The sequence below is a fragment of the Lynx rufus genome, unplaced genomic scaffold (assembly GCF_022079265.1).
Source record: "Lynx rufus isolate CCGP_SWC_20201006 ecotype Redwood Valley unplaced genomic scaffold, mLynRuf1.p SCAF_24, whole genome shotgun sequence".
NCBI lineage: Eukaryota > Metazoa > Chordata > Mammalia > Carnivora > Felidae > Lynx > Lynx rufus.
The window spans coordinates 5214038-5488600 of record NW_025814839.1 but is presented as its reverse complement, the minus strand read 5'-3'; the positions used below and the strand labels follow the sequence as shown (position 1 = coordinate 5488600).

General features: G+C 56.0%; 10 protein-coding genes and 1 long non-coding RNA gene across 22 annotated transcripts; 5 read left to right on the top strand and 6 right to left on the bottom strand.

Annotated features, from left to right (window-relative positions):
• Positions 1-12864: 12864 nt before the first annotated feature.
• On the top strand, positions 12865-17428 carry SDS (serine dehydratase). Its single transcript, XM_047088471.1, has 7 exons — positions 12865-13017; positions 13309-13348; positions 13588-13727; positions 14015-14106; positions 14339-14566; positions 16272-16396; positions 17033-17428. Exons 1-7 carry the CDS (start codon positions 12865-12867, stop codon positions 17239-17241), a joined length of 987 nt encoding a protein of 328 aa, XP_046944427.1. The 3' UTR covers positions 17242-17428.
• Positions 17429-19028: 1600 nt separating this feature from the next.
• Positions 19029-41514, bottom strand: PLBD2 (phospholipase B domain containing 2). Its single transcript, XM_047088173.1, has 12 exons — positions 41199-41514; positions 34358-34451; positions 31427-31585; positions 29410-29510; positions 28980-29194; positions 24659-24756; positions 22728-22888; positions 22007-22102; positions 21689-21760; positions 20904-21056; positions 20170-20332; positions 19029-19946 (listed from the first exon to the last, which is right to left on the bottom strand). Exons 1-12 carry the CDS (start codon positions 41486-41488, stop codon positions 19779-19781), a joined length of 1770 nt encoding a protein of 589 aa, XP_046944129.1. The 5' UTR covers positions 41489-41514; the 3' UTR covers positions 19029-19778.
• Positions 41515-57311: 15797 nt separating this feature from the next.
• Positions 57312-93528, top strand: SLC8B1 (solute carrier family 8 member B1). Of its 5 annotated transcripts, none has more exons than XM_047088095.1 (17): positions 57312-57468; positions 57850-58004; positions 59199-59448; positions 64757-64909; positions 65000-65052; positions 65206-65263; positions 65417-65522; positions 65601-65768; positions 66718-66825; positions 67767-67820; positions 67926-68056; positions 70885-71026; positions 73297-73418; positions 74954-75107; positions 75793-75873; positions 77100-77164; positions 92863-93528. In XM_047088095.1, the coding sequence occupies exons 3-17, from the start codon at positions 59281-59283 to the stop codon at positions 92905-92907; spliced, it is 1608 nt and encodes a 535-aa protein (XP_046944051.1). In that variant the 5' UTR covers positions 57312-57468; positions 57850-58004; positions 59199-59280; the 3' UTR covers positions 92908-93528. The 5 variants fall into 5 exon arrangements, with proteins under 5 accessions (XP_046944051.1, XP_046944049.1, XP_046944050.1 ...); XM_047088093.1 differs by lacking the exon at positions 92863-93528 and adding an exon at positions 84683-86122; XM_047088094.1 differs by lacking the exon at positions 92863-93528 and adding an exon at positions 79300-80459.
• On the bottom strand, positions 80681-143021 carry TPCN1 (two pore segment channel 1). 5 transcript variants are annotated; one of them, XM_047088088.1, is made up of 29 exons: positions 142857-143021; positions 139615-139851; positions 111372-111499; positions 106109-106285; positions 105614-105727; positions 104681-104811; positions 103720-103808; positions 101938-101972; positions 101397-101455; positions 101025-101124; positions 98992-99108; positions 98613-98737; positions 97732-97780; positions 97132-97195; positions 95855-95899; positions 93091-93147; positions 92956-93009; positions 92241-92313; positions 91173-91280; positions 90278-90349; positions 89639-89728; positions 88089-88204; positions 87830-87916; positions 87270-87316; positions 86582-86650; positions 86323-86407; positions 85371-85510; positions 85170-85250; positions 80681-83124 (listed from the first exon to the last, which is right to left on the bottom strand). In XM_047088088.1, the coding sequence occupies exons 2-29, from the start codon at positions 139724-139726 to the stop codon at positions 83002-83004; spliced, it is 2547 nt and encodes an 848-aa protein (XP_046944044.1). In that variant the 5' UTR covers positions 139727-139851; positions 142857-143021; the 3' UTR covers positions 80681-83001. The 5 variants fall into 5 exon arrangements, with proteins under 5 accessions (XP_046944044.1, XP_046944045.1, XP_046944046.1 ...); XM_047088089.1 differs by lacking the exon at positions 87830-87916 and having other exon boundaries at positions 142857-143019; XM_047088090.1 differs by lacking the exon at positions 142857-143021 and having other exon boundaries at positions 139615-139855.
• Positions 143022-143367: 346 nt separating this feature from the next.
• On the top strand, positions 143368-167958 carry IQCD (IQ motif containing D). The gene is made up of 5 exons (XM_047088309.1): positions 143368-143447; positions 161297-162118; positions 164280-164513; positions 166615-166686; positions 167473-167958. Exons 2-5 carry the CDS (start codon positions 161390-161392, stop codon positions 167788-167790), a joined length of 1353 nt encoding a protein of 450 aa, XP_046944265.1. The 5' UTR covers positions 143368-143447; positions 161297-161389; the 3' UTR covers positions 167791-167958.
• On the bottom strand, positions 157302-161605 carry LOC124518338 (uncharacterized). The gene is made up of 3 exons (XR_006963657.1): positions 161524-161605; positions 159891-160892; positions 157302-157539 (listed from the first exon to the last, which is right to left on the bottom strand). It is a non-coding gene; the product is annotated as an uncharacterized LOC124518338 (long non-coding RNA).
• Positions 167959-168933: 975 nt separating the features above from the next.
• RITA1 (RBPJ interacting and tubulin associated 1) lies at positions 168934-173646 on the bottom strand. Of its 3 annotated transcripts, none has more exons than XM_047088311.1 (4): positions 173487-173646; positions 173172-173318; positions 172399-172764; positions 168934-169977 (listed from the first exon to the last, which is right to left on the bottom strand). In XM_047088311.1, exons 3-4 carry the CDS (start codon positions 172707-172709, stop codon positions 169470-169472), a joined length of 819 nt encoding a protein of 272 aa, XP_046944267.1. In that variant the 5' UTR covers positions 172710-172764; positions 173172-173318; positions 173487-173646; the 3' UTR covers positions 168934-169469. The 3 variants fall into 3 exon arrangements, 2 of the variants coding, with proteins under 2 accessions (XP_046944267.1, XP_046944268.1); XM_047088312.1 differs by having other exon boundaries at positions 173172-173250; XR_006963656.1 differs by lacking the exon at positions 168934-169977 and having other exon boundaries at positions 172491-172578.
• A 293-nt stretch (positions 173647-173939) lies between these two features.
• On the top strand, positions 173940-193359 carry DDX54 (DEAD-box helicase 54). Its single transcript, XM_047088176.1, has 20 exons — positions 173940-174146; positions 176950-177079; positions 178491-178561; positions 179134-179322; positions 179431-179480; positions 180249-180290; positions 180416-180511; positions 181174-181295; positions 181432-181493; positions 181574-181705; positions 183119-183329; positions 185469-185603; positions 186936-187166; positions 187259-187332; positions 188055-188261; positions 189350-189492; positions 189582-189695; positions 190386-190490; positions 190703-190815; positions 192745-193359. Exons 1-20 carry the CDS (start codon positions 173973-173975, stop codon positions 192975-192977), a joined length of 2634 nt encoding a protein of 877 aa, XP_046944132.1. The 5' UTR covers positions 173940-173972; the 3' UTR covers positions 192978-193359.
• A 2176-nt stretch (positions 193360-195535) lies between these two features.
• Positions 195536-200138, bottom strand: CFAP73 (cilia and flagella associated protein 73). The gene is made up of 6 exons (XM_047088178.1): positions 200083-200138; positions 198119-198233; positions 197494-197598; positions 196962-197162; positions 196192-196413; positions 195536-195786 (listed from the first exon to the last, which is right to left on the bottom strand). The coding sequence occupies exons 1-6, from the start codon at positions 200136-200138 to the stop codon at positions 195550-195552; spliced, it is 936 nt and encodes a 311-aa protein (XP_046944134.1). The 3' UTR covers positions 195536-195549.
• Positions 200139-210099: 9961 nt separating this feature from the next.
• On the top strand, positions 210100-239463 carry RASAL1 (RAS protein activator like 1). 2 transcript variants are annotated; one of them, XM_047088201.1, is made up of 21 exons: positions 210100-210194; positions 214583-214639; positions 216796-216909; positions 217048-217109; positions 222173-222302; positions 224364-224445; positions 224526-224657; positions 226320-226408; positions 227102-227219; positions 227342-227495; positions 227868-227932; positions 228216-228328; positions 229331-229523; positions 232552-232689; positions 233510-233651; positions 234810-234982; positions 235949-236086; positions 236176-236311; positions 237093-237213; positions 238077-238153; positions 238414-239463. In XM_047088201.1, the coding sequence occupies exons 1-21, from the start codon at positions 210130-210132 to the stop codon at positions 238551-238553; spliced, it is 2439 nt and encodes an 812-aa protein (XP_046944157.1). In that variant the 5' UTR covers positions 210100-210129; the 3' UTR covers positions 238554-239463. The 2 variants fall into 2 exon arrangements, with proteins under 2 accessions (XP_046944157.1, XP_046944156.1); XM_047088200.1 differs by lacking the exons at positions 210100-210194; positions 214583-214639 and having other exon boundaries at positions 215990-216909.
• A 702-nt stretch (positions 239464-240165) lies between these two features.
• DTX1 (deltex E3 ubiquitin ligase 1) lies at positions 240166-274042 on the bottom strand. The gene is made up of 9 exons (XM_047088534.1): positions 273267-274042; positions 256587-257295; positions 243855-243916; positions 243334-243495; positions 243002-243063; positions 242362-242520; positions 242123-242284; positions 241936-242025; positions 240166-241292 (listed from the first exon to the last, which is right to left on the bottom strand). Exons 1-9 carry the CDS (start codon positions 273523-273525, stop codon positions 241068-241070), a joined length of 1890 nt encoding a protein of 629 aa, XP_046944490.1. The 5' UTR covers positions 273526-274042; the 3' UTR covers positions 240166-241067.
• Positions 274043-274563: the final 521 nt, after the last annotated feature.

Genomic DNA, 274563 nt, shown 5'->3' with positions numbered 1-274563 from the left:
CCAGCTCTCCTGTGACACCGACATCTCCGAATCCTCTTACGCAGGGTCCAGTGTCTGCTCTGTGTGCCAAGCCACCATCCCTGGGCCACTGTCAGGTCGGCTTAGGTCAAAGGACAAAGAGACAATTGTTATCTGTCACACGAGAAGGCATAATTTTTTTCTGAAGCCCCTCCTCACCTCTAATATTTCACACCCAACACAGGCACCCAAATAATTACTATGGTCCAAATGAATGACTCTGACCATTGATTCAGTCAACAAATACGTACTGAACGCCTACTATGTGTCGAGCGCTGGGACTTTAGCCTCAAAGGACACAGCAAGTCCCCTGCCCTCATGAAGCCCCAAGGGGCCACCAGAGAGCAGTTACCATCGGTGTGCTATCAGATGTTATCAGGCAGAGGTGGGGGAGGGCTGTGGATGCCCAGAGCAGGTACCTCACGTGGCCCCGGGGGGCTGGGAAATTTCTTGGAGGACGGCAGGTTTGGGGCTGGAGATGTGGACAGGAACCACAGTCTGCAGGATCCAGAATCTGGAATTTACCCAGGGGTACTGGGGACCCATAGAAGACTATAGGCAGAGGAATAACACGAGCAAATTTACATCTTGCCACCATCTCACTGGGTGAAACCGAGCTAGTCATATCCATCTCTGAGCCTCAGTTGCCCTAGATACAAAACGGGAGGTGAGCTCCAGGAAGGACCTGGCAGCCGGGATGTTCTTTGCCCTCCTAGGACTACGTGTGACCTCCCCAGGCTTGATGATTAACTCCTGGCTACTCGCGGTCAAGTTGAGCTGCTTGGCCGTGACCCTTGATGAGGGTTCTGGCAGCTTCCTGGCCATCCTCCCACGAAACATGTACCCGTCCTCGTCAAATGTCCTGTCCTGGACGGGGCACTGGGGACGCAGAGGTGGCAAAACCCAGTTCGTGCCCCGAGGTGGCCTCTGGCCTGGAGGGGAGAGGAAGACATCCAATTCAGAGAGCAGAAGGTCCGCATAGGGCAGCTGGGGGTGGGGGAGAATCAAGGAGGGCTTCCTGGAGGAGTGGGGCCTTAGCAAACAGCTTAGACTTGAACAAGAAGCATGATAGCCCTCGAACCACACGGATGTGAACTGCGCAGGTCCACTTATATGTGGGTTTTTTAATACTATACACGTATTTTCTCTTCTTTACGATGTTCTTAAGGTTTTGTTTTGTGTTTTGTTCGTTTGAATAGTGAGTGGGAGCCATGGCAGCGGTTTCTGGAACGCAGACCACGGAACCAGCCTCTGGCACAAACACCAGCTCTGCCACTTCCTCGCTGTGCAAACTCGGGTCAGTCCCTCAGCCTCTCTGTGCTTTGTTCCTTCAACTGTAAGAGGGGGCTAGAACACAACCTCTCTGGTGGAGTTTCAGGGAGGATCACGCGAGTTAAGACGTGTAAAACATTTAGAACAGCAGACAGTGGCGGCATGCGACGGTGGGAAGGGTGGCGACACGACGTCGTCCCATCACGGAATACTCGTTGCGTGTCAGCATCCAGACCGAGCTCAGAAAGGTCAAGCCGCTGTCCCGAGGTCACGCAGCACTGGCAGAGCCAGAGGTCAGAAGCCGAGGGGCCAGGCTCCAGAGCACCTGTCTTAGAGGCGCACCAAGTGGGGACGCCAGGATGGGCAGATAAGACTGGAGGGGTGGCCCGGGTCACTGACCCATGCCCTCCCGGAGCCCAGAGCTACGTTCGTCAGCCAGCCCCTGTCCCTGACGCCCACAGCCGCCAAACACTCACGCTGGCCAGTCCCCCAGGTTATTCATTAAGCTTCCTCTTACCAGCTTCACCCCAGCTGTCGCCAGGGCGAGGAGGGATGGAACCTCGGACACAGGAGACTGGCCCTCCCGATTCCCGTTTAACCCCGGACTCTGTGTCATTCACTTTCCAGGCCGCGGGGGCAGCATTGCACCAACCGGGGCTAGCCTAGCCCGCGAGTAACCCAGCTGGGATGTGGACCCGGGTCTCCTGATGTCCGATGCAACACGGCATCTCAGCGGAGGTCTCGGATCCCTCGACTCTCGCCAAGACGCTAAATCCTTCTAGCGCAGAGAGGGTCTCAAACCCGGGGGCCGCATTTCCGCTGACTGGAGCTAACCCACCATGTCCTCTAACACAGTATAGGTGGCTCTCCACCTGCCACCGTCCCCACCCCTCCCTGTGGCATCCTCAACACCCAACAGGCCCCCGCCCGGCCCCTGAGATCTCTGAGTTTGAGACCCTTGCACACCGGAACTCTCCCTCTCTCTCTCGCCCTTGAAAAGAAGGAGTCAGTTATCAAGGGAGAAGCAGAGGGCACAGAAAGGCCGAGCGATTTGGCCCAAGTTGCCCAGCAAACAGGCCACAGGACCAGTCTTCAAGGGAGCCCACATCCAACCCGGATGCTCTTGTCCTCAGAGACTTACAAACCCACAGCCATCATGTCTGAGCTGGAACAATCTATGTGGGCCTAATCCAACCCCTTTCTGGATGGAGAAGCTGAAGCCAGCGGGGGGGCGGGGGGGAGCAAACAGCTTAACATCTGCCCTCAAGCAAGACCAAGGGAAATTCTTGCCAGACTTTCAGAATGAAGCCTTTCCTTTAGGCATTCAGCAAACATCACCCCAAACCAAAACCTAGACCCTAGGGAAGGAGAGATGAAAACATGAAAACAAATATACATTCCTGGCCCTCAAGGGGCTTAGGGTCGACATATCAGTACATAGATGCCATAAAGTGTTAGGGATGAAAATCGGAGCAACAATAAAATGCCATTAAAAAAAGCTTTTTGGGGGGGGGGGTCCTGACTGGCTTAGGCTAGCAGCGTGGAGCCTGCTTGGGATTCCCTCTCTCTCCCTCTCGCTCTGACCCTTTCCCACACTCCCTCTCTCCCTCCCTCCCCCTCTCTCTCAAAAATAAACTTAGGGGGGAAAAAAAACCAATGGGGTTGGCAAAAACTCTTCAAAAGCATGAAAACGACAACAACCAGGGCTGGTGAGCATGAGGGAAAATGGGCTCTCTCGTACGTGGCTGGGGCGACCAGAAATTGCTACAGCCTTTCGGAAAATAGATCTGTCGATACCGATTACAATTTAATCCATACCCATTCCCTTGACCAAGACACATTAATTTAAGAGGTTTACTCTCCAAAGTGAAAAGTGCCACAGGGTAGGGATATGAGTATGAGAAGGTTTCTTAGAATCCTGTTCGGAACAGCAAACAAAGAATACTCTCAGCACGCAATTTTATGCAGTCATCGCAGAGAATAAATTAGCTGCAACTCTATTGGCCCAAAGAGACAGTCACAACGCATTGTAAGTGAGAAGAGGAGAACATATATACGTACGGTGGATAAGAGCTTCTTTTCTTTTTACGAAGAACCGTGACCCAAAGTGCGTCATATACCAGCCTGCGGTTGCGTAAATACCTGTAGGCTCGTGGAGAACAACGCCGATCACGTTGGTTGTCCTTGGGGGACCTGGGAACTGGGGACGAGGGAGGAGAGGGGTGAGGAGACACGGGGGCCGTAATGAAACCGGGGATGGAAATGTCCCGTCACCTGCGCTGTCCAATGTGTTAGCCCCTCATCACCACCTACGGCTGCTGCCCGCGTGAGATGTGTCTGCACAACTCGGGAACTGGACTGTAAGTCTTGTTCGATCTTCATTAAACCTAAATACTGCGAGTGGCCACCGGCGACTGGATTGGGCAGCAAAATTCTGAAGAATCTAAGAGACAGTGCGGACCCAACATGAGACATATCACTGTCACCAGGAACGCAAGGAGCATCGGGAAATCCTTAGGCTTTGCGTAACGATGCCCTCGCCCCAAGCCAGACAGATTTGAGTGGCCCGCAGACAGAAAGACAACGACCCAACAGGGATGTAAGTCCCCAAAACAAACACTCGGTCTGTGTGGCATACAGATGGATGCAACTTTTTTCTTTTTTTCAGATGGACACAACTTTTAAAAATCCCACACCTGGGGCGCCTGGGTGGCTCAGTTGGTGAGCGCCCAGCTCTTGACTTCGGCTCAGGTCACGATCCCAGGGTCGTGGGATCGAGCCCGGTGTCAGGCCCTGCACTGGGCACGGAGCCTGCCTAAGATTTTCTCTCTCCCTCTCCCATTCGCTCTCTGACTCTCCTAAAAGAAAAAAAAAAAAAAGCCCCACACCCGGAAAAAAGAGGGAACTTTACACGAAGACACCTGACAAAGACCAGTTCAACCGGGCAGTGAAGGTTAGTATCAGCAGTGATAAGTCACGTCCGTACTTGACAGGGCCTTCTCGTGATGCGAGAACGCTGAGAGGACCGCATCACCTCCACGGTCTTCCTCCCCGGATCCCCGAACCCCATCCTACTCATGAGAACAAAACAAAACACAACACAAAATCCACGGCCGGTACGATCTGAAACTGCCAAGGGCATGGAAAGCAAGGAAAAGTCTGGGGAATGTCACAGCCAAGAGGGACTTAAGGAGACAAGGACAAAACGTAGCGCACGCCCCTGGATGGGACTGCGGGGCAAAGGAAGGACGTTAGGGAAGAACCAGGAGGTCTGAATAGAGCACAGACTTCAGGGAGTAACAGGGTATCAATATCAGATCAATAATTGTTTTTTTTTTTAATTTTTTTTAAATTTTTTTTAACATTTTTATTTATGAGACAGAGAGAGACAGAGCATGAACAGGGGAGGGTCAGAGAGAGAGGGAGACACAGAATCCGAAGCAGGCTCCAGGCTCCGAGCTGTCAGCCCAGAGCCCGATGCGGGGCTCGAACTCACGGACCGCGAGATCATGACTCGAGCCGAAGTCGGACGCCCAGCCGACTGAGCCCCCCACGCGCCCGTCCTGGATCCGTCACTGTGACACATGTACCACAGTAATGTAAGTCGTTAATAACAGGGGACACTGGAAGCCGGGTATCCGGGAAGTCCCTGCACTATCTACGCAGTTTTAGAGTTCCTTTTCGGTCCGTCTAAGCCTGTTCTAAAATTTAAAAAGGGGCTTTTCAAAGCCCCTACCCCCAGACCTACAAAAGTAGCGGGAAATAAACAATACCCCTTACAAGCAGATTCTGTGCAGAAAGCTTCTCCTCCGAGAGGGCTTACATAATGGGGCTGTTTTTACTCCCGTTAACATAGAGCTTCTGTCACAGAAGTCCTGTGTTTCACAGCGAAGACAGAAACAGGCCCAACCCTGGGACAGAGATGTCGAGAAGCTAGCGGATGACAGAGAAGAAGCTGGAAAAGAGATGGGTTGCAAGCCTCAGAGAAAGAAGGGGCAGCGAACGGGAGCTATCCGGGATCGTCAGCACAGTTTTTGCCGGTTATTTGTCTGCGTGGCCGGGAAAATGCATGCGGTGAGGCGTGTGTGAGGGAGGAATAATCTTTTGAGCTTATGAACTTATCACTCCCTCCCCGTTACTTCCCTCCCTGGGGAGGAGAGAGAGACAGAGACAAAGACACATGGAGAAAGCAAGCAAGCAAGCAAGGGAAGGAGAGTCCTGATTGACGGCATCGGCTGATGTCCGTGGTGTCACCACTCCCTCGGTGGACAGTTTCAAGCTACCAAAGCTTGGCTCACGAATGTCCCACAAAGTTGAGAGTTGGAAGGAACCTACTCCCCAGCTCCACTGCCGGGGGAGGCGGAGGGGGGGCGTCCTACAAGCAGGGGGTGCTCTTTGCCTCTGGGAAAGGAGGGAACAACGAAATAAGAGAGAGGGTTTGTGGCAGTGGCCACAACTCGGGGAAGACACCTTGAGTTTCCAAGCATTCTCTGGAACAGTTGCCACGGGCCCCAGATTATAGGACAAGGGCCCACGTGGCTGGGAAGGAGGAAGGGCCCCCAGGCGAGCTGGGGTCAGGGGGCAGACAGCTGAGAACCACCCGGCACCCCACCTTGGACCGCCTTGGCCCCTGAATGTCCCTGCCGTCTCTGGTGAGCAGGAGAAACCCCTCACTGCCTCCAGCTAATTATCTGCGTGAAATAAATAAAAATTAGCCTTGGGGGCGCCTGGGTGGCTCCGTCGGTTAAGCGTCCGACTTGGGCCCAGGTCATGATCTCACGGTTTGTGGGTTCGAGCCCCGCGTCGGACTCTGTGCTGACAGCTCAGAGCCTGGAGCCTGCTTCAGATTCTGTGTCTCCCTCTCTCTCTGCCCCTTCCCCGCTCGCACTCTGTCTCTGTCTCTCTCTCTCTCAAAAATAAATAAAATAAACATTAAAAAAATAATTAAAAAATTAAGCAGGGTTAGGGGAAAATAAAGAAGTCTCCATTTGTTGCACATGGAGTGTGTGGTCTGAGATTTAATCCTGCTGCAAATATCTTGATTTTTCTATGAACTTTGGACAAAATCCCTCAGAGGCCACCTGGACCTAGCCAACTCCACCCATCACATGTTGATTGATGGGTGATGATAAGCCCAAGGGGGAGGCCCAGCGTGGCCCTGGGGTCCTGACCTTGGCCGTGGCCAGTTTTAGCCACAAAGGCCCACCAAGAGACTGTTGTCACATTTTCGGATGACGCAAAGCCGGGAGGCGTCCCTACAGACGGCTCTGTCCAATGACCGAAGGAGGGGTCACAAAGTCTCAATCGAATCAAATGATGGACTGAAGCCAGGCGAATGAACATGAAGAGGACTGAATGCCAAGCCCCACAGTAGAAATCACAGAGGTTAAGTGCATCACGTCCAAAACAAGATAGGCCTTATCTGATTGGGTTAATTTCACCAAGAAAAAAAAAATCGTTTAACTTCTCTGGAGGTCGATTGGGAAGCAGTTGGATACAGAACAACAGCTTTTTAGATAAAGCACATGTCACCCGGGTGGGATTAATTCATTTCTCCTGGTCATATTAATAGACGTAGAGAAGGTAGAATGAGGGAGGTATGGGTCTCATTCCATATTACCTTACGCAGGTTTCCTTAACCTTGGCACTACTGATATTTGGGGCCAGATGACCCTTTGTGTTTCTTTGGTGGGGGGCCGTCCTGTGCCCAACAGGATGTTGAGCGGATAGAGGATAGAGAGGGGAATCCAACGGGGAAGGGGTCCGTACAAACCTGCCCTAAGGCTGCTTATGAGCTCCCAGGGAGAGACTCCAGGGGCCGCCAGGCTGCAGAATCCCAGAGAGGCACTAACCCACGACTGGCTGGGGAGGGAACATGAACGAGGAAGGGAGATTCAGGGCCAGGGGCCCAGCAAGTGTGGGAAGGTCCTGGATTACGATAATGAGATCGAAGACGATCAGAACGGCAGCTACCATTTTCGGACCCCTTACTCTGTGCCCGGCCCTAGGCTGCAATACCCAGACCCGGGAGGTATCATCATCCCCATTTCTGGGGGCAAGAAACTGAGGCTCAGGGAAGTTAAGCGACTTCTCTGAGGTCACACCCGGGTGTCAGTTTCAACCCAGGTCTGACGGAGCCAGAGACCTTAACCAATCAGCGGACTCCAGGGCCGGCGGCTCCAGCCAGGGCGGGCAAACAGAGAGGGGAGCTGTCCGTTCCTCTCTGAGCTGTGAAAACAATCGTCAGAACTCCCGCGGCCAAGGACACGCTGATTTGGCCATCCTCGGGGACGCTTCTGGAAAAGGTGTGATGTAATGGAAGCAGCAGGCCCAGGAGAGGGAGGCAGCTTGCCCAAGGTTCCCCAGCCAGACTCCCATCCCTCCTCCCGGGACCGGGACTGCGCTGCCCCCTGGCCTTCCGACGTTGGATAGATCCAGGCCTCAGTTTGCCCATCTGCTAAATGGGAGAGGGTGAGTTGCACTTTCTGCCCCTACTTCTGAAGCCCTTTCAAAGGAGGACTAGATGGAAGAGAAGAGCCCTTGTTCCCCATCAGCCAGAGCTAAGAACTCAAACGCCTTCTTGGGTACCAGAAAATAAGGATGACCATCACCTCTCAAGGGTCCACCACTCGCCAAACACTATCCTTATAACTTTACGCCAGTTCGGTTTCAATCCTCGTAACAAATCTACAAAGCGGACACTATTATCAGTTAAAAAACAACAACTGAGGCACAGAGAGGTTAAGTAACTCGTCCAAGGTCACACAGCAAGTCGATGACCAAAGTTGGATTTGAACCTGGGCCCGTCAGAAAAGTGACTCACTTGCTGTATGAAAGCTGCCACACCTCGGGACGGGAGAGTCACAGGCCCGAACTGATCCCGCTGAGCTCTGCACAGGGACGGCTGCCCCTCCTCCCCCAAGACCTTCCAGGGAGGGGGCACAGGGGAGCAAGTGGCGGGTGTCCACAACGGGGGTGTACGTGTGGCCTTTGGTCCTCTTTCGGGCGCTCACACGGTTGGCTGTCTTAACGGGGTGGTTTTCAAATCACAGCAGTGACACATTCTTGCTGAAGCGAATGAAACAACGGGCAGAAGTCTCAGGAAAGACAGACTCGACTTGCCCCACCCCCGGCAGCTCCCGGCCGCCCGCCCCCACCCCCCAGTCCTGCGTCTGCCGAGAACTCCGACTTCCTGAGCCTGTCTGCTCACCTGCGACAGGGGGCTCAACACGCCCACTCGCCTGGCGGTTCCAGAGTTAAGCGAGACCCCACACGGCCACACTCGGAACGGGATCGGCCGCAGGCAGCGGCTTGGGCGTCGTGAGTGCCGGCTGTATACGCTCAGATGCACACAGGGAGGCTGTGCCTACCGCGTGGGAGCTTCGCGATGCCCACGCGTCTTCAGTCCTGCTGCACCCCGTGAGAGGGACGGCTGGGCGGGCTGTCTGTGCCCTCGCGGCCCTCCGTCTCATTGCTATTCTCGTCCTGGCCAGCGGGACAAGAGGGCTTTGTTGAAGGGGCCGGAAAAGACGAGCCGGACGTGTGTGCGCGCAGCACCCCTGGGGGCTTACGGACCCCTGCCCACGGCCAGAGACAGACAGACAGGAGGCTCGGCAGGGGGCAGGGAGTGAGCAGGTCCACACGTTATTGGGTCATCTAATCCGCGGAGGGAGGTTCCATTTTCACCCCCCCCCCCCATCTTCCGGATGAGCAGAGGGAGGCTCCAGGAGGCAAACGGACCTGCCCGGGACAACACAGCTAGTAACCGGCAGAGCCAGGACTTGAACCCCGACCCGCCAGGGTGGTCCCCAGAAGGCCATCTGCCCCTTCGAGACGAAAGCGTCACCGAGAGCGCCAGAGGAAGGCAACGGAGACCTGTGCTCACACTGCAGCCCACTGGGGTCCGGGGCCGGCTCATCTCTGTCACCACGTGGGTCTCCGCTTCCCTTGTCGTCAAATGAGGGTAGTGACAGTACCCACTTTCCCCTGGGGGCCCACTAGGGGCCGAGCACCTGCTAGCGACTAAGTGCACCGTCTCACGCCATCCTCCCGCAGGCCCTGGGGGAGGGTGGGGGTGGGGAAGGGAGGTGGCCACCGAGGACAGAGACCCGAGGGAGCCGCAGGCAGGACAAGCCCGGCCAGCTTCCCCCTCCCCTCCCGGAAGCCCCCGGGCCAGCGGCCAGGGGCGGGGCCTGGCGGGGGGCGTGGCCAGCCCCGGGGCTCCATTGGCTGCCGGGAGGCGCCCGGGGAATAAAGCCTGGGACCGAAGGCCCAGACCGGTAGTCCCTGGGACAAATCGGGAGACCCTCCACCTGCCCCGCTACCCTCCATCTGTCATCCATCTAGATCACCTCCTGGCCGTCCCTTCCCGGCTTGCTCGCTCTGTCCAGCCGCCTTGGCCAGGTAAGTACCCCTCCTCAGCCCCACCCCAGACTGGAGTGCCTGCGGCCCAGCGAGGGGGCAGGTTCCAGGCCAAGGCGAGGAGGTAGAGTCCGTGGAGCGTAAAAACCCATGCTCTGAAGCCAGACCGGCTGCGTTGGCATCTAGCTCTGGGCCTCAGTGGTCTCTTCTCTAAAATGGGGGTCATGATGGACCCTTCCTCATCAGGCAGTGGGAAGGGTGAGATAGTGCACTCAAAATGAGAGTTCGTTTTTATTGAGCTCTTGCTATGAGAGGGGTAGTGACTTCTTCTCCTTCTTCTTAATGTTTATTTATTTTTGAGAGACGGAATGCGAGTGGATTAGTGGCAGAGAGAGAGGGAGACACAGAATCCGAAGCAGGGTCCAGGCTCTGAGCTGTCAGCACAGAGCCCGATGCAGGGCTTGAACCCACGAACTGGGAGATCATGACCTGAGCCGAAGTCGTGATGCTCAGCCGACTGAGCCGCCCAGGCGCCCCGAGGGGGGGTGACTTCTGAGCGAGAGGGGACACATAGACAGCAGCTTCCAGCCCCCTCCCTCCTCCGTGTTTGCACCCCCCCCAGGATGTTGTGCTGGAGGGAGCAGTGCCCATAGGGGGTCCCTGCCCCTCATCTGAAGGCATCCGTGGTGCAACCAGACCCAGGTGGGGGCAGAGGCTTCCCAAATCCGCCCGAAAGCAGTCTTGGGAGTATGCCCCCCACTGCCAACCCGGAGAGCTCCCTGAGGCCAGAGCTTGGCGACACGCACACGGGGTCCCGTCAGCCAGAAGGGGGGGTGCCGTTGTTTCAGGAATAACCTCCAGGAGGGTAATAATCAAATAGATATGGGGACGCTTCTGTAATGGGGTGCATCTAGTCTCCAGCTTTTGTTCAGGAGACCTAGGGGAGAAGTGGTATCCGTTCAGGGCCTCCCGCTCCCAGGCCCTGGATGTTAGTTAATTCACACAGACATCAGCTGTCCGTATGTGGGGGAGCTAAGGCTGGGGAGGTGGTCAGGAACCCCATCCCTCGCTTTTCTTCTGAGCCGGGCATATATGGCCCTCTCTGGGAGCCAGAGGCCTGAGCTGGAGGCCGTGGCCAGAGCGGGCTGCACCGGGTGGGTCACTGGAAATGGGGCAGGGGTGGGTGGGGAGGGGCAGCCAGCCTTGTGTGGGACGGAGAAGGACATGGGGACGGCCAGACAGGCTCCCCACGCAACCACCCGCTGATCAGTTCTGGCTCAGCCCGAGTTGGGGAGACTCCAGGAGGAGAAGGGACGTGTGTGGTGGCCAGACTCTGGGCCACTTCAGCTTCTCGATCACCCAGAGCCCGTGCAGAAGGGGAGCCCTGAGCCGCGCCCACAGCCTGCAGCCCGGTGCTAGAGTGTCTCATCCAGTCCTGCCTCCCCCACTAACTAGCTGTGTGGCCTTGGGCAAGTCACATTAATATTCCGGTCCCTGTTGCCGTGTGACCAACCGCCCCAAGGTCAACAGCGGTCATCGTATTGTTGTCTGTCATGGCCCTGGGGCTTATCGGGGCAGTTCGCACTGGGGTCTCTCAGATGGCTGCAGGGTGACATCTCAAGGTCACCCCGCCATGTCTGGCCATCAGCTGTCAGGTAGGGCACCTACATGTGGCCTCTGCATGCGGCCTGGGCTTACTCCCATCCTGGCAGCTGGGTTTCGAGAGGGGGGCTGCCGCAGAGAGACGGCCAGGCGGAGGCTGTGTCCCCTTCTGTGACTTGGCCTGGGGAGCAGGGCTGCACTGGAGCCAGCAGATTGTGCCGTCTCTTCCCAGCTCCACAGGCAATGACGTCATGTTGGTAGCTCGAGAGTGGCCTTGGAGAAGGTTACGTACAGAACAGAAGTGCGCCCGCTACAAATCGGGGCTTTGTCTCGGGAGAGTCCATTGCTGAACGTTTACAAGCACACCACCGCTTGGAAATCGCATCGTGTCTTTTCCAACTGCGGCCACAGACCACCCCCCTCCTCCAGGGCTCAAGGGGAGGAAACACAGAGCCCGCCTCTCACTGAGAAAAGCATCTGTGTCACATCTTGAAGGGATGGGAAGGGCTTGCAGGGGCCATCCATCCTGGGAAACACAATCCGAGCCTTTGTCCTCATCAGGAGAATGGGATAATGATGGCACCTCCCAGGATTGGTCAAAGGAATAAGTGAATTGATATTGGTAAAGCTTAGGGGCGCCCGGATGGCTCAGTCGGTTAAGCGTCTGACTCTTGATTTTGGCTCAGGTCATGATCTCACCGCTCATGAGACTGAGCCCCGCATCGGGCTCTGGGCTGACAGCCCAGAGCCTGCTTGGGATTCTCTCGCTCCTTCTCTCTCTCTGCCCCTCTCCTGCTCATGTTCTCTCTCTCTCTCAAAATAAATAGGTAAACTTAAACTATATATATCTGTCAAGTTTAAAATAGTGCCTGGCACATGGTAATCGCTTCATAAGCAATTAATAAACAATATAGTAACTATTATAAAATAATAATAATAATAATAAGCTTTCCCTGGTTGGGTACAGGGCTTTCCAAAGGTTAGTATAAAAAAGTACACGTGTTTAAATAAAGAGGCAATACCTCTTCGTAGCAAAATAGTTAAATAGCACGAAAGGGGACGCCAAGTGCCCACTCTCCCCAGAGAGCGTTTCTCACCCTAGCGAGTTTCTTGTGTGTTTCCTGCAATGTTCTATGCCCGCAGAAGCCTATGGATTGTGTGTGTGTGTGTGTGTGTGTGTCCCCATGTCCTCACACAGACTATACATACCCGCCGTCCTGCCCCCTTTTTAGCACGTAACCGTCTCGCAGCTCGCTCTGCATCCGCCCCTGCGAAACCATCTGAGTCACGCCCCTTGACAGGTGCCAGGTCCCAATGCTATTTCCGAGTTCACAGCTTCCCAGCACAGTGTGCCCTGGTGGGGGGGGGGGAGGGGGGCTTCCCCCCCGTTTTACAGACGAGGCAGCTGGAGCTGAGGGGGCATCGCTCGTCTGATGTCACCTGGTGAGTAGGTGGCTCAGTTGAGATGGAAATCCAGGCGTCCGGGATGCTTCTCATGTGGGCGTTTCCCTCGGCCTCATGGGAGGGGAGGGCAGGGCCCGCTGGCAGGCGCACCGAGGGCCCCGGGGCCGGCTCTCCCCACCATCTGGGTTTCCTTCCCGCCTCCCAGCAATGACGTCTGGAGAGCCCCTGCACGTGCGGACCCCCGTCCGTGACAGCATGTCCCTGTCCAAAGTGGCGGGCACCAGCGTCTATCTCAAGATGGACAGCGTCCAACCTTCAGGCTCCTTCAAGATCCGGGGCATCGGACATCTCTGCAGGATGGTACGGGATGGGCTCCGCGTCGTCTGAGGGAGGGGGCCAGTCCCACGACGCGTCCGCGGTTAGCACTCCCCCCAAAGAGGCGGTGCCCGCGCGGGAGGGTCTGCCCGTGGACTCGTCCCAGAGCCGTCATTTGCTTGCCTTTCCCCCGCACCCTTCCCTGAGCCAGGCCCTTTGGGGAGAGGCGATGTCCGCGGAGAGGCAAGGGCAATACGAAGTCCTATTCCCTAGGGGAGGGGAGAGCCCGGGGAAAGCCTGGGACGTGGGCCTGACCCTCCCCCCTTGTCTCCACAGTGGGCTGAGCAAGGCTGTGAACATTTCGTCTGCTCCTCGGGTCAGTGGCGGCGTGCCTCCTCCTGTGTGTCCCAGGGCCGGGCGCTCTACCTCTCTGGGCCCTGGTTTCCCCAGCGACGAGCCATTACAAACGCCCACGGCAGCCCCCGTTCGGAATTCCAGGGGGGGAGGCGGGAAGTCACCTGGGGGGGGTGTTCGGAGCCCCGAGGCTGGGGACGACAGTCCCAGCTGGGCTCCCAGGCCATCCTTCACTGACACTCTCCACCCCATCCCCGGCAGCGGGCAACGCAGGCATGGCAGCCGCCTATGCCGCCAGGAAGCTGGGCATCCCTGCCACCATCGTCGTGCCCAGCACCACACCTGCCCTCACCATCGAGCGGCTCAAGAATGAGGGCGCCGTGGTCAAGGTGGTGGGTGAGGTGAGCACCAACCCGGGGGCAGGGACCACGGGGCGGGGGGGCACCTGGTGGCAGGGCAGGGTCCCCCCAGCCCCTCACCCTCTCCAACCTCCCCAGAGCACCAACCCGGGGCAGGGACCATGGGGAGGGGGGCACCTGGTGGCAGGGCAGGGTCCCCCCAGCCCCTCACCCTCTCCAACCTCCCCAGGGCACCAACCCAGGGCAGGGACCATGGGGGGCGGCACCTGGTGGCAGGACAGGGTCCCCCCAGCCCCTCACCCTCTCCAGCCTCCCCTGTGGTCTTGCAGATGTTGGATGAGGCCTTTGAGCTGGCCAAGGCCCTGGCAAAGAACAACCCAGGCTGGGTCTACATTCCTCCCTTTGACGACCCCCTCATCTGGTATGTGGAGCCCCAAGGCACCCGGTGCAGGGGGCGACAGAGGGCTCTCGTGGGCAGGTGACTGATGCGGGCAGCCGGAAACCCGGGTGGAGGTGGGGAGGAGGCGACTGGCCCAAAGCCGTCAGCCGCCTGGGTTGAGGACGAGCGTCTCCAGGATCGCCCCCAGCCCCCGTGGGGTCTCCAGGGAGCCCAGCCCTGACCCGCCCCCCCCCCCCGGTCCCTAACTCTCCAGGGAAGGCCACACTTCCATCGTGGAAGAACTGAAGGAGACGCTGAGTGCAAAGCCGGGGGCCATCGCGCTGTCGGTGGGTGGCGGGGGCCTGCTGTGCGGGGTGGTCCAGGGGCTGCAGAAGGTGGGCTGGGGGGACGTGCCCGTCATCGCCATGGAGACCGCCGGAGCCCACAGCTTCCACGCCGCCACCACCGCGGGCAAGCTCGTCTCCCTGCCCCAGGTTACCAGGTGAGCAGGGGGCCCCCTCCGGCGGATGTTCAGCAGGCCTTGGGAAGCCCACCTCGGGGCCCGCTGCGAGGCAGAGCCCCGCGACCCGTCCCATTTTACAGACGAGGAAACTGAGGCTTTCCACTTGCCCAGAGTCACACGGCCAGAGAGTGGGTCTGCTGGGACCGAGCCCAGGTCTGTGTGACTCTGTAGGGTGAACGTCACATTTCCTCACGTGAAGAGTTCACTGTTAATCACTGACCGAGGCCCCTGCCACAGGGTTTTACACCCCTCGTTAATCTGCCAACCATTTCCTGAGCCCCTAACAGGTGCAAGCATTGCTGATCCCGGGGACAGGGTGGTGAACAAACACAGCCCCTGCTCCTAAGGAGTTCATATTCCAGCCCCGAACCTTTGACAGATGGTATGTAATTAGGATTAGGTTTGGCACGTTACACAGGAGGCCCAAGTAACAGTGACTGAAACAAGATGGAGCTTTACTTCCTCTCTATAAAGTGAAAAAAATGTCTAGAGGTACACAGTCTCGGGGCAGGGAGCTCCCTGAAGCCAGGGGTCCGGGTTCCTCGAGTTTGTTCTCCATCATCCTCATCATGTAGCCTTACGGCCCAAAAGGGCTGCCTAAGTGCCAACTGTCACACCCACGGTCCATCTGGCCAGAAAGAGCCATGCCCCCTGCCTTTAAAGACACAGCACTTCCACTGACCTCTCACTGGCCAGCATTTAGTCACATGGCCACAACTACTGCAGGGGAGGCTGGGAAATGTCTTCCTATCGGGTCTCCACGTGTGCAGCTAGAATAGATACTGGGTAGACAGGTCCCTACCTCGGATAGGGAAGACTGAGTCCAGGTGAGACCTCCTTGTGGATTCCTGAGCCTGGTACCCAGCAGCCACCATGTTGGCCTCTGATCCTGGCGGAGCGCCTACCACGAGTCACGTGCCAGGGCTCCGGGCTCAGGTGGTTCAGGCTGCAGGTGCTCATGGGAGACGTGAGCTGGGAATAAGGCCGGCGATGACTCCAGGGAGGGCGGGGAGAAAGACAAGGCACCGATTACGCGTGCAGGTCCCACCACCACTCCCTGAACACATAACCGTGGGCCAGTGACCCGCGTGCTCTCTGCCTGGGTTTCCTCTTCCACGGAATCGAACCAGTGGAACGGCAAACACAGCCGTGAGGATTTAAAAATGCGCACAAAACGGGTGGTACCTCACACTCCCTCGAGAAGGGGTCGCTCTGTCTGTGTACGGGGGAGGACCGACCGTTCGAGAGTTCCGTCCGGAGACACAGGCACTGGAGTCCCTGGGGGACTCCTTGGAGGAGGTGGCCTTCATCCTGAGCCTTGAAGGACAGGGCGGGACTTGGACGGGCAGAGTGGTGCCCGGCTGAGGGAGGGTCGAGCAGGTGGCGTCCTTTCAGGGAACCGCAAGGGGGCTTTTCCGTCCGCGTGGATCAGGATAGGCTATTTACCCCACTCACGCCTCCGCGTCTTATGAGGAGACCTCACTCTGGCGGGGAGCCTCCGGGGCCTTTCAGTGCTTTACAGCCACAGAGGGCATGCCCCGCGCCCCTGCCCGTGGACCCCACTTCGCTCCTCCCTCTCAAATCCATTTTTCTCTTTCAATCCCCCCTCGTCCCGATCTCTGCCGCCTTCCTCCCTCCTGTTTTCCCCCGTTCCGGCCTTCTTCTCCATCGCCACCTCTCCCAGCGTGGCCAAGGCCCTGTGCGTGAAGACCGTGGGGGCTCAGGCCCTGAAGCTGTTTCAGGAACACCCCATTTTCTCTGAGGTGATCTCGGACCAGGAGGCTGTGGCCGCCATTGAGAAGTTTGTGGGTATGTGCCAAGTCCTTCCAAGCCCTGCCGGCTCAGGGACTAACTGGTGTCCTAACAGATCGCATTCACGACAAATTTTCCTCACAGTTCTGTCTCCCACCCCTTGCTAGAACTTCCCGTTAATGAAAGATAATACAAGGCAGTGGTATAAATAGAAAGGCCAAAGCCACAAGTGAAGAGGACTGATAACCATGATAGCAGGGAGCTTCCTGGTAGCCAGGGTGAAAAAGGAAAGCCAACCCCAGGGTTGGCTTCAGAAGTGGGTCTGTGATGCGGTTGGACTCTTTCTGGGTTCAGCCTAGGACAGGGACCACACACACACACACACACACACACACACGAAAGGGAGCACTTAATCCTCCTGTACCAGCCGGCAGTTTGGCTAATCAACCATGGCGGTCTTGCTCAAGCGACGGCCCAAGCCTTCTCAACACAGTGCTCGGGCAGTTAACCTGCATCGGCGGGAGCGCTCCGGGTGAAACCTAGCCCTGCCTCAGGGCTCCGAAGGTCAACTAGGACAGCGATGGGAGGTTCGGTGCCCAGACTCCTAGCCCCGAGTCTTTCCCAGGGACCCAACAGTCCCCTTGCCCCCCCGCGGAAGCCAGGCCCCACCCTCATCACCCCCTCCTCTGGCAGATGACGAGAAGATCCTGGTGGAGCCCGCCTGCGGGGCGGCCCTGGCCGCCGTGTACAGCCGCGTGGTTCAGAAGCTTCAAGCGGAGGGGAAGCTCCGTGCCCCGCTGTCCTCCCTCGTGGTCATCGTCTGTGGCGGCAGCAACATCAGTCTGGGCCAGCTGCGGGCCCTCAAGGAACAGCTGGGCATGAAGAACGGGCTGCCCGAGTGAGGGCCTTTCTCCGCCGCCGGCCTCCCCTACCCGGGGCGGGGGTGGGGGGCAGGTACCCCCGGGGGAGCTGGAGTTTTATCCAGCGTCTCACTGTAAATATTATTCTTGCGTCTGCCGGTGAGCCTGCGGTTCCTTCGGTTCCTTCTGGGCCGAGGGGCCGAAGCCCCAAGGTGGGGGGCGGGCCGGCCGCCAGCGAGTCGCGTCTCTGCGCGACTATCCTGGCCACCCCTGCTAGGCGACGGCTGCCCGCGTGTCCCCTACCAGGTCCCCAGGGCGGGGTGGGCCCCCTCCCTGGAGGGGGCCATGGTCGGGGCCAGGGGCCAGAACTGAGAACCAGCTGCCCTCCCCCCCCAAGCCCCGCCCAGCCCCGCCCTCAGTCGTTTTTCTAATTGCAGACTTTTTCGTTGAAAAAGAAAACAATATATTTATGGACTGAGGGTCCTTTGGGCTCCTCCTCCATCGCAGTCGGCCTCCCTCCCCTCCCCCACCCCACCCGCCCGCTCGCGGCCCGGGCTCTCAACAGCGAGCTCCCTGCACCCTCACCCCTGTAACCTCGGGACCCCGAGGACACGGAGGCCAGGACCCTGCGCGCAGCTGGCCTCGCGCGCCCGGAGACAGCGAGCAGGAAGCAAGGAAGGGCGCTGAACCAGAGCTGGGGCAAGGGCTGCCTCCACTGGAGGCGGAACCAGCCGGAGAGGCGGACGAGGCCCGGAGCCGAATGACTTAGCACAGAACCGCTGGGAGCAGAGCAGCGAGCCCCCTACCGGTGGGGGTGGGCAAAGCTACACCGACTGGACACCCATCTCCGGGGTAGGGGAAGGGGCGGACTTGAAGAGAAGGTCACTCAAACCACGACACCCGTCTTCCGAGGAAAGCGTGGGCGGAAGCCAGCGAACGAAAACAGACCGAGGAAGGCCTGCCAGGGCTCCCCGAGGTCCGAGAGGGGCACCCGCGCTGCTCACGGGCATCCCTGCGCCTCCGGCAGCAGCCTCAGGCAATGCATTGAATCCCCAAGGTCAGGGTGAAGCTTGAGCCCCTCAGGACACGATGCGGTTCCCTCCGCAGAGTCCCACCCAGCCGAGCAAACAGCAGGGGCTGTGAGATTCAGGGGAGAGTGGGGACCCCACCCCAAGCCCGCCCAGGACATAGGCCCATCCCCCGATTTCCAGCCAGGAGGGGCACACATGTATCTTACAGGGGACGGAATACCAAGGAAGGGCTGGAAGAACAGCATACCAGCAGCCCCCGGGCCCCACAATTCTTCCCCGGGGGCCAGACTGCGACTAAAATAGCGCTCAGTTTAAGTAAACCTGCCCAGAACACTGGATTGCTTCCAGCCTCCACTGTCCCGCCTGTGTCGGCACAAAGCCCCCAAAAGAGGCGAGGCAGACCCCTCCGCCCACTACAAGAGCTGAGGCGTGGAGGGCTGGGGTCGACCAGCCGGCTAAGGTCAGACGGTGACAGGCTCTGTTTCATCTTGTGTAGTACCCCACAGTGGAACTTGGGAAAGTCTTGTTGGCTCAGAAGGCCCCAGGACAGGACCCAGAACAAAGTAGGTGCTCAGTGAACATCTGGATGGATGGATGGATGGATGGATCTATGGATGGGTGGCTGGGTGGGTGGGTGGGTAGATACAGATAGGAGGGTTGGCAAATGAATAAATGGATAGGTGGATAGACAGAAGAATGGACAAGAGAATGCAAGAGTGGATGGTCTAGAACCCAAACCAGAGAGGAGAAAAGGCAGCAACCCAGCTTTCCCCACTGCCCCAAAAAGCACAGCACAGGGGCCACGGCCTCTCATTTAATGGCAGCACAGCCTGCGATTTGGTTCCTACAGCAGGGGAGCTGTGGGCACGGCCCAGAGGCCAAGGGCAGGCCCAAGTTGGGGGGCAAGGGGCACGAGGCTGCAGCCAACGAGGCCAACGAGGCACACTCACACCCCCGCAGCCACAAGTCACCAGAAACTTTGGTTTTTGTTTGTTTTCAAGTTTCTGTCCTCAGGGAAGCCGCCCAGGAGGGAAACCAGGGGGCTGCTTCCCGAGGGGGGCAGGGGCGGGAGGTGGCAGGACGGATGCCAACCAGAGGCAACGCCCAGGTCTCGGGGCCGAAACCCCACAAGCTCCAGAGCCACCGGCAGGAATGACACCGGGAGGCAGGGACCCAGACAGTCCCCCGCTGCCCCAGCAGGGGCCCCGAACCCCACCCGAGGACCCCTCCCAAGCCCTCAGGAGAGGGCAGCATGAGGACAGGGCCCCAGGCCGGGGGAGAGAGAGAAGCAGACGGGGCAGAGAGAGAGGTGCAGAGGCAGAGGACAAGGGCGGCACTCGCCCACTTACGGGGAGCAAACGAGTCAGTGCTGGGCCCCGGCGGGCCCCGTGTCCCACCTAGGAGACGACCCAGATGAGAGTAACCCTGGCAGACCCGGGTCCCAGATCTGGGCACAGCAGGTGACGAAGCCCACGGAGCGGGCGGGTGGGAGGTCGGGGCCGTGGCACGTGGTGGCCCCGCGGGGGTCGGTGGGGCCGAGACGGAGGCTCAGTCCCACCGCACCTCGATGGGCGAGAACTTCCAGAGGTCGGGCTGGCCCATGTGCAGCAGGCCGCTGAAGGGCGAGGCGCTCCACTGGAACGGGGGCAGCTGGTCCCACGTGGGGCCACTGGCCGCCACAAGCTGAAAGGCCTTGGCCAGGGTCATGCTGGTCACCTGGGGGCCAGGGCAGAGGCCGCTGAGCACCAGCCCAGGCCGGGCCCCGAGCCGCCCCAATCCGGAGGGCCCCGACCCCCAGCCCTAACTCTGACCCCGACCCCAGCCCAGCGCCGACCCTGCCTCCTGTCCTGCCATCCGCTTTGACCTGAGCCTTCACCACCGCCCTCCCCCTTCCTCCCCAAGCCCACCCCCAGCCCCCAGGCCCAGGGCGGGGCCGTACCTTCACATCTATGCCCCCGTGGGAGCGCTGCTGCAGGGCCTGGAAAGGGTAGGAGCCATTGGCCGGGTTCAGGTCGGAGCGGGCCGAGATGGCATTCTCTGCGTTGGCCTGCGGGCTGCACGCTTTGCACAGTGACAGTGGGTCGTGCAGGAAGTCGTTGTACCTGGGTGAGGGAAGGGAGGGGGCATCAGCCGCGCCGGGAAGAGGGGGCCGAGGAGGGGGCTGAGCTCCCCGTGGCGGCAGAGCCCCGGGACAAGCCACCCGCCCTCAGGTGCCCGCTCCCCCCCCCCCCGCCGCCACCCGGGCCTCCCTCACCCCTGCACCTGCCCGCGCCATGCTCAGCGGCTCGTCTCTGCTCAGGCCGCCCCCAACCCCAAGCCGGGCTAGATGCCCCATCCTGCCCCCTTCTGGCATCTCTCGGGGCTCCGCCAGCCCGAGCTCACGCCCACATCGGTGCGCGCGCCTGACGGGCTCCGCGCCTCCCACGGCCAGGGCGCCCCTGCTCGGTGCGGGTTCTCTGGCACCGGGCACGGTGCCTGGCACGGGGTGGCCCACCGCACAGCTGCCCGGCACCCTCGTCCGGAACAGGAGGACAGCGCCACGGGGCTCCCGCACCCGCGGCTACAGCTGGCCGCCGCCCCGCGGCCCCCGGGCTCGCCGTGAGGGTCACACAAGGGCCAGGAAAGCGCACAGGAAGCCCCCACGGGACTCGGGGCTCCCGCTGCCCCACGCACCGCATAAGCCGGATCATGGAGTCCAAGTCGTGCACCAGCGACTGGTTCCGCCTGAAGATCTGGGCCCGGGGGCTCCTGTCATAGGAGAACCAGTCCCCGTACTGGGCCACGAGGGCCTGCATCCCACTGGCGTTGAACACGCTCTCAAAGTACCTACGGGGCACAAGGAGGGTCACTCCCGGCCTCTGACCGCACCGGCTGTGGCCCGGGAGGTGGGGGGCGGGGGAGGGGGTCACTCCAGAACATGATCACTAACAACCACGACAGGACGGCAACAACGTCTTCCGTTGAGGCCGGGTGGGGGCGGCTTGGTGAGGTGACCAAGCTGAGGCTCTGCAGTCCCAGAGACATGGGTTCAGATGCCGACTTCGCCACTGAACAGCTGCGGAAGGCACCTCAGGAAAGGCAGGCATTCGCGCAAGGCCTCAGTTTCCTCATCTGTGACATGGGAACAGTGGCCGTGGCTGCCGGGAGGGGGTCGTAAGCGTCAAATCTCTCGTCTGGCAGAGGACAGAGGGCCAAGAGGTTGCGGCTGCGCAGCCTAGTTACAGGGCACACGGCGAGGGAGCCACCGCAGGGGTCGGCACCTGAGCCGGGCCAACCCCCACCACCCTGCCGTGGGTGCAGACCTAAGCCCCCAGACCGGCAGGGCTTTTCTGGCCAAAGAAAGGGCAGAGCGGTTTCTCTGCTCCACGGGTTGAAAAGATCACGCACGGAAGGACCCCTGGCCAGCCCGGAGAGCTGAGCAAGGGTGAAGCGGGTATGGGGCAGGGGTGGGGACATACGGGATGTTGTAGCTGGCCCAGTAGGTCTTCTGGTAGAGTTCCGAGGTCTTATCGGCCACCACCACCATGCCCCTGGGACCGAGAAGGGAGACGGGGCAAGACTGGTGAGAAAAGGAGCACCTGTGGGCGCTGCCCTGCTCCAGAACCCCTGATGGCTCCCCACTGCCCCGGGGTAGATTGCGTCCTGAATCTTCCCCTCTCCCACCTGGCCTTCCTCAGATGCTCGCCTTCCCACACACATTCCAGCATGCCTCCAGACCTTTGCCTAGGCGGTTCCCTCTGCCTGGAACACCCTCCCGTCCTTCCCCCAGTACTCACGGGATCTGCTCCAGGACGGTGAGCACCCTGCTCCGAGGGCTGGGCCCGCCGGGGACAAACGCCTTGTAGTCCACGATCATCCACTGGTTGTTGTACCTGCCGTGCCCAAGAAAGGGGGACTGAACACACCCTGGGGCCACCGCCCCAGTGGCCCGCGGAGTAGGGACTCATGGGGTGGGGGTGGGGTGGGGGATGTCCGGCCGTCTGATTGTCACCCTGACGCTGCAGCTTGAACAGGTGTCGTCAGCTCTCATCATACCGTGTGCCTGCTCCAGAGGAATCTATGGCTCCCCAGTGCTTATTGGAACAGAAGTCAATTTTTCTGCCCAACCTTCCAAGGCCCTGCAATGTCCAGCTCCAGTGTCTCTGGTGCACAGGCCCTCATCCACGCACGCCCCCTTCCTCACACAGCCCTCCCCTGTCCCCAGAGCTCTCATCTTCCAGGTTCTCTCCCTGGCCTCCCTCTTAGAGCCTGTCCCTGGATAGAAGAGCCTGCAGGAGAGGGGCAAAGCCCTTCCTTTCCTGAGCCTCAGTTTCCCTAGATATAAGACAAGGGAGAAGACTTTAAGGCACTTTCCAACTCCAGGAAGAACCATGAGGGCTCTGCGGAGGGTGTGGGGTATGTGGTCCTGGTGCCACGTCAGGTCCCCGGGGGCGTGACTGTTGGGGGGGTTGGTCCATTTCGGGGATGAGGAGGCCACAGTGCCAGAAGCCCACTCACGTGCCACTGTTGAACTTCTGGAAGATGTCCGCCCAGGCGTCCCCGTCCAGGGCCAAGCGGTTGGCCACGACATTGCGGACCCACTCCAGCACAGAGTCCTTGGGCTGCACGTACTTCCACAGGGCCGGGTTCCTGTTGCCGATGGTGGTCTCCAGTGTCACCTGTGGGAGAGCAGAAGGGACGCTGCACTGAAGGGCCACCTGACTTACGACCGCGGCACGCTGCCACCAAGTGGCAATGCTGCCCCAATCGTGGTCCGCACGCTGGTTATTCACAGCTTTTGGAAACCCCGGGTCCTGGTTTGGGTGCGCGATCCTCACTGGTTCCTTGGCTGAGCGCCGAGGGGGCTTCACGATCACGCATCCGGCTTCGTCCCGGAGAACAGCCCCCGACGGAGCCCACGGTGCTGCTCCTCTGGACCCGTTCTCCCGACCAAGTCGGTCAAATCTTTCCCCAGAGAGACGGCATCCCATTTCTACACCTGCCTTGCAGTTCTGCAGGGCAAGTCGGGGGGCTTGAGGAAAACGCGGCAGGACCTCTGATGCCCCTCTTTACTGAAAAGTAAAGTGAGGCCCGAAACAGCCAGGGGACGTGCCAAAGGTCACGGCTGGTAAGCGGATGGGCCGAGATTCGATCACCGAACTTCCGGCTCTCACACCAATCCGTGATAGCAACGCCCGGGTGGGAACACCGTCTTCCACTCCTTCCACCCCGTCCCTTCCTTGTCCCTCGCTCTACTGCTCTTAGCACCCAAAGCCACTGCCAGAACTCGGACCGGCGTGGCCCGGAAAGCCCCGGAGGGCGGTTTCCCCTCTCGGGGCAGGGGAGCTCCGAGCCGGGGGCGGGACGAGGGGAGCCGGCAGACTGGGAGGGGAAAACAGCGCATCTCTGTTCCCACCCCCACCGAACTGAAACTCGGCATCTCCTTCCACTGGCAGCTCCCCGTGGCACGAGTGGCACCTGAGACCGTCACCAAGAGAGGTCACAGACGTCTGCCCAGCATGCGACAGGGCGGCACCTCGCTCAGGATGTCATTTCTGCTCCCCGTTCCTCCTACGTCACGGTGGTCAGGCCTTCGGTGCGTTCAGTAAGCAGCACGTGTACAACATGCAAAGGTTCCCTACGTGGTATTGCGATCAACGCGTTTCAGTATAATTGGTTCCCTTTATGATCTCTTATATTCTGGCTTATGCGTTTAAAAACGTTACTCTGAGAAGGGGGTCCACAACCCCCTCGCCTGCCAAAGGCGTCTGTGGCACAGAAACAGTTAAGGACCCTGCTGGAAGGTTAATTTCCTGCCAGGGAAACTGGATGAAACCTTCTCAGCTGTCCTTCCCCAGACCGTACCCTCCTTTCCCCACCAGGACTGCAGCGAGGGGGTCCCCGCCCCCACGACCTGGCCCTCTCGCGCTTCCTTCCACATTTAAGGGAGCTAAACCCCATGCTTCTCTCAGAAAGCAACAGGGAAGGAAGGAGCCCCTCCCCGCCGCCCCCCACCCCACCCCGGGAACTGGCACCTTCTGCGAGGAGGGTATTATTTTAAAGCAATGTTTTTTCTCCTCCGCATGTTGCAATCTCAGGGCTCAATGCCCCGGCTCGGGGATGCCAGGAACAGATTTCTAAACGAGTCTGGACCCCGGCCAGGAAAACCGATTAAAAACAACACATTGGAAACAACATTTATTCAGAAAACGTGGCCGGGCTAGAGGGAGTGTGCGGAAGGCAAGAGGGGAGGCAGCACGAGAAACAGCAAGGTCACGGTGGAGGGAGGGGCAGCGTATGCTAAAGACACACGAACAAAACCGCAAACGGGCCCCCAAACCAGCGACGGATCGCTGAGGGGGTGATCGCGGAGCAGACAATGTGGAGCCCCGGCAGGGACTGGGGATCGGCAGCCCCGGGGAGAAAGGCGACACGAGAGGGACACTCACCAGCCCGCTGCCCACGATGTAGAAGTCGTCACAGGAGAAGAGGGCGCCAGGGTAGGATGAGAAGACCAGCTTGTTGCCAGGAGCCAGTGGAGAATTCACTGTGGGGGGGGGGGGGAGAGTAAGCCCAGCGGGGGATAGGGGTGCAGGTCAGATCAGCCCATCCGGGGACCCCTGTGCCCCTGCCCAAGACACAGAGCCTCCAGGTGGGGAGCAGCAGGCCTCAGGGGGGGCCTCCATCCGTTCTGATGTGTAGCAAACCATGCCTTTGCCGTGTGTGCGTGTGTGTGTGTGCGTCTGTGTGTGCATGTGTAAAAAGGAAAGCCGTAGCAAAAAGAAAAAAAAAAAAAGAGAGAGATATATATACACACACATTTCTTTAAAAATATATTTCATTTACTAGAACGCTTTGGCTTTCCTTTTTAAGTTTTTTTAGTAACAGTTTAGTTTTGAGAGAGAGAGAGGGAGAGCAAGGGAGGGGCAGAGGGGGAGGGAGAGAGAAAATCCCAAGCAGGCCCCACGCTCAGCACAGGGCCCGATCTCACCATCGTGACATCATGACCTGAGCCGAAATCGAGTCCGACGCTTGACTGACTGAGCCACCCAGGCACCCCTTGGCATTCCACCCCCCCCCGTTTTGTTTTGTTTTTTGGTTTTTTTTTAGTTGCAAAGACCTGTTGTAAAAATGATAATTCAGAGGGCAAAACCCAGAAGTCTGAGCGCACGGGCTTTGTTTTTGTTTGTCTTCCAGCTTTACTGAGATACAACCGATGAATTACTGAGATATAACTGATGAATAAGTTACCTGTATTCACTGCGTGCAGTGACGCGCGCACACACACACACACACACACACACACACACACACTGTGAAATGATGCCCACGGTCAAGCTCTGGAGGGCGCCCATCACCTCACATAGTTACCATCTCATGTGGGTTAAAGTACTTATGGTCTATTCTCCTACCAAATTTCAAGTGTCACGACCCAGTTAACCTTGGATCCCCAGAACTTACTCAGCTCAGAACGGAAACTTTGTGCCCTCGGCCAACGTCCCCCTGCTTCACCCTCCCAACCGCCCGTCAACCACTCTTCTACTCTCGGCTTCCACGCTTTAGGATTCTACCTATAAATGAGATCATACAGTATTTGTCTCTCTGTGTCCGACGTATTTTACTTCACACAATGCCCTCCAGGTTCGTCCATGTTGTCGAAAGTGGCAGGGATTCCCTTTTCTTTAAGGATTTAACTTCCAAGAATGCCAAGGTGAAGAGCGCCTAGCCTACGGCGGTACACAGTAGGCCTCCAATCAGGGGGGGTGTATATGAAGTTCTAGAACAGGCAAAACTAATGTAATGGAAAGGCGATCAGGGGTGTGGTTGCCGGAAGGACAACTACAAAGGGCACAAGGACCTTCCCGGGTGACGGAAGTGTTCTCTGCTTTTGCTGAGTGGCGGTTACATGACTGTCTGTGTTTGTCCAAACCCATCAATATATACATCCTACACGTGTGTTTAAACTAACCATCAGTAAAGTTAATCCAAAAAAAAAGCTCACTCCAGGATGTCATTTATGACCCATCAGAATGTCAAAAATGGAAAAAAAACATAACACCCAGTGCTGGCAAGGTTGAGGGGAAAGCTGATACCTCCCAGCCTTGTGGACAAGTATAAACTGGCCCAGCCACTTTTGGAGGCAGTTTGGCTGTGTGCATCTTGAGACTAAAATGTTTAATTATCCCGTCTTTTAACCTAGTGTTTCTACCTGGGGGCCCACTTGTCTTGCAAACATCAAAGACCTGGAAATGGCCCAAGTCCTCAACTAAGAACTAGTTTAAAGTTTAACATCCAGCAGTTAGAAGGTGGACTGATCATGGCAATTATCAAAACTTCTCCAAGGCCAGGGGCGTCTGGGTGGCTCAGTCAGTTAAACGTCCGACTTCAGCTCAGGTCACGATCTCGCAGGCTCCGTGCTGAGAGCTCAGAGCCTGGAGCTAACCCTAACCCTAACCCCTAACCCCTAACCCTAACCCTAACCCTAACTTTTTAAAACAAACTTTTTAGAGCAGTGAAACTCTTCTGTATAATACTATAAAGGCGGATACGCATCATCGTGCATTCACCAAAATCCGTACGACCATACTTTTCAGACTGAACTTGAATGTAGGCTAAGGACTTCGGTTGACAGTAACATACGGATATTGCTAGATCAACTGTTAACAAATACACCACACCAATGCAACATGTTTATAATAGGAGAAAGGAGTGGGAAGGTATATTGGAATTCTCTGTAATAGCCACTCAATTTATCGGTAAACCTAAAGCTTTTCTAAAAAATAAAGACTTCCCAACAGGTGCCATCCTCAATAAATTATATTTAATATAAATAAACAAATTAAATAAAATAAAAATAAGAATAAAAAATAAAGACTTAACCAAAAAAAAAAGGTTCATACATACACATTATAAAGGCATCCAAAAAAATCTAGACGATCCAAACCAAAGTGGCAACAGGTGTCCTTTTAGGAGGGGTCTGGAATTTGGGAGAAGGGTTTCACGGGAGAGATGTATTTCTTCACCTACATTGCTAGAATTTGTGTCCGCACGAATGTATTCACATGTTACTAGCATAATACAAATCAGTTAAAGCAAATGGAAAAATAAAGTATATTTCAGTCTCGGAAAAAACATAACCAAATAGTCTCCGAAATGATCTCCCAGGGGTCGTGCGGCATTCAAAGTGATTGTCATTCTATGTGAACGTTTTATTGTATTTTCCAATTTTCTGTAACATGTGTATAACTTATGTAGGTTTTTGTTTAAGTAAACTCTGCTCCCAGCGTGGGGCTCGAACTCACGACCCTGAGATCAAGCGTCGCAGGCTCTCCTGACTGAGCCAGCCAGGCGTCCCCTTACGTAGGTTTTTTTAAAAAGACATTACAGTGTTCACGGATCTACAGCAACGGAAAGGAGAGACCTGTGGCTGCAGGTGACAATATGGACGAGCCCGACAGGCATCACGCTAAGCGGGAGAATTCAGACACAGGCGAGCACATGCCGCGTGTTTCCACTCGCGTGACATTCGAGATCAGGCAAACCTCGTCTATGCCGTAAGAATCAGATGGAGCTTATGCTGGGGTGAGGCCAAATGTGGGTGCTGCACCCAGGGCCGTTCAAGCCGCAAACATCCCAGCTCCACACGAATGACGCGCACACTTCTCTGTATACGTGTCAGTCAATTCGGAAATTTACTTGAAATTAACGGGCATTAGGTTGTTTCCAAACCATTATGGTAGTTGACATCCTTGTACCCGGGCTCTGTGCAGGAAGTCGCAATGTTTCTCTAGGGACAGACCCGAGCCAAGAACTGCTGGACCATGGGAGAGACAGATTTTGAATCTTATTACAGGCCGGCTGGGCTCGTCTTCAAAGAGGCAGCACCAAGCCCCAGTCCCGTAGGCAGAGGAGGAGGGTGTATGTTTCCCCACCGCCTCGCCACCTCCTGGCAACATTTGATTTTTAAGGGTGGCCAAGAGGGAGGCACTGCGAACATGAGGCAGTGGCCACCTCGGGGCGGCCGGGGTGGGGGGGAGACGCTGGGGCCGGGGATCGGTGGGCGGGGAGCCACTCTGGGGCACTTGGGCCTTAGTTGCAAACTTTTCACATTGGACAGGAAGAACCTACTCGCACGCCCCTCACGCAGCTGAGCATTTGCGCAAATGGCCATCCTTCTTCCCGATCTCGCACCCATACCGTCTGCAGTGGGACCCTCCAATTCCTCACCTCAGACAGCAGGCTCTGCTTCCCCACCTCTCACATCTGAGCGGGTCACTTGACTTGCTTTGAGCAACGGTTTCAATCAGCCTTCGAGAGGCCTTCCACGCTTCCCTGCCCAGATGTCACACGAAGGAGCCTGCGCCGGCCCGGCCGCCCCAACACCCAGCTGACGGCCAAGCCCCAGACGGGCAAATGCGGCCGTCCCACCTCCGCTGACCGCAGAAGCGTCAGGGACCCGGCCACCATCACCCAGGCCTGCCTGGCCCCGGATGACAAAACCACCCGGCTGACCCACGAGCACAAGTAAATGGCTGGGTCTCAAGCTTTGGTTGTTTTACACTGGGGTTGACTTGTTACGCAGCAACAGGTGACTGACACACCTTGTAAAGTACGAACTAAAAGGAAACAGATGTGTTAAAAATGAGACGAACTCTGAGGGCGGCCCCGCGGCGTGCGTGGGGCCGAGGCCCGCACCTTCCGCCCACCCTCCAGCCCGCCCCGCGCGCCCACACGCGCCCACGCGCGCAGATACACCCGCATCCCACCCACCTTGGGGGTCTTCCCGGAACTGGAACCAATACTTCTTGATGATGCGCAGCATGTTCTGGTAGGAGCTCCAGGTGTTGTGGGCGATCAGGAGGTCACTCTGGCCAGGCAACAGCTTGATGAGGGCGGAGCACGAACCAGAGCCCATGACGTGCTTGCTCTTGGTCTTGTTCAGGGCTGGCTCTAGGTCTCCCAGGTCCCCAGCAAGCTGCAACAGGCTGGGCAGGGCCGGGCACCAGAGGGTCACCGTGCCTGCCGGGAGTGCACTTACACACCCCTTTCCCAGAGGAGGAAGCTGAGGCTCTGGAGGGTGAGCTGAGCGGTCCGAGGCCGGGCCAGGCAGCGGCAGATCGGGCACTGGAACCCAGGTCTGTCTGACTATAAGGCGCGGGGCCCTTTCCCCTACCCTGTCCACTCCAGGGGTGGCACTTACAGGAACCCCAAGGGTTTGATGGTGAACCTCCCAGTCGGAAAGGTCACACTGCTTTCATAGCTGTCCTCCAGACCCTTCAGCTGCAGGAGGGTCAGCCGCACCTGAGGGAGGGGCAGAGGGAGGGTGAGGCAGTGGGAGGGGCTCTGGTCTGGGGATCCAGACAGAGCAGGAGCGGCCCAGGTGCACCCTCATGGCTCCAGCCAGCCCTGACCCCCCTCTTACCCAGCACCCACCCTTCCTGCCATTACTTACTTAATTATATGTCTCTTCCCTGCGCCAACCTAAATCACTCCCACTTAAGAGCCCAGTTCAAAGCCACCTCCTCCAGGAAGCCTCCCAGCCAGCCCTGACGCATTGTCAACTGCTCCCAATTCTGAGTTTAGCTACTGGCTGCGCTGCTGCCTCAGGGCATGTGTCTTGTAACTGACTTCTCCCCCATTGTCACTGTCACTGTTCTATAACCAGGGAGATCATCGCTGTGTCCCCCGTAGGGCCTTGACCATGCACCTAGCATCTGTAAGATGGATGGACAGATGGACAAAAGGCTAAGCTACACAGACAGACAGGCAGGCAGGACTGAAAGGTGGATGGGTGGCCACTAAGTTATGTAGAAGGAAAGGAAAGAGAAGCAATCGTCCAGATGGATGGCAGGGTGGACAGAAGGACAGATGTCTAATCAGGTGCATAGACTGGATGGGCAGACAGGACAAGACAGACCCATTCCTTCATCTATAAATATTCAGCAATCCCTTACATATAAAGCACCCACTATGTGCCGGCCCTCGTGCTGGGCACTGGGAGTATTTTGGTGAACAAAGTAGATGTGATCCCTGCCTGTCCTCACGGGCGGTGGAAGACAGACTCTGAGTCCCTCACTAGAGCACCACAGGGAAGTGTGGGGACCGGACAGAGGTGAGGGGTGGGGGGCAAGCCAGGCAGAGGAAGTGCTCTTGGCAGAAGGAGCAGCGGGCCACAAGCCCTGAGGGAAGAGGAGGGTTCAAGGAACCAGGAGGTCAGGGAGGCTGGAGCACAGAGCGTGGTCAGCAAGAGACGAAGCTGGGGACAGAGAAGGTGCAAAAGGTGTGTGGGCATGATCCCCAGGGAACAGGGCAGCCCCTGGCAAGATTTAAGATGGGGAGAGAGGGCAGGCATGAAGGAGCTAGAGATGGACAGACTCACACTGACAGGTGCTTCAAGGACCGATGGCCAGGAAGAAGGTGAGGAATAAAGCAGACAGGGTGGTTGGTCAGACAGACAGCTGGGCAAGTGAATGGGAGGGGGTGTAGGGGGGAAGTGTGCAGATGGGTAGACGGTGCACAGGGACATAGACAGACAACCAAATGGGGCACATCAATGGCAGGAAGGGTGGGGCTATAATGGGTGGGGGTAACAGATGGGTGAGAGGAAGAGAGTGAAAGATGGGATAAGCTTGTGGGTGGTAAATGTGTGGACAGACTAGACATACAGAGGGCGGGGTGGGAGGGAAGGATGGACAGGGAGGGAAGGATGAATGGAAGATGGACAGATGGGTAGACAGGTGAAAGGGAGAGAAGGAAGGATTGAGGGAAAAGGAAGACAGAAGGTAGGGAGGGAAGTATGGCGGGAGGGAAGACTGGATGGCTGGATGGAGAAGTGGATGGGTGGGTGGGTAGATGGGTGGATGGATGGATGGGTAGGTGGATGGATAAACGGATGGGTGGGTGGGTGGGTGGGTGGGGAGATGGCTGGAAGGACAGATGGGAGGGAGGGATAGAGGGAAAGGGAAGAAGAGAGGGAAAGAGGGAAGACTGGATGGATGGACAGACAAACGGAGGAATGGACGGGTGGCTGGAGAGGGAGGGAAGGAAAGAGGAAGGCCTGACTGATGGAGGGAAGGATGAAGGAGAGAGTGAGGGGAAAGGGCCGGCGAAGAGGGGTGGGAGGCCGGCGGTCAGAGCAACAGCACCCACAGCAGAGTCAGGTCCCCAAAGCAGCCCCGCCCACCGCCCCGCCCAATGGGCACGGGGGCCACGCCCACCTGATGCCAATAAGCAGAGCCCTTGTTCCGCTGCATCTGCTCCTGCATCCACTCCAGGTTGGTCTCCAGGAAGTTCTTGAGCTTCTCGCAGTAACCGACTTCGTACTCGAAGGGGCCACAGTAATTCACCACCGTGTTCACCCAGTGCATATAGATGAGCTGCGGGGCGGACGAGGTGGGCGCGGGCCGGGGTGGCGCAGCCGGGCTGCTCCCCTCGCGGAGGACCCAGCCGGCCCCCCACTCGGGCTCCGATGCCTCGCCCCCACCCCAGCCTCCAAAGAGCCGAGGCGCCCCGGGAGGCCCCCTCCGCCCCTTTGCTCTCCTCCCTCCACCCCGCTCTCGTCCCTTCGGGGGCCCAGAGCCTCTGGCTGCCTCCCTCCTTTGAAAGCCTCCGCCGTTCAAAGTCTGTTCAGACTGTGCCTCTGAACAGCCTCAGACGCCCAGTCTACGTCCCCATTCAGTCCCCATTCAGCTACTGCGTTTACGCACCTACTGTGTCCCCATCCTAAGCCCCGAGGACACAGCAAGGAACTCACAACCGACATGTGGGCAAGAGAACGCGTGCCCGTTCAACCGGCCCTCAGAGGCCCTCCACACCCCCGCTGCTCTGATGTCACACGAGCAAGCCTGGACCACCTTCCTGGAGGTTAAAGACCACGCCGCCCCATCACCCCCGCTGGCAGACAGCCCATCCCCGGGCACAGGAATGAGGCCATTCTAGGTCACCCGGCTGCCCCGGCTGACCTGTCAGCTGACTGCAGAAGCCCGGGGGAGGCCAGACCTGACCTGGAATCCCAAATCCACCCAGTGACATTCCAGCAGGGGGAGGGAAGTCCCCTAACTTGCAGCGCGACGGAGAAGTGGCCGGTTGCCCGTAGCCAGCACTGACAGCACTCTGCGTGACCCAACCCTGTCGAACCCCACGGCAACTCCGTAAAGAAAACGCTACCGTGAGCATCCCTACTCCGTAGCTGCAGAAACTGAGGCACAGGCGTGCGAGGACCTTACCCGAGGTCCTCTAGGTAATGAATCAAAGAGTCAAGACTCGAACCAGGGGAAGGTGTAGATGGACCCCCACTCTGCGTTCATCTCCCTGAAACACCCTCACATTCTACTCAGCCCTCGAGGCCTCGGTAAGATGCCACCTCGACCATGCAGCCTTCCCCTACTTCCAGAAGCATTTGCCAAGCGCCTGGCCTACACCAGTCTCTGGCCTGGGCGCGGGGGACACAGCCTGGGATAGGACGCAGTGGCCAGTCACGGGGAGCCCCCCGGGCCAGTAGGGGAGGCAGCAGAACCTCTGGGCAGACAGAGGCGGGTCTGAGTGCTGGCTTCCCTGCTGATGGGCTGTGTGACCCTGGGTGAGTAATCTCCCCTCTCTGGGCCTCGGTGGGGTGAGCAGGATCAGGGAGAGAAGGCGGGCAAAGCTCCGGGCACACGCGTTGGGGATTCCTTACAGGGGAGCCCTGTGGCCCTGCCCCGGTGCTCCTGGCAGGCTTCGGGCCCCCCGAGAGATGGAATCAGGTCTCGTTCACCACCGAGCGCCCCAAGCAGCACAGGCCCGACCCAGCGTCTGAGCAGCTCCCCCGACATCGGGATCCCAGGAGGGCGTCCCAAAGTGCTGCTGGGGTATCACGACGAGGAGCGTGAGTTTCTTAAAGGAGTGTCCCACTGCGTGCTGTGGTCTGTCGCATGGTCTTCCCTCTCGCCCCCGAGCACCTGGATGCAGCTCGGCTGCTCACTCCTTGTCAAGGCCCCGTCATCGGCTCTCTGCCACCGTAGCACCACCTGGGCACTCACGCGCCAGGGGCGTTCGGCTGTTGCCACCTTAAGGCGGTTCTGAGCCCCTCAAGCGCGTCCTCGGGTCGCCCCGGGCACACCCGACGACCGGGGCCACTGGAACCCCGGGCGTGGGCAGCCTCGGCTCTTTACTGCCCAATGATTTTCCAAAGCGGGCGTCACACCTCCATCCACGCAGGGGGCGGGGAGAAGGGCTGTCACTCCATAGCCTCACCTACTTGTGACACGGGCTGACTTCCGAAATTTATGAGATCCCTTTCGCAGCGCCCCAAATCAAGTAAAGCAGATTAGTAGGTATGTTGCCTGGGGATTCATCACATGAAGTACAAGTAGGTCACCAGAAGTAAGAGAGGGGAGATAATTCGGGTGTCCGTCCACGGGCGAACGAATGAATGAAATGGGCTCTATCCACACGATACAGTATCACGTGGCCACAAGAAGGAGCGAGGCTCGATATACTTTAGAACGTGGATGCGTCTTGAAAACATGACGCCGCGAAAAAGGAGCCAGACACAGGCGACCACTCGTTCGCATGAAACCTCGCTAACAACACGCGAATCTACACAGGAGGTAGATGAAGGGCTGCCCGGGGCTGGGGTGAGGGAGAGAAGGGAGGTAGGGGCACGGGGTTTCTTTCTGAGGCGATGAGAATGCTCTGGAATTAGGGGTGACGGTTGCGCAACCCCGTGAATAGACTAAAAACCACTGAATTGTGCATTTTAAAACAGTGACTTTTACGGCATGTGAATTCTATCCCCCGTATAAGTGAATGCATGAATGGAAGTCACACTTAGGGTGACGGGTGCCTCTGGGGGCAGGGGCTGGGCCTCAAAGGTATCAGTAACAGCCTTACGTTTCAGTCTGGATGTCCGTTGGATCGTTGTGCTTCGTGACTTGGGACACGTTACGTATATTTTATACGCATCAAACGGTACCTGGCGTTAAGTTTTCCGAGAACACACGTGAGCCCCTGCTCCCCAGTTAGGTGGAGGGCTGGGGGCAGAGGCAGGGGAGCCCCCTCTGTACACGCCTCACCTCAGAGCCCTTCAAAGCTCCCTGGGGGACACGCTGGGTGGGGCGGGAGGCAGGAGCCCTGGGTCCCCCCCTTCCCACCCCCCGGTCCGGTCTTACCTCCTCAGACACGGCGGCCTCCACCACACCCGCCGCGTAGGCCTGCAGGCTGTCGTTATAGCGGCCGTTCGTGCGCAGCTCCAGAAAGGCCCATCTAGATGGGGAGGAGAGGGGACACCTGGTCAGCGCGGGGACAGATGCAAAGCCAGCCCCCAGCTGGGCACACGGCCATCGCTAGCAGTAAACCCTGAAAAACACAGTGAGGAACGGCCATTCACGCGAATGTCCATCAAGAGGAGTGCTGGGTCAAAGGGCACGTTTTTTTCATTTCAATAAACACTGACAAACATCCGTCCCCCGCAAAGCCGTACCAATCCACGTCCCACCCCCCACAATCACGTCAGCCAGCGTCCGGTGAGGGCTTCCCCTGTGCCAGACGCTGTTCTTCTTTTTTTTTTTTTTTTAGTCACTTCTTTTTTTTTTTTTTTTTAACGTTTATTTATTTTTTGGGGACAGAGAGAGACAGAGCATGAACGGGGGAGGGGCAGAGAGAGAGGGAGACACAGAATCGGAAGCAGGCTCCAGGCTCCGAGCCATCAGCCCAGAGCCTGACGCGGGGCTCGAACTCACGGACCGCGAGATCGTGACCTGAGCTGAAGTCGGACGCTTAACCGACTGAGCCACCCAGGCACCCCTGTTCTAGTCACTTCTTATGTACGAACTCATTTATCCTCGCGACCCTCCTACAACCCTACCAGGTCGGCATGGTTACCCCCACCCCCCATCACACAAGAGGAGGAAATTAAGGCACAGAGTTATGTCACTGCTGCGGGAGCCTGTGCTACTCCCCTCGCCCCCCGTATCTGTGCCCTCTGCTGTGCGACTTTGTGGTCCCTCCCACCAACGGCCAAGCACTTCCTCGCCCCATTGATTTGGGCTCGGTCACATCACAAGACTTGCTTTGGCCAAGAGAACATGGGTGGAAATGACCGTATGCCAGTTATAAGATCAGCCCTCAAGAGGCCTCCTTTGGGGCGCCCGGGTGGCTCAGTCGGTTGAGCGTCCAACTTCGGCTCAGGTCATGATGTCGCGGTTCATGAGTTCGAGCCCCGCGTCTGGCTCTGCTGCTGACAGCTCAGAGCCTGGGGCCTGCTTCGGATTCTGCGTCTCCCTCTCTCTCTCTTCCCCTCCCCAGCTCATACTCTGGTTCTCTCTCTTTCTCAAAAATAAATAACATTTAAAAAAAAAAAAAAAAAAAAAGGAGGAGGCCTCCTTGGTTTCTACTCGCCCTCCTGTGCCTCTGCTATTGACTTGAGAACATGCCCCAGCCAGCCCGCCGCTCCCAGAAACATGGAGCGGACCAGGTCCGCAGACCCACAGCGTGAAACAGAGCCGGCAAAGGGCAGAACCGAAATTCAATTCCAGGCAGGCTGGCTCCCATTCCCCCTGGGAAGCAGCATTTCCAAACTCTGATGTGCATCCGTGTGGCTAAAAGACCTTGTTCAGAAGCAGATTCTGATCAGGAGGTCTGGGGCAGGGCCCGAGGCCCCGTGTTTCTAACTAACAGACTGCCTCGTCACAAGGTACACACTCCTGGCTGGGAATGATTCCTATCAATCTTTCCCACCTTTGCTCGGGCAATGGTCGAAAAATTCCATCGTGTTGTTTTCATTGTAATCCTTTCCTCGGTTAAATTGCACTTGTCTTTACGTTTTTATTGGTCATTTGTAGCTCTTTGGTTCACGCGCTTTACTCTTTTCTCCCTTGTGTTTATCTTTGCTTATTGATCTGCGAAATTCTCTACGTCCACATTAGCCCTCCGCTTGTCACTAACACTGAAAATATGTTTGCATTTTCATTGATTTTTCGCTTTTGTTTTTGCCACACAGAGGTTTTCGTGTGTGTGCGGCCAAATCTATCCATCTTTTCCCGTGTGGTTCCGGATTTCATCCTTGCTCCAAGGACACCAAACTATTCACCCAGGTGACTTCTGTACCTAGGGGAGAAACGCTGGTTAAGGCAATTCCTGCGAAGAAAATGAGGGCTACGGGAAGGCACTAATGAGAGTGTGAGGCAAAACAGGGCACAGCCAGGCTCAGCCAGGACAGCCTCATGGGGAGGCGGCTAAAAAGCCCCCGGAAGGGGTCCAGGGCCGGAACAGCTCAGCCCCAGAGAGGGCTCTGGAGAGGAAAAGATGATCAAAATGTGCACGCCTGATACTTTGGGCAAGTAAGCCTCGTTGAGAGCCTACTGGGTACCAGGCGCCAAGAAATGAATGACAAGCAGGCTCGGCCTTCCAAAGGCCAATGCAGGGGGGGGGAGGGGTCGGCATGTAAACAGGTAATGACATAACAGGGAGACTGCTCTGATGGGAAGAGAGTGCCATGTGCTGACGAGATGTCAGAGGCAACGTTAAGAAAAAAAAAAAATTAGCTGGGGCGCCTGGGTGGCTCAGTCGGTTGAGCATCTGACTTTGGCTCAGGTCATGATCTCGCGGTCCGTGGGTTCGAGCCCCGCATCGGGCTCTATGCTGACAGCTCAGAGCCCGGAGCCTGTTTCGGATTCTGTGTCTCCCTCTCTCTCTGCCCCTCCCCCACTTGCACTCTGTCTCTCTGTCTCAAAAATAAATAAACATTAAAAAAAAAGAATTTCCTTTAAAAAAAAAATTAGGGGAGCCTGGGTGGCTCAGTCGGTTAAGCGTCTGACTGTCGGTTTCAGCTCAGGACATGATCTCATGACTTCGTGAGTTCAAGCCCGGCATTGGGCTCTGTGCTGACAGTGCGGGGTCTGCTTGGGATTCTCTTTCTCTTTCTCTCTCTCTCTCTCTCTCTCTCTCTCTCTTTCTCTCTCTCCCTACCCCTCCCCCGCTCATGCTGTCTCTGTCTCTCTCAAAATAAACAAATAAACCTTAAAAAAAATTTTTTTTAATTAGAGAAGTGCAATTGGTGGTCTGTGTGAAAGCGTTTTACACACACACACACACACACACACACACACACACACGGGCGCACGCACATACCTATGCTTATACCTAGGCATACATACTTAGGCCTATTTATGCACAGAAAGTTCTGGAAGAAAGAGCTAACCCTGGTTATCTCTGGGGCTATATATTTACTTCATGCATCCTGTCTTAACTTTCTAGACTGCTGGGATTTTTACCACAAGAACTGCTTGTATAATAATTAATTACCTGTCCAATACAATTAACTACTTGCATAATAATTCCAAAAACTTAAAAGAGAACGGAAACGAGGAAGAAGCAGCAGGAAGCGATAGCTCCACCACCCTCCCCCCACCCCATCTCCTGGTGTGCGGCCTCGTTCCAAAGGGCAACTGAGGTGACTCCATTTAGGTGGGTTGTATTCACTTTGCCCTCAGAAAACCCAGATTGATGGGTTTCCGCCTATTTCCAGAATACTTTGCATGGAGGGAGTTCCCATTCAAGGGGCTTTGTTCTAAGTCACCAGATTTCAGGGCTGGAGCCCCCGGGGCTGATCTCTGAGGATCCCTCTGTTGCCACAGGCCCTGGGCCTAATCAAATGATTTTTTTTTTTTTAATATGTATCTGTTTATGGGGGGGGGGGGGCGGGCAGGGAGAAAAGGAGACAGAGAATCCCCAGCAGGCTTGGCGATGTCAGCCCGAGCCCAATGCAGGCTCCACCTCACGGACTGTGAGACCAGGACCCAAGCGGAAATGGAGGGTCGGCCTCTTAACCGACAGGGCCACCCGGGCGCCCATCAAATTACTTCTTTTCCAAGGTTGTCACCACAGACATGAGGCAGGCGAAGGGCCCCAAATGTCTCTGACAGTAAGGCAGACACTCGGCCTCATACTACATGTCCTTGCCCTTCCAGCCCCAGCTTCCCCATCTGTAAAACGGGGAAGCTTGAATTTGGGCAAACGGCCTCTAGGTTCCCTGTTGTGCCGACCACTTTGCCAAACTCTACCCCGATCCCCGGTCAAGAGAAAACCACTGACAAGAGTATTTCTGAAGCTTAATGTACCCATTAGACTGCTCTCTATTAAAGAACACGTCCTTTCTGCTTATTTGGCTCTAAAAGGGCTGATCTGTTAGGAGATAAAACTGACAGAGGTCAATAAATGCTTCTCTGTTTTGTTCTTAATGCACTCCTTCGACAAAAATAAAAAGTTGGTACACTGATCTGTTCCCTCCGGTTTTTTGGGGGGTTTTTTTGTTTTTTCTGTAACGTCTATGGGCCACACTGCGATTTTACGCTGTCGGTGCCTAATGCCTGACGATTCCAGGGTCTAAAGAGGCCACGTTTGAGAAAAACCAGCCCATTCCTGTGAGATGAGCTGGGGGTCACAAATCTCCCCCGGTCACCACGCCCTGCTTCGGGGTATAGGGTACCCTGGGCACCCTCGGTATGTAGGCCACCCTACCTCATCTGGGGCTATCACTCCTTCCTCATTCTTGATGGAATATGATTATCTTTTCTGACTTCCAAGAACAGTTGGATGGTATTTATCCACTTCACAAGCTTCTGCTTGTTGGCTGGTGGATTTGGGCTGGTTCTCTGCCTCTTAACAGGTTAATTCCCTCTTATTGGTATTCTCTTCCTTTCCTGACTCCAAGGGGATCTGTGATTTGTACCAAGCAGCTGGTTGACGGAGGGGGGCGTCAAGGAAGGGGGAAAAGGTAAGGCTGGAGGGTTCAGCCTCCCCAGCACCAAGGTCAGAGCCAAACTGGCGAAGGCTCTGCCTCCTGGGGCAGCTCAGATGCCCACGCACCCAATCCTAACTGTTTCAGGCTTCACGGGGAGTATCGGTCCAAGGTCAGATACAGCACAACTGAGAGAGGGCAGACTATGTGGGAAGAGGAAATGGAATTTAGCCAGACAATCCTGTGGCGAAATCTGGGGGACAGAAGGAGGAGAGATCCCGAGTCCAGGTAAACAAAAGACGAGTCAAATTCCTGGCCTCCACCCTTGGAAAAATGAGACAGTCACCCACAGCTCGGCGGTTCTGCTGATCGGGGACCAGGAAACCCCACATGTAGTTCGTCTCACCTCTGAGTTCTAAGAGGTTGTTCTGAAGGGCCTCAGTTTCCCTGCTTCTGATACAGTTCTCCCTACGCCATGGTCCCAAGTGCTAAATGGGAAGACTGGACCGAAAGGATGCTGGAAAGGGGAGGTGAAAGCGAGAAGTACAGAAGAGACCTGGCCTCTTGCCTTGGGCCTCAGTTTCCCCAACTATAAAATGGGGCAGAGGGCACCTGCTCCTTTCTTTCACTCGTTCCTTCTTTCAGTAAACAGAGGTGCTTTCTGTGACCCCACTGAATTTCCCCCCCTTCCTTTCAGAGGAGGGAATGGGTTCAGAGAGGTGAAGGGATTTACCCTTCACAGAGCAAAGGTCGCAGAGCAAAGGAGCTGGGCCTGAAAGACCTTTCCATCCGGCACAATCAAGGAAGTCCTCTCTCCACGTCTGTTTTCCAGAATTCAGAGCAACACAGCCCAGTGGGGGCCTCCTGAAGACAAAGCCCCCGCCCTATGCGGGGCCTCACCTCTGTGCCTCCTTCCTCGCCAGCATTCAGACAGAGATTTGTCAGGCCCTCTTGGCTTTGTTAGGGCCCAAAACACGTATGAGTCAGCAGAGAAAGGGTAACCAGATTCCAGAGTCACAGAGCCACAGAGCCCTAGTTCCTGCCATAGACTCTAGCCCACCCTGTGGCCTCCTCTCCCTGGGAGCCTTCCCAGATTAGCCCCACCCGCTGTGTCTGCAGCAAATCCTTCCTCACAATGTCCCCTCTGTCTACCTGATACCCTCCCAAGCCCCACAAAGCACCAGAATGGGGGTGTCTCCCACGTTCTGTATCTCCCCAACACCTGCAGGAATTAATGCATGCCAGCAAAGTGGATGGGGGCAGTGGGAGGGCAGTAGAGGGGAACTTAGGGTTCACTAGGATCCCCAACACAGCCTTGATCCAGGGCCTGAGCCCTGCTGACAAGGCTTTTAGGCAATTCTCCCCACGCCCACGGGCTCAGGTTTCCCTCCTGGCACTGCCTGCCTCCCCACTGAATCGGGACCCTCACCTTGCTCAGCTCTGTGTCCCCAAAGCCAAGTACATCAGGTGAGTGAATGAATGAATGAATGAATGGGCACAAGCCCTGGTACAGGGCCTGAGAGGGTGGAGCACTCAACCTCCCGGTGGAGCACATCCAAAATCTGAATCACAGAAATGGGAGCCCAGACAAGCAAGGGAGTCAGAACGACAGCCGGGGTCCCAGCGATAAGGACAGCAATCGAGACTGCCAAGGACCGAGCACTTGGCTCCATACTATCTGGCCAAGCAAGAGAGGACCAGGAGAGAGGAGAGAGGATCAGGAGAGAGGACCGGGAGAGAGGAGAGAAAGGAGAAGAGCCCAAGCAAACACACTGTCTGGGTCTATGTGAATTTAGGGACCTCGCGCTTTTCCCACTGGCCTACAATCTAGGCTCAGTCCTGCTGCCCTGGTTCTAGAACAGAGGCAGGAAGCTGGCACCCATGGGGTAAGCCACCACAACCAAGGAAGTGAGATGAGAGTTTCTCTCTTGAAGAGCCATCACCAGCCTTCGGGCCCAAGATGGGGGGAGGGGGGCGGCGCTCCGCGGACCTGATGCAGATGGAGTCACTGGGGCCTGGGTGGCAGGGATCTGGTCTCTAGGGTAACAGAGGTACTGTCACCTTTGGCTCAAGGCCAGGGACTGGTCCCCATGAGCTGAGAGATGCTGCATTAGCCCCAGGGATCCGGTCCGGATGGCTGTGCTGCAGTCTCAGGGGCGGGAAAAGTGACCCTCGGGGAGACAGGCGCCCCGTTCTAGGGGCGGGCGAGAGGCCCGGTGTCCATGCAACCCCCTCCCTCAGCGGGTCCCGCGCGGAGTCGGACCAACCCTCACCCGGTCTCGCGGATGGCGTTGGTGAGGTTGGCCCAGGCCACGGCGTCAGGGTGGCGGCCATCCACCAGTCGGAGCTGGCCGGTCTCGGCGTCCAGGAGCACCGAGCGGCTGCGGGAGGCGGGTGGGACCGGCCCGTCGGGCCCCCACTGGCGCCCCGAGATCGGGATCGCGCCCGTCAGGCCGCTCAGGAACAGCCCGACCAGCAGGGCCAGCACCAGGGCCAGCGCCAGGGCCCGCGTCAGCGCCCGGGCCAGGCGGCCGCCGGGGGAGCCGTACATCGGGGCCACCATGACGGCGCGGACCGGGGCACCGCAGCCCGGCTCACGTGACTGCACTCGGCGGCGGAGGGCTAGGCCGGCGCAGGCGGGGAGAAGGCGGGGCGCGGCGGGAGGCGGGGCTTGGACGAGCTCTTCCGGGGTGGGCGGGGCCCGTCTTAAAGGGCCCCGGCGCCCCTGTCCACCTAAGCCAACTGCCTCGCTCGCTTTGCCCCCTGTTTATCTTTCAAATTGTCAAACCTTGAGAAAAGGTGCAAGCGTGGCAAATACCCGTGTGCCTGCCATCTATGGCTAATATTTTGTTCTATGTACTTACCTGACCCAGGATCCACTCCTCCCACCACACACAAACTCCTAAATGATGAGAACGTGATGTAAATAACAAAACCAGAAGTGGTGAAAAAAAATATGGGTGAATTCCTCCATAACTTGTGTGTGGGGGCGGGGGGGGGGGACGGCCTTCCAACTATGACTTAAAATCCAGATGTGATAAAAGATCAATGCATTTGAGTACATAAAATCTTCTGTAACTTTTACACGTGGAAAACGCCGTAAGCAAAGTCAAAAGACAGCTAACTGACAAAATAAAAATACGTGCAACATATGTTATAGATAAAGGCTAATATCATTAATGTATGAAGAACTCTTTAAATGTGAAAGGGGGAAAATGTGGAAACCAGATAGAAAAATGGACAAAAATGTGAACAATTGATGAAAAAAGATGTAACAATGATCCTTAAACTTATGACAAATGCTCACTTCACTGGCCATAAGAGACACCCAAATTATAGCTACATTGAGGATAAAATTTCAATGAAATATACACCAGAAGTTTTGAGTGCGTGTAAAAACTGGGGAGATCAGAATAAGGTCTGTGATTTAGTGAAAAGTGATGTGTTCATGTCAAATTCCTGGCGCTGATCATTGCACTTTGGTTATGTGGCACGTTATCCTTGGGAGAAGCCGGATAAGCTGTACTACCTTTCAAAAAAACTTAAAAAAAAAAACTACTTCTCACCCTTCAGATTAGAAAAACATGAAGAAGCTTGACAGCTTACGCTCTTGATGACTCTGGGGAAATAGACATGCCTACTTTGCTGGTAGATGTGTTAAATGGAGGGGAAATAGGTAATGTCTCAAAAAAACTTCACTTGCGTTTACCTTCTGACCCAGCAATTCCACTTCTAAATATCTATGCATAAGGTTGTTCACTGCAGCCTCGTTCATAATTTTAAAATATTGGAAACACCTGGGACTCCTGGGTGGCTCAGTCACTTAGGCATCCGACTCTTGATTTTGGCTCAGGTCATGATGTCAAGTTTCATTAGATCGAGCGCCACATCGAGCTCTGCGCTGACTGTAGGGAGCTTGCCTGGGATTCTCACTCTCTCTCTCTGCCTCTACCCCTACCACCCCCACCCCTGCCCCCGCCATGCATGCAGGCCCCTTCTCTCTCAAAATAAATAATAAACTTAAAAAAATATTGGAAACACCCTAACGCCCATACACATGAAATTCATTTAGTAACTGGATCAGCTCCAAGATGAAGTACTATGCAGCTGTAAAAAAAAAAAAAAAAAAAGAATAAGGAAATTTTCTATAGATTACTAACACATAGTGTTCATTGAAAAAAACAAAGTGTGAAAAAGTGTATGTAATATGCGGTCTTTTGTGTAAGAAAGAAGGGAAAATAACATTTACTTGAAGCTTCTAATTTTTGCAAAAGAAACGCAGGAGGGATAAACCGAAAACTAATGAAATTAGTTTCCCAAGGAGGTAGGTGAGAAACGGGTGGAAGGGTTAGGAGAGAGAATGACATGTCCGTGAAGACAACTTTTTGTAGTTTTCTTTTTTTTAATTCCAATAAAACGAAAATACAGTGTTCTCTTTTTGCATAGTTTTGACTTTGGGAAATGTGTTGATATTTTGTGTACTTTAAAAAAATCCAAGTCTGGGGCACCTGGGTGGCTCAGTCGGTTGAGCGCCAACTTCGGCTCGGGTCATGATCTCACAGTTCGTGAGTTCGAGCCCCGTGTCGGGCTCCGTGCTGACGGCTCGGAGCCTGGAGCCTGCTTCGGATTCTGTGTCTCCCTCTCTCTCTGCCCCTTCCCAATCATGCTCTGTCTCTCTCAAAAATAAAAAAATATTTTTTTTAGAAATCCACGTCAGCAATATGGGGAAAATCCATAAAAATGAATACAAGCAGAAACAAACAAACCTGACTTGTTTTTTAAAATTTTTTTCAATGTTTACTTATTTTTGAAAGACAGAGAAAGACAGAGCATGAGCAGGGGAGGGGCAGAGAGAGAGGGAGACACAGAATCCGAAGCCGGCTCCAGGCTCCGAGCTGTCAGCACAGAGCCCGACGCGGGGCTCGAACCCATGAATGGTGAGATCGTGACCTGAGCCGAAGTTGGACGCTTAACCGACTGAGCCACCCAGGTGCCCCCACACCTGACTTATTTCAAATAAATCACATAACTGTACTGAATGAGTCTCGAACTCTGTGTCACAAATTTGGCTTTCCAAAGAGGTATTCTGAAACTTTTCTCCGGGTATTGTAGGACTGAGCAAATGAATAAATATAATGCCGGTTCGGGATCCAGGTTTGTAACTGCGGGAGGAGAGAGATACGAATATGGAAAGCTAGAAAGAGGCCTCAGAAGATTGTCGTGGCATTGGGCTGGATTGGAGGCATTAGCATGAACTCCTGGTTTGTCACTATACCTAGAAATCCACATACATATGTCCTTGCTCTGTCCAATTAAGATGTCCCAGGGGCAATGCCACCCTGGGGCCACCAAAGAGAGTCAGGGCTCCGTGAAGAAAAGGCTAACTCCAGGGCTGGGCCAGGGAAAGTACAAGACGAGCCTGGAACATCTTGTGCCCGAAACCACGAAAGTACACAAAGAAGGAGGGAACCGTGTCCACGGGGCAGGACCCCGGCTGGCAGAGAGACTCCCACTGGTGAAAACCGGGACAGTTTGAGCATCCTTGATAATGACAGCGATGTGTTCAGCAACACTGAATTAAATAAAACTCATGGGGCCAAAACTAAGAACACCGGCACCTTGATCTTGGACTTCCCAGCCTTCAGAACTGTGGGAAGTAAAACGTGTGCGGTCTAAGCCACACGATCTGTGGTATTTTGATGTGGCGCCCGAGTTGACCCACGCGCGGACTCACATGGCGATTCTGGATTTAGCATTTGGAAGATCTGCCAACCCGTTTTCCAAAGCACCTGTGCCATTTTGCATTCTCACCACTGACGGGGGGGGGGAGGGGGCATCGTCTCCACATCCTCACCGGCACCTGTGGTCTCTCCTTTTAAGTCACGGCCACCCTCGGGGCTGTGAAGACTTATCTGAGCGTTGATTCGCATTTCTGCAACTAACATGGGGCACATCTCCCATGCCCATTGGCCCCTTGTGTGTCTATTCGGAGAGATGTCGATCAGACCCTTTGCCTAGTTTTTGGCGGGTCCTTTGCCCTTTTCAGGTGGAGTCTTCGTTTTTTACACATGCCACGTCCAAGTCCCTTATCAGAGAAACGATTTGCAAAACTGTTCTCTTCCAGGGGAGGTTTGGAGCAGAGGAAAACGTGATCTGATTTCGTATTTTGGCAGAGTCCCTCCGACAGCAGAGGGTGATGAGGGTAGAAACGGACACAGTGAGGAAGGTCCTGCAGCCGACCCAGCACTCTGACCGGGGGCGACGGCCATATCGGCGACGTGCGGTTTTTGTCACTCTCAGGGTGTGGGTTTTGTCATTCTCAGGGAAGGATTTGCCGAGGGAAGGGCCGGCGTGGGCTGAGAAGGAATCCAGGACGACTCGAGTTTTCCCTGGCCAAAATGCCTGGAGAATGGAGCGGCCGCAGGGAGGGGGACGATTGTTGGGGTAGCAGGACGGGGTGGAGGGGAGCTCCTTGTGAGAAGCCAGAGCTGTGGTAAATGTGTCTCCACCCACACGCCTTCATCATGCACAGGGCAGGTGCAGGGCACGGAGACGTCACACACACACACAATGGTAAGTATGTGAGGTGACAGGCAGGTAAATTAGCTCGATGTGGTGATCATTCCACAATGTGTACACATATCAAAGCATCATGTTGTACATCTTAAATACAGACCATTTTTATTTGTCAAATATACTTCAATAAAGCTGGTAGGAAAGAAGGAAAGAAGGAAAGAAAGAAAGAAGGAAGGAAGGAAGGAAAGAAAGAAAGAAGGAAAGAAGGAAAGGAAGGAAGGAAGAAAGAGAAAGGGAGAAAGAAAAGAAAGGAAAGAAGAAAGAGGAAAGGAAAGGAAAGGAAAGGAAAGGAAAGGAAAGGAAAGGAAAGGAAAGGAAAGGAAAGGAAACGAAAGGAAACGAAAGGAAAGGAAACGAAAGGAAACGAAAGGAAACGAAAGGAAAAGCAAACACACCTTCCAAGGCCTTTCCTGGAGGGAAAGGAAACCAGATTCTCCCAGACAAGGGACACACAAGGGTCCTCAGCCCCACTGGTGGTCCAGAACAGCCGTGTCCCCAAGAGTGGCAATTGAGACTTAAATTATTTTCTTATTTGATTCTAAATTTGCTTGGGACAAATTTTTCAGAGCTGGCCCTTGGAGAAAAACCTCGGGGCGGGTTATTGTGTATAAATAAACTTGCCTATGACATCATCATAACTGGCCCTCCCGACGTTCTGTGCTATTATTTGCTGTATGGCCACTCCTCCTTTAATATTAAAAAAAAACAAACAAACCCTGTAGGTCTGTCTAAATGTGCATGCCTACATGTCTATGGGCATGCCCATTTATAAGTCTGTAAGTATATCCATTTGTCTATCCGTGTTACTCTGTGTCTGTATGTCTGTATCTATATGTCTATGTGATTTCCATACATCCGTGTCATTATCTGCATCTTTGAGTAGAGCTGGTTAGAGCGATCAAATTCTGGTTTCCTGCAGCTGGTTACTGCCATTTCTCACTTTGGATAGAGTTAGGGTTAGAGCCAAAGAGGGGGGAAAGGACATTCCTGGTGGGGGTCCAGCCTGGGCAGAGGCCCAGAGGTGACCCCACAAGGCTGATTCTGGGGCAGTGAATAAACCAGCTTGGCGGGATCCAACGACCAGCCCCATCTTTAGCTTTCTGCCCGCCCAACGAGGACAGAGAGGCAGTTGGGAAGGGTAGGTTGAAGGCAGACGGTGGACGGTGAACTTTGGGAACTATGGGGAGCCATGGCTGGTTTCAGAGCCGGGGAGTGAAGGCAGTGAGAAAGGTAGGGCTTGGGGGAGATTGGCCAAGAGGTTGCTAAGTGGTCACCGTCATGAGGTGGGGGGCGCACTGCTCTGACACGTCCTGACTGTGTGGCCTTGGAAGAGCAGAAAGGAGGCCAGTGAAGGAGGGGAGGAGGTTGCACGAGATAACGGGATGGTCCTTGATTTCCCCAAAGTATCTCTCTAAAGCTTCGAGGTGCCCTCCTCCCGCTCTTCACGCCCTTGGTGAGCTGGACGCGAGGGGGCACTCCAGCTCCCTTCCCATCCTGGGAAGAAAGGAGTCCCTCCCTTGCCACTGACATCCATCAACACTATCATGGGTCAGTCATAACCTGTGAACGCCTTCTGTTACAGAAGCCTCGCAGCGACCCGAGAAGTCCCCACTACTACTATTCCTATTGTGCAGGTGGGGAAACTGAGGCGGTAGCAGGTGAAGTGACTTGCCCAGGTCACCCAACCAGGAAATGTGAGAACGGGGATTTGAATTCAGCTCCGCGGCGCTGTGGGCGCTGCCCGTGGTGTCCGCCAGCAGAGGGCGCACGCCACCGATTCCCAACCGCTTCCCCGTTTGAGAGCATTTCCTGCGTCCCTCCTAAAGGTGCCAGGGGCACTGGCTAGAGACAGACGGGGCTCCGTGTCCCCCACTCCAATCCCCATTCGCTGGGGGGGGGGTGTGTCTTTGGTTAAAGTGACGTCACCATGCTGTGCCTCAGTTTAGTCATCTCTAAAAAGGGGGCAAGAGAGGGACCTCTTTCATCAGGCGACCTACCAGGATTCAGTCAGAGCCTTGCACGGCACCTGAAACTCAGGGGGACTCAGTAACTGTTACTCGTCAGCCCCGGTGCCTTCCAAGTATACCGTACTTATCTAAAGCGGCTCCACCGAGAATTCTGGTCCACCGAGAAATTTGGTCCCGGTGCCCACTGTGGACTGACCACGTGGAAGCAAGGGCAGTGGCATTCTCACTAGCCAGAGAGCGTGGGGTGAATAGCACCATGGGGTTGGGGATTCAGACAGACTTGGTTCAAATCCCAGTTCCGTCATGTGCCGGCTGTGTGATCTTGAGAAAGTGAACTCACCTCTCTGAGCCCCAGTGAAAAGGGGATAATAATCATTTACACCGTGGAGGCCTGTCCAGAGGTTTGTGTAGTGCTGGGCACTACAGAAGCCTTGAAGTAATGGGACCCTCTCCCTCTGCCTCCTAATGACCCCCCGTGGTGCCCCCCAGCTTGCTCCGGGCCCCACGCAAAGGGGCAAGACCTCATGAGTCAGGATCCTGGCCTGTCCCCCACACCTAGCAGGTGCTACCCGCACCACAGCCAGGTTTTGAGGTCTCCACCATCCAAAGCGGCCATCTCTGCCAAGAAAACAGGCTCCCGGGCAGAGAGGGCACTGCTCGGGCTCAGGGATGGCCCAGGCGGTGCCTGGCAGGCCCCCTGCTGTGAGAGCATTGCCCCAGCGCAGGGCCTCTGATCCTCCCCATGGATCATATGACCCCCCCCCCCCATGGCCACTGCTGCGGCTCTGCTGTGACCAGTCACTCTGGATGTGCTGCATGTGACCGCGGAGCAATTCTGTGTTCCCGGAGACTCGACCCCTGATAACATCTGCCATCCACCTGCTGAGCGCTGACAAATCCCAAGCATCTGATGTGCGTTTTCCCCTTCAATCTTTTCAACAAGCCTGAGAGATCCAAGAGCCCTTCAGCCCGTTTTAAAAGTAGAAAAAAACCAGAGTCCGAGAGGAGAGGTGACTTTCCCCAGGGACAGTTTCAAGTGAGTAGCGTACCTGAGTCTGGCTGAGCCAAGACCTAATTCTTATCCAGGACATAACAGGGGACCTCAAGATGGGCAGCCTTCCAATGTGCAGAGTCTCCCCCAAAACTGGTTTAACAATGTCATTTTGTAGAGGTAACAATGGCAAGACAAGACCCCCATAGAAAAATACTCAAAGGTGCTCGCTCAACGTCGCTCCTCATCAGGGAAATACAAATCAACACCACACTCAGATATCACCTCACGTCAGTCAGAGTGGCCAAAATGAACAAATCAGGAGACTATAGATGCTGGCGAGGATGTGGAGAAACGGGAACCCTCTTGCACTGTTGGTGGGAATGCAAATTGGTGCAGCCGCTCTGGAAAACAGTGTGGAGGTTCCTCAGAAAATTAAAAATAGACCTACCCTATGACCCAGCAATAGCACTGCTAGGAATTTACCCAAGGGATACAGAAGTACTGATGCATAGGGGCACTTGTACCCCAATGTTTATAGCAGCACTCTCAACAGTAGCCAAATTATGGAAAGAGCCTAAATGTCCATCAACGGATGAATGGATAAAGAAATTGTGGTTTATATACACAATGGAGTACTACACGGCAATGAGAAAGGACGAAATATGGCCCTTTGTAGCAACGTGGATGGAACTGGAGAGTGTTACGCTAAGTGAAATAAGTCATACAGAGAAAGACAGATACCATATGGTTTCACTCTTATGTGGATCTTGAGAAACTTGACAGAAACCCATGGGGGAGGGGAAGGAAAAAAAAAAAAAGAGGTTAGAGTGGGAGAGAGCCAAAGCATAAGAGACTCTTAAAAACTGAGAACAAACTGAGGGTTGATGGGGGGTGGGAGGGAGGGGAGGGTGGGTGATGGGTATTGAGGAGGGCACCTTTTGGGATGAGCACTGGGTGTTGTATGGAAACCAATTTGACAATAAATTTCATATATTGAAAAATAAAAAAAATAATAAAAAATTAAAAAGAAAAGAAAAGAAAAATACTCAAAGGATGTGAGCTAGCAGAACATGAAAAGAAAAATGCGAGTAGCCACCAGGGTTGTGAAAATTCTCCAGTTTTGCCAACAGGGAAAAAAAAATACAAATTAAAGCAGCGATGAGAAAGCATTTTTTTTTTTTTTTTTTTTTTTTTTTTTTTTTTTTTACCCATTGGCAAGAGTTAGCAAAATTGTTAAAAATCAGTCTGGTGAGCACGCAGGGAATGATTTTATTCCCTGCTCTGCCATTGCCAGTGGGAGCGTGGACTGCTGCGGTTTCCTAGGGAAGTATCTGCTGGAGTCTCTCAACGTTTATTATTATTTTTTCATTTTTGTAATGTTTGACTTATTTCTGAGAGAGCGAGAGAAAGACAGAGCACGAGCGGGGGAGGGGCAGAGAGAGAGGGAGACACAGAATCCGAAGCAGGCTCCGGGCTCCGAGCGGTCCACACAGAGCCCGACGCGGGGCTCGAACCCACGAACCGTGAGATCACGAGTTGAGCCGAAGTCGGACGCTTAACCGACTGAGCCACCCAGGCGCCCCTCTCTTGGCATTTAAAACACACATGCCTGTTGACCTGCCCTCTGCTTTTGGGAATCTGTCCTACAGAGAGAAAAGCACGTGCACCCAAGGAAATGTCTGCAAGGATGTTTATGGAGCATTGTTTATAGGGGGCAAAACCCGGAAGCTTAGCAAGTACCCAGCAACAGGGGGGTGTTTGCAAAGTTACAGTGCTTTCCTCTGTCCACCAGAATATTAAGCAACTATTATAAACAATAATTTTGGGGCACACGGGTGGCTCAGTTGATTAAGCATCCAACTCTTGATCTCAGCTCAGGTCTGGATCTCAGAGTCATGAGTTCAAGCCCCACATTGGCCTCTGCACTGGACGTGAAGTCCAGTTAAAAAAAAAAAGAAAGAAAGAAAGGGGTGCCTGGGCGGCTCAGTCGGTTAAGTGTCAAACTTCGGCCCAGGTCACGATCTCATGGTTTGTGGGTTCGAGCCCCGTGTTGGGCTCGGTGCGGACAGCTCGGAACCTGGAGCCTGCTTCAGATTCTGTGTCTCCCTCTCTGTCTGCCCCTCCCCCACTTGCTCTCTGTCTCTGTCTCTCTCTCTCTCCAAAATAAATAAACATTAAAAAAAATTTTTTTTAAGAAAAAGAATGATTTAATGATTTTAGACTTAAATGTCCTGGCATGAGGGACGCCCATAAAATGTTATCAATTTTTTAAAATGCAAGTTATAAGATAACATCAATCTCAGGAGTCTTTTATAAAAATGTAATGAAGTCAAAGTTGGGATCCCTGCATGGCATATATTTACACACACCTGCTCTCACCTGGTTGTCTGGGGCAGGGCAGGGGCAGGGTAGAGGGGTGGTGGGTCCACAGAAAGGGGGAGGAGGGCAGAATGAATTTCATGATATATTGTATTGGCTTTCAGACTTTAGTCACTATCCTTCCGCCCTTCCGATAACAAAAGAAACAAATGGAATGCTGTCGTGTGTAAAAACACGCATTTACGCCTCCTTCACACCTGGATCCTTGCTCTGGCCCAAGCAATCTCACTTCTTGGTTTATGACTGTGAAGGTCAAGGTTATAGGTCCGCTTGGCTGGACCATAGTCCCCAGTTGGCTGTTCATCAAGCATTGAGCTAGCTGTTGCTGTGAAGGAATTTTGTAGATGTGATTAAAGTCCATAATCAGTTGCCTTCAAGCAAAGGAGGCTATCCTGGCTCATCTGGGTGGGTCTGATCCAATCTGTCGAAAAGCCTTAAGAGCAGACCCAACCATCCCCCAAGAAATTCCACTTGTGATGGCTCATGCCTAGGCCTTTCCAGCTGCCCTCTGGATTTCGGACTCACCCAACTGGCTCCCACAGTCTTGTAAATCCCTCCTTGCAGTGCATCTCTGAACCCCGATCTCCTCCTGGTTGTTCCTGGTTGAACCCCAGCTGACACAATGCCCTAGGAAAAGTTTTTTGCAAACGCACCAGGAGACGTGTAAAAAAGATGACATTGATTAGCAATAACCCCGGGGACAACCCACGTACATCCATCAACGGAAAAATGGCCCACAAACCCTGGTACAGTCATGCAACGACTATGACATAGCACTGGGCACACGGCAGCTGTGGCCACACAGGACAACACGCACGAAGCCCGCGAACGGGAAGGCAAACGAAAAAAGTAGCAGAGGAATATGTAAAATACTGCTCCATTTCCATAGAGTTCAAAGACAGGCAGAAGAAAATAAGTCGCTGCTTAGGCAAACGTATGTAATGATAAATGTATGCATGTATATTTGATGTAGATATAATCTACATTATAATCTACCACAATATACAATATCTCTTATATTATAAGAGATATACAATATCTCTTATATTATAAGAGATATACAATATCTCTTATATTATAAGAGATATACAATATCTCTTATATTATAAGAGATATACAATATCTCTTATATTATAAGAGATATACAATATCTCTTATATTATAAGAGATATACAATATCTCTTATATTATAAGAGATATACAATATCTCTTATATTATAAGAGATATACAATATCTCTTATAATATAAGAGATATACAATATCTCTTATAATATAAGAGATATACAATATCTCTTATAATATAAGAGATATACAATATCTCTTATAATATAAGAGATATACAATATCTCTTATATTATAAGAGATATACAATATCTCTTATATTATAAGAGATATACAATATCTCTTATATTATAAGAGATATACAATATCTCTTATATGATGAGCATCAAAGCAAATACATTAGAAATAATATATACACACATTTTATGTTTCATATATATATGAAACAAAGTTTTATACACACGATGGGAGAATGATTTTTTTAAGTTTATTTTTTTTTTTTCAACGTTTATTTATTTTTGGGACAGAGAGAGACAGAGCATGAACGGGGGAGGGGCAGAGAGAGAGGGAGACACAGAATCAGAAACAGGCTCCAGGCTCTGAGCCATCAGCCCAGAGCCCGACGCGGGGCTCGAACCCACGGACCGCGAGATCGTGACCTGGGTGAAGTCGGACGCTTAACCGACTGCGCCACCCAGGCGCCCCTTTTAAGTTTATTTTTGAGGGGAGAGAGAGAGAGAGAGTGGGGGAGGGGCAGAAAGAGAGGGAGAGAGCAACTCCCAAGCAGGTTCCATGCTGTGGGCGTAGATCCCCATCCGGGGCTTGATCTCATGAACCATGAAATCATGACCTGAGCCCAAATCCAGAGTCAGATGCTTAACACACTGAGCCACCCAGGCGCCCCTGTGATGGGAGAATGATTTAAATAATCATCAAGTTGATGGTGATTTCAGGGACTCTGAATGTACTGATAAGGTTCTGTTTTTTAATCTGAATGGAGAGTATTTGGGTGTTGATTTTATTATTTTAACTGCAAATAAGTAACTATTTTTGCCCCATTTTGCACATAAAATATAGTCCACAATAAAACATTTTAAAAAACAAGGCCAGCAAGCAAATAAAAGGCAAGCCTCCATTGGAAGAGGAAGCCAAGTGTATATGGAGTAGCTTGGTGGAGGTTGACCAGATGTTCTCCAGGAACAGGAACGCGTTCTAGAACACGAGGGTGGGGAGGCACCAGGTAGAACATCACAGAGCCAGCGTGCGCTGCTCTCCGGCCTCAGCCCCGCTCTCTCAGTTCAGAGTTCCAAGCTCAGCACACCACATATGATCTAAATTGCTTCCCTGAGGCAGTTGTTAGTGGGTCGAAAGGCAGATTTTATCTCTCTGAAGAAGGAGGAGAAGGGGGAGGGGGAAAGGGAAGAGAAGAAAGAAAAACAGAACGTTAAATGGCTTTGTGGCAATATTTCCCAGGAGATCCCATAAGTGGTCGACCCAGCCGGCTGTTGTGGGACCGTTAGGGGTTTCTAATTGTTGCACAACTGTAAAGATTGCTGCTGAGAACACTCTTGCGCTCAGTGCATTGCCCATATCTTCTCTTTTTCACCACAGATACCTCTGGAGCATCTCTGGCGGCACAAAAGGCACACGTGTTTTTGAGGCCCTTGGAATTGACGTGTATCCATTGCCAAGTCACTTTCTAGAAAGACTATTCCAATGGAGACCCCCCCACACACACACACACAAAGCCAGTGAAAACACTTCCTCTGGTAATTGGGCTGCTGTGATAGGTAGTGAGCGCCACATCCGTGGGGGAAGTTAAGTAGGTGTGATGTGACCATTTGCTCAGGGCTGCTAGGATCAGGAAGCCACGTGGATTGGTTGCAGGTGAGACTCAGGCTCCCCGACGGGACCTTCCAGGTCTCTGGGCCTGAGACTGAAATTTCTGATTCTCTCGTTCCCCTCCGATGTTCCGCTTTCAGCCTCACCGCTTCTACTTGCGCTGTTTCCGGAGCTCCCTCCGTATGCCCCGGGCCCCCTGAACAGGGGTGCGGAGTGTTGGGCAGAGCTGACCTGACCTTTGGCGTGATGGGGGACGCCAGGCCCAGGGTGGTGAAGGGGACTCATTCGAGGTCCCCCAGACCTAGGCGCAAATCCCAACTCTGACGCTTCCCAGGGAGTGCCTTGGGCCCGGGTCACTTCATTTCCTGAACCTCAGTTTCCCTGCTCTGTGCAAGGGGGATCGCTGTGGGCCTCGACCCCTAGGACTGTTAAACGTGACAAGCACGTGAACACTCAGTGCAAATTAAGTCTGCGATAAACTGTGGTTATTTATCCGGTTTACGCTGAGCCCCGGGCCAGCCTGCCCGTGTTGCTGCAGGCAGCTGTCCACGCACTGGGATCTGAGGGTCTTTTCTCCTCCTATCCCCAAAATACAATTCCCCTCCCGCGGCTCGGCCCGCCACCTAAATATGCACCATTTGACTCCTCCCTCCGTGGAGTCAGGCACGGTGGCGGATTGTACTTTCCCAGCAGAGTCCACATTGAGAGCTCACGTATCCCACCGTCTTCCTATGAGAGGAGCCTGACGTATCTCCCACCGAGAGGTAGAATCTGCTTCTTCTCGAATCTGGGGGGATCCGTGACACAGCATCACTTCCACAACCAGCCATAAAAGGCAATGTGGCCGCTGCCCCGAGCCCCGGAGCCTTGACGTGCATACCCTGAGCTGCCCCAGCCCCTGGCTGTGCCATCCGTGGAGTCCGGCTGCCCGAGGCTGCCGTGCTCTATCTAGGGAAGCCCGGAGAGCGGCTCCTGCAGAGAAATCTACACGGAGATGCCCCGAGACTCCACGAAGAAAGAGGAATGTCCGGGCGGCCCCCAGCCGCCCCTGCCCAGCCACCGCACCCGAGCAAGCACAGAAGAGCCCTGCTCCTGTACCACCCGAGGGGCCCTTCCCGAATTCTTGACCCGTAGAAACTCCGACATATAATAAAACGTGCTTGTTTGCGGAGGGCGGCTATAGACACCCGATGCAAGCGTGAAATCCTCATTCAACATCGACGTTTTCACCCGCTGGGTGTCAGACGCTGGGTCAGGCTCTTCCACCCTCAGCAATAATAATGACGGTGATAATGATGATAATAACAGCAACCTCCGTGTGTTCACCTCTTATGAGTACCGCGCAGTGGGTTATGGGTTTTACATATATAATCTCACGACAGTCCCGTGAGTGCCGTTAGGTGTTGTTACCAACCCATTTTCCAGATGGGGAAACTCAGCCTCAAAAAGATGAAATGATTTGTCCGAGGTCAAGTAGCCAGTAAATGGCAGAGTTAGAACTTGAACTTGGATTGGGTGATTCCTGAGGCTACTCCTACGATGACTCATGATATCCAAATGGCCTTTCCCAGGGGCGCCTGGGTGGCTTGGTTGAGCATCTGACTTCAGCTCCAGTCATGAGCTCACGGTTTGTGAGTTCGAGCCCCGTGTTGGGCTCTGCGCCGACAGCTCAGAGCCTGGAGCCTGCTTTGGATTCTGTGTCTCCTTCTCTCTCTCTCTCTGCCCCTCCCCCACTTGTGCACATGCGTGCACTCTTGCTCTCTCTCTCTTTCTTAAAAAGTAAATAAAGATTTTTAAAAAATGGCCTTTCCCAGACTGGGAAATAGGCCTTAACCCTGAACACTGTCCACCAGGGCAAGGGCAAACCACACGCTGTGTCCCAGGCCCCATTTGTCTCCCCTCTCTGTCCCCCATGAGTCTTTCCCTCCCTTGGCTCTTTCTTGGGGTCTCTCAACATGTACCCTTCCTCCTCCCCACCCCCCCTCCCCACCCCCGCAGCCCTGGGAGACCAGGAGATAGTGATCCGCTTGCACAGCTGACCTAGATGGTGACACTGAGTTTCTTCTGCTGGCTGGGACATCAAGTACCAGTTAGGGCCCCTTAGGGAACGAGGACTTTGGTTCCAAACTCAGCAATTTCGGAGCTACTTCTCCAAGCAGCGGGTGCCCTGGGGAACAGCTGACCACAGAGGGGGCGCGGTCATTCCCCTGCCCAGACACTAGCTGGGGCACCCCTGGCCTGCACCCTGCTCGGATAGACTCCCAGCTGGCGAGGGATCAGGTGTGTAAGCCCCTATATTGCAGGATTCATGAAATAATGGTTGCCGCGATGCCTTCCATGGAGGGAGTACTCACTCAGCCCCCAGGCATAAGGCCCAGGCCTTTACACACAGTGTTGGATTTCATTTTGCAAGGACTCCTCGTGGTAGGTACTATTATCAACCTCATTTGCCAGGGAAGGAAAGTGAGGCTCTTAGAGTGTGTTTACCAAAGGTTGCAAAGAAACCAGACGCTCTGAGATTCCAAAGATATCATGCACTGGGCCACCGTGTCATCCGTGTCCCAGAGTGGGGACCCAGGGGTATGCTCTTTTTTGACGGTGAGGAACCCGGGAGGGTGGGGGCGACGGAGGCTGGGGGGAGGGTGGGCCAGGCGCATGAGTAAGATTTTTGTCAGGTGGAAAAGGGAAGCGTGGCATCCGGGGAAGGGAGCTCAGAAGGAACAGAGGTGCTGGCCGCGTGTAAATAGCAGGGTGTTCAGGGAATGGGGAACCCTCCCCGGGACAGAGCGGGAGGGGGTGGCGGCGGGGTGGGGGGGGGTACAAGATGAGGTCAGAAAGGGGCGCGAGGGCTGGACGCTGAGGGGCCCCAAACGCCTCCGGCAGGTGATGGTGAACCGGGGCACCGGGAGAGCCAGGCGGAGGCGTCCGACGTGCAAGGGCGGGGGGCGGAGCGAGCCTGCGGAGCTGCGGGGGAGGGGACGTCGGCCCCAGCTCCAACCTGCTGTCCTGCCGCCCAGCCCTCGGAAAGACGCCGAAGACGCGAACCTCCCCAGGGGCTGGGAATCGGGGAGGGGTAGGAGTAGAGCACCGACTCCCCTGTCTTGACTTATTTGCCTTATTCCTCTTTTAGAAGCGATGCTACTAGAGAGAGTGCTGACCCCAATCAGGAGGTCTCGCGAACGGAGGCATTTCAGGCAGGGCAGCCGCAATATTTGCGGGACCCGCCTCTCCTGGGACCCTCTCGAGCGCCCCTTACCACCGCTGATTTTACCAGAAGCATCTAGGAGTAAACCTCCTAATTTCATTCTCTAACTGCCCCTCTCCGGCCTCCTGCTCTCTTTACCCTTCAGGTTTTATCTCAGCTTCCGCCGGAGCCGCTACGGCGAAACCGACAGGCTGGAGACTGAGAAAGGAGGGCGGCTGGCGGGGAGGAACCCCGAGACCTCCCCGGGACCTCGCGGGGGCCTGTGCCTTTAAGGGAGGGGGCGGGACCAGCGTTCGGGGCGTGTCCTTGGGCGGGCCCAGCGAGGGCGGGGCCACGGTGGGGCGGGGCGGGGACGAACCGGGGAAGTGCCCAGGACTCTGCAGCGGGCCGGGCGCCCAGGTCGGCGGCCACGGGGGCGAAAGGTCCGGCTGCGCGGGCCGGCGGCCGGGGACCGGGAAGGCCGCGAGGCCCGGCGGGATCGAGGTTCGGAGTTTGCGGGTCCGAGGCCCGGCCAGAGGTAAGCGGAGCCTCCTCGCCCGCCAGGGCACCGCCTGAGGGCCGGGCACCCGGACTTCAACTTCTCAATTTTCTCAAAGATTAGGAAACACTTTGATGTTCCCGGAGTCTCGCACCTAGAAAGTGCAGCCGCAGATGGGGTTGAAGCCCAACTTCCTGTGCCCGCCTCTTCCTATCAGGACTGCACATCTAATGAGCGTTGGGCTTCGGACAGGCGTACAGAAGGCGCTCGATACATGCTCTCTTTGTGAATGAGTACAAGCAATCCGTCGTCCAAAGAGAGGGAGGTCCTGACCCTCAAGCTGGGGACGCCAGAGATTCAGACATTTATTGAGCTTTTACTATGTGCCCCGATGGGCCAGCATGTGGCTTCATTTTGCAGATACCGAATCAGAAGCTCAGAGAGGCGAAGTGACCTCCCCAAGGCCGCACGGCTCGTTAAGTGGCCGTTACCGGATTGGAAACTTGCGGTGTCCGGTTCCAAGTAGGTGCCAAGTGAAGTTCCAGAAAACAAGAGAAGAGGGGGAAAGTCACCAGGTAAGAAAAGAGCGCAGGGACGGGCCCCTTCTGCCCCCTCCTCTTCCCTTCTTTTCTTCTGGGGTCTCCCCCTCCCCCTCCTGCCTGGTCAGGTCATTGAGAAACATCTGTATAAAGAATTACAAAAACAAACAAACAAAAAAGCCCAATGTGGTTTTCTGGACTTCGCTTCTCGTGAGGGCAAAAACAAAGCATGCTCGTGTATATAACACGTGGGAGAGCCAGGAGAAGGAAATCGGTGTGCCCAGGACCTGTTTTTGTTTTGTTTTGTTTTCTTTCCAGTTTGATTTCCTTGGGAGGAAATAAAGCTGGCTTTGCCCTGGTGTCGAGGTAAAAGGCAGATGCTAGGACCCAGCTCAGCTCGGCTGCTAACAGGCTGTGTGATTTTGAGCAACGCACTTCCCTCTGGGCCTTGATTTCCCCATCCCAGGAGCTGTGTGGGCTTTGGGACCTCCTTGCCATGTGACTTTGGGCAGGTTAGGGAACTCCTCAGAGCCCAGCTCCCTCCTCTGTGCAAGGGGCGGGGACGTGACCTCTCCACCGCTGTCCTGAGGGCTGGATGAGAGAGGTGAGGCACAGCGGCTGGGGAAACAGACCTGGCTCTGTGCCCAGGTTTGCTCATCCGTAGAATGGAAATAATAACAGTGCCTTCTCTTGGCCAGTTCTGGGAATTCAGTGAGGTCATCTGTGATAAGTGCTTAGCTCACTGCGGGACCTGCAACCGCACTGCTTCTCCGTCCTCAAATCGGTGGCCCAAAGGCCAAGTGCACCCCCACGAGTATGTTTCCGTTGTTTTCAGGGCTTGCCAAGCCGCCACCCCTGCTGCCCACTTCCCATATTGTTTCACCCACCTGGTCCCTGGAGCTAAGATCCCCTTGGAGTCCCAGGATTCCTCCTTGTAGCCCTGAGGGTCCCGGCTCAGGCTAGGGGGTGGGCATAGGTGGGAGAGGCCTGCGTCTCCATGGAGACGCTACCTGGGGGCTTAGGAAGAAGGGCGTAACTAACCTGCACGCCGCCGGGTGAGTTGGGTCCCTCCAGAGAGCCTCCATCCAGGGGGTGGGTTTCTACATTTGACTTTCCTTTGGCGGGGCCAGGACGGAGGGCAGCTCCTCAGCTGAAAAAGTTTTCAGTCCCCTCCTGCTGGGGCCTGGGCTCTTTGGTGACACTGTCCCTCGTTCTCACCTCACCCTGCAGGCCACTGGAGCTAGCAGCTGTTTGGAAGGGAAACGCTGCGGAAGGGGAAGGGGAGAGCGCGGGCCAGGCTCCGTGGGGGCCGATGACCGGCAGACAGAAGGATCTGCACTGGGTGCTGAGTTTGTTCCTTGTGCTGCGGATGGTGGAGACGGTGTCCGGGGCCAGGGGCCCATTTACAGGGACCCACATGAGCTCCCCGTTTTCAGCCTCAGATGTGAAGCAGACCCCCACGGTAGACGTGTACATCCAGGTAGGAAGCTGGCATCGGCGGGGGTATATTCACCCAATCAACGAATATTTGTTGCGTCTCTGCTATGTGGCAGGTACCCAGCTGAACCCTGGGATATACCAGGGAATGATAAAGACAAAACTCCCTGCCCTCATGGAGCGAACAGTCTTCTGGGAGGACAGATCAAGGAGTAAAACATGTAAATTTCAGGTGGTAAGACGTTAGCGGGAGCTGTGATGAGGAGGGTATATTTTCAATGAGTTCCGAATGGGTGGTCACAGGTGGCTTCTGTGAGACACTGACCTCTGAGCCAAGCCCCAAATGGAAAAAGGAAGTCACTTATACAGACATCTGGGGAAGAAAGAGCATTCCAGACAGAGAGGACAGCAAGTGCAAAGGCCCTGGGGCAGCAGCAAGCCTGGCATGTTCCTGGAGCAGTGAGGAGGCCAGAGTGGCTGGTACAGGACGAGCGAGGGGGAGAATGTTAAGAGATGAGGATGGAGAGGTAGCCGTGGCCAGGTTATAAAAGGCCTTATAGGCTGAGGCTAGGAGGTGATATTTGTTTACAATAGTTGGGAGTCCGTGGAGAGTTGTAAGCCGAGTGTTGTCAGAATCTGATTTATTTCTTCAAAAGAGCTCTCTGGCTTCTCTGAGGAGAGTGGATTGAGAGGAGTGAGGGTGGCAGCGGGGAGAGCAGCGGAGGGGGGCGGATCTGGCATAAACGTTGGGGGCACACTGCGTGGGATCTACCAACGGATGAGGTGGTGGGAGAAAGAGAGATCTCCAGGCGGGGGACGGTGGTGCTGTTGACTCGGATGCATGGAGGGAGAGAAATGCGGATGTCTCAGTGAGAGGCAGGAAGTCCTTCTCCAAGACAGGGAGGGTGGGGGCCATTGAGACAGGCTGCGGGAACTTGCATCATGCCATTCTGATGTCTGCGAGCAGAGGAGAGATCACAGTAGATCCCAAGTGAGAGACTGCAGGCAGGGGACTGGTCACTGTGACCCCTGGAGTCCCCGCCATTCCCCCTTGGGAGAATGGAATTACAAACTCCTCCCTCTTGCACCGAAGAGCTGGGGGTGTTCGGCGCCCACGCCAGTTTTGTAGGGCCGCAGAGTACCTTCGTGCCCACCCTCGGAGGCAGGTGAACGGGTAATTATACCCATTTTACAGATGGGAAAGTGGTTTGTGGTTAGTGCGGTTATAAACTTCACCGCAGCCTCTCGGGGCATGCTCCTCGGGGGCAGGAAAACCGGAATAACTTGTGGCTTGTGCCAGACAATCTCTGAGTTTATGAGCACTTAGGCCAGCACCGAGGCACGCTCAACAAATTCTCCCCCAACTCCTCCCCCACCCCCCCATTTAGGGACACATCTCTGCCATAGATGAGGGTGCTGAGGGTCAGGGAGGGGAAGCCAGAGCCAGGAGAGGGCCAAATACTCCCCTGGGTGTCCTTAGTGACTCAGGGAATGGGGAGGAACCGAAAAGTCCACCCCAGACTCAGAGCAGTGCCACCGTGAATTTGCCACCCCAGGGCAGAGAGCTGGGGACGGGTGCTGCTGGGCTTTAGGGGAGGGCATGACTTCCTTGGGATGGGGGGCAGGCACGCTGTAGAAGAATGTGATTCTGGAGGCTGATGTGGGGGGCCCGCCTTGCTGGCTCGCTCTGATGTCAGGGAAATGAAGACAAGCGGGGGCTGGGCCTGTCTCTCTGGCTGACCCTGAGGGCAAGGAGCGGGGAGGGGGTGCGGGCTGGAAGGGGAGGCTACCCCTGCCCCACCGGATTGGTTCCCCAGGAGCTTCAACTAGTCACTTTTGGAAAGAGCTGAGTTCGAAACCGCCCTTGGACAATCACTTTGCCTCTCTGTGCCTCTGTTTTCTCATGTATCAAATGGAGACAATTGTACCAACCTCCCAGGTCTGTCACGAAGACCGAGTGCGATGGTGCCCGGCACAGCGTGTGGCAAAACAGTTGCTGAGGACCTACTGTGTGCTGGGCACTGTGCAAGACTTTGGTGGTGAGGTGGGCACTTAACAAGTGTGTGAGCCTGCGAATCGCTGGGGACTTCAGAACACATAGGTGCTTGGCAGGGGGGGGGGAACACCTGGGGTGATGAGAATTTATAACTGGGGGGATCCGCCCTAGGCTGGAGGTAGTCAGGGAAGGCTTCCTGGAGGAAGCATCTGGGGAACCCAAGAATTGGAGGATGACTGTGGATGAACGCGGAGACAGAAGCCCGCGGTGCAGCGGCCCCCAGGGAGGACATGCGCAGTTGATACAGCAGTTGCCTCGAGTGAGAGCCAGCCAGCAGGGGTGGGGCCGTGGCCAGAGGGCTCAGAGACCCGAAATCTCCCCTCCCCCAGTCGGAGGTCGGTGGGAGTTCGGCGAGGGCTGGAGGGGGTGGAGGCGCGATTTGACTACGTGGTTTCTCTTTAAATTACGGTGCAACATACATAACCTCAAGGTCACCGTCTTTTCACTGTAATGCGGCCGCCGCACCCCCATCTGTCCCCTCCCCATCTCCCCCTCCCCCAACCTCCCCCCCCTCCCCCCGTCTGCTTTCTGTCTCTACGAATTGGACTGGTCCACGCACCTCCGATAAACAGAGCTGAAGAGCGTTTGTCTTGTCGGTGACTAGCTTCATTGCACCGAGCACAGCGCCGTCCCTTAGGGTCCCCATGCGGCCCGTCCCTCGTGCGGTGGCGGCGGCATTTCCCTCCTTCTGAAGGCAGAGCCCTAGGCCACCACATGGATATGCCACACCTCCTCGTCCGTTCATCCCTCCGGGACCCCCGGGGTCGCTTCTACACCTTTGGGCGGTTTGTGAATAGTGCCGAGGAACGTGGGCGTGCTCGTCTCTCTCTGAGACCTGGGTTTCTGTTCTTTTCGGCATATACCCGGAAGCGGATTTACCCGATCTGGTTTTTTCCCAGTTTTATTGAGATAGAACGGACATCCGGCACTGCCGCCGTTGAAGGCGTCCGGCATCACGAGTTATGTGAAGCGAGGACAGGAAGCTTAGTTAACATCTCTCCTCTCATATAGATGAAAAAGAAAAAGATATATATATATTTTTCCCCCTCATGATGAGAACTCTTAGGATTTATTGTCCTAACAGCTTTCATACGTCCCAAACAGCAGCGTTAAGTGGTCACCACGTGGTGCCTTTCCTCCCTGGACTGGTAATTCTCTTAATTTTGGGGGGATCTGCCCCACTGTTGTTTTCCATTCCCACCAACAGTGCGCGTGGGTTCTGATTTCTCCCCATCCTTGCTATTTTCCAGGTTTGTTTGCTTTATATAGCAGCCCTCCTAATGGGGGTGAGGCGGTATTTACAAAGCTTTTTTTTTTTTTTTTTTTTTTTTTTTTAATTCTTTGGGGTAACATTTATTCCTTTTTGAGAGCCAGAGAGACCCAGAATCCCAAGCAGGCTCCGGGCTCCGAGCGGTCGGCACAGAGCCGGACGCGGGGCTCGAACTCACGGACTGCGACTTCTTGACCTGAGCCCCCCAGGTGCCCCTCAGAGCTTTTAAAAGTTTGAGAAGGGGGAGGGAGATCCTAGGCTGCAGACCCGACAAAGGGCAAATATCCATTGTACAGAGAGCTCTCTGGCAGTGTGAAGAAGGAACACACGTGACGGTTCGCGCACGAGAAGGGCACTTGGCAAGTAATCGGGGACTTGCAATTTAGCGACAAGGAGATTCCTACCGCGCTGGCCTGGACAGGACTTAGTGAGAAGCACTGGTGTGGATCCCATTTGCCACTGCTGGTGGGAGTGTGTATAATAAGTAGGGTCGGGGGCGGGGATTTTGGCCAAACCCATGGAACGTTTAACGTTTTTGTCTCTGCAAGAGACGTGGGCAGGGCCCCGCCCCTATCCTTTGGGCATTACCGTTCTTTGCTGGGCTGCTCTTGACTTCAAGTTGCCAGCATCTTTTTCTGGAACTGCCCCTAAGCATGGTGGGAAGAAGTGCTGGGGAGCCAGCTAGCGACCGGTAGGAGGCGGTGTCTAAATACCCCAGCTCCCTTGCCCGCAGGATTACTAGTCCAAGGTGGGCGTGGTCCCAGCGGGATTACTAGTCCAAGGTGGGCGTGGCCCCAGCCCAGGCTCACTGGTAGCTTTCTTTTCCTTCCCCACCACCTCATTTTGGTAGTTGTATTCCATACAGCTCCCAAATACTTTTTTTTTTTCATAAAAAAATTTTTTTTCTCCCAAATACTTATAAATCCTTGTGTCCCGGTTGCTTCTGGAGGAACCCAGACTATGATACACTCTGACTCAGCCCTTTTACTTCTAGAATTCTGTCTTTCAAAATCTTTTCACATGCACTCAGAGAGTCACATGCAAGGAAGTTTATTGTTGGCAATATTGAAAAATCAGACACACCCATAGGCCTGCCAGTAGGGAAATGTTACCTCCCCTGTGTATCCTTCAGAGTATAAAATACTCCTCCGTTGATGTTAAACAGAGTGCCAGGGAGAGGCACCTGGGTGGTGCAGTCGATTAAGCGTGCTGACTCTCAGTCTCAGGGTGGTGAGTTCAAGCCCTGCGTTGGGCTCCGCCCTGGGCATGAAGCCTACTTGAAAATTAAAGAATTGAAATGTATCGGCAGGGAATCTAGGGGGAGTGTGATGGTTAAGGACAGGGTTCTAGAGGCTCAAACCGACTGGATTCCCACTGAGTGGACCCCAGGACACTGCCTTCGTGTCCTTATCTGTGCACCGGGCACGATAATAGGGCTCTCCTTGAAAGATTGTGGGGCAGGTTAATTGAGATACATTTTAAGCTCCTGGCCTAGTGCCTGCCTTATAGCCATTACTCAGAACGCTTTGACTTCTATCCGCTTCTCCGTTGTAATGTGTACCGATATATTAACACACGGCATGTATGTGAGGTGATAATAGCACATTGTAAGAAGAAGAGATTGAAGACGGATCCGTTTCTGTAGAACAAGACAAACTGTGTACTAGGATGTATATACAAGGTCATTATGCCTGTAAGGTTACTTGGGAAACTAACGGTGGTGGGGCCTTTGGGAAGAGGGGGGATTGTGGCGTGTAGGGACGAGAATGGGGGATTTAGAAATCCGTACATATTTGTGTTTGGAAACCAATACGTATTCGTGACTTACTTGTGTTAATTTCAAACACAAGTTTATTTGAAAAAATTAAAGTATGCGGTTGGCAGTGGGGGGGGGGGGCGGTTAGGGGTCGGGCTGAAGGAGCTTGTCTTCAGCTTCTGGGATGGTCCCGGTCCGGCTGCCCTCAGGGCGTCTACCCCTGACATGTCCCCCCCCTCCCCCCCCTTTCCGCCCGCCCCTTCCTGCAGTGTCGTGAGGTGTGTGGCCTCAACGTCTCTGACCGCTGTGACTTCATCAGGACCAACCCTGACTGCCGCAGCGAAGGGGGTTACCTCAACTACCTCGAGGGCATCTTCTGTGGCCTCCCACCCAACCTGCTCCCTCTGGCCGTCACCCTCTATGTGAGGCCCTGCCCCGGGGAGCTGGTGAGAGGGGCCGGTGGCGGCCCGGGCCGGACTTAACCCTCCCTCCCCTCTCCGGCGCCCCTCCAGGCTGTTTGGCTGCTGTACCTGTTTCTGATTCTGGGAGTCACCGCCGCAAAGTTGTGAGTTTGGCCTTGGGCTCACGGACCTGCTTCTAGATGGGAACAGAGCCCCCGGGGGGGGCGTTGGCATTCGGGTGACCCCATGTTTAGGAGAAGGAGGTGGGCAGGGACCACCCGCCGGGGAGGCCCACACTGGTGCCTTTCTCTCCGCAGTTTCTGCCCGAACCTGTCAGCCATTTGCACCTTGCTCAAGCTTTCTCACAATGTGGCAGTATCCTTTTGTCCAGGGCCTGCACCCCGGAGGGAGGGAGGGAGGGCAGTCCGAGGGGTGGCTGGGAGACAGGGCGGTGTGGCTCGTGGCCCAGGACAGGCCCGGCCGGGCCGGGGACCCTGGTCTGTGTCCCCTTGACGCACACCCCCCCATGGCGTCACCTTCCTGGCCTTTGGGAACGGTGCACCTGATATCTTCAGCGCCCTGGTGGCTTTCTCGGATCCGCGCACCGCCGGCCTGGCCCTGGGGGCTCTGTTTGGTAAGAGTGGCCCGGCTGGGGGGGTGGGGCAGCGGGAGCGGGTGCAGGGCGGGCTGAGCACGCCGTCCTCTCCCCCAGGTGCGGGTGTGCTGGTGACCACCGTGGTGGCCGGTGGCATTGCCATCTTGCGCCCCTTCACGGCCGCCTCCAGGCCCTTCCTCCGGGACATCGTTTTCTACATGGTGGCCGTGTTCCTGACCTTCACCGCGCTCTACCTGGGCAGAGTCACGCTCGCATGGGCCCTGGGTGAGCAGCCGCGGGGCTGGGTGGCTCATCCATCACCCAGGGCTGGCAGGTGGCAGGCCAGTGGGGCACAGCGTCCCTCTGGGTTCCCAAGTGAGGGGAAACCCTACTCAAGCTGGCCGGAACAAAAAAAAAAAAAAAAAAAAGGAACATACGGTTCAGATAACCAAAGGGGGCAGGGCGGAGACTGGGGTGGTGTTGCAGACCTTCACGATGTCACATTTTAACAAGCAATAGAGCCAGGGTGCTGACGGTGGCCGTCGGGGTCCTTGCTGCGCACGCGTTCCACTCCTGACTCAGGTGACGCGGGTGGAGGCACAATTTATAAAGGGTTACAGAAACCCACGAGGGGCGCTGAGATGCAGAGACATCTGGGGATCAGCACAGTAGGAGCCCCGGAAAGGGCAGGGCATGCTAGCTGGAACCTAGTGAGGACTGGAGGTCTAGTCCTGGTGCCACCAAGGGCGAGAGCGACAAGTCACAGAGGGTCCCGCCCCGCCCCGCCCCACCAGAGACAGGGCACCACGGGGAGGGAGCCTGGAAGAGTACCAGAGTACCGCAGACCCTCTCCTGCCACCTGCTGATTTGCTGGTGGGCCCCCTGCTGGCCAAACCCGGCACAGCCGGAGCTCGGGGGCTGCGGTCTTGGGGCTCCCGCTTCCCAGGGCGCAGAGCAGGACACCCGCCCTTAGCGCTCGACTCAGGTCCCGAAGGCCACTGTCTGTGTCGGGCGTCTCCTCTTTGATTTCCAGACCGTGGGGGGCAGGAAGGGGAGGTGGGCCAAGGAGAGCAGAGTGGTGGGGTGGGGGCTCCAGGAAATTGCCGTTTCCCTGTGGGCGCGGGGCTAGGTTGGCACAGACCAGCAGCACCAGGCACCAGGGGAGCTGACAGCCCTTTGCTCTGGGCCCGTGGCCAGGATGCCACTTGGTGACGGCCCGCGCCCTTGTCCGCAGGCTACCTAGGCTTGTACGTGTTCTATGTGCTTACCGTGGTTGTCTGCACCTGGCTATACCGATGGCAGCGGAGGAGGTCCCTGGTCTATTCCATGCCAGGCACCCCAGGTAAGGGTCTGGGTCGAGCTCCCGAGAGAGGCCGGCGGGGGCTGGCACCCTCTGTGCCCTTCGCTGCGCCCTTAGATCTCTGGAGGCCAATGTCATCGTCCAGCTCCTCTGTGTACTTTTTCTACCCGTTCTCACCAAGGTCCCGCCTCCACGCTTTCACCGGTGCCGGTGAGGCCTCTCCCCCAGCTGCCTGTCCAGGTTCTCGAGTCCCTCCTGCTCCGTGCTCTTTCCAGGGCGACATCCAAGAGCCGTCACGGCTCACATCCAGTGACGCTGCCACATACACAAATACGCGCGTAACACCCACGTACGCAAATACGTGCACACACACGTGCATACACGCACGCGCAGCCGACCCTTGAACAACACACGGGTGCCGGAAGTCTGCCATGATTTTTCCTCTCCTCCCTGGTGGCAACTGAGCCTTCCGATTTCAGCACACATCACCCCTGTGCCGTCTTCCAGACCCATCGTAGCCCATCAGGCTGGAGGAAGAGGGAGAAATGAAGCCCGGAGAGGGCCCTTAAGGTCACACGGAGGCAGAACTAGGGCTGGCCGTGACTCCTCACTTGAGAAAGACCATTTTGATTTTAGGCCCCTCTTTGCCGGGCTCAGAGGACTTCCAAGGAAAGTTCCAGACTGACAGAGAAACATGGGATGGGTTCCAAGTTCTGGAAGGTCCCAAACTGAAGTCAGCAAATGTTTGAATTACCTCTTCCAACGCCCTTACGTTACATTTGAAGATGTTTTTTGAGTTAGACTTTCTCACTCGGTAAGAATCCTGGGCGTGCGTAGGGATTCTGAGAAATCCGAGCTCCAGAGGGCCTGGACACTTGGGCCCTGGACACTGCCCTGTGCCGGGGCTGTCCCGCGCTGGAATGGTGGCGGAGAGCGTCCGGGCTCCCTGGCCGGCTCGCGCGAAACACCCCTCTCTCCTACAGAGATGCTCTCAGACTCTGAGGTGGAACCAGTGTCTTCCAACAGCTACGACTACAGTGAGTCTGGTCTCCGTGCCCGGCGGGGGTGGGGGTAAAGAAGTGGGGAGGGGAGCGGGGTTTCTAGAAGCTGAGCCAGCCGCACACTCCCCCTTGCACACCCAGGCGAAGAGTACCGGCCGCTTCTCCTCTATCAGGAGACCACGGCTCAGATCCTGGCCCGGGCCCTCAACCCCCTGGATTACAGGAAGTGGAGGAACAAGTCCGTGTACTGGAGGGCCCTCAAGGTGCTCAAGGTAGGAGGGGGGCCCCTGGAGCCAGGCTCACGGCTCCACGACAGCGGCAGGGCAGTGGCCGCTCAACCTTCTCCAGCTAAATGACAGGGGAGGGGCTGGAGTCTGCTGAGACCCTCTCAGAATAGGGTACCTGGGACTTGATGGGGAAACTGAGTCATAGAGCTTGGCTGGGGGCCTGACCTGGGGCTCGGCCCCCACCGTGGAGGAAGGAGAGCCTCTGGGACAGAGGGAGAAGGGGAGGGGACCCCTCCTGACTGGGCAACGGGGGTCTGGGGCTGGGGTGAGGGAGTGGGTCAAGGTGAGCTCCAACGAGAATGAGATTGAGCCGTGCTGACCATTTGCTGCTTCCCCGGGCTAACGTGTCCTGACCTGAGCGGTGTAGACCTGAGCGGGGTGCCCAGGCTGGTTTGCGGCTGCCTTTCACCACCCAGAGCAAAAGGGGCAGGGTCTCACCTCCCAGCCCTATATCCCCCCGGAGAGAACCTGGAGGCCGCCAACGCGGAGACATTTTCGGCCCCTCTGTTCCAGGAGGCACGTACCACACACTTATCCGTCCTCCACGGTGGCTCCGGTGGCATCGTGACCTGGGGCCTCTCTGAGCCTCAGTTTCCTCCGCAGCAAAATGGGGACAATGATACAGTGCCCTCCTCCTGGAGTGACTGTAATTGTGAGTTGCTGCTACAGCAATGCCCTACAGGAAACAGCCCCCCAAATCTCACCGACTTACGACGACAGTCTTTTTTTCTCATTCAAAGGCCTGAGGGCTGTCTGGGGGGACTTCAGGCTGTGTTCGGAGGTGTAGGTCCACCCAGCGTCTCATTCTGGGGCCCGTGGGTGCTGGGGATGCGCTCTGGTCTCGGCAGAAGAGGCCAAGGCCAACTTTGCAAGCGCGGTTGAAGTCTCTACTCCCATCACGTTCGCCGACAGCCCGTTGTTCCGAAGCTCGTCACACGGCCAAGTTCAGTGGGGCAGGGCGACGTATCCTGCAGACTCCTATCACTTGGCAAAGCGTGTGGGTGTTGAATTCTGTCGCGGGAAGGGATTGGAGCATCGTGAACAGTATCGAGCCTGTCACGGTCGCTGTGACAATTTAATAAAAAGTAATATGCAGAGGGCTGGGTCCCGTGTCTTAACAGGCATGTTCCATTTCGTTGCACCTCGCTTTATTAAGCTTCACAGATACTGTATCTTTTACAAGTTGAAGGTTCACGGCCAGCCTGTGTTTAGCAGGTCTGTGGGCACCACTTTTCTTTTTCTTTTTTTTTTTTTAATTTTTTAATGGTTTTTTTTTTTTTTAATTTTTTTTTTTACATTTATTTATTTTTGAGAGACAGAGTGAGACCAAGTGAGAGTGGGGAGGGGCAGAGAGAGAGGGAGACACAGGATCGGAAGCAGGCTCCAGGCTCCGAGCTGTCAGCCCAGAGCCCGACGCGGGGCTCGAACTCACGGACCGCGAGATCATGACCTGAGCCGGTCAGACGCTCAACCGACTGAGCCACTCAGGCACCCCTAATTTTTTAATGTTTATTTATCTTTGAGAGATAAAGAGTACACGAGTAGGGGAGGGGCAGAGAGAGAGGGAGACACAGAATCCGAAGCAGGCTCCAGGCTCTGAGCTGTCAGCACAGAGCCCAATGTGGGGCTCGAGCTCACGAGCTATGAGATCATGACCTGAGCTTAAGTCGGACGCCCAATCGACTGAGCCACCCAGGCGCCCCTGTGGGCACCACTTTTCCAACAGCATTTGCTTATCCTGTGGCCCCGCGTTACGTTCTGGTAATTCTTGCGATATTTCATACTTCTCGTTATTATTATATTTGTCGTGGTGATCTGTGGTCAGTGCTTAGCAGTCGGTGCTTATGACTCTCTGAAATCTCAGATGACAGCATTTTGTAGCAACAAAGTATTTCCTTAAGTAAGAGACGTACATTTTTGTAGACACAGGGCTACTGTGCACTTAATAGGCGACGGTGTAGGGGAAACATAACTTCTATGTGCACTGGGACCCCAGAACGTTCGTTTGACTCTCTTCGTTGCGACGTTCGCTCTAGTGAGGTGGTTGGGAACCAAACCCATGATGTCTCTGAGGTTTGCAAGTCGGCAGCACTCTGTCCGTGTTATTATCTAATTGAGTTACTGGCTGAAAACACAAAGTGTGGAGTCGGTCAGAGCTGGCCCCGTATCCCAACTTCCCATACCCTTCTGTGTGTCTTTGGAGAAGTTCCGTAACCTCTCTGAGCCTCAGTTTCTTTGTCTGGAAGGTGGGAGAAGATTAGTTCCTATGCACGGGGTTGTCGTCAGGATCAGCGGGCGAGGTGCTGTGGTCAGCTGAAGAATGGCCCCCCGCCCCCCATGTTACCTTCATGGAAAAAGGGATTTGCAGCTGTTGATTAAGGATGTCGAGATGCAGAGATTTTCTTGGATTATCCAGGTGGGCCTGGTGTCATCACCAGGCTCTTTCCAGGGAAGGAGGGGGGCGGGGGGGCAGGGACGGAGTCGGACGAGATGTGATGACGGAAGCACAGCTTGGCGTGACCCGGGTGGGGGCCGCAAGCCCAGGAATGCGGGGCGGCCTTGGATGCTGGAAAAGGCAAAGAAACGAATTCTCCCACAGAGCCTCCAGAAAGAGGTGCGGCCCTGCCGACACCTTGATTTTAGGAGCCTGTTCCCCAGAACTTGCCGGAAGGCACTCCGTCCTGGCAAAGGTGTCCCAGCGGCACTTGGGAGACTAATACAGGCACTTAGCCTGGGCCTGCCCAAGCCTTCGCGCAGCCCGCTGGGACGCGGGCCTCCCTCGTGACCTCCGTCTGCCTTCGCCCACTTGACAGCTGCCCGTGGAGTTCCTGCTGCTGCTCACCGTCCCAGTTGTGGACCCCGACAAGGACGATGGCAACTGGAAACGGCCCCTCAACTGCCTGCACCTGGTGATCAGCCCGCTGGTCTTGGCCCTGACCCTGCAGTCGGGCGCCTGTGAGTATGGTCCTGGGCCGGCCCCCCTCCCCCCGCCCCCCATTCCGGGCCACGTTTTTGAAGGCAGAGTTGCCTGGGTGGCAGAAGGGCGTCCCCGGTGGGGGGTGCCTGCTGTCCGAATCACGGCCGTCCCCTCTGTTGCCTGCTGGGGCACCTGGCTGGGGAATTCGAGTTTTCTCCCGTCTGTGCCAGGCTGCCCTCGCCTTTTCCGACCTGCTGTGGCTAAAGAAATGCCCAGTGTTATCAGGTGTCTCCCAACTCCTGCTGTGCAGGCTTCTTTCTATTACGTGCTGCCCATCCCTCTGTCCCCTGGGCATCACGTGGAGGTGGGGGGGGACTCTGGTGACAAATGCATGGCCGGGTGTCAGCATGAGACAGCTACCAAGTTCCCTGGGGGTTTCCTCTCTGATTTGGGTGCGGGGGGGGGAGGGGGCACAGAGACTGTCCAGCAGGGCAAGGTGTGATCCCAGAGCCGAGAAGGGCGCCCCCTGGGGGTGCCAGCCGTCTCGTCCCTCAGCCTTTCATTCCCTACCGAGCGGGAGGGTCTCGTCTCCCGGGGCCTTGCTCTCATGATCTCTGTGGCTTCTTGAAAGAGTAGTTCCGAGGCGTCGGTCACTCATGAGCCATCTTCTTGATTTTTCTCCCTCTGTGTACTGTTAAATCTGACATTTTTCTTGAATCAGCTGTCCTTAAACTTACATTCACCGCAAAGGAAACTGTATCAGCCGCACCGGTAGGAAACTGGCTTCATTGCCGATACATGCAAGGTAAATGCACAGCCAAAATTAAGCATCTGAGCCGGGGGCCTTTGTTCCGGAGGGCGTTCAGCAGGTGTCAGAGACGTCACAGACCCATTAGCACCAAGGGAGACTTTCTCTGAAGGAGGAATCCCTCGCCTGAGGTGTGATTCTGGCACGACAGCGTCTTGTCCACGTACCGACACCATCCGGTGACAGCAGGTCCATCCTGGGGAAATTCTGGTTCAGGCTAACGCGTTTGTGACCCCCCTGCTGGGCTGAGCACTGCATAGCGGGGCCCCCAGACTCGGCTCCCTGCCGGAGGGGGTGTTGTGTCTGTCGCCAGAGTCTCCCAGCCTCCCTCTCTAGACCACCCCCAGAGCCCTCTTCCTGAAGGGCCACTTTTCATATGTGGTGGTCACTTCTCCACTCCAAGACCTCCATGGCTCCCCAGTGCCTCTTGGTACAAGTCCCCACCCCCGCTGGCCATCATTCAAGCCCGCCGCCTTCCCCAGCCTCTTCTGCTCATGCTATACCAACCACCTGCTTGGTTCCTCCCCGGTCCAGCTCTCCCCTCTCCTCCTGTGGCCCTCGTGCCCTCTCTCTGCTTATGACTCATGTCCTCGGCGCCCGAAGAAGCCCTTCCTGACCACCCCACATCCAGCCACCTCCTAAAATTCCCCTAGAACAGGCTTAGCCAATACAGAGGAAGGGGCCCCTGACCCAGGCGTCAGGTTCCAAAGCCCAGACCACGTTCTGTCAGAATCGCCTCCTGAGATTCCGGCACAGTATGCTGGGGACACGATTCTGTGTATCAGCTCCCTCGTGTAATTCTGTCGCCAGCTGACGCTGGAGGGCCCTTCGAGCTAGACTGAAAAAGAACAGGAGGAGAGTCTGGGTCGCCAAACCCTCCACTGCCTTCGAGTGGTGAAAAGGGTCACGTGCGGAGAATTCCAGAGTGTGCTGCCTGCCCGTAGGTGGGGCTTTCTCCTTTTCGTGTTTTGCTACGAAGCCCCCAGAGCTCACATAACTCTCACTGGGCTCCTTTGGGGAGCGGGTTTGTCGAGAGAGCGGACGCGGGGCCCCAGGGTCAGTGGGTAAGCGGCGGGTTTGAGCGCACGGCTCATTTAGTGGGGTGGTGCTGCCCTGAAGCTTAGTCTGAAGAAGCATCAGCATCATGGTTGACTAGTGATGTCTGCCACGGCGTGGGAGAGGACGGTGGTGGGGAGCGGGCTGAGCCGCTCCCGTCCTAGTCTCACGGGAGAGGGCTGGGGAGAGTCTGTCTTTCACGGGCCTGCTGCCTTTCCGGTATGACTAGCTTGAGGCAGGGGCTCTGTCTTTAATTTCTCTGTCCCCTTGCGGTGCCCGGGATAGCACTGGGCACGTTGCGTGTCCGACGACGGAGTGCAAGTGAGTTTTATCCCTGGGTCTCTCCGCCAGCCCTCTCGCTCACTCTGGGGAAGACGTGTGCCCTCCAGGAGGCGCGGCCACGCGGAAGCAGTGGTCCCAAGTCCCTTTCTTGCCTCTCTGCAGACGGCATCTACGAGATCGGTGGCCTCTTTCCTGTCTGGGCCGTGGTGATGATTGTGGGCACAGCCCTGGCTGCGGTGACCTTTTTTGCCACATCCAACAGTGAGCCTCCCAGGTTTCACTGGGTAAGAATCTCCGGTGCTCCGGGGTGGGATGAGGGGACACTGGAATCTTCCAGAAAGATGTGTGTTCGTGCTCCCCGGGGCAGTTAGGCCAGTAATCACTTTCCGTGATGACAGGTCTTTAAAGCCACTTTTGAGACTTTCGGGTTTGTTTTTTTTTTTTAAGTTTATTTTGAGAGAGAGAGAGAGTGCACGAGTGGGGGGGGGTGGCACAGAGAGAAGAGGGGGAGAGAGAGAGAATCCCAACGAGGCTTGAACTCACCAACAGTGAGCCGAAATCAAGAGTCAGACCCCTGAGTGAGCCGCCCAGGTGCCCCACACACTTTGGACAGTTTTGTACCTGTTGAAGGTTCTTTTTTTCTTTCTCTTTTTTGGAGCAGCTTTATTTTATTGAGATGTAATTCACATATCCTGATGCAACTGACCCCTGTAAAATATGGGATTCGGTGGTTATTATTATATTCATGGAGCTGTGCAGCCATCACCGTTATCAGTTGGGGAGCGTTTCAACACCAAAAAAGACACCCCACGCCTGTCACCCAACCCCTGGCCACTGCCAGTCTGCTTCTGTTGCCTATGGATTCGCCTGCTCTGGACTTTTCGTAGACACATACGTACACAGTATGTGGTCTTTTGTGACTCTGCGTCGTGTTTTCAAGGTCGTTCCGGGCATGAGCAGGGATTAGTGAATCTCTCCTTTTCGTGGCTCAGTGCCATCCATCGTATGGCGACGGACGTTCTTTCTACTTTGGGGATGTTACGAGTAACACCGCTGTGAACTTTCGCGTAAAAACGCGTGGCTGGGGGTTTTGTTTCTCTTGGGTGTATTCCTAGGCGAAACGGTGGGGTCACTTTTCGAGGGATTGCCAGACTCTTTCCTGCTGCAGGAAACCCCTGTGTCTCCAACAGCCAGGTCCCAGGGATAGAATTTTCTGGTGTTCGTGGGTGGGTTTTTTTCCCATTCTCTTCACCCTGCAACACCCTGAGGAATTTTTAGGCAGTATGTCCAGAGTTTACTCTTAAGAGTTCACTTAAAATGTTCTTTTTTTTTCTTTTTTTTTTTTTTTACTATTTATCGATTTTTAAAAATTGCGGATTTTAAGGCATCGGCACAAGCTCCAGCAGGGAGCGTACCTTGAAAGACGTGATGCGGAGTGAATGAGACCAGTGACAAAGGACCACGTTTGCGTGCAGCCGTGTATATGGCGTGTCTAGAGCAGGCCGGGAGCAGAGTAGCAGCTGCTGGGCACCGGAGGGAGGTGGGGTGCGCTGGGGAGTCCCCGCTAATGGGGATGGAGTTTCGTCTATGGGCCTCTGGCCCAAGAGAGCTATGACAAAAGAGTAACACTGAGCTAGCATTTTACTGAGCACTTACTGTGTGCCAAGCACTCGCTGCTTTGAATCCGTTAACTCATTTATGCTCGTGACAATCTCAGGGGGTAGGTACTGTGATCATCCCATTTTACTGATGGGGGAACTGAGGCCGTATCCCTGCTGGGGACCGGCCTTGGGCCATCAGCGCACCGTTCCCTCCCCAGCTCTTTGCTTTCCTGGGCTTCCTGACCAGCGCCCTGTGGATCAACGCAGCCGCCACAGAGGTGGTGAACATCTTGCGGTCCCTGGGCGTCGTGTTCCGGCTGAGCAACACCGTCCTGGGGCTCACGCTGCTGGCCTGGGGGAACAGCATCGGAGGTGACGCAGGGCCGGGTGGGCTTCTGGGATGAGTGCCGGCATTTCACTGTCCTTTGCTCCCCTGGCCAGAGTGCCTGTGGGCATGTGCTCGGGCCCACTGTTGCTCTGGAGTGACCATAACTGGTCATAGGGGTGAGATGGCCTGGACCGTATCTGGGCCAGGAGACTGTAGAAGCCCTCGCCTCTTCCCCCTTGTCCGATGTGTAGACATGGGGCTCCCCGTTACAGCCAACCACGCTGAACGTGTACGTGGGGTACACCACCTACGCGGGCATTCACACACGCACCCATATACCCTTCTCTAACTGCTGCCGCCGGGTAGGGTTGGCCAGGTTGTGCACTGCACAAGAGCATTCAGACAAGGAGTCAGGGGGGCTAAAATCCACATCTCCTTCCACTCACCTTTCAGGGTACCTTTTTCTAATTTGCATAAAGGTGCTATGTGTGCTGGCCGTAATGGCATGTCACACCCCGGGTGGGAGGGAATGGGACAGAAAGAATGAAGGAGGGAATCATGTCGTGGGAGGCCGTGGCCGAGGGCCCAGCCAGCTACCACAAGGCCCAGATGGGCATTCGTGGGTGTTTGTTGACCGAACGACTGTGGTTAAGAATTAGGGAGCGAATGACCAGAGGGCCAGGGGGAGCCACTCCCCGCCCCTCAAGGGGGTCTCTCGTTTCCATGCAGACGCCTTCTCAGATTTCACGCTGGCCCGCCAGGGCTACCCGCGGATGGCCTTCGCAGCCTGTTTCGGCGGCATCATCTTGAGTATCCTTCATGGGGCCGCCCTCCCCTCGGCTCTGGTGGCCCAGCCTCCGAGGGCCATGGGCGTGCTCGGCGCCCCACCCCTGCGATTGGCCCTTGCTGTACCCCCTGGGCAGGTGGCGTAGCTGCCCGAGCCTTAGTTTCCTCATCTGTAAAATGGGCGTGCTGAGAGGACTGACCTCAGAAGGGCTGTTGTAAGGATTGAATGAGGTGACAGAAATGCTTGGTGCCTGGTGAGCCCCCAGTGGACGGCAGATACTCTTTTTCGTAGACGCCCCCATGCCGAGCTTATGCGGGCCCTTTGGAAGACCCTCTTCCTCCTTCTTATGGACATCGTGGTCTGTAGATGTTAGGGGGTGGCCAGCATTTTCTTAAAGGGCCGGAGAGTAAATAGTTTAGACTTTGTGGGCCCTGCCAACCTCTTTTGCCACCACCTGACTCTGCTGTGGTCGTGTGGAAACAGCCATCGGCAACACGGAAATGAATGGGTGTGGCTCTGTCCCAATAAAACTTTATTTATAACAGCGGCCTGCAGGCCGCTTGGCCTGGGGGCTGTAACTCACCACGCCCCGGTCTGTGCAGGAAAGACAAGGACGAGCCCCCCCCCCCCCCCCCCCCCGGGGCTGAGAAGAAAGGGCTCACCACTCGCCAGCCGTGTGACCTCGGGGCTTTGCACACATCTTACTTTACTCTCCGAACCTCAGCAGTCTGTAAATTCAGAATGGGTTGGCGTGGAGACTGATGACGGGGTAAAGCACCCAGGGCGGTGCCCGGCACATAACGTGTGCCCAGCAAACGTGGGCGGGGACTGGCCGTTTGTCACTCCTTGGCCGGCCAGGGCCTTCCGGGGGGTGGCCCTTTGAGACCTGGTCCTGGCTTTCTCGCTGTGGCCTCTCCTGAGCCCTCAGGTTGGGGTGGGAAGGAAGGAGCCCTGCCCGGAGCGGCGTCCCTTGACCGACACCTGTAGATGGCCTTGACCCGTGCTCCGTCACAGGTCGCCTCCCCTAGCCGCAGGGAAGCCCAGTGCTTACCAGGGACCAAGCACTTCTGCAAACTCATTTCCTCCTTGCAGTTTGAGTGAGAAATGTACATTAAAAGGGGCTAAAACTGGAAAGGGTCCCCTCAGGGGCTGGGGAGGCTGGGGGTGCATAGACCGCAAGGGAAGCCGAGGGGCGTGGGGTTGGGGTTGTGGGGCGTTGTTCCAGCAAACTTCCTGAGCCCGGCCGCAGATATCCTGGTGGGAGTAGGGCTGGGCTGCCTGCTTCAGATCTCCAGGAGCCACGCGGAGGTCAAGGTGAGTGGCCGGACCCCTGTGCAAGGGGCCCCTTCTGGGATTTTTCTTTCTTCCTTTTTTTTTTTTTTTAAGCAGCCTTCACACCCAGTGCGGAGTCCCACGCGGGACTTGAACTCACGGCCCTGAGGTCAAGATCGGAGTTTCTCTCTCATCTTTCTCCTGTCCCCCAGTGCGAGAACATTCCCGTCTCAGCGGCATATGCTTGCTGGGGAGAGGTGTTACCTGAACTTGTGACAAGTCAGAATGTGTAGAATATTTTTAAAATAGCCTGAATGCAGGGTTGAAAAAAAATGTATTCTTTGCAAGTTCCCAGGGTAATTAGGATATAGCCTTGCGGCGGGGGTCGGGGGGGGAGGTGGTGGGAGCAGGGGGTCAGGAAGGCCCTTGGATTTATGTCCCGGGCAATCACTTTAAGTCTCCTGCCGTGTGACTCTGGGTGAGTTAGCACATCCCTGGGCCTCAGTCTCCTCACCTGGGAACTGGGTGAGATGGCGCCCCCACAAGCTTCCTGGATAGCATGCGTGAGGCAAGGGCCAGGCCGAACCCCTTTGCCCAAACTGCCCACAGAGGACAGGCCAGGAGGGAGGATTAAGTCAGCCCCAGCAGGGAGCCTGGCAGATTTGGAGAAGGTTCTGAGACGCACTGAGTGGAGGTTCTTAACGCTTCAAGGATGCCCGAGGGGTGCATGAGACCTCCTGTCGCAGGCGTTCCAGCGGGTGGGGGCTGGAAACTGCGTTTTAAAAGCAGCTCCCTGGGGACGGATGAAGGCAGGTGGCTTGAGAAACCCTGTTCCAAACAAGGTTGAAAACGTCGGCCCTTACCAGGACCAGGGAGGCAACCAAAACGTGTGGGTGATTCACGTGGGCCTCATGTGGCCAGATAGTCCACATTTTCTAGAGAAGAAATCAGGATTCCCAGGGGAACTTTCTCGAGTCTCAAACGTTGCTCAGGGCAAACGGGAAGCCGGCGGGAGGCAGATTCGACCCCGCCCCGGCCACCAGTTCGCATCGTGCCTCGGGCATCTCTGTTCTTAAGGACCCACCGCCCAGGCCCCCCACGCGAGAGCAGCTGGGGTGCCGTGGGGCTGAAAGGCGGCGTTATCAATGGGAACCGTCACCCATGCTTTCCCTGAGGGGCTCTGCTTGGCGGTGACTCTTGCGGGCAGGGGGCCTGGAATTAGCTGGCGGCAGGGCCAGCCTCGAGGTAGCCACGCCCACAAGCAAATAGCTACTGACTGCTTGGAAAGTTTGCTTTTCTAAAAGGTAAACACGGGCTGCAAATTTTGTTTAGACGCTTCACGGTTTAATAGGTTTCTTTCATGATCCATTCCCGGGCAGTTCCAGTTAATGAGGATTTAGGGTTGGCTCCCCAAGGGGCCGATTTCTTCCTTTCTCTTGCTCTTTGTGGGGTGTGTGTGTGTGTGTGTGTGCATTCCACTGCCTTTGTGCGGAGTTTAGGGATGGAAGGCATCACGGACGGATGGCCAAGGGCTGGTGTTGGGTGGAAAACGCAGCTGCTCTTAAGCACTACTTTGCCTACGATTCCGTTTCTGGTTTCGGGACGGACGTGCAGGTCTCCGTGTGTGGATACACACGCGTGTGTGCATGTTCGTCCCTGGGCGGGGAGGCAGGATAGGGTGTCGTCGTTAAGAGCTTGGACGTGGACGTGGGCTCTGGCACCAATTACTGTTTCCTCGCCTGTGCCTTGGGGTGAAGACGCTCCCCTCACAGGTGGTCGGGGGAGGTCCTTACCCCGACGCACAGATGAGAGGCTACGTGGAGTGGGTGAAAACACCCAGCACAGCACCCAGTTGTTGAGTCCCCCGCGGATGATGTTAGGTGAATGCTAAGTCCAGGAGGCAGGGAAGCAGGGAGAGGGTCATTTCACTTCTTTTCGCTCTTCTGTATCGCTGGAGAACTTTCCACCACCTGCACGGAATGTGCGTATGTAACAGACCGTGTTAGTTTTCTAGGGTTACCATGGCAAGTGACCACCAGTTAGGCAGGTGGCTCAGAGCGTGGAACTTGAGGGCGGGGCGTGCCATCCCACGGGGCCAGAGCTCCCGCACCTGGCGAGGGGTGGGTGACGGACTGGTGGCCGCGGTGACCCCGCCTCTCCCCCCTATCCCCCCACAGCTGGAGCCAGACGGACTGCTGGTGTGGGTCTTGGCGGGCGCCCTGGGCCTCAGCCTCGTCTGCTCCCTGGTCTCGGTCCCACTGCAGTGCTTCCAGCTGAACAAAGTCTACGGCTTCTGCCTGCTCCTCTTCTACGTGAGCTTCCTCGTGGTGGCCCTGCTTACCGAATTTGGGGTGATTCACCTGAAAAGCGTGTGAGTGACGCCGCGTGGCCGGCGCCGCCTGGTGGCCGGGAGGTGTCACTGCAGGCAGAAAGATGGAAGTCGGACCCCGGGGGGGCCCGTGAATGGGGCTGGAGGTTCCCGGCCGCCGCCCTGGGCGGGGCGACCAGCTAAGCCTTGTTTCCCGACGTCGGAGACCGGGCCTCGCTGTGGACAGAGTTGCAGACAGAAGGCACACGTCCTTGGATGATCGGCGGAGCCTCTCGGAGGCTGGGGTTGGGGGTGAAGGGGATGACGGAGTGCCTTCCAAGCTGTTACTGGAAGACCACGGGCGTGTCCGGGGCCTGGAGTCACGCTCTGCTGCCTTCCCGCATCTTCTCAGGGCTCACTCAGACCGCTGCCAAGCCCGGGCTTAGCCAGAGTGACTCAGAGGGCGGGCACAACACCACGGGCCTCGGGCCGTCGGGGCTGAGTTCTAGAGCTGCACCGTCCGACAGAAATGGAATAGGAGACACCTGCCTGCCTTTGAGATTTCCAGTCGCCACGTTAATAAAAGCCAAAGCAAACGGGGGGAAATTCGTGGTACCATACGTATGGCTCAGTGGCCCCAAACTAGCAGCACGTGGCTCTGGCCCCCTCAGCGGCCACCGTCCTGGACGGCACAGCCCTCGACTCTACCTCCGGGACCGTCTGCCGACTGTCGCAAGCGCCTCTGTGCCCTGAGCTTGGGTTTCCCCAGCTGTGAAACAGGAGTCCGTTGACCGTGGCCCTGTGCCTACCTCAGGGGGAGCCCCGGGCCGGGGTCACAATGCCCGAAAGCTCCGGGGACAGAATGAGTGCTCCCCAGTGCCTTCCCGCTGTCCGCCGCTGACCTGACTTTCCAAGGAGCACCTACGTTCTCAGTTTGCCCGGCCGCCTTATGCCGGCGGTGGCAAAGGGGTCCAACTGTCTTTTTTCCAGTGAAAAAGTCATTAAATATTTCAAGTGTACAGAAAGGGATACACCCAGCTCTTACCGGTTCTTCCTTCCCTGGGCCAGGTGACGAGCGGCTGGTTCCAGGGCCAAAGGCTCTTGGGCCTGATGGATCTGTGGCACGTCCAGGGGTGGGGCTGGGGTGGGCGGTCAGGGGCAACCATGGACGAGCCCCCCCACCCCCCTTTCCCCACAATACGGGAAGCCACGGGACGGCACCTGACGGAAGTCACGAGGCGGCAGCCACGTTTACAAAGCAGAGGCCTTTATTAATGTGCCAGAAATCCGGAGACACGGTGGGTTCTCTAGGTAACAAAACACCGACGTACAAAACCTTGCAGCGTCGCTCCCGCTATCCATACAAAATGATTGTCACATGGTGTGGAGTAAGGCTGGGTGGGGGGAGGGAAGCAAGGAGGGACCAGATGGCGTCCCCCCAAAGCGGGGCGGGGCACAGTGCCATCGCGGCTGCTGGCAGGTTGCGGGGCCCAGGGCGGGTTGGCGAGGCGGACCTCGGTTTCATTCAGCTGTGACGTGGGAGGTGAGGGCATGTGAGCTGGGTGATGTCCCAGGTCCCTCAGGGCTCACAGTCCTGGGTGACCCCCAGGGGCCAGCCGTCCTTAGCCTCAATGACAAGGGCGCCCACTACCAACGGGAGTCTGGCCCGCGGCATCCATCCCATCCCCCACACCGGGGGCCTCAACGACCCTGGGGCCCCTCCCCGGTTCCCGGGGGGAAGGGACTAGAATGAGGCCCAGGCACTGAGGGCAGGGGACCTATCCTCCTTTGTAAGCTGTCCCTCGACTCCTTCCAAAATACCCATTTCAATACACAAATGCTAAAAGGCACCCAATTGTGCAAATAAATAAAGTTCCTTCTCTGGAGAGGGCAGAGGGTTACAGCCTGGTGCAGGGCTGCCTGGATTGGCTGGTGGCCCTCCAGAGCCGGAGAGGACGATGCCAGTCTCCTGATGCCCCATGGAGGTCTCACTGGTTCATTGTTTCCCCAAAGGGCTGTGCTTTAAAAACAAAGCCACCCCCCCGGGAGGGGCACAGCTGTGCAGCGTCATCAGGGCCGCCCGAGAAGGCTTGGCCTTGCAGATGGCCGGGGAGAGACTGGCGGGAAGGGGGCGAGCCAGCATGGCACCCCTGGGATCAGGCCGAGGACCTTCTGCCCACCCACCTTGCTAAGTTCTGGAAGGCAGTGGAGGCAGCTGGGAAGCCGGGGGAGGGGCAGGAAGCCCAGGCTGGGTCGGCAGCCCAGGAGAGCTGACCTTGGAGCTCCCTGTGCTCTGACCCCGCTTCTGCCGCGCCCACTGAAGCGGCCCCCCAACTGCCTTCTCTGGATTCGAGCACCGGCCCTGCCCCAGCCATGCCGACCTCAGCGAGCACTCCCACGAGACACGGGGGAGCTCGGTTAACCGAGAGCTCAACCCGACCTACTTGTGCACCACCCACCCACCCCCGCCCCGCCCCCGTTCTGGCCTCGGTCGAGTCCACGGAGGTGACTGCTCAAGGCGCGGGGGGAGCGGTCCACGTGGACTGGCAGGGGCCCAGCCACAGGGCTGCTGTGGATGTCCCAGTAGGCCCCTTCCCAGCAGCAGAACCTAATGCACGATGTGAAGGGGCTGCCGCTGTCTTTAGCAGAATCCCGTGTTACCCAAGATGTGTCTCTGCTTGAACAAGACGATCGCAAGGAAAAGGGACTTGGTGGAGAAAGCCCATCTCGGGAACTGGTCCGGGGTGGTAGCCGTCAGCCTGGCCTCTTCTCGCTTTCCTCCTCCCGCTGGGCCGAGGTTCTCAAGGAGGCCATGTCACGATTTGCAGCAACAAGGGTTAAACCGAAGGAAGCGTGGGATGTGGGAGAGAAGGCTTACAGAGCCAGGATGTGAAATTCGCACAATCTCGCGCTGCCCAGCGCCGGCTAATTGGGATCTGACCACACGGGTATAATCACACCCCTTGATTACTCTTTCCATTAGGACCTAGGCACTGCTCCCCCAAAGGAATGTTCTATTACATTATCATATATATAGAAATACTAACCCCGAGGATGTAGGTTCTTTCCATCCTAAGTGGTTTTGTCCCTAAAGCAGGGCACAGAAACCCCGTGACGCGGGCCACAGGGAAAGTTACTGGGGAAGCTGTCAGCTGGGACGTGAGTGTGAGAGCAGCATCGGGAAGACGGTCTGGCTCTGGCCTGGGGAGGGGCTGGCCCACTTTGAAGGCGAGCCCTGCAGAGATCGGCAGGATCTATCCAAGTGCTCTTCTTCTGAAGAGGCCTTCTGGAACTTTCCACATTAGGAAGAGCTCACGGTGGCCTGACCGCCCCCCAAACCAAAGTGACTTCTGGGGTTAAGGAAGACAGGGCAAGGTGGTTGCACAGCAAACCCCGTCTTGTCTTTTTCTCTTCCTATATATAAATATGTGCATATATATGGGTGTGTGTGTGTGCGTGTGTGTGTGCACGCGCGCACACACACACCTTTTTTTTTTTTTTCTTCAATACATCGTAGTAAAATAATACTATTGTGTTATTGCATAGAAGGGATGGCTGCCGCAGGCTGGGGTTAGGTGATGGTCTGGGAGCGCTGGCGGCTGCCTGGGAGCTGCGAGGTGGAGGGGGCCTGGCGGCTGCCGCTGAGCTGTCGCCGCTGTTCCTCTTGCTTACGGGCATGTTCCTCGAACCACTCCTAGAGCAGAGCGCAGACAGGGCGCTGAGCCGGCTGCACTCCTCCCCGCCAGCCCTGCGCCCCCTCCCCCCCACACACACACCCCGGCACACAGTGGGCAACAGGGGCCTCAGGACGGAGGGGGAGGGGCTGCAAGTCACCCAACAGTGACCGCAGGGTCCCCTGAGCCCTGGACCTACTGGGAATCCGGAATATGGCCCAAACAGAAAAATTACAGTGAAATCTTTCCCTATTGAGGCGCCTGGGTGGCTCAGTCGGTTTAGCGCCCGACTCTCGATTTCAGCTCAGGTCGTGATCTCACAGTTCACGAGTTCGAGCCCCGCGTTGGGCTCTGCGTGGATGGTGTGGAGCCTGCTTGGGATTCTCTCTCTCCCTCCCTCTCAAAACAAAGAAAGAAAGAAATCTTTCCCTTATTAATTACAGGCTTGCACACCTCCTTGGAAACATTCTCCTTGGCACATATCAACTCTTTAAGAGAAGCCCAGGCACTTAGTAATCATCCTCTGTGAACCCAATCTCTTGTCCTTCACAAAGGGATTCCCCGCTGTCGCCCCTTTTGGGCTTGGCAGGAACGGTGTCCTCGTGAAACACCTGAGAAAAGCGAGGCTCAGAAGTTGCAGAAAAGCCAGATGAACTGGGTGAAGCACCTCCCCTAACTCCCACGTTGCCTGCGTGCCCTCCAATAAGGCTGTGAAAGCATTTTGGAAAAAAAAAAAAAATGCCACCTGCCTAAGACCGTTGTCACGTCACCCACGGTTTGCAGGGATGGGTATTCAGGTATCGAGGAATTAAAAAACCTCCCTTAACGTTTTTAAAGAGTCTGAACCACAGAACTTGACGGCTTAAAAAAAGACTGAGATGGGCTTCTTCTGTGGCCCAGGACTGAACGGGGGGGGGGGGGGACTGAGGCTGGGAGTGGACGGACGGGCAGAGGACAAAGGACAAGGCCTGCAGCTGAGCGCGTGCCCCCGTGAAGCCGTCTCCTCTGCTTTGGGCCGGAGATGGCCCCCCTTCCACAGGCGGGAACGGACCGGCACTCTCCCCCCGGGTTTCACGAAGCCAAAGCCCCTGCTGGTTTCGCGCCCCCGTGACTCCTGCTTCCTGAGCCGCCACGTGTCTGTTTGCCCCTGGCGTTTTCACAGAGAGCGCGTGACTCAGCTCTGGGGACTGCAGCCTCCCTGCCTTTTGGGCGTGGACACTGGTCATCACCGTCCCAGTGAAAACAGGATTTTCAGCCGCCGGAATGCCAGCAACGGCACCGTCACGCAAGCGGCACGGGAGACCCTCCCCCGAGCCCTGGGCCCCGGAGACCGAACAGAAGGCTTTATATATATATATAAAACTTCTCCCTTCTCTTAAATGAGAACAAAAATAAGACCCCAAACGGGCACGTGGGTGGCTCAGTCAACTAAGCATCCAATACTTGATTTCAGCTAGGTCATGATCTCGTGGTTTGTGGGTTCGAGCCTCGCGTCCGGTTCTGTGCTGAGTTCTGCTTGGGATTCTCACTCTCTGCCCCTCCCCTGCTTGTGCTCACTCTCTCTCTCTCTCAAAATAGATAAACATTACCAAAAAAACCAAAAAACAAAAACCCAAACAGCCAAAAGAGCCAAGAGACCCAAGGACACGGCAGAACCAGATGGACCTGAGGAGAGGCGCCCTGGCCTGCGCAGCACGGCCCCCGCACCCCCTCGTGCCCATCTGTCTCCTGCGGGACACGCTGCACCTGCGGTTCTGGCTCAGAGCGAGGAAGGGAGGTGACGTCCTGGTGGCCGTGCCGTAGGGAAACAGCACACCACGGCTGCTTGTGCTGGGGGAGGACTGAGGGTTCGCGGTTGAGCCCACATCCCGCCCGGCCCTGAGTCCCAGACACCACTGGCGGCGGCCCCGACGGACGGCCCCGATCCCCCCCCTTAGCCAGCGCCGCTCCACACTCGGGGGGACGGGGCTGGGAGGGCGGCCCCGCCCGGCAGCCGGGAGGCCCACCCCCAGGCAGGAGCCGGCCGGGGCGAGGGCCGAGGCAGCGTGGGCAGGGGCGCTCCTACCTGAATCTCCTCTTGGTACATCTTTAGGCTCAGGTCACTTTTGGTCCTCGATCTCCGTCCCAGAAACACCACGGAGTTTTGCTAAAGAAGGGCGGAGGCTTAGGGACTGCCCGAGCTGGCCGGAGGGGAGCACGGTGGGGGAGGGCCTACGCGAAGCTCAAACCCGCCCCCTCCGCTGGAAGCGGCCCTGAGGCTCCTCACCTCGTGTCTCTCCATCTGAGAGAGGACCTTCAGCAGCCGGCTGACGTCCGAGGTGGCTCCTCGCACCTCCCGGTAGAGCTCCAGGACGGCGACCAGCTCCTCTTTGGAGATCTCCGTCTCCAGGGTGATGCCTCCGTCAACTGTGGGAGGGGAGCCGGCGCTGGGAAGGAGCCTGGGGCTCAGAGCCCCCGGTCTGCCTTGGTCCACTTCAGCCATCCTCCCTGCTGCCCCGGGGGGGGGGGGGTCCCGAGGTTCCCTCTCTGAGCGAAACCGCACCCCCCACCCCCTGCCGCGTGGCACTCTCGTCCTGCCCCTTCCCTTCCCTTTGCTGCGGCTGGCAGGACGGCTGGTTGGGCCAGCAGCTTCTAGGGGACAGAGGTTATGGCAGGGAGTCTGGGCAAACAGCAAATGATCCCGTGGCCTGAGGGGACAGCGATTTGGAGACGAGTAATCGGTATGTGGTGGCTCTGGAGGACGGGGCAAGAATGATCAGTACGCGTCAGCCCTGCACCCTGGAACAGGCGAGCCGGTGATCAGGGCTGCGAGCACCGAAGCTGCAGGAGGAGCCACCGGCGCGACATTTACGCCCCTCAAGTCTAGAACGACACTGTGGACGCAGGTGATGACAAAGAGGGTGACGAGTGTCTGGGAGGCGCAGGGAGGCGGGGCAGAGGGCGGCTGTGCTCGCAGGAAGCCTGTCCCTGCTGGGTGATTTTTCTAATCTCAGACACGTAACGTTTTTATTCTAAAAATGAGATCGAGGGCGTTCTTCGGTGGTGACGTGCGTGAAAATCAGCGTGAATGAGGGATGTCACAGGTCAGCCAGACAGGTATCAGCTGAGCTGCCAGAGGCCTGGACAAGCAGCCGAAGAGGACAGCCAAGACGCGGACAGTGGGGCAGCCAGCCGGGTGGGCAGCGGGGGACGCGTGGGCCGCAGCTGCCCGCACAGACCTTCCGAGTCCTGGTTCTTGCGGCTGTAGTTCATTCGGAAGACGAAGGCCTCGAGGATGAAGGCAACGATGATCGTCATCACCACCTGGCGGGGGGCAGGGGGCGTGAGCTGCTGTGGGGCCTGCACTCAGCAGAGCCCGTCGATGCCCGTTGCCCGGCCGGGCCCCTCCTCCCCGGGCTGCCACCACCCTGCAGGGGCAGCCGGAGACTCAGAAGTGAAGGGCGAGGGGCGAAGGGCGTGCTGGGGCCGGGGACCTACCATGGTCACGATGTAGAAAGTCATGAAGTACAGGCGGCTCCAGTGGGAGGTCTGAGAGGTGACACCTTCCTGGGGACACAGGGAGGCAGCCAGTGAGCAGGCGCCTGGGTGGGGCCGGGTCGCCGTGTACCCGGGCCCCTCCGTGGTCCCCCACATGGCCGGCTCTACACAGACCCTGCCTGATTGGCCTTGGGTTGTGGGAGACACAGGAGGGGGACCTCACTGCCCGGGTCTCAGAACTCCTCTGTGCTGCATGAGGCCCGGATGCTCCCCAGGACCGCGGGGTTCAAGACTAACGCGGGCGGTCTGTGCTCTAAGAGGCAGTGGCACTCGGAAGGGTTTAGGGAATGGGAAACAAAAGCCAACCACCCTTGCCACACCACCCCTTGGCCGAAGAGCCCCGGCCACAGTGGGGGGAGGACGGAAACCCACAGGCTAATGGGCATCTCCTGGCCGCCAGGGGCTGTACGGGGGGCAGGGATGGAACCCATGTCTAGCAGATGCAGAGGGGCGGCTCCTGGGGCCCAGCCCCGACAGTGGGCTCTCGGCAGAACCCCAACCCTGTGTGACCCAGGACCCCATCGGGGAACACAAGAGCGACGCATCCCATCCAGGGCCGGGCAAGACCACAGGTGGTCTCAGAGGCTGGTGGGAAGACGCCCCCCCAGGAGCTGACCGAGGTCCTTACCATGATGATGTACCAGTTGTTGACAACTGTGAGCTCGAACAAGGTCACTGCCAAAGGGAAGGGAGGAGGAGGAGTGTTTTGATCAGGCTCGCTTTTTCAAAGTCCGTCTCAGGTGGCCTGTCTCCGCCTCTCCTGGGTACCGTGCACCTAACTGATGGCATCCCACCTGCCAGCTTGGGCTGTGAGTTCCAGAAGTGAGCGCCACCCCCCACCCCCCGACTCCCACCCCACAGGAAGCGCGGCAAACTTGGCCTGTCCCCAAAAGGGCGTGCCTCCTGCCTCAGCTGCCTGTGACCAACCAGGGCTGGGGGTGGATGGCGGGGAAACAGCAGGCAGACCTTGCTCGGTAGAGATCTGGGATGCCCCGAGGGGCTCCCCTTCCTCTTGACCTATGCCCTGCTCCTGCCCCGGCCTCTCCACGGAGCAGAGCTCTGCAGGAGCAGAGCTGTGTGGGCCTGAGCCTGGGTCAGTGCAGGCACCGTGGCAGGTTGGTGTGGCTGCGCCCCACCCTGCGGTGTGGGGTTGTGACGGGGGGTGGGGTCCCCAGCATCGGGCTGTACCCCTTCCGGCAAAGCGCGGGGCTCTTCTGCTCCCAGGAGTGAGACCTGGCGGTGAGTGAGGGCTCGCGTCTGGCCTGGACCGCACCCCTGGGACCGGGCAAACGACAGGCTCCACTGAGGCTCGAGGGGACTCGGGAGAGTGTGGCAAACGGCTGGGGGAGGGGAGGCCTCAGACAGCTCTGCTCCGCCGTGTCTGGGGCCTGCGGTGACAGAGGCGGTGTGCCCCGGGGACTGTCCTGCTCGGGGCCCCTACACTCACCGAAGCTGTTCAGGATGTTGTCAAAGTTATTGAGATAATAGTAGCCTTCGTCCACAACAGTCCCGTTGCCCACGGTGTGATTGAGCCAGCGGTAGGCGTCGGCCACTGTGCTGGTACTGGCCAGGGAAGCAGAGGGAAAGTCACAGGGAAATGGGCCACCTCGACAGAGGACAAAAGTCCAAGGTCCGGGCAGGGAGCATCTGTCCCGGCCCAGCCCCCCGCATCCTCGCCCATGTTCCTGGCTCAAGGGAAGCCCTGGGCTCCTCTCGCCTGTTGGGTGCTGGTGGGAGCCCCTAGGCCTGCCCCCTGCTTTTCTGTGTCCACTTGGCATTTCTCTGCTACCAGCAGCCTTCTCCCTCCCAGCTACCGGAGGGAGAAGCTGGGAAGGGTTCTCCCCAGGCTGGGATCTGCTCTAGAGCCTGTGTGCGGGGTAGTGCGCACGGAGCGGGAGCTCCTCGCCTGGCTGGAGTGCTCCGAAAGGTCGTCCCTGTCTGAGAGCTTATTCTCTGCCTTCCTTCCGGTCCTTCAAGGCTGATCTGTTAACATTCATGCCAGAAATTCTACGCCTCTGGTCCCGGGGCCCCCAGGGAACTTGTTCAGCAGGCAGTGCCCTGGTGACGGGGGCACCATAAAGTTTGGGGCGCCGGGGTGCCTGGGTGGCTCAGTCGGTTGAGCGTCCGACTCTGGCTCACTCAGGTCACGATCTCACGGTCCGTGGGTTCAAGCCCCCCATCGGGCTCTGCACTGACAGTTCGGAGCCTGGAGCCTGCTTCGCATTCTGTGTCTCCCTGTCTCTCTGCCCCTCCCCTGCTCATGCTCTGTCTCTGTCTCAAAACTAAACAAAAACATTAAAAAAAAAAAAAAAAGTTTGGGCCCCCTGCTATCGGCCTCTGGTTCTGGGCTCAGCCTGACGCTCGGAAGGGCTACCAGCGTCTCAGGAAGGAGTTTGTGCTTGAGGCCTCCCGGGCCAGATTTTAAAGAGAACACTGCGAATCCAGAGTTAATGCTTTCAATGTGGTGGCTTGCAGAAAGGGAGAGGTCGTGGAGGCTGTGCGCTCCACCCCTGTCCCCAGAGGCCTTCCTGCGGGTGTCCACTTGTCTCATGCCAACAGGCCACCGGAGATGATGTGTCTGCCCAGCCCCCCCCCGCCCCCAGACAAGTGGGAGGAAGCCACGGGACTCGGGCCCCAAGCCCCAGGCCGCTCCTGGTTCTGCGGCAGCCTGAAGACCGCCTCAGCCCCAAGGGCGAGGTGACAGAGGCCTGCTTGGGGACAGGGACACCTGCTCAGATGTCACTGCTTCAGAGACAGCCCTCTCTGATCCCAGGTCCCTCGCTTAGCTACTGCGCTGAACTGAGCCAGTGAAAGCAAGGCCAAGGGATTCCCAGGCCTTGAAAGCGTGTCGCGGCTGGGAGAGGTGTGCCCGAGGCCCCTGAGCTGGGGGCGACCTGCTCAGTGGGGCTGGCTCGGGCCCTCCCCCCCCCCCCCCGCCCCGGCAGAGACACAGGCTCCCTGGGGGGCGGGCAGGGCCGGGCCCCGCCGAGTACTCACTTGCAGCAGTTGGGGTAGAGAATGCCGCAGAAGAATTCCATGCCCACGATGGCGAAGGAGTAGTAGAAGATGAGCAGGGTGAGGCCCAGGCTGGGGAGGAGGGTCAGAAGGGACAGGGCGACTTAGGGCCAGGCAGGAGAGCCCAGCGCCTCCGGCGGCCCCGGCGTCCTCAGACCCACTGAGCTGACTGACAGACAGGCATGCCCCTAGCCAGGTTTACCAGCTGGAAAGTGCCTGCAGGGAAGGGGCCTCGTGATTCAGGTCTGGGGTCAAAAACGGCTCGAATCAGGACTCTAGGAACAGATGCCCCTTCACCAGAGATTCACCCCTTACCTGTGAAGGTAGACTCACAGGTGACCCCTTACCTGTGAACGTAGACACAGGCGGTAAGTGAGTTGACAGCTCCCTGCCCTCCCTACTAGATATTTCAGACAGGTCAGAGGAGAGAAGTGGCGCCAGGGAGACGCGTGGTGGCCAACATCTCAGCTCCTTGGAGACCCGTCAGACTCTCCGCGTCAGTCCTTTCCGGGCCTCCCCCCGCCCCGCCCGGCCCCCCCCCCCCCGACGGCTGCCCAGCCGCCCCCTCGGGGGCACAAGCCTCACGGCGCCTGGCCCTGGAGCCCAGAGGCGGGGCAGTACCTGGCCATGCGCGGCAGCAGCTCAAACATGGTGTCCAGCACGTTGCGGTACCTCTTCTTCAGCTTGAACAACCTGAGGGACGAGAGCAGGTGGCGCTCAGGGGCCGGCACGGCCGCAGCCCCGCTCCTCGACCGGGGGGCCTCTCTGCCCCAGGCCCGGTGGCCCTCGGGGCCCTGGGAAGGGGCAGCGGTGGGGCCGGGACACCAAGGCTGGATGGCCCTCCCCGGAGGGACCCGGAACCCGCCGTGTCCCCCCAGTCTCTCGCTAACGGCGATCTGCCGCAATTTTCTTTTGGAGCCAGGAGGCTCTGTGAGGGGCAAGGCCTGGCTCGGGATGGGGTGGCAAACCTCGGAAAGAAGGGACCGGAAGCCACGCCCACAGAGGAGCCTGGCAAGGGACGGGTCATCGGTAAAGGAAGGACGCCCTGCGTGGGGAGGACACAGACGTTCACCTGACCCCGGCCACCACCCTGGGGCATGGCCACAGGGTCTTCTAGAGACACTGCCCTGGCTGCCCCCACACCTCCACCTCTCCTCCCAGGAAGGCCATGTATGGGGTCGTGCCCCTCGCACCATCAGAGGCCATGGCCTTCTGGTTTATGACTCTGAGCATGTCTGTTTCCGTGGCTACAGATTTCACCGCAGGCCGGGTTCACCCAAGCCGCGGGCCACATTTCTCCTCCACAGTCAGAGGCTACTGGTCTCGGTGACGGGAGGAGACGGGCGGGCCGCACATCCCCACAGGAAGGCGACAGGGGCCGGGTGCCGTCATAGGAGGGTGAGTCTCTGACACCAGGCTTGCGAACCTTCTGGCTCCTTCCGGCCACTTCCCAGATCAGTCCCAAGGCCTTCCCACCCTCCCCCTGCCCGCCTCTCCCCAGCCCCAGCCCTGTCACCTCAGCAGCTGGAGGGGACGCAGGACCACTATGAAATAAAAGGGCTCCATGTTGAAGGCCAGAGCCAGCAGTCCCAGGAACGCAAACACGGTCACAGAGAAGTCGAACCTGGGAGGGAGAGGAAGGAGCCACGGGCCATTGGGCCTGTCCTGCCCAGAGCCTGCCTCCCTCCCACGGTGCCCCGCTCCCCAGCCCCATTCTCAACGCTCCCTTCCAAGGAGCCCACCCGCCAACCTCAGCAAAAGCAGAGGGTGCCCAGCAGTGGCCCGCAGCCGCACAGCTCAGGAAGCAGCTTCCTGCCGCCTGGGGGTTTCTGCGGCCGGCCTGGCCAGCCCTCCAGGCATAGCACGTACAGCAGGGATCAGAAATGCCCAGAACCACCCCCTCTCCCCACCAAGGTCCTGCACCGGTCTAACGCCGTACGTCGGGTTCTGTGGGTGACCACCGACCCCGGTGAGGTTATGGAGGAAAAGGGCGGATTCCCACCTAGAGCCCAGCCAGCCCTGCCCCAGACAGGGCCTCTGTCCTCTGCACACGTGTGTTAAGGCCCTGAAAACAGCAATGGTGCACACGCGACCACTGTTCCTCCTCGACTCCTGTTTGTCAGGACTGAGACCTTGTGAGGATAGCCTGATATCACGGGCGAGTCAACTTAAGTGGGCGGGAGGTGGCCTCTGAGGTCTCCGTGGGGACAGGGACAAGGGCCACTCGGGTCTCGTCACCACCCCCAACCGGCTGCTGCTCCTCTGTCGGTATCGTGGTTTCCATGGGGGAGGCAGGAGCTTCGTCGTCAGGGGTGGGTGCAGGGGCCGAATGACTCAGGAAGAGCCAGCCTAAGGCCCCTTAAGACGCCACGTCCCGGAGGAACGGGCCAAGGGACCTGAGAGAGTAAGACAAGAGCCTGATCCTGGCGTGTCCTGGAGCCACAGACGGAGCTGTACCGGGGACAAAGGCCTCGTCCTGTCCCCGCCCCCTCCTCCTGTCACCCCAGAAAGGTGTGCTGCGGGTGTGTGGGGAGAGGGCCTCTCTTGGTCGCGGACGTGGGGAAGACACACACTCTGCACTCACAGATTCCACCCGGAGGACAGGTACTCAACGGGGCCCAGGCCAGCAACCTTCAGGAACAGCTCCACCCCGTAGACTGTGAACAGAAGGAGGCAGTTAGCAGCGGCCGGACCACAGCCTCTCCCACACCTGCCTTGGCTCCGTCCCCCCCTCTGAGGCTCTTCGGAGGTCTCCAGCTCTGCGACAGGCCATGTCACACCCACACCGCCCCTCTCCCCGGGAGAGGCCCGGCCCAGAGGCTGGTCAACTGGGGCCCCCTCCAGACAACCCCCAGAATGGGGCAGGTGAATGGGGCAAGGCGGTGCAGTGCGCTCAGGGACGTTCAGGCGTAAGAGGAGGAGGGGGAAGGTCAGGCAGAGCGGGGGGCACCAGGTGGACAAAACAACCTTGGCAGAGGCCCCAGGTAAGAAGGGGCCCAGGGCACGGGGGGGGCCGGGGAGCAGGTCGCTGTTCGGGGGGGCCGCAGGCCGGGGCGAGGGCGGAAGCTGAGCGGGCCCCGGGTGGCCAGGCAGTGTAAGTCACGCCCAGGATGGGGACGGGATCCGGAGGGCGGCGGAGAAGCGCAAAAGAGCTTTGGACGGGGGTGGAACGGGATCAGACTCAACTCCTGCTCCATTCTCCCCAGGCTTCCCTGTTTTCGAGGAGAGCCGCGAGGTCCCAAAGCAAATGAGGGTCCTCCCGGCCCGGCCATTCGGCAAAGCCACCGCCAGAAACCTACTCGTCAGGAAGACGACGTAACTCCAGGGCACGTGCTTGGAGAAGAAGTTCCCGCCTGTAAGACAGGAGGCGGGAGCTCAAGCTCAAAGGCACCAGGTGCGCCCACCCGAGGGCCGGTCGCCCAGCCAGGGCTCACCTTTCAGCGTGAAGGTCTCCACGAGGATCCACACCCCGTTGACGGCCACCACCAAGTCTGCAAACAGACAGGCTCGTGACAGACAGAGGAAGCACAGGCGGGTGTGCGAATCTCTAGCTCACAGACGCAGCCCCCCCACCCCGGCCACGTTCCCCGGCAGCCCCGGGCGACGCCCCACACGCCCACGTGACAGGGGCTTGTCTCCGCTTCGTGCTTTTACCACGTGAGCTACAGCAGCCAGGGGTTTTGCGCAGGAAATAGCTATGGATTCCTAAAAACACCCTCGAGGTCACTGCTGTTGCCAAGTCCGTGTAAGAGGTGTTTTGAGTATTAAAATGTTTGCTCTTCCCTAGATTTTAAGAATGGCTCCGTGAGGGGCACCTGGGGGGTCCAGTCGATTAAGCGTCTGACTTTGGCTCAGGTCAGGATCTCACGGTTCGTGGGTTTGAGCCCCGCAGGGGGCTCTGTGCTGACCGCTCGGAGCCTGGAGCCTGCTTCGGATTCTGGGTCTCCCTCTCTCTCTGACCCTCCCCCATTCATGCTCTGTCTCTCTCTGTCTCAAAAATAAATAAACATTAAAAAAATTTTTTTTAATTAAATAAAAAAGAAAAGAAAAGAAAAGAAAGGCTACAGGAACCAGTTAGCGAAATTACGTATTCATTTGATCTTTCACATAGCAATCTCACTTCAAGGGATCCACTCTAGCGAGACACTAGCGAAACCCAAAACAATGTTACCGCAAGCCATTTGCGGGAGAGCTATCTGTGAGGGCAAAAGTCTAGAAATGACCTAAATGACCAACAGGGAACTGGTGGGATCAACTAATGCATGTTCGTGAAATGGTGAAGTAGCAAGTCTAAAAAGAAATGAGGAACGTCTCTATATATTACAATGGGAAGCAGTCTCCCGAATATATTTTTAAAAAAGCCGAAAAGGTGGGGAAGAAAAGTGTAGCAAGTATGTGACTGTTTATTTAAGACACGGGGAGAGGCACGTATATGCATCTACTTAGAGTTTTTAAAAACTGGAAGAATAAACCAAAATAAAAGTTACCCATTTGGGGGGGGGGGTTGGCAGGATATAAATGAGACGTCCTTAAATATACTTTGTTTCATAGGTCCGACTTGGAACCACATAGATATTTCACATAAGTATAAAAGAAAAGTAAGTTTTAAAAAAGCAATCCTTGAAAATGAAAAATAAAACGAAATAAAGAAACCTAAATGTGTCTCCCGTCGGTGACATACCCACATGGGCGGGGGCGGGGAACTACTGCGACCTTGACGCACAATAATCTGAATGTCTATCCCTGGAGTGGCGTACTAGGGTCTGTGTTGTTGGGACAGTGTTGATATCATTTTCTGGAGATGGTTATGAGTCTACCGTGGGGTACAGCAAATGAGTAATTGTGTGAATGGTGCTGGGAAGCAAGATTTTAAGACTGGAAATCTGGATTTGAAAGAATGAGGAAGTTAAGTAAAAACACGGTAGTCCTGAATTTGAATTAGAAATGTCAGGGGGCGCCTGGGTGGCTCCGTCGGTTGAGTGTCCGACTCCAGCCCAGGTCACGGTCTCACGGCTTGTGGGTTCGAGCCCCGCGTCGGGCTCCGTGCTGACAGCTCAGAGCCCGGAGCCTGCTTCGGATCCTGTGTCTCCCTCTCTCTCTGCCCCTCCCTCGTGCTCTGTCTCTCTCTTTCAAAAAAATAAACATTAAAAAAAAAATTTAATATGGAGAACAAACTGAGGGTTACTGGAGGGGTTGTGGGAGGGGGGATGGGCTAAATGGGTAAGGGGCATTAAGGAATCTACTCCTGAAATCATTGTTACACTATATGCTAACTAATTTGGATGTAAATTTTAAAAAATAAAAAATTAAAAAATTAATATTAAAAAGTGAAAGAGAGAAAGAAAGAAAGAAAGGTCAGGAGAAACTCCGGAAGTCCGGATACGGTTTATCTTCAAAGACAAAATCCCACCTCTGTCCATGGAAAGGCCTAGAAATAATAACCAACTCCAAACAGTGAGCACTTCTAGCATTTCAAACTGTGGTCTCTAAACACCCTTTCCCGCTAAATGGAACCAGAGCTCCTTAGAAAGTCTCAGTTCAAGCAAACCTCCCAACTAGTACTGCCTGAGAGAACTTCCTGTGACAACAGAAATTCCCTTCTCTGTGCTAATTGGTAGTCATTAGCTGTATGTGGTGCTGAGCACTTGAAATGTGGCTACCGTGGCTGGGGAACTGAATTTTTCATTTTAGTTGCTTAAATATAAATAGCCACACATGGCTAGTTGCCACCACACTGGACAACACAAATCTAGATATAGTTACAGGAACCAAGCAACACGGGGAATACACAAAAACAAGACCGAAGGCCAAACAATCCCGTCTCTTCAACTAAATGTCGCAAGAGGGAAAAAAGGGATGGAAGAGAAACCTACAGACTGAGACAGACTTAAGTGGCAGAGCCACTGACCACATCCTGTGGTTCTGAAATCTGTGTCCGAAATCTCCAGGTCTGGGGAGGAGTCGAAGAGCCACAGTGAGGGTACGGACGGACAGAAAGACTGGCTGTGGGGGACCACTGTTGAAGCCAGGTGACCGGGGATGCTCACGGTCATCTCCCCACTTTCATACCTGCTTGGAATTTGCTATAATAAAAAGTCAACAACATGGCTGCAGGGCTAATCTCTTGCCTCTCCACCCTCTGGAACAGTAAAAGACTCAGGCAGGAAGGGGCCCGGAGCTGTGGTATTTCACACTTACACATGAAATACTGGAAGGCCTTGGACTTCACAAGGATATTAATTCCTATTTGAAGAGAATAAATGTTAATAGCGAAATCTTCACGTGCAAGTACACCTTCCCCTACCGCACACTTCACACACGTGAGCAACCAGGGTGTTTGGGCCCAGGGGTGAGGAAGGAACGGCGTGCCGTCAGAGTGACCCCACGCTAGTGCTCAGGCAAGACCACACCGACAACAGCTGCTCTGGGGAGAGCCTGGGCAACCCGGAGCCAGGACGGAGCCTTCACTGCTGCTGGCCTTGACCCCGGACTATTTATTCATCCACTTGAGTGGCTATCATCCCACGGGATGGAAAACCCTCTACAGGATATGGGATAACAGCTGTGCCCCAAGCCCTAGCTGTGGGAGAAGTCACAAAATAGAACATACCCTCTTTACTCTCACTCAGAATGGCCCATACCCAGGCCCCAGCCTTTCTGCACGAGAAATGCCCCGTGAGCTAACTGGATCTTTGAAAGTGGCACTCAACTAAGGGGCAACAGTAATATGGGCGCTTTGATGTTAAAATTTTGAATTTTATGCTATGCAAGCATGATGTAAGGGATCACATACACCAGCTACGTATCCTGTGAGGAGGATGGTCAGAATACATTATTTGGTAAAAAGGCAGGGTTGGGAACCGAGTCTATAATGTAATCCTACTACCTTTTAAAAAGTACACAGAGGGGCGCCTGGGTGGCTCAGGCGGTTACATGTCCAACTTCGGCTCAGGTCATGATCTCACAGGTTCATGAGTTCGAGCCCCGCATTGGGCTCTGTGCTGACAGTGCACAGCCTGCTTGGGATTCTCTCTCCCTTTCTCTCTGCCCCTTTTCCCACGGGCGCTCCCTCGATCTCAAAATAACTAAATAAAAACATCTTTTTTAAAAAGTGCACAGAAAAATAACCAAACACAGAAGGAAACACATCAGAAAATGAACAGTGGTTACCTCTAAGTGGAAATTTTTCATTTTGTCTGACTTTGTAAATGTTCTTCAGTGACTATTCCACAAAGGTCTTTTGGTCTGGTTTTTAAGTTACTGATTTCCTTCCTAGTCCAACACTTATTTGCCTGCTGGGGTAGCCACACTGTCTCTTGTACACACACACACATTCAGACGCGTACGCACACACATTCAGATGCGTACGCACACACATACAGCTTATGAATATGCTCTTAAGATGCTCGTCTGTGGTCTCTGGAAACCTCCATCTGTCCCCAGCTGCCGAGATGTCACATTCAGGCCAACCCTACCTTTGAAGATGAGGAACGCTGTCCTGGGAAGCTCATCAAACCAATGTTCCCTGTTTCTCTTTGCCTGGCCAGGAGACAGGGCCATGGAGAGAGGGTGTTAGGACCGGCAACCAGAACCCAGCCCTGGGGGACCAGGATGCCGCTTTCCTTCCCTGCTTCCCCAGCTAACTTGGGGAAGAACGAAAACACTCGGGGATCTAAATGACAACAAAGACAGCCAGTTTACTGAGCATTTAAATGGAACCATGCATGTGCCTTCCTTTTATATGATGCTGGAAATAACTGCAGGGATCATCGTTATCCCATTTCCCAGGTGGGACAAGGCTTGAAAAGGTTCCAACACTTGCCGGATGTCACACAGTAACTAATGCGGTCTACCTGAGATTCAGTGCTCTTAATCGGGAGGCTACAGGGCAAGTGTAAGGGCACACGGATGGCCAACTGTAGCCCTGCAGTTGGGGGGTGGGGAGGCAGGCCGAGAGCCGAGCTGCTCCAGCGGGAAGGAGTCGGGCCACCAGTGCGCCCAGCCCCCCCCCCCCCCCCACGCCCAGCAATCAGCCCCGCTCCCTCTCTGGTCTTCTGTCTCGTACGAACACTCACCTTCCACTTCAAGGCAGCAACCTCGTAGATATCATAAAAGTCCTTCAGGCTGTTGTAAGCCACGTGGAAAAGTAAAAAAAAAAAAAAAAAATTCAGAACCCACTGCCACTGAGTTTCAGGACTCCCTCGTCCACCCGTGGTCACCTTTAAAGGGGCAGGGACACCTGCGACCTTCAGCACCTCAGTGCCCCAGGGACCCTTACCTGCAGACAGCTGATTTCCTTCCTCTGGGTGCCATGCCCACTGAATCCGCTTGGTCTATACTGACTACTGATGGCTTTAGCCACTAGGATTCTTAGATAGCCAGGGACAGGGCCTCCTCTGGCGGAGGACTGAATGGAACAGCTGGGACTTCGTTCAGCCCAAACAGAGCTCAGCCGCTTGCGTTTCTACAGCTGGCCCGCTTCCTTCCCCGGAAACAAGGGTTTGGATCATCAGCATTCTGGAAGACCAGGACTGCCCACACACATCTCAGGGCTAGTTCTGGAGGTTCTGCCAGGAACCGTGGTCAGAGGGCGTGTGTGTGTGTGTGTGTGTGTGTGTGTGTGTGTGCGTGCTCGCCTGGCTCTGTGGCTCCGCTCACATGGGATTACCCCACCTCACTCAGGACTCGAGAGTGAGTGGCAGAGCCGGACCATTTCATGAGACGATACACTCCTTTTTTGTCACGCCAGCTGGAACTGGGTTTGGGTTGGACTGCCGTTACTTGTGAAAAGAAACCGGATGAACGATGCCATCTACGTGTGTAAGAATCTCTGTGGAGAAAACTAGTCTCTAAGAAGCTTCTTTGCCCACCCACCTCCTGGGGCCCTTGCCCGCCCCAGCTCCCTCGTGTGAACACCTTGTCCAGACACCCTGCCCCACCTGGCGTCCACTCTTACCTGAGCAGAGATGTGTTGCTCTGATTCAGGGCCTTGAAAGTCAGATAGCGCTCCCTGGCACTCATCCGGGGCCTGTAGAAGCGCATCAGGCCTTCAAATTGCCTGTAGGAGATGCCGGCGGGCCTCTGCAGGGAGAGGACAGAGGGCCATGCGAACACGGGGAAATACAGAGCCCAGACTGCCCTTCCTTTGGGGTCAGCCACTCCGGACGCCCAGGACAACGAGGGATCCCAGGGCATCTGGCTTTTTCGTGTTTTCCCAGGGGCAGAACTCTTGGTTTCTAAAGCTGCCGGCCCGGCCGTGCTTAGGTGCTACTCTGGGCCAGCGAGAGAGAACAGGGACTGGTCCCCTCCCCGGCCCCACCCCCACTCCTCCGTACCCGTTGGCTGATGAGCAGGCGGTAGGCATGCTGGATGGCGGTTCGCTTATGCAGCAGCAGAGACTTGAACTTGCGTTTCTCAATGTCATTGAAGGTGTCGAACACCACGGCCAGAAGCTGTGAGGGAAGAACACAGGACCTGGCTCCCCTGCGTGGCGGGGCCTGAAGGAGTCGGGGAGTTCGTCCTCTGCCTCCAGAGGGTGCTCTCCCAGCCACCCCAGAAGGGGGGCTTGAGAGGACCCTCCCACCTGCCCCTCGGGGATACGGGAAGTTAGTCTCCAGGCGTCTGCAGAGGAAGCCACCCGCGGCCACTTGTAAGTCTCCTCTCTTGGGATGCGTGAAGACGTCATTGTATTTCCCCTGGTCGCCTCTCTCCACCTAAGCCCACGCCTGGCTGGGCAGTGTTCTAAGTGAAAACAGCTAGAGAAGCGCCCTGGATTCTATACCCAGCCTGATGGCCGGGGAGCCGCTGTCCGCCCCAACCTCGGAGCAAGAAGGAGCATCACGGCACAGGACGGTCCTCCCTCGCCCCCTTGCTCCCTCCCAGTCCCGGTGAGTCACAGCTTCGTGCACAGCCCCAGAAATCCAGCCAGTGAGGTGGCCTGCCCTCCAGGGCACAACAGCGCCGGGCTGCCCAATTCCAGGGCTGGAATGTTTACGACACAGTCTGTGTCGGGAGGGCGGGATCAGATCTGAAAGAAAGCTTTTTTGGAAACGCTTTCTTTTTCTCTCGAAAATATCTTGAGGGACACTCCCTGGTCTTTTCCATCCCTTCAAATTGGTCCCCCATTTTTTCCTCCTTTAGATCGAGGGAGGGGCAGCAAACTTTTCCTGGAGAGGGACATATAGCAAATGTTCTAGGCTCTGAAAGCCAGATGGTGTCTGTTGAAAGTACTCAACCCTGTAGCCGTGGCATGAAATCAGCCGCAGATGATGCGCAAACAAATGGACATGGCTGTGCGCCAATAAAACTTTATTTATAGAAATCGGTGGTGGGTTGGCTTTGGCCAGCAGGCTGCAGTTTGCTGACCTGTGCCCTAGATTCTCACAGCTCGAAATATATTACAAATGAAAACAAGTCAGTTACACAGAATATCTTTTTATGATTCTAAACCGACAACAGGATATAAGAACTATACCACATATAAAGATAGATAGGATTTCAAGTTTTTAGGAGACTTCCTAAGTCTGCCCCAGGGGAGGCGCTCTCCATTTCTACCCTGGGCCGGCGGAGGAATGCTCTTCAGAAGTATACAAAGAAACACAAGCTTTGATAAAAGCCTCTGCCGACAGTCTGGCATTGACGTGTGGTCTCGACACGGACCTAATGGCCTCATCCTAGGGGCCATCTGCTGATGGGAAGAGGCTTTCTGGTGGCCAGCTGGGCCTCCGCAAACACCTCCAAAGTTCCCAGGGTGCGCGGGGACTTGACGTTCTCCTTAGCAGAATGCGTCCTGGATTGCTTTGCTAACGGTTCCCGATCAATGGGGTGGAAACAGACACGTGGGTGCAGTTAAGAGGGAGCGGTTAAGGGCAGATCTCTGGGATCGGACCAGCTCACCTGGCCACCCCGAGCTGTGCAGCTGTGAGCAAGTTGCTTTGTCAGTCTGGCCCTCAGTTTCCTCAGTTACAAGCTGAGGATCATAACAGAACCTCCAGAATTTTTGTGGAAAATCATTTAATCCTCACGTACGGAGCACTCTGCCCGGTGCCTGGCAAAGGCTTCGTTGGTGCCAGCTTTTAGAGTTGTTGTGACACACATTTGCTGGAGAACGAACGGCCCCAGGGCACCCTGACCTAACGGGCTAGCTCCAGGCCTAAGAGCCGTGGCAGTATCATCCCAGGGGTACCCACCGGGAACCAGCTGAACTCAAGTCCCGCCAGGGCATCTGCCACCACACCACGCTTGACCACAGCCTGGGACCCCATCCCGGACGGAGGCCGACAGCGGGCCGGATTTCTCCATTCCCGCGGTGCCCGGCGCTGTGCCGGCTGGAACGGCTGCTCCGGTGGCACCACGCACGCTCACTCACCAGGTTCATGATGAAGTACAGCTCGATGGAGAGGTAGACGATGAAGAAGACACAGGACCAGGGGTTCCGGGAGTAGGAGGGCATCATCACATCTGGGAAACTGGATTTGCAGAGCATCACCGCAGGGCCCCGCGGCTGCCTTCTCCCTTTCTCCATCCTCACGGAGGACATCTCTCCTTTCTGCCTTGCCAGCCCCACCCCCACCTGCCCCTCCTCTCGTCCACGTCCACGAGCTTTGAGCTCCTTGGGCCACCCCCATCCCTCACAGTGTCCCGAGCACCTGTCTGCCCTCAGGTGTGGGGTATTCTTGCTGAAAAGAGAAGACCCTGGGGCACCAGCAGAGGGCCCAAGCCAACGTAGAGCCAGACTCACTTGGCTGTGGTCAGAAGGACAAAGAGACTGACGATGCTGTTCTCCAGGGTGCTGAAGTACTGGAGGGAAAGAAGGCAGGCTGTGATGGGCCACCTGGAGTGCCCGCCCTTCCCTTCCCCTCCCCTCGCCCTCCACTCTCCCTCCTCCCAAGGAGTCCTAACGGATGGCAGGGGGGGTGAGCAAATGCGGAGTCCAGCCGCCTCCAGCCTTCTCGAACTCTGCGCTTCTGGCAGAAGCAGACAACCGGTGGGACTGTTTTCCTAGAGAATCACATGTCTGCACCATCCTTCTGGCGCCCCTCCACTGTCCCTTCACCAAATCTGTTCCAGATCTGATCCTGGAAGCCTGCCTCTCAAGGCAAGGAAAGGGGATTCCCTTTCAGTGCTTAAGGAAGGGACCAGCTCAAGTGTCGTCCCTCGAGGAGCCGTAAGCCGTGCTGAGAAACCTTCCTCATGTGGCCGGGGCGTCAGGCCGGCCCCCTTGTCTGCGGGGATAGGCCCCAAATAGAAGAAGAAACAGGATAAACATGGTGACTACTTACGGGGTCCGAAGGATTAGAGGAGAACAAGTAGAAACCTACACGGGGGCAGAAAACACACAGATAAAAAGGGTTAGAGCAGAGGTCCCAAACCCGACATCAAAGGACTGCACAAATAAATGTAAACGAGTGCTGGGGGCAGAGGGAAAGCATCAGGGAGTGGTGGGGACAGCAGCACTCTGGAGAACACGCGCTCTGTCCAAAGGAGCAGGTGTGATACGTGGCCCAAGAATCAAGTCTGCTGTTTAAAGAGGCTGGATGGGGGCGCCTGGGTGGCTCAGTCGGTTGAGCGTCTGACTTTGGCTCAGGTCACGATCTCACGGCTTGTGAGTTTGAGCCCCGCGTCGGGCTCTGGGCTGACAGCTCGGAGCCTGGGGCCTGCTTCGGATTCTGTGTCTCCCTCTCTCTGCCCCTCCCCTGCTTGCACTCTGTCTCTCTCTCCCTCAAGATAAATAAACATTAAAAAAAAATTTTTTTTAATAAATAAATAACCTTAAACAAAAAAAGACTAGACGTCCAGCATGCTGAGTAGTTAACACTCTGTTGTACATTTGAAAGTTGCTCAGGGAGGTCTTGAAAGTTCTCATCGGAAGAGAAAAAAAATTTGCAACTGTGTGTGGTGACAGGCGGTAACTAGATTTACTGTGGTGGTCCTTTCACAATAGACACAAATATTAAGTCGTTCTGTTGTGCGCCTACAACAAATACGATGTTGTATGTCACTTACACCTCCGTTTTTTAAATTAAAAAACCCATTTTTTTCAAGGCTAGAAATCTGTATTTTCATGTAATAAATCTAATTTTCAAATGTCGGCTCAACATTTTCAGACCAAATGAAACTCATCCACAGGCTGGACAACTCCAAGTGACAATTCCGAAGAGATTCCCTTGATATAGCCCAGGGTCCTGGGGTGCGAACACCCTCGGTTTCCTCCCTCCTGGAATGGGCTATTGCCCTGAGTCCTTGAAATCCCGAGTGGGAAAAGGGAAAAAGTTCTGCCCTCAAGGTAATTAGCCCCCTTGGAGCACAAAGGAAGTTCTACAGAGAGTGGGGTGGTCGGGTGGAGGGTCGGAGGCAAAAAGGGAGCCAGTGGCCGATGTGTGAGCGTTCACTACAGTGTGACGTGTAATGGTGAAAACGCCCAACAACGGAAGAAACCGCCAAAGAGCAACTTGCAGGAGGGCCCCCCCCACCCCGCACACATCATGTAACCATTTCTATAAAATGTTTATTTGTTTAAATTTTTTTTTAATGTTCATTCATTTTGAGAGACGGCGGGTGGGGGGGAGAGGGGGAGTCGGGGAGGGGCACATAGAGAGGGAGACACAGAATCGGAAGTGGGCTCCAGGCCCCGAGCGGTCGGCCCAGAGCCCGACGCGGGGCTCAAACTCACGGACCGCGAGATCACGACCTGCGCCGAAGTCGGCTGCCCAACCGGCTGAGCCGTCCAGGCGCCCCATAACATGTTTTGATATGCACAGCAATACCACTTACTTGCTGTTTCAGGAAATATAAAGTATAGCTAGAAAGATACGCGTGGCAGTGGTAGGCTTAGGTCGGGGGGGTACCTCTGAGGGGAAGGGACCGGGGGTCATGAAAAGATACAGAGGGGCTTTGCATTTTACTCCTAAGACTTCATTTCCTAAGCCGAAGGCCGTGCGTGTTGCACACGTGTAAAAGCTTCCTGCACTTCTCCAACTGTCAGAGTGAGTTCATCTTCAACCACGAATTTGATCTGGGGGCGGGGGGGGGGGCGTCAGGGCCTCGGGGCGCGGGGAACTCACCAAGGATGGCGAAGATAAGCATGAAGAGGAGCAGCAGCAGGAGAATGTCCATGAAGGGCGGCAGAGATTGGAAGATCTGTCGCAGGTTGCTGGGGAGACAGCAGGGCCGGAGGGGTGAGGCGGGGAGGGGGCGTGGGGCCCAAGTGGGGGGCTGTCTGGGACTCCACGGGCGAGGCGGGGGCCGGGGCTCCCGACTCACACCACACTAAGGCCCGCGGCACCCTGGTTTGTGACGTCACGCTCGGCGTTTTCCCAGGGAACTTCCGCCCGGGGGCGACGGGGAAAAACCGGGCCAGGTACGCCACACACAGCCCCTTCCTCCTGCTTGCGGAGCCCAAGCAGGCAAGGGCCCTGGTGAGTAGCGGGGGAACAGCAGAAGGCCAAGCGCATGGCCTTGGGCACCGAGCTTCCAGGAGCAGGACGCGCAAAGACATTTCAGGGCCATCTAGTCCTGGGACACTCGTTTCCAGCTTTGGAAACAAGCACGGGCCCGAAGAATGAACTGCCCAGCCTCCTCTCTCTCAGCATCCCAGCCAAGAGACCTTCCAGATGGAGTCTGCAGCACTAAGCTCAACTCCAGGCTAGTGGGCAGGTTGGAGTCCAGCCCCCGGGCTCGGGGAGGGGGTCAGCCTGCTGAGTCACTCAGACTTTGTGCAGTTGCCTGCTTTGAGAGGTCACTGCCTCTGTGTTTGGGCAAATAATGCGTCCGAGAGAGGAGCCAGCCCCAGGAGGCTGCAAATAAGACGGGAAAGAGCCCCGGACCCGGAGCCAGGAAACCGAAACCCGAGTGGAGGACCGCCTTCTGCCCCGTGCGGGTCCACTTCGAAGGAAGTGAGCGGGCGTGTGTTCTCCCAGCGTGCAGAACTGATCCCATCACTACTTGACTCGCTGGGTCCTACTCCACAGGCCCAGAGGTCCGGGCCAGGCCAGGATAGCGACCGTCTCGTCCCCCGGGCCTTACCGCCGGACGCCGCCGCAGTACCGACAGTCCACGAGGAAAATGCAGCGCAGAGCCCGGGTCACACGCACGTGGGATGTCTGCCGTACCAGCACCACGATGGCCTCGATGAACTGCACCACCAGCACGGAGGTCTGGGGGTGGACGGGCACAGAGCTCCATCAGCTCCTTCCCCAGCCCCCACCTGCACACCACGAACAGAGGGCTGGCAAGATCCTGCCCACTCTGGCCTCGAGAGGCCCTTCCCTTCTCTCCAGCTCTCTCTCAGCGCCCCCCCCCAGCCCCCCGACATCGAGCAGCCCCTGGACACAAGCCCTCTGGCTGCTGGCACAGATGTATGGCCCCGGGAGGAATGAAGCCCTGCTCCCAGCAGCTCATCGGCCACTCTGCCTGGCCACATCTGCCCACCCTCTGCCTTCAACCCTCCCCATTCCCACCGGGAAGGCCCCTGACGTCTGCAGGGCATCCTGATGTGCCATTCCTTGGGCACGTTCTCCTGGACAAGCGTGCATGCTTTTTACATGGCAAAGCGCACTCTGACTCATGCCTACTCGCTGCCCGGAAGAGAGGTGTAGGTTACTGGTTACTGATCCGCATGGGCTTGGGGGCCAGACAGACCTGGGTTTGAACCCCAAGCCTTTGGGATTTAGATCCCATTCTCGTCTGGCCGGCAGGGTATAAACTAGGAAGAGTAACACATCTCCCGCAAAGGCTGTTGTGCCAATGCCGGGCACACGCTAGGTGCCAAATCACAGTGGCTCCCGTTAGCATCACCCCGACATCCGGGGCGAGGCTCTGCAAGGCTTGGCAAGGACAGGGCCCCAGGGCTGCAGTGCCGAGTGCAGGGCTTGGCCCACGGGGGATTTGGAATTGAACTGAAGATACAGGCCGGAAGCTGACGTGGGAGAAAACGCCGTTCGGACACGGACACATCACCTTGACCATGGTCCGTCTGTGTCGGATGAAGGTGTGGAGGCCCAGCCACCGCAACTTCATGCAGAGCTCAAAGACAACCACCATCAGGGCGAACAGCTCCAGGGTCGCGTGGACCTGCAACCAGAGGGCAAGAGGAGGTGTAGCCCCACCAGCCCCCTGGCCTCCCGGCGGTCACACCCGGCTACCTTTTCCCCTGAGGTTGCGGACGGTGGGCGGGACCGCAGCCAGGTGCACTGCTCCCCTGGAACCAAGGTGTGGCCCACAGCCCTCCATGAGCCAATCAGATGGCACCCCCCCCCCGGAAGGTACCAGTAAGCCCAATCACAGAGAGCATTCACTCCAGCAGGGATCCCATGCAAGACTGGCAATCCAATGCTGCTCCCGAGGCCTCTATGATACCCGCCGCACACACCCGGGCCTCTCTGTTCTAAATCCACCGGGGGGCATCTGCTCTACCAGGATGTTCCCTTCCGGGCTGGCCAAGCGGACACTCACGTAAATGCCGAGCCGGAGCGCGGGGACGGCGGGGGCCTCACACAGGGAGAGCAGCAGCAGGAGCAGGGCCGTGGACAGCTCCATCAGGTAGAAAAGGTGGTTGTGTGCGAAGAGGTAGGCCGCCAGCGCTTTGGCGTTCTTGGGGTGGGTGAAGAACTTGTCATTATTCTCGCCTTCCTGAAGGAACGAGAGCAGTGTGGGCAAACGGGCCTCGAGGAGACACAGCACCAAAGAGGTGCCAGGGGCTGGGGGAGAAGGAGGGCCCTTGGCGAACGAGCGAAGTGTCGAGCCCGGGATGGAAGCCGATGGGAGACCAAAAGTATTGTCTTCACCAAACTGCACCCCGGTCGGGTCCCTCAAGAGACCGGCTTCTTCCTCAGGACCGCCTGGAAGAATCAAAGAATAAAGAGTCCCCGAGAGAACGAGAACAGAGGCAGCACGTGTGAGCCCCTTAGTGGCCAAATTCCGGCTCTCAGAAGCGCCCGTGGGTTGTAAAGGGCCGGGGCGGGGTGGGGGGGGGGGGCAGGCAAATACAGCTGAGTCCTGGCTTCCCTGCTCCTCCCTGGACGTGCGGAGAATGTTTCTTCCCCTTCTTCAACTACCAGTGGGCTATAACACGCGTCCTTACTCACAGGGCTCCTGTAGGGCACTTAGGATGTCTGGCATACAATAGGCTCCCTGTTGATATTACATGTTATTATGATTATAAATGATACTAACATTGAGAAAAAAAGGAGCCTGAGACTACCTATATATATATATACATATAGTAAGTATAGTGCTGAGTTGAGAGCACCTGCCTCTTTCACTTCTTGACTCATCTCATTTCCTAACTCCTCCACAGTGACAGGCCTTGCCCTCACTCCTGAGCTCCGACAGTAATGGGACGGGGGCTGACCTTGACCAAGGTGCCCACCCGGCCAGGCACCAGGCTCAGCCCCTTACGTGAGCCCTGGACACTCCTTTACTCCTGACCACATCCCTCTCTGGCAAGGGCTTTCATTGTCCCATTTGACAGATGAGAAAATCGCGGCATAGAAGCTTCAGTGGCCCCTGAGCTCACAGAGCCACACAATCACCAGATTGTGATGAGCCTCCTGCTGATGGCAGGGCCCTGGGAACGGTCCACTTGTGACAAGCAGATGACACCCTAGGGCCAGTGCTGACCCTCCCTGTTAGGGTCAGCCTTCTGGTGGCTGCGGGGAGGAGTCTTCGCTGCCCCCCTGTAATTGGTGGGCACAGCGATAAGGGTCACCCCACCCCATCAGCTCTCCCCCATCAGCACCCCATCCAGCAGCCAAAGCCGGTAATGTTCCACACGCGTCGTCTTTAGTGCTTCTGAACTAGGGGCAACGCTGCCCCGCCCCCTGCTTCCTCCACCCCATCCCGGCCTGGAGACGTTTGTTCATCACACCTGGGGGTGCTGCTGGCAACCAGCGTGCAAATTCCAAGGATGCCACTAAACATCCTAAGATGCACAGGAGAGGCCCCCGTGCCGAAGAGTTACCCAGCCCCAAGCATCAGGAGTGCTGAGTTGAGGGCACCTGCCTCTTTCACTTCCAGAACGAACACTCAGCATAGACTCTTCCCACTGGAAGGACTCTTCACTTCCTGGAGGGGAAAGTCGTGGAGCAGAAAGGGACACCCAGGCCCCCTGACCCACAGCCCTTCTGGAAGCTCTCCAGCTGTCTTGGAATGAGGTCAGACCTTCAACTATTCCAACTATTCGGCTCCTCTGGGACGAGACCACCCTCTCCGTCCTCACAACCCTTATTCCGGGGAGGTGAAACTAACACACCACAGTGATTCCTGCGGAAGAGGCAGCCAGGCAGGAGGAAGAGCGGCTCTGGGCCCGGAGGGGCACGCTGTGCGTGGAAAGCATGGAAAGCACTCTGGCCTGGTGGGCTTCCGTGCCACCCCGAGGCCGCTTCAGCTCACCAAGCCTGTGTCAGGACAGCAGGAAAGGCCGGGGATGCGGTCCAGTGCTCACCCAGCACGATGCCTGGCACACACAGGAGGTGTTTAATGGATGTTTGGGAGGATGATCCACGCCTGTAAGAGATCACCTCTCCAGACCCCAGCCCGTCCTGGGACTTCCCAGTAGCTGGGAGGCGGGAAGCTCTGACCTCGGCTGTGGTTTGCAGGGTGGCTTTGAACGAGTCACTTCCCTGAAGCCAGAGACATCACTAGCTTCAATACCAAAAAATAAAGACAAACCACAGACTCAACAGGGGCAGGCCAGACAAAGGGAACAAACATCCCAGCAGGCAGACAGAGGGCAAGCCGGCAAGCCTCACTCGTAGCCCTGTGATCTGTGCAGGGCTGTGGTTTTTACCACCACCGCCATGGCCGGGGAGCGGGGGGGGGGGGGGGGGGACACACAGGGTGGCCCGGGAAGCTTCTGGTTCGAATTACTAAAAAATGCAATTCTTGGGTAACATCTTCCAATAAGTAGTCAGGTCTGGCTAGAGGGAACCACCAACAAGGGGGGGGGGGGCGCTCAGGCTTTACCTCCAGGACTTGGAATTGCCAGGAGAGCAGATGAGGTCTCCACCAACAAGGATGGAGGAAAATACTACTCACATCACTGGATTCTGATCCAAACCCCAAGGAGAACACTGGCCTTATTTCCTCACTGCGAGGTGCCAGGACCACAGAGCACCCGGCTCCCGAGGGTGAGTTAACAGGTAAAATTTGGGAAGAGAGGAAACCACAGGCCCCAGGTATCTTCAGAGGAGCAAGGGGCCAACTATCCGAGCGTACCCACAGCCTGGTTCAGGGGCCATGCCGCAGCTCAGAGGCAAAGCAGGAAAAAAAGACCATCTGACAACAGCTAAACCCACCCCACGTGAAACAGCCATGAACTACCGTTCAGAGGCGTCTGAGTTCTGCTTGGATTTTTATTAAAAAAAAAAAAAAGATGCGTTGTTGGTAAACATAATTCAAATAATACACGGGATTACAAGGCAGTAAAAATTCCGTCAGCCAAAGATAATCACCTTTACGAGTTGGATGAACAACTTTCTAGATGGGAACGGGGATCTACGCACATGTGCGTGAGCACACAGGTGTATGCTGCTAGATACGTATATGAACCCGTGTGTGTGTGTGTGTGTGTGTGTGTGTGTGTGTGTGTGTGCGCGCGCGCGCGTCTGGATGCATAAACATTATGTAAAAATTATCATACTATACTTGCAGTTCTGTGGCCTCTTTTTCCACAACGGGAGCCCGTTTTCAAGTGGATACACGTGGCCGGGTAAAGAAATAAAGCAACAATGTATAGAAGAGAAGCACTGTTTGAGGTGAGCTGGACGCGGTTTACATCCACGCTCTGTAACTTATTAGCTGGGTGGCCTTGGGCTCCGTTAGCCCCTCTGAGTGTCGTTTGCTTGTCAGTGAACGGGAGATGATCAGACCACCTTGGAGGGTTGTTAGACTGACCAGCAGGTGCCCACTTAAAGGCAGATATTTTCACTACTGACGTTCTCACCTGCTTAAGGAGTGAAGGAATTACCAGACTTCTCAAGTCCCCCAAGCCATCCTAACACTGTGTTTTGATCCATCCTGTGCTTAGATAGCGTCTATTCAACCTTAGGGTGACAGTGCACAGAGTGACCCTGCGGCACCCTTCCAGATCACCGACAGGCATGCCCGAGCTTGCCAAAATGTCCCGGAAGCATTTCTGTTGTTTTCACCTGAACCAAAATGTATCTGGTGAGGAACACAACTTATGTGATGCTGCATAAAACAAGAGAAGCATAAAGGGAGCTGAGCAACTATGAAATGACTATCCGAATTTAATGAAATCTTTAAAACGCACACACACACGCACACGCACACACACATGCATACTTGCAATGTGAGAGCTGCTTCAAAGAAAAAAGATTAGGGAAAATTATTATTCAAATGAATTTAAGAAAAATTCCACTTCCCCATCTACACTCTTACTCAGCGCACACAGGAAACTGACATTTTACGGTGACAAGAATGGCAAGATTATAGTGACTAATGCTACGGACGGTGAGACAGGCAGTTAAGAGGCAGTCTCCCCTTTGGAGAATATTTGATAACTGTACATCAAGGGCCCTAAAAATGTTCCTTCCTTCCATCTGGTAAATTCCACTTCTTAGAGGCTTTCCTAATAAAATAATCCTGGATCTTAAAGAGAGAAAGAGAGAGAGAAATAGCTCGATGCATGGATTGTCCTCGGATTATAATTTATAATAGGGAAATGCATAATATATAATAAGGGAAGTATAAAAGATGGGAAAATATCCAGCCTTTTCAGGACAGTTTACATAAATTAGGATCCATTTATCAGATATAAAGTCGTTAAAATTTGTTTCTAGGAATTTTAATAAACATAAGAAAAAAGCTTCTGTCACACACTATAAAAAAAGCAGATTATACAACTGTACATATCACGTGACTTTAAAATTACTTTACAAAACACAGAAAACCCCTGTATTATTCTTTTTTAATAAAATTTTTTAAGTTTATTTATTTTGAAAGAGAGAGACAGCATGAGTGGAATGGGGCAGAGAGACAGAAGGACAGAGAATCCCAAGCAGGCTCCATGCTGTCAGCACAGAGCCCGACACAGGGCTCGAACTCACAAAACGTGAGATCATGACCTGGGCCAAAATCCAGAGTCGGACGCTTAACCGACCGAGGCACCCAGGCACCCCTTATTCCTAAATAATGTTGACAGTGACTCAGGTGAATGTTTTTGCCACATCCCCTTTGTACCTAAACTTACTGCAGTGGGCATGTATTACTTCTATAAAGAAAGTATTGTTTTTATTGAAAAAAAGAGGGGGAGAAAAAAAAAAAAACAAGAACCAAGAAAGAAATAGCAAATGTGAAAGCAACAGCAAATTAGGCAGGAAAGGAATAAAGGTCTATCTCTAAGTTCCCATACCAGGCCGACCAACCCCTGCTACAGTATTATGTTATTTCAAGAACTCCCCCTCGAGAACTGACCGTCAGTGCCTGAGAATGGGGAGCGAGGCAGGGAAGGCCAAGCGGACAGACTCAGGGAACCTTGGGGACAGGCAGGGCCAATACTGGGAGTCACAGGAAAGCCCACGCACATTGCCCTCCCTGTCTGGGCACGATCGGGTTGGCTCTCCTCACTGAAAGTTGAGACAGGAGCAGGGACAGGGACCGGAGCCAGAACTGAATTTCTGGGCACGTAGCAGAGGCCCGGGTACCCTGCTCGACCAACAGGCACCGAGAACAGATCCTGATCGGAGACGCTCACCTGGAGGTAGATTGCTGCCTCTTGATAGGTGATCTCCCAGTTGTGTCCGGTGGGGCTCGATGGGGGACTCTCACCCCCTGAGCCTAGACTGGGGGCCCGGGAGTCGTGGACGGCATAGCTACCTCCATCTGCGTGGGAAGAAGACAGTGATTCACTCACGACCCAGGCTCAAAAGGATAAAGACACCACTCACCAGAAGAAAAGGCTCGTACGCTCACACGTATATCCCATTATCTACAAGTCAACGCTGGATCCCGTGTGATAATAGCAAGAATTAGCATGGCTAGTTAGAAATGTTTTTCATTCTCTTGTTAAATGAAAAAGGCAAGTGCAAACGAGCACATATAGTATGCTATCTTTTGTGTAAAGAAGGGAGGAAACAAGAAAACATACAGATATCTCTCTTTACAAAATAAAGAAAACAGGAAGGATAAATTAGGACTCACTGAAATCAGTGACTTACAAGGGGAGTGGGGAACAGCGTAGAAGTGGTCGCTCCCTTTGCGTGAGTGATCTTTTTGTACACTTTTGACTTTTGGAAGCATGTTAACATTCCACTTCGTTAAAAAATAAAAATAATCGGATTTGTTCCCCGGCGCCGGGTCCTCTGTTGCTTTTCCCCGCTGACACCCATGCCCTCTTTGCTTCCAGTAACACTGATCCCCACCTGCCTTTGGAGAACATCCTCTCCCTACTTTCCACCCATTCTTTGTATCTGGCCGACTCCACCCCTGGCTCTCGGGCAGACGACATAAAAAGAGCCTCATCTCCCTGGCCGGGGACTGGTACAGGCTGTCCCAGGCCCAGCCAGTGAGGGCTGAACTTGGGATCTTTTCCTGGACCACCCAGGAAGGAGGGGCTCTTTCTCTGTTGCTGGAGGTGGCTGAGGAAAGCCTGCCTGAGAAAGGAAGCCGAGAGAGAGAACAAAAGAATCACAAGGATAACATCAGCTGCCACCCCTAGGATCAAGCTGTGCCTGATATCCACCTCTTAGCGGTTCCAAAATCTGAGCCCATAAAGATCCTTTTATATTTAAGCCTGTCTGAATGGGGTTTGTCAAAACCCTCAAGTGTGTCTTCTGATACCTGGTAAGCAAAGGCACCAATCGGGGAGATTTACTATCATCTAGGATAAGAGTTCGGTTGCCCACAATTCACACTCAAACTGATCCACCTACAGGAAAATAAAGAATGAAATATGTTTGGATAAGGAGATAGGCAGAGATGACAGGAAGCAAGTATGTAAAACTCACAAGCCAATCGGAAAGGGCGGGAAACTGGTAGGGTTCCTAGGGCTGCAGGGTCATAACTGGTCCTTTCTGACCTTGCACTGCCAGCCAAGGTCAGCTGGATCCAACAAAGCTCTTCTCCACGCACTTTCAGAAACCATTTTATTTAGATATATTGGACACACAGTAAAAATGCACAATTTGACATGTTCGGATACATGCACACACTTGTGGAACCATCACTTTCATCAAGACTATACATCCATCGCCCCTTCGTGCCCACCCCGGCGCATCACCCCCAGGCAACCGCTGATCTGTTCTGTCACTGTTAGATGAATCTGCGTCTCTTAGAATTTTACACCCATGGAATCATGGAGCACGTATTCTTTTTTTGTTTGGCTTCTCTCTCTCAGCGTAATTATTCAAAACTCATCCGTGTTGTATGGTGTGTGGATGGCTCGTTCCATTTTTTTTTTTGCCGAGCGGTACTCCCTTGTATGGACCTATCGCGGTTTATCCATACACCTGTTGATGGGCACTGAGCTTGCTTCCGGTTTGGGGCTGTTTCAAATGAAGTTGCTATGAACATTCATGTGCAGGACTTCGTAGGGACACATGTTTTCATTTCTTTTGGGTAAACACCTAGGGGTGAAATGGCTAGGTCGTATGTTTAACTTTTTAAGAAACTGCCAACCTGCTTTCCAAAATGACTGTACCATTTTACACTCCCACCTGCAGTGCAGGGGGGTCCCGATTTCTCCACGCCCTCACCCACACCTGACACGCTCAGTCATTCTTACTTCTGACCATTCTAAAAACTGTGTGATGGCATTGCACGGTCTTAATCTCAATGCTTTTACTTTGCATTAGGACTAATATTATTGAGCGTCTTTCCATATGCCTGTTGGCCACATGTACATCTTCACTGAAGTATCTTCAAATTTTTTACTTGTTTCTTCACTGGGTTATTTTCCTATCTTTGAATTTTGAGAGTTCTTTTATATATACGCACACATATTCTCTAAATATACGCAAGTCTTTATCTATTATTAATATACTTACTCCAGCTTTTGATTATTTCTTTTGATGAGTGATTAGTGTGGCTTTCTCCACTCTTTTACTTTTAATCTCTTAGCATCTTTATATTTAAACCATGTTTCTTTTTTTTTTTAACTTTTAAAAATGCTTATTTATTTTTGAGAGAGAGAGGGGGAGAGCAGGGGAGGGGCAGAGAGAGAGGGAGACTGAGGATCTGAAGCAGGCTCTTGCTGACAGTGCAGAACCTGACGTGGGGCCCAAACCCATGAACTGTGAGATCATGACCTGAGCCAAAGTCGGCAGCTTAACCGACTGAGCCACCCAGGAGCTCCTAAACTGTGTTTCTTGTAGGCAGCATACAGTTTGGTCTTGCTTCACCACCCCCCGCCCCCATCTGAAAATCTCTGCCTTTTAATTGGAGAATTTAGGTTACTCACGTTTAATGTAACTATCAATATAGTTAGGTTTAAATATATCATCTTTGCTATTTATTTTTATAGTTCTCCCATCTGTTCTTTGTTCTCTTTTTCTGCCTCCTTTTGGATCACTGAGCATTTATTATGATTCTGTTTTATCTCCTTTGTTGGCTTAGCTGCAAGACTTTCTTTTGTCACTCAGAGGTCACTGTAGGCTTTAGAGTACACATTTTTAATTTACCGCAATCCACTTTCAGGTGATCGTGTGCCACTTCATGTACAGAACGCGAACCTTTAACAGGACACTTCCCTTTCTCCCCTCCCAACCTTCAGGCTTCTGGAAGCGCAAGGGACTTCCAGTTCACAAACTCTGGATCCAGCTTCCTCTCCATCGCTAGGACGTGTAAATAGGACAATCTTTCTGGAAGGAACTGCACCAATGAGGCATCTAAGTAATGAGTGACCACTATTGCAGGCTCCGTGCTCCATGCTGAAGTAATTTGCACAATCCCAATCTCATCATCATAAATTCTACAGCCTGAGGAGGTGAAGCAACTCACCCAAGGTCACACAGCTCTAAGGGGCCGAGTCGGGATTTGACCCGGGGTAGCCTGGCTGCAAAGCAGGTGCATTTAACCACTGGGCTATACTACCACCTTCTGAGAAACAGGAGTCTGGGAGGAAGGACAGCTGCCAATGGTTTTGAACTAGTGACAGCACGCATTTGTTGAGGCTTACTGCATGCCAGAACCTATGCCGTGGCAGGTTTTATTCTCCAAATATAGCCACAGAACAATCTTTCATCCTGTGTGCCCTTCCAGAACCTTTGCCTCTTCCCCAGATGCGCGGCGCCCCTGTGTCTGCCCTGAAACCAGGTGAGCCTCTGTGACTGCCTTGACCAGTGTACGATGGAGGACAGAGTGCTGGTGACTTCTGAGGCCAGGTCACAAAAAAGCTTCCGCCTTTTTCTACTGGGACCCTTGCTCCTGGAACCCAAACACCACGTTGTGTGGAAGCCCATGCAGCTGGTGGAGAGGCCCGTGGAGGAGAAGCAAGGCCCCCTGTCCCCAGCCCGGCTAAGCACCCCCCCACCCAGCCAACAGCCTGGACCACCTTGCCAGTCAGGTGAATGAGCCACCTCAAAACCAGATCCCCGAGCCCCGGACAAGTGCCCAAAGTGACACTGCGTGGCTCAGGCATAAGCCCCTCCATCGGGCCCTGCCCAAGCTGCAGACTGCTGCACAGAAGATCTCAAGAGAATATCTGCTCTTAAGGCACTAGGTTCCAGCGATAGATAACCGACCGACGCATGTCTGAGTACTTTATGCCAACTGAGCTGTTTAACTCTCACAACCATCCTACGAAGGAGGTACTACTGTTCTACTTCAGACTTGAGGAAACTAAGGTGCAGGAAGGCTCGGTACCTTCCTGAGGTCAAGCAGCAGGTGGCGGGCAGGGCTGGGATACCAAGCTAGGTGACTAGCTCCTAATCGGTACCCTCCAAGCCGCTTGAGGATGAAAACTACAGCAGCAGGTTCCCTCACCAGATGGAGGTACAAGCAGGAGGTAGGACATCTGGCTGCAGCGTGCACTTGACCATTCTGGTCCTTCTACCCAATGCCGACATTCCCCGCCTCCGATCCCAGTGTCTATTTCTGAAAGAACTAAGCCCCAGGCGGAGACGCAAGGAGGTCAAACCGCCTTCCCGGATGCGCTCACGTGCCTCCCACGTAGAAGCCGCGGGCAGGCCGCTGCGTGGTGCTGTGATCTCGCGTGCCTGTCGTCCACGACCTTCACGTGCCACGGCAGGAGCCTGTGCCCGCGACATGGCAGTCCTAGGTGAAACGAGTGACGGGGCCGGCGCGGGGTGGGCGGCGACGAGCTCGCACAGATGGCAGCGGACATCAGCGCCAGTCCCCCAGCCGGTGCAAGACTCCGGCATCTGCGAGAATCCCCGCCTCGGAGGCCCCCTGTGCGAGCCTCCCCAGCCCTTCCTCTCTCTCGGGGGTCTCAGCGGATGGGTCCAGCTTCCTCCGCCCAGCCGGGAGCTCCCTTAGCCCATTTCTGGTGGGGGAAGGCGCCTGGCCCGCCTCGGTCTCTCCCCTTTGGCCCTCACACTTACACTGCACACCGCTGTGACCAGTCCGCGTTTGGAAACTGCCACAGCGTCCCCCAGCGCAGGCACCTCACTCACACCCACGCCGGCGGGTTTTGCCTGGGAGCGGGTGCCCTGTGGCATCCCGAAGCATCCTGCCTTGGCTGCCATTTTCCCCTCGATGCTGCAAACAGCCCCCCTCCGGTCTCTGAAATCCACAGGGACCGCTGGTAAGACACGCGCTCCTCAGCCACAGATCCCACTGGGCTGGCCGGTGTGTGACAGGAGACATGGCACAGGGCTGCGAAGGGCAGAACAAAGACCGGGGAGGGGAGGCCACAGGGAGGGCCTTTCTGCCAAACAGGGTTGCCCAATGACGCCCTGGGCAGGGGGGTCTTTAACTGTCACGCTTGATTTGCTAAAGTAAGTTAATAAATGCTAGGCTCTATTGCAGCTGGGTACATCGCTTTTATTTTATCCCAAATAGGATCTGTAACTTGGAAATAGTTTAGTAAAAAAAAAAAAAATGGTTTTTTGAGAGAGAGAGAGAGAGAGAGAGAGAGAGAGAGCACGTGCGTGCGTGCACTGGCGCGCCAGTGGGGAGGGGCAGAGAGAGAGAGAACCCCAGGCAGGCTCTGGGGTGCCAGCGTAGAGCCCGACTCGGGGCTCGACTCCCACGAACTGTGAGATCGTGACCTGAGTCGAAATCGAGTTGGATGCCCAACCAACTGAGCGCCCCCTTGAGTAAAATTATTTTAAATCAACAACTGCGTGGTTCATCCACCCGTCTGTTTGATGGGCATCGCCAGGGGCGGAGGACGGTGCTGGGCGCTGGGCCCTGGGGCGCTGGGCCCTGGGCGGGGACTGGAGGTACCTGGATGGCCCCGGAGGCAGCAAGTGCCCCATCACCACGGGGCCTCGACAAGAGGTTCCACAGCCATCCCACCCCAAACGTGGGGATGTTTCAACAGAAAGGAGGTTCCTCCAGCGAGTGGCGATTTGGACTAGCTCCCCTCGCGATTCCCAGCATGTATGTATTCACAGGTACATAGACACTCCGAGGGGACAGGCAGATAGGGGCAGGTGGCCTTAAAAACAACTCAAATTCATGAGCTTCCCATGAGGCAGAGCCCAGCCGCCTGGACCTGGCTGGTTACCAACAGCCTTTCACAAATACCGCCTGGCTGCACGGATGGGGTCACAGTGTCTTTTAGCACCCAGATTCCTGCCCTTCCCCTGATGAACCGCAGCCCCACGGACCTACATAGCCCAGGGCTCAGCAACTCCGCTTCTGCCCAAATAACAAACTTAGGCACGTCCAGAGCGGATTCCCTGTGCCAGGCGCCCTTCTGAACACCTCACATACATATTAACTTCATCCTCACGACCTGCCATTACTGTCCCCATTTTACGGACAAGGCAACGAACGGAAGTGAGTTTGAGGAGGATTGCTGTGGGGTTTCCCAGCACAGATTTTTGGATACTTTCTGTTGCTAATCTCAGAAAGAATGACTGTCAGGTCTGGAATGGATGGCAGAGGCCACTTAATTCAATGCCCACCTTTCAGAGGTGGGCAACTGGGGAGCCAGGGACGGGGTGGGAGAGCCAAGTCGAGCACTTGGGCTTCCCGGCTCATCTAGAGCCTTCCTCAACACAAACGCTGGTCACTCATCCTTCACCAGAGACATGTGGCGGGTGGCTCCGTGCCCACTGGGCACACGGCTGTGAGACCCATCAAAGAGAAGCGCTGGGCCTCGCACAGACCGCCATTCCTGTGGGCCGGAGCTCTTAGGATGCCCAGGGGGGGCCGGGAGTGACTGACGGACAGGCAGAGGGTCTTGGTAGGGGGTGACAGGAGAATATTTTCCTGGACCTAACGTGCTGAACGGAGCAGCCACACCCATACGAATCCCAGGGCAGGAGGCTCCTCGGGAGTCAGGAGGTTCACCCCTCATATGCCCTTCATTCATTCTGCTGAATGACCCCCAGACACTGGCTGTGCCTGGACCGTAAGGTCCCACAGCTTACCCCCTGCCACCCCCTACCATGGCCCGAACCACCTCTTTCCCGGGGAAGCACAACCCCTTCTGCTGACTGGGCTCCCTACTTCCCACCCTGCCCCTGTCTAGTCTCTACACCGAAGAAGTCGTGTGTGTGTGTGTGTGTGTGTGTGTATTTTAAGTAAACTTTATAGTTCAGTAGAACAATAATCCTTTAAAAACCTAAACCAGATGGTATCCCTTCTCTGCCCCAAATAGACCACAGCAGCCAGCTCCTGAGAAAACGCTGAAGTCCTTCCCTGGATTAAAACGGCCTATGAGGCCATGGGTGGCTCAGTTAGTTAAGCATCTGACCCTGGATTTTGGCTCAAGTCACGATCTCATGGTTTGTGAGTTCGAACCCCGAGGTGGGCCCTGTGCTGACAGTGAGGAGCCTGCTTGGGGTTCTCTCTCCCCTTCTGCCCCTTGCTCACGCTTCTCTCTCTCAAAAAATAAACTTAAAAACATAAATGAAGGAAAATGGCCTACGAGACCAAGATCTCTCACCCCACCCACCCTCTCGCTCCTAAGGACCTTTGCACTTCCTGTTCCCCCTGTCCTCCCCGGGCTTCTCGCATCTTTGGAAGTCACATCACTGGCACCCCCCGTCCTCATGCTGCTCTGGGCTTCCTCCTGGGGCTGCATCGCCACCCGGCAGGGCATTTATTTACTTGGTGGCCTGTTTAGTGCCTGTTTCCCTGCCTGGAATGGCAGCTCCACGAAGACAGGGACTTTTGTCTTGTGGTGTCCCCAGAACCCAGGACAGTGCTGGGCATGATGTATGAGTGCTCAACAAACATATCCGAAGTGAAGTGAAATGATGCTTTTCCTTGAAGATTCCAGGAAGCAGGGTCCCAGGCCAGTGGCTGGAGGGCAGGGCCCAGGAGGAATGCACAGAGTAGGCTCCCTCAGGAGGGCAGTGGGGGTGCCTGAGGGTGTTAAGGGGCACCAACTTGATCTCTCGTGTTTTCTAAAAATCATTCTTTTAAGACTTTGCTGGAGAGTCACTGTTTTGTATGAGTAATTCAGGGCAGAACCTTAGAAAGAAAGGGAAAAACGGGACTAGCAGAGCCAAGAAAGAAGTCTCCCCTCCAGGGCGGACTTTGTTCTAACCATTCAACCTGGTGCTTGCGCAACACAGAGAACTTGGCTTGCTTACTAGGTCCCCAAAGGCAAAGCCCCACAGCTTGTTTGTGGCGCTTATACTCGGGGAGGGCTGAAAGGCCCTCGGGGCTGCAGGGCTTTTCAAGAAAGCCATGGGGGATTTCACGGAGCCCCCTTCACACCTGGCTCCGAGGGCTGGGCAGCACATTTAGAGATTACATTAGAGATTACAGAAAGGGCGCAAATGGAAGGCAGGGAGCCTCTGGCTTCTCCTGTTCAGTTTATAAGCAGCCCTCACGCAGAGGGGGCGGCCCTGAGGCCAAGTCCAGAGGGATTTTCAGTGCACCGCACAGCAAATGAGGGCGGGGGGCGGGGGCGGGGTGCTGGGGCACCACGTGGGTCCTAATTCCCTGCCTCCAAATGCTGCTTCCCACTTCCTAGGTTGGAAAAGTGGCCACACAGGGGCGATGGAAATGCTCCAAATCCCAAGTGCTTTATTGCTGCAGCACAAGGCATGCCCAAAGGCTCAGCAGCTTCCGAGAGCGGCAGGACAATTATCGTCCATAAAGGAGAAGAAGGCAGGGGTGCAGGGGGCAGGTGAGCAGCGACCGAGTCGAGGAGGCAGCCAAGCCCGGGGACGCAGACTGTGGGCCTATAGTTCCAACAGTGGGGTATCTGGGGGCACAAGGCCCTGCTTGCTGGGGAACAGACACCCCAGTGGGCTTCCTTAGGAAACCGGGAACTGAGAGGTGGTGCAGGGACTCCTAGTTGCCCTGACTGGTCACCGGGGCACCAAGTGCCAGGGATAACGTGTTCCCACGTCCTGGTTAAAGCCCACACATCGCGCCCACCGGGTCTGCCGCGGATCGCCTGCCTGGGGAGCCTCAGGCCCCAGTGGCTGCAAGCAGCCAGCTGCCCTGGCCACCTACTCCTGCCCCCCCGGGCCGAATCTGCCCCCACGCCTCCAGGTGCGTGGCTGGTGCTCCCGTGAGTGCCCTCTGCACGAGGAGAGTCCTGGATAACAAAGCAGTCAGGGGGCCTCTCACCACAACACCCCAGGTCCAGCCGAATCCCGGGGGCCGGGATGGCCTCTCACACAGAGGATTATTAGAGACCTCACGAGAATCAACACGTGAGACCTCAGTCTTGGGCACTGGCCTCACCCGGAGCACGGTGGGCTCTTCCTGGAGAGCTGGAAAGGCAAGGTCAAGGCATACCGAAAGGGCCCAGCTGGTGGAGACGAGATGACCTCACCACGGGGCTGTCGGGAATCTGGCCCTCTACCACTTCCTCCAGGAAGGCGGCGGCTGGCCCTCGCCTCTGCATGTCTGCTTTCCTGGGAGGTGGCTGGGCTGGAAGCGGGAGGGAAGAAGGGGAAAGACACGCAGCAGGTGCAGGAGGATGGGAGGAGCCTCCACCCTGCCCAGGCCCTCCCAGCAAGCCAGCTTCTCCGTTGGCCCCCAGGAGGTTTTTAGAAGGGCCGGAGGAAGCTGGCCAGGAACATTCTTGGCAAAACCAAGAAGGTCCCATTCTGTGCCTCCGGGGAAAGTTCCCCGAAGGGAAACATTTCGTCCCACACTTCTGCTGCCCTGGGCAGAGAGCTCTCATGCGGAAACCAGGAGGGCGGGCGGCAGCCTCTTCAGGCCAGCAGACCTCAGCCACGGAAGATTTATGCAACACCTGACCCTTAACTACCCTCCCTGAACCTTGGCAATCAGCCCCAGGGAGGTGAACAGAAAATCACTGGCAGGAGGAGGGAAAGGAGCTGAAAGAAAAGGCCCAACGGGCAGGCATTAGGATATGAAACACCAGTAACAAAAAACTGACTCCAAGTAGGAGAGAAGTTCCCCATACAGAGGACAGGCCGACAAGCGAGGATATGACCTGTTTGCACAGATGGTAACGCTTCCTCCACGCTGATGTAACAGGGCCCAGACGCTCCCTGCAAAACAGCTGGCTGCTTTGCATGCAGCCTCTGAAACGACCCTGCGGGGAATCCAAGGTTTCCGTTCGCTGGAGCACAGCGTGCGGCAGCATCCTGGTGGTGCCGGGTAAATAGAAACAGTTTCCATATGCCGCCATAAAGCTGCACCAGGGAGGAGACGGAAGGAGCCCGCAGGAGGGGAGGGCTTCTATGTCCCAACCCCCACCCAGCAAGGGCAGGGTCGGCACAGGCGGGGTGAAGCCACTGCGACCTTCCTCTGGGGCCTAGACAAAGAGGTCGCCTCTGAGCTCCTGGACGGGAGAGGATGCCAGGCCGTGACCGCTTCCGGGCAGGTTTGCACGGGGGAGGGACTCCAGCCCCATTCAATCCTTGCTCCTGTCCCCCCTCCTCTTACCTGTCCACAACCTCGCCCATTCTCAAACACACACACCGTCCGCATCCTCTTCGAGATAAAACACCCAGGTTCACTCCCGACGGTGCCCCTCCCCTCCCCGGGTTCACCATCAGAGTCCCCAGAGCCTCAGTTTCTTCAGCCATTAGCTGGGACTGGGGCCAACCGAGCTCCGGGCATCACAGAGACAAATGTGAATACCCACAGAGCACCCGGAGCCCTCCGGAAACCGGTGCCCGCCAGAATGAACAACGAGCAATCGCCCGACCGTTCGCCAGTTGTCGCTGAGAGCCCCACTCCATGGGAAAAAGCTCGAAGAGAAGAGGAAAATAAACCAGAGTGACACTGATGAGTTTTCCGGGCGTAGCGCTGCCACCCGGCTTCTGCGCTGGCTGGCTCTTCAAAGCCCCCCAGATAAAAATCGAGCAAAAGGCCCGATGCTGCAAGAAAGCAGAGTGCACATCTCCTTTGCTCAGGCCTTCCCTTTCTGCTGACTGGCTGCAAGATGGCGTGGGGAGGCAGACCCATGTTGCAGCGCACACTAGTCGGGACTGCAAACCCGGGCAGGGCCCCGGGCAGATAGACCGACTCCGGAGAGGCAAGAGCTGGCACAGAGCCAGCCTAGCTGAATCACTGGCCTCAAGCCCGAAACCCGTCCTGCCAAAGGCTCAGGCCAGAGGAGGAAAGGGAAAACAAAAGGCTCAACTAGGCCAGTACTACGGGTCATGCACTGTTCTAGAAGGAGAGACCCTGGTCTGGAAGAGGCCAGGGTAATGCCCTGTGCTACCTCTAACTTTGTTTCCGGCCAGCTGACAGGGACCTACGGGATTCCCTGTAATACATGAGCTCAGCACAGAAGGGCCTTGAACTCGCAGGGGAAATGGCTAGAGGGTTGAGAGCAGTGGCTGGGAAACTGAGGGCCTCTTAATACTTTAGGTTAGTGATCACCGCCCCAGGTGCCCACCCTCAACTGGCTACACAGGGCCCCTGGCATCCTGAGGTTGCAAACACGACCTTGACCGCAACTCTCCAGGCTTCATACGTCATGTCGTGATTTGGGGGAGAACGAGGGAGGGTGAAACCTTAAAAGGCTGGCCTTCTTGATACAAACAACTATGGTTTAATTGAAGGACACATTTATGCAGCACCTACTGTATTCCAGGCATGGTGCCAGGCGTTGGATTCGAAAAAGTCAAACCCTGTACTTTGCCCTCATGAGGCCCACAATCAGGAGGCAAAAGAAGGAAAGTGATCCTGTGCAATAAAGCCATTTCTTACTTACAACAGCCTAGAAAAGGATGTCACAGCTACCTTCCACGGGGGCTAGTGGGCAGAGGCGGGGGCGGGGGGATTCAGGCGTGATGTCTGGGCCACTTCTGAAGGATGAGGGATGAAGGAGGGTCACAAGGTGGATGGGGGTGTGGTGAGGGGAACACTCCAGAAACAGGAAAGGCCATGCATAAAGCTCAGAGAAGCAAACAGCAGGGCGTGTCTGGGAGACCGCAGAGGGTTCAGGGATCCTGAGGCTGACACGGGCAGAGACAAGGCGGGAGCCGCGGGAGGGCTGTCCGCCACATTAGGGAGACGGGACCCGAGCCCCCGGGTTCCAAAGGGAAGCACTCCGACCAGGTGCACCAACCAGAAGTCCGCGGGGAAGCGGTTGTCTTGGGCAGCATCATAACCCCATCTACAAACCAGTGCACGGCGAAACTGCAAGTTCGCTCTCCCAGGGGAGCACAGTGAGCGCACCTGTGTAGGGCAGGTGCCTGGCCAGGAGGCACCAAGCTCGCTTCCACCGTCTAAGGCTCCTCACCACCCTGGTCTCGCGACTCCTGCACATCCCCCGCCACCCCTCCTGCCAAGGCAGAGAGAGAACTGTGGCTGCCGGACGCCCGCAGGTAATCTCTTGGTGAGGCAGGATGGCATTTCTCCTTCCTCCGTCCGTGAACTTCAAGACTCGGCTTGCAATTCTACTCCCTGCCCCTGTGTCACTGGCTTCATTGAAACGAAGGGCTTTCGCCGGAACGGATCACTCACCGAAAAGTACTTACTGAGCACCTACCATGCACAAAGTGCTTCAGGTGCCTTGAAAAGAAATGCTGTAAGGTCTGTGCACACGTCAAAGGCCCCTCGCTTCACACACACACACACACACACACACACACACACACACACACAGTCTGCAAGCCCCACTGTTTACCCAACGAGGAGTGCAGCACCTGTGCGAACATCTGTCCTGCGTTCACTCGGAAGCATCAGAAATGCTAATTGTGAACTGCACAGGGACAGGGAAGGAGCTGTGGAAGAACAAATGGGGATGAGAGGCATTTTTCACTGCACGCTGGCACCCCCGGAGCCCCTGCAAGAGGCCAACAGACAAGTGGCGCGCGGGGGATGAGTCTGGCTGTGAGACCCACTCTCCGCGTCAGCCGACAGTCCGCTCAGCACAGATCAGAGGTCTGCACCAGCCCCTGCCCGGGAGCACCCAGGGGGCTGGCTGGACCCAGCCTGCACGAACCCTGGCCTCACCCCAGCATCTGGATCATCTGTGGCTGCCGGCGGTTCTGCTCAGAAGAGTGAGGCGGCCAGAGGCACAGGCCCGTTGGGGAGGTGACAGCGGTTGGAAGGCGACAGCCTGCAGAGAGCTTGAGCCCTGAGGCGTGCCACTGTCCAGGGGCCCGGGCTTGTCTGGCTACAGCTGCTCCCAGAGGACTGTGAGAGCCTGCACCGTCCGTGGCCAGCCCCTGTGCTCAACCTCTGCTTCCTGGTTTCCTCAGTCTCCCTTCCTGCCACGTGGGGAAGCAGCCAAAAAGAAGCATCACAGACAAACATACAATGGCGGGGCACGTGCATGACACAGTCAGTCAAGCGTCCGGCTCTTGGTTTTGGCTCAGGTCACGATCTCACTGTTCACGAGTTCGAGCCCCATGTCGGGCTCTGCACCGACAGCGCGAAGCCTGCTTGGGATCTCTCTCCCTCTCTCTCTCTCTCTCTCTCTCTCTCTCTGCCCCTCCCCTGCTCATGTCCTCCCTCTCTTTCACTCTCTCTCTCAAAATAAATAAATAAACTTTAAAAGTATATATTAGAAAAAGGAAGAAACATACAAGGGCAACCAAGAAGCCAAGCTAACAAGTAGCAAGAGACAGAGCTGCTTGAATTAAATTATCTCTGCAGCGCGCCCAGGATGGTGGTCAAGGCAGTAAACGTATTATTCCCCCGTTTACCATGGGTACCATGGGTAAGAAAGCGCAAACAAACCAGCTAACGTTCCTTAAGAGGAAGGCAGAGATTTTAATAAGAGAAGACCATGTTCAAGCTCTCAGTCCAGAGTCCTTCAGCTGCCTACTCAGGGCTCAGGAAGGGGCAACATGGCTACTGTGTTGAAAATGAAACCCTGATACTTTATTATGACTTAGGGCTTCCACTCACCGAGTTGGTCCTAGGAGATGTCGTGTGGAATTTCCCACTTAATCTTTACGTCCACCCTGAATGCAGTTACTCTTATCCCCCCTTCTACAGGAGGAGGAGAAAGTGAGGGAGAAAGTGAAGTTCCTCATCGGAGTCTCCAAGGCCACCAGCAGGTGATGCCGGAATTTCAACCCCATCCTTTGCTGTAGACTGAGACGCTCTGAAGAAACAGTAGACGGGACATGTGCCAGCAGATAAGATCGCCCACCCAACACACACACATTTCTAGCGACCTGAGAGTTCTCCAGGCCACCCCCGTCTCCAGACTGGTGAGTCTCCGTGTACCTTGGGCCAGTGTTTGATCTCTAAACCGAAACAGCACAAAATAACCTACAATAACACCAAACGGGGCAACTGGCCTGGAGGCGGAGTGGACTTTGGTACCGATCGGATCTGAGCCCTGTCGAGGCGACCAGACTGGCCCCGGGGTGCACCATAAAAGCCGTGATTGCAGACGACGAGGCAAGCCAGCCAAGTGCGAACAGCCGAGCCCGCGAGAAGAGGGCACCCTCGAGAGTCACAGAGAGAAGACATCACGCTTGCCGACGACCACCCACAAGTGAAAGCCAACACATCCGGCTGCTTGGAGGGGCTCCAAGCCATTAGCCTGCACTGAGCACAACCACTCTGCCCGAGCTGATTTTCAGCAAGAGCTAAAGGAATGAAAAAAAAAATCTTTTTTTAAATAAAAACCCGATCTAACAAAAAGAGAGATTAGCAAGAGAAAAAGGCAGCCTTTTCCTCTTGCTAAAGGTGGGGTGGTGGGGCGAGGTGTGGGAAGGTGGGAGCTGAGCACCCGGGGCTTCCGTGACAATTATGGGACGTGTGGGCTCCTGGAGAACTGGGAAGGTGTTAAGAAGCAGAGACCTGGGGCGCCTGGGTGGCTCAGTCGGTTGGGCGTCCGACTTCAGCTCAGGTCACGATCTCGCGGTCCGTGAGTTCGAGCCCCGCGTCGGGCTCTGTGCTGACAGCTCAGAGCCTGCAGCCTGTTTCAGATTCTGTGTCTCCCTCTCTCTCTGCCCCTCCCCTGTTCATGCTCTGTCTCTCTCTGTCTCAAAAATAAATAAATGTTAAAAAAAAAAATTAAAAAAAAAGCAGAGACCTAACCGTCCAAAAAGCTGGCTATTCCCAGGGGCGGTGGGGGTCGGGCTCTGCCTAGACTATTTCTGGCCTGTCACATGTGTTTGCGTCTCCTTGTCACCCCAGATGGCTCCAGGAGCCGGTTACGCTGTGACCCACAGAGTCACCTGGGGCCTTGGGTGTTCTCCGAACCTGGTGAGTCACTTCCAGATAGGCTACTTGACATCTGTTTATGAAGCGCCCGGAGTATGTGCAGAAAAGACACGGTCTTTGCCTTTGCAAAACTTGTACTACTAGAAAGAGGCACAGTTGTATACATCAGCACCCACAACAACAGCACCCACCCAGACGTTACACTGAGTCGGGCACTCCGCCTTCCTGCCCGGTCCACCCCAGCCACCTCAAATGGGCATCCGGAGACACTCGAAAGAAATCCACTAACAGGTTAATCCCTGATTGGAAAGAACGTGGTTTATAAAACCCAGCTCGGCACTGGATGACCTAAGGGGTATTAATCATACTATGAAAGGAAGCTTTGCCAAACTCGGCCCTCTTGCCCATATTTTAAATTATCTACTTCACCAAAATCCCATTTTCTCACAATCTTTAGGAATCCATCATGGCACAAAGCAAACCGCGACTCAGTACATAAGACATTAATCAAATCTATCACATGCAGGTGCCGGGGAGGGAGCGGGCCTCTGGGCGCAGGGAGCAGAGAATGAGGTGCACACAGCATATTCAGAGAATGAGAGGGTGTGGACAGGCGGCCACTACCCTAACCGATTAGGGAGGCTTGCGGAAGGCCGGAAGGCCGTGTGGAAGAACGGGACAAAGGTCTTCAGCCGATGGAAAGCTGGAGTGGGGAGAGGTCAGAAGCAAGAGACAGCAGCCCATGGGAGGTTGGGGAGAGAAAAGTGGTTCAAACAACAAAATGAATGAGACTATATGAGTGGCACCATGCTGTAAGGCTTCTGATCATTGGTTCTGATTTCCGGGGTGGAGGAAAAGAACGGAGGCCAGTCAGCCAGGAGTGTAACCGAGACGAAATTTCTCATGGCCTGGAAAGCGCTGGGGCAGCTGCCAGAGGCTGGGGGCAGGCAGGCAGGGAAGGTGGGTCAGAGCATCTGCTTTTCAAGGGCTTCGTCTTTCACTTGACCCGAGAACTTGGCCTACCCTTCACGGAGTGAGCGGGCGTAAGTTTACGGTTTCCTTCTCTACACTGGGAGGCGAGTGAAACTTTCAAGGCCGCTAGGGCCTGGGCAGAGAAGCACACGCGGGGCAAGGTCAGAGAGCAGAGGCGGCAGGGGTCTGCGAGGAGGGCAGACCTGCCTGCCCGAGCGCCCACCCGGCGGAACGAACGGGCCCCACTCCTTCATGCCTCCAACTGCGCGTCTGCAAAACGGGGATGCATACCATCGCTGCCCCCGGGCCACTAGGCTAAACCAGTTAGAAACCTTATTACACACAACCTTTCCAACCACAATCCACTATCACAGCACTTGCTGCCTCTAATGAGAGAGCGTCAACACCGGCTGGGGCAGGGGGAGACACTCTTCATGGCAGCCTAAAGGACCCTGATTTGCAGCTAGGGGATCCACCGTGGGGCCAGGGAGCAGGGGGTGGAACCCAGAGCGCGCACGGAGGGAGAGGTTTGCAAGTGCGGCTCCAGATGCCGGCTGAAGCCACCAAACCTTCACTTCGGAGAATCCCCAGACATAACGGAGTCTTTCGTGGAAATACAAACCCCTAAATTGTGCCTTAAAAAAAAAAAAAAAAAAAAAAAGACACTGCTTCTACAATATTATGTTCCATGCTTGCTTTTATAGCTAAAATACAGAGATAAAAAAGATACACACACACACACACACACACACACACACACACACACACATATAGGGGCACCTGGGTGGCTCAGTCGGTTAGGCCTCCATCTCTGGCGCTCAGGTCTCGATCTCGTGGTTCGCGAGTTTGAGCCCCACGTCAGGCTCTGTGCCGACAGCTCAGAGCCTGGAGCCTGCTTCGGATGCTGTGTCTCCTCCCTCTGCCCCTCCCCCACTCACACTGTCTCTTTCAAAGATAAACATTGAAAAACTTTTTAAAAATGTGTATATATATATATATATAAACATATATTTTTTTAAATTTGCAATCCAAATACCCCAGTTGTATGCCAAGATATCACTTCCTCAGTACACGAAGGGTGGTTATGAGGACAGAATCCAACCCTCCTTTTCTCCACAGAGGGGAAAAAGCTTTCTTTTCACATAAAAGCTTTCTCGTGAAGGGGGACAGAGTTAGATCTAGCTTCCTGGCTGAGCCGACTGAGAACTTCCTGATCAACCCTCGATTACAATGGATTGTTGAGGGGGTCCTGTCAGTGCTATGGAACAAAGCAGAAACTTATCTGCCGGATACAGCTGGACACCATGCCTTTTTCAATCAGGAGAGTAGGTCCTTTCTGATCGTAAGGGCTTGGCGTGGTGGGGCTAGGAAAGGCATGGGGGGGGCAGGGCACAGCAGAATATACTCATTCCGATCTCACTCTTCCTTCACTAACTCCTTGCCCTTTTGTCAGACCCCGTCCTTGATGTTTCTAGAAGGCCCTCACCTATGCCCCAGGGCAGGGGACCCTGGGCGAGTACTCCTCAGTTCTATTTTGTCCAGATGTTTCCTGAGTGCCTAGCACGAGGCAGGCACAGCGCTGAGCCTCAGGACAGCGGATGACCCGGCCCCGGGGAAGTCCAGAAAAAAATGCCAAACCTGGCTCCTGACGCTACAGAATATCCCGGGAGTCTGTCTCCTGTCCATCCACCGCCCAATCTCCAGGGACAAAAGTCACTGCTATCCGGGGCTCACCCACCTCAGGGTTTCTAAGGAAGGATATCACGGTGGCTGGAGAAGGCATCCAGAGTTGGCAAGAGGTCAGAGGGAAGAGGTTTTGTCATCATGTCACCAAACACACATAGTAGCTCCTGTGCCCAAGTTCACAAACTCCTGCTGTTGGCATTCTAGGCTCTCCATAAAATGGGTCTGCCTGCTCTGACCCAAATAATAATGGCCAACATCCAGCAGGTGCTCAATCCGGCGTAAGCCAGGCACTGTGCTAATCGCCTGATATATGCCATCTCGTTTAACCCACGGCCGTAAACAGCAGAGCCCATTCAAACTCAGGTGGTTTGAGAGCCTATACTCTTTTTTTCTTTTTTTTTTAACATTTATTTATCTTTGAGAGACAGAAAGAGACAGCACGAGCCGGGGAGGGGCAGAGAGAGAACGAGACACAGAATCCGAAGCAGCCTCCAGGCTCTGAGCAAGCTGTCAGCACAGAGCCTGACGCGGGGCTTGAACCCACGAACAGTGAGGTCATGACCTGACCCTAAGTCGGACGCTCAACCGACTAAGCCACCCAGGTGCCCCCGAGAGCCTATACGCTTAACTACGGCCCACATCCGACGCGCCCCTAGCGTGCTGGCCTCTGGTCTGCACACATCCTTCCCTCTGCCCGCGCCACGGCCCCTGCCCGTCTCCCCAGCATCCCCGATGCCACCTGTCCCCAAATGCCACCTGGCCACAGGCCCGTCTGCTACTCCCCTAGATGACTCTCCGCTGTCATTTGCTCTCTTGACTCCTGCCACGGTGTCGCTGCCGCGGTAACCTACCACCGAAATTTACTCCAAAGGCAACAAAACCAAACACCTATAGGCCCCAGGCAGGTAACAAACCCAGGAAGCCAGGGTGTGTGAGGCCACAGAGGCTGTGTGCTCATTCTGTGACCAAGCATAATGGCTGCTTGATCACACCACCTCTGGAAACCATTCAGGCTGAACAAAACAGGTCCCACCGTGTCTCTGGGCTGTCACCATGTTAGCCAGTCTCCACACCCAGCTCCAGCCACTCTCTACAGGGCGGCCTGAGTGAATTCTCCGACAACACCCCTGAAATGTGACCGCGTCACTCCCCCGCCAGAAGCACCCTCTCGGGCTTCTCCATCACCCAGGATGAGGCCCCAACTCCTGAGGTGGGCGGGGAGAGACCCTGTAAGATCTGGAGACAGTCTGTCCTCCCCACCCTCCAGCCCAAGCACCTCCCATACGCACCCACTCTGACACGTCTGGGCCTCTGCCCCCTGTTCCCTTCCTCTGGAACGGTCCTCCCCCCCTGCCGCTCTTACACTAGCTATTCAACTGTTATTTATTTTTTAATATTTACTTTTGAGAGAGAAGAGAAAGACAGAGCATGAGCGGGGGAAGGGGCAGAGAGAGAGAGGGAGACACAGAATCCGAAGCAGGCGCCGGGCTCCGAGCGGTCAGCCCAGAGCCCGACGCGGGGCTCGAACCCACGAACCGTGAGATCGTGACCTGAGCTGAAGTTGGAAACTTAAAACAACTGAGCCACCCAGACGCCCCTTCACTGTTACTTTTTTTTTTTTTTTCTAATTTCTAACACCGGCCTGAATCTTTATTATACATCTCAAAGTCAAAGCCAAAAAAAAAAAAAAAATTCCCAGCCCCAGTTTGGATCAAATAGCTAAGAACAGAGAAGATGGTCTTAAAGTTGGACAGAATGCAAATGAAGAGAAAGAAAGGAAAATGGGCCCCCCAGCCGAGAGTTCCAAGAACTACAACCCAGAGGGAGGAAAGTATAAACAGAAGAGGAAGACAAAGGGGTTTGTAGGAGATGCGCCCACCTGCTCTGCCCTCTCATCCATATGTGCCCGGCCTGGCACGTCCGCCCCCAAGCTCCGGCCTCCATTCCACAGATGGATGAAATCTGGGCTTTCTTTAGGCAAATCACATGGAAGCAGAGAGCGAAATCCCCAGGGCCTTTCCAATTCCCACTGAATGCCACCCAAAGGTCAAGAATACTTCATGGGCCGTAGTTCCTTGGTCGGTTTTATACTGTTTCCTTATTTTGAAGTACTTTGTTCTGAACACAAAGCCAAGGCTGAATTCGTGTGTTCCAGCTCAGACGTCATAAAGCAGCAGCCCAGCGACCAGATTGTATTCGGCCGGCTGTGTTTACGAAATAAGAACGAGTTACCAATATTTAAAAATCAGAAGACTTCCAGGGCGCCTGGATGGTTCAGTCAGTTACACATCTGACTTCAGCTCGTCACGATCTCATGGCTTGTGAGTTCCAGCCCCGCGTCGGACTCTGTGCTGACAGCTCAGAGCCTGGAGCCTTGCTTCGGATTCTGCGTCTCCCTCTCTCTCTGCCCCTCTCCCGTGCTCACTCTGTTTCTCTCTCACAAAAATAAACACTAAAAAAAGGTTTTTTTAAATAATAAAAATGGAAATCATAAGACTTCCGATTAAAAATGTAGGTTTGGACTTCTCCTGCAACACTGGAAAATGTGGTAACAACCTGCCTGTGATCGTGCGTGGCAGTGAGTGACCAGAGTAAAGGGGCAGCCGCCCTTTACACAGCAGCACACACACTCCCCAGCGTGCCCCAGGCCTACAGGGCTCCAGGCCAGCTGAGCTCTCAGGCCCTATCCTAGGAGGACAATTCAGCTGAACCAGACCCTCATGAGGTTCGAGAAGAGGAAGAACCACACATTTTTACAGCTAGATAAGTCCTTCCCACAAAGAGCAAACAAGGTAAGGGGGACCCCAGTGCCAAAGAGAGCCCAAATTCCAATGACCTAACTCAGTTATCCAGTCCAAGGAGCATTCTCCAGGGAGGGCCGGATGTGGGGTCCCCTGCCCCTGGAACCGTGACCTAAGGGGATCGCCCTCCTCACTGAGTCTCATTGAGTCTCATGCTCCAAAGCTGACTTTCCTTTGTCCTTCCTACTTCCCCAATATTGACTCCTAAGTTCTCAATTTCAGCCCAACCACCAGGATGTAAAATTGAGCCCAATGCCTGTGCACAGGAAGAGCTGAGGAACAGCAAACGTGGAGGAGAAAGCCACAGTTTTCTACGGGGTAGAGTCATGGGTGTCCTTTGTGGTCTGGTTTTCCACTTGCCCACATTTTCCGGTCCCCTGTGATGATCCAATACAACTTGTACGATGAAACCCCATCGGCTGGGCTATTTTTTTTTAATTTTTTTATTCATGTTTGAGAGGCAGAGAGAGACACTGTGAGCGGGAGAGGGTCAGAGAGAGAGAGGGAGACATAGAATCCGAAGCAGGCTCCAGGCTCTGAACTGTCCGCACAGAGCCTGACGTGGGGCTTGAACTCACGGACCGCGAGATCATGACCTGAGCCGAAGTCGGACGCTTAACCGACTGAGCCACCCAGGCGCCCCAGCTATGAGAAGGAGCTCCAGGTATGAAACTCCAATTTAGAATACCATGTCTTATAGGAAATAAAAGTTAAAAAACAAAAAACAAGATAAAGACAGAAACCAGCTTCCTTTTGGGAAAGAGAATTCAGCCTAACATGCTCCCTCTTGCAGAGTTCACTTCATGGCATGTGGCACATCAGTTAAGAGCCTGAGTCCGGAGTCAGAAGACCTGTGTTCGATGCCGCCGGCACTTCTTGGCTGCATGACCTCGGGTATGTTTCAACCTCCAAGAGCATCAGTTTGCTCTCCTGTTGATGAGGATCCTGCAAGCGCTGGGAGCACCCAGTGACGGCCAGCACAAGCGGAGTGCTCCTGGACACTGCCTGGCACATGGGAGGGGCTCAATACCCGAGAGCCGTTACCAGAAGGGAAGGAGTTAAGAAATGTCCAAATCGGGGCGCCTGGGTGGCGCAGTCGGTTAAGCGTCCGACTTCAGCCAGGTCACGATCTCGCGATCCGTGAGTTCGAGCCCCGCGTCGGGCTCTGGGCTGATGGCTCAGAGCCTGGAGCCTGTTTCCGATTCTGTGTCTCCCTCTCTCTGCCCCTCCCCCGTTCGTGCTCTGTCTCTCGCTGTCCCAAAAATAAATAAACATTGAAAAAAAAAAAATTAAAAAAAAAAAAAAAGAAATGTCCAAATCAAGGAGTTTACCCCAGCAAAGGGAGAACGGAGAGCTGCCTTGTGGGCTCCCCGAACGCAAAGATGGGATGGGGGCGGTCTGGGGACTGGCATCCCTCTCGGCGCTTCCTCTCAAGAGCCCGGGTTCCCTTCGGAGGTGGCCCCAGGGAGAGCACCGCACCCTGAAACCACCAGAGACATGCTGCTGTGAGCCATCTAAGCCCTCCCGGGTGCCCTCCCCGACTCGGAGGCTGAGAAGCTGACGGTTCTGGCTCACGGAGCTCCGGAGCAAACGTGAACTCAGACCTCCCCAAGGCGATGGGTACAGAGCGGGGCTCTCCAGCTCGCACCCAGCTGCCACCGCGCCGTTTCGACGCGGCTGCTCTCTGCGGGCGGAGGGGAGAGATGGCATCTCATGGCAGGGGGGCCCGAGGCAACAGACAGGATCCCCCACGAAGACCGGGAGGGCTGAGGAAGTAAAAGTCTTCAAGTCTGGGTTAGATGGCTGCAACCCAGCATGCCGGGCGCTTGCTCATTTTAATTGGTGCCTCCGCCGGCCCGGTGACACCCGGCATTCTGCCTCGGCGAGGCCCCAAGAAAGCCAAATGCCCAGGCTCCCTGGGAGGCCGTGAAAATCTAATTGCTGCTCGGTCTCCAGCTGCCATGCTGCCTCCGCTTCCTGGCTTGCCGGCGGCCACCCGCTGTGCCAGGAGCGAGGCAAACAGGATTCAGATCCTGGCCTGGGTTCAGGACCCCTATATTCCACAGAAGAAGCCCCGTCTCTGGCCACGACGGTAACGCCTGCCTATGACTAGCCGAACACTCACCACGGGCGGCACACACGTGATCTCACCAAATGCCCCCCAGCAACCCTCCTGGGAGATGCTAGCATGAGCCCACTCCACAGATGAGGAGACTGAGGCTCAGAGAGGCTGAGATCCCTATTCAGGTAGGAGTGGAAGCCTGGAGCTTGACTCTCCGGAGCCCACGTGCTTAACCAGGCCACCATCTGGGGTATCACGGGTGACGAAAGCTACACGGGTCCTCTGGGCTGCATTCACTCTTTTTGGCAAGATGCTGGAGATGCTTGGTCAGGGAAAGAACCGTGGGCACAGATTTCTGTTGATGGAGAGCCCACCTTGGGGGTGATCATCCCCGGGCGGACAGCCCCCACTGCTCTTTCCCAGCTCATCCTGGCTCCACCTGCCCCCAGGCCAACAGCTCTGGCCCACCTTGCCTGAACGAAGACTGTGGAAAAGGAGCCAAGGGTGCCACATGTTGGCCCCTGTGGTGGGTGGGGGGAAGGGGGTGCACCCGGAGACAGGGGAGCCGTGGTCCTCTACGCTGCTAGACCTCACACCGAGTTAGGCAACTCCTGATGGCGTGCCAGGCATCAGGGTGACGGAGGAAGACGGGGCTCCTCTGCTCTGTCACCTTACGCCTTATCCCTGCGTGGCCTGTCACCTGGAAACCATGGGCCATCAGCACCGAAGTAGCCTAGGAAGGAGCGCCTGGCTGGCTCAGTCAGTAGAGCATGCCGCTCTTGATCTCAGGGTCGTGAGTTCGAGCCCCACGTTGGGTGTAGAGATTGCTAAAATAAATAAACTTAAAAAAAAAACAAACAAACCCCAAAGTAGCTCATGAGACTAAGTGTGTCAGCTCCTCCCCTAGACCCTAATCCTTCTTACACCCAGAGAAAGCAGCGAGTACAGGCCCATCTTAGGCAGCTGTTGGGTTAAAAGGCAATGAGAAGGCAAAAGGTGAGTGTGACCAGAATTCCCTTGGAAAATCCTTTGTATTGCCCACAACGTTCACCCTCTACGGTCTAATGGCGGCCTAGACCGCTGCCTGATACACAATGCAGACCATGAGCTATTTCTAAACCACGCTGTCACACGTCAGCCCCACTGACCATGCTCAAGGTTATTCCTAATTTCCAGGCTTTAAATACCTCTGCTTATACCTGCCCCCTTTATCAACCTGACATCTTCTGCCTATGAGTCATTCGTTAGCATTTCGGCAGCCGTTCTTATAGCCCAGAGAGATGTCTGAATCTTGGATAAAATCCATTCTTGCCCACAAAGGGGAGAAAAAAATCCCAACCCTCCAATTCCCTGCAGGGATAATATTCCAGCATAGGCCATCCCTAGCACAGGGTCAAAGGTCACAGGCAGCACAGCCAGGCTCCTGCATGGGGGGGAGGAAAGGAAAAGGAAAGGAGCGTTACAGGCTGAACTGTGTCCCTCTAAAATTCCTATTTTTTTTTTGTTGTGTTTTGGTTTTTTACATTTATTTATTTATTTATTTTTGACAGACAGAGAGAGACAGAGCACAAGCGGCGGAGGGGCGGAGAGAGAAGGAGACACAGAATCCGAAGCCGGCTCCAGGCTCTGAGCTGGCAGCGCGGAGCCCGACGCGGGGCTCGAACCCACAAAACGCGAGATCATGACCCGAGCCGAAGTCGGACACTCAACCGACTGAGCCACCCAGGTGCCCCTAAAATTCCTATGTTGAAGTACTAACCCCCAGGACCCCAGAGTGTGGCTGTGTTTGGAGACGGAGCTTTGAAAGCAGTAATTAAGGTAAAATGAGGTCATATGGCTGGGCCTTAAGCCAATCTGACTGGTGTCCTTGTAAGAATAGATTAGGACACAGACACACAGACTCGGGGACAAACATGTGAGGACACAGTCAGAAGGCAGCTGTCTGCAGGTAAAGGAGAAGGGCCTCAGAGAAAAGCTGATCCTGCCGCGGACGAGATGTTGGACTTCCTTCCGGCCTCCAGAACAAGGTTCACGGCCTTAGAAAGCTGGCTTGGTTCTCAGTGGCTCATGCCCACGTAGCTGCCAACTCCGCTGAAGGCCTCCGTCTAAATCCTGCCAACTCCTTAATACCGAAAGGGTTTACATCAGCCACGGACTGGGTGTCGATGGTGGGAGCCTCTAGGACAATCGGCTGTACTGGGGAAAATGAGACTCTGAGTGCCGGTTAGGAGAGAAGGCAGGGGGAGATACCGCCCGCCTCTGACCAGGTCCCTGACACCACTCCCACGAGCTAGCGACAAGGCCCCAGAAAACCCAATTAGGTTTATTTCCACCATGAGCTGTTGAGTGCCTATGTACCGTAGGCATCGAGCTGGGTGATGCCAAGATGTACGGAACGCAGGGCCCAGCAGGTGATCAGATGGCTAAACAAGTCATTACCACGCAGTAAGCTACTTGCAATAGTGGGAGCCTCATCTAGACACCAAAGCAGGAAAGGGCAGTGAGTGATTAGCCCTGTCAGGAAGGGGAGGTCCGGAGAAGGCTTCGAAGAGATGGGAGTATCAGCAGGATCTCCAAGATAGAACTGGAAGCAAGCAACAATGGCAGCAAACCAGAGGCTGGGCAGAGTCACCAGCAAGGCAGAGCGGCTGAAGGACGCATGGGCCTTTCACAGAGCCCGAAGCGGCCTGACACTGTGGCAAAGGCAGGAAAATGGGACCATTCAGGCAAGAAGGCACCGGGGCACACAAGGCCGAGGGCGCTGGCTAAAGAGTTTGGCCCGCATCCCATAGGGGTCGGCAAGGTCCTGGGGGGCTGCGAGCTCGGGAAAGTACCGGGTCCGATTTGTGGTTCAGACAGACTGTTCAAGACCACGGGGACGGGGGACTTTGGGGAGAAGGCCAATGCCAAAATCCAAGCATGAAACAACAAAGGCATGAACTGAGGCGCAGCAGGTCTCCTCTGAAATCTCTTCTTTCCTCAGAGAGGCCCGACCGATTTGCCAGCGAGGCTTGGTGGGTTACACCCACCAGCTCTTGGAGGTTTGAGCAAATGATCTACTAAGAGGCTGAGAGGGGAAACTGAGGCACCAATACACTGCACAGAAAGTACACTTTCCCTGGACCTTCCCCTTTTTTTTTTTTAATGTTTTATTATTTGTTTTTGAAAGGGGGGGTGGGGAGGGGCGGAAAGAGAGGAAGACAGAATCCAAAGCAGGCTCCAGGCTCCCAGCTGTCAGCACAGAGCCTGACACGGGGCTTGAACCCACAAACTGCGAGATCATGACCTGAGCTAAAGTCAGGTGCTTAACCAACTAAGCCACCCAGGTGCCCCTATATTTCATTCTTCTTATACAGCCAAAAGGAGCCACCAACTTCACCAAGGTAAGAATAGCCTCACCAGGGGGTGCCTGCGTGGCTACATCGGTCGGCAGTCCGACTTCAGCTCAGGTCATGATCTCGAAGCTCCTGGGTTCAGGCCCCGCGACAGGCTCTGTGCTGACCGCTCGGAGCCTGGAGCCCGCTTCCGATTCTGTGTCTCCCTCTCTCTCTGCCCCTCTCCTGCTGGAGCACTGTCGCGCTCTCTCTCTCTCAAATATAAATAAACATTAAAAAAAAAAAAAAAAAAGAATAGCCTTGCCGGTGGCCCATCCAAGGTTGGTTTTATTGTCTACTTGGCCTATTTCCCACTCAAGCTCCGTCACTGGTTCCAAACCTGATCCTGACACAGAACTAGGTTGCTCTTCCCACTGATCCGCAGGAGAGCCGAACACCCCCGGCCATCAGCTGACACTATGCAAGGACTTAAAAGCGGCACCCACGACAATGACCAGGATTCCAATTTAGAATCCTGAGCTGGACTATTTCCAGAATGATCCACACCCTTAGCATGTCAACCACCCTCCCCTGTGGTCCATTCCCTTGTTGGCCACGGACGTGACCACCCCTTCGCTAGGGAGTACTTTCAAGCTGAGACGAGGTCACGTTCATTTACATCACTTTCTTCAAAGCACCTCACACAGGGTGTAGGGGCAGGTATCAGAGGGGCATTACCGCTTACTAGCTGTCTGACTTGGGACAAGTCACTTAACCTCTCTGAGGCTGTTTCTTCCTCTGTAAATCTGGAAAGTGACAACATGCTCATCTTGATGAGATTAATATATACAAATGCTAAGGGCCAGCACTCGCATTTATCAAGGGCTTGTGATGGAGAGGAAAAAAGGGAGAAGGAGGAGGAAGGGAGTCAGACAGTCCTGGGTTCAAATGTGACCTCAGCCACTTGCTTGGCTGTGTGACCCTGGGCATGTTATTTCACCTCTCTGACTCACGGTCTCCTCCTCCTTAAAATAGGAATAGTGCCTGCGCTACCAAAGGATCTTAGTTAAGATAACAGATAAGAGGAGCTTTCACACTCAGCTTGCTAGCTCTAGGGCATCTAAGAAGTGAGCCTGAAATCAGAGCCACTGATTTCTCAGCCCTGAATGGCGCTTAGGGAAGAGATTGATAGTCTAACCTTCCTAGACCACCCAGATCTACCATGGGGGGGGCGGGGGGGGGCGGAGTGAATTTGCCAAGCAAGGAGAGGCCAGTTTACAGGGAGCCAGGCCTCCCATCGTACTCTCAGCCACAGGAACAATGCTGTCCTTCATCATTTCCAAGGGGACGCTGCTGAGCTCCCTGCAACCTGACTGTGTTCTCTCTGGACAAAGGAGACGGAAGGGCCAGGCTCGTCTTTCCCGGGGCCCAAGTGTGTTCCCATGTGATCTGGAGGACAGCAACAGCCCTCTGTCCTGGCTCAGGAGCATGGCCAGAGGGCAGCACGTCCATTTGGTAAGGAGCTCCTAAAGCACTGACCCCTGACATCTCAGGACCCTCCACAAAACGAAAGTTTATTTTAAGCTCTCCCGGACGCCAGGCCTGAGCATGCGAGGGAAATGGCTCCGGGACAAGGACCAGGAAGCTTTTTAAGGTCTCCCATTCTGCCAGAAACACAATTAAAATGTAAAAAATTTAAAGCTCGCCTCTCTTGGGCTCACTTCATGCCAGGCTCTGGTTTAGAGGAAGACACAGAGCAAAACCCCAAACCCTCAAATCAATGGATCACGACAAATGCTCGCCCCCTCCCTGCTTGTCCTGGGCAGCAGCAAGGGCCTGAGCACCCACGTGGAGAAGCACTCAACTCTGCTTTCCTGCCAAAGGTTTCGGGTTGGACAGAGGACGCCAGGGTTGAAATCGGTGTCTTTCGCTTTTCTTTTTCCTTTTTTTTTTTTTTTTCTTTTTTAAGTAGGCTTCACGCCCAGCACGGAGCCCAATACGGGGCTTGAACTCACAACCCTGAGATCAAAACCTGAGCTGAGATCAAGAGTCGGATGCCTCACCAACTGAGCCATCCAGGTGCCCCTGTTTCTTTTTTTAACAAGGAATGGGGCAGGGAAGTTAGCCAAAGGGCCAATTTGCCTGAGGTCCCCACCGAGCATCCACAAACAAAGCCAGGGTACCTCAAGTGCAAGGGGGGTAAGGCACTGAGGGAACGGAGAGCCCCGGGAGGGGAGGCTCCTCCCTGGAAGAATCCCTAACCTGGGGGTGCAAGATTAGGACCCCACAGTCTCCTAGTACTTTCTGTGTCAGAACTCAGGGGTCAAATGCAAGGTCAGGCATTGGCATAGGTGCATCTATTACCAGACCACCAAGCCCACAACTCACCCCCTGAAACAGAAGAGCTGTGCCCCTCCCCCGGCACCCCCACCCCCCCACCGCCAGTCTTACTTCTGCGAGGCAGCTCCTCTTGGCCCAGGCCGTTGGAGGGAGCTAGTGGGGCACCACCACCCTCATCCAAGGTCAGGATGAGGGGAACGTCGTCATCTAAACTCACAGCCATATTCTCTTCTCCGGCAGCCCTCAGGATGCGATGTCCAGAGCTTTGAATAGTCTCTGCTTTGAGCTCTCGTTCAAAGCCACTGGCCCAGAGGTACTTCCCAGAAACTCCTCCATCAGAGGCATCTTCTAGGTTTCGGGGGGAGGGGGGGTAAAAAGAGAAAAACAATTATTAAAATACAACCACTGATGAAAACATTCTGGAATCAGACAGTGGCAATGGTTGCATAACCATGCAAATGTACTAAAAAGTACGGAATTGTACCCTTTAAAATGGTGGATTTTTTTATGGTATGTGAATTCTAGCTCAATAAAGGGTACTACAGGGGTGCCCGGGGGGCTCAGTCGGTTAAGCGTCCGACTTCAGCTCAGGTCATGATCTCATGGTTCGTGGGTTCGAGCCCCGCGTCAGGCTCTGTGCTAACAGCTCAGAGCCTGGAGCCTGCTTCAGATTCTGTGTCTCTCTCTCTCTCTGCCCCTCCTCCGCTCCCTCTCTCTCTCTCAAAAATAAATAAACATTAAAAAAAACTTTTTTTAAATAAAAAATAAATAGAGTATTACAGTAATAGCATTAAAGTATGGCAGGGAACTGTGTAAGAATAAATACTGAAAATTTAAGCATAATTATGTTTGGAGATTGAGATTATGGCTAATATGTTCCACCACTTCCATCCCTTTTGACCCTTGTTTATGTGTTTTGTGAAGATTTTCGACTTAACAAAAAAAAAAAAAAACATTAAAATAATAGTAGTTAATACTCATTGAGCATTTACTATGTACCAGGGGTTTTCTAGCAATTTTTAAGTAAAGCTGATTGAAACTTCATTAACAGTAAGTAGGATTTTCTTTTTAAGTTTATTTATTCTGAGAGAGAGACAGAGCAAGCGGGGTAGGGGTGGGGGCAGGGGGGAGGCAGGTAGGGGAGAGAGAATCCCAAGCAGGCTCCCCACTGTCAGTGCAGAGCTGGGCTTGAACTCACAAAGGGTGAGATCGTGTCCTGAGCCGAAACCAAGAGCTGGACGCTTAACCGACTGAGCCACCCAGGAACCCCGCAAGTTATTAACCCCCCTACTAGCCCCCATTACAGAATGAGAGACTTCAGGCTCAGAGACATTAAGTGACTTGACCAAGAACCCACAGCTCAAAAGCCAAACTTTGAACTACAAAGTCTGGCTCCGGACCGGTTATCCTAGCCACCACACTACAATTTCTCCCAGATCCAGCCTCGGTGTTTACACAGCACCTAGCTTCAAAGACGTGCAGAGTCAGCGTGCCAGATCACCCACACTTGCCCATATCATTCTTATATAAGCATTATTCTCCCAGATTTAGGTGTTTCAGGAGGAAGGAGACGAGCATTTTTTTAAATGACCTCGAGTCACACAGCAAATGGCGCTCATCCTGGACTCCCCATTTAGAACCCGCAGAACTAGCCTGTTGCGGTTTCCTATTTATGCACATGCCTGCTTCCGCTGAGTGGGACCAAAAACAAAGACTCAGCAGATCTGACGGCAGACCTTTGAACTTAAAGACAGCAGCAGGTTCCTTCCTCAAGCCGAGGCCTTCTGGGCCCCATCAAGTCTGTCTCCAAACTAAACCACTAAATGGCAAGCCGGCCACTTGCTTCTTTCACACGCCACCAGCAAAACCCTGGGCAAGTTCCTGGGCGTCAACATCTTCTTAAAACTAGGCAGTGAAAGTGAGCGCCATTGTATTTGTTAAGCCCGGAGCGCTCTGCCCAGCCAACTTCCTGTGCGACTTTTTTAAGTTTCCCCCAAACCCGGGGACTAATTTTGCTTGGAAACCTCAACAGTGGAGACGCAAGGGAGGAAATCCCAGATGAGACGCCGCCGCCACTCGGGCAGTCTTAAGCAGCGTGTGTTTTATTTGTTTTCTCTTCGGTTTAACTTTTCACCACAGGTATTTTCAAACATATTCGAAAATAGACCGAATATGTAAATGAACTTCCTTGCATCCCTCGCGCAGCTTTGACAGTGATCAACGTTTTCTCATTCTCTCCCTGCCATTTACTTTGTAGGTGAGAAGATCTACCAACCTTCTCAACTCATCAAGAAGAGGTTTCTAAATTTTTTTTCATCATTGTTACCATAATGGCAAGAGGTTTTTATTTTAGCTGTTTAATGTATGACTGCTTGCTAACAATGCATGCGGTATGTTAGTTCCGTGGCTCTGTACCAGGGTGATTTGGGCCCTCAGGGGACACCAGTAACATACGGAGACATTTCTGATTATCATAACTAGGGGGGAGGGGTGCTAGTAGGTAGAGGCCAGGGATGCTCCTAAACACCCACCCTGCAACGCACCGGCGAGACCTGCCACAACGTAGAAATATGTGGCTCCAATGTCAACAGTGCTGCTGTTGAGAAATCCTATTTAGCTAATATCCCCACTTCACAGATGGGGAAAACTGGGGCTCAGAGGGGCTAATTTAACCTGGCTTTTATAAGCAGGGAAGTGGTAAGAGCCCAGATTTCAACAGCTCAATCTCAGGCTGAATGCGGGGGCCCACCCCACTCAACCATTACCATCTACCTCCTGGCAGAACCAGACCAGCAATTTGAATTCCAGCCCATCGTCTTGCAGAGAGGGGAAAAGTGAGGCCCAGAGGGGAGCAGGGACTGGCCCAAGGTCACACAGTGCAGGACTCCTGAGTCCCAGCCCAGTGCTCCTTCGGCGGGCTCTGCTCCTCCCTCTATAGAGGACCCAGTAAGGGTCATCCGTGGGGACAGGTCCCAGGAAAGCGGGCCAGCAGCCATCCAGACTCAGGCACGAGACCCTGCGGGTGGGGCGCCTGAGGGCGCCAGGGAGCTGAGCAGATGGCGGGGTCGGGTGGGGGACAAGGAATGCGGGCTCCAGCTCCACGTGCTCCCGGCTCTGGTCCGGGCCCCAACTTGGGGGTCGCCCCAGGAAGCCGGGAGCGAGGAGAGGGGGCGCCAAGCACCGGCCTGGGCTGGAGGGAGAAAAGCGCGGCGATGACTTCCCGAAGTCCCTCTGGGCCCTCCCTGCCCGCCTCCCACAGCCCAGAGCGCGGCGCAACCCCTTACTCCATGCCCTCTGACCCCTGGCCCCTGCCCTCTCCGTCAGGCCATCGCTCGCACCCCTCAGATTCTTACACGCGCCGCCCCAGCAACCCGGACCGCGCGCCGGGGTCCGCACCGCGCAGCCCAGCCCGCCGGCGCCGCCGCCGCCGCCAAAGCCCCGAGCCTGGAGCTGTTGCAGCCGCCGCAGGCGCCGCCACTTCAGCCGCTGCCACCACGGCAGCTGCGCCAGCTCTCTCCTCCGCCGCTTACCGTCCCTTCAACCCCCCGGCCCCGCCCCATTCCACCTCTTTGCCGCGGCCTATTGGCTACCCAGGCAGCATGATGAGCTCTGATTGGGCAAGCTTCACGTCCTTCCCCAGTTCTCGCCCGCTGCTGATGCAGGATCCCCTGCCCACCTCCTTGGGAAGAGGTGGGACAAAGAAGCTCCGCCCCTTTCCCCACCCACCCCACCCCCGCCTTCCTCATTCAGCCCAACCCAGGGAGAGTCGCGGGCCTTTTCATTGGCGGAGGGTCAGAGAGGCGGTACTCCTGATTGGTCAGGCCTCAGGAGGTGGGGCGGATTGAGCGAAACAAGGAACGGAATGGTGAAAAAGAAAGTCAGTCAGACGCCGAGTCCCTCCTTCAGTGATTGGCGGGTAACCTAGCAACACAGGTACAACGGCGGTAAGTAACTGCGTTGAGAAACCAGGGCGCTAGGAGCAGGTGAGTGACCCCGGTGGGGAAGGGCCGGGAATGAGCGGGAGATGGGGAATAGGATCCAGTCCGCTATCATTTGGTGCCTGAGGAATCGGTAGTCCGCACCGCGATGCTGTCCCTGCCCCAGAACCCTGCTCTCCAGCCCCTGCCTCTGTCCGGGCCTCCCTCTCCACTGCCTTCAAGGAGTACTGGGCATCTTCTGTGTCCTTGCTTCTACTCTGCCTCCCCGCTCACCATCTTCACATCCCCGCTTCCTCATCCTTAATACGTGGATGATACTAGTCAAGTGGAGTCACATCCTGGTTAACTAAGTTCAAGTCAAACATAGGTGATGGGGATGAGAGGGTAGTTTACAAGTTCCCTACCATTTCGCCCAAAGGCCATGCATTCCAGGATGAGCATGCAAATCATCTCACTTGGGTGTGTTCAGATTAGGTCCTTTCGATTATATCATTGTTTTCCTGTTGTGCTAACGACATAACTTAATTCCCATTCTTGTCCTTAAAATGTGATTTCGTTGTGCATTCTTCATTCAAAGGGTTAGTTGTTAAGGATCAAATGAATTGAGGCAATGAAAAGCTTGGCATGGAGCTGAGCAACGTAGTAAGTGCTCAGGAAACAGTGGCAGGTTTTTTCTTCCTAAAGCACATTTGTCCATTTGTCTTCCTGCTTCAAACGGATCAGAGGGAGTCGTTTTGTTCCATATCTCAAATATTCATAAGTATTCACCCAGTGCCTACTACTGGGTGCTGGAGTAGAGAAAACAGCAGCAACAACAACAACAACAACGAAAACTAATTCCTCCATTCATGGAGCTTGTCTAAAGTGGGAGATAGTCATTAATCTAGTAATATACACATAAATGTAAAAATACACCTGTGGATGTGCATTTCTAGAACGGTGGAGCATGGAGGACGACAAATCCTTTCCTCAAAGAGCAACTGTAGCCCATCAATGGATAAATGGATTAAAAAAAAAAACACGCACAATGGAATATGATTCAGCCTGTGAGAGGGATGAAATTCTGATAAATGCTACAAGGACCATGGAGAGCTAATGCTAGGTGAATATAAGCCAAGCACAAAAGGACAACTATGTATGATTCCACTTATATAAGATACCTAGAATAGTCGAATTCATACAGACAGAAAGAATAGCGGAACGAAATAATGATACATGCTACAACATGGTTGAACCTCAAAACCACTATGCCAAGTCAGGTCCATTGGCACCACTGACATTTCGGGATAGACTATTCTTTGTCGTAGAGGGCTATTCTGGGCAGGGCAGGATGTTTTAGCTTTATCCCCAGCCTCTACCCACTATATATGCCAGTAGCGCCCTCTCCCAGCTGTGACAACCAAATATATATCCAAATTATTGTCAAATGTCTCCTGGAGGCCAGAGTCACCCCTCCCTAAAAACTACTGCGCTGGGGCGCCTGGGGGGTCTCAGTCAGCTGAGCATCCGACTCTTGATTTCAGCTCAGGTCATGATCCCAGGGTCGTGGGATGGAGTCCCGAGTGGAGCTCTGCATTGAGCGTGGAGCCTACTTAAGATCCTCTCTCTCTTTCTCTCTTTTTTCCTCTCCCTCTGCTCCCCTCTTCCGCTCACACACTCTCTCTCCCTCAAATTGAAAACAAAATTACTGAGCTAAGCACAAAGTCAGATACGAAAGATTTCATACTGTATGATTCCATTTATATGATTTCATTTGTATGATATATCCAGAAAAGTTAAATGTGGGAATAGAAATTGTTTGCAAATTAGCTCATGGGAAGTTGGGGGGAAGTGATAGAAATTTTGTGGTGATGCGGCATAACTTTGGACATTTACAAACAAGTCATGGAGTGGTACAATTACAATGGGCAAATTTTAGGGGATGTAAATTGTACCTCAATAGAGTGTAAAAAAAAATTACACCCATGATAAGTACCATGCAGAAAAGGTACAGAGGGTTTCCACAGATCACAGTGCCCTCTCTGTTCCAGTCTGGGGAGAGGTAGCCATTGAGCTGAGACTTGAAGGTTGAGAAAGAGCTGATCTAGGGGTTGGGAAATGGTTTCTGGGAAAAGGAACATCGTGTGTGAAGATCCTGGTGCTTTGAACACTTTAGAGACCAGTGTGGCTGCAGCACAGAGTGAGGGCAGGAGGGCTTTGAGGGATGGCTGGTCGGGGAGATTGAAGCCAATCAGAACAAATCTCATTAAAAGAGTGAAGGAGCTTCATCCTTCTCGCTCTGCTTGCCCTCTGTCCCTGCCATGGCTCCAGTCACCATCTGTGCAGTAACAGCTCTCACATTTCTGGGTCTTTCTGGGTCTTTCTTAAAATCTACTCCAGGGGCGCCTGGGGTGGCACAATCAGTTAAGCATCCAACCCTTGGTCTCAGCTCGGGTCATGAGCTCACAGTTCGTAAGTTCAAGCCCCATATCGGGCTCTGCACTGAATGGTGTAGGGCCTGCTTGGGACCCTGTCTCTCCTCTCTGCTTCTCTCTGCCCCTACCCTGCTTGTGTGCTCGCTCTCTCTCTCTCTCTCTCTCCAAAACAAATTAAATTAAAATTAATTAATTACATCGAATAATTAAAAACAACAACAATAAAACGCAAAATCTACTCCAGATATCAACCACTCCGCCACATTTCACAGATGTCCCACCCAGCTGGCTGCTAGTGCCTTGGTGTGACCTAGAAAGAGGCGCCCCCTCCAGGCACCCACAGCCCCACAGTTGGTAAGTGGATAGCAAGTTCTGCCATCAGTAAACACCCCAACCCCTCAATGCCTGCTTCTCTTCCAGTGTTCACCCTTTGGGTAAACACCGAAACAATCCGTCAGGCAACCTGAGCCAGGACTCTAGGCACCATCCCTCACTTCCTTCTCCCCCAGCCCGCACAGTCACTCCTTCATCTCATCCCACTCATTCGCCTGCTCGATGTTCCTAGGGCCCGTCCACTGCTTTGTCTCTGGTTGAGGCCACCCACGTCTCTTCCCTAGACACCGTGACAGCCTTCCAAACCTGCTCCTTCTGTCTCGTTGCACCTGCCAACCCTTTCGCCACAATTATCCAGGCAGTAGATCTCATCCCGTCGCTCACTCCCTGCTTAAAACTCCTCCCCCAGCCTTTCATGTCTCCTCTTGAGCAATGAGGGAAGATGCCACGGTTGGATTTTCTAACCAATCAAGTTAGGATGACTTTCTTATTCCCTGCCTTCCCCCCCACCCCATAAGGTAGTCGACAGGAAGTGAAAATAGAAGCATAGACAGATGACCAGGCTGGGACACGACAAAAAAAGTACTGAAAATGGCAGGAAAGGCAAACTTGAGAAGGGGTGAGGTGTGAGGTCACTGTTCATGCCTCGTCTGGACATACACAAGTTGTTGCTAGAAGGCAAGAATCTGCCCCACCATTTCCTCTCCCAGACTTCACCCTCCGCCCAGAAAGCCCCAGACAGCCTTAGATTGGAAGCGGTGGGGTGACAGAGACCCAGCATCAGTCTCCCTGCCTACAGGCTGGACAGGCTGTCCAGGGCATTTGCCCTACCCCTGAGCAAGGCATCCCTCTGGAACATTCTAGGCGCACGTGGTCAGATGTAAATGCCATGGTTTTAGGTTGGGTTTTCACTTCATTGACAGTGAAAAATGGAAAAGGCTGAGTCTTCCTTGCTCTGTGCTAAATTCCTCCCCCCCCCCCCCACACACACACCTTTTCCCTAGGAGACAAGAACTCAGAGCAGTGAGGCACCACCTGATTTATGCTTCAACATATAATAATTATCACTCCCCTTTGAAGAGGGCTTTTAACCCTCAACAGGGCTTTCTCATCTAGTAGATCAGCCCTCCTCCACCCAGTTGCCTTTTGATGTGGTTTGGACAAGTATTGTATCCCCAGACACCAGAGAGATAAGGGACGTGCTCAGACTCATTCCAAGAGCTCCAACTGGGAGAATCATGCAGCTGGGTCTCCTGACGCTCAGCTCATGAACCTGATCTTGATTTCGTAACCGATGGCAGCTTTAGATGGCACGGATGTCAGCTTGTCAGACAGAGCTGAGCTAGCCCGGGACAGGCCTTCCTTCGAACCTGGATGGAGCGCTGGACTTGGGGGTGGGGGTGGGGGTGGGGGGGGCAGGAATTTTATAGAAGAGCAAGGCCGCTGTGGTCTAGGCCAGTGATTCTCCACCAGGGGCATCCCCCGACCTGCCACCGTCACCGTGTGGGGATATTTGTCAATGTCTAGAGACATTTTGTCTCCAACTGGTCAGAATCGGTGATGAGAAAAATGTGCTACTAGCATCGAATGGGTAGAGGCCAGGGATGCTGCTACAGGGGGCGCCTGGGTCACTCCATCCGTTAGGCATCGGACTTTGGCTCAGGTCATGATCTCACAGTTCATGGGTTGGAGGCCTACGTCGGGGCTCTGGGCTGACAGCTCAGAGCCTGGAGCCTGCTTGGATTCTCTGTCTCCCTCTCACTGCACCTCCCCCACTCACGCTCTGTCTGTCTGTCTGTCTGTCTCTCTCTCTCTCTCAAAAATAAACATAGAAAGAAAGAAAGGAAAAAAGAAAGAAAGAGGGAGGAAGGAAGAAGGAAAGAAAGAAAGGAAAAAAAGAAAGGAAAGGAAAGGAAAGAAAGAAAGAAAGAAAGAAAGAAAGAAAGAAAGAAAGAAAGAAACCCTGTCCCAGACTGATATTTCCATACAAGGCAAATGGTATTGCATGCGAACAGGTACATGTGCACATAACCCTACCTTTCCCTTCAGGCCCTGGTTAGTGGAACTGAAAGGAAACGTGATTGCAAATCAAGATGATTTGAAATCAGGGGAAAGTATCTCTTTGACCTTAGCTTTCAAATAATAGCAGCAGGTTATATTCTACAACCAATCAAATGCCTTTAGCGGGGGGGGGGGGGCGGGGGGGGGGGGCTTTCGAACACAGATTTTTTTCCCTTTAACCACAAACCAAAGAAATACATTTTCCTTCTCTGCTCAGCACACACGTGTTAATAACACATGAATACTTAATTACATGCCATGCACTCTAATAGTTCCCATTCTATTTCATTTATTTTTAACGCCAGTCCCAACTGGCGAATTGATTTCACTACTCACCGAAGGGTCGTAATCCTTGGTTTAAAAAAGACACTTCTTGAACGTAATCAAGCAGTGAGGAAAAGCCAGTGTTTCGCATTTGATAAGATTAGGATTTAAATATTTTCTTAGGTGGAGGAAGTTTATTTTAGAAGAATCTAAATGCACCACTAGGAAATTCTTCCTTTTGTCTCAAACAGCCACAGTGATACTACCCACAGTTGAATATAACCAGAAATAAACACGTCTAAAATGACATTTACCCAAAGGAGGAATTAAAAATCATGATGAATTAATTTGTAAGGAGGAGGAGACAGGAAACGGGACTCCAGGCCTCCTTCATCACCAACAGAAAAATGAAAATAATGTAGAAATCAGTCAAATTAAAAACAAATAGTAAGGGTGCCTGGGTGATTCAGCCCGTTAAGCAGCCAACTCTTGGTTTCATCATGGGTCCTGATCTCACATTCCAAGAGTTCAAGCCCCACATCGGGCTCTGTGCTGGCAATGTGGCACCTGCTTGGGATTCTGTCTCTCCCTCTTTCTCTGCCCCTCTCCTGCTTGGGCCCCCCCCCCCTTAAAATAAATAAATAAATAAATAAATAAATAAATAAACATTAAAACAATTTTTTAAAACAGTAAAAAAGAGTCAAAAGTCGTTCCATTTTGGCACTTTATAAACCCTTCTGCATACTGAGGAAAAATACATCTTCTATTTTTTTTTTAATTTTTTTTTAATGTTTATTTATTTTTGAGACAGAGAGAGACAGAGCATGAACGGGGGAGGGGCAGAGAGAGAGGGAGACACAGAATCGGAAACAGGCTCCAGGCTCTGAGCTGTCAGCACAGAGCCCGACGCGGGGCTCGAACCCACCGACCGCGAGATCGTGACCTGAGCCGAAGTCGGACGCTTAACCGACCAAGCCACCCAGGCGCCCCTCTATTTTTTTTTTAAATGTTTTAACGTTTATTTATTTTTGAGACAGAGAGAGACAGAGCATGAACGGGGGAGGGGCAGAGAGAGAGGGAGACACAGAATCGGAAACAGGCTCCAGGCTCTGAGCGGTCAGCACAGAGCCCGACGCGGGGCTCGAACTCACGGACCGTGAGATCGTGACCTGAGCCGAAGTCGGACGCTTAACCGACCAAGCCACCCAGGCGCCCCTACATCTTCTATTTTAAGAAGTATTCAGGGGCGCCTGGGTGGTGCAGTCGGTTAAGCGTCCGACTGTAGCCAGGTCACGACCTCGGGGTCCGGGAGTTCGAGCCCCGCGTCGGGCTCTGGGATGACGGCTCAGAGCCTGGAGCCTGTTTCCGAGTCTGTGTCTCCCTCTCTCTCTGCCCCTCCCCCGTTCACGCTCTGTCTCTCTCTGTCCCAAAAATAAATAAACGTTGAAAAAAAAATTTTTTAAAGAAGTATTCAAATATTAATACTAAACCATAGGGGCGCCTGGGTGGCTTAGCTGGTTAAGCATGTGACTTCGGTTCAGGTCATGATCTCACAGTTTGTGAGTTCAAGCCACATGTCAGACTTTATGCTGACAGCTCAGAGCCTGGAGCCTGCTTCCGATTCTGTGTCTCCCTCTCTCTCTGCCCTTCCCCTGCTCGCGTTCTCTCCCTTTCTCAAAAAAATAAACATTAAAAAATACTAAATTACATTATTTTTGAAATCATAATAAAAGTAATAAAAACTAGACATTATTTTTTTAATGTTTATTTTTGAGAAACACAGAGAGAGAGCGCGCACAAGCAGGGATGGGGCAGCGAGAGAGAGAGAGAGAGAGAGAGAGAGAGAGAGGGAGACACAGAATCCAAAGCAGGCTCCAGTCTCCGAGCTGTCAGCCCAGAGCCAGACACAGGGCTTGAACCCATGAACCGTGAGATCATGACCTGAGCCGAAGTCGGACACTTAACCGATTGAGCCCCCCGGGCGCCCAAGCTAAACATTATTGAGCCAGGATTTCATGTCATACTCATGACAGTTCTATTGAGTATGGGTTCCCTTACTGTCCCCATTTTACAGATGAGGAAGCCAAAGCTTAGAGGGTTTGATCGACTTGCCTAAAGCCACACAGCAAGGATCTAGAACCCACAACCTTAATCACTGTGTGTGGTAGGCTCATGTTTTTCTTTTCTCTCTCACCAATGAGGAGATAAGGGCCCAGAAGGTCAAGTGAACTTGCCCAGGGCTGTAGCTATGGCCAGTTTCCAGTAGAGAGCATTCATTAGAACCAACAGTTTAGAAATCTGTCCCCAGGAGCGCATTGCCTCCCAGCCTCCGTCACCACTCAGTGCCCTCTGTCTCCGAAGCACAGGGTAACACAGCCATGAAGTCATCACGGCAGATGAGATTCCGTCTGTTATCTGTTAATACCTCCAGCGTTCACTGCTAACAGCTCCAGCCTGGGAATCTTTTGCAAACCAAATATAACCCACAAAACACAGGTGCTCCGAAAGGACATGAGAGGATTGGGTAATATTTCAAAAGTGGTGATAGGGAAAAAAAAAAAAAAACTACAAAAAAGATAAAAACAAATTGGATTTAAATCTTTTTATTTTAAAATTCCAAGCCCCGAGTACAGGGATGGGAAACAAATAGGCCAAATGCTGGCCCACAGTTTTCATTATTAAAATATGACGCTGTCTTCTGGTTCTAATTCAGGACATAACGTATTTCGTGAAGGAACATTATCATATGATGCCAACATCTCCTTGTGAGGAAATGGGCTGGATTTGCCGTCTCTTCACTTATTCCACAGTGATTTGTTGAGTGTCCACTACGTGATCTTGGCTTGGGACAGCAGTCTCCGTCATGGATTCTCTACCCCTTTCCAGCCGCTCACTCTCTCTGCTCTAGACTTAGAAGGCTCAGATAAAGCATACAGAGTTCTGAAGAAAGCTATTTGCATGGTTGCCAAACCAGTGGGATCTCCTGAGACTAAAAGGGAAATTCCTGCTGTTTCAAAGGCAAAACCTCTGCCTATTAACCCAGCAAGTAGGTGGTGAAATCCGAACTAAGTGGCCAGGAATCCCTTAGCCATCAAAGATTTCTTTGAATCCCAAGAAGGAGCTCAGGTTAAGAATGAAGCAGGGAGTGTTAGGTCCTAAGGGCCTGGGGTGGGTGGCAATTGTAAAGCTCAGAAATGGGACAGAGCTGTCAAAAGTACATGAAATCAGGGGCGCCTGGATGGCTCAGTTGGTTAAGCTTCTAACGTTAGCTCAGGTCACCAACTCGTGGTCCGTGAGTTCGACACCCACATCAGGCTCTCCTAACAGCTCAGAGCCTGGAACCCGCTTCAGATTCTGTGTCTCCCTCTCTCTCTGCCCCTCCGCGTCTCACTCTCACTCTCACTCAAAAATAAAGATTAAAAAAAAATTTTTTTTTTAAGTACTTGAAATCAACTACACAAATTGTGAAATCCACAACATGGTTTTATTCGACCTGAAATTGGGCGGGAACTGCAAATTCTCCACTAGGGTAGGAAGTAAAAACAAATAGCATCTCTTGTGAAAACTTCTCTTTGTCATCTCCACCTCCAACCATGTTTCCCACCCCAAACCGTTCCTCCTTAGCTCTCTCCCATCTAAACCACAAGCAGCCTTTTTTGTCTAGTCATGGGAAGTAGCAAGACTGGAGCCAGGAAAGCAAAAAAAAAAAAAAAAAAAAAAAAACAAAAAAAAACTCAGTCGAAGCTACAAATCACTGAGGAAATAGTTGTCTAGGAATACATGTACTAGGAATTTTAAATTTTTTTTTTCAACGCTTATTTATTTTTGGGACAGAGAGAGACAGAGCATGAACGGGGGAGGGGCAGAGAGAGAGGGAGACACAGAATCGGAAACAGGCTCCAGGCTCTGAGCCATCATCCCAGAGCCCGACGCGGGGCTCGAACTCACGGACCGCGAGATCGTGACCTGGCTGAAGTCGGACGCTTAACCGACTGCGCCACCCAGGCGCCCCTGTACTAGGAATTTTAAACAGTAGGCTGGTACTGTAAGAGAGGGTCCGTTCAGTTCGTTTTGTTGGTTCAACGATATTTTTTGGAAGAGATGTATACACGTGGCACTAACACCACTTACATCGATTCTCATGGTGAGACGCCTATGCTGAAGATCCTTTCCAGGTCTACTTTAATTCTAATTACATCAATGAGACAATCTGAGTTTGGTGTTAATAAGTCTTTTGTATGTTAGCCTTACATCCGGCAACTTGGCTATAATTGTGCGATTCCAGGAGCATGTATAGAGATTCTTTGGGATTGTCTACATAAGTAATCATGTTATTTGCAAACAAAGACGGCTTTATTTCTTCCTTCCCAATCTGTATACACTTAATTCCTTTTCTTGTCTTATAGCATTAGCCGGGACTTCCAATATGGTGTTAAACAGGGAGCGTAAGGGGGGATATTCTTGCCTTGTTCCTAATCTCAGGGGAAAAAACTTCTAGTTCCTCACAATCGAGTATGACGCTAGCTGTAGGGCTTTTGTAGATGTTCTACATCCAGTTGTGGTAATTCCATGATATTCCTCATTTGCTGAGAAGTTTAGTGTCGTCGTTTGTTGAATTGTGTGGGGTTTTGTCAAATGCTTTTTTGCATCTATTGACATGGTTTTCCTTTTTGTTGATGTGATGGATTACGTGAATTGATTTTTGAATGTTGAATGGATCTTGCAGGCACAGGAGAAAGCCCACTTGGTTGTGGGATATAATTCTTTTCATACTTTGTTGGATTCAATTTGTGAATATTTTGTCAAGGATTGTTGCATCTATGTTTGTGAGAGATATTGGTCCGTAGCTTTCTTTTATTACAGGGTATTTGTCTGTTTTGGCATTAGAATAATGCTAGCCTCATAAAACCTGTTAGGAAATATTCTTTCTGCTTCTGTTTTCTGGAAGAAATGTTGAAGAACTGGTATAATTTCTTCCTCAAATAGTTGGTAGAATTCACCGGTGAAATCATCTAGGAGTTTTCTGTTTGGGAAAGTTATTAATTATTCATCAATTTCTTTAATATATAAAGGCCCATTGAGATTATCTATTTCTCCTCGTGAGAGTTTTTGTGATTGTATCTTCAAGGAATTGGTCCATTTCATCTAGGTTATCAAATTTATGGCCATAGAGGAGTTCATTACATTCCTTTATTATCATTTTAACATCCATGGGATCAGTAGTGATGGCCTCTCTTTCCTTCCTGACATTTGTAATTTATCTCTTCTCTCTTTTTTTTTCGTATGTCTGTAACATCTCCCTGCCAGTTGCTAATCTCGCTTTTTAACAACAGAGATCTGGACTCATGCTCATCGTCCCTGAGCAATAGCATCCAGCTAGAGTGAATTGATATCAGGATGTAGACATTCTTGTCTTCTCTGTGAGGACAGTGATACAGATTTTCTAGTTCGAAAGCTTCCTTTTTCATGAAAGTACTTAAGAATGAAAGTATACTTACACTTCAGGAAAAAAAAAAAAAAAGTTGAGTTGGTAATAGTACGCTCCGGTCTATAGACTTGGCAGAAATCACAAAGGTGGCATGTTAGTGAGAGAGATTTGGACAACCCTGAATCAGAACTAACCCTCACGAAGGCTGCTTTCCTGACCCAGACCCCACGTTCTGCTTCCCACACGACGGCCTCATGCTGCTCGACAGTCCTGTGTCGTGATCAGTTACGACGGGTGTCTCCGTAATTAGTTTATAATAAGCTCCAAAGTAGGTGAATGATTGACTCAAAAACATAAAAGTCAATGAGAGATGATTCAAAGCTCACCCTAAAATAATTCAGCCACTCACTCATTTGCATCCTGATGCGCTCTCTCGAGCGGGGAGAGCGCGATGGGGCGACACAGCTCTGTTGTCGCAAACTGTGTCTGATCCCAGGTGTGCCCGCGGGAATGCGACACCAGCAAGAACACTGCTGGTGGGACGTGTACATATACCTATAACGACAAATATGAGCATTCATAATTGTAGCTGCTAAGTAGATTGAATGCTGTGGGAACCGGATCTGGGACCCGTCTGTCCACTGGGTCTCTGCTTGACGGTATCCACTGAAACTGGGCCGGCAAAGTATCACTGTGCTTGGGCCACAAGAAAAGTCGATCTGAAAATGGTCAGACCGGACAGTTGGAGTTACGGCGGGGGGCAGGCTCTCCAGAAAGGTTGCCTGGGCTGAGACCCCAGCGTGGCCGCTTAGTAGCTATAAACTCATATGGAAACATCTCACCTCCCTCTCTGCCTCCCTTTCCCTGTCTGTGAGTAGGGCTAATGAAAGCACCTACCTCGTAAGGTTGTTGTAAGGAATGAAGGAGTTAATACACCCAAGGCATTTAGAACAGTGTTGGGTATGGAATCAGTTGTCAAGAGTTAGCTAATATCAAAATGTCGTTCTTTGCAATGAGATTCCCCCCCCCGCCTCCTCCCCCCCCACCACACTCCAGTTTTGTTTAACCCCCTCTGCCTCCATGTACCATTGTGAGATGTGCGGGGTAGTTGCGAGGGTCGGGTTTTCTTCCTCTTTTTCTCCCCAAGGGGAAGAAAATGTAATTTCGCTCAAACCCTTTTTTCTTTTCTCAAAATGTTCTGAGAGTGAAAAGTAATAAAATATCCAACAAGCCCATTTGAATGAAGCCGAGGTATAATTTGCATGATAAAGATATATTTCCATTTATAAAGTTCATCAGCAGAATTAATGACAAATAAAGGGAAGACCCAATTAAAGTTCCCCATCCATTAACAACCTTGCTTCACTCTCAGGGCAGGAATTTTAAAAGGAGAGGCTTAAGTTGGAAATGATTTAAATATTAAGGTTGGTGGCATTAAAAAGGACATGAAATGATCATATTAGGATTCAAGGGAAAGAGATTCTCCAGTGATTTTTGTCATCAGAGCGAGATGCATTTCCCCCCCCGATCGTCGTTCCGCTGGCTTCTCCGTGTTCACCCAAATGAGCTGTCAAACACTGATGGGCGTCATCATAATCAAAGAAAACAAGTTTGCCCTTTAAAGCAAAAGAGGTAATTTGGCTGAAAGCAAATTGGAAACATTTCATAGAACGTTGCATTTCCAGCTGCAATCTCTGAAGAGTTCAGGCGTTTTTTGATTTATGCCTGAGAGCTTTGGGGGACAATGGGAGAGCTTCGTGAAGCACTTTGTTCACGTTCATCCCGTGGCCACGGAGCGAAGATCTTCAGAGGGGCCGAGGAAGCTCCCTGGCTGTCCCTGAAACGTGATCTTCGGTGGGGGGGAAAGCCTTAAGGGGATTCACGAGATTGACGGGGGGGGGGGGGGTGCAGAAAGTGGGGGCGGAGAAACAAAGAGATGCAAGGTAGGGCCCTCCTCGCCTCCACTCCCAGAGCCTTCTGACTTTGGGGCCCATTTGGCCTGGCCGAGGAAGCGAGCGTCCTTAGCATCTCATCTAGCTGCCTTTCTTCCTTGCTCGTGGTCACTCGAGATGTTCCTCTGATTCCCGATCTTCTGTTCGTGTACTCCGGTTCGGGGAACTGAATATCTCTTGGGGCTTCAAGCGTCCGCGACTCCTCCCTCTGCATTTATGTCTCTGTCCCCAAGGCCTCCCAGGCCCCCCTGGATGTGTGTTGTGAGATGCCTAGAGCACGCTCAGCTAGGCTTCTTTGCTTGTAAGCAACAGACACCGACCGTGGCTAAGCACACTCTCTCTTGCTCTCAAAAACAAATAGACTTTAAAAAAACGCACAAAACGGGGCACCTGGGTGGCTCAGTTGGTTGAGCATCCGACTTCAGCTCAGGTCACGATCTCGCGGTCCGTGGGTTCGAGCCCCGCGTCGGGCTCTGGGCTGATGGCTCAGAGCCTGGAGCCTGTTTCCGATTCTGTGTCTCCCTCTCTCTCTGCCCCTCCCCCGTTCATGCTCTGTCTCTCTCTGTCCCAAAAATAAATAAATGTTGAAAAAAAAATTTAAAAAAAGAAACACAGATTAGGTTATTAAAAAAAATAAATAAAAAATAAAAAATAAAAAAACACACAAAAAAAACAAAACCAAGGGGCGCTTGGGTGGCTCAGTCCATTGGGCGACCGACTTCAGCTCAGGTCGTGATCTCACCGTCTGTGAGTTCGGGCCCCACGTCGGGCTCTGTGCTGACAGCTTGGAGCCTGGAGCCTGTTTCGGATTCTCTGTCTCCCTCTCGCTCTGCCCCTCCCCTGCTCACTCTCTGTCTCTGAAAAACGAATAAATCTTAAAAATATATATATTTTTTCAACGTTTATTTATTTTGGGGACAGAGAGAGACAGAGCATGAACGGGGGAGGGGCAGAGAGAGAGGGACACACAGAATCAGAAACAGGCTCCAGGCTCTGAGCCATCAGCCCAGAGCCTGACGCGGGGCTCGAACTCCCAGACCGTGAGATCGTGACCTGGCTGAAGTCGGACGCTTAACCGACTGCGCCACCCAGGCGCCCCAAAAATATATTTTCAATAAAATGAGCTCTTTGTCCTCCCTTCCACACCTCCTTCCCCCCAATTTGTCTAGTCCCTCAAAAGGGCCCAATCTTTCTCTCCCAGTCCCCCAAACGCAAAACAGTCTCACTCATCAAGTCCTGATGACTCCTTCTTTTTTTTTTTAAAGTTTATTTATTTTTGAGACAGAGAGAGACAGAGCATGAACAGGGGAGGGTCAGAAGAGAGAGGGAGACACGGAATCTGAAACACACTCCAGGCTCTGAGCTGTCAGCACAGAGCCCCACACGGGGCTTGAACTCACGGACCGAGAGATCATGACCTGAGCTGAAGTCAGACGCTTAACGGCTGAGCCACCCAGGCGCCCCTTGATGACTCCGTCTTCAAAACATTTCTCATATCCACAGCATATGACAAGGAGAAGGGCACAGGGAACCTGGAGGTGGCAGGCCCAGCCCTCGCCCCAAGACGATGTTGAGATGTTTTTTTCAGTGCCGCGTATGTAGCCGTGATCAAAATAGATAAAGCCCCTGCCTTCCTTGGAGCTCACCTTTTAGGGGAGGGGGAAAGACAGACAATAAACAAACAGGCCCATATATGGATGTCAGACGGTGAGAACCTAGCCGGGAGAAAAGCAAACAGGATAGGGGGAAAGGGAGGGCAGGGAGGGCAGGGAGGAGGAGAGGGTTTACGTTTTATGAAGGAAATCCGGAGAGCACTCACTACTACACCAAGATTTGAGCAGAGGAGGAAGTGCAGGAACGAGCTTTGCAGATATTTAGATGAATGCTCCAGCCCTGGGGCTTGGCGGGGGGCAGGGGTCGTGGTGCACAGACAGCAAGTGCAAAGGCCCTGTCAGAGGCTGGAGCACATTTGACATGTTCAGGGAACAGCAAAAGGGTCGGTCTGAGTGCAGAAGAGCAAGTGGTCGCAGTAGCCAGATTATGTAGGGCCTTCTAGGTCGTTGTAAGGACTTTGGCTTTTATCCCGAGTGAGATGGGGAGCTGTTGGTAGCGGGGGGTTCTGGTAAATGTCCAACAACCAGTTTGGTGGGAGGGGGCCGTGATCTGTAGTATTCGCCAATTTCCGTGTGTAAATACTCCCACCATGGCTGATTTCAAACTACTGATGGTTTGGGGCACCTGGGTGGCTCAGTTGGTTGAGCACCTGACTCTTGGTTTCGGCTCAGGTCACCGATCTCACGGTTCCTGAGTTCGAGCCCCACATCGGGCACTGCACGGACAGTGCGGAGTCTGCTTGAGGTTTCTCTCTCTCTCTCTCTCTCTCTCTCTCTCTCTCTCTCTCTTTCTCTCAAAATAAATGAAACAAACTTAAAAAAAAAAGAGTCAAGTTACCAATGGCTTAACAGGAACCTCACAAATACCCTGAAATTTTAATAACCAGTCCTCGTGAGCTGGATTTTGAACAGAGGAGTACAAGAATCTGACGTTTTAAAAGGCTCCCTCTGGCTGCTGTGATGAGACCGTGGAGGACGTGGGCGGAAGCAGGGTTACCAGTGAAGAGGTTCTCACAGTCATCTGGGTAAGAGATGATGGACCCTTGGAAGGTCCAGTGGCTGAATGACATCAGGAATGGCATTCCTGCAGTTTCCTTCTCATTCACAAAGTGGCTGCCACTGTTCCATCATTAAAGCCCAAGTTCAAGGAACGGAGGTGAAGCCAACAATGTCTTTCTTTTGTATGGGGAAGGTAAAAGGTTTCCTAGAAGCCCCTAGAAAACTTCTCTATTTTATTGGCTCTAACAGTGTCTATAGCCACTCAGAACTGTAAAGGAGGTTGAGAAGTTGAGCATTGAATATTTCCAGCCACTATATTACAGGCAAGCAAGAAGGAAGGAGGTTGGGATGGGGATGGTGGCTGCCACAAAGAGGCTGGCCTTATAAGAATCAACTACAAGAATTCGACCCAGCCTGGAAGCCCAGGCAAGTCTTCCCTGAAGAAGTGACACGTGAACTGAGATCTGAGTGCAAATAATTAACTTAGTAATAAGGAGGGAGAAGAACGTTTCAAGAAGACGAAAAGAGCATGTGCAAGGGCCCTGAGGTGGAAGGTTTATAATACCCCAAGCTCTCTACTTGCCACAACCCTTTCCCTATAAATGATCCATTACGACCAATCTTTCTCGAAAATCTGAGTTGATCCTGTTACCTGTTTCCCAAAATCAAAATGGATCCCAATCTCCTACAAGATAAACTCCAAAGTCCCCACTCTATGTTGAAAGCTGGGCATGATCTCAACCTATTCTGTGATTACAGCTTTATGCCGTTCCTCCTAGAGTTGTTGAACTTTCACGCGTGCGTGTTTCATATTCCAAACTAGGTTATAAACTCTGGCAGGACAGGAACCATTCCTTGAATCTCTTTTATATCCCCAGGAGCTCAATAAATACCCAGATAGATGACCCTTACTGCAGGGAGCAGGAGCAGACGTAAGCAGACCAGTTAAGAAGCTCTTTAATCATCCGAGTGAGAGACGATAAGGCCCTCACTCGGTGGCACAGAGGCTGCCCAGAAGGAAAGGAAAGGAGGGGGCGCTGTCAGAGAAAGAACGAAGAGACTGGGATGTGGGGGGGGGGGGAGGAGAGTGTGGGGTGGCACTCAGGTTTCCAGCTCGAGCAAGTAGGATGGCAGAATTGCCAATCGCCAGGGCAAAGGATCAGGAAGGAGCAGGGTAAGGGCTGGGGACGCGGTGAGGTCCCTCTTAGACATGGTATGTTGGGAGGCCCAGCCAATCCTGGGCAGGAGGCAGGAGGCAAGTCCGATGGTACATCTGGATCTCCGGCCAAGCCCAGACACTCAGACCAGGAAATCACCACAGTCCTGGACCTGGGATCGGGGTTCCCTGGGTTAATAATGCTAGTTATTATTTATTGAGCACTTACCACGTACAGGCCCTGTGCCAGCAACTTCTCACCGGATCTTAAGGTCTCAGTTTTATGGCTGAGGAAGCCCCGGCTTAGAGGATTGGACAAGTAGCCCAGGGTCCCCCCAGCAAGGGTCTAAACCCAAGTGGGGCTACTGCGAAGCTAGTACTCAGCCATTGTGCCAGGTAGACAACATCCATGATCGATTTCTGATCGCTGCCACAAATTTCTCAGAGAGTCTTTTCAACTTTTTATTTCGTAATGACCGTAGATTTACGGAAAAGTTGCAAAGATAGTTCAGGATCCCCAAATGCCCTGTACTCAGCTCTCCCAACGTTAATATCTTCAATAACCGTGATGGGTCTGTCCGTCAAAACCAAGAAACTAACGTTGGTACAATGCTGTTCACGACACCATCGGCTTGGTTTGGATTTTACATTTTCCTACTAATGTCCATTTCCCCTTCCAGGATCCAGTCCGAGATACAACATTGCACGTAGCGAAGCAGGTTCGAAAGACTGTGTTTCAAAGTCACTGTTCGCGCCCCCCCTGACTTTTAAAATCCATACTTAAAAACCAGCGCAGATGTGCTGTGCTGGTCCCAGTCCCATTTGCTCGCAGCCGCATTGTTCCCTCTGTCCCTGTGCTGCTCTGTCTCGGGCTGCTGACACCTGCAGGCTGCCCGTCTTGTCCTCTGGCTTCCCCGGGGTTTGGCCAATGGGAGGCGCTGGTGTCGGATTGGAGGGTGGGAGGAAGAAGAAACCACGGTATTTCCTCTTCTCTCTGCTTTGGGCTGCGTTTCCAGCGGTGGCCACAGCTCCTGGGGGGGCTATAGCCCCGCCTGGACAGGAAATGGGTGCGGTTCCAGCTTCCCCTGGGTGACCCTCATCCTCCAAGCTCACCACCAGCTCCTTCTGCGGTGGCCTCCTGCCGTTGACAGTGTCTGGGTGGCTTCCCCTTCCCTGGTTAGCCTCTCAACTCTTTCCATCGCCCGTGTAACTGGCTTTCTATATTTAGATGCTTTAAAAAAAAAAATTCAACAGCATTGACTTTTATTCATTCATGTTAAGTCACCCGAAACGATGTCTGTTGCGATTAAATGCTCATTAATGTAAATGGCTGAACAAACCCATTTCCGGGGACGCTTAATATCCTACCTAGTTAAGTCGCTTCAACAGAATGGTGTCTGCACTCCCGGCTGTGCCCTGCCTGACATCTGTGCCTGAGACCCACCTCTACCCACCTCCTTCCCTCGTGTCCAATGCCGTCACAACGCTAGAAACTGCTTTCAGTGAGAGGTTCTGCGTAAAAGCTGCGGGGCACCTGGGACGAGCTCTCGGCGTTGACGGTCGGTGGCCGCTGCGGCCACAGCAGCCACCTTCGTGCAGCACCGCGCCACTAACCGCTTACTCCTTCCTTCGCAGGGTCGCCAGAGCCACTAACGGCAGGAGACCTACGTAGTCTGCCAACGTCTGCGCCTCCCAGGGCGCACAGGGGCAAGGGAGACCGCTCGGAAAATGGCTCTCGATGTCCTCGCCGTGGCCCCTCTCTACCAGGGCCCTGACATCAACAGAATGAGGCTGACGGCAGAGCTGTCCAAAAAGCCGGCCTCCCCGCTAAAACCCTTGGTCCCCTCCAAGTCCAAACTCACCACCATCGAGACCAAGAGGGTCATGTCCGTACTGGACGAGACCATCCACAAGGTGGAGCTGGTGACCCTGCTCTCACACTTGGCTTCCAAGGACGAGGCTCTGCAGGGGATTCTGGGAGGGGACGTCAGGAGGGCGGTGAGAGAGCACGAGGACCTGTGTCGCAGGCTCCTGGACAGTGTCGCTTACCTGCAGGATAAGGAGAGGCGGCTGCAGGAGGAGGAAGAGTCTGAGGACGAGGGATGGCTCAGAGACCGCCTCCTCTCCGTGCAGCTGCAGAAATCCAACCTACTGCCGCTCATGGAGCACATCAGAGAGTCCACCAAGGACGTCCTGAGACTCTTGCTCGATAACCCGCAGGCGGCAAAGCTCTCGGAGACGCACGCGCTGGGCAGAAGCGCAGAAGCCCAGCGTTTTATTGACTGCCTGATGGAACTGCGGGGCTTCCTGTTCGAGAAGCTACTCACCAGCCCCATGGAAGCCAGAGAGAAGACTCAGTTCATACAGGATGTCAGTAGACAGAACAGGAGGAACCAGGACATCATTGATGCGCTGGAGAATGAGTTGGCGGCGAGCATGAAGAACAGGGACGCAGAGGTATCGGTCGGACCGTGGAAGGGGCCGCACGGAGAAGCGAACCCTTTCGGCGGTCGGGTTTTTGCCTCGGTGACTTAAACGCCTGCTGTCATTCACTCACCCCACGCGTACTGCTAGGAGCACTTACTAGGTGCCGGGTCTCATAAATGAGTCCACATTGTCCCTGCCTCATGCAGTTTGGGGGAAGGTAGGTCTTAAAGACCTGATTTCGTTACGGTTTTGAGAAATACGACGGAGGGTAAGCGCAGGGTGCCATAGGACAGTGTTACAAGAGACCCAAAGGGTCAGAGACATAAGAGCCAACACCTGAAGAACGAAAGGGAGTGAACCAGGCAAGAGAGGGAGGAGGAACAGGCCAGGCCAGCATCAGGCGAGCTCTTTCTGCAAAGGGCTGGGGAGTAAGTACTTTAGGCTTTGCTAGAAGACCGCACAGTACCTTTGAGGCCTCATCAACGAATGTGATCTCTGTTCGGAGGGCGAGGGGCAGATGGCACAGGTGGAAGCTCTAGAAGGATTTTGAAGAAGGGGGAACGATAACATGATTCCAACCTAATAACCATCCGGGATGCACACCTATGTATTATGCTGTGCATACGTTTGCTCAGAAGAGCCTTACAGAGTCCCCGTGAGGTGGCATCTAAGTATAGGTTTGGCTCCCAAGACAGACCCAAGATGACAGCGGCTTAGTCGAGTTGGAAATGTTTCTCTCTAGTGGGAAAGCTGGAGCAGTCACAGAAGCTCTGCCTTGTAAATTCGTCAGGGCTCCAGGCTCCTTCTGTCCGGCCTTTCTGCTGCCCACCCCACCCCCCCGCCCACACAGGGCTTCTAACCGTGGACCCAGAAGACCCCCATCATGTCACCGCTGGTCCAGCCAACAGGAGGCAGAAAGGGGAGGAGGGCCTTGACCCTGGCCCTTTGGGGATGCAACCCGGAAGTAGCCCACGGTCACGGATCTTAGCCACACCCTGTGGCTGGCTTTGCTGGGAAGGGTCGTCCGTGCCTGGGGCCAGGTTTGCCAGGAGTATTCTGCTCCACAGCCTTGGCACTGCCATTTCCAGCCCCCTGTGATACACAGAGCGCGAGGCCCTGCGAAACTGTTTGCCGCCCGGCCTCCCCCACGCCCTAGCTCAGGCTGAACCTCCTTAGGTTCTCACTGAATTTGTCCTTGAAAGCAGAGTTTGTTGAGGAATGTTTATGCGATTATTTATCTGGTGATTTGATTCGGGTCTGGCACCCCATAAGAGGACGGGGGCCTTGTCTCTTTCGGCCCCGGGGCGCTCGGTCAGGGGAGACCACGCACAGGTTGGAAGAGCGCCGGCGAGGGACAGGGAGAGGGGCCCCAAACAGCTTAGTGGGTCCCATTCGGGTGGTGGAGACGGCTTGGGCTTCCAAGTTGGACAGATCTGGGCTCAAATTCCATTTCTCCGGGTTGACAAGTGTTATCGTGTCACTTGGACCTCAGTGTGAAATGAGAGGGTGACACCCTTGGGCTGCCGCGGGGTCAAGAGAAGCTCAGACCCCCAGGGGTCCCCCCTGCCAGTTGACCCCAGCCCCCCAGGCTGCTGGCGGGAGCCAGTCACAGCACTGCTGTGCTCACAGGGAGACTCCGGGGCTTGTGACCGGCCTTTGGAGCTTATTTACAAAATGGCCCCATCCTCCACCCCCATTCCTGTTCTAGAACCTTCTGAGGGCGGTTTTGTCCCTCAAGCATTAGCGGGGGGCAATCCCCACGGTACGTGTGTCTCGTGCTCTCATGAAACACTCCTAGTGTCTCTGCCAACAGAATACTCCTGTTCTGTGCCACCGTCCAGACCTGCCCAGAGGCCTCGCCCCAGCTTGCCTGTGCCCATCACTCAAGCCAGGAGACAGAGGGGGTGGCCAAGCACATGGGGTCTGGATCAGACAGACCTGGCTTCAAGTACCCCCACCCCTCCCCGGCTCAGCTGTACAGCCCCAGACAGATGAGTCGATGCCCTTGAGCCTCAATTGCCTTGGCTGTGATCAGGCGGTCTCCGTCCCCCTTGGGCACTGGGGGCAGGGTTCCGCCAGGTAACAGCGCAGGTTGCCGGCTCCCCCCGCAAGGGAGCGTGTGGTACCAGTTCTCCTGCGACTATCGGGCATCACGTAGGTAATGATGGAGCCTCTCGTCTTCCTGGCCCAGGTGGAGAAAGAGAACTTCGTGATCCAAGAACTGAAAAACCACCTGCACCAGGTGCTCAGGCTCTCCGAGAACAACCTCCTTCGCACCAAGCAGGAGGCCGAGAAGCAGCAGAAGGCAGACTTCCGGGCCTCGCAGGCCCGGGTGGCCAAGATCCAGCAGGAGATACTGCTGCTGAGGTCACAACACCACAACCTGGTCGTGGAAAACCGGGAGGCAGAGCAGGCGCTGAGGAAGGTACGGGGGACAGCAGGGAGGGGACAACGGAGGCCCCGGGGACAGGGGAGGGGTGGTGTAGCGGGAGGGCGGGGCAGGGTAGGGCTCCCCCAGCCAGCCAGGGAACAGCTCCCCTGAGGAGGAGGGCTTGGGAACAGGGGAAGTGCAGGAATGAGCCAGTGTCTACCCCCCACCCCCTGTGCTACACATGGGCCTGGGGGCTGGGGCGGAGACACTGGTCCTATCCTCCTGCACGCTGGCTGTGTGACCTTGGGCGAGTGCCTTAACTACTCTGGGCCCCAGAGGGATGATAACACCCACCTTGTCGTGCAAAGGACCTGAAGGAGCTCCTAAACCTCAGGCGAATTTCGTAATTCCCTCCAGCCCGTGTTGCCATCTTTAAAATGAAAGTGAGCAGATCGGTCTAATGGGTCATTAGGAGAATCGAATGAGGCGGTAGGTGGAAAGTGAGTGCATTAAGTGCTCAGGACACATCACTTCTCTTGCCCTCCTCTGGGCCCTGGGCCTGCACACACCCAGCTTGCTTCCGGATCTCTTTCCTCATAAAGGAATTCTCTAATACTTGTTCCCAGTTTTCATCTCAGTGTCATGACTCTTGAGCATCTGATGGAAGCCATGGGCCTCTCCTCCGTAAGAAGGCACAGATGCACCTGCACGTACCGGGGGGCAGTTCTGGGGGGCACAGGCCCTCTGCAGCCAGCCCGTCCGTGGTGCCCAAGTCAAGAGCTCTTGCCCTGTAGGATTAGGGAGTTCGTTTATTTGTTCTTCACTGAAATTCACATAACATAAACTTAACCACCAAAAAAATTTTTTAATGTTTATTTCTGAGAGAGACAGAGAGACAGAGCGTGAGCCTGGGAGGGGCAGAGAGAGAGAGAGAGGGAGACAGAATCCGAAGCAGGCTCCAGACTCTGAGCCGTCAGCCCAGGGCTCGACGCAGGGCTCGAACTCACAGACCGCGAGATCGTGACCTGAGCCAAAGTCGGACCCTTAACCGACTGAGCCACCCAGGCGCCCCTAAACTTAACCATTTAAAAAAAATTTTTTTTGAACGTTTATTTATTTTTGAGACAGAGAGAGACAGAGCATGAATGGGGAAGGGTCAGGGAGAGAGGGAGACACAGAATCGGAAGGAGGCTCCAGGCTCTGAGCCGTCAGCCCAGAGCCCGACGCGGGGTTCGAACTCATGGACCGCGAGATCATGACCCGAGCTGAAGTTGGATGCCCAACCAACTGAGCCACCCAGGCGCCCCTAAACTTAACCATTTTAAAGTCAACAGTTCGGTGGCATTTAGTACATTCACAGTGTTGTGCAGCCACCCCCCCATCTCGTTCCAGAACATTTCCATCCCCCCTAATAAAACCCCGTACCCCTTAAGCAGTCACTCCCCATTCCCCCTTCCCTCCAGCCCCTGGCAACCACTAATCTGCTTTCTGTGTCTATGGATTTGCCTGTTCTAGACACTTGATATAAATGGAATCGTATAATATGTGGCCTTTTGTGTCTGGCTTCTTTCCCTTAGCTCGCGTTTTCAAGGTTCATCCACGTAGCATTTGTCAACACTTCGTTCCTTTTTATGGCTGAATAACATTCCGTTGTAGGTAGGGGAGCTGATCTTTAAAAAACAGATTATGTCCCTCTCCTGCATCAAAATCCACCCAATGGCTTTCCGTCTCCTTGACGCTAGGATCCAAATTGCTTCCACTGCTGACACTCCCTCCGGTGATGCAGCTTCTCACTCTGACCTCCCTGGGACCCCGGGGGCTCCTCCTCAGCCACTCCATTTCCGGCCACACTGGCTCAATTTCTGCTCTTAAACACCGCAAGCCTGTTCCTACCTCAGGGCCTTTGCACTGGCTGCTCCCTCTGCCTAGAGTGTTCTGGAGTCAGACACCTGTGGCTTCAAATTCAGGTTCTACCTCTCATTCGCTCTGTGATCTTGGGCAAGTGAGTTAGCACGTCTGAGCTTCAGTTTCCTCATCTGTGAAATGGAGAAGCTACCTTGTGGGCAAGGCACGTTAAAGCTTGTTGCAGAGTGAGCTCGGCACGGTTTGTTGTTCCTATGAATCCATCAAACGATGACTCGTTGACTTTTTTTAGAAGAAATACAAAGTGGAGACGGAAATCGAGAACTGGATCCAGAAATACGATATGGAGATGGGCGAGAAGCAGGTATTTGTGCTGTAGTCTCTCGAGTGCGTTTCCCGTGCTCCTCTAGGAAAGGCCCATGGTCTGTGCCGAGCTCTGGGCCTCCCCAGACAGGCTTCCCTGCCCCCCTACCTTAGGCCCAAGGGTTTGTCTGGCCTCGCACAGCATGGGGAGAGGTGGGAGAGGAAGGAGCCGGAAGCCGGAAGGCACTAAGCGCTTGTCACTGGGCCCAACGATCTTGGCTCCATCTAGTGTCCACATCCCATACTCTCTGTCCCTTCTGCACGCGGCTCCTGCCAGCAGCCTCATGAGCCAGGGCTCCTCCTGGGCAGACTCAGGCACGGGCTTGCCTCCCCTGCTTCCCTCAGTCGCCCAGGTTTCTCCTGAGGGCCCGAGATGTGCCGCCTGCTGGGACAGCGCAGTGAAGCTGGTCCCTGTTATCATTTGGAGCTTCTACTCCAGTGTCCCTTACCCGCTGTGTGACCTGAAGCAAGGGGCTTGACCTTTCTGAGCCTGACTCTGCATGTGATCGACAGTCATCCCCGTGCTGGGACCACGAAGGGGATACAGTGAGGCACCACGGTCACACAAATGCTAGCACCCGGCGCAGGACGCGGCCTGGAGGAAGCGCTTAGCGAACGGAGACCTAGAAAACAGGGTGCCCTCAGGCCCACCTTCCCACAGCTCTGGGATCGTAGGCGGCACTGCCGGGGCGGAAGCCCCTTCGGGAAGGGCGGGGGTGCACGCAGGGGAGGGTGGCAGGCGGCGCCCCGTGCTCGGTGACCCCCACTCCCTGCCCCCCCACCCCAGGACGAGTACGAGGAGCTCGACATCATCCACAAGGAGGAGAAGGTCCAGCTGGAGGAGCTGAGGCAGAGGTACAAGGTGCTGGTGGAGGAGTTCGCCCAGATCCGGGCCGAGCGGGAGGTCAATGCCAAGAAGAAAACGGAGGCCGAGCAGGAGATGCTGCGCATGGTGCGGGCCGCCACGCTCATCCAGGCCGTGTGGAAGGGCTACCTGGTCCGTTCCGTGCTCAGGTCCAGGAAAAAGCGAAGCAAGAGCAAAGGGAGGGGCAAGAAGGGCAAGGGCAAGGGCAAGGGCAAGGGCAAGGGCAAGGGCAGGAAGTGAGTCTCCCCCTGGGCGCCCCACTCCCCACCCGTGTCGCCACGCTCCTCACTTCTCGGAGAGCAGGCCGGGGGGCCACGAGGAGGGGGAGCCCGGCCATTCCCGGCTGGAGGGATTTTTCAGAGTTAAAAACCATCTCAAGTCCCATCCTACGAATAAACGTCGCTTTGCCCGGGGCTGCTGGCCGCGTCTGTGTCATGCTCGTAGATGCCCTTTGCGTGGGGAGGGCACACGCGCTGGGGGCCAGCACACAACCATTCCTTCCTTTAGCCTCAGCGGCAAGCCGGACCCTGGCTCCGGGAGGATCAGGGTTTCAGGCTGCCCTGAGACCCCGCCCTGGGGCTATCCATTTGCCCCCAATTTCTCCCTCATCCAGCGCCGTGAAAGCTCGAGGGCCTCCAGCCTTACGCAGGCTTTATTTGGTGCCCAGGCAGTCGAATATTCGTATCTATTTTTATTCACTACTGGCATTTAAAAAATCAGGGGCTATCATAGAGAAATCTGGCTTTTTCTGGAAAAAATCTCATCCGGATAGCCTGGGGCCACCCGTCCTCCGAGCTGAGCAGCGGCACCTTTGAGATGGCAGACACCGCAGGCTGCCCCGTCCCCGCCACTCCCAGCTGCCCTCCAGACACACGGCCTCGCTGTCGGCTGCCCAGTATCCTCCCACATGGGCGGTCACCGTCTTCAGTGCAGCCGGGAGGAGAGGCCACAGAGAGGCCAGAGCCCAGCCCCCACCCCAATTCGGCCGGATCCTGGGATTCCGGGTGCAACTCCATCGAGCAAAGGCTTTACCATTTCTCATCAGTGCTCCGGCCCAGGGTGGCCCATGACAAGCAGCAGGGCCGGAGAGGAAGGGGCTCCCGGCCGGCTTCCGCCTCTCTGTCCCGAGTGCTCTCCAGTCGCACGTCTAACTTTCTGGCCTTCCTGGACCCCTCTACTCGGCAAGGTCCTCGTCACTGTTCTTTCGGCAAATGTGGAAAATGCATGAGGCCCATGTTCCCAAACTTCAAGTGGCCAACTCGCCACTGTCGTGATTTCTGCCACTTCCTTGTTATATTATTTAACTTTGTTATTTAATGCAACCTGGGCCTGTGGTGGCCTTTCCCCTAAGGAAAATCAAATTAGTCAAAGTGGTGGCTTTGATACGCTACTGATATATTTAATACATGAAAACAAATACATGATTATTAAAGTTAAAAAACGCCCACTCGCATGTCACCCAGATCCTGTTTCCCATGGTCCACACACTGTGCCTGGGAAAACTCCAGACTCAGCTGGAAACTCATCCTGAGCAGGAAGCTTGGCTTGAAGAAGGGACCTTCCAGGTTGGCGATCGTGCTACTTAGTCACACTTGGTGGCAAGACGTTGTGGGAGTGATGGGGGAGCGGCGGGCCCCTCCCTGGGTTGGCACTCATACAGCCTGTGGCCATGGCAACACCAGTACAGGAATCTTAAGGGGCGGCCGTCAAATCCACACGACGGGGTAAAAGGTAGGAACTGGCGACTGTCAGCACAGAGGCACGGCCCGCCCTCGCTGCGTCTGCCCCCACGAGCGCTTCTCCGATGCCTCGTGGTTACCTAGGAGACCCTGGTTCTCCAGAGGCGCCCCCAACCAGTGCCCTCCTCTGAAACCGTGCCCCTCACTGTGACCCACGAGCAAACCTGAGAACCAAGAAACTCATTTCCAAGGGGGCTTTGGTTTCCGGGTGGCCCCACCTCGCTGAGGGGCGGCTGGCACTGAAACACGGACTGAGCGAGCCCTGGGAGTCACGAGGGGGCTCTGGAAGGTCACCCCCGACGGGGAAGGCCTGGAATCCCGAGGCCCATTGGCGTGGGAGGCACTGGTGTGTGGGCGACCCGTGCCGGGGACATTCAGGTGTGTGAGGGAATGGGAACGTTCTCGCCTCGGAGGGCGTGGAGAGTCTAACCCGTCCACGGACAACTTCCGGGTATCTGCCGCCACCTTGGGCTCTGGCTTCGAGGGACCAGCTGGGTGAACGGCTCGCAGTGGGGTGTCCCTGGGGCGGGGTGAGTGGCTGCCCCTGGGGGTGGCTGGGGGTGTCCAGAAGAGGGCATGGAGTTTTGCAGCATCCCCCTTTGCCATCCACGGGCCCTCCCAGCTGGTGCCCTCGGGTCGGGAGCCAAACAGCGACTCATCGCAGTAAGAAGGAGTGTGGCTGATCAGTCTGGCAGAGGGGAGAGAAATGCAGTGAGCTGGGGGAGTGAACAAAGCCTAAAACCCGTAAGCCCCTACCCCCCCTGCTGGGCACCTGCAGTAGCACAGAGGGCTGCCTGTAGATGTCGAAGTCCCTGTCTCCCAGCCTGGCACCCACAGGGAGGCCACAGCCCTCCCATGTCCCACCACTCCCATCTCTGTCGTTTTTTCCCCTGCCGAGAATCCTGACCCCAGCCTTTCCAGGCCCGGCCAATTTGCATATTCCGTCTTCCCCGCCACACTGATTGGCTTGGGATTGGCCACATGACCCATCCTATCCAACCAGAGCTGCCGTAGGACCCTTGTTGAAACTACTGGGAAGGATGTTTGTCTGCCAACCTGATAGGCCGGCAGGACGAAAGGGCCAAGCAGCTGGTCACTGGCTCAGCTGGAACATGGGGGGAAAGGTGCGCTAAGATAGAGACGGAATCCAACAAGAGTCTGAGCCCCTGATAAACAAGCCCCAAGCATTACTTTTCTGCTGAAACCAGTTTGTGTTAAGTTTTGTCACTTGTATCCAAAAGAGTCCCAGTTAATATGACCTTTTTGCTTCCCCCCACCCCACCCCATTCTCCTTTTTCCTAGTGGCCTTGTCAGCTGAGCCCTCTGCAGCCCTGTGGCCCGTCCCACTGTATTTGAAGTGACACAACCCAGTGCCTGGCAGACAGAGGGCGCTCAGTCTGAACTTGTGTTATAAAGCTGGCCTGGCCTTACTACCAGAGACACTTTTTAAAATGTTGGATGTTTACTGAGGGCTTTTCATGCGCAGGCCCAGGACGCAGCAAGTCATGTGCATTAACCCATTATTTCTCACAAACATCCACAGGAGGGAGATGTGATCATCTCATTTTACAAACAAGAAAACGGAGGCTAGGGAGGGTAAGGCCCCAGAGCAAGGAGGAGGGTAGAGACAAGATTCACATCCAGCCCGGCTCAAGGGCCAAGCTCTGGGATCAGTATATCAAATATAAGTGACTTCTCAGCTTTAATTAGATTCACTTAGCAATTTTCTTTTTTTATTATTAGTCTCACAAATATTCATGGCACACCTATGAGGTGGCAGCTCCATGGTTTTTAGCCAGGCAACTTTTTGCTGCCTGAGTTCATTGCTCAAACCGTGTCTGCTTGTTGCCTCTGTCTGCCCAGTGCCAAAGGTTTTACTCAATAGCATCTCTCTCTCTTATGCACCTTTTCACCTGACACCCTCTACTTGTCAGCATCCTGAACAAAATTCTATCCTCTAGGAGAGCATGGGGTTGACCTCCCCTGTCCTGGACACCATATCTCTGTTAATGTGGCCTACATTTACATCAGCGTTTTCAGCTATGTTATACGTGTCAGTGTGGCTAATGTCACCCAACCCTACCTTAAGGCTCCTATGTCAGATGTATGGTGCTCAACCCGGCATAATAATAATAATAATAATAATAATAATAACGAATCTTGGTTCTATCTCACTGAATCTTATCACCTTAAATAGGCACTATTCCCATTTTCACGTCTTTCCACCAACCTGTGTCCTCCTGGCTCAGAACGGACCCTTAAATATGACTGGCTAGTTGTTATGGATTGAACTATGCCCTCCCAAAATTTCACACGGAATTTCAAAGGGATGATTAGGCTTAAATAAGATCATAAGGGTGGGCTCTGATCGAATAGGACTAGTGCCTTCATAAGAAGTGGGGAGACTCCGCGAACGTACATGCTCACAGAGATAAGGCCATGCGAGAACACGGCAAGAAGGTGGCAGTCTTGATCTTGGACTCTGAGCCTCCAGCACTCCAATTAATTTGTTGTTTAAGCTCCCCGGTCTATGGTATTTTGTTATGGCAGCAGTAAACGACTACTATGCCAGTCTCTTCTCTGTTTTTGTCCAAACCCGTGATAAAATAAACAAGATAGAGCCCTGTGGCCTACCACGAGACACCTCCCTCCAGGCTGATATTAACCTGAAATAATCCAAACAATCTAGTTATAACCTAATCAATTTACAATAATAAACGTCTAACTAACTTACAACAATGTTAGCATCAACTCCTGTTTTTCTAACTTGTTCAAGCAAGAACCATTTCCAAATGACTTGTCATTTCGCAGATCAACCACACGCAAATTGCTCTGTGACTCTGTGCAAATCACTGGACCCTTCTGGGTCTCACTTGCCTGGTCTGTGGCATTTGGGAACAGGTGTTCCACCGTCACCACTGTCACACTGTACACACCTCACTTCATTTACTCTCAATAATCCCGCTTGGTCCCATCTTCCACATATGGAAACTGCAGCTCTGAGAGGTCAAGGTGCTTACCCAAGGTCACACAGCATGTGAACAGAAGGGCTCTAACAGGAACCCAAGTGGTTTCACGAGTACAGGAACGCACCTCCCCATTCGGTTACCTGTATTTGTTCTTCTTCCTCGGTGTGAGGGTCGGGGTGCTGACCCTGGAGGAGGTGTTCTCACAGCTCCCGTTGGCCCCCAAGGCCTGTGATGTCCCTGTGCCCACTCGACTGGTTCTGTTGGCCTTCTCCACCCAAGGTGGGTCAAAGTCTGGCGGTGTGGGCCGGGTACCCGCAGGGCTGCCAAACAAAGTCTCATCCACATAGGACGCCCTGGCCTTGACCCGATAGCCACCCCGGCAACGGTGCTGAAGGTGGAGGGTCTGCATCCCACTGACGGCCAGCTCCACGGGGGTTTTCATGCTGCCCATGGTCCCCAGTGATACCGGGCATGCTCTGCCTGCCAGGCCCTGCCTCCAGGACTCCCTGTGAAAGGGGATCAGGCAGGCACCCCTGTCACGGGCAGTGCCAGCAGGGGAAGATGGGCCGTCTCTTAAGTTCCCATCCCAAGGACCAGGTCCTCCCTCAACCAGTCCTCCTCAAACGGAGCTTCCAACCCCAGGAGACATTTCAGAAATTCGTTCAACTGTCTTTTGGCTATATCACAATAGGGAGAGAGGTGCTCCTGGCAAATATTTAATGAATAAATATGCATTCTCAGCATACAGTGCTCAATATAGAATGCTAGAGGGATGAAAAAGAGATGGGGTCTGTGTCTATTTTGGCACCAACAAGAAAACTTGGCATGATGGGACGGGGGAGACAGGGCTGGTCTTTACATGCTATAAATATTTACGAGGTGGATATAATAACCAGTATCATCTCATGCTTACCTTGTGCAAAGAGCTTTACAAACATTGTTTCATTTAATCCTCTTAACAGTCCTGCGAAGTGGCTTCGGTTATGTCCATTCTACAGATGACAAAACTGAAGCTTCAAAAGCTGAAGTCACATATGTAAGCCACACCTAATAAATAAAGCTAAAGCAGTGGAAGAGAAATTTGAACCTGATAAGAGCCCAGAGCTTATGCATTTAACCATTATACTACTGACAGATCACACCCACCCCTCCAACTACACCATATGCCCCGATCCCCAAGTCCGTGTCCCAGTTGATGTCCGAGATCCCTGCATTCTTGTTTTCCTACCTGAGCGTCTCGGCTCGCGGATGTCGGCTGCAACCTCATGCTTCTTCCCCACCTGGTGTGGATTCCTCCGCCGGTGCTTCCGACACCCCAATTTATCTGCGGCCTGGACCCCGGGACCCCAAGCTGCTCGGGCAGCCCCGGGCACAGCGCGAACGGACGCGCCGCCGCAGCCAGGCCCTAACGACGTGGGCTCGGCGCGCGCAACCCGCGGCAACCAGAGAGGGGCGGGGCGGCGCGGCCGGAACCATTAGCACCGGGGGTGAGGCACCCCGTTTATGACGCCCCCGGAGTTCTCCAAAACCTAGAGAGGGACCTCTCACGCCAGTCAGGGGTGGGTCCGTGTGTGCGCCCCAAGCCTCCCGGGACTGCAAAAGGGGAGGCAGCGCAGGCGGGGCCACGTTGACGCGGCGCCCCCTCCTCGGCCGCGCCGTTGGTACGTCCCCGCGGGCCCCGCCCCCTTCCCCGGTTCCCTGCGCCGGGGCCCGCATGGCGGCCGGCACGCGCCCGGCGGCCGGACCTCGGTCCCGTGCTGCCATGGCCCAGTGGAGGAAAAAGAAAGGGTTGCGGAAGCGCCGAGGCGCGGCCTCCCAGGCTCGCAGCAGCGACTCAGAGGACGGCGAGTTTGAGATTCAGGCGGAAGATGACGCCCGGGCCCAGAAGGTAGGAGCGCGGGGCCGGGACACACTTTGGGGCCCGAGCCCCAGCCCCCCGCATCGCCCCGCGCTTGGGTTTCCCCAGCTGGGGAAGTGGTCACAGCTGAGGGTGGGGAGAGGTCGGCTGGCCGGGGGTCGGGGGCAGGGCCGCCGGCGTGAGCACGTGCGTCCGTGCCCGTCACGCCGCGGCTCCCGATGGCCCAGAGTCTCTGCGTTCCGGGGTCCGGGGCCTGCGGGCCTTCCTGGCCGGCTTTTGGTCGCGCGCGCCTCATTGGCTACTTCTCGCCCAGGGGGCGGGTCCTCGCTCCTTTTGGTCCAATGAAAAGTGCGGGTGCCGAAACTCCGACTTGGAGAGTTTGCGGGATTCTTGTGAGGTTAAATTAAGGGGAGGCTGGGCCGCGTGGTTTGAGGCATTGACGCCGCCCTGGGTAACCAATAGTAAATTAAACATGCGTTTGCTGGCCAGGCTCCATGCGCCGGGCTCCTTGCTGAGAACTTTACATGCCTTATTTATTTAATCCGCACCCCAGCCCCTTGAGCCAAGTGCGGCCTTCCCCATTTTCCAGAGGCGGACCGTGAGGCCTAAAGGGGTTCAGGAGCTTGACCAAGACTTCGCAGCTTGTGAGCGGAGAGTCGGGATTGAGACCTCCGGTTCCAGGGCTTGTACTGTTTCCGCTACTGAGTGCCAACTGTATGCAAATGGAGGGGGCGGGTGTGAGCACCACTAATGCGAAAGAGCTAAAGCCCATTATTTCCCACAGCCGTGTGACCAGACGGTGTCTGACACAGAGCAGGGTCTGGATAAGTAGATGAAAGAGTGCATATTTATATGAAGAGAGGGATCTATGCTCCTCCAGGTCAGGGACCAGACAGGATCTTACTGTGTTGCCTCACCCCAGTGAACCCAGTGCTTGGCATACAGTAGGTGCTCTATAAATGTGGAGAAATTACTAAAGCACAGGAGGGCACAGAGCGCAGGTGCCAAAGAAGAGCGCATGGATCTGGTTCAAAGAGCTTCGCCCTGTGTTCAAATGTGGCCCAACCCTGTACTGGCTGTGGAACTTCAGAGACATTGCTTAACCGCTCTGTGCCACATCTGTAGAGGGCAGAAGTTTCCACATGCATAGGAAGCAGATGATTATATGCTGCCCAAAGACTGTTGCAAGGGTGAAATTACAGTGTTCGTGCATTCTGCTCATTCAGTAAACATTTCGGGGGCCCCAGTGTGTTCCAAGCACTTTGTTTTCACAGGCCGACAAACTTTTCCTATTCAGGACCAGATGGTAAATATTTTAGGCTTCATGGGGCCACGTAAGGGCACTGTCTGCTTTGTTTGATTTTTTTTTTTTTTTAACCTTTTAAATGTGTAAAATCCATTCTTAGCTCACAGCTCTGGCCCAGACAGTTGTAGGGACGATAGAGGGTCACAGAGGAAAGAACATAGACTCTGAAGCCAGGGTTCAAATCCCTGCTGACCGTGTGAGCCTGGGCAGGTCACTTCATGGCTCCGTGCCTCAGTTTCCTTCTCTCTAAAATGGACAGACTAATAGTACCTACTTCCCAGAGTCGCTGTGAGAATTAAGTGAGCTAATTTATATGAATGCTCAGAGCAGCACCTGGCTTAGAGGGAGCACCATGGAAATTTTAACCATTATCATGAATTAGTGCTCCAGAAATGTTTTTTTTTAATTTCTTTTAAAAAATTTTAATGCTTTTTATTTATTTTTGAAGGAGAGAGAGATAGAGCATGAGCAGGGGAGGAGCAGAGAGAGAGGGAGACACGGAATCCGAAGCAGGCTTCAGGCTCCAGGCTCTGAGCTGTCAGCACAGAGCCCGATGTGGGGCTCGAACTCACGAACCGTGAGATCATGACCTGAGCTGAAGTCGGACGCCTAACCGACTGAGCCGCCCAGGTGTCCCCAGAAATGTTATTTCTGAGAGCCAGGGGGACAGTCCTGTGGTCTGAGAAGGCTCCCCAGAGGAGGTGTCTGGGTTGGGTATAGCTGTGCCAGCACAAGTGAGAAGGTTCTGGATAAGCGGGAAGAAGGCCAACAGGAGAGAGAGAGCAGAGTGGGGACAAGTGATGGACCAGAACAGGGCAGCTTGGAAAGTCTAGTACCACACACACACTGCATGCTTTGATTGACCCTCTAGAGTTTTTGATTTTTTTTTATGTTTTATTTATTTTTGAGACAGAGAGAAACAGAGCATGAGCAGGGGAGGGGCAGAGAGAGGGAGACACAGAATCTGAAGCGGGCTCCAGGCTCTGAGCCGTCAGCACAGAGCCCGATAACAGAACTCGAACCCACGAACCACGAGATCACGACCTGAGTCAAAGTCGGACGCTTAACCGACGGAGCCACCCAGGCGCCCCTAGAGTTTTTCACTTGGGCTTTGAATGACAGGCCAGAATGACGATGATGATGACACCGCAGGCATGTGTTGGGTGCTGTTCTAGGCTTTCTACTTAACCCATTTAGTCTTTACAACACCAAGGGAGGCGTGTGCCATGGTCCATCTCCCACGTTTCCCAGATGGGGAAACACAGACTCAGGGAGATAAAGTCTCTGGTCTGAGGTCTCACAACTGGTAAGTGACAGTTGGGATTGAAAGCTAGGCAGTCCGTCTACACAGCCCACTCTCTGACCATTTCAGAGGTTGTAGGAGAGCCCTTTCGCAGGGAAGTCACGTGATCTGGCAGGGGCGACATCGGCCTGAATGTGGGGGGGACGTCCGCAGCAAGATATTCCCTGTCCCCCGTGGTCTGTTTGTGCCTGGAGTGACACCGCCTCTCCGTTCCTCCCTCCCAGCTGGGACCTGGCAGACCCCTGCCCACCTTCCCCACCTCGGAATGCACCTCAGATGTGGAGCCCGACACCCGGGACATGGTACGAGCCCAGAACAAGAAGAAGAAGAAATCCGGAGGCTTCCAGTCCATGGGTGGGTGATCACGCCAGGCATCCGGGGACAGTGGGGCAGTAGGAGCAGGGGCTCGTCATGCCCTCTGCGGTCCGCGACTGATGTCTGCTCTGGGCCCAGCACTGTGGCAACTGTTTGGTGCACTGAGGCCTGGCCCAGCGAGAGAGCCGTTAAAGCAGTGCTGGCGACAGAATGGGCCAGGACATTCGGGGATTTACTGCATGACAGAATGCGTTTCAGAGCAGAGGGAGGGAAGGTGGAATAGCTGGGTGGGACTGGGACACCTGGCTCACTGGAAATAACGCTAAACCCTCTTTCTTGCTCTTTACAAATCAGTAGCACCCGGCACAAAGATTTAAATGTCAAGGTGAATATTTTTGTAATTCTAAAAAAAAGAAGCCCTTTGTAAGTATGATCTGAACATTGTCCAATTTGACTTGTTTTCAATCAGACATATGTATGCCAAAAAACGCTGTAAACTGAGTTAAAGTAAATGCTGTCTCAGGGATATACTTGCAACCTTTCGGACAGATACAGGGTTGATATCCTTGATATACAAAGAGCTTTTACGAATCAATAAGAAAAAGATACCCTGATAGAAAATTGGGTGAAGGAAATGAAGAGTCGGCTCACAAAAGGAATTTAGACAGCAGGTTCATGTACTAAAACTGTGCTAAATTTCATCAATAATTAGAGAAAAAGCAAATAAAAGCATTTACACGTGGCTACTTTCTGCCTTCCTGAATTGTAAAAATGAAGGATTGACCAAAAACCAGCTACAACCATGGTACTTCCCTGTCCCCAGGCCTCCTTTTGCCATCCCATTGCCGCAAGGCCCGTCCCATTCAGTCTCTAAAGGCCACCTCCCCCACATGGGACCACATGCTTCGTTTGTCAGCACCCACGCCCGTGCCCATCACGGGCCCTGGCAACTTACCACCCTTTCTTTTATCTATAGAAAATTTCAAACGTATCAAAAACTAGAAAACAGTGAGCTCCCAGTACCCATTGCCAGTTTCAACAGTTAGTCCTGTGTCCTCTGTCCCCGTCTTCCCGGAGGATTCTGAAGCGAATCGCAGACCTCCGCTCTGGTATCCCTGAATAATTCCCACATGCCTCCAGGAGACGCAGGAGCTTACCACGCCTGAACAGGCACAGCTCCCCAGCACCCTGCGAGCCCCCGCCACTCTCAGACCCCAGTTGTGTGGTGGCACTAAGTGTGTTCAAAGCAATCCCCAGGAGGTTCATGCCCCCCCCCCCCCCGCCCCGCAGTCAGCAGGTGCGTCTCCCGAGTCTCTCTCAGTTTTATTCTGTCGCTTTTCTTTTCTTCCGGCTGTTAATTTGTTGATGACACAGTCATTTGTCCCGTGTAGTTTTCTGTAACGGGCCCTAGGGTCTCCCCTCCCCCTGACCATCCCTGTGTCTTTCCCAGGCTTGAGCTACCCAGTGTTCAAGGGCATCATGAAGAAGGGCTACAAGGTGCCAACACCCATCCAGAGGAAGGTACGAGATGGGGCAAGTTAATGGAGTTGGGGAGGAGGGGACGACCGACTTGGTCCTCCTGTCCAGCCTCTTGACACCCACCCCTTGTCCCGGCTGTCACGTTGATCCCCTCTTAGTCTGGCTGAAGCCCCACACAGCTGGTCCGTTTCACAGGTGGAGAAAGTCGGGCCTCTTTGCCATTCGAGCCTCCCCCTGGCTACCTACCGCTGGGCCCCCTCCCGGGCAGCTCACAGGCACCCCATTGTCACCCCCTGCTTGTGGGTGTTGTCCTCAGACATTTAGCCAAGATGTAGACAACGATTCTCTGAGGTCCCAAGGAGGAGGAGGATGAGACAGGGAGGTAGAGTCTGGCTTGACCTAAAGAACGGTGTTTCACCCACGGAAAGAGGTGGGGGTAGTGAGCTGCCTGTCCCTGCAAGTGTACAAATAAGCCTTGGCAGGAATGGGCTCAGGACTGGGCAACAAGCCCCTTCCCACTTAACAAGAACCCCAGTTCGCCCACACCCCGGGGGACTCGACACTCTGGATCGCGTGGAGCTGACCCTACCCTCCCCCTGCCCATGCCTCTCCAGACCATCCCGATGATCCTGGATGGCAAGGACGTGGTGGCCATGGCCCGGACGGGGAGCGGCAAGACGGCCTGCTTCCTCATCCCCATGTTTGAGCGGCTCAAGACCCGCAGCGCCCAGACTGGGGCCCGTGCCCTCATCCTCTCACCCACCCGCGAGCTGGCCCTGCAGACCATGAAGTTCACCAAGGAGGTGTGTTGGGGCCGGGGCTGCTGGGCTGAGCTGGGGCCGGTCAGGGAGGCCTGCGTGGGCTGAGTCATCTCTCTCTCTCTCTCTCTCTCTCTCTCTCTCTCTCTCCAGTTGGGCAAGTTCACAGGCCTCAGGACCGCCCTGATCCTGGGCGGGGACAAGTAAGTGTGCCCTTGCCCCTTGCCATGGTCACCACCATGAAAGCATACCCCGTGTCTCCAGGGTATCAGATTAACTGAGCCTGGGTTGCTCACGAACAATGTCTCTGCACACTCCTCAAAGGAGGGAAACGTGCAGTAAAACACCAGGAATTTCCCACACAACTCTGACCGAGGTTCCGGAACTCGGACCGAGGATCCGGGGCTCCCGAAGGAGCCACCAGTGCGCAGGGTCAACTAAATGGGTAGCTCGGTTGTACGTGTTTTAATACGTGCACGTACTTGTGAGCTGTTGCCCAGACATCAGGGAGGTCTGTAATCGCCCCAGTTGGGAAAATGTGCTGGTACCACCTTCTGGCGGGGGTGTGTGTGTGTGTAGTCAGCACACTTGTCCCACAGATGAGCACCCTGGGAAAGTGGGGGTTTGTGATCGCCAGAAACGCCTCCCTGGGCTGTACTAGGCCACACTCAAAATTCTGGCTCCCCCAGGGGTCCCGAGGATGTTTCAGAGGAGGACTCAAGTTAGGGCTGTGTGCCCAGGGGTCTGAGGGCAAGGACGGGAACCCGGTGGGAGTTCTTTGTGGTATCAGTCCTTCTGTATGTTTGAACTTGTAAGTCTTGTCAGGGCAGTGCCTCTGCCTAGTACGACAGCAATAGCCTTTCCCCGCGTCTGAGCCTCGGGTTGGGGTGCGGGCCTCGCCTGGGTGTCTGGTTAGGGAGAGGGACTAAAGTGACCCGTTCCGTCTCGCTCTCACCTCCTCTCCCCCCTAGGATAGAAGACCAGTTTGCAGCCCTGCACGAAAATCCCGACGTGTGAGTTTGGCTTGGGGATGGCGGTCTGGGGCCCCTTCCCCGATGGCCGACTGCTGGGGAGCGCGGGGAGGGCTCTGCCGGCGGCCCTGGCCCCGGGTGACCCAGCCCGCACCCCCCCCTTCCAGAATCATTGCCACCCCCGGGCGCTTGGTGCACGTGGCTGTGGAGATGAACCTGAAGCTGCAGAGCGTGGAGTACGTGGTGTTCGATGAGGCAGACAGGTGAGGCCCCGGGTGCCCCGCCGTGCCCCCGCGTCAAGGCTGGCTCCAGGGCCGGGAGGAAGGACTTTGCCGGGAGAGACCTGCGTGGCCTGCCCAGAGCAGTGCTTTCCCAAACGTGGGCCGCAGACCCGAGGCGGCACCGGAGCTGACATGGCCTTCTGGTTTTTATTTTGCGTTTGCCTCCGGTATTCCCTTTTAGGGGCACCAAAGACAACAGCAAAACAACCAACAGGCGGTGTCAGAGAACTAGAAAGGAGCACACGGCTGGGAGCGCAGATAGGGGTGGGATCACATAGCAGCCCCGTGAATTCGGGTGAATCTGAGGGTCCGTGGGCCTTGGCGGGCTCATCCACGGGCTGGGGACCCAGCAGCCTGTGCGGGCAGGTGCTGGGAGAGTCGGTACCTGAGGACACGAGACGGGGGCGGGGGCTGCCCACACTGGCTTCAGCGTGACCCTGCGCATTCCTGAGAACAGACACAGTTTTTAGGTCGGTGCTGCTGGGGCTGAGGAGGTCACGCGGAGAAAAGGGGGGCCGGAGAGCGAGTCGAGCACGTGGGCCGCACGCCAGTCCGCGTGGCAGAGTGCGGTGGGGGCCGGGGCGCGGGTTGGGGGCTCGCGGGAACGGAAGCCCCTCTCCCGACCCCCGCCCTCTGTCCCCCAGGCTCTTCGAGATGGGGTTTGCCGAGCAGCTGCAGGAAATCCTCTGCCGCCTCCCCGGGGGCCACCAGACGGTCCTGTTCTCTGCCACGCTGCCCAGGCTGCTGGTGGAGTTCGCCCGGGCCGGTGAGTGAGCCGGGCCGCCGCTGGGGGTGGAGGCCGGGCAGGGGGGGGGGGGTGGGGGGGTGGGGATGGAGGGGCGGGGCTTGGTTTTGTGACTCCCTCCCCCCACCCCCACCTTCCCTGTGCCGACCGATTGTAGGCCTCACGGAGCCCGTGCTCATCCGGCTCGACGTGGATGCCAAACTCAACGAGCAGCTCAAGGTGAGGCTCCGCCCGTGCCCCTTCCCGGGCCCATGGCCGAGGCCCCGGGAGCCCACCCTGCGCCGCCCCTCTCCCCGCAGACCTCCTTCTTCCTTGTGCGCGAGGACACCAAGGCCGCCGTGCTGCTCCACCTGCTGCGCACCGTCGTGCGGCCCCAGGACCAGACGGTGGTGTTTGTGGCCACGAAGCACCACGCGGAGTACCTCAGCGAGGTGAGAGGGGCCTGAGGGAGCCGGGACGGGGTTGCCCAGGGCCGCCCCGCCCCGCCCCGCCCCGCCCCGCCCCGCCCCGCCCCGCCCCGCCCCGCCCCGCCCCGCCCCGCCCCGCCGGAGCTGCAGCTCCGTGTGCGGCCACCAGAGGGCAGCACCAGAGCTGGACGCAGGCCAGGGCCGGAGCCCTTTTGTTCTTTAACTTTTTATCGTGAAGAATTCTGAACGCACACTAACATCGGCAGATGGCGTGACTGACTCCCAAGTACTCGGGTATCAGCACGCAGCCGGTCTTGAGTTCTCTGATCCTCCCCCGCATCCAGGTTATTTGGAAGTACATCCCCCACAATCCTACCGTTTCTTGTAGGTTTTCAGTGTCCCCCAAATCTCACATTTTAAAGTGGAGACGTACCCTGCAAGCTGGAAGCTGTGTAAGGAAGGCGTCCTAAGCTCACGAGAGCAGCTTTTTTTTTTTTTTAGTGTTTATTTTTGAGAGAGAGAGAAACAAGAGACAGCAAGCAGGGGAGGGGCAAAGACAGAGGGAGACACAGGATCCGAAGCAGGCTCCAGGCTCCGAGCCGTCAGCACAGGGCCCGACGCGGGGCTCGAACCCACGGAGCGTGAGATCATGACCTGAGCCGAAGTCGGATGTTTAACCATCTGAGCCACCTGGGCACCCGTTACGGGAGCAGCCTAATGAGTTTTTCCATACATATATACCTGTGATCCTTGGCGTGGGGCAGTCCGCGTGCCCCGGAGGCTGCTGGGGCCCCTTGCCAGTCGTCACCACCTACCCCGGGTTTGCCCCACCTGGGGTCTGTATTCTGAGGACGCAGCTCACTGGGTTTCACTTGGCTGATGCGCTTTTAACGGTGGTTCCTCCGTGCAGCTGCTGGAATCACTGATGAGTAAAACCAAAGTAGTAGTTTTTGAAGAGCAGTTCACACCGTCACGGCACTTCTTGCGTTCCAGGCCCTGCGCTCAGCCCTGTGTGCATATTTGCTCATTTAATCTTCACAGCAAGGCTACATAGAGGGAACTCTTAGTTTCCTTATCCTCTAGATAAGGAGAGTGAAAGCACAGAGAGGTTAGGTAACTTGCCCAAGGTCACACAGCTTCTTAGCGGCAGAGTTTGTGTCCTGGGCCGGTACTTCTCTAGGGGAGACCTCAGCACCTGTCCTCTGCTTCGGTACTCAAAACAGCCCTGCAGAGACGTGGGGTGAAGTCCCCTTTGTGCTGATGAAGACACCGGGCTGGACCTACCCCCAGAGCTGGGACTCAGACCACAGGGACCCGACCCCAGAACCCTTGGTCCTACCACCACACCGTGGCACCCCTGCCATGGCCTGGCCTCCTCTCCCGCCTCCCGCCAGCCTCCTTACCCCTCTCCCTCCCTCTCGTCTTCACTCCGCGCAGCTGCTGACGACCCAGGGGGTGAGTTGCGCGCACATCTACAGCGCCCTGGACCAGACGGCCCGCAAGATCAACCTCGCCAAGTTCACCCACGGCAAGTGCTCCACCCTCATCGTGACGGACCTGGCGGCCCGTGGCCTGGACATCCCGCTGCTGGACAACGTCATCAACTACAGCTTTCCTGCCAAGGGCAAGCTTTTCCTGCACCGCGTGGGTGAGGAGTCAGGAGCTGGATCGGGGCCCCGGGCGGGGGCCGCGACCGCGGGGCTTGGAGCCACAGCTGGAGAACTCGAGGGCCCATGGGGAAGGGCCCATGCGTTCGCATCTCCGGGCACGGCGCGGCCACGATTCCCACGGCTCTGAGCGCCGATCCTCCCACTTTGACTCCCCGTCCTAGGCTCGCTGCCTCCCTTTGCTGTCATGGTGCCCGATGACACGTCCCCTGAGCCCCTCCTCCTCACAGCCCCCTCCCTGCAACTCTGTCACTTTGTCTGGTCAGCTCCTCTCCTTTAAACCTTCACACAATTTAAACACCCGCAGACCCCTCTGCCTCCTGTTCACCCACGGTGGACAGGAGCTCCTGACTTTGTCGAGTCCGCGCATGGGGCCCCCCTTCCTCTCAGCCCTCCCGGACCAAGTACTCTTTAATCTCCAGTGATAAAAGTAAGGCACGCACATAGCAGGAAAACTACAAAATGAAACAGAGCAATGGAAGGCAGTGAGTCGCGTGCCTCTCGTTAGTGATGTGATGGCCACTCGATGGTCCCCAGCGCTCCTGCGGGGCCAGGTGCCAATGTTTTACTCGCTCTTTTTGTCTTTGTGACAGCCCTACGTAGCGGGTGTCAGCGGCATCGGCTCTGTTTCACAGATGAGGAAGCTGAGGCCAGGGAGGTTAATAACTGGCCGGGGGTCATACAGGTAGCAAAGTGGGGCAGCTGGGGCTGGAACCCCTTCTTCACCACCGTCCCTTCTTGCCTCCCTGGTGACATGGCTGTCACTTTGCTGTGTCCCTCGTCACTGCTGTCTTTTTAAAAACAGCAGTAAAGCGTACATAACACACAGTTACCGTTTTTAGGGGTGAGTTCAGGGGCAGTGAGTACGTTCGTATGGCTGTGCACCCATCGCCACCAGCCACGTCCAGAACCTTTCCTTCTTTCCAAACTGAAGTTCCGTTCCCATGAAACACGAGCTCCCCATCCTCCCTCCCCCAGCCCTGGCCACCACCATTCTGCTTTCTTTGTCTCCTCTTCACTCACGAAGGTGCGTGTTGCATTTGTAAATGCCGGTAAGGTAACCACGCGTCTGTGAGAGAAGAATCTGGCCGGCAGGTTCCGTGTATTCAACGTCGTTGAATGAGTAAACGGTGGCCACCCGTGGTGGGCCCCGGGAGAACCGCCTCCACCTCCAGTCGGGGTGTGTGGGAGGCGCCATCTGGGTCCCCTGCTGCGGATCAGGGGGCCTGGTCTCCCTTTGGTTGCTGCTTGTGGTGCCCTGGTTCCCATGGCTCTGGGGAGGGGTGGCTTGCAGTTTCCTTGTGGGGTCCGCAGAACCCCCAAGGGGACTTTCTCCTGTGCTCTATGACCAAGTGTGAGTCAGACCACCCCAAATGAACCTCCTGAATATGGAGACACTTTGTTTTTACAAGAGACAGAAACAAGCCCAAAGTAGGGTCACCCTGGGGTTCGCTTAACACAGAACGAGAGTCGCCGGATATTCCTTCCTGTAACCTGTTTCTTCCATCAGTGTACGTCGTGCGTGGTTTTCGCTCACCATTAAGCATCATTCTATGACGGGTGGGCAAGTTGTGTTTGTAAAGGACCAGAAAGTAAAGATTTGAGGCTCTGGGGGCTTCTAGTGTCAATGATCTCTGCCACTGTAGCGTGAAAGCAGCCCTTGAAGATACGTAAATGAAGGAGCGTGGCTGTGTGCCTGTGAAACTTTATTTATACAAATAGGGGTCCGGCTTTGGTCACCGGCCACAGTGTGCTGGCCCCTTTCCTCGCCTGTGTAAGTCCCACCCTGGGGTTTCCAGCTCGTTCATTTAGCCAGTTCTCTGTCAGGTCTTTGGGGGAAGATCTCCCAAAGTGGGGACACTGCACACTTCTGATACTGACAATGAGCGAGGTGCCTTATCTTTGTTTCTGCCGACTTCCCAGAGCGCGGCGTTGACTCGTGCGCTCGTGCAGGGAACCCCGGTGATCGTTGGTGCCCCTTCTCCTTTTGTAGTTGGGGACAGCGGCTCGGGGAAGTGCGGCCTTGGCCTGGCTTGCTGCTTTAGAGTGGGGCCAGTGGGACTCATGCTGGGTCGTGGAGTCCCTTGTCTTTGCTTCAACTTGACCTTTTCTTCCCACAGGCCGCGTGGCCCGGGCGGGCCGAAGTGGCACAGCCTACTCTTTGGTGGCTCCAGACGAGGTCCCCTATCTGCTGGACCTGCACCTGTTCCTCGGCCGTGCCCTCACCCTTGCCCGCCCCCATGAAGGGCCCTCAGGTGAGCAGAGGCCGGGGCACCGGGACAGGAGTTCCTGTGGGTCCCCTGTGGGTTGCTGGTGCAGCCCGGGGTGACGCTGTCCTGGCTTGGGGAGGAGGTAGGGCTCGATTTGGCCCTGGGGCGAGATCCCCGTATTTTAAATTCAGGATTTCACATAGAAGTCCAGGTTTCTGGTGTCTTTTGGAAAACAGTCAGGTCTGGCTGTGCTGAGTCTGCCTTTTCCTGGGGTTGCTGTACAGGCGGTGCTAGGCCACATGCCTGGATAGATGCCCCCCTCCTCTCCCCCCCCCCCCCGCCCCCGGTTCACTGCAGCCTTCACCCCCCACTTCTCTTGTGTGCCCAGCTGCTGGAGGTATATGTTCGAGACCCTGCACTTAACTGAGTTTCTGGGGCAGTCTCAGGCAGGTAGAGGGAGACTCGGGTTTAGGCCGAGCTCACAGAACTTTCCTTCGCTCTCTGTGGGGTGGGATCACGTAGGGCAGGAAACGGCGGTCATGGCAGCCTCCACCTATGGGCCTGCCACCCATCGAGCCCTCAACGCACACGTTCTCGTGCGTTCGTCGGAGAACTTGTGAGGCCAAGCCACGCACCCCGCGTTCCTTGTTACCAAGCGGGGAGGCGGGAGGCCCGGTGTAAACGGACCCTGTGCTCGCCGTGCGCCGCCTCTGTGCCTCGGAGCGTCAGGAGCCCCTGTGGCCGAGCCCCTGGGCCCGGCACCCAAATGCCATTCTGGAGCCTGTGGCAGACCCGGATCGACACCGGGCGGCGGGGGTGGGAGGGGCAGGGAGAGGGAAGGAGCCCCCACAGCAGTGTCCCAGCATGACGCCACCCACAGAGTAGTTGGCTTTCAGTGGAGACCATCCTGCGTCTGCCTGAGCGCCAGCCAGGGTGGGTGGCCTGGCCCGGGGCCGACTTCGTGCAGAGGAAGGCCGGCCGGCAGGCTCCTGACTCAGCGTGGGGGCTGAAGAGCTGCTGGGCAAGACTCCCAACCCCTGCTGAGCCTCAGTTTCCTCCCCTGTAAGGGAGTGTCGTGGCGATTCGGTGGTCTTGTGGGCGAGTCGGCAGAGGGCCAGTAGCCAACAGCTCGGGCTTTGCAGGTCATACGGTCCGTGGCACCTGCTCAACCCTGCCCTTGGAGCACAAGTTAGCCAGGGGCAGTGAGAAAACGGATCGATGGGGCCGAGTTCCAGTAGGACTATATTCGTAAACACAGGCGGCGGCCCTCGGGCCGTAACCGTGGGCGCGCGGCTGGCGGTGGGAGCTGCTCTGTACCTGCGGCTTATTTCGTGATTCTGGGGCCGGGCCGGACGGGCTCTGCGTGTGTGCTGGCAGGTGCGGTCGGTGGGGACGGGGTGCTGGGCCGGGTGCCGCAGAGCGTGGTGGACGACGAGGAGGGCGGCCTCCGGAGCGCCCTGTCAGCGTCGCTGGAGCTGCGGGGCCTGGGCCGGGTGGCCGACAACGCCCAGCAGCAGTACGTGCGCTCCCGGCCCGCGCCCTCGCCCGAGTCCATCAAGAGGGCCAAGGAGCTGGACGTCGCGGGGCTGGGCCTCCACCCCCTCTTCAGTGAGTCCCTGCTTGGGGCACGGGACGGGGGGCAGTGGGCGGGCCCCGCTGAGCCTGCCCCTGGCCTCACACCTCCTCCCCACGCCCACCAGGCTCGCGCTTCGAGGAGGAGGAGCTGCAGCGGCTGAGGATGGTGGACACCATCAAGCGCTACCGCTCGCGGGCGGTGAGTAAGGGGGTGAGAGCACACGGGGGGCGGGGTGAGGCCCTCTGCGGCCTGGGGTCACGCGGCGGCCGCCGTGGAGCCGGGACTCTGGCCGAGCCCCCCGCCCCCAGCGGGACCCCGGCGGGGCTTTCCTTCGGAGTTTGCAGGTTCTTTGTTCTCAGCTCTGGTTCATCAGTATCTCTAGAGACGCCTCCCGTTCTAGAACCATCCCGGCTGGTCTGCAGTAGGTTCACCATGTGGTAGCCATCTCCTGCCACTTCCAGAGGGGTAGACTGAGGCTCACAGAGGGGAGTGACGTGTCAGAGGCCCGGAGCTGGCTTTCAGTAGCCTCTCATCCCCTCTTGACGCCCCCTGAGCACCCCACCTGGTGCCTGTGCGGGGCACGCGTGGAAACGCAGAGAGACCTTCCCGGGAGTGGGCAAGCCTGGCAGCCAGTATCAGGGAAGGAGAGCTGGAGAGTATCATGGTTACGAGCACTGGTTTCAGAGCCACGTGAACTGGGCTTGAAATCCCACCCTGGCTTGTCTCAGCTGTGTGACCTTGGGTTGGTTACTTGCCCTCTCTGGGCCTCCTGTTTCTAATGGTGAAACGCAGGTAATGAGAATAACCACCTCGTTGAAAGGACTTGGAGAGAAATGCCATAGGGAGCCCCCCAGACTGGTGAGGGCAGGGCCGGGGAGGAGGCGGCCCATGGGTGAAGGACTCCTGTGTCCCGTCCACAGACCATCTTTGAGATCAACGCCTCCAGCCGGGACCTCAGCAGCCAGGTGATGCGCGCCAAGCGGCAGAAGGACCGCAAGGCCATCGCCACCTTCCAGCAGGGGCGGCAGGGGCAGCAGGAGGGCCCAGCTGGCCCAGGCCCAGGCTGCCCGGCACCCCGGGAAGAGAGGCCTGAGGAGGAGGAAGAGGCAGCGGCAGAGAGTTTGGAGGTATGGGCCCCACCCTGGGGACCCTAGATTCTGGGCCAAGGGGGTAGGGGCAGAGGTGGGGCTGTTCTCAGGGCTCTGAGCAGTCGCTGCGGGTAGATGCCGGGTTCCACCCCTGACACGTGCAAATCGGTAACTCGGAGCCTCAGCCTCCCCGTCGCCGAGTGGTCCCTGTGCCTCGCCCAAAAGCCCGGTGCCGGAGGTGTCTCAGGATCCAGGATCTTCAGGGTGGGTGCCCTGTGTAGACCTAACACCCCACAGAGGTCTGGGGGGGTCACTGCTGTGAGAGGCATCGGAGGTCCTGCAACAGGACGTGACGTGCGGCCCCCACGCCAAGGTGACAGGCAGCCTCTTGGTGGCTCAGCTCGGCCTTTGCCACCAAGTGCATTTCAGGGAAGCTCATTTTCAGAACCTTGTGGACCAGGGCACAGCAGCCAGTTGACAACGGTCCCTGGTCTCGGGCCCGCAGGGCAGATTCACGGCAGCACCCAAGGGTCCCTAGTGCCGGCCGTATCATTGTCATCGTCACTGTGACCGTCTCAGCCTGAGGCCCAGGGCAGGAGGAAAGGGGCAGAGGGGACTCTTGGGAGAAGTGGGGCATGACGCAGGCAGCTTCAGACGTGGGACCTTCGTGCTGGAAGGCAGGCCGGGGGGACACGGACAGCCTGTCCACCTGGTGGGCGAGGTCCTGGATCTGCTCGTCCACCAGGATGTCCCTCTTCTATTTGATTTGGACAGAGGGCTCAGCAGCCCGAAACTACAGGTGAAAACCCTGGGACTAGTCCATACCGTGTAGAACCAGGCCAGGCCCAGAGAGGGGCAGGGCCTTGCCTTGGTCATGCAGTCTGAGGGACCAGCCTGGGGCTGGAAGGTGGGTCTTGCCCCGCTTGGCACCACAGCCCCCCTCTCCCCCACCCGGTCTGCTCTGCCGGTGCTGAGGCGGTGCCGGAACGCGGACGAGGAAACTGAGGGCGGAACTGGCAATACCAAACTTTTAGCCCCTGGCTCTCGACTCCGGCTGGACTGGAGGGTGGAGAGGCCAGCTGGGCTCCCGGGGGGCTGCCGGTGTGACCGGGGCCTCTGTCCGCCAGGATGTCTTCACAGAGGTCATAGGCCGGAAGCGGCAGCAGCCGGGACCTGAGCGGGGAGCCAAGAGGCGGAGGGAGGAGGCCCGGCACCGGGACCGGGAGTTCTATATCCACTACCGGCCCAAGGATTTTGACAGTGAGCGGGGGTCAGTGGCTGGCTGGTCCTGGGGTGCGGCAGGTCGGGCCTGATGGGCTCGCCATTGACCCTGTGACCTGTTCCCCCCTCCCCCTGCAGCCTGAGCATCAGTGGGGCTGCGGGGGCATTCGAGCAGCAGGTGGCTGGTGCTGTCCTGGACCTGATGGGGGATGAAGCCCAGAACCTGACCAGGGGCCGGCAGCAGCTCAAGTGGTAAGCGAGCGAGCGAGCGAGGCGAGCGAGCGCCCTCCGTGCCCCTCTGTCTGCCACGTAGTCCCACGCAACAGGCACGTGGCCCCCTGCCCATTCTGACTCCTGTTTGATCCTCTAGAGCGGGAAATCCCCCCCCCCATTTGATTGTGCACAGCCTAGATGGTGACCCCCCCCTCGTGTTGTCCCACGTGATCACACATGGCGAGGACAGTGACCCCACCCCCACCCCCCACCCCCACCTCCTGCCCCCTGAATTTCATCATACACAACAGGGTATGACCCATCTTGACCCATCTGTCCTTTTTGCCAGCTCATCTTTCTAGACAGAGCTCGTGACCCATTTCTCCCATTTGGACTCTGGTTCCAGAGGAGTGATAGGACCCCACCCAGGGTCGCAGAGCCAGGAGGTGGCAGAGTAGGATTGGGAACCCTCCCAGAGGGGCCCCTAACACTGTTCCAGGCCCCCCAGTTCCCGGTGACCCCACACCTGGGCTGCCAGGAAGAGACGAGGAGGGGCAGGGAACAGGCCTTTACTGAGCATTTGCTGCGTGCTAGGCACAGGCACGCTGCCTCCCTTGAGTCCTCTCAGCCACGCAGTAAGAGGGCTGGGGTGGAAACAGGCGCCGAGGGCAAGCGGGCCGCCCTGGCCCCCTCCCTCCATGGCAGCCCTCCCAAGTCCCTCTCCCGCAGGGACCGTAAGAAGAAGCGCTTTGTGGGACAGTCAGGCCAGGAAGACAAGAAGAAGATCAAGACGGAGAGTGGCCACTACATCAGCAGCTCCTACAAACGGGACCTGTATCCGGGGGGTGGGGCCAAGCGGCTTCTATCAGCGTCCCCTGGAGGTGGGAGCTGGGTCGGGGGTGGGGCCCAGGGGGTGGGGCCAAGCGGCTCCTGCCGCCCCCGCCCCCCAGAGGTGGGACCTGTGTCTGCCAGCGGGGCAGGACCTGCCACGTAGGTGTCTAGGGCACCAGGGTCCAGCACGCAGCCTCCTTAACACCGTTTCCCAGCTACCGGAAGTGGAAACAGAAGCAGAAAGTCGATGATCGTGACTCAGAGGACGAAGGGGCATCCCAGCAGCGAGGCCCAGAGCGAAGAGGGGGGAAGCGGGGCAGAGGCCAAGGTAGGACGGTCCTCAGAACAGAGTGGCAAGTGGCCCATTGGATCATCTGGGCATTTGATTCTCTTTGATCGGGGCCTGAGCCCTTGGGCCGGCGCCAGGCTGCGGTGGGATTTGAACGGGCTGTGTCGGCAGGGCCTGCGCTCCCCAGGCACAGCGTGGTCAGCTGCCCTGCGCGCCAGGGCCGGGTCGGCCCCGTGGGGCAGAAAGGCCACCTGGTGGCAGCACTCAGGACCCCTGCCACGGCCTGAGGGGCGATGGCCCCCGTGCTGCCCCCACCTCTGGGAGTGAGCTTGCTGTCAGAGGGCTCCCCCTTGCTCTGGGGGAACGGCCTCTATGCTGGGCACACCACACGTGACCTGGGGGCGAGAAGATGCAACGTCTTCTAGGCGAGGGCAGCGACCCAACCTGGGTGCTCCCATCCAAGGCCTCCCCGCAACCCCGCAGGGCTGGTCACTGCCTCTTGGGTGCCTCTGCATCCGGGCCCTGTTCCATGTCCCAGCTGCTGGACTCGTCCCCATCCTCACTCCAGGCCTCCTGGAGGCCGTGCTCCCTCTCTGTCGGCACTCCTCCTCCTGGGCTGGGCCTCCCCTGTCCGTCCCTCTCCGTCTGTCTGTGGTTTTCTCAGAAGCGTCCTCTCTCTGGGTCTCAGTTTCTGTCTTTCCGTCTGTGACTCTAGATCCCTGTCCCTGCTCCTGTCTCTCTTCATTCTTTTTCTGTCTTCTTTCTTTGCATCTCTCGGTTGTTCTCTGTCCTCTCTGTCTCCTGCTGTCTCCCTCATTGTTTCTGTTCCTCTCTCTACACACACATCTCCCAGTGTTGGTCTCTCCCCCTCCCTGTGTCTCTATGTCTCTCTTTTCCCTCTCTGTGCCTCTGTCTGTGTCTCCATCTCCCTGCGCCTCTGTGATGTGGCCCTGCCTCCGCTGGGCTCTCTCAACCCTCGCTGCCCAGCCCCTGCCCACCTGGGATGGAGCAGACCGCTGTTCTGGGCTTGCGGGCGGGCGGTTTGTGGGGAGGGGAGGATGGCCTGGGGGCCTTGGGAAGGAGCAGCTGTTCTCCCTCCAAGCTTTGTCCCCATAGGAGGTGACAGGCCCCTGTCAGGCGCCCCGGCCCCAGTGGAGACATCTGGGGCCGCCTTAATGATCATCTGTGTGGGAGCCCTGAAAAGGTCACTCTCGTGGGAAGGGAGGAGCCAGGCAGGGAGAGGGAACATGGTAGAGGAGGGGGACCCAGAGCTTCGTGGGGAGCCAGGAGGCAGGGGCTAAGTGCCCTTCTGGAGACCTGGGAAAGCAGCCCGGGTGACGCCATTGACCTCGGCTGCTGCCACTTTGCTGTGTGACCTTGGGCAAGTCCCTTTCCCTCTCTGGCCTTCTGTGACTGCTCTGCTACCAAAGGAAGGTTAAGCTAACAAGCCTAAGGCATGCAATCCAGGGAGACAAGGATTGGAGTCTGTCCACCAGTGCTGGGTCCCCAGTGCCCGCCATAGGGCACATGCTCAAGAAATCTTTGTTGAATGATCTGTAATCATGATAATCAACCTCAGGAGGCTCTTCCTCTGGGCTAGGCCTTGTTCTGAGCACTGTCCACATAGTAACTCGTCTGCTCCTCGTTGGGACCCAGTAGGCAGGTGCTATTATCTGTCATTCAGAGTGGGGAACTGAGGCTCAGAGAAGTTAAGTGACTTGCCCGAGGTCCAAGAGGTCCCAGCTGGGATTTGAACCCTGGCAGGGTTGGCTTGCGGTTCCGTGCTATTGACCGCAGCAGCAGACTGTGTAAGCTTTATTGAGCACCTACGACGTGCCAGACCCTGGGGCCACAGCAGTGAGCACAGCACGGGAGTGGGGCCCCCCGAGGGGTGGTCTGGAGGCCCCCGGAAGGGGGGAGCCGGGAGCCATCCCGGAGGCTGAGCTCCTTGGATCCCTGTCCTGGCAGGCGCGTCCCAGCCCCGCACCCCAGCTGGCCCTGCAGGCCGCGTGCGCTCAGAGCTCAAGACCAAGCAGCAGATTCTGAAGCAGCGGCGCCGAGCCCAGAAGTTGCGCTTCCTGCAGCGTGGGGGCCTCAAGCAGCTCTCCGCCCGCAACCGGCGCCGCGCCCAGGAGCTGCAGCAGGGCGCCTTCGGCCGGGGCGCGCGCTCCAAGAAGGGCAAGGTGAGGAAGAGCATGTAAGGAAGGTGGCCCGGCCCCCCGGCCCCTCGCCGGGCCCAAGCGCGGACGTCGGCAGACGTCCCCTGTCTACACCGCGCGCCTGGCCCGTGCCGGGCGCCGGCGGAGCTCCCCACGGGCGCCGTCATCCGTGAGGAGTGTCGTGCGGCCACGGAGCGCCAGCAGCCTCTGCCCAAGACGAGACATTTAAACGGTCTTTGAGGGCGCACGGGAGTTTGCCAGCGAGGTCGGGACGGCCAAAGCCCGAGTTGGCGACCCCGCCGCTGCCGCTTCCCCGCGTTCTGGGTGGTTCCTGAGCCTGGAGGTGGCGGCCACACGGGCCCGAGCCCTGAGTGCCTAAGGCCCGGTGATGTATTTTTAATGTAATAAACCTTTATCAAGCACCCCCCGTGGAGCAGGAGCGCAGTCGGCCCAAGGAGCTGGAAGGGACAGCGCCCTGATGAGCTGCGAGTGCATGGGCTGGGGGAGGGGAGGGGCCGTGGGGTGGGGGGCAGAGGGCTCAGCTGTTCCCCCACAGCTGTGAAGGAGTTAACACGTCCCCACCGCACCGCAGAGGTCAGAAGCTGTCCTGGCCTCTGCCCTCCAAGCCTTGGGGTCCTGGGACGGTCAAGGCAGCCTCCGGCAGCTGGGTTCTCACCTGAGCCTTCGTGAGCAGGCGCCCCGTGAACGGGTGTTTGCTGTGTGGCTCTCTTGCCGACGCTGTTTTACTCACCAAACACCCGCCTAGAATTTGCCAGAATTTGCACCAGGCTTCGTTCCAAACACCTGACAGACATCAGCTTGTTTAATGCCGTGACTGTCCTGGGAGGCAGGACCCGGTGCCAGGCCATGTGGTGGATGAGGGACTGGTGCCCCCCAGCTAGCCCACATTTATTTAGTTCTTGCTGTATACCTCTCATGCACTTCCCACGGCAGCCCCAGCGGGCACGGCCGTCCCATCTTTCCGGTGAGAGCCACTCAGCACATACCCCGCAGGAAGTGTGCACTTCCTTTCCAGGGGGCCCCCCTGTCCCCCTGCTTACCTGGGTCAGGGCTAGCAGGCAGGTGTGGGCTTGGCCTGCCCAAGACTGGCCAGCATGGCAGAGAGGTCCAGAATGAACAGCTTCACCTGGGGGTCCCCAGCACAGCCAGAGTCCCATCCCAGCCCCCGAGTGTCCCGTCCCCACCCTCCACCCCAGGATGCTGCAACGCAGGGTTTGGGGGTGGAGACCCCTATTAAAAGCCAGCAACGTGCTGGTTACCAGCAGCCGGCGAACCTGCCCTAAGCTGTTCTCGGTTCTTTGGGTCTCCGTCCCAACCCCCCAAATGGTTTGTGGTTGTCGGCAGGTACCCTCATAGTTTCCTAGCTGGCTATCACTTGCGTTACAATTAAAAGTATTTTTATTTGCAACGATTCGTTTCCCCCTTTTTAAACAGATCGGGCATATTCACCTGTGTCTGGTCTGCTCTCCTCTCCAAACACTCCCAGATTTTGTCCTAATTAAACTTATTTATTGATACGAACTTCATGAACGCCCATGGGTCCACTGCCAAGAGCTAGGGCTTGAATGAACTTATCTTTGGGTTCTCCCTTAGCGTTTGTCACAGAGAGGGAAACTATATTTCTAACAAAAATTGGAGAGAGTTAGGTTACCCCTTGTCGTAAGTGGAGGACAACTGGAAAAATGCTACAATGAATGCAAAACCCAGTCTCTGCATTCTGGTTGGCCGCTGTCGCCTCCACGGGGTGTGAGGCCCAGGCCCAGAGACCAGAGAGCACTACAGGGGTTAAAGGTAGAGTCGCCCCACAATGAGCCTTTCTCTTTGGTAGAATCGGGGTTGGTTGAAAAGGGACGGGCATTTGCCTGCTACGTCATAACTGAGCCTCTGTCCCTCCTGGAGTCGTGCACCGCAGGGTGCTGGGCCACACTTGGGAGAACTGGAGACATCCATCCCTCTCCGGGTGTGGAACAAAGGTAGGCTCCCAGGGCCCCAGTTCCTGGCGTTTGGTTGGGGTCGAGGGTGCTGGGCACAGGACAGGAGTGGCAGGGGCTGGGGTGCCTCCTTTTGTGTTTCTTCCGCTTAAAGGAACCATGCTCTGGGTCCCCATTAGGAACAACAGAGGGGTCCGAAACCCCCTCCCTCTGTAAACCATGTCACGTATTCTGCAACCTTGCAAACCTGAACGACTTGGGCCACAGTGCCATTGGTGGTGCCCTTGTGCAGAAAGACGAGGGCACGGCCCCGCCCTCCCTCTCCCTGGGGAAGCAGAGGCCCGTCCCTGCCAGGAGCAAGGGTGAGTCTCAACCTAGTTTCTTACTGATGTCACACTTGTTAATGCTGTCTGACCCTGGGACGAAAGACAGACTCTTGGCCTAAAGTACAATATCGTCACACACCTCGGCCCTTGGGCGCAAGTGAGAGGCCTGGGACCCAGAGAGGGGCCTGGCGACTTGCTTCTGGCCACAGAGCAGATGCCCCGCAGAGCCAAGACCAACCCAGCCGCCTAGGCAGGGTTCCCAGGTGGCCGCAGAGACCACATCCCCCCCACCCCGGGGTGGGGGGGGCTGGAAGTGTGTGCCCTGATCACAGAGGGTCATACTGAACCCGGAGACTTCAGGCACTGTGAAGCTCTGAATCTGGGGGTTGGAGGGCACGTAAGGAGGGAGCTCACCTGCTCCAGCTGCCCCTCAGTGTCCTCGATGTCCAGGGCAGGCGGGTGCGTCTTGTGCCGGCACACTAGCTGGAACAGGTTGAGCGCTGCTATCCTAGTGCGTCCCAGGAGAAGGGTCTTCTCCGCCCCCGTGTTCTGGATCTGAATCCACTTGGATTCCTGCAGAACACCCCGCCCCCTTCCCCGATCAAGGTTTGGGCCTGCTGAGGAGGGTGGGGGGAGCCCCCTCCCTTCCCTCCAGTCTGGCGCACCGGGGCGCCTCCGGGAGAGGAGTGCAGGAATTGGGCGTCAAGTTGGGCTAGGACTGGCCTCCTGTGTCCGGAAGCGCGTTCAGATGCTGGAATCCGCCCGTTAGCGCTGCTCCCCTCTGGGGTAACCATTGCCTTCTGGTCTTAGCACTCGTGGGCTCCCCTCTGGGGTAACCACTGCCTTCTGCTCTCAGCACTCGTGGTCTCCCCTCTTGGGTAACCACTGCCTTCTGCTCTTAGCACTCGTGGCACTCCTCTCCGGAGGTGGGAGGCTGGGGTCCCGGGCGCCCACCTCCTCCCTCCCGGCCGGCCATACCCAGCGCAGCGTGCGCTCCCTCGCGGCCTCCAGGCGCTCCAGCAGCTGCACTCGCCGCTGGCCCTGCCCGAGCAGCTCGCTCTGCCCCGCGTCCCGCAGCCGCTGCAGCCGAGCGCGCGCCTCCTCCAGCTCGGCCAGCCGCTGGCGCTCCGTGAGCCTCAGCGCCGCCTGCATATCGACCAGGCCGTCGAAGCGCGCCACCAGCTCGGGGACCTCTTGGAACTAGGGTGCGGTCAAGATGGGGACTCAGCCGGCCCGCAGCCCCCTCCCCCCCCCCACCCCCGCCATCCGGCCCTCCGGCGCCTCCTCGGTTAGCCCACGTGCAAAATGAGGGTATCGCACGGCCCCTACCCCAGAAACGAGGACTGCTCTCGCCCCTCCCCACTCCAGCATAAAGCCTATATTCATGTAGTGTTCATGTATTGTTCAACCGGTATCTATTGAGTGCCTGGGCACACCCCCTCCTTCTCCTGTGTGTCCCTGAGTGAGAGTTACCATTCTGAGCCTCATTTCCCCGTTTGTAAAAATGGGGGGGGGGACCCGGGTTTCCCCCATGCGGTTGACAAGAACAGGACTTACGTCACTGGGCGTTGGGAAGAATTCAGAGCAAACCTTGTCCCTGGCATACAGTCAGTGCTCAATAAGTGGTGATTCCTGACATACAGTCAGCGCTCCAGTAGTGCACACCCAAAGCCTTTCCAGAGGCCACCCGGCCTGGTAGCCAGGCTGCATGGGGGCGCCGAGCCCCAAAGCCTCCGCAGGGTACTCACCTCCGGCAGCTGCTCCAGCACTCGCCCCAGCAGGCGCGCGCAGGGCTCCAGGCGCTCCAGCCGGCACCGCAGCCGCGCGCGCTCCCGCTGCAGCTCCTCGAACTGGGCCCGAAGCCGTAGGGCCTCCGCCTCCCGGCGGTCCGCCTGGAGCCGCTCCTGGGCCGCCCTCCGCAGGGCGCGGCTGCGCCGGGCCTCGGTGTCCTGGGGAGGCGGGCAGAGCGGAGGCGACCGCCCTCGGGACCCGGGAGCCCGCGGGGCTCGCTGCTTCCACCGCCCCAACACTTGGCGCGCCCAGCCGTGGTAGCAGACAGGTGGCCCGTGGGCAGAGTGAGCAGTAGCTCTGATTCTGGTCCCTCTCCGCTCCCCCACGCTTTTTGAAAACTCGAATACGACAGGCGGTGCGTGTGTATTTCCTACTCTACAACCTCTTGTATTAGTCAGCACACTTTTAAAATTCCCGAGCGAGGCTGCCCCTGCAGGATAGAGACTCCGTGACCCGCTGACCTGCCTCCCCCCAGCAGTCTCCACCTACCTGCAGGAACTTGTCAAAGCGGACAAAGGACCCCTTTAGCTCCTGCTCCTTCTGTTCCAACTGTTCCCAGCGCTCTTTCAGCGCTGCTCTCGTGGTCTGGAACACCTGGGGGAGGTGAGGAGTGGGTGTCTGTGTGTTTGGGGGTCCAAGTTATCCAGTACTTTCAGGATCCTACTTATCTATTGTTCCTGAGCTTGTCCGCACACCCCTGCTCAAACCCGCCCATGGCTCCCACCACCCCCGATGAAGCCCAAATGCCCTCCCGCAGCCAGCTTCCCTGCGCGTCCTTCTGGCCTCATCTCACCCGCTTCCTCTGACACTCTGCCTTCCAGACGTTCATCCACCTGTGTTTTGTCCTTGCCTTCCAGTTTTGTATGTGCTGTTCCCTCTGCCCGCTTCTCCTTCCTCACCCCACCCTCCTTTACTGGCTAAGCCGACTCGCTTGCCCTTTCCCAATCCCCAAGACATTACTTCCTCCAGGAAGCCCTCCTTGACCACCCCTCCGTGGAGATAGAGGCTTCCTCTGGGCTCCCGCAGCGTCTTCTCAGTGCTTCCCCACCTGGACACTTGTGGTTTTTTTGGTCTGGGGTCCCAAAACGTCTCAGGGACTGCAGTGGAGGCTCACCTCCTTCTGGGCCCGCAGGCCTCGGTCCGCGTCTTTCAGCTCCTGCCTCTTCTCCAGGAGACGCAGCACTGGTGGGAAGTGGTCCACACTGTGCTCCGGGATCTTCCTGGAGGAGCTCCAGGAGGAGGCAGGGATGAAGGAGGCAGAAGGTGGGGCCCCCAACCCCCCCCACTAGTGCCTGAAATACCCCCATTAGCCCCACGCTAGCTGCTGAATTTATTGAATTCATTCAAAAAGTTGTACTGAGCACCTACTCTGTGCCAGGCATCTTTCCAGGCACTGAGGGGTGCAGGTGTACACGAGGCAGATAAAATCCCCACCTTCCAGAAGCCACCAGGCTGCTGGGGGGGCGGAGCACACAGAAAACAAACCTAACAATGAATAAGGCTAGGCCGTGGTAGGTGCTCAGAGGAAAAATTAAGCAGACAAAAGGAAATCTTTTCCTTTTTTAAAATTTATTATTTACTTTATTTTATTTTTATTATGTGTTAATTTTTGAGATAGAGAGACAGGGAGAGAAAATGAGCAGGGGAGGGGCAGAGAGAGAGAGAGGGAGACAGAGGATCAGAAGCGGGCTCCGAGCTGACAACAGAGAGCCTGACGCGGGGCCCGAACCCACAAACCGTGAGACCATGACCTGAGCCGAAGGCAGTCGCTTAAGCACCTGAGCCACCCAGGTGCCCCCCCCTTTTTTTTTTGAAAGAGAGAAAGTGTGCACACAAGCGGAGGGGCAGCGGGAGGGAGGAAGAATTTTTTTTTTTTAAGTTTATTTACTTATTTTGAGAGAGAGAGAGAGAGCGTGCATACGAATTGGGGATGGGTAGAGAGAGGGGGAGAATCCGAAGTAGGCCCCAAGCTATCAGCGCAGAGCCTGACACGGGGCTCAATATCACGAACGTGAGCCAAAATCAAGAGTAGGAGGCTTAACCGACTGAGCCATCTAAGCGCCCCAAAAGGAAATCTTTCAGTAGGGAGATGAAAAAGTCTGTCAGAGGAGACTCTGAGGTCGTCTGGGCAGAGACGCGAAGGGCAAGGGGGAGTGAGCATGTGGACACCTGCAGGGAACAGCCAGTGCGAAGGCCCTGAGAGAAGGACCTTGGTTTGTGGAAGAGCTGGAGGCTGCTGTTGGGGGGCAAGGGCCGTAAGAGAGGCAGGGCAGCCGCCGGGAGACCGGTGACGGGGTTCCGGGATAACACAGAGATAGTGTGGTGCTGGTCAGGTGGTTGTAGGGGAGAGGTGAGGAGGGTAGGTTCCGGCTACAGCGTGAGAGCAGAGCTGCTGCTGCGATTGGGGGTGGGGGGAAAGGAGAGAAGGATGAACTCAGAGCCGGAAGGCGGGTGCTGGTGGAAGTCTGGATGGGGCGCAGGGGAGACCAGCTCGTTGCTGCGGCCAAGCTGCATTGGGAAGGCTGTTCGGCCTCCCTCAGACGTCCCTGGGAGGGCTCCAGAAGGAGGCTGGGATCTGGAGGCATGCTCTGGGGGGGGGGGGGGCGCGCAGTGCTGCACACAGCCCTCCACGGTGCTGTGTAGAGAGCAGAAGGGAGGCTCCAACAGAATGAGCGGGAGGGCCTTCCCGGCACCGGTCCGGTCCAGACCGACACTGAGCTTGGGCCCCTCGGTCACTGCTGAGCACAAAGCAGGCACCCGACAAGCTTCCTCTACTCCTCCTTGAAAGCGCAGAGCTTTGCAGGGATTCCCATCTCAGTGCAAAGGATCTAATCGCAGCCGGATGGCAGCCAGGGGTGGGGATCCGGAGCAGAGGCTGTTAACCCAGCTCTGCCCTAACTAGCCCAGAGACCGGTTTCCTCTGAGCCTCAGTTTCTTCCTCTGTGAAGTGGGGACAGTAATACCCCAGCAGGAGTTGCCCAAGGAAGCCAGACGCCACGGTGGGCGAGAGGAAGGCACGGGTCATCCCGCCCGCTTCTGCCCTCCTTCCAGCCCTCCCTGCCATTCCAAGACACTCACGCAGGCAGTTTCTCTTGCAAGGCCAGTCGGAAATATTCCTCCCAGGGCACTGCCATTGTGCCGGCATTCACCCTGGGCTTTCTTTCCAGGGATGGAGTTTTGCACCAGCCCAGAGGGCCCCGGGGGCTTCTGATGTTCTGATGGAGGGCAGTGTGGCAGCGCGCTCTGTGCTCCGCGAAGGCGGCCACCTAGCAGGCCTTGGTTGCCGGGGCAACCAACCACACAACATTCCACGGCCGGCCTGAGGCCTCGGGAGTCCATCCTGGGAGGGGAGAGGGCAGGGGGCCGCCCAAGGGGGGTAGGGCGGGGAGCAGACTCTGCCTATTTCAGAGACGGCTTTAAGTCCCAATCTAAACTGGGGTGCAGTGGAGAGGAGGTGGCTCCTTCAGCCAAAAATGTACCCATTTGGTGCCACATGTCTGGTCAAGCCTCTTCCTGGCCGGGTGGGATGGGACGGGACGCCTCTATCATGGTTGTAACAGTTAGTTGTCTGTTCAAAGAGTAATTATTGGGCACCCACTGTTTGCCAGGTCCTGGGCAGGGCTAGTCACTCCCTGGCAAAGTGCTGAGGGCCTACTACGTCCCATCCCTCCGAGGGTCAGCACCTTTTGCTGGGGATGGGGCTACCCTGGAGCCCCCAGCGTGGTTAAGGGAGATCAGCAGCACCCAGGGGAGGCCGGGTTGGAGGAGCCCCAGATCTGGGGGATGGGGAGGAGCTCACATACCTTGAGCGATTACTGTTGTTCAGGCACTGTGCTAAGCGCTTTCTATGCAATGTCTAAGTTAATTCCTAAAAAAGGCACTCTAGGGGACGGTATTAGAGAAAAGCGCCCAGACCCAAACTGCAGATACCCATGGGTCCTCCACCCAGAAATAATACACGCTAGCATCTCATCGTCTGTGCTTTCGATCGTTTTATTTTTCTGTTTTAAGTAATTTTTTTCATGTAAAGAAATATATTTTCTTATTGCAGAATAACACTGTTAGGAAAAACCATGCTTATAATGCCTACATTGCTTAAAGCAACTCCTAAGCATTTTGTCAGAGCATAAATTTATTTATTTATTTATTTATTTATTTATTTATTTATTTATTTATTGTTTATTTAAATGTTTATCTATATTTGAGATAGAGACAGAGCATGACTGGGGGACACAGAATTGGAAGCAGGCTCCAGGCTCCGAGCTGTCAGCACAGAGCCCCACACGGGGCTCGAACTCACAAACAGCGGGATCATGACCTGAGCCGGAGTAGGACGTTTAACCGTCTGAGCCACCCAGGCGCCCCTGAGGGCGTATTTTTAGAAAGGAGCTAAAATAATGTACATTTTCTCTTGGATCATTTTGCATTAAATTGCACATATATCTTTCTGCACACATTGACGTGAAGTTATAAGCTACACGACCTAATTTTTTTCTTGGTTTAAAAATATTGAGGTATAATTTACATAATGTAAAATTCATTTTTTTTTTCACGTACAGTTCTATGGGTTTGGCAAATGCAGAAAGTCATGGGTCATCACCACTACAGTCAAGGTACAAAATGTTTCCATCACCCCCAAAAGTCCCCATGCTTCTTCATAATAAACCCTTGTCCCCACCCAGCCCCTGGCAACCGCTGACCTACTCTCTGTCCTGATAGTCTTGCCTTTTCCAGAATATCAGAAATGGAATTCTATACTTTGTAGCCTTTTGAGTCTGGATTCTTTAACACAGAAGTGTTCATTTGAAATTCATTCCTGTTGATGGGTGTATCCATAATTCATTCTTCTTCATTGCCGAGTAGTATTTGATTGTATACCATGGTTTGTTTATTCAGCCTCCCGCTGGGTCATTTCTGGTTCTGGGCAATGACAAATAGAGCCTGTGTATTCATGGACAGATTTTTGTGTGAACATAAGCTTTCATTCTGCTCTGTATAAATATGTAGGAGCAGGATTGCTGAGTCATATGGTAAGTATGTGTCTAACTGTACGAAAAACTGCAAACTCTTTTCAAAGTGGCTGTACCATTTTTAAAAAAAATAAGTTGCTTTTTTTAAAGTGTATTTATTTGGGGGTGCCTGGGTGGCTCAGTTGGTTGAGAGACCGACTTCGGCTCAGGTCATGATCTCATGGTCTCTGAGTTTGAGCCCCGCGTCAGGCTGTGTGCTGACAGCTGGGAGCCTGGAGCCTGTTTCGGATTCTGTGTCTCCCTCTCTCTCTCTGCCCCTCCCTCACTCATGCTCATGTCTCTCTCTGTCTCAGAAATAAATAAACATTAAAAAAATTAAAATAACATAAAATAAAGTGTATTCATTTATTCTGAGAGAGAGAGAGAGAGCAGGGGAGGGGCAGAGAGAGAAGGAATCCCAAGCAAGTTCCTCACTGGTAGTGCAGAGCCTGACACAGGGCTCGAACTCCCGAACCGTGAATTCATGACCTATGCTGAAACCAAGAGTCAGACGTTTAACCAACTGAGCCACCCAGGTGCCCATGGCTCTACCATTTGTTTATAGACACCAACAATGCATGAGAGGTCCGATTACTCCGTATCCTCGCCAGCAGCCGGTATTGTTGGGTGTTTTTCAGGTCATTCTAATAGATGTGTAACCCCCAGATGACTCTTTTATTTAGAGAGCCGTGTAGACATGCATGCAATTTAAGAAGTAATATAGGGGCGCCTGGGTGGCTGAGTCGGTTGAGAGCCGGACTTCAGCTCAGGTCAGGATCTCGCAGTTCATGGGTTTGAGCCCCGCATCGGGCTCTGTGCTGACAACAGCTCAGAGCCTGGAGCCCGCTTTGGATTCTGTGTCTCCCTCTTTCTGCCCCTTCCCAGCTCACGCTCCGTCTCTCTCTCTCTCTCTCTCTCCCTCTCTGTCTCTCAAAAAAAAAAAAAAAATTAAATAAAAAATTGAAAAAAAACTTTAAGAAGAAATACAGAAAGATCCCATATCCCTCCACCCGGTTTCCCCCGATGGTTCCATGTTGCACCTGACCCCACAGTATCACAAGCAAGAAATTGACATCGATACAATCTGCCAGCCTTAATCAGGTTTCACAGTTTTACATGCACTCATGTGTGTGCGTATTTAGTCCTGTGCAAAGTTATCACATGTGGACCCTCACTGGGATCCTTCATGCCGCCCTTTGCTAGCCAGGACCCCTTCCCTCCCTCCTGCCTCCCTAACCCCTGGAGACTATTTATCTGTTCTCCATCTGCATAGTTTTGTCACGTCAAGGATGTTACCTAAGTGGAATTGTACAGTATGTAACCTTTGAGGCTGGCTTTTGCACTCCGCTTTGTTCTCTGGAGACCCATCCTACTTGCTACATGCATCAGTGTTTATTCTTTTTGATCGCTGAGTAGCGAGCCGTGGGATGGATGGCCACAGTGTAACCATTCAGGTAGAAGGACATTTGGGTTATTTGCAGTTTGGGGCTCTCTTGAATAAAGCCGCCGAGAGGATTCACGTCCTGCTTTTTGTGTGAACGTAAGCTCTCACTCCTCTGGGATCGATGCCCGTGAGCGTAACTGTTAAGGAAACTGCCATAGTCTTTTCCAGAGTGGCGGTACCATATTCCCACCGACAATGCACGAGTGATCCGGTGTTTTGTTTTGTTTTTTCTTCATCCTCGCTATTCTCACCACTTTTGTTTTAGCCATTCTGATAGGTGCAGTGATGTCTCCTCGTGGTCTTTGCGCTTCTCTACTGGCTGTAATGATGAGGAACATCTTTTTGCGTACTTCTTTGCCATCTGTGTCTCCGCTTCGGCCAAATATCAGTTCCGCATCTGTCGCCTGTGTTCTAATGAATTGTTTTTAGCCGTTGGGTTTGGGGAACTTCTTTATATATTCTAGATACACGTCTGGATGTTCCAGATAGACCTCTGTTGGGTATTTTCTCCCAGGCTGTAGCTTGTCTTTTCATTCTCTTCACGTGGTCTCTCACAAAGAACAGTTTTAAATGTTGACGGTCCGATTTGCTTTTTCCTTCATGCGATGTGCCAAGCCCAAGGCGGGACTTGAACTCGGCCATCTGGTCGTGGAGCCCACCTTCTCAACTACAGCACTTCAGATACCCTTGAGCCCGTCTTGGATCTCTCCCTCCTCAGGCTCCATTCCCTTCCTTTCCTGTTCGGAGGGTGTCCTCATCTTGAAGCTGCTAGGCGTCCTTCCCTTTTTAATCTCTATTCCCTTAGAGGTGGTTTGTTTGGGTGTGCGTGCAGGGGGGGGGGGCGGGAGGGCAGATGTTTATTGAGCACTTACACTGTAGCAGGCACCGTGTGAGGATACAACAGTGGTTAAGGCAAATCCTGCCCACATGGGACATACAGGCTGATGGGGAGGTCAGAGGCCTCAAATGACTGCAAATATGTCATTATGCTCTGGAAGGCCTAGGGGAAGAAGCCCAGGGTGTAAGGAGCAGGGAGGGAAGCCTCTCTGAGAAAGTATCATGTGAACCCAGACCTGAAGGATAAAGAGGGGTGAGAAGAAGAAAGGAAAAGTATTCCAAGTAGACAGAACAGCATGTGCAAAGGCCCTGAGGCAGGAGGATGTGGCTTCTTCCTACAAGAGAACAAAGGTCTGTCTGTCGGTGTGCAGAATTCAGGGATGATGGGATGGGTCAGGCTAAACCCCTCCATGCCCCAGGCCTTTGCATTTCTGCTTTAAATGGGGCATTGCTTCCAGGTCCTCTTGGGGCTCCCCTGCCACGCTGCTGAGGCAGAGGTCCCAGCCCCCCTCCCCCCACCTCTCTGTCCCCTTGGCCTGGGAGACGGTTGGGTCGGGCTGCTGAGTGACAGCAGGACACAACTTCTAGGCTGGCCTTGCCCTTGGCCACAACCCATAGCTCTGGAAATATCCACTCTCCCCGCCCCCAGATCTCATGCCTGGGTGGCCTCCCCCTGCCTACTTCTCCGTTCCAAGGCAGGGGTGGGGAGGCCACCTTAGGGAGAAGGGCCGAGGAAGGAGGAAGCAGGGCGTCAGACTGGCAGCCGGACACGGTGTTTCAGGCTGTGGGGGGAGGGGACCTACTGCTTCCTCGGCAGCCAGCCCACAGGAGGGGTTTGGGAATCCTGCCCACTCCTCCCACCGCTGCCTCCTGTCCCACGTGGCTCTCTGCCCAGAATCGTGCCCCGCGATCACAAATGGGGCTTTGTGCTCCCGAGACAAAGAACGCACTCCTCACCCCCAACTTGGGCCCGGGTTTGTCCGCCTTGCCCCCGGCCTTGGCCTCAGAAGGGATGGTGCCACTTCCAGGAGGGGAAACTGAGGTCTGGAGGGGCAGACAGGTCTGTGGAGGCAGAGGAGGGGTCTGTCCCCGGTTTGGGGGTGGAGGTGTAGCGGAGAGGGGGTAAGTCAGCACTGATTAAGCTGCCACCCTGGGCGCCGCGGGGAGAAAGGAAGTAAAAAAATAATATGACTATTATCACGACGAGAGAGGCCAGATTCCAGCCCTGGAGGGGAACAGAATTCTGTTTAACCCAGCGAGTGCGTTCTGAGTCTTTCTTAATGTGCCACGCGGTGTGGGAGGCGCGGCATGAATCAGACATTGTCCCTGACATTTAAGAGATAAGACGAGTGTGTAAAATACCACCAAACAAGCGAACAAGAGACCAAGGTCACAGAACGGTGCCAACAGGCAGGGGTGAGGGGAGTGGAGGGGGGTGGTCGTGGCTGTCTTCCCAGCTGTCTTCCAGGGCTACCCGGAGGCCGTGCGCCAGCCTCAAAGGCCAGCAGTGCCTTCAGAAACTGGAGGGCGCACGCATTATTTTTCTGATTATGAAAGCAGCGCATGTCATCATGTCTAGGAAAGCCCTGGGGCTCCTGCCCCACTGCGATGCCCGCTTTATCATCTGCGTATCACTTCCTACCTCCTCCCTGGAGTGATTTCGTTAGCTGCCTGCTACTTCTGTCAGTTCCCCACTCCACCCGAGAGCCCCAGGAGAGCAGGGCTGGGCTGTTTTATACCTCACTGTATCCCCACTGCCTGGGACATGGCAGGCACTCGATACGGATCCGTGGAGTAAAAAGAATATTATATATATATAATATTTTGTGGCATCAGAATCATGCTGTATAGCTGCTCATGTGTACTGTGTTTTCCCCATTACCTACGTTTTCTTTTTCAGCCTTTTTCCCGTCTTTGAGAACATCCGTTTTAACAGCTTTGTAGTAGTCTATGACATTGACATGACATTGTCTATCCTTTGTTCATCGCCCCCCCCCCCCCTTAATCTTGATTCAGTTGAATCAGTAGGACATAAACAAGGAAACAGGTAGAAAAGGGAGTGGAAGGGCTTTCCTGGTGGAAGGAAAAGAGAGGGCAGGAGCAGTGTGGGGTGGGGTGAGGGGACGTGACTGAAATCTTGAGAGTGTTGAGTTCGGGAGCGGTGTGTTGTTAAACTGACCCCTCCCCCCCCCCATTGTAGCATTTGCCAACCTGCATGGTGTAAATTCTCCCACCGTGGACGATCTCAAGTTCCCAATGTGGCATGGCTGAACAAGGAGTCAGAAAGCCATGGGCACAGCCAGCCCTCAGGAGCGGTCACCAGTGCCCAGGCCTGGTCCCTCCTCTGACATGAGAAGCTCTCTCTGCGGTGTTTATGAGCTCTCCCTGGGCCCCAGGCCCAGCCTTTCGGATGCAGTGGCGGGGGCGGGGGGGGGGGGGCCGAACTCAGCCAGTTCTGGGCGGTAGGGCCCATCAGGGTACAAGAACCTGACCTTGGGACTTCTCTTATCAGATTTTCTCCACTGAGATGCAAACTTCCAGATTCCCCCTGCTCAGCAACCTGCAGCCGCCCGCAAGTGTGGCTGTTCCATCCCTCCCTGGAATTCGGGGTGGGGCCTGGTGTTCCACGGGCCACATCCTCAAGATCCAGCCTCAGAACTCAGCCACCCAGTGGGGCTCAATGTCAGGCACAGCAGGGGGTCAGGAGGTCCCATGGGCACTTACTGAGCCCTTGCTGTATGCCAGGCTATGCTAAACACCTGATGTTTTTTCCATCCAGTCCTCACACCCAGGCTATCAGGTGGGTGCCATTATGATCCCCACTTTACAGATGAGGAAACTGAGGCCCCCAAAGGGTAACCCACCAAGAACACCCAGCTCAGAAGTGTAGGTGCCAGGATGCAGTCCCGGGTTGGCTTGACTGGATGCTAACACCTCTGCTCTTAACTCCTGAGCTCAGCATTTCTTCCTGCTTATGGGTTTAGGGAGCCCTTGTTGCGTGCACCCCATGGGTGCTAGACCATGTAGACAGTGAGCAAGGAGATGATCATGGGCTTAGCGGAAAGGGGAAGGGGAGGAGGCTAACCATTTCTCAAGCACCTACTATGTGCCACGAATGATGCCAGGTGCCCTCCACCGCCTCTTGATTACCTCTCACAACAGCCCGTGAGAATGGTGAGCCCCTTCCCACATGACAGCCCAGGCTTGGGTGCTCATGACCCACGCTCCCCTCTCCTAGCTGGGTAGCCACCAGTAGGTCCCACACTCCTCTCGGCCACCGTCACCCGTTGGCCCCTTGATAGGAGCTGCCCTGGGAGACCCCAAACCCTATGCCAGTTTCAAGTCAAAGCTTCTCACAACAACAGGAAGTGGCCAAGCCATTCGGAACGTTTGAGGTCTGTGGCCACAGCCCCAGGCGCATTTCAGGGTCCAATGCCGGATACTGGACAGGTGACAGAGTTAGCTCCCTGGCGGCCTGGCTGGCACAGTCCGTAACCTTCTTAACCCCCCTGGGGGCCTGGGGAGGGGTGTTCGGGAATGTGACTTCCTGCTCAGGTCCGGAAGACTGGCCGAGATCGCTGGTGGCGGTTTGGCTGGCATCCCAGGTGGCCCAGGACTAGGTCCCTCAGGTTCCACCAGGGGTCCCTGGGGGCTGGATAGCCTGTTTGAGATCTCTGCAGGGTCTCAGAAGAAAAAGCGTTAGCCAAAAGCTCCCCCCTAGGTGGGGGTGGGAAAAGAGCCCGTCTTGAAGTAGCTCTCACGAAGCACGTACCAGTTTCCCCTGGTGAGGATCGGGGGTGACTGGTAAGGCTCAAGAGTGGGGAGGGTGGGTGTTTAACACTCCCCTGGGGCTACTACTGCTCTGGATTCAACCCTGGATCACCTCTCGTACCCCGCTGTAGGATGTTGCAATACTTCTAAGCCCGGCTAGACCCACACCCCAGATGGGGTAACTGAGGACCTGTCTTTGGAGGTTGCAGGACTCAACAGATCGTGGCCAGCTGGGGGGGAGAACTCCAGGGATCTGAATCCCTTACCAGCCCGGCTGGAGTCGTTGGGTGGGAAGTCAAGGAGGGAGCTTGGGAGGCTGATGGCTACTCCGGTGGCCGGGCAGGGCTCCCCTGGTCCCGCCGGTCTGGGCGTTGGCTGCTGCAGTCATTCCGTGGGGGCCTTCCCATTGGTGCCCAGCCCTGGGCTGACCCAAGTGAGTCAGGCCTGGTGCCAGCTCTTCCAAGAACCCTTAGGCGGGTAAACAACAAACTCATGGGGGGAGGGGGGGGGGGAGAATTGGGGGGGGGTGAGAAACCCTGTGTGTCAGGCGCTGCCCCGGGACAGGCTCTTCCTGTCACATTGTTTCAAATGTGCTTTTCAAGCTGCAAGTTTTAAGACTTGAAAAATGTCCCAACCTGGAGCTGAGGCGCGGAGAAAAGAAGAAAGCCTGTGTCTGGGGTGGTAGGGCATCTTGGAAGTCTTCCTAGGAGGGCTGATGTTTGAGTCATGCCTAGGAGGACAAGAATAAGGACAGCAAGCCCCTTCCGGATCCCCCCCCCCTACTGTTTTGAGACCTGTGTCTGCTGCTTCCACAGGTGCTTTATCTCACCTAATTCTCGCAAGGCTCTGGGAGCAAAGTTCTATGTGATTCCCACGGAGCAGACGAGGAAACCAGACCGAGGTGCAGGGAGGCTAAGTGACTTGCTCAGTGTCACGGCTACCAAGTGGTTGAGTCAGGCTTCAAACCCAGGAAGGCAAACCAATTACTGACCGACGCCTTCATGAGCCATCTCATCCCCCTGAACCTGTTTCTTTATCCATAAAATGGGGGCAACGGGGCAACGGTACTTAGTGCGTGGAATCATCATGGGGACGGACGACGACGACAGACTGCCTGCAAACCGCTTGGAACAGCGCCTGGCGCACAGTAAGTGTTCCAACGATTGGGGACGACTTGTCACCGCTGTCGTGGTTGTTATCTTCAGGCCTCCCCTCCCCCTCCGGCCGCGGCTGCCTCCCCCGCAGTGCCAGCCCGTGACGTGGGAGCTGCCGCTCGCACAGTCTGGGTTTAATTGGAAACTAAACGACAGGGAAGGGGATGTTCGAGGCCCCTCCCTTGACTCTGAACGGACTCTCCCCCCCCCCACCCCCGGGAATGTGCGACTCCCTCTCTAGCGACGCCTCCCGCCGACCGCGGGTACTGCTCCCGGACAGGACACGGAGGTGCGATCCAGGAGGTGGCGCCGGGATGGTCGGCAAGGAAGGGCCAGGGAGGTGTGAGTGTGTCGGAGGGAGGGCAGGCAGGGGACCTACTGTGTCTTCTGAGCCCCATGCCAACTCACCGCGAGCCAGCGGCCACGCCCGCCGTGGCCGTGAGCCGCCCCCCACCTGGCGGTCCCAGCCTCCGCGCGCCCTGGTCTCCGCCGCCGGTGCGCTCAGGCGCGCTTGGCTGGGGTTCCGGCAGAGGGCGCGCGAGGGGGCCCGGGGACGGGCGGGGGACACGCGGGAGGCGGGATTGGGGGGAGGGCCCTGGGCTGCCCCTCCGCCCCCTGCCCGCCCTCCCGGAGCTCCAGCCTACAACGCGAGAGCCGCCGGTGGCCCCTGCGCGCTCTGTCTCCTCCGCGCACAGCTCCTACCTGTAGAGTCCGAGGGGCGCCCCCTCCCCGGACACCTATTCTTCTCCCTCGGAAACCTCCCCCCCAGCTACCCGCGTCTCGGACAGGCGGCGCTGGGACCCCGAGACAGGGCGCCAGGCTCGCAGCTGGTGACATGTAGACGCCCCCTCCGCGGTCCAGCCTCGGCGCCTGGGCACCCTTCTGCCCGTAAAGTTTGGGGCTGGGCGCCATGGCCAAGAGCAGCTCCCTGAACGTCCGCGTGGTGGAGGGCCGGGCGCTGCCTGCCAAGGACGTGTGAGTACCCTGGGGCGGGTCGCGGGTGAGGGGCGCACCGGACATGGGATGGGGCGGGAGGGCACCCGTTCCGCATGCCAGGGAGGGTCGGTGACGTGGGCAGGGGCTTCTTGTGTAAGACACAGTGTTGGGGCAGATCCGCCTTCACGGGGCGAGAGGCCCCATGGCCATCGCTGTCCTAGTGGGAGGGGGTGCCCAGACTTAGCAGACGCCCCACCCTGCCCCCAGGAAGAGGGATGTCTTTGTTCCTGGGATGTGCTAAAAGGGGACTGGACTGTCGGATTCTGTTGGAGCTGGGATTGGAGCGAGGGGTGGGGGGGGGGGGTCTCTTCCTTAGTGCCGGCAGGTGCGGGAGGTGGGGCTTCTCCAGGCCTGGGTGGGTGCCTATCAAAAGAAACCTGGGAAGGAGGCCCAGAGGGCTGGGTGGCCTCAGCATTCGCATCTGGTGTTATCAGGTGGCCCATCAATCAGGCCTGAGGGAAGCTGGGGTCCTCTTAACCCAGAGCCCTGAGCTCCCCAGCTAGGAGTTCCCTGGATGCTGAGCTGCTGGAGGGGGCACCCTCTCCCGGGAGCCCCCTCCCCAGCCAGGTGTGATGGGGCAGGAAGACCCTTGGGCTCCCCTTAGTACCGGTCCTTGGCTATGCTTCCCCCAGGGCTGAGTCAGCAGTTGCCAAATCAGCAGAACGGCAGGAGGGGTCCCCCTCCTGCTTGGCCTGGAGCCCAGAAGGGGCTCTGAGGTGTCAGCACCTGGACAGGTGTGGGATCCTTGGCAGGATATCAACTGTGTGACCTTGAACCTTGTTCCTGTTGGGTCTCCATTTCCCACCAGGGCATAGGAGCTCTGGCCAGGAGGCGCCCAGCCCCATGCAGCCGTGGGGGTGGGGGACCTGTTAGGATGTCTCCCCTGGCCAAGGTGAGCCGAGATCTGGATTCCGAGGCTTTGCCCAAGGTGAGGTTGGGGCTTAGCTATGCCCTGACTCCCCCAGCTGTGGGTCCCCAGTGAGGAGTATCCTGCCTTTGATTTCGCGAACCTCGCCCCTCCCCAACACTGGGCTGCTTAGAACAGTTGTAACTTCCCCTCATCCTCATCAGCCACCCCAAATAAACATGCACCTGACATAGAAGCAGAGCACTCGCTGTGTGAACGCAGCATCTGGACAAGCCCCGGCTTCCCTCTTTCTGGGACACCCTCTCAGAGCCTCTGAGAATGAGATTCTGGAACTGTGGGGGCAGCGGGGCTAGAGTGGGGGCCTGGAAACTGCTGGAGGGCTGAGGGGGGCCCCTCCAGAAACCAGGCGTCCATCTCACCGTCCTGAACGAGGGCCATGAGGGAGTGGGGGGCACCGCCCTGGCCCCTGGACGTGCCTCGTGGGGCTCCTTCTGCCTTTCCTGCGGAGGAAGTTGACTCATACCTGGTTCCTACATCTCTCGGCCACGCCTCCTTCCCCAAGTTCCCGGGCCAAGGTGAGCCCCAGAGCAAGGGGGGAAAGGAGTCACTAAGCTCTCATTGGGGATCCAGCCACCCTGCCTCAGTTTCCCTGGCCGTTGACTCCCTTCGTCAGAGAGGCTCTCTTCAGAGCATGCTGGGATCTCCAAGCCCATGGAGACTCTTAGGTGGGATGTGTTCTCTCTCGTCTCTAAGAGAAAGGGCCCAGACTCTTCCTGAAGCCTCGTCAAGTTTGAGGGCAGTGTGCAACCTGACTCTGGAGAGTTCTCAACTGATAATTCTTGAGTATTACTATTATTATTATTTTTTTTAACCTAGCCTTCCTGCCTCTCTTGTCTTTTCTTTTTTTTTTTTTAAATTTTTTAACGTTTTTTATTTATTTTTGAGACAGAGGGAGACAGAGCATGAACGGGGGAGGGTCAGAGAGAGGGAGACACAGAATCTGAAACAGGCTCCAGGCTCTGAGCGGTCAGCACAGAGCCCGATGCGGGGCTCGAACCCATGGACCACGAGATCATGACCCGAGCCGAAGTCGGCCGCCCAACCGACTGAGCCACCCAGGCGCCCCTACTATTATTTTTTTAAGTTTACTTATTTTTGAGAGAGACAGCGAGCACAAGTGGGGGAGGGGCAGAGGGAGAGGGAGACACAGAATCCGAAGCGGGCTCCCGGCTCTGAGCTGTCAGCACAGATCCCGACGCGGGGCTCGAACCCACGAACTGCGAGATCGTGACCTGAGCCGAAATCGGACGCTCAACCGCCCAACGGACTGAGCCGCGAGGCGCCCTTGGGTGTTACTATTATTGGTGATAGCAACTATAAGGCTTCCTCCGGGCCAGGTCCTGCACTTAACATTTTCTGTAGGTCCTGTTAGCAATTACATTTATAAATGGGGAAACTGAGGTCCAGAGAGGCAAAGTCTCTTGCCCAAGGTCACACAGCTAGGATCTGAGCCCTGACCGCTCCCACGTATAAACCAAACTGGGCAGGCAATGGCTGAGAGGACTTCTTTCCCACACTTGGGTCGGGGCAGGGGCCACGGGAGAGGCCAAGGGTCTGGAGAGATTGAGGGTCGAGGGGCAGCCTCCTGCCACTGCCGCCTCCTACCTGATGGGAGCCTGATAAGGCCCTTGTGCGTCAGAGCTGTGGAGCTGACGTTGGCGAGCCTGGCTCCCAGGAGGGGCCCCAGGGTCATGTCTGGTTGACAGAAGGGGGCGTGTCTCCCGGCTCTTTGCTCCTGGGATCCCAGCCAATCTTCCTCCGAGTCTGCGGTTGGGGAAACTGAGGAAGGGGACTCCACTTAAAAGAAGCTCGAGGATAGAGAACCCAGGGAGAGAACTGAGATACAGGGGTTAACCCAGCCACAGGCATCCAGGGCGGTAGAACCAGGTCGGGAAACTGAGGCTCGAACCCAGTGGCTTTGAGATAGATTCAGAAGGGGAGACTGAGGCCTGGGGCGCTGCTCGGAAGGGGGTTCGGAAGTAGAACCCAGAAAAGAATGCCGGGACACAGGCCACCACCCAATCTGAGGTGTTCAGGGATAGAGGCCAGATAGGGAAATGGAGGCACTGGAAGGAGTCCAGAGAGGAAACTGAGGCACAGGGAAGGATTCCTCCAGCAGATAAGGCTCAGGTTGGCTCCTGGTGGCCAACATCCCCTTCTCTGAAACCCTGTGGTATTTGTGGATTAGCGACGTGCTGAGCTGGTTGGGGGTGGCAGGGAGAGAGGGTGGGGGCTGGGACATCAAGAGAGGGGGCCACCTGGGGAAAGGATTGTGAGGTGGGGTGGAGGTGACGTCGGTTAAGAGCATGTGTGCTGAGCCCCATCGACCCGGGTTTGAATCCTGACTCAGGCGGAGGATTGTGGGAAAGAGGATACAGGTCCTCCTCCAAAGAGCTCAGGGTTCAGAAGTTTGGCGGGGGACAGATACTAAATAGAGAAACGGGGGAGCAAGATGCCTTCAGGGGCTCAGAGGGATCGGAGATCAATTTTACAAAGGACAGAGGTGATCAGGGACTTTGGGGTGGAGGTCTGAATGACAGGACAGAGCCAGCCATGACCAGATCGGGGACAGAGTGTCTTAAGCAGACATCAACAGCAAGTGCAAAGGCCCTGAGGTCAGACTGAGCTTGGTGGAAGGCAAAGGAGGCCTGTGCAATGAGACAGAGGGGAGATGAGGGCCCTAGTGGACAGCTTGGGATGTGGCTGGTAACTCCTATTATGAAGGGGGGATAGAGCGGGTGTTGGTTGGCTCATGGCAACTCAAGGGGCTGCAGCATATCTGTGCTATCGGTTGAGCTTTGAGATCTGGGTGCCCTGGTCTATGCCAGCAGAGGTCCATCCCCACTGAAGGCTGAGTGTTGGGAGTCCTCTCCCCAGCGTAAGCCTCGTGGAAATGAAAAGCTGGGGAGGGCAGTGCCTCCCCCAGAGGGTGGCGTTAAGGCTCCTGGGGGAGAGCTCTGGGGTCAGCCCGTGATGCATCTCACCACGCATTATCTCCTTTAGTCCCTCCAACTGCCCCAGGAGGTGTGTGTTAACATTATAGAGTGGAAAAAGCAGCACCCATGGGGTTCCTCAGCTAGCGGGTGGTAAAGCCCGGATGCCCCCCCCCCCCTCCGCCCCCAGCCCAGCCACAGCTCCGGGCCTCCTGAGATCAGCACTGGGAACTTTCTGGCCTCATGCCTCAGTGTTCTATTTCTGTGAGTGGAAGCCCAGAGAGCCCGTGCATGGTGACTCAGGCATGCAGCGGGTAGGCTGTGCACCCAGGACATCGCCTGCCGGGCCCCTGCCTTCTTAGCTGGACCTGCCGTGTGACCGTGGGCCAGTCCCCTCCCCTCTCTGGCCGGTAGTTGCTGCCCTCTGTATGTATAATGAAGGTGGATCGGGACCCCCGCTCGTGGCTGCCCTCTCAACCTCCTTCCCGAACCCCCTTCTCCTGCAGGTCTGGGAGCAGTGACCCCTACTGCCTCGTGAAGGTGGATGACGAGGTGGTGGCCAGGTGAGGAGTGGAGGGGCCAGACCCAGGGAGGGAGCCACAGGGCAGGGGACGGAGGAGGAACTCCTTCTAGACCTGGGGAGTCCAGGCACAAGAGGTCACGTTGAACAGGAGCTGGGGGAGGGCAGTGCTTACCCCAAGGGTGGACACGCGGGGCTGACGGAGGATGCTTTGTGCTTGGGCCCCTCTGGGGACAGACAGCTCCCCTCCCCGTCCTGCCCCACCGACGGGCCGACACCTTCCCCCTGGACCTGATGATGTCCATACCAGTGTCCCGGGGCTGACTCAGCGGCTGGCGGCCTGTGCCTCCCATTGTGGCCTCCCCGGAGGCGGGCATCTCACGCTTGGCCGGGCTGGCTGGTTCCAGGCCTGCTGGGTGCTGCGGGCACCAGTGTGTGTGTGTGTGTGTGTGTGTGTGTGTGTGTGTGTGTGCATGCCCAGCTGGGCCTGCTTGTGAGTGTGCATGGGGGTGTTGGAGGGCTGGACGTGAATGCCTGTGGCCACATGTACATGTCCCTGGGGGTGTGGGGGGGGGTTGGGGGCTGCCCTGCATATACCCGTGAGCACCGGTGCCCGTCTGTTTGGGTACACGGGCGCCGTTGTGAACATTTGTGAGGATGTGAGGGTGTTGGATGCAGGTGAGTTTTGGGTGGGGGTGGAGGGACATGGGGGCTGGGCCATGGTTGGCTCCCACCCCCACAGGCCGAGGGACATCTCTCAGCCCCTGCAGGCCCGGGTGGGTGGCTGAGGCCGGGGTTCCTATGGAGACGGCAGGATTCAGGATGCTTCTGGTGTCAGTTCCGGTCCACATGGGCTGGGAGCTGGGGGCGGGGAGCCCGCGCGGAGGAGGGTCTGCCTGTGGCACCCCAGCTGACCCCCCCCATTGTTCTCTCTCTGCTCGTGCTGCCCCCTCACCACATGCTGTGATGCTGCCCCCAGACCCACACGCAGATTTTCTGTGTGACCCCAGGCTGCTGTCTCCCCGTCTCTGGGCTCTGAAGAGGGACTTCCAGCCGGGAAAAGGCCCCGGGCAGGGGGACGAGGGTGTTTGGGAAGAAGGGTCCCTCTGATGGCGGTGCCCTGGCCTGGAGCCGAGGGCAGAGCGTGCATCTGCGTGTGCGTGCGTGTGTGCGTGTTCACGCTCTTTGCTGGGGAAGGGTGTGGGGAAAGGGAAGGAAGGAGCGGCAGGCGTGCGACCAACTCTTGCAGCCGTCGATTCGGACGTGTCTTCACTGGGCAAAGTAGGCTCTCTGTTCCCTGCTGGGTAAAGGGAAGTGCTTCTGCAGGGGGTCAGGGTCAAGATGCTCCATGTGCGTGTCTGTTTCCGGGCTTGTCTTGGTCCCTAACCCTCCTGGGGCTCCCCTCTTGCTCCCTGAGTGCTCTGGCCCCTGCTGACTTCGTGGTCTCTTGGCCCCTCACTCTTCCCCGTTTCCCGTCCAGCACCTTCCTGTTCCTCGGTCTCACCGAGCTCATTCCTGCCTCAGGGCTTTTGCACGTGCTGTCTCAGCCATCTTGTCCTCCTCTTCTCTTCCCCCTTTTTGCCTGACTAGCTCCTGCAGGAAGCCCTTTCTGGCTCTTGTGTCCACACCCCCCAGACCCAGCCAGGCGCCCCTGAGCCAACCCCGATCACGGGACTCCTCTCACTGTGTCATAAGAGCTCAGGAGAGAGCACCCGTCCACTGAAGGGGGCTCTGTGGGGGCAGGAACCTTGGCACCTCTCCCTCTGATTCTCCGCAGCCCACGAGGCTTGACACACAGGGTGTTTGTGGAGCGAACGCACGAGTGAATGAGTGGAATTGTGCGTGTCGTCGCGTTTGTGGGGTTCCGCGTGCGTGTCTCTGCCCTCTGTCACCGCCCGTGTGTGAGTGTGTGTCTGGGCATCTGTGTGAACGTGTCTGTGTTCCTGCGTGTGTATCTGCATGTGTCTGTATGTAGGAACACAAAGATGTGTCTTTCTAGGAAATCTTGAGGATGCACATGTGTATCTGTGTATGTGGGGATGTGTCTCAGGCTTCCTTGGTGATCTGTGAGTGTCTCTCTTTTAGTGTGTACCCTTGTGTGTGTGTGTGTGTGTGTGTGTGTGTGTGTGTGTTTGGGTCCCCAGGCGTCTGCCACCCATGTGGCCCACGGGTCCCCAGCCCCTGTGCGCTCTGTTGCAGGACAGCGACCGTGTGGAGGAGCCTGAGCCCCTTCTGGGGAGAGGAATACACCATCCACCTGCCCCTGGATTTCCACCATCTGGCCTTCTATGTGCTGGACGAGGACACGGTGGGGTGTGTGTGCTGGGGACCGCGGCTCGGGTACCGGAGGGAGGGTGGGCTGCCCCGAAGCAACGTACCCACCTGCCAGCCCTCGATGCCTGGGCCCGCGACCTGATGACGCGGACCCTCACCTTGCCTACCTCGCCACAGGCATGATGACGTCATCGGCAAGATCTCGCTGAGCAGGGACGCGATTGCGGCTGACCCCCGAGGTGGGCGAGGGCAGCGGGCTTCAGCCGGGCGGAGGGCCTAGGGGTGGTCGTGCCTCGGCGGGGCGGGGGTGGGGGGGTATTTGCAAGCGCGTAGCCAGAGGCGCAGGGAGGCACGGGGCCTTCAGTGGAAAGTTATCTCAGTTGATGATTTTTTTTTAATTTAATTTAGTTTATTTATTGAGTGCTGTGTGCTGAACGCTTTCCAAGCGCTCTTACAGGAATCAGCTCATTTAATTATTGCAATAACCCCGTGAGGTAGGTACTCTTCTTGTGCCCACTCCGTAGGTGGACTACTGAGGCACAGGGGTTGGTTATGGGGCTTGCCCAGGATCACAGAGTTATTCAGTGGGTCGTCCAGGATTTGAACCGACATTGGCCAGTCTTGGGCTCCTGTTCTCTGCTCACAGGAGTGGTCTCCTGTTATTTTCACTGTACCGTATTTTGCCTTTCATTCACCACGTACCTGGGAGAGCTTTCCGTATCGGTGCCCTAAGAGCTTCCACATTCTTTGGTCTTTGACTTCACGGCACTCTGTTGTGTGGACGCACCATCATTTCTTTGGCTGGTTCCTTGTTGGTTGGCACTTGGGTTGTTCAGTATCTCTCCCTAGTTCAAACGATGCCGCAACGAGCAGCCTTGTACAAAGACGACTTCACCCACGCGCGAGTTGTGTCAATCAGTCTGATAAATTCCTAGAAGTGCATTTGCTGGGTCCTAGAGTACCCCCATGAGCACATCTGAGAGTTATTGCTAAGTTACCTTCTATGGAGGAGGTAACAAGTTGCCCACCCTGTATCTTTGCCAACGGTTACCAAACTTCTGGTCTTGTATCTGATAGGTAAAAAAATTTCCTCTTCATGTAGGTTATTTTGTAGTTCTCTATGGTTGAGACTGAAAGCCTCTTTACATATTTAAGAGTCACTTTATTTCCTTTTTTGTTTGTCATTTATTTATATTGTATGTGCATGTCCCCCCTGCCCCGCACTGGGTTGTTTGGTTTTTCTTTTTTTTTTTTTTTTTAATTTTTTTTCAACATTTATTTATTTTTGGGACAGAGAGAGACAGAGCATGAACGGGGGAGGGGCAGAGAGAGAGGGAGACACAGAATCGGAAACAGGCTCCAGGCTCCGAGCCATCCGCCCAGAGCCTGACGCGGGGCTCGAACTCACAGACCGCGAGATCGTGACCTGGCTGAAGTCGGACGCTTAACCGACTGCGCCACCCAGGCGCCCCGTTTGGTTTTTCTTATTGATGTGTAGGAGCTCTTTACATATGAGGCAAATTTAACTCTTTGCCATAGTAGTTGCAAACATGTTTTTCTCCCTTTGTCACTTATCTTTTTGCTTATCATTTCTATCTATCTATAAAATGTGTTTCTTTTTCTCTAGTTAACTTCATCTTTTTTTTTTTTTTTGGCCCTTGATTTTCTGTGACCCCTAAAAAGGCCTTCCCAAATCTAAGGTTAGATAATATTTTTTACACGATCCCTTCTAGCAGCAATTTGTTTTCCTTTTTTACATACAAGTCTTTGATCTATTTGGAACTTACCCAGATTCAAGGTATGGAGAGGGATTGAGTTTTATTACTTTTTATCTAGGCGACTACTAATTGTCTCAGTATCAATAATTGAATAATGTCTTTTTCTCATCAGTGAGGATTCGTTGAAAACCTATGTGCTAATCATCATAATCACGGCTCCTATTAATTGAGGGTGTACTATGTGCCAGGCATGATGCTAAGAACATTGTATTTAGTCCTCACAATGCCAAGTGAAGTGTGCACTAGAATGATCTCGAATATATGGCTGCTGGGAAATTAGGTTTGGAGAGGTGAGGAGGGCCCTTGCCCCTCCTAGAAGTTGCAGCGGTGGGAGTTGAGTTCAGGCTGTGCCTGCTTCCAAAGTCTGTGTTTTCAACCTGTCTGCATTGTACCCACTGTGCCCCAAACATCCACCCAAGAGGGTGGCATTAGATGATTGAAGTACGAGGCCAAGCTTCAAGGAGCTTATGGGCCAGATAAAAACACAAAACACATTCACACAGAACAAGGGGCAAGAAAGGCAAGGGAAACTGGCCATGCGTCTGCATGTGGGTGCTTTTTAAACAGGACAGAATTTTTTTTAAACAAGACAGAAATGTAGGGGTGGAGGCATGTGGAATATCACCGGCTTGACCGTGGATGAGGATAAGAGGGCAGTGAAGGCTAGTGTAGTCAAGGAAGCTTTCCTGGATGAAGGGGAGTGAGTTATTTCTTGTTTTTAATGTTTATTTATTTTCGAGAGAGAGACAGAGCATGAGTGGGGGAGGAGCAGAGAGAGAGGGAGACACAGAATCCGAAGCAGGCTCCCAGCTGTCAGCACAGAGCCCCACACGGGGCTGGAACCCATGAACTGTGAGATCACGACCTGAGCCAAAGTCAGACATTTAACCGACTGAGCCACCCAGGCACCCCGGGAATGAGTTGTTTCTTAAAGGTGCTTTGGCAAAGGCACTAAGGTGTGTCTATAGATTCTCTCCTGGGGCCGGGCCAGATGGAGTACTTGGTGGGTCTTGATTGGAGGGGGCTGAAGGTGCCAGGCCAGAGTCTAGACTTTCTTCTGGGGGCACTGGGGAGCCACGGATGGTCCTTGAGCAAGACAGTGAAGAGACTAGAGCCATATTATCAGAGGGTGGAGTGACGGGAGAGATTAGATACATTTTCAGAAGATCTCCGTGCTGCTTTGTGGATATTGGATCCCAGTGGGACAGGAGTACATGTGGGAGATCAATTAGGAGTCTGTTGCAGTACTCCAGCGAGAGGAAGTTGATGGCATCCTGGATTTGGGGGTAGCATGAAGATAGAGAGAGGTGCGGTGGAACTTCTGTTTCTAGCAGCATGGGGCACTGGATCCTCCTGCAGCATGATAGGGACGTCCTGAAAGAAGGAAAAAGTCTCACTATTCTCCACTCTCCCCCACCCCAACCAGGAGCTAAAACCTGACAGGGAGTGGGGAACAACAAGCAGGGAGGTGGTAAGGAAAGATTTCTCTGGAAGTGAATGTCGGCATCACATCTAGAGTCAACAGAGAGACTGAATCTTGGACCAGGGATGCGGCAGACGTGACCGACCCTGAAATGTTCCCATTTGATCGAGGCCCTTAAAGTGTCCCAGAGTGAGCTCAGACAGACATGACTTTGCAGTCAGAGGTCAGCACACACACAAGGCAGTGGGCCACCATGAGCAAGTGTCAGCAGAACCAGTAACTACCAGATTTGAACCCACAAGGGCTTTAGATTTTGCAATTATGATACACAGAATTTTTAAAGGAATAAGATATTTAGGGACACCTGGGTGCCTCAGCCGGTTGAATGTCCAACTCTGGATTTCTGCTCAGGTCATGATCCCAGGGTTGTGGGATTGAGTCCTGTGTTAAGCTCCAAGCTGAGTGTGCAGCTTGCTTGGGACTCTCTCTCTCTCTCTCTCTCTGTCCTTCTCCCCCACTTGTTCTCTCTCTTTCACTCTAAAATAAAATAAAAACATAATAGCAACAACGAAAAGGAATAAAATATTTAAATAAAAAAGGCAATCACCAGAAAGGGCCAGCAATAATCATAATAAATGAAAGCAATACATTAAAAAGATAGGGACACCTGGGTGGCTTAGTCGGTGAGTGTCTGGCTTTTGATTTTGGCTCAGGTCACGATCTCGCTGTTTGTGAGATTGAGCCCCACGATGGGCTCTGCACTGACATCTCAGAGCCTACTTGGGATTCTCATTCTCTCTCTCTCTCTCTGCCCCTTGCCTGCTTGTGCTCTCTCGCTCAAAATAAATAAAATTAACATTTAAAACAATTGATTGGAAAAGAACTAGATCAAAGTTTTGGAGATAAGGAGTAGTCATTGAAATTTAAAACTGAGTGGCCTGAGTTCAACAACAGAGCCAGAGCTGAAGAGAGAATTAGTGAGCTGGAAGAGAGATCTGAAGAAATGATTGAGACTTTAGCCCAGGGAAACAAGGAAAATATGAAAGAGAAGCTCAGAGACCTAGAAAATTGTGGACAAGGTCTGACGTCCATTTTAATTGAAGTCCTATGAGGAAAGGATGGAAGAAGTTGGGGAGCGGAAGCGATTAAAAGAAAATGATGACCTGGAATTTTCCAGAATGCAAGGAAGGACATGATTCTGTAAGTAGCAACAGCATGACCTGCACTAAGCAGGACGAAAAACAACAACAACACACACACACACACACAAAAAAAAACCATCCTTACCTACCTATGCGGTGAAATGGCAGACCATCAAATACATAGTCCTTAAAACTAAAGAGAAAAGGTAGCCCATTTACACAAGATCAGTTGTCAGGCTGAAATGACTTCCCAATAACTACAAGGGAAGCTAGAAGTCGGTAGATGATCTCTTCAAAGCGTTGAGAGAAAAGAGAGACAGGGAGGGAGGTTGAAATTGACTTGACTGATTCCGGCAGGGAGTTGCCTGGACGGGGGCTGAGAGGTAGGAATGCCCAAGATTTTTTGGAGGGGAGAGTATGTTGGGATTAAATGACAGAGGTTTCGTATACCAGGGTGAAGAGTGTGATAGTACATGGTTAATGGCATTGAACTTTACTGCTCACATTCAAATCCTAGCTCTGTCTCTTACCAGTTGTGAGATCATGGGCAAAGCTCTTCGTTCGCTGTGCCTCACTTTCCTTGTCTGGAAGTGTGGATAATTACAGCACCTACATCAGAAAGCGAACATGAGAAGCCCATGGCTTAATATATATTTCATGAGGTTTTTTTTAATGTTTATTTTTGAGAGAGAGAGAGAGAGACAGCAAGATGGGGGGCAACAGAGAGAGAGAGGGAGACACAGAATGCAAAGCAGGCTCTAGGCTCCGAGCCGTCAGCACGGAGCCCAGTGTGGGGCTCAAACTCATGAACCGCGAGATCATGACCTGAGCCAAAGTCGGACGCTTAACCGACTGAGCCACCCAGGCGCCCCCATGTTTCATGTTAATTGAATTTTTAAGTTAATACAATGCCAGAACCTGGCAGGTGCTTAATAAATGTTAGCGCCTGTGCCCTCCAGGAATTGACAGCTGGATCGACCTGAGCCGTGTGGACCCAGACGCAGAGGTGCAGGGTGAGGTCTGCTTGGATGTGCAGATGCTGGAGAACGCGCGGGGCCGTTGTCTTCGATGTCACGTGCTTCAGGCCAGGTACGGTCGTGATAAGGGATGGGGTGGGACTGCTCTGAGAACGAGCAAGAATTTGCCGGAGATTCCCCCCCAGCCGTCTTGGCTTTTGAGACCACCTCACTCCCTGGGGTACTTCTGGGCTCACGACCAGGATCCCTTGTGGGCAGACAGCCCCAGGGTCGCCAGGTTGGCAAGTTCCTGGGGTCAGAGCACAAGCAAAGTCCTTGCTGGGTCCCCAGCGACTAGCAACCAAAGGCCGGGTACTCAGGCTGGCCAGGGTGTACGTTAATAGGATTGTAAGTGATACATACCCAATTCACACCAGCTTAAGCAGGTTGGTTCGTATTGATGACGCGCGCGGCTTCAGGCATGTCTGGATCCGGGTGCTCAAACAGTGACAACAGGAATCCACGGACAGCGACTTCTCGGCTATCTTTTGTGTTAGCTTCGTTCTCAGGGAGTCTCTCTCCAGGTGCGGGCGAGCAAAGATGATGCCAGCAAGTCCCAGGGCCTCCTACCAGTTTGGCAGGTCCAACTGACTTTCTCCTGTCATCTCCAGCCGATGTCCTGGGACTGATTTTTATTGGCCCAAACCTGGGGCACGTACCTATCTCTGAACCAAGGGCATGGACCCTGACCGGTCGCGCCTGAGTCCCGCACCCATCCCTGGAGTGGAGGGGTCAGCCTACCTAACCGATGTGAGCCGGGAGCGAGAGAGGGGAGGTCCTGTCGCAAAGAAACAGGGGAAAGAAGACGGATGCGGGACCGGCGAAACCCACAGATGACTGTCCAGGGGCACCAGCTCATGGGATGTCCATCCTCCCTCCTGCCTGTTTGTCACCCTGCAATCCCCTTCTCTCTCCCTCAGCTCCCCCATCATTTGCTTCCTTAAATACTACCATCCCCTTTCCCCTCTCATCTCCCCTCTTGCCTTTCTGCCTTGTTTTCACATCTTACTCCCACAACCCTCCCTCTTGGACCGCTCCTCGCTCAGGTCGGGGACGATCTCTATTTCTAGTTTGCTGTGTGACCTGGAAGCCTCTTCTTGCCCTCTCTGTGCCTCTCCCACCACCTCCAGATTTCTGTCTCCAGCTGGGGCTCCCTGGGTCTGGATGGAGTACCAGGGTGGCAGAGGACAGACAAGAGGGCTGGACATGGGACAGGGGCTCCTCATCTGCTTTGTGCTAGTGGCCTCCTCCCCAGCCACAAGGCTGTGCAGGATCCTTGCGAGCAGGAGAGGGACTGATTGCTGTCGCTTAGCAACTGGGCCGGCTCCTAGGAGACCAAGGAAGGCTCTGGATGCCAAGCAGGGGTGGGAAAGGAGCAGCAGGAAGAAACAAGCAGCCCCTGGTGGGGGCTGTCACTGGATTTGGGGGACCTCAGTAAGGAGGGGTTGGGGCAGCTGACGGAGGTGAGACTTTGGGGTTGTCATGGCAACCAGAGACTGGAGATCCTTGCCCCATGCCTTTTCTTGGGTCCTAGGCAAGGCGTAGGTATGAGTATTTGTTGAATGAATGAATGAATGAATGAGTGAATGAATGAATGGGCTGAGCACTCACGTCCTGCCAGCTGCTATGCTAAGCCTTTTACATACTCAGGTCATTTAGGCCTTGGCTCTCTGAGGTTGGTCTATCATTATTTCCATTTTCTAGATGAAGAGACTGTGAGGCTCAGGGAGGTGAAGTGACTTTTCTCAGTGTCACCCAGCCAATGAATGGCGGAGCCAGGCTTTGAACCCTGGCATCCAGTCTCCTATCCAGGGGCTCCAGGGAAACTGAGGCTCCCTTCCCACTTCCCACGACGTCTTCATCTCCTGGGCTTTGTGGTTCAGGACGCGACCTTTTGGTGCCTCCATTTCCTCATCTGGAAAATAGGGGCGCAGGGTGGCCCTGGTCAACAGGAAGGGTTTGGAAGGGCAGGATGGGGGGTGTTCCTTGCTGGGTCCCTACAAGGGAGCAGTTCATCGCCTTGCAAGCCAGAGGCATTTGAATGGTCTACCCTGAGCCCCTTTTCCAAGGTCCAGCCTGGGTGTTTGTCCTTGAGGGTCCTGCGGCCCTCACCCCTTTCCTCATTTGTCTCCAGGGACCTGGCCCCCCGAGATATCACCGGCACCTCTGACCCGTTTGCACGTGTGTTCTGGGGCAGTCAGAGCTTGGACACTTCAGTGAGTGGTGGTGTGGGTCCAGGGAGGGGCGGGCCTCAAGATGGGCCCTCCTCAGCCCTCCCTCACTCCCCCTCCCCCAGACCATTAAGAAGACCCGCTTCCCACACTGGGATGAGGTGCTGGAACTTCAGGAGATGCCAGGTGCCCCGGCCCCGCTGCGGGTGGAGCTCTGGGACTGGGACATGGTGGGCAAGAACGACTTCTTGGGCATGGTAAGCAACCCCCACTCCCACCCCCCGACACCCTGGCTTCCCTCTGCCTCCAAGAGGGAAGGGGAGGGGAAGGGGCTGCGCATCCTGGGATCTGGAAGGATAGATGTGAAAGCTGTCTCGACTGGCTCCTTGGCCAGGCCTGAGCGATGGAGTCCCAGCGCCCCATTGTACAGCTGAGGAGACTGAGGCTCTCCGAGGGGCGGGAACCTGCCCAAGGTCACGGGGCAGGCCCAGATTCTCATTCTAGGGTGAGAGTACCCAGGATGACTGCGTGCTAAGTAAGTACTTCCCCAGCATAATCTAATTTCCGTACCGGTAGCGGCCACCCTATGAAGTGGGGACTATTGTCTCCATTTCATAGATGGGGAAACCGAGGGTCATTCAGAGAAGTTGAGTGGCTTTCCCCAGGCCATATGACTAAGAAATGGCAGAGCCGGGACCTGAGTTCAGGTTTCTCTGACACCACACTCTCAGCCCTTAACCCCTACCCCTGGAAGCCCTGGGCTCAAGGTCTTTCTCTTGGAGCCTCAGTTTACGCATCTGTAAAATGAGCGCGATTGTCCCTGCCTCTCGGTGGTAGTGCGGATACAGTCCGGGCTGACAGTTTTTCAAAGGAGACGAGATTAGAGCAAGTTACAGGGAGGCTTGGTTGCACACAGCCTTGGAGGGGGGAATGTCAATGGTGCAGCTGCTTTGGAAAAGAGTCTGGCCGTTCCTCAAACGGTTAAAGACAGTTGTCACATGCCCCGGCGGTTCCACTTCTAGGTACGCGCCAAAGGGAAATGCACGCATTTGTCCACACAAAAGCTTGCTAATGACAACCAGGTGTGGAAGCAAAACCCAAATGTCCATCCCCAGGTGAATGAACAAATCAAACGTGGTGTATCTTACGAGGGACTAGGGCTCAGCCATGAAAAGGAAGGGCACACTGGCCCCTGCGACCACGTGGATGAATCTTGCAAACACGCTAAGGGGAAGAAGCCAGGCCAATAAACCCACAGATTCTATGATTTCATTTCTGTGAGCTGTCCGGAGGAGGAGACGGTGTAAAGACAGAAAGTAGATCAGTGGTTACAGGAGCCGGGGCTGGGGTGGGAGCTGGGGAGGGACATCTAAGCCTATGGGTACAGGCTTTGTGGGGGGTGGGGGGGCTGATAGAAAATGTTCTGAAATGAGTGGTGATGGTTGCACAGCTCCGTGAGTGGACCGAAAACTTGTATGGGATGCAAATTACATCTTTATAATATTTTAAGAGAGAGGGGGTGGGGCTCGGGGGGCCTCCGGGGCTGTCTTTAAGCCTCTTGGCAGATGTGATTTGTGTCCCCAAACAGAGCGGAAAAGGCTCTCGGTCCAGATATGTTGCCTCCGGCAGCTGTGTGACCTCGGGCGAGTCGCCCCGTCTCTCCAAGCCTCAGTTTCCCCAACTGTAAATTAAGTGTCCCGTGGAAGCCCTCAGGGTCCTGGCAGGAGCTGATGATTTGGGACTGGGGGAGGGAGCGTGGCTGCCGTTGCGCTGATAGGGTATGGTAGGAGAGAGGAGGTGGCCCCTGCCAGGCTGTGCCTCCCCTCCTTGGGTGGGCAGCCCGAGCCCTTCTAGGGCTGGGTGGGGCCTGGGCCTCGGCGGGCAGGGCTCAGCTGAAGGTCTGTGTGTCCCCCCTGCAGGTGGAGTTTCCCCCACCGGTCCTGCAGCAGAACCCTCCCCGTGGCTGGTTCCGTCTCCTGCCCTTCCCCAGAGCTGAGGAGGATTCTGGGTAAATGTAGGCTGAGCTCGTGTTGAGTGCTGTCTTCAGCTTGCGGGCACGTCCTCACGGGTGCCCCGGTCAGCCCACAAGCCGCCACCATGTCCCTTCGTTCACCCATTTAACAAGTGTCTGTCTCGCAATGTGTGTTTCGTATGTGCAGATGGGTTCACCGTATACCCATCCACGTGTTTGCGTGTGAACGTGTCAGTCCCCACCAGTCGATGTGCACTCGGAGCCCTGGGTCCCTCCACACCTGTCCACATCTTCTGTTCTTGTACACTGTGGACTGGCCACGCTGTTTTTATTTGCATTTATTTAAAAAATTTTTAAGTGTATTTATTTATTTTGAGGCAGGGAGGCGGGGGGAGGAGGGGCAGGGGAAGAGGGAGAGTCCCAAGCAGGCTGGTCAGCACAGAGCCTGAAAGGGGGGTGGGGCTGGTCCAAACTCACGAACCCGTGAGCTCATGACCTGAGCCGAACGCAAGGGTCAGGTGCTCAACCCACTGAGCCACCAGGCGCCCCGTGACTGTACCCGTCCCTTCCTGTCTCTCCATGTCAGTATCGGTTCGCACCTGCCCACATCTGCCTTGTTTGGCTAACATCCATGCTCCTTATATCTGTGTTCACCCCTGCCTATCCTGGCCATCTGCCCCTGTGCACACCCGCCCGATGCTCTTACCCCTGTGGCCTGACGCTGGTCAGGGGGCAGCTGGGTGCCCTGCGGCTGAAAGTGCGCCTCATCGAGGACCGCATCCTGCCCTCCCACAACTACCGGCCGCTCACGGAGCTGCTCACGGAGGCTGTGCGGGGCCCGGCAGAGGTGGGTGCCTCAGTCTCCCCGGGGCCCGGCACCAAGGCCTCTCCCTGCTTCAGAGATCCCTATCTGGGCTCTTTTGCCCTCGGGGCCCTGGGCCACCTCTCCTGCCTCCTGTCCCTGCCCAGGAGGATGCCGCTAGTCCCCTGGCCGTGCTGGAGGAGCTGACCTCAGGGGACTGCCGCCAGGACCTTGCCACCAACCTGGTGAAGCTCTTTCTTGGCCAGGGCCTGGCCGGGCCCTTTCTGGACTATCTCACTCGGCGCGAGGTGACCCGGACCAGTGAGTTGCCTGCATGAGCCCCAGATGTCACTCCTCAAGGAAGGGGCCGGCGCAAGGTCTCTGAGGGAGAGACGGGGAGCCTCAGGCCGAGGTCAGGGGCTCCTATGTGTGTGGATGGGGGGGGTCCCTACACTGTGCACCGCCAGCCAGTGGGGACGCAGTCCCCGGTTCCGGCCCCGGTTTTGCCGCTCTTGAGCTGTGTGACCTTAGGCAGCTCATCTAACCAGTCTGGGCTCCTCTACTGTGCATGGAGTTGATATTACAGCTCTCCTTGGTTCCTGAGGCGGGAACGTCATGACTCCCTCCTTGGGTGGGTGGGGTGGGGTGGATCCAGCCCCCGATCCCAGAGGACACTTCCCTCTGCCCTCCCAGCTGACCCCAACACCCTCTTCCGCTCCAACTCCCTGGCATCCAAGTCAATGGAACAGTTTATGAAGGTGAGCAAGAGGCCTGGTGGGGCCCAGAGGCGGCTCCTTCGAGGGGACTCCTTTTCCAGTGCTTCCTGGGACCCCGGAGCTGGGCTGGCCGAGCTGGGGTGCTGGTGGCTGGTGCCTGGCCCTGCCCTGAGTCGCACCTGGAGAGCGCCCCCCACCTGCCCTCTTGGGCCTGCCTCAATCTCCCTCTGAGCCTCTCCCCGCGTGCTGCCCCTCGCCCCTGGCTCATGGGCACGGCTTAGCCTCATCCTCAGCCCCTGCCCCACGCGGCGCCCCCTGCCCTCAGCTCGTGGGCATGCCTTACCTGCACGAGGTCTTGAAGCCCGTGATTAACCGCGTCTTCGAGGAGAAGAGATACATCGAGCTGGACCCTTGCAAGATAGACCTGGGTCGCACCAGGTGAGCGAAGCCCGAGGGGTGAACCGCGACCCTCTGACAGCCCCCTTGTCCGCCCGGAGCCTTGTCTGCCTGGGTCTGTGCCGACCGCCTCCCCCTCCCTCTGGCCCGGCCGCTGGGGAGCCCTGCATTCGGGCCGAGAGCCTCAGCGGTGAGCACCGAGCTCCTCCGGCTGGAAGGGGTAGTGGTCGCGGGCGGGCCTCCGAAGCTGAGCCCCCGGGTTCAGATCCCGGCTCTGAGGTGGGCGAGACGGACCCTACACCTGTGTGGGGACGAGAAGGAAGGGGATAAGTGCTGTCCCATCACCCCCTCGGCAAAAACAGCTGCCGAGAACCTACTAGGCGCCAGACCCTGGCTGAACGCTGAGGCCCCGCGGGGAAGAAATGGATGCAAGTCCGTCTTCTAGGGGGAGGTGCATAATCAACTAAAGAAGGTTATTGAAGGTGATCGGTGAAATGGAGGAAGACAGAGCAGGGGAGCGTCGTGGGAAGTGCCGGGAGCAGGGGAGAGGCTTGCAATATTCCCTAGGGTGGTCACAGGGAAAGCCTCACAGAGAAGGGGACGTTTCAGCAAAGACTGGCAGGAGGTGAGGGAGGGAGGCGTGCACAGATCCGGAGGGGGAGTATCCCGGGCAGGGGGAACAGCACGTGCAAAGGCCCTGAGGTGGGAGCGTGTGTCCGGCATGTCCACGCTGACAAGGCACCGAACCGGGGTGTGTGATGACGTGTGACGGGGAAGGGATGGCCTCTTTGAGGCGGGCACGCTGAAGCTAAACGTGTGCACAAGAGTGTCCCAGGCAGAGGGAACAGCAGGTACAAAGGCTCCGAGGCAGGAATGAGCTCAGCGTGTTTTTTAAGCAGCAACAAGAACCCGGGTGCGAATGGTGGGAGGGGAGGTTATGGGGGTGGGAGGGGAAGGAGGGTGCTCTGAGCTCGGTGGGGGCTGGCGGAGGGTTTTGAGCGGACCGATGCTGGGCTCTGAGGCACGGCCACTCTGTTTCCCCAGGAGAATCTCCTTCAAGGGCGCACCCTCCGAGGAGCATGTGAGGGAGGCCAGCCTGGGGCTGCTGACGGGCTACCTGGGGCCCATCGTGGATGCCATTGTGGGCTCTGTGGGGCGCTGCCCGCCTGCCATGCGCCTCGCCTTCAAGCAGCTGCACCAGTGCGTGCAAAAGCGCTTCCCCCAGGCGGAGCACGAGGTGGGCCACACGTTCCCAAGGGGCAGATGGGGAGACTGAGGCTGGCGAGGGGCAGTAGCTTGTCCAGGGGTGTACAGAGAGGCGGGGCAGACGTGGGACAGAATCTGGGTCTGTGGGTCTGGGATCCAGGGGCAGTAATAATGAAAATGATAATGATGATGATGATAATAATAATAATAATAATAGCAGCAGCGAATGCTGTATCTAGTCCTTACCCTGGGTGGGACCTCCTCTTCCTCTCACATTACCTTACTTCGCCTTCCCATCCACCCTATGGGGTGGGTACCAGTATTCTCCCATTTTACAGAGGAGGAAACAGAGGCCCAGAGAGATTAAGTCAAATGGCTAGGAAGGGGTGTTGCTGGGATAGACACCCATCTAGGCATCTGGCTGCTGAATCTGCTCGAAGCCACCAAATAATAGAATCTGGCACAAAGTAAGTGCTTCTTAACTTCAGCTGTCAGAGGGAGAGAGAGAGAGAGAGAGGGCATGTCGGCACACAGTAGGTGCTTCATAGCAGACGCCCCAAGTGGTCTAGAGATAAATCCCTGCATGTGCTAGTGCTTTGCCAACGTTAATATAAAAGTTGCGAGCGCTGCAGGCCTCAGGAAGGTGAGATCAATGAACGAAGCAGTCAAGGTGTGGGGCAGGCACTAGGGCGTCGTAGGGACTGTGGCAAACTGGAGCCCCCACAGCTTGTCTTAAGGGGGCAGCTGCAGAATTCAATCCCTTATTGCCAGGCGGGAATGGGGACCCGGCATGGCCAGCTCTTCAGAGTTTGCTTTCTTTCCTTTTTTCTTTCTTTTTTTTTTTTAAATGTTTATCTTATTTTTGAGACAGAGAGAGACAGAGCACGAGCAGGGGAGGGGCAGAGAGCGAGAGGGAGGCCCAGGATCCGAAGCAGGCTCCAGGCTCCGAGCTGTCAGCACAGAGCCCGATGCGGGGCTCGAACCCCTGGATCGTGGGATCGTGACCTGCGCCAAAGTGAGCGCTCAACCGACTGAGCCACCCAGGCGCCCCAGGGGTTATTTTCTAAAGCCAACATTCTGGATTTTATGTGAGGTCGCTCATTTTTAAAACGTTGACTCTGGGGCACCTGGGTGGCTCAGCCGGTTGGGCGGCCGACTTCGGCTCAGGTCATGATCTCGTGGTCCGTGAGTTCGAGCCCCGCGTCAGGCTCTGTGCTGACGGCTCAGAGCCTGGAGCCTGTTTCAGATTCTGTGTCTCCCTCTCGCTGAGCCTCCCCCGTTCACGCTCTGTCTCTCCCTGTCTCAAAAATAAATAAACGTTAAAAAAAAATTAAATACAAAGATACCCCCCCCCCCAAAAAATAAAACGTTGACTCCAGTTCACCTAAAAACAAGAACAACATGACAAAACTTTGAGCCAGTTACTATGCATTGGCAGCTGGCCTGGCCTGGGGGTTACCAGTTTGAGCTCCCCTGGTTTAATGGTCAGCGTGCCTCCCAAGGTGGCTGTTGGCCTCACTTACAAATGACATCAAATCAGGCCAGCTCTTAATGGAGCGCTGATGTACCGGAAATGTGGGCGGGGCGGGGGGTTCACTCTGCCGAATAATCTAAGACCTGCTAAATGTTGGAGATGTAACGGCCCAGTCCCTAGAGCTTGAGTTAAGAGCCCTTGATTAAGCCATACTTCTCCCCACTCTCTGCTTACAGATGGGGAAACTGAGGCCCAGAGAGGTTAAAGAGCCTTGGCCAAGGGTGGCGGACTCAAAGTTAGGCCTCTGGTCTCCCAGCGGGGGTCCCTTCCTTCTCCTCTCAGCCTCCGCTGAGGAGTGAGCTCTCGGCCTCCAAACTGGGACGTCGCTTGATTTACGCCCCACTTTGCCAGGCTGTCGCCTGGACTGGAGGTGCTAAGTGGGACAGAGCTGTGACAGGGGGAGGGAAGGGGAGCGGGAGGCCAGACAGCCTGGCCCTTGTGGGGAACCCAGTATCGGTGACACCCAAGTGTCCCCCGGTCCTTAGCTCCCACGGAGGGGCGGAGGCCATGGCACGGAGCAGGGACTTCCTCAGGCCCATGAGGGTGGATGGGGTCATGGAAACCCAGGGGAACCCCTTTCTCTGCCACCCTGACACCCGTTCCACCTTAAGAAAGGAGGAAGTCAAAGAGCTGATCTCGAAGACTAAACTTACCCTGGAATATGGCAGTTGAGGGGGTGGTGGCCTCGGGGGCAGCTCAGGGGTCCAGAGGAGCGGGGCTGGGGGCAGAGACCCCCCTTCCGGGCAGGCTCAGGCATCCAGCTTTAGGCAGGGTTCACCGTCAGCGCAGAGGAGACGGGGAGAGTATTGTCTCATGTGTGAATACAACCCCTAAATAAATACCGGAGCACATTTTTGGGCTAAATACAGCTGGGCAAGTGTGAAAGGTGGGTGGGGAGTGATCTGGGGAGAACCAGAGGCACCCAGGATAAAGGCACGCCCTCTCTCTGCGTTCCCTCCGCTGGAGCTGGAGGAACCAGCCTTGGCTGCGGGTGGGCCAGGCCCGGGACTCACACAGAGGGGCCAGCCAGACCGGGTTCTCTCCTGAGCCTCCACTTCCTCATCCAGAAAATGGGGATAATGGCACCTACCCCCTAGGACTGTCGGTCGTTCAGATTAGTCCTGACACTCAGCACAGTACCGGGGGTCGAATGCCGGAGGGCGTGATGGAGAGCTGCGTGTTCAGATCCTGCCTGGGTTCAAATCTCGGCCCTGCCACTCCCAGCTGTGTGGCCTTGGGCAAGTCACTTGGAGTCTCTGAACGTCTGCTTCCTCATCCGTGAGCGGGGAATGATGAGGGTGCTTCCTTCACGGGGCTGGGCCCTCAGCACGGGGCTTGCAGTGGAGGATCGGTATTGTTCCTCTGCTTTCCAGGGGAGGAAGCTGAGGTCCAGAGAGAAAAAGCCGTCTTGGCGGACCAGTGTGACCTCCCGGCCCATCTCCCGTCCCACTTTCCCTCGCCTCAGTTTCCCCATCTGGGATGTGGGTTTTGGGGGGCTCTTCTCACCTGCGGCTCCTCTTGGCAGGATGCGAAGTACCTGGCCATAAGTGGCTTTCTCTTCCTGCGATTCTTCGCCCCTGCAATCCTTACCCCGAAGCTGTTTGACCTCCGGGACCGGCATGCGGACCCCCAGACCAGCCGCTCCCTGCTACTTCTTGCCAAGGTGCTGCAAAGGGAGTCCCACAGCCTGGGTGTTCTCAGCCAGGGAAAAGCACAGGAACGGAGCCGGAAGGCCAAACCTGCTGAAATGGCTTGAGACCCAGAGAAACCTGTCTGAAACATCCATTAGCCTTCCATCCTGAGTGTGAAGGCGTTCATTCCATTATCCAACTTCTTCTCTTGAAACGGAAATTCTGCCCTTTCAGGAGGGAAGTGGGAAGCAGGCTGGTCGTCCTATGCACCTTAGTATGAATTAGGCCATCATTCGCGAAGTGGCCATATTTTGAGGTTCTTTTCCTTTTTTAGGTTTTTTGAAAGTTCTTATACATTTAAGCAATCTCCACAGCCAACAGGGGGCTCGAACTCACAACCCCAAGATGAAGAGTCGTCCCCTTTTTTTTTTTCCTTAGAGAGGGAGAAAGCACAAGTGGGGGAGGGGCAAAGGGAAAGGGAGAGAGAGAATCTCAAACAGTCTCCACGCCCCGTGCAGAGCCTGATGCAGGGCTTGATCTCACGCTTTTCTGACTGAGCGAGCCAGGAGCCCCAGATTTTGAGGTTCTGATGGGCTCCAAAGTGTGCATGATAGGGGTCAGGCGGTCCTGGGCGGGGGAACTGAGCTCCGGAGGGAACAGTGTAAGGGTGCTGGGGGTGCGTATCTGTCCCCAGGGAGGGGTAGATATGACTCAAAGCAGGTGCTGCTATGAGTCTCCTTTCACTGAGCACTGATTTGGGAGTTAGGACTTGGGCGCTCCGTTCTGGGGCCACGGAAGGCCCTTCCCCCTGAAGTGACCTTGGCCCTGGCGTCCCCTGCTTCTTTGTGCCAGGCTGTGCAGAGCATCGGAAACCTGGGCCAGCAGCTGGGCCAGGGCAAGGAGTTATGGATGGCCCCCCTGCACCCCTTCCTGCTGCAGAGCATCTCACGTGTGAGAGACTTCCTGGACCAGCTGGTGGATGTGGACGGGGAGGGTGAGTCCCTGTGTTTCTGCCACATCTGGCCTGTCACTCTACTTGGCCCTTGGGACCCGCCCTTGCTCGACCCCTGCCCGCCCCGGCACTGAGACTGTGGACCGGTGGGTCAGCTCGTCAGTCAGCTAACGCTCCCTGGCCCATTCTGTGCCAGGTCCCAGAGATGAACAGAGCTCAGGCCCCGTCCTCCAGGCCACCGCGGCCAGTGTGGTGGGTGGATACCATCACGTGGTGTCGCGCAACCAAAAAATATCTATTAAGCGCTTACTGGACGCCGTTCCAGGTGCCGGGGAAACGGCAGTGAACGAGACAAGAAATTCCTGCTCTCGTGGAAGTTTTATTCTAACGGGGACCACAGAATTTGAGTTAGCAAATAACATAGTGTGTTGGGGAGTAAGTAGAAAAGACAAAGGAGGGAAGGAAATGTTGGGGTGGGGGGTGGCAGGGTGAACTTTTAGGTAGGATGACCAGAAGTGGCCCCACTAGGGTACTATTAGAGCAAAGACCCGAAGGAAGACCGAGGGCAAGCCATGAAGATCCCCGGGAAGAGTATTCCAGGCTGGGAACCGCATGTGCAAAGGCCCTGAGGTGGGGGACAGAGAGCAACAGTGAGGAGCCAACGTAGAGGAATGAATGAGGGGGAGCAAAGGAGAGGCGGGGGCCGGATTGTGTGTGGCTTCAGAAGCAGCTGGAAGGATTTGGGCCTCGATATGGGGTGAAATGGGGCAGGGGACACGTTTCGGCACAAGAGTTGGGGTTAAGTCTGTATAACAACGTGGGGCCCACGTCAAAAGACAGTTGGGTGTGAGTCACACAGGTGCACCGTGTCAGAAGGCGGAGCCCTGGTTGTGACATAGCAGGGTTCTTGTGTCTGGGCTCCCCAGGCGGCTAGATCCTGGGCCCTCCCTGGACTGACTTCGTAGGATATGCCCCCCACCCTCCCACCCCACCTCCACCCCCGCTGGCTGCCTGCCCCACTGTCTGTGGGGCTCCAGGGGAGGGCTTCTCCAGGTCGACTTTATGCTCCCCGCCCCACCTTCAGTGACACCCCTCCTCCCGTTCATCCCTCTGCCTCCGGGGGGAGCAGAGAATCCTGCTCCTGGCGCCCTGGCAGGGCAGGATATGAGGGGTTCACTGTCCCCCCTCCCCGTTTCCCAGAGGCTCGGGGCCCAGCCAGGGCCCTGGTGGCCCCCTCGGTGATTGTTCGTGAAGGTTACCTGCTGAAGCGCAAGGAGGAGCCCGCCGGCCTGGCCCCACGCTTTGCCTTCAAGAAGCGTTACTTCTGGCTCAGCGGGGAGACTCTCTCCTACTCCAGGAGTCCTGAGTGGCAGGTGGGGCCCCAGCCCACAGTGGAGGGGTCTCCCTCACAGAGCTGCCTCTTTGTAGGCAGGGGGAAACTGAGGCCCAGGAACGGGGCAAAGACTTAGCAAGTCAAGCTCTCAGGCCAGGCTCTGCTCACGCCTTTGGGCCAGCGTGGGCCCAGGACAGGCACAGGCCTGTACCTGCACATGCTCCCCATCAGACGTGGACACGCACGGGACACGGACCATGCTTAACCGCCCTGAGATGTTCCCGCCCAGAGGCACATGCCTGGCCGTGTAGGCACGCACGGGCCGACATTCGTTCACTCAGCCACTCATCAAACATTTACTGAGCGCCTGCTGTATACCACACAGCGTTCCAGGCACTGAAGTACAGCAGTACACAAGGCCCAACGTCCCTGGTCTCACGGGGTTGCCATTCAAGTCCAGCACCAGCTCGAGCCCGTGCTGGGACGCGTTTCTTGTCCGCTCGCCCATAAATGATGGCGAACGCTGGAGAGGGTGCGCAAGCGTATCCTTCCTACTTTGTCCGCAAAGCATGGATTCCAGAGTTCAAATGCCTGGTTCCCAATTCTGCCTCCACTGGCTGAGTGGCCTCGGGAGGGCCAAGTGACCTCATCTGCACACAGGCTCAGCCTCAGACATTGGTGGCAGTTGACAGGCTGGAGTGCGGGAGGCACGCCCCAGCTGCTGTGCGGGTGGTTGCTCTGACGTCTGGTGATGATGGGAACTGATGCCCGGCGAGGTGGTGGCTTACCTAGAGAGTGATGGGGCAGGGCTGGGGGGGGACTCGCGGCACAAGAGCGCGGACACACACGCACAGATCGCAGATCACAGAGACGCAGGCTTGAGTGTCTCCCCCCCGCCCCCCGCCCCCCGCCCCGTCCCCATTCCCTGATGCACGCCCCCAAAGGAAAGCTGCCGCTGGGCCCCCCGCACCCCGGCCCACCCTGCAGCCACAGCCCTGTCTCCCAGATGCGCTTCTCCATCCCGGTGTCGCACATCCGCGCCGTGGAGCGCGTGGACGAGGGCGCCTTTCAGCTGCCGCACGTGATGCAGGTGATGGCGCAGGACGGCGCCGGGGCACTGCGGACCACCTACCTCCAGTGCAAGGTGAGGCACCGCAAGGATGGGGACGGAGGGCGTCCCTTGGGCCCCCCTCCACCCCTGACCGCCCCCCCCCCCGCCCCGACTCCCTGCAGAATGTGAACGAGCTCAACCAGTGGCTGTCGGCCCTGCGCAAGGCCAGCGCCCCCAACCCGGACAAGCTGGCCGCCTGCCACCCGGGTGCCTTCCGCAGCTCGCGCTGGACCTGCTGCCTGCAGGCCGAGCGCTCAGGTGAGGGGGCGGGGCGGGCTCAGGTTCCGCCCTCCCCAGCTGTCGATCAGCGGGTGCCCCGCCCCCCCCCACGGCGGGTTACTTAACCTTTCTGTGCGCCTCGCTCTCTTCAAGCGGGGAACAGTGGCTGCCTCCCAGGGTTGTTGTGCGGACTGAGTGTGTGTTCTCAGCACTTAGAACGCCCACCGGCACCTAGGGCGCATTGCGTGTGAGAGATTTTGTAAAGCACCTTCTATGGGCCCAGCATCCGGTGGTCAAGGCTCGCTCTCAATGAAGACCGGTGGATAACCAGACAAGTGTCCCACGGTCTTACAAGTACCAAAATGAGGCTTTTGAGGCTCCAGAGACTGCCTCTGAGCCGGCCGCAGGGTTGGAGATCAAGGAGGGCTTCCTGGAGGAGGTGCTGTTGAGACATGACCTGAGAAGAGTAGGCGATAAGCAGTGAGGGTGGAGAGACTGGGATGGGGTCAGGAAGGGTCGTAGGCAGAGCAAAGCGCCCGAGCAAGGCCTGGAGGGGGCGCGGGGAGAGCTGAACGGTCGAGAAGGGCCTGTGTGGCTGGAGCCGGGCCTGTGGGAGGAGGCTGGAGGGAGGGGACGCTCCTGCTCTGCTGAGCCAGGGCGGTGGGGGGGCGGGGGGGGGGGAGGCAGCGGGGCTTGAAGGAAGTAGGAGGCGGGAAGAGTGGTTTTAGACGCAGAAGGGTCTGGGCTTGGCGACCCTCTGCCACGGGGGCTCCCGGAGGGGCGGCGGGAGGCAGTGCTGACGGCACCGTGTTCCCCTCAGCTGCCGGCTGCAGCCGCACGCACTCGGCCGTCACCCTGGGGGACTGGAGTGACCCCCTGGATCCCGACGCTGAGATCCAGATGGTGTACCGGCAGCTGCTCCTGGGGCGGGACCAGCTCAGGTGGGCGCCCCCACCCATTCCGCTTCCCCCGCGGTGACCAGCCAGGCCAGCTCTGCGCCCCCCGCCCCCCAACCCTCCCACGGCCTCCCCGGCTCATTTATTCATTCTTTCCCTGTGCATCAGCTGACTTCCTGGCCGGGCAGGGCGTGCGGGCCCCAGGCGAGGCGGGGAGGCGTCCTCAGGCTGGCCCTAGTGCAGAAGTGGGTCCGGGATCTTTTACCATCCCGGGCTCCTGGGACCCGGCCCGGACCGTGGATGTGCTCCTTTTCCCCCCTGGTTGGCATCACCACCGGTCAGTGGCAGAGATCTGCTCCAAGTCCTTAGAGAGCGGGTTCTGAAGCTGGCCTGACCTGGGTTCAAAGTCTGAGCCAGTCGCTTACTGGCTGTGTGATCTTGGGCCCGTTGCTTACCCTCTCTGTACTTGTGTCTTTTCATCTGGGAGATAGGGACAGTCACAGCGCCTGCCTCTTGGACTTGTCCCGAGGGTCAAATGAGCTAATACAGGTGAAGTCTTTTTGTCGATGCCTGGTCGCAGTTAGCTTTCGGTAAATGGGAACAGTTACTATGCTGTGCAGCCTTAGGCGAGTGCTTGACCTCTCTGTGTCTCAGTGGACTGTATAATGGAGCCAATAGTAAGTACCTACCTCAGATACATTTGTTGTGATCGTGAGGTGAGTTAATACACGGGAAGGGCTTATAGTAGCGTCTGCACTCTGTCTTTGCTGTGATGACGACAATGGTCGCGGTGGTGGTGACGACCGGGAATCCTTAACGCCTCCTGCAACCAGCAGAGAACCTCTGGGGTAGAGAACGAGATTGGGGATCAGGGACCAACCTTGTCTTTTCTCTCTTGCAACTTCCAGGATGAAATTCCAGGAGGATTTCAACATAGATACAAGCCCGGAGGCGGATACAATGAGGGCCTCGGGGACCAAGGAAGGTAAGGGGTCAAGGGGCTCCCTTTTCTTTGCCTTCTCGGCCGCCTCCTACAACTTGTCAAGCACGCCCCTATTTCCTCCCCCCACCCCCGCTGACTCCCCCTTTTCCGGTCCACCAGCAGGTGCGGTGAGTGGGGAGGATGGAGTGTGTGGGTTCTTGGGGGCACAAGGCCGGTCTGGAGCCTGAAAAGCCACGGGGACTGGGCTCCGGGAGCCTGCCCTGGCCCGGCTGAGCCCCCGCGGCCCCTTGTCTCCCTCCCAGGGGCCTGTCCTGAAGCCCTGGCCCGGCAGAGAGAGGCAGCTGGCCGCCTTCTGGAGGTGCTGGCAGATCTGGACAGAGCCCACGAGGAGCTCCAGCAGCGGGAGCAGCAGAAAGCGGCCCTGGGTCCCCTGGGGCACTGAGGAGATGCCAGAGCCAGCCTGGAAGGAGGAGGAAGGGGCCATCGGGCCCCTCTCAGGGCACCCCGGCCCCTCTCGGCTGCCCTGTACCTCCTCGATGCTGTGGCGCGGATGCTTCTGGAGATCTCCCAGTCTCCGTGCCCCAAGTCCAGAACCTCAGGCACGGAAGCCCTCTGGCAGGGGGCTGGCCTTGTACTGAATGAGTCTCAGTCTCCGGGCTGAGGCAGCTGGGAGTGGACGGGAGAGAAGGAGCCTGACTCATCCGGTTCAGCTGAAAGTCTCTGCTAAACCGGACCGGCCTCTACTCACACCGACAAGGCCATGGCCCCCAGCTGCTGGATACAGCTGGACGTGAATCCCTGATGCCCACGTGGCCTTGTTGCCCAGACAGGCACGAAAGAGGCTCAGCCCTTCCTGTTTTCACGTCTGCCGATCCGCGTCGCCTCACTGATCCTCCTGAGCCCTGCCTTGGCCGAGAGTCCTAACCGCCAGCTTCCAGAATCGGGTTCCCTTAGGAATGATGGGGGCTGGGAGCCCAGTGCGCCAGACTCAGACCCCTGGAGCCTGGGACACCTTGGGCTAGGCTCTTGTCCCCTCTTTGAGCCTCAGTTCATGCTGTATAAAATAAGGAGGGAGTGTCTAGATGTGTGGCTGTCAAACTGGGTTCCACGGAGGTGGCTCGCGAGCCAGGGAGGGGTTTCTCAGACTGTGGTCCAAAGCTCAGCCCCTAGGTGTCTGCTAGTGATGCAGATGCTTGGGCCCCATCTGCTGAATGAGAATCGGAAGGCGTGTGGGTGCAGGGATCAGGATTTTTAACAAGTTTCCCAGGTGATACGGATGAACGCAAGATTCGAAGACCATGGGGCCGGGAGATGTTGCATATTAGGGTTTGAAGTGAGATCTTGAGAATGAATCACAGAGGGTAAAATGAGAACACCCACTCTGGGAAAAACCGGAAAGGCTTCCAAGGACTCATTTCTGGTTTTGTGTGACTAGAGGGTGGGACAGAAACCAAAGTATGTATCTAGGGATAAGGGGGACCGGGAAAGATGCAGCGCTATCCCGAGAGTGGCCAGCAGGTGTCGCCTGGAGCCGCAGCCGCCGCCACAGCCACCCAGCATTCTGGGACGTTGCTGAGGCTGATTTGGAAGCGTGTTGCAGATCCCGGGCTCTGTATCTAGACAGAACCCGGCCCTCCTCCCTTAGGGCAGGGGCTGGGGCTCCAGGAGCCGATCACGATGTCGCCCAGCTCCTCCGTGTTTTCTCCGAGGCTCTCAGCCCCCCAGCCCAAGTCCCTCATTCCTAGTATTGTACCCGGGAGCTGCTGTGTGCATTGCCTTGGGCTGTGCTCGAGAGAAGAGCACGTTCCGCCCTGTCCTCTTGGGTACCCTCTGCCTCGGCCACCTTCACACCCGCTGCGTATCCGGGGACAAGAGAATTATGGAGACCCTCCAACCCCAGCTGCCCAAGACCGAGAGAGGCAGTGGTCCTGGGGTCATCGTTTTGTTGCAAGCTCCCCGGGAGGGTGGGCCAGAGGCCCCCCCAGGAACAGAGACACCCACCCAGCCCCCGTCTCGGCAGGAAAGAAAACTGAGTGAGGAGAAAGACCATTTATTTCTCCACCCACAGTGGGACGGGTAGGTTTTCCAAAGAGCAATCGCTGGCGTCCCTTTAAATCTTGGCTGACTTCCACCGCGGCAGCCAATCAACAGAGGCGGAGCTGGTGAGTTGCCTGGGCAACAGGCCCCTGGTTGGCCAAGACCATCAGCCACCCCACTGCCCCCTCCCAAGAAAGGGAAATGGACTCGTTGCTGTCCGGTCTGCTTTTCTAGACCCGCTGGCCTAAGCTCGGCCTCATCCGGCCTTTGGATCTCGGCGTTGGGAGCGATTTGGCGGAGAGGACAGGATGGGGAGGAAAGGAGAACAGTGCCTTTATCTGGGACAGACATAAGGCCTGGGGACGGGAGGGGAGAAGAAGGAGGTGAGAGTCCCAGAAGGATGAAGAGACACAAGCACAAAACAAGGTCCCTCTAGTCCCCCTCTCTCTGGCCTGCCCCTTTGCAAAACTGCTGACTAACCTGGGGTTCTGCCCCCTGGGCCCACAAGTGCCCATCAGTGGGTAGCAGAGGGGGGCCCCTTTCCCCCAGGCGCAGGGGTCTTCTGTCTCTTTCCCCCCAGCCTGGGGGTAAGTAGAGGCACGTGGGTGTGCGTGCGTGTGTTCACCAGGACACGTGTGTTTGCGCGAGGGGGTGGGGCTCTGTCTTTTCCGTAGGGAGGTTACTGTGGTTCCGGTGTTCTCTCCGCCACCCTCTCAGGGAGCTACGGGTCGGAGCCGGCTGGCCTGCCATCCTCCTCCCATCGTTCCAACCGCCATCAGCCAAATCCCCAGGACGCTTCTGGCTCCTTCCGCGGGCTCCTCCCCAGCCCTGAACCCGGGCCACCAGGACGCGCCTGGCAGAGGGAGGCAAGTGCCGGACCAGGGGCAAAGCAGGAGGGAAGGTGGGCCGCCCCCGGGCCTCAGGCCTTGGCTGCAGCCTCGGACACGCCCTGGGCTGTGAGCTCGGCCAGCACATTGTCTAGGTAGCTAGCGTCCGGGTAGCCGTGGCCCGTGAGGTTGGATCCAAACTCGGTCTTGTGGTGGATCTCGTTCCACACCACGGTGTCCGACTCGCCTGTGGTGTTGGACGTGCCGATGGTGAAGATGAGTCTCCGCTCCCAGGCGGTGATGAGCAGCCTCAACACCTGGGGGACAGGAGTGGGGACAGGAGGGGGGGTGAGCGGAGGGTGCGGGCAGCCCCGCCCCTGTGGCTGGAGCCCCTCCCGCCCAGCCTCCCTCCTTCCTTGGCCGAGCTGTGGCCCTCTCACTACCTGCTAAGCCCTGCGGCATTCCCGCGGGCGCCCAGCCTGGCCACTTCCTTCCCTAGAGGGACCCCCCCCCCCCCCTGCCTGCAGTGAGAGCTCTTTCCAGGCTATCTGCCCGTTTCATCTGGGTCTCCAACTGAAGGCCCTCGGCTGTGTTCGGTTGACTTCACAGCCATCTTGTGACTTCTTTGGCAATATTCAAAGGCCTGGGGATTTCACGTGAAAATCAGAATTTCTTGCTTCTCTCGAAAAACAAGGGAGGCACACGATCCGTAGTGTACCAGCTGTGTGATCTTGGGCAAGTTACTTGCCCTCTCTGAGGCTAAGTTTCTTTATCTGTAAAATGGGGTCAAGACCTTGACCTCCTCAAGCTGGAAATGAGCCCAGGTGTGTGAAGCCACCTGGCGGGGCTGGACACGCACTAGGAGGTGATGGTCAGTGTCGGTGCGGGCAGGAAACAGGGATTGGGGGTGAGGGGGGTCCCCGGCCTGCTCCCACACCCCCGCACCCTCCCAGCACCCACCTTCCGGCCCTTCTCGTTGTTGGGCAGGTAGCAGTGACGCGGGAAGCCTCTTGCGGTGAACTTCTTGCCTGGGTTGGGGTGCTCAGGGCCCTGTGGGGGGCGGGCAGCAGACGCTTGAGTCACGGACAGGTGTGGGGGACCCGTGCAGGGTTCCGCGGGGCGGGGGCCAGGGGCACGGGGGCCTCACCTGGATGCCTGTGGGGATGTCGTAGACGATGCGGATGGTCTGGGTGTCGGCGAAGCCAGGCAGCGAGTGCGGGATGAGGTGGAACTGCATCTTCCCGGGCGGCTGGGTGCCCGTCTTCTCTCCGTAGATGGCCTTGCACGTGGGGCACTGCAGGCTGCCGTCCTGGGGCAGGGGAGGCCGGCGGTGAGGCCCCACCCCGCGGCGTCCCGGCCCCGCCCCCTGCCCCCGCGCCGCCCCACCTTGTTGCCATTGGAGTACATGGCCACGAGGCACAGCAGGTGGTACATGTGGCCGCAGCGGCCCAGGCGGCCCACGAGCTCTGGTCGCACGCCCTTGTGCCGAAGCACGCCTTCGTAGCCGGATGCTGTGACCAGCCGCTCCATGCAGATGGTGCAGTCCTGACGGAGGGGGCGCAGAGGGGACACTGACGACGGGCCAGGGCACGACACCCTCGGGTCAGCGCTGCCCCTTGGCGGGAGCCAGGCCCCAGGCCACCAAGGGTGGCGGACGGCCCCCTCTCCGGTGCCCCCTTGTCAAAGGGGGGGAGAGAGAGGACACCCCCATACACTGGCGACACATGGCAGAGGTAGAGATGACCCCCCCACCCCTCTCCAGGGGGATTAAGGCAAAACTTAGAACGTTGGGTGGAAAATATGTGTGCAAATAAGGTTCGAAAGCCGTCAACCATCCAAAGATCGGTAAATGTGATTCTATTAAACCTAAGCGTTTCTGTCCATCAGAAGACACTGTGAAAAAGGGAGAAGGCCAAGCCCGAACTGGGGGGGAGAGACTGTAACACACGGGGCCACGGGAGGAGAAGGGAGGTCAGGGGCTGGGCCCTCGGTCTGCCCAGGCCAGTACCCTCCGCTGGGGGCTCACCTCATCGGGCGGGTTCTTCACCTTCTGCATGTACCTTCGAACCACATCCTCGGGGTTCTTACCTGCAAGGACACAGCGGGCGGGCTGGAGGGTGCCCAGGGTCTCCGCCCTGAGGGCTTGGCTCGGGCGGGGGGGGGGGGCGTCACAGAGGGGTTGGCAGGAGTCACATGCCAGCGGCTGATGTAATCAGAGTTGGTGGCGGAGGGGGTCAGGGGCAAGGGAGCGGAGATCAGGAGACGGTGGTGGAGGCCTAAGTCCTAAGAACAGATGGGAGTTGAGGGGTCAGTGTCAAGGGTTAGTTAGTGGGGCCAGGGTCGGCGCGGAAGGCGTACTCTTCTTGAGGTGCTTCTTCTTGGTCTTGCGGCACACCCCGGGCACGCCGGGCACGGGCTTGACGTCGCTCTTGCTCACGGGCGGCGGGTGCAGGATGGGCTTGGGGGCCCGCGTCAGGCACACGGGCAGGCCGGCGGCACACAGCAGGATCCCGGTCATCCCTGGGGACGCGGCCGGGGCGGTCAGGGGGCGGAGCGCTCTCCCGGCCCCGCCCACCCAGCCCTCCCGCCGGCGGGAGGACGCCGCAGGCCCCGCCCACCTGCTCCGCCCCGCCCCCCGCCCCCGAACGTGGGGGCCCCCGGGTGGGTGGGCGGGGTGGCCCTGGGCCCCACCCCAGCTGGAAGCCGAGTGGAGCGCCTTCTGCGGGCCCCGCCTACTCCGGCGTCGGGGTCCAACGGTAGGGGGCGTTTCCTCTGGGCCCCGCCCACCAGCCTCGCCAAGGGGCGGGGCCACAGGGCAGACAGGTGGGGCTGCCTCCTCGTGCGCCCCGCCCTTCTGCTCCTCCGGGGCTGGACCTCACCTGCCAGGGCCGGATGGACGGGCCCCGTACCATTCAAGTTCTTCACCGGGAGCGCGGGGACCCTGAGGGGAGAAAAGAGGCCGCAGCTGGACTTCAGCCCCACACACCGGAAGATCCGAGGGCTCTAGTTTGGCTTCCGGACATACCTGCACCTCTGTGTCATTTAGAATATGACCGCCAGGGACATAGACATCCTTCTCTTATGGGGTGGGGTGTCATTGGGACCTCTGCCCCAGTTACAGTGGAATGAGTACTGACTTTTCCCTACTCCCTTGTGAGAGCTTGGGGGCCAACAGTTCCCTTCCACTGGCCGCTGTGCCTGAAACCCAACTCCTAGTGACGTAGCCATTCTAGCATTTCTCCAAGTTTCCTATATGGAGCACTAGTGCCTATAAAAGGTTCTGGGAAAGAAGGATTCAGGGAGCAAATGAGTTATGAAACACTTCACTGCCTCCTTGGAAATTCGCAACATATATGAGCATCTTAAAGGCTCTGATAAGTCCTGCGTAAGGAACTGTGATTAGCAATGATGAATCCAGGTTTTCCAAAGACATTTCACACGGAACACTTTCGTCCCCCCTCTCGAAGATCTACTGATGACAGTTCCTGTAACTAAGGCACTGTCCCCTCCTCAGATGAAAAGGCCCCAAGAAAACAGAGCCTGCCTCCCCTCTTCGCCTTCCCCCACCAAAGAGCTCTCTGGCTTTTGAAATCAGCCAGAGCTGCTCTCATATCTCGGCATAATAAGCACTAACCGTCTGGCTAACACGCAGCCCATCAGGCACCTCTCAGAAGCCCGTTTCCCATCTATAAAGCAGCACCTCGTGTTTGCCCTGAACCACCACCGTCGCCCCGTTGACGTGCCGGCCTAGCTGAAGAGTGCCACCTCCCCGCACCTCGGCCCACTGAGTCACGGAGTGTCTTCTCTTCACCTGGGAGAGGAAGCCGTGCAAGTGTTGCAGTGACGAGCCTGGGCGAGTCACTTCACCTCTGTGGCCCTTGGTCTCCCTACCTGTAAAATGGGGATAACGATACCTCACCCCCAGGGCTGTTGGGAGGGCTGACTGAGAAGATCCGCGGTGACCTGGACCGTGTGCCTGCCTGCGTCTTCGCGACTTCAGTGCTTGGACACACAGGTGAACTACTGTCTTGCCGTCGATGGGCACAAAACGCTGGATGGATGTCTTGATGGACAGGAGCGTTCTCAAAGGCCGGGACGCCAGAGGGGCCTGGGGGGGGGGTGTGCCAGGAAGGGACGGGGGCCGCGACAGCTGGGAAATTGCTGCGACAACCCCCTCTGCCTGGCTGCTCAGGTCTGAGCCTGGCCGGGGCTGCCTGGTCACCTGCCCCTGGCAGGCACAGAGGATACTAGGGAGCTGGCTGGGAAGCATCTTTTAGCAAATGGTATGCTTGGCAGGCTTGGGTGCAGCCACAGTAGATCCAGAAACGCACACACACACACACACAGGCCACCCCAGAGGCATGCACACACACACCTCCACGCAGACACACAAGCACACGGACACATCCACACGCTAGGGAACACAGGCGTGGGTCCTCGAACACTATGGTGACCCAAGGCCACCGAACACCGCTCCTGCACGGGTGCTACTGGTGGGCGGGCACCGCGGGACCCCCAGCGCCTGGCCAATCGAGGTGTGTGTGGGGAAAGGTGCTGTGCCTCCGTTTCCCCACCTGTAATGGGCATAAAGCCTTGTGAGGGTCCAGTGAGGTAAAACACGCAAAGCTCGTAGTTTGGGGGCAGGGCTGTAAGTGGAGGACGACTTTCTCCTTCTAGCAGCCTGCTGGGAGCCCAGAGATGGGGCTGAGTTTCCATCCGACCCTCTCGGGGTCTGTCATAATCCTCCAGGACCTGCCTAAAGGGTATCACCTAATCTTACGCCTCCCCATACTCTTCCAGGAAAGCAAGGAGGCATGTACCTCAAGCTTCTCCTCTTCCCTGCCCTGTCTTTCAAAAGAGTTCTAGTGTAGACACTCTGTTAAGGTCTCGATATATTTAGGTCTCCCCGACCTCCTTCCTTCCCCTTCCATCTCATGGAAAAAAATCCTTTTCTCCAGGGCTATCCGTAAAACGGGGGGGGGGGGGGCACGGACAATACGTAGCGTGCAAAGCACTACTCCTTATGGCCCACCTGCGGCAGACATCACTAATCCATCACTGCACGCTCTCAAGTTGAGCAGAATCCTTCAGGTCAGGACGGCCCCTACCGATCAGTGAGGACAGTTCGCTACCCGAGGTTCACCTCACGCCCAATGTCTGGTCCAGCTCATGCCCCTGGTCTTGCTGAGTCTTTGGCCTGGGAGTTAGGGAGCGGGGGGTGGGGGGGAGTGCTCAGAAAGGGAAGGTTTTAAAAATCTCAGCTGCCCTACAATTCCTGACACCCCTTAAAAACCACAGGGCTCGATTTACAAAAATGAGACTTGTTCCCAAGAAGAAGAAGGTTGTGAGTAGGCTGTGATGGGGGGGGGGGCTGTTTTTCTATTTACTCATCAAGAGCTGGGGAACAGTCTCAAGGCAGCCCCCAGCCTCTCTTGACGTACAGGCCCCCCTGAGAGAACCCAGGGTAGCAGGGTTCCCACGATGCCCGAGCGTGGGAGCCACCCGGGGCCTCCTTTTGATGTGGGATGCGCTGTTTCCTCCCAGTCAGCAAGAACATCCTTCTGTCCTGGACAAGCGTCTGCTGCCCGCAGGCCTCCCGGAAGGGGGGTCGGCCCGCACGCTGCGCTCCACCCTCTCGGGGCCCAGCCTGGCAAAGGGTAGGAGGAAGCCGTCAGCACCCCCTTGAGATCTGCTCTGACCAGGAGCCAGGCCTGGCCACCCAGTGTGGAGAAGGGTCCCGCTGCCACGCTGGTTTCCCTGCTGTCGCACCTACCCCTGCCTCAAGGCCTGTTCCTCCTCTGCCCTCAACCTCGTTTGGCTCCTACCTTGCTCAGAGAAGAATCCGACCCCTTTACCCTATGTGAGATAGCCGGTACCTAGCCCTTTGCCCTGGGCTCACCCCTCGCCCCTTCTCCCCCAGCCCCCCTGGTCTCCCTGCCGTTCCTCGAACACACCAGCCATATTCCCACCCCAGGGCCTTTGCACCTGCTGAGCTCTCTCTCCCAGAATGCTCTTCCCTGGATGTCCTCAAGCCTTGATCCCTCACTTGACACAGGTTTCTGCTCGGGTGTCACCTTGTCAGAGACCTGCCCTCCCATTTTACTCCAGAGAAACCTCTGTCTCGGCCATTACCTTATTGATCGATTGATTGATTTAGCGCTAACCATGACCTGATTATAAAGTCTGGTCTGACCAGGCCTTCCCTGCCTCTGTGACCTCGTCTCCTACCCCCTCCATCTCTCTCCCCCGGACACATCTGCCGTGGCTCTAACATAGTCTGAGGCTTCTGTCAAGGCCTTGGCACTTGCTGTGCTGTCTGCCCAAAGGCCCCCTCCCCCCCCCCCCGATGCTGAATGGCTCACCTAGGTCCCTGCCGCAATGCCACCTCACGACAGAGACCTTCCTAGGCCACCTGACTTCAACCCCAGGATACGGCACATAGCAGATGCTCCATAGAGCCCTGTTGCATGAAGGGAGGAGGGCGGGCTGAATTTTGTGGGAACGTCCTGCGCGGATGACTCACGTGTACGCGTTCAGGCACCTTCTCCCTGTGTGTTCTGTGCCCACGGGTGAAGTGAGCCTGGAAGCACATGTCCCAGAGAGACACCCTCTGTGACCTCGAGTCCCCTGGAGGCTCTCTGCTAGCTCTCCTTTTAGAGTGAGCGTGCTCAGTGGGCACCCTGCACGACAGCACAAGCAAACCGACAGAGTCCCAGAACTGCTCCGCATCCCACCCGAGGGCAGAGGTTCCCTGGCGCGGTTCCGGGGAACCCGGGCATTACACGGAACCGTCTTCCTGAATGTGCCACGGACAGGCGGGCGGGGGGGGGGGTGTTCTCCATGGTCAAGAATTCCAGGTACTCACTATGTCCCCGGCATCATTGTCACACTTCACTTCCTCATCTAATCGTCCCCCAATGTCTGTGACGTCCCATCTAGAGAGAGGGAAACTGAGGCACAGAGAGGTGAAGTAACTTGTCAGGGGTGGGACCAGGATTCCAGCCCAGGCTGTCAGACTCCAGGGTCTGTGCTCTTAGCCATGCCACGCTAACCCAAGTTCTTTTTCCATGGCTTAGGGGCCTAAGCAGGAGGCTCTGTCTGGGAAAGAAAAGAAAAGAAGAGAAAAGAAGAGAAAAGAAAAGAAAAGAAAAGAAAAGAAAGAAGAAAAGAGGAAAAAGAAAAAAAAGAAAAGGGAAGGGAAGGAAAGAAAAAAGAAAAGAGAAAAGAAGAAAAGAGGAAAAAGAAAAAAAAGAAAAGAAAAGGGAAGGGAAGGAAAGAAAAAAAAGAAGAAAAGAGGAAAAAGAAAAAAAGAAAAGAAAAGGGAAGGGAAGGAAAGAAAAAGAAAAGAAAAGAAGAAAAGAAAAGAGGAAAAAGAAAAAAAAGAAAAGGGAAGGGAAGGGAAGAAAAAAGAAAAGAGAAAAGAAAAGAAGAAAAGAGGAAAAAGAAAAAAAAGAAAAGGGAAGGGAGGGGAAGGGAAGGAAAGAAAAAAGAAAAGAGAAAAGAAAAGAAGAAAAGAGGAAAAAGAAAAAAAAGAAAAGGGAAGGGAGGGGAAGGGAAGGAAAGAAAAAAGAAAAGAGAAAAGAAAAGAAGAAAAGAGGAAAAAGAAAAGAAAAGGGAAGGGAAGAAAAGAAAAAAGAAAAGAAAAGAAAAGAAAAAAGAAAAAAGAAACAACCAGAATTCGCCTGAGATACAAGGGATGGAGGACGTGACTTTCCTCCTTGCCAAGAAAGGACAAGCAGAGATGCTTCATATCTGCACTGGCTGGGAGGCGATGTTCAAAGACAGGATGAGATAATGTGACATTTTCCTAGCTGCTCACACTGTTCCTCACACTGTTCCCTGCCCTTTTCCTGCCTGGGTACCTCTGCCACACTGTTCCTCCTGCCTGTCCATACTGTCTATTCCCAATTCACATCTGTCCTTTGAAGACAGGCCCAAAGGCCACTGTCTTTCTTCACGAGGCTTTTTTTGATCTACCTCAAGTGGATTCCTATCTACGCCTTCTTTTAATTCCCTAGAGACCATGGATGATGTTGATCTTTTTTTCTTTAAGGATACAGACATTTTCTATCTCGCTTTCTAGTTGTGTGGTTCCACGCCTACCTCCTCCACCAGATTGTGAGCTTCTAGAAATGTGTCTGAACCGGCCCTGTGACCTTGGGATGGCAGATGAAACTCCGCGCACATGTGTTCTCAGGAAGTACTGAATAGAGGAAGAAATTGGTCTACTAGCTCTGTGGCCCCTTCGGTGCAGGGGGGCGGGGGGCTGGTGCCCTTAGAAACAGCAGTTCTAACACCAGATGGATGCATGACGTGAGTGCTACACTTCCGCACCCACGGCAGGCATCACCAATCAATCCCAGCACTCCCTTCCACTGAGCCAAAACGCAACTCCAGACTCCTCCTCAGGAGTGCTCCAGGAAGACGTTAGTTACCATCCAAGCGGAGATGGTGCAGGAGATGAAATCTGTTTGTCATCTGTTTTGAGGGACTGAGGCCAAGAGAGGGGAAGTGACTTCACTAAGGTCACCCAGCTGGTTAGTGGTGCACCTGGCACCAGCTCCTGGAATTTCTGAGTCAGCGGCCGGGGCAGACCCCTCCGGGCTGATCTGCGGGGCCATCTGGAGTTGAGTGGGCTTTCTGAGACCACTGTGCCCTACAGGCCGGTTCAAGTTTTTGACCGGGGCCCTGGAGCTGGCTCAGGCCCAGGGAGGCTACATCAGCTGCACAAGGGGACCCATCTGCTTGCTCTGGCCACTCCTCCCTGTCCCAGGAATAAAGGGGCTCAGGACCCCCGAGAGGCAGGAAACCACATGGACACGCCCTTTAGCGCAGCCGAGTTTCCATCTCTCTGCCCACATCTGGCTCCTGTCCTCCCCCTGCCCCCATGGCCAGGGCAGGCCCCAGGCACGTCACATTCTCTGATGATGGTTTCCAGGTCCCATGACTGGCCTCAGGTGCCCTCAGGACACCTGGCACTTGCCCTGGAGTCCCTTGGGAGGCTCCAGCCTCAGTCATTCGGGTCCAAGTGGGTGACGAGGGGGCAGAAGTGAGAGTGCCATGTCACGGGAGAGGGAAGTTGAGCAGCACCTGGGGATCGCCCACGTTCCTTGGGCCTGCTCCCCTCGCCCGCCCCCACTCAGTGGCCCACTCCACCTGCACCCGACCCCCTGACGCCCACAGTCCTGGGGACAGCCACGTCCCCACTCTCACCCCCTCTGCAGGGCTTCAGACATCGAGGACATCACAGTGAGTTCCGGGGGCCCCATGGGCCCAGCAAAACCCACAGGCCATCAACGGCTGCTGTGTGGAGGCCTTGCTCACTTCCCCTTTCTGCCTGGACAAGCCTCTGAGCTTCTATGGGCCTCAGTTTCCCCTCTGTCAAATGGGACCCCTCATCCCTGCCCCTGTCCACTCCTAGGGGAGAAAACGGTGCAGAAGTCCCCTAGAGAGACCTTATGAGGGGTGGCCGTCATCTAGGGCCAGATTTATCCAGGGGCCTGGGGGCTCAGCACCACCCTCCTTCAAACCCCGGGTCCCCTCAGGCCCCCAGAGCAGTGCTCTGTCAGGGGAACCCGGGCAGGGGGAGGGGGACGGGGAGGGGAGGGCTGGCGGTTCCCACGGCCTGGGGCTGCCGCTTGCAGACAGGAGTATGTGGTTTGGCCTCCCAGGGAGCGGGGCAGGAAGTGCTTCAGGTCTGGGGCTTGGGGGTGTTGGGTTTGACCTTGTGGTGAGGCGCCCGCCGGGAGGGAGGGAGGGGGAGACTGCACACCAGCGAGGCCAGGAAAGGGGGGAGGGTGGGCAGGCCAGAGGCCTAACGGGGACACGGGGACGCGGTGAGGGTGAGACTTTTTCATGTTGTATCTTTCAGTCCTTTGGTGTTTTTGAAGCACCGAAATGTAATGCCTATGAAAAAACCGGAGAACGAAATACGAATTCTTTAAAATGAAAACGTAGGGGTGCCTGGATGGCTCAGTAAGCATCGGACTTCGGCTCAGGTCATGAGCTCACGGTCCCGGAGTTCGAGCCCCGCGTCGGGCTCCGGGCTGACCGCTCGGAGCCGGAGCCGGGAGCCTGCTTCGGATTCTGTGTCTCCCTCGCTCTCTGCCCCCGCCCCCCCCCCCCCGCTTACATTCTGTCTCTGTCTCAAAAATAAATAAAACGTTAAAAAAAATTAAAAAAAAAAAACAAACAGGAGGAAAACACCCAAATACGCGTATATCGCGTATATCGTCCAGACCGTCTCCTGTCACCTGCGTTGGTCCCGCCTATACCATATTCCCAACATCCAGAGGAAACCTGTTACAACAAAGTCACAGCCTGCTGGCTTCCATTTCACACAGAATAAAAGCCAAAGTCCCCCCCCACCCCCCCGCGCCCGCCCCGGCCTCAGGGCCCGATAGGACTGGCCCCATTTTCATCTCTGACCTCTTCTATCACCACTCGCCCTCTGCAGCGTCTCTAGCCACACACTGACCTCCTCAAACATACGGGGCCTGCTCCTGCCTCAGGGCCTTTGTACAAGCTGCTTCTCTGTCTGGAATGCTCTTCCCCCAGTTCTCCGCGTGGCTTGCTTTTTAACCTCCTTTGGTCTTTGCTCAAATGTTACATTCTCAGTGAGGCCTCTTCTGACCTCTTTATTTAAAATTATATCCCTGTCATCCGTGCTTACGTGTCTTCCGCTATTTTTCCTCTGCAGCAGTTACTTCTCCCTGGACCATGTTCTAGAATTTATTTACTTAGTGTATTGTTTGCCGGTCACTAGACTGTGGTTCCGGGAGGGTCGGGATTATCTGCCTTATTCACCCTTGCCTCCCCAGGGCCCCAAACAATGCCTGGCACACAGGAGTTGTTCAACACATAGGGGTTAATTCATTAAAAAAAAAACAAGCAAACAGATGAACGTAGGGTATAAGGAAGGTAAAAAGAAACAGCAAACTGTGACAGGTAAAAACATGACGGATAAAGGGTTAATCGGCTTCATGCAGAAGGAGCGTGTGCAAGTCAATAAGGAAGCAGCAAATAGCCCAGGAGGAGGCGAAGCAAAGGGAATACACACGTAATTGGCAAAAGAAGGAGCCACTGGTGGCCAGAAAACAGGGAGAGGTTCTCAGGCTTACCGAGAACCAGAGGTAGGAAAATGCCACTCGGGCGGCATCTCTGTGGCACAGCTCAGGCTGACGTGATGTACAAGTCTGACAGGCATGGAAGGGAGCAGCACGGCTCCCCACCACTAGCGGGTGGTGTAGACGGAGGAGACTTGAAAGCGCAGGCACTCTGACACCCGGCCTCACGCTGGACAGCGGCCTGGGTTGCCGGCCCCGCTTCACAGGTGCAGACACTTGAGGACCAGAGGGGACAGTGAGTCCCCCTGGGGTCCCACAGGGAGAGGAGGTGCCGAAGCCGGGCCCGTCTGAACCCCGGGGTTCCCCGACACCCTGTGGAATCAGGACCGGGTCTCTGGGGCCCTGGCAGGAACTCTGGGGTGGACAGACGGGGAGGGGTCAGGCACCCCGATGCCCTGGCCAAATGGGGATTTTGAATCACAGTCCTGACTGGGGGACCCGGAGCGAGTGTCAGCCTTTTGGGGCCTCGTTTCCTCACCCGAAGAACGGGGGAAATCGGACTTGCCAGGCTGGGTTTCTGTGGGCATTAAGACAGGCAATGCCTGTGTGTCAAAGGCGAGAAATGAGGCCTGGGACAAAGCAAGTGCCCAGTAAATGGAAACAGGCCTGCAGCTGTCCCCTCTCCCCTCCACCACATGGGGTGGAAACTCTGAGTCTGCCCCACAGCTGTGTTCCAAAGTGCTGGACGCTGCCCTCTCAGGAGACAGGGCGGATCGTCCCCACCCCTGCGTGTCCCCCAGGCCCAGGCTGCCAGCTGGCTCCCCGCCCCGTCACAGGGGCAGTGGAAAAATACCCAGGCCGGAGGGACACTCTGGCCCCACTGGGCAAGTCGGTGCCCCTCTCTGGGCCTCCTGCCCTGTTCCCCACCCAGGGCTGAGATGCGGGTGTGAAATGATCCTACGGGGTGGGCGACTTGAAAGCTTTGCGTGTCACGGGCCCTCCGGAGCCAGCCAGCACGCATGAGGGGTGGCAGTTTTAGCTCCGTTTGTCAGATGGGAAAACTGAGGCTAGGGGAGGGAAGCCATGCCCCCAAGGTCACCCAACCGGGAAAGGACTAGACTCTGGGTTCGTCTCAGTCCTGAGGGACAGAAGGAGGTGCAGAGGAGAGAGCGGAGAGGAACAAGAAAGGCAGGGAGAAGGAACGACAGACGGACAGATGGACGCAGAGACACAGGGAGCCACAGAAACACTGTTACCAGTTGAACCGTGTCCTCCTAGAACATCTATGTTGATGCCCCCCCAGGCCCTCAGACACTTTGGAGACGGGGTCCTTGGAGAGGGGACAAGAACGAGGTCCAACAACGTTAGGGTGGACCCTAACCAAGGACTGGTGTCCTCACAAAGAGGAAACCGGACACATAAACCCAGAGGCAGAGGGATCGTGCAGAGGGCCGTGAGGGCTCTGGGGTGTGGGGGGCCAGGGCGGGGCTGGGGGGGGTGCTGGCTGCCTGGCTCCTCAGAGACCCCCATCTCGCCCCTCGTAGGCTATGCCTGGGCCTCTCTTGCCCCGGCAACGGAGGCCTCAGCCTGGGGGAGCCAGGCTCTGCTCCCCTGTTCACACGCCCCTCGTTCCCCCTCATTCCCAGGCAGACTCCACTCGGAGCCAGAGTATTTTTAGCTGGGGTTCCTCGGAGAGGAGGCCTGGGGGCCTTGACACAGGCTTGTCTGGCTGGGCAGGGTCTGTGTGGCTGGGGACAGATGAGAAACCCCTCGACAGTTCGCACACACCCCCCCTTTCTCAGCCAATGTCTGTTCTCAGAGAGGGTAACGACCATTCCCAGGGCGAGGAGGAGGGGGGCGCGTGGCTGGGGAGACCGGAGGACACGTTTAATGATCGGCACAACACCCCCAGGGAGAAATTCTTCTTGTCCCTACAGCCCTCTTGAGCTCAAGCACACTCTATAGCTCCCCACTTAAGCAGCACCAAGCCCGGGCTCCCCTAAGGCCCCCACAATCTGGCTCTGTACCCCCCCCACTTGGGAAACATCTCACCCCCTACTGTTCCAGCAGGAAACCCCCATCCTTGTATGGTCTCCAGAACCTGCTGGATTCATTCCCACCTCCACTCCTTTGCACCTGCATCTGCCTGAGATGTCCTGCTCCTTCTGACCCGCCCCTCGCACCTCCAGCCCTCCCCGGCACGTGCCACGTTCTCCAAGCCCCGCTGAAATCGCCTATGCTGTTCCCTCTACCTGGAATAGCCTTCCTCGGATCTGGCTCCCTCCTCAGAGGGGTCTTCCCTGACGCCCCCCCCCCCCGCCCCGTTCCCTCGCCACCCTACCGCCCTGTCCCGCTATCTCCCCGGCACTTCCCTCTCTCTCCAGCCACTGTGTTCATTTACTCATTTATTTGCTTGCTGCATAGGCCTGTCTCCCCACCAGTCTGGGCCCCATGCGTCTTGCTCAGTTCTGTGAACACACACCCTCGGTACATATTTGGAGAATTAATATCGGGCCATAAAAGCTGAGCGATTCCCAGCCTGCTCTGGAACCGTGGATGGTACGAATTTCATCAGCGGCTAAGACGTTCACTTCACCTGGAAACCCGCTGAACACGTGTAGGAGAGTTGCACAGGGTTCCCAGAGCAGTTCTTATGGTCACTGTGTAGGACACGTGCCAGTATTTTCTTTTCTTTTTATCCTATCCTATCCTATCCTATCCCATTCCATTCCATCCCGTCCCAAGACAATTCTGGTTACAACCTTTCGATTTCATAACCCACTACTGGGTTATGACAATACAGCCCCCAAGAGAAGGTTCTCAAATTCTTGCTGCAGAGGTCCCTGAACCTTCCTGGTCCTGCCCCTCCCTTCTCATAACAGAGCCACAAGGAACGCTCCAGTCCCACGACCCCTGGTGGGTGAGTCCCTCCTGCAATGCCTCCCCAAGAGGACTTCTTGACCTCCTCGGGGCTCCCCCCTGTTGGCACCGGGCCTGCCTGAGGCTGGGGCCGCACAGGGTGCCCCTCTGCCTGTCCCCATGGCTCACGCCCTCCCCCCAGAGGCATGACCCGAGCGGAGGGGGCAGGGAGGCAGGCGGCCGCTGCTGCAGTCTGCCTGAAGAATTAGGAGGCATTCTCGGCTCCTCTGGCCCCCGCACCGACCCGCTCCCTGGATGACCAGGGTCCTAACTGCCATTGCCACACCACTGCGATGAGCAGGCGCTGTGTCCAGGTACAGCGTGTCCCCACGCAGTGGAGATTCCGTTCGCATTTGCCAGATGGGGAGGCTGAGTCTCCGTGAAGGGCACGCCCCAGACCTCACAACTCGGAAGGGGCTGACAGGGGGTCTGAACGTGAGCAGTCACTTTCAAAGGGACAGAAGGCGGACAAGGCAGCCAGCTTTGGGGTCTCTTCCCTTCTCCAGGCCTCAGTTTCCCCTGGTGAAAAAGGAAGCCCGGATGTGGCGACCTCAAAGGTCGTGTCCAGATCCGACCTTGGCTGGTCTTGCCTGGGCCACCCCACAGGGATCTAAGCAGAGCTGGCACGTCTGGGGCACCACGACCCACACCCCAACCTGGCCTTCTGGTCTGGTCTTTACTCTTCCTTCTCATCCCCACTCTCTCAGGCTGATGGAGACGGGGCTCCGGGGGGCCGGGAGCTGACCCGCTGGGTCTGGGGGCCCGGGCTGCCTTCCCCGGAGGGTTTCCATATTTGGTATGACGGGGGTTCCTTTCCTCAGTGAAATCCTGCTGGGAAAGCCAGCAGATTCCAAAAAGGGTTGCACTGGCTGAAACAAGAGCAGAGAGGCTGGCTCTGGTGCCCCTGACTTCTCCCGGATCCGCCACCCCCCCTGCCGCCACCGCCCCGGGTCACCTGGGCCTCTCCTGAGCTGCGAAACACCACATTCGCCCAAAGTTAACGGTGCCATTTCAGGGGCGGCCTATGGGGAAGATATTCTGAGCCAGTGGCTAGTGCTTGCTGGGGCCTCGGCGCGAGATGGGCCTAGTCTAGGGGAGGGGCTGAAACCCTCTAAAAACTCCAAGACAACACAACACGGACTCTGGAATCCTCCGGCTCTGAATTCCACGCCCCGCTCTCCAGCCGGGGGACCGTCAGAAGGGAGCAGACCGCTCCCAGCCTCAGCCTCCCCAGCTGCAACACGGGCCTGGTGGAGTTGTCTGGGGGTAACAGACGAGGCGAGGCAGACAGGTTAGCAAGCGATGCACAAGGAACGCACACCGCTGCAGCCCCAGGGCTCGTGAACTGGGTGATCTGGGGGCGGGGGGGGGGGGTTGTTACGAGCCCTCCCTGCGCTTCGGTTTCCTCGGCTGCGAATCGGGGCTGATGGCGGTACCTACCTCGTACGTAGCACCCCTGCGCGTGGACGTACACCAGCGGGAACGCGCTAAGGTGCTTTAATCACTGCCTGGCACCAAGCGAATTATTCACTAGACGCTAGAAATCGCTTACGACTGTTCTAAGGACTGTGACCGTGCGCTCCTAGCCCCGGAGGGCAGCCACCCTGCGCCCGGGGCCCGTCTTACCCGGGCGGGATGGAGGCGCGTGCGCTCACGCCGGTGGCGCGCTGGGGCCCGGGCCGGTTGAGGTTGTTCTGCCCCGGGGTGGGCGCGCCGCCGCCGCCGCCGCCGCCGCCGCCGCCGGGGGCGCTCGGGCTCCGCGGGGACGCCCCGGGGGGCTGCGCGGGCTCGGCGGGGCCGGCGGCGGGCGCGGCCCAGAGCGCGGCGCCCGCGAAGGTGGCGCTGGGGCGCACGGCGAGCGCGCCGGGCGGCCCTCCGGGAGGCGGCGGCGGCGGCGGCGGCGGGGCCGCGGGGGGCGCCTTGCGGCGCTGCGAGGCCAGGATGGCGTTGGAGGCGGCGCGCGTGCTGTTGACCAGCAGGCACTGCTGGCACGAGCAGGGCTGGCCCGAGCTGGCGCCCACGGGCCACGACTGCGACTTGGGGATGGAGCCCACGGTGAGCGGGTAGGCCAGGTCCAGGCGGCGGCGCAAGCGGCGGCGCCGGCGCGTCTGGCGGTTCATCTGCGACATGCTGTTGAAGTAGATGAGGTAGCAGAAGCCGAGCGACGAGAGGTCGAGCCACGGGTGCTGCTTCTCGTAGGCGTTCTGGATGGTGATGCAGATGTCCATGTCGTAGGCCGTCCACGCGCCGCCGTCGTTCTCCCACTCCCACACGATGCCCTTGCCCGGCGCGGACGACGGGTCGTAGAAGTTGCGCCGCACCGGCCGCATGGTGCCTGCGCTCACAAGGGGGAGGGGCGGTCAGAGCGGGCCCCCCTCCCCCCACCCCCACCCCGGGGGCGGCACAGCGGGGGGCCGGGCCGGGCGGGCGCGACGGGACGGGACGGGCAGGCACCCCCCCTGCCTCGGGACGGGACGGGAAGGGCCAGGGGGTGGTGGGGGTGGGGGTGGGGGGGGACTGTTCGGGCCAGTGGGGGGGCGTGCCGGGCCCCGGGGCCTCCGCGAGCTCACCCATCCCAGACTGCCTTCACCCATCCCCCTCATGGGTGCTTGAATGCCAGCGCTAATTCCTCTCCTCATTCTTCCATCGGCTCCTTCATTCATTCATGCCTTAGTTCCTGCACTCCTATCCTCCTGGGCTCGTTCACTCGCTCCTTCTTTCGCTACATCCTTCTCCCATGCCTGCAGCCATCCCAGATGCTCCTCATTGATACATTTTTTTTTTTCCTCACTCGGTAATGTAATTCAAGCATTCAGTCATCCCCTCATTTACCGCCACCCTATTTAAAAACGTGCCACCCCTCCACATCCTTCCTTTTCTCTCTCTCCAGCCCCGCTTGGCTTTCTCCATCTGGCATAAGTTATATTTTACCTATTTATCTTGTCTTCTGTCTCCTCCCGCTAGAATGTCACCAAGGCAGGGACTCGGTTTTACTCCCTGCTGTATCCTCAGCGCCTGCGCACAGTAGGTCCTCGGCAGATACCTGCCGGACGCATGAGCGCATTCACTGGTCCAGACACCGATCCGTTTGGGGGTTGGTTACTCCCCCTTGCATTCCTCCACGCCTTTTGCTAATTCCTGCATCTGTCCATCCCTTCGCCCACCATTCCTTTTGTTTTCCACTCATCTGTTTGTTCATTTGTGCCTTCCCTTAACGCGCATTGGCCCAGTGCGCTTTCGAGGGTTCCACACTGAGTGCTCATTCAGAATGCACATACCCACGTGATAACCCCAGCCAGGTGAGCATTCGTGCCCCATTTTAAAAAGGAGGGCACTGAGGTTTTGCTCCCAGTCACTGCTTCATGTCTCCCAAAGCTCTAGGCGATCCCCGAGAGCCAGGCTCCACGGGACCCCGCGTGAAACAGAGAGAAGGCAAGGTCCGGGCTGCAGGACTTCTCAGAGGCTTTAGCCTGCTCTGCGCCTCGGGACTACAGTGGAGGGATCGTTTTGCTGGGTTCACTTGGCACACCTGTGGGAAGGCTGTGCGCTCGACTGCTCCTCAACTGTGGGCAGGTCTCTTCAGCCTCCCTACGTCCCGGGGGGGCCCCATCTCGAAAACGAAGGTGCCGCTAACCCATGACCCCCCCCACCCCCCCCCCCACACACACAGAGCTGCAGGGAGGATTCGGCGAGAATAGCCACAGAGCCCAGGGTCTGGGTTGGGCTCCAGGGCCGGGAGGCAGACAGACCTCATTTCAAGGCCCAGCTGCCCAGCTTGCCAGCTCTGTGACTGTGGCCAGGTGACTCAACAGCCCTGGCTTCGGCTTTCTCATCTCCAAAATGGGCACCAGCAAAGCCCAGCTGATTCCTTGGCCCCTTCCTGAGGCGGTCCAACAGGCATCTCAAACTCAGCTCTGCTAGAGCAGGGCTCTGATCCCTCCCCGCCCTGCATCTGCTCCCCACGAAGTGCTCCTCCTGGCAGTTGCTGACAGCTCTGTGCTCCCGGCTGCCCCCAAACGCGGACTCATCCCTGACTTATCTCACACCTCACATCCAGGAAAGCCAGTCACCTCCTCCGCCTTCAGACAAACCCCACACCCGGCCACTTCTCCTCCCTGCTTTGATTCTACCAGGTCTAGACCGTTGGGTCTCTCCTGCCTGGACTGGTGCAGTAGACTCACGACTGGTCTCTGCTTCTCCCTTTGCCATCTGCAGTCTGTTCTCCACATGGCAGCCAGCGGGATCTTGTTCAATGCAAATCGGATTACATCCCTCTCCTGCTCAAAATCCTCCCAGGGCTCCCCCCTCGCTTGGAGTAAAAGCCAAAGTCATCGCCATGACCCGCAAAGTCCCACGTTGTCTACAAAGCTCCTACCAAGCCCCGTGAGGCCACAACGTCCGGTCTTCCTCTCTGATGTATCACCTACCACCTCCCTCTCTCTCACTCCACTCCAGCTACCCTGGCCTCCTTGTCATCCCCCCAGCGCCCCAAGCACTACCCAGCCTCGGGGCTTTGTGTCTGCTGTTCCCTCCACCTGGAATCTGACTCAGTGGGTCCCAGGTGTTCTCATAGTTTCCTTCCTTTCAGGTCTCTGCTCGGATGTCACCTCTTCAGGAAGGCTTTCCCAGACCACCTTTCGAACACATCTTGTTGCTTTCTTTTTCTTCCTAGTACTCGGCACTGCCTGATATGATAGGTTAATCTGCATACTTTCTTTTTTCCTTGTCTCTTCCCACTAGGCTGTCAGCCCAAGAGGTCAGGGATCTTAGTCGACTGCTTTGCTCACTGCTGTATCCCTGGCGAGCACTGAGCCTGGCAGGCAGTAGGCCCTCACAACATGGAGGGCATTTCCACCGTTAACGGGCGCAATTCCAAGGTGCCTGGCCCAGGGATCTACAACCAGATGGGTGGGGATCCCCCGTGGACCTTCCTGAGGACCCCCATGTCCCCCTGCCTTGTTCAGGCTTCCCTCTCCTGAGCTGTCCGAGGGATCCTCTATCAGAACCCAAGGGCTATGGACTACCCCTGCCCGGTCAGACCCTGAGAGCTGGGGAAATCGAGGCACGGAGTTGTAGGCATTGACGTGAGGGTGATGTCCCTGGACGCCTGTATCGGTCAAGCCAATCATAGGAAAACCTCCCCCCCGGGGCCTCTCGGGCTGCCTCATTCTGATGCCTGCTTTATCTTCTTAATCGAGTGCGCGCATATTGATTTTTTTCCCCGGACAATGGTGTTCCTCTAGGACAGGCCTGAGAGGGGTTGTAGGAAACCTTTCCAGATCCTGCTCCTGCTCTGCTCCTGAGTGAGGGCTCACGACAGATGATCTTCGGGTCTGATGGGCCTGGGGCACCACCGTTAGCCTCCTGGGAGGGTTGAGGCACCGCGCTGTAACCCCTGGGATGGTAAAGGAAAGCATGGGAACTTGCTTTATTTAACCACCCCTGTGCATCGTGACTTGAGCGGGGCAGGGTAGGGGCAGACGTGGGAGGTGTAGAATTAAGTGGTTGAGAGAAACAACTCAGAAGTCTCACAGGCCATTGCAGATCCTGGCTCCGCACATAGCCTCAGTGTCCTCATCTGTGAAATGGGCGTATTAATACATGCGCCAAAGAATTACCGTAGGACAGAACAAGACAATGCCTGTCACAGGGGCTCAGCAGAGTGCTCGGCCACAGTAAGTGCTCGGTGAATGTTAACCGAGACGGCTGTTGTTATTACATCACACATTACCCCCATTCCCCCTCTGCCGGCCCTTGTTCCCTCGGTGAGCTCCTATTCATCCAACAAAACCCTCCATGCGTCTACCTCCTCCCGGAAGCGCTTTTGTGTTTCTGCCGCTGCGACTGGCACATGCAGCTGTACATTGCACACCTGTCCTTGCGCTGTCATTAATTCGTTTTTGTGCTTAATCTCCCTCGCCGGTTGATGACCCTCAGGAGGACAAGAACCAGGTCGGACCCACGCCTGTGTTCCCAGCGCCAGGCACAAAGCCCGGTGCAAAGGAGGCGTCTGCAACAGAAACAGGCAACCTACTTGGCACGAGTCAGGGAAAGAGGAGGAGAGAGGCTGGTTTTAATGGAGGGGGAGCGGAGGCTTCAGGAGCCAAAGCGCACCCGGGGTCCCCGGGGAAGAGGGGGGGACAGGGTTCCAGAGGCCAGTGTCGGCCAGCTCTGCAACAAAGGACCCCGACGGCCCCTCCCAGCAGGTCAGGACCAGCCAGCCCAGGCGTCCCTCTCTCCAGGGCTCTATTTACCAGGTATCGATTTTCCTGCCTGTTTACTGGTAGTTATTAAAGGCTGCGTCCCTGGAGTCCTTTTCAAACGAGATTGGAACCTGGAGAGCGGGAGTAATTAGGGCAGCTGCTGTCCTCCCCGCCGGGCCCTGCACCCTGCGGCACCCGCTGCAGCCCGCCCGCCCATCCGTCCACCTCGGGCTCCGGCTGGCCGTGGACCAGGCCGAGGGGGGCCGGCTGGTTCCCCAGTGACCCGTCTGGGCCGCGATCTTCAGATTTCCAAGGGAGCCGGAGCGCTTCTCCTGCCCAGCGGCTTTGGCCTAGATTTTTGGCCAGAACCATGGGTCTAAGATGGGGCCCGAGGTTCTTCAGCCTGGGAAACCGGGGGCCTGGAGGCATAGCTGGGCCTTCTCGAGCAGGCCGCTCCCCTCTTGGGTCTCCAGGGCACCCAGCTGTGCCGGCCACGAGGGTCTGTGCCCCCGTGGCAGTTTAGGAAACTGTGTCAAGCTTGGACCATTTCTAGGCCTGTTTCTGTGTGTCTGCTTTGGTTACCTGTCCCCCAAACCCCGCTTTGTTTCTTAAGAATGTTCGATTGAGGGGCGCCTGGGGGGCTCAGTCGGTTGAGCGTCCGATTTCGGCTCAGGTCACGATCTCGCATCCGTGGGTTTGAGCCCGGCTTCGGGCTCTGTGCTGACGGCTCAGAGCCTGGAGCCTGCTTCGGATTCTGTGTCTCTCTCTCTCTGCCCCTCCCCTGCTCACGCTCTATCTGTCTCTCTCTCTCTCAAAAAAAAAAAAAAAAAAAAAAAAAAACCAAACGAATAAACATTAAAAAAAGAAATTAAAAAAAGAATGTCTGGTTGAAAAATTGCAGTCTTGTTCCAGCTGAACTGAGGGGAAAGGGGCCTTGGCCAAGTGTCAGCTGGAGGATTGTGGGAGCCAAACGCACTGAGACCGGGCGTGGGGGCGGCCACGGCCACTGCGGCCCATAAGCAGCTCGTGCCTGGGACAGAGGCCACGAAAGAGATGGAAACACAGAGCAGAGCGAGAGACAAGGGGGAGAGAGACACAGAGAGACAGAGAGAGAGAGACACATGCCCAGAGAGACTGCCGTAGGGAGACCAAGATCGACACGGGAAATGCTGAGGCGGGTGCGACGAGAAGCCGGGCGTGGGGGGTGGGGGCAGAGAGGGAGGCCGAGGGTGAGAGGCGTAAAGAAACAAAACCCCAAACCTAGACAGTGAGACAGTCAGGGAGAGTCAGGGGAGACAAGAGACAGAGGAGAGCAGGGAGCGGAGAGGATGGGGGCAGACGGTAGCTACAGCCAGAACGACAGAGCTAGCATTTATTGAGCACCCACTGTATGCCGGATGCCGTGCCCAGCACTTTCCTTCACTCACTCATTTTATCCCTCCTTCCAGGGAGGGACCAGAATTATTCCTGTTTTACAGATGGGGCAACGGAGGCCCAGAGCAGTGAAACCTCCGGAGGGCCGGGACTGATGTTGCATTCGTGAAGTAATGGAATGGCCAGGTTGCACCGGTTCTCAGGGGTTCAACTCAGCTAAGTGGTAGCCCCGGCCTAGGATACCTCCCGCGATGGGGAACTCACTACCTTACCTCAGCTTCACTCACTGTGTTTAGCTGTGCGAGGTTTCTGCCCCAAGAACGTAGTACTGATCTGACCCCCTTCTTGGAGGTGGGCCGTGTGGGCATCTCAGCACCCAGCGTTTGGCATTAAGAGGCAGCTGACTCTGTGGAGAGAAGGGAGGGCCCCATGCCCTCCTGCCTGCCTCTCAGACTCCAGAGGGTTCCTCCCTGGACTGGGCCAGCCCCAAGGCCCAGCAGGGAACCCCTCCCTGGGGCGGGGGCCGGGGAGGGGGGTGGAGGTGGCTTCCCGGAGGGAAGTGATCTCAGGGTGGGGGCACCCAGACCCCCACGGGAAGGAGGGCTCGGAGGGAGAAGGAGGTAGCCATGGGACTTCCTGTCCGGCGGAGGGAGTCCTGCCCCAGGCTGAGGCCTGAGATCAGGGGTGGGCAGCGGGTTGAGCCTGAGTTGAGCACCCACTGGCTGCCAGACCCCAGTGAGGGACTTTACTGACCGCTCCACCAACCCAGAAGTAATCCTAACACCCCTAGGACCCAGTCAGAGAACACAGTCGCATGGCCCAGGTTCACGTCAACTTGGGTAATCCTCATGACGGCCCCATGGGGTAGGGATTTTATTACCCCACGTTAGGGGTGAGGAAGCAGAGGCACCCAGTGGTTTAGGAACATGCCCGATATTCCATGCAAGCGAGTGGTCTAGCCAGACCCGCACCCTGACTCCCATCGCTGCCGCCTTTACTGCCCTGCTCCCACCAGCCCATTTTCCAGAGGAGGAGACTGACGCACGGAGGCTGGGCACGGCACGGGGCGGAGGCTCCAGCCTGCCGTTTGACCTTCCAGGATAGAGGTCCTCTCCCTGGGCCCTCCCCGACTGTCCGACTGTCCGCACGGCTGGCCAACTCCCTCTGACAGGGGGCAGCAAGAACAGACAGCTACAGGCGGCCCGATTTATCCAGCTCCTGTGCTGGCGGTTTCCGTGCACACCCCGTCTCCACGGCAGCCCTAGGGCTTTCGAGCGCTCCGATTAGCCCCCCCCTTGGAAGATGGGGAGACTCAGGCTCCCTGGGAAGACGAGGAGGCGTGGCTGGGGCACAGGCCTGGCTGGGATTTGAACCCCCGGCAGGCAGGGGCCCCAGGGCGCCCCGCCCCTCCCCTCCCATGCTGTGATCGATAATCCCGCCGTGTTCTGTTTCCCTTCAAACTCTCCCAGGGGACTCGTCAGGCTCAGCCGTGGCCCATTAGCGGTTTCGGCACGTTTGAAGCTGGCCCAGGCTCCCCAGGGTGGGCCGGCAGCCAGGCCAGGGCAATGGAGAGGAGAGGGGAGGGGTGAGGAAGGCCGAGGGGCCGCGTGGCACTCAGGCTACTGCCTGCGAATCGATTTCGAAAGGCCCTCGTCCCAGAGGCTGCTGGCAGCTGGATGTGCCCACGTTATGGGCCGCGTGCGCGGCCTCTCGGTCACCGGCTTCTAACACGCTGGGGTTCAGACCCCCTGATAGAGCAGCAAGAGCTGCATGCGGGGAAACGAGGGGACAGGGAACGGGAAGGAGCAGTCCCCATCTCCCGGACCGCTGTGTGGCCCCGGGGGACTGACCGGACTGCTCTGAGGCTCTCCTTCCTCGTCTCCTTCCTAACCTCGTAGAGGTTACTACGGCAGTAACCTCTGCCCCGTGTCCCAGCCTGCGCCCTCTGCACCCTGCAACGCATTCTCACGTGGCAGCCAGAGCCAAACTCGAGTCTGACCGCATCACTCTTCCGCTCAGTACCCATCAATAGCTCCCTAGTGCCCTTAGGAATCAGTCCAAGCACTTCAGCTCATCTCTGACCCATCACAAGCTGTCTGTGCCGTCTCACGCTCTCGCCACACCCAACTTCTAGTTCTTTTCTGAACAAGTTGTGCGTGGCTGTGCCTCCGAGTATTTGCACGTGCCATTTCCTCTGTCTGGAATGTCCTTCGATTCCCCCCAGCCCATTTTCCTCCCTGCCGGTTCAGCGCAAGCACTGTCCTCCTGGGATCTTCCCTGCCACACTGAGGGAGAATCACACCCTTCTTGGGGCTCCCACGGCACCTTGCAACTGCAGTACCCCCATTAAAGCACGTAGCTCGCTGAGATATTGAGACTGCGTTCCCTCCAGCCGGGACGCCTCTCAGAAGCTGGGCTGGCTTTCCACCACCTTAGCATCCCCTGATAGCCGGGAACACACGCATAGGCCCTTGGAAAATGCTAGCTGAGGGAAGGAAGGGAGGACCGAATAAATACACACGAGTGAACCTAACTGAATGCTAGAAACGACTAGCCTGAAGATTGCAAGTTAGTGGTGGATGTGTTTGTTGTGGTCAGCATGCTATTTACATTGAAAAAAAAAAAAAAAAAGACAAAAAGAAAGACAAAAATGACCCGCCTTTGAAAACTGGGGTAGACTCACTCAAGTCTGGGTTTCAAACATCCCAAAATATCCAAAGATGTGGCCAGAGGGACTGGCCTCCTTGGCAACCGTTAGCAGAAACTGAGTCACGGTCACCGTATTCGTGCTTTGTAGTATTTATTGAACACCTACTGTGTACCGAGCACTAGAGAACAGCGGTTGGAAACCTTTGCCTTCCCAGCCACTGCACACACTGTTACTAGCTGCCTGGACTCTGTAAGCATCGGAATTTTCAGCCACTGTCAAGAAGGGGGAACTGGGTCCCAGAGAGAGACAGGGACTTGGCCCATATCACCTAGAAATCAGAGCCCAGACCCTTCTCTTACTTCCACGGTACCGGGTGACTCACGCCTTGGCATGAATGAACCTTCGTTCCCTAGAACAGAGGCGCCTAGGAGGGCCCCATAATGGTGTGGTTCCAGGTAAGCCATATGCTTCCTCTGGCGTGTCCTGCTTGCAGCTGGAGGGAGAGGGGACAAAGGCCTGTCACCGGGAGAAGAGGTGGCCGTGCTGCAGCTGCTGGCAGGACTGTCCTGGCCGCCAGCGCTGCCTCCTTTGATTGCCTTGTCCTTTGTTCTGCATTTCAGGGCACTCCGCTCCGGGGCCGGGTGCCAGACTCCCTCCCATACCCCGTCATCGGCCTGCTATTACTGCCTGGGCAGGTGGAGGTGGCAGCCTGGAGCCACTCCAGAGCCCAGAGAGGGAGAGGAGCTTGGCCAGGGGAGCAGAGCAAGGACACAGCCACAAAGGATCCAGAGGAGACTGAGCCCCCAGCCTGGTAGCTCCTGGGGCCCCAACGTCAGGAACAGCCCCACATCCTGGGACCTCCGTGGTGCCTGGCCTCCTGCGTCACACCAGACAGAGAAGGGCCTTGAGGAAGAGGGCTTGTCTGTCCTGTTTACTGCTGCATCCTTAGGGCCTAGGACAGTGCCTGGCACATAGTAGGTGCTCATGACATTCCTACTGCATGAATGAAGGACTTAATACTGACTGCAATCCCATGTGATAGGTACTGGTGTCGGGGCCCACATTCCAGAGGAGAAAGGGAGGCTCAGGGAGAAAGTGCAGCTTACCCAAAGTCACAAGCCTGCACCCCACCCCCACTCCCAATATCAGAGAGCTGCTGGGAAGGGAACCTGGAGCCCGGGCCTCACCCGCAAGGCTCCCTGAGGCAGCCAGTTCCAGGTTTGGGGCCCCACGTCCTCAGCCGGCATCAGCCAGGGGCAGCCAGGGGCTGGTGGGGGTATCTGTGTCAATCAGGAGGCCGCTCGGGGCTGGAGGCTGTCCTGGGAGTGGCTACCTGGGGTGTGATGCGGGAGTAGTGGGAGGGGAGGCCCTGGGAGACACAGACGTTGGGGGAGGGGAGGCTGGGAGGGCCCCGGGCACGCTCCACACCCTGAGAACTCCACCCTGGGGGGGGAACTAGGGACCCCACCGTCCACGGCCTGAGTGGGCACCGCTGCTGTGACCAGTCCTACCCCATCACCTCCCCACCCTGACCTTTCCTTATTACCTTCCAATCGCGGGTTCTATCACCTCCCCACCAGAACTCCCATGCCTCCCCCCTCACTGCTTATCAGCTTCTTCCCACCCTCCATCACTGCCGACGGAGCCCCTGTCATCCCCACCCCCTCCCCTCCCCAGCACCCAGGACGGCCACCGTGACCCTCCCTGAGGGCTTTATCAAAGCCCCGCCCCACCTTACTGGTAATAGAATAGCGCCAATCGGTCTCATCCCCTCCCCCGCCACAGCGCTCATCACCTCCCTCACCTCTGGGTTAGACTCCACAGCTCCCTTGGAAAGAGGGGGCTGGGGGGTTGGGAGAAAGCAGGGAAGGATGGAGAGGGGTGAAGGAGGAGCAGGGGACAGGAGAAGAGAGAGAAGGGGGCTGGCTGTGAGCGGGATCCGACCCAGGATCCCGGGGACAACCCCCCACAGGCCTGGGCAAGGCGCTGGTGGCGCTGTCCAAGGTGCTAGGGCCGCCCGGCCTCGCATGGGGTGGGCGCCGCAGGCCTGGATCTGAATGTCCCTCCGTCTCTTCCGAGCTCTGGCAGGAGGCTCCCCACCCTCTGAGCCTCAGCTTTGCTGTGTGTAAAATGGGGTGACGCCCCCTGGCTGGGTGGAGGGAGCCCGATGGACTGCAAGGATATGCTTGCATCAGCCACCCTCCCCGCCCCGGCCCCAGCATGCTTCAGCTCTGGCCTCCAAGGGCCCATGATTAACGAGGCTGGTCCTTCAGCATGGCTCTGGGTCCCCTGGGGCCCGCCCGCTAAAGGGCAGCAGCTGGCAGCCTGGCGATGCCCAGTGGGACCCAAGAGGCCTCCTTTACCCCTCCCCTCTTCCAGCACAGCTTCCCTCCTCCCCCCAGGCCTGAGGCTTCCTCCAGGACCTTCCTGATGCAGCTCCCTCCACCTGGAAGTGCTCCTCAAACAATACAGACTCTTAGAGGACTCCTCCTCGAGGAAGTCCTCGCTCTCAGAGCCCCCAGGCACACGCTGCCCGAATCACTGGCCCAAGGCAACCCGCACCTCTCCTATGAAGCATGTAACCCTCTGTCCTACTTGAGTGATAACTACGTCCAAAGTAATATTTTTCCTGCTCTTACCTATATTATCTCATTTAAGCCTCACGCCAGCCCTCTCAGGTAGGCACTATTGTTACTCCCCCCCTTACAGAGGAGGGAACTGAGGCTCCCAGAGGTTAAGAGGTTTGCCCAGGGTCACCAAGCTAGCAAGGGGCCAGCCTGCAGTTCAGCTCTATATATCCGAGTCAGAGGGTTCGACCGCTATTCCCATGCTATGTGCCTGCCTCTGCCTTCGCAAAGCTCTGAAACCACTCTGGAAAGGGTCCTGTCTGTCTGTCTCTCTCTCTCTCTCTCTCTCTGCCCCTCTCCTGCTCACTCACGTGCACGTGTGTGCATGCTCTCTCTCGAAATAAAGAAATAAACTTAAAAAGAAAAAAAAGAACCAGCAGCTCCTGAAGCCACGAAAGTAGCCAGGGGCCAGGGGGTGGGTCCGTAGCGGTGTGAATGTGGGCAGTGTGACAGGTGGTAATGACAGACACCCATGAACAGATTAGTTGGACCTCCTGCTGCCATGGGATGGACCCCCCCCCCCCCCCGCCCAAACATACATCATCCTTCTGGCCTCTGCTGTCAGGCCCAGCCGCAGGAGCCCCCCCCCCACACACACACATATTGGCTGGGAGAGGGTCCCCAGGGGTCCTGTAACTAGGGAGCTGGTGCTGGAGGCCTCTGGGGTTCCATAGGCCGTTCCGACAACAAGCCCCAGCAGAGCTCTGGAGGGAGAAGGGGGAGGGGACTCTGTCAGCCCGGCACCAAAGGTCACCTTGTTCTCCATCCCTGAGACCCATCCGAGAGGCCTGGGTTCCACGCTGGGGCTGGCTGGCTGTGTGACCTCGGGCCCGCCTTCTCTGGGCCTCAGTCTCTCCATTGACAATAGCTGGCGGTGCTTGCCCTGGTGATGGCTGTTTCCCTCTCTGGGTGGACCCACTGGTTTCCCACAGCCTAAGCCTGTCCTCAGATAGGACATCCACATGAGGGCAGTGACCGGGGCTGAGTGGAGCCCAAGCTACCCAGAGAAGGAATGATGTGGGCTTGGTACCAATCAGCCAGAAAGCTGGCCCGTCCCTCTATCCCCTGCCATGGAGGTCCAGGGAGGGATCTGGAAGTTAGCTGGGAAGTGGCTAAGTCACATCTCTGTCCAGCTGTGGGGACTGGGTGGAAACTCTGGGGTCTGGGTGAGCTGTCACCCCGACGGCAGGATGGGGGCCAACGAACCTTCAGGGAAGCTGTGGCCTTGCCAGGGGGGCAGCAAGCGGTTCCCGAATTATCTCCCGGCTGCTGGCGGGAGCCGACCCCGGATGGCTCCCGGGTCCAGCTCTGCCACCAGATGCTGCAACCACCTGGGCGAGCCCACTGACCTTGGCTTCGCATTTGTGAACGCCTGGTTTGCCTGTGGCAGGGGGCAGCTCAACACAGAGGAAGATGAGGAAAGCTGGGGGACACAGCACGCGATACAGCAAGAAGGTCGACATACTGCGGAGCACACGCCTATGAAGAGGGCGCCCGCCTTGTGCTTTGCCTGACTCTGGCTCTCCCTTCCAGCCTTGTGCCTGGGACGCCACGGTGAGTGCTCGAACATCACGTGGCCCAGGGTCACAGCATTCCCCCCCACACGTGGGCTTGGACCTGCAGGGCTTCAAAGGGAACCTCACCTCCCGCGGGGAGTGATGAAAACAGCCCGGCAGGAAAGAGGTGAGGGGGCACCGGCTGAACAAACAGCAGCCCCCACGGGACCGGGCCTGGCCTCTCTCCTGTGGTCCAAGCCTCACACCTGGGCTTCCTTCCGCCGGCTGCGCGACAGGCACAGAGACAGGGCGTTTGGGCGTCGGTGGTATACAAGCGGGCCGGTGCCGTGTGCGTGGGTGTGCCCACGCATACGCACCTTGGCCCACACCGCGAGGCGTGTATTTCAGTAGAGGCTCTGACGGGTGTGGCAGGGCTGTGTTACCCCATGGGCAGGTTGAGAGCACAACAGGGCAGGGGTTGGTGGGGTTGGTGAACGGTAGCCTGTGGGCCAAATCTGCCCATCGCCTGCGTTTGCACAGCTCGAGAGCTAAGAGTGGTTTCTACACTTGTCAATAGTTGGGGGGGGGGGACGAAAGAATATTTCATGACTTGTGAACATTATACAAATTCCAGTGTTAGGGTGCCTAACGAGTTTCATTAGAATGCGGCCACAGTTGTTCATTTGCTGACTGTCTGTGACTGCTTTTCTATCGCCAAGGGAGAGGGTGGCGCTTACAACAGAGACGGTATGGCCCGCAAAGGCTAAGATATTTACTGCCTGACCTTGTCAGAAAGCCCATCGGCTCCAGTGTTAGGGCACTGGCAAAGCTGAGGCACACTGCCCCTTCCCTCCCCCCAAAATTAAAGTTCGGCTTCAGGGAGCATATCAAGAATTTTACAATTAGAAAATCTAGATAGAAGCTGTGTTCATTTCAGTACATGTATGTGAGCTTTGGGTTTTATAGCTTTATAGTGTTTTGCGCGTGTGTGATGGTGGGAGTGGGGTGGGGAAGAGAGAGAGACAGAGAGAGAGAGAGGGAGAAAGTGCATGCGAGGGAGAATCATAATCTTTTCCAAGATTTAGGACCTCCTACCCACTTCTTGTGCGTCTATCGTATCTAGTACATGCGAGGCACATGGCAGGGGATTAGTCAACGTTTGTGGGATAAAAAAATCGGCTTCGTTCTCTCCATCAACCCAAATGAGTGATGCTCTCACTCATTTCACAGATGGAAAGTGAGGCCTAGCTTGGGGCTCTTTCCTGGGCCATCAACAGTGAGGACAAGATGTCCTTTCTTGACTTGTGTTACTTCTGGGAGAAGTGGGGAACACAGAATAATGTGTCTGGTGGGGAGGCATTTTGCCCCTCCCTCCAGCGGCTTTCCACAACCAAGGTGCCCCCCTCCACCCCACAGGTTTCCAGGCCTTCCTCCCTTACTGGGGGGTCTTGGCAGGCTCCCAGGAGCCTGCTGAGGGATGAGTGGTTTTTTCCCTTTTCCGGCAAACAGGGGGTAGGTGTGGGTGAACAGCCCTGGGGAGGAGGCGTAGGGAAGTAGCTGAAGCTGAACTTCTGGGGGATTCAGCAAAGCTGAACCATAAACGGGCTGCCATTGAGACTAAGGGGCCTGCTGAAAGGGGGAATGGAGGGAGTTTGGGGAGCTACGGGCCCAAGTGGGGGTGCTGGGATTAGGGAAGGAAAGGGGCCTGAAACAGCGGGCCAAGGACCAGGGGGCCAACGTGGCAGTCTTGGGTGGGGTCATCCCTGCCTCCAAGTGCCCCTCCCCACCCCCAGCCAGGCCCTGGAAAATTTCCACACCCAGAGCTGGCTCTGAACCTGCAGAAAGCCAAACACCAAGCCAAGGAGAAAACCCACTTCCTCCTGATGTCAGACCCCTGCCCTCCAGCAGAGACGGTTAGAGGATAAACCAGATGAATAGGGCAGGGAACGCCTAGCATTTCTCACTTCTCCATCTGGGGCTCAGCGCCTCTCTGGAAGAATGGGCATGAGGGTTAACGGTGATTTTCTCCACCGTCAGGAGAAAATTCAAAGCCCTTTTCACGGCTGTCCAGGCTCTGCTCCAACCTCGGCTTGCACCACTTCTCCCTCACTTACTGCACTCTTAACACAGCGGACTTGAATGTACTCAGCTCCTTCCTGCCACAGGGCCTTTGCACGCACGGCTCCCTCTGCCTGGAACACTGCCCCACTCACTCATTCTTCATATTTCCGTTCAAACATCACTTCCTGAGGTTAATCTTCTGTCACCCACCCCCGTACACCGGGTTCATCTCATGTTCTCAGACCTGCAACCGGTTATCTGTGCGTTACGTGACTGCTTGCTCCCTGGGACCTCCGGTGTAGGTCCTCCAGTGAACCTCTGCCCAGGACCCGGTCTGTCTTGGTCCATGCATTTTTCTAGTGCTTAGCACAGGGTCTGACGCCCAGCGAGATCAATAAGTGATTGTATGACAGCATGAGCGAATGCCTGGCACCACCAGTGACCACACTCAATGCCTGGAGCTGTGGAATCACAGATGTGCCGAAACCACATATTAGGAATTCATCTGCGTCTCCACACTCGGTTAGCACCACTCTGTTAGCACCAAGCGATGTTCTAGTGCATAGCTACCCACTAGAACTTTCTGTGATAATGACGGTGTTCTGGACCTATGCTGTCTGTCCAATATGGTAGCTCTGAGACGCACGTGGCCATGGAGCACTTGAAATGCGGCTGGTGGGACTGAGGAAGTGAATTTTAAAGTTTAATTTTAATTAGCATACATTTAAATAGCTGCATGTAGTTAGCGGCTACCGTCTTGAACAGCTCTGGAGAGCAGGGAAGTGTCCTACTATCTCCGCGGCTGTTACGTGCGGTTCTGTTGAGCAGGGATTCGCAGGAACTCCCCCAAACCTCCCTCAGCCGGCCCCTGGGGTCAAAGGTGCCAAGGATTCTCCGGCAGCTTCCTTGAGGCAGGCACTCACCACCCCCCACTGCCCACCAAGCTTGTCGGAGACCAGCAAGCGACGACCCCCAGAGACCTCCACAGGGATGGCATGCTTCCAGAACATGAATGCTGAGCGTGGACCTCACCGTTTTTGTCACTATCATTACCTATCACACGACCACCAAGACGGCCACCAACCTCATTCTCCCCATCATTATTGCCCCATCACGCTACCCCACCCCCCAAAACAACCACCAAATCCATAGTCAATACTATCATTGACATCGCCACCGACGCCGTCTCCATCATGGCCACCTCACCCCCTCCCTCCACCATTACCAACCGCCCTCACACCCATCCCAACACCACCAACACCTGGAGCCAGTACAGGAAACCAGCCAAGAGTGTTGGCTCTGGAACTCAATTGCCTGGGATTAAATCCCCGCTCTAAATTTTTAAATCACTTGGTTTCTGTGAGACTCAGTTTCTTCATCTGTAAAATGGGACTCCTAATAATAATAATAATAATAATAATAATAATAATAATAATTCAGTAGTATTAGGATCTGTGATTGTTGGGAGAGAATCCAATGAGGAAGTGCATGGAAAGCCCTTTCCCGGAGTGCTAAGCTTTTCTAGGTTCTGGGCTCAGTGAGCGCGATTTTACTCGATCCTCACACAGCTGTGGGAGACACTGACCCACCAATTTTACAGGCAAGGAAACCGAGGCTAAGAGAGGAGCTGGAGCTCAGCCAAGGCCCTACCACGCATAGAAGAGGCTGGACTGGAACCCAAGTCTTGAGCTGGACTAGGCGAGGCTATCCCTTTTTTGGGGGAGGTGAGCAAGGCTGGGTCAGCAGAGCAGTCTCCCAGGCTCCCTCCTCGGGGATGCCGCGGGGATTTTAGCATCCCACCACGAAAGGCGGTGTTTCGTCACAGTGATGGCGACCCTGTCCGTCTCGGCCTGGCCGGCCGGGTGGGTGGGGCGGGGCGGGGTGGGGTTGCTCACCTGTGTCCTGCCGAAACTGGTGCATGGACTGCAGGTCGATGATGTAGGGCACCAGCTGGGTGTCCACCTGCCCCAGGACCACAGAACCACGGGCGTCCTCCTTGAGCACGTTCTCGATGTGGTGGCACACGGTGGCCGTGTAAGGCCGCCAGCGGCTGTGCTCATTTAGCCACTCCCACACCACCACCCGGGCCACATTCTGCGGTGGGAAGCCCAGCCCGTTCACGGGCATCATCACACCCTGGCCTGGCCTTGACATGGCCACTGCTGCAGCCGCAGGGGCCGGGACCCCGAAGGCCTCCTTGCGAACCCGGGGTCCTCTGTGAGGCCCAGAGGCCCCAGTTAAAGGAGCGTGGGGTGGGGTTCCAGGCCCCAAGGACCCCCGCCCCCAGCGCTGTCTCAGATAAAGGGTGCTGCTCTGGACAGCAAACGTCTTTTTCAGGATGGGGAAACGCTGCTCTAAATTCCTCGGTCCCCGGGGCTCAGCAAAGACAGCGAGGCAGCCGCCCCTCCTCTAGGTCCAGTCTCTTTCCTGCAGGTCTCCAGTCACTTCTTCCCAGCCAGCCACGCAGGGCCTGTCACCCAGGAGGCCCGGGCCAGCCTGCTGGCTCTGCAGCGCCCAGCCGGCCCTCTGCGCTCCCGACTGCGTCCCAGACCCTGAGCCTGGCTCCTGCGGGGCTGCTCGCCTGGTCTCGGGTCCGCCCCTCCGACGGCTCCTGCTGAAGGGGGCGTCCCTGTCCCCCCTGTTCCTGCTTCACACGGCGTCCTGGTAGGCCTGGCTGGCTGAAGAACGCACCGGAGAGGGTGCGCCGCGGACCCCTGGCCCGCCGGCCCGGCTGCGGCTCCGGAGCTGGGCGGGGGGGACGAGGGGGGCGGGGGCCCGTGGGCACGCCCCACCCCACTCGTGCTCGCGACCTGCCGGGAGACAAGAAGGGGAGAGGGCCCTTTAAGAGGAGAGCGCAGCACCCCCTCCCCCTTCCCGGGAGAGCGATCGGCTGAGAACAATGGGGAACCGATGGGGGGGCTGGCAAGGGGGGCTTGAGGGGTCACCGCCCGCGTTCCCTCGGGGTCGGCCCGAAGGGAGGGCACGGGCCGCGGGCGCGATTTTCCGAGGCTCCACGCCTGCGGCGCCCCCTCCTCAGCTTCCCGAGCGCGCCCCTCCCCCGGGGCCCGCGCCGGGGCCGGGATGCAGGGCGCGCGGGGATGCGCGGGGATGCAGGCGCGGCCCAGGGCCCCTCGGGGGTCGCGTCGCCTCGTTGGCGAAGCCGGGAGCCGGATGGTCGCGGCTTCCCGCCCT

Coding starts and splice junctions, on each gene's coding strand:
- SDS (XM_047088471.1), top strand. CDS start 12,865: ATGACGTCTGGAGAGCCCCTGCACGTGCGGACCCCCGTCCGTGACAGC. Junction 13,349..13,587: donor ACATTTCGTCTGCTCCTCGG/GTCAGTGGCGGC, acceptor CATCCCCGGCAG/CGGGCAACGCAGGCATGGCA. Junction 13,728..14,014: donor TGGTCAAGGTGGTGGGTGAG/GTGAGCACCAAC, acceptor GTGGTCTTGCAG/ATGTTGGATGAGGCCTTTGA.
- PLBD2 (XM_047088173.1), bottom strand. CDS start 41,488: ATGGTGGCCCCGATGTACGGCTCCCCCGGCGGCCGCCTGGCCCGGGCG. Junction 34,452..41,198: donor AACGCCATCCGCGAGACCGG/GTGAGGGTTGGT, acceptor CTCCCCATCTAG/ATGGGCCTTTCTGGAGCTGC. Junction 29,195..29,409: donor ATCAAACCCTTGGGGTTCCT/GTAAGTGCCACC, acceptor GGCCCTGCCCAG/CCTGTTGCAGCTTGCTGGGG.
- SLC8B1 (XM_047088093.1), top strand. CDS start 59,281: ATGACCGGCAGACAGAAGGATCTGCACTGGGTGCTGAGTTTGTTCCTT. Junction 68,057..70,884: donor GGGCCCTCAAGGTGCTCAAG/GTAGGAGGGGGG, acceptor CCCACTTGACAG/CTGCCCGTGGAGTTCCTGCT. Junction 71,027..73,296: donor GACCCTGCAGTCGGGCGCCT/GTGAGTATGGTC, acceptor GCCTCTCTGCAG/ACGGCATCTACGAGATCGGT.
- TPCN1 (XM_047088092.1), bottom strand. CDS start 120,899: ATGAGAGCTCTCTGCCCAGGGCAGCAGAAGTGTGGGACGAAATGTTTC. Junction 98,738..98,991: donor GCCTGCTCATCAGCCAACGG/GTACGGAGGAGT, acceptor CTCTCCCTGCAG/AGGCCCGCCGGCATCTCCTA. Junction 86,651..87,269: donor ACAACTGGTACATCATCATG/GTAAGGACCTCG, acceptor CTGTGTCCCCAG/GAAGGTGTCACCTCTCAGAC.
- IQCD (XM_047088309.1), top strand. CDS start 161,390: ATGGCTCTCGATGTCCTCGCCGTGGCCCCTCTCTACCAGGGCCCTGAC. Junction 162,119..164,279: donor TGAAGAACAGGGACGCAGAG/GTATCGGTCGGA, acceptor TTCCTGGCCCAG/GTGGAGAAAGAGAACTTCGT. Junction 166,687..167,472: donor TGGAGATGGGCGAGAAGCAG/GTATTTGTGCTG, acceptor CCCCCACCCCAG/GACGAGTACGAGGAGCTCGA.
- RITA1 (XM_047088311.1), bottom strand. CDS start 172,709: ATGGGCAGCATGAAAACCCCCGTGGAGCTGGCCGTCAGTGGGATGCAG. Junction 169,978..172,398: donor AGGAAGAAGAACAAATACAG/GTAACCGAATGG, acceptor CCCCTCTGCCAG/ACTGATCAGCCACACTCCTT.
- DDX54 (XM_047088176.1), top strand. CDS start 173,973: ATGGCGGCCGGCACGCGCCCGGCGGCCGGACCTCGGTCCCGTGCTGCC. Junction 188,262..189,349: donor CAGCGGCAGAGAGTTTGGAG/GTATGGGCCCCA, acceptor TCTGTCCGCCAG/GATGTCTTCACAGAGGTCAT. Junction 190,816..192,744: donor GAAGCGGGGCAGAGGCCAAG/GTAGGACGGTCC, acceptor CTGTCCTGGCAG/GCGCGTCCCAGCCCCGCACC.
- CFAP73 (XM_047088178.1), bottom strand. CDS start 200,138: ATGGCAGTGCCCTGGGAGGAATATTTCCGACTGGCCTTGCAAGAGAAA. Junction 197,163..197,493: donor GCTTTGACAAGTTCCTGCAG/GTAGGTGGAGAC, acceptor CCGCCTCCCCAG/GACACCGAGGCCCGGCGCAG. Junction 196,414..196,961: donor TGCTGGAGCAGCTGCCGGAG/GTGAGTACCCTG, acceptor ACCGCACCCTAG/TTCCAAGAGGTCCCCGAGCT.
- RASAL1 (XM_047088200.1), top strand. CDS start 216,608: ATGCACATGTGTATCTGTGTATGTGGGGATGTGTCTCAGGCTTCCTTG. Junction 228,329..229,330: donor ATAGACCTGGGTCGCACCAG/GTGAGCGAAGCC, acceptor CTGTTTCCCCAG/GAGAATCTCCTTCAAGGGCG. Junction 236,312..237,092: donor CCTGCAGGCCGAGCGCTCAG/GTGAGGGGGCGG, acceptor TGTTCCCCTCAG/CTGCCGGCTGCAGCCGCACG.
- DTX1 (XM_047088534.1), bottom strand. CDS start 273,525: ATGTCAAGGCCAGGCCAGGGTGTGATGATGCCCGTGAACGGGCTGGGC. Junction 243,496..243,854: donor CGTCCATCCGGCCCTGGCAG/GTGAGGTCCAGC, acceptor CCGCGTCCCCAG/GGATGACCGGGATCCTGCTG. Junction 243,064..243,333: donor GAAGAAGCACCTCAAGAAGA/GTACGCCTTCCG, acceptor GTGTCCTTGCAG/GTAAGAACCCCGAGGATGTG.